The sequence below is a fragment of the Leucoraja erinacea genome, chromosome 8, assembly GCF_028641065.1.
Source record: "Leucoraja erinacea ecotype New England chromosome 8, Leri_hhj_1, whole genome shotgun sequence".
NCBI classification, from domain to species: Eukaryota; Metazoa; Chordata; class Chondrichthyes; order Rajiformes; family Rajidae; genus Leucoraja; species Leucoraja erinaceus.
This window is the reverse complement of record NC_073384.1, coordinates 39,291,775-39,501,796: the sequence shown is the minus strand read 5'-3', so window position 1 is coordinate 39,501,796 and position 210,022 is coordinate 39,291,775. Positions and strand designations below refer to the sequence as shown.

Genomic DNA, 210,022 nt, shown 5'->3' with positions numbered 1-210,022 from the left:
GCAAATACTCACATCTCTCACAGTGTTAGGTTATTGTTGTCACAGGTACTGAAATCCAGTGAAAGGTTTGCATGCACGTCATATCATAGATGAGTACAAAAGTGAAAATAAACTGCAGAATTATAGTGTTGCAGATAGAAAAAAGTGCAAGGGTCGGAAAGAGGTAGATTGAAAGATCGGTGGTTCATTCAAGAAGCTGGCTGCAGCAAGGAAGAAGCTGTTCCTGAATTTTGGATCTTTTGCCCAGCAGCAGAGAAGAGATAATTACCCGGGCATTATCATCTACGGAGACTGAACAAGGGTCCCCACCAGAGATGACACCAATTTACATACTCCAAAAATGCTACCTAACCTGCTGAGTTGCTGCAGCACTTTGTGTACTTTGCATGGCAGCATTTGCAGTTCCTTGTTATCTACGAACAAGGCATGGTTGGTCCTTGATTATGTTGGCTGTCCTAAGGCCTTATGAAGTGTAGTAGAATGTTGGGGGGGGTGGGGGAGAAGAGTGTGGTGGGGGGTGTTGGTGGGGTAGGGGGGGATGGTGGTGAGTGTGTGAGGACAGTGGTGTGTTGGTTGGTTAGGTGTGAATAGGTGGGGAGGGGGGGGGGGCAGGCTTCATAACTGCCATTTCTTGCATTCTGGGCAGACTTTAGGCATCTGGATGAACATTTGAATTGTCAAGATATAGAAGGGTGCAGGTCAAATGATGTTAAATAGAATTAGAGATATGGTTGGGTCTGGGGGCTGTGTGTTTTTTTAGTTTAGAGATACAACGCAGTTTTTTTAGTTTAGAGATACAATGCAACCCACTTACACTGTCCTACACACTCTAGGGATAATTTATAGTGAAACCAAGCCTGTACCCCTTTGTGGTGTAATTATGAAGGCAGGGAAAAGGCTATTACAATCATGGTACAACCTACTCTATGCATTGCGCCAAGAAACTCCAGCCTGACCGCATTACTTGCATCATTTCTCCAACTTTACAATTTAAACTTGGGGTACAACTTCAATTTAAAATTAAACATTGATGACACATTTTAACAAGGTTACCTTAGTTCATAAAAAATACAAATGTAAATGGATATTTATAGTTTGTACAAAATACATTGCAGGATAATGTTGTCAGTACATTAATTTATAATAGGACAATGCTGATGTCGATGCAATTTTTTCTAAAGTTTTTACACAACATTTAATTCCACCAATTCTAAAATAAGTTTTTAGACTGCTTTATGGCCAGCCAGAAAATTGCATATTCATTCAGAAAAAATGTGGCTGAGCCCCAAATCCTGTAAACAATTTACAACACGGAATCTACAAAGAGTCACACTTTGCAACTGAATATATTTGACATGAAATTCTTCCCATTCAACCACTAATTTGCACAAATTACTTTTGGAGCGCTGCAAGCCAGCAGCCCTGCCAGCAGCGTGTTAGTTTTTTCAACTTTTTGGGTTTTTTTGTGTGTTTTAATATATGTTTTTAATGTTTCTTTGTGTGTCTTGTGTTGTGGGGGGGGGGGGGGGGGGGGGGAGGAGGAAACTTCGCGGACAACTTCTACCGAGGGTGCGGTGGGCACTTCAGATTCAGATTCAATTTTAATTGTCATTGTCAGTGTACAGTACAGAGACTACGAAATGCATTTAGCATCTCCCTTGAAGAGCGACATAGCAAACGATTTGAATAAATAATAATAAGTGTCCGGGGGGGGGGGTGATTGGCAGTCACCGAGGTACGTTGTTGAGTAGAGTAGAGTGACAGCCGCCGGAAAGAAGCTGTTCCTCGACCTGCTGGTTCGGCAACGGAGAGACCTGTAGTGCCTCCCGGATGGTAGGAGGGTAAACAGTCCATGGTTGGGGTGAGAGCAGTCCTTGGCGTGCTGGCTTGACTTACCATCCGGAGCGGGGTCCCTCGTCAGAGATCCCTGGAGAGGAGCTCTGACCGCCGGCCCTGCAATCTGCGGTGCTTCTGGCTGAGGTGAGGCAGGGACTTTAAACCTTCGACCGCCGGCCTGCTGCCTACACCATCTTGAAGCTGAGGCACCGATTCAGGACTTACTTGGACTTGCCCGTTTATACATCTGGACGCCCGCAGCAGCGACTGCGGAGGTGTTGAGGTCCCGACCACGGGGGAAAAAGGAGGACTGGCCAAATTTTGTGCCTTCCACCACAGTGATGATTGCTGTGGTGGATGTTTGTGTAAATTTTTATTATGTATTGTGTGTTCTTTTTTATTGTATCGTTGCTGGAAAATTCATTTCACTTGCACTTATGAATAAAACTTGATTGATTGATTGGAAAGAAAAATAAATGTCATTAAAATGCAAACCAAGTGTGGGCAAAAAAACCCTACACTATCCTAGATCACAAAATGGTGGCGGCGCAGGCCCATCGCGACGCCCCGTGTCTCCCAAGAATTGGAGAAATAGCGACAATTCCCCTACCTCTCAAGGCTGCTCACACGGAGCAGTCTTGGATCCCTTTCGTACAGCCGACAGGAACTTCTGGACTTCGGGTCCTGCGGCTGCAACAACTTTCTGGGCGATCTCCTCACTCCTGAGCTCGTCAGCACCGGAGCCGCGTGGCTGGAGAACGCCAGCAGAGCAGCGGGGCTGGAGAACGCCAGCGGAGCCGCGGGGCTGGAGAATCGCCAGCGGAGCCGCGAGGCTGTAGGTCGCCACCGGAGGCGCGGAGCAACGGAGCGGCAGAACACCAGCGCGCACCAAGCCAGCTCGGCCGACCGGAAGCAGCAACAGACGGCGACGCGTACGAAAGCACCGCCAGGGACGCAGAGGTGGGTTAAAGGCCAGGTTAAAGCTAGCCCCACACAGGCTAGCGATTCCTAGCCTTTTCCTCACCAACGTGCGCTCACTGGCAAACAAAATGGACGAACTCCAGCTAAGGATCACCTCCCACAACTGGATCAAAGACTGCAACATCCTGATCTTCACGGAAACTTGGCTCAACATCGATGTTCCTGATAGCGCCATCCAGCTAACGGGGCATCATTTACTCCGAGCGGACAGGACAACAGACTCTCTGGTAAGACTAGAGGTGGGGGTCTGTGCATTTATGTAAATAAAGCATGGTGCACGGACTCCACCATCATCGAGAGTCACTGCTCAGCTAACCTTGAGTTCCTCTTGGTTAGATGCAGACCGTTCTATCTGCCCAGAGAGTTTACCTCCACTGTTGTGACTGCAGCCTATATCCCTCCTGATGCTAATGCCTAGCTTGCAATGAAAGAACTGCATACTGCCATTTGCAAACAACAGACTCACAACCCCGAGGCAGCCTTCATTGTTGCGGGTGACTTCAATCACTCCAACCTGAAGACTGTACTCCCCAAATTCCTTATTTATTTATTTATTTATTTATTTTATTTTTTTAAACAGAAGTACGGTAAATTACAATCCTACATAACACATATATCTTAATACATTTTTTGTACCGCTTCATTTTTTTTGAGCTTTAAGAAAAAGGTAGAAGTAAGGAAAGTAAAGAAAGTGCAAGAGAGTCGTGAAGTGCAAGAGTGTTGGGAAAAGAAAGCCCCTTAGGAAAGAAGTTAGAGAAGGAAGTAAAGTGAGAAAATAGGCCCTAGAAAAGAAAGAAAGAGAAAATAGAAACAATCGCTCTATTATAACATTAAACTCCGCAGAAAGGGGACTACCAACCAAGTCTGTTTTTGTTGTTTTACCTCCCGTTACCAGGTCCTGACTATTGCACCTCATACTTGTAATAGGTCCAGAAACATAGACCACGTCTTTTGGAATTGGTCTGCTTTACCGGCTAGGAGGAATCTCATCTCTTCCAGATGTAATGTTTCAAACATATTTGATATCCACATTTTTATTGTTGGTGTCGGCGCATTTTGTACTCCCCAAATTCCACCAACATGTCTCCTTCGCCACTAGAGTAGACAAGACACTGGACAAAGTCTACACTAACATGGCTGAAGCTTACAAAGCCGTCCCCCTCCCCCACCTTGGTCAGTCTGATCACCTCTCATTGTTCCTGCTCCCTAAGTACTCCCCACTCATCAGACGGGTTAAACCCACTGTGAGGACAGTTAAAGTCTGGTCAGATGAAGCGGACTCCACACTTCAGCAGTGTTTTGGAAACAATGACTGGAAGGCGTTTGCAGCCCAGGCCACCCTTGACTCTCACATGGACATTGATTCCTATACATCCTCTGTTCTGGACTTTATAAACTCCACCATCAATAGTGTCACCTCCCTCAAACGGGCGACCATATTGTCGAATCAGAAGTCATGGATGAACAGCGAGATCAGGCTACTGCTGAAAGCTCGGGACACCGCTTTCAGGTCAGGCAATGCTCGAGCCTACAGTTCATCCAGGGCTAACCTGAAGAGGGGCATCAAGAAGGCCAAGCACTGCCATAAGCTCAGGATTGAGGAGCACTTCAACAACAACTCTGACCTCCGACGCATGTGGCAAGGCATCCAGGCCATCACGGACTACAGACCCTCCAACACCACCCCCACATCCAGCGACGCCTCCTTCTTGAGGAGCTTAACCACTTCTATGGCCGCTTCGACGGACAATCTAGAGACAGCCATCAAGGCTGTGCTCCCTGCCGATCACCAACCCCTCACACTCACCCCCTACGACGTGTACGTGGCACTGAGTAGGACTAATGCACGTAAGGCTGCTGGCCCTGACGGCATCCCCGGGCGCGTGCTCAGGGCCTGTGCTGCGCAGCTGACAGACGTCTGGACTGACATCTTCAACCTGTCACTTGCCCAAGCAGTTGTCCCCACGTGCCTTAAAACCACCTCCATCGTGCCAGTGCCAAAACACTCCACTGCGGCAAGCCTCAACGACTTCCGCCCAGTTGCACTTACCCCCATCATCACCAAGTGCTTCGAGAGGCTGGCCCTGGCACACCTCAAAGGCTGCCTACACCCCACATTGGATCCCTATCAGTTTGCCTACCGCAAGAACAGGAGTACGGAGGATGCCATCTCAACGGCACTTCACTCCGCCCTCTCCCACCTCGACAACAGAGACACTTAAGTAAGAATGCTGTTCATCGATTGCAGCTCAGCATTCAACACCATTATACCCTCTAAACTGATCACCAAACTCGGTAACCTGGGCATCGACCCCTCCCTCTGCAACTGGATACTGGACTTTCTAACCAGCAGACCCCAGTCTGTTAGGTTGGACAAGCACACCTCTTCAACCCTCACCCTGAACACCGGCGTTCCACAGGGCTGTGTGCTGAGCCCCCTCCTCTACTCCCTCTTCACCTACGACTGCACACCTGTACATGGTACTAACTCCATCATCAAGTATGCAGATGATGCAACGGTGATTGGCCTCATCAGTAACAATGATGAGTCGGCCTATAGGGAGGAGGTCCAGCTCCTAGCAGCATGGTGCTCTGACAACAACCTGGCCCTTAACTCCAAGAAGACCAAGGAGCTCATTGTAGACTTCAGAAAGTCTACGGGCGGCATGCACACCCCCACCCACATTAACGGGACGGAGGTGGAACGTGTTTCTAGCTTCAGGTTCCTGGGAGTCAACATCTCCGATGACCTCTCTTGGACCCACAATACCTCAACTCTGGTCAAGAAGGCTCACCAGCGTCTCTTCTTCCTGAGGAGACTGAAGAAGGTCCATCTGTCTCCTCAGATCCTGGTGAACTTCTACCGCTGCACCATCGAGAGTATCCTTACCAACTGTATCACAGTATGGTATGGCAACTGCTGTCTCCGACCGAAAAGCACTGCAGAGGGTGGTGAAAATTGCCCAATGCATCACCGGTTCCTCGCTCCCCTCCATTGAGTCTGTCCAAAGCAAGTGTTGTCTGCGACGGGCTCTCAGCATCGCCAAGGACTACTCTCACCCCAACCATGGACTGTTTACCCTTCTACCATCCGGAAGGCGCTACAGGTCTCTCCTGAGACTGAAGAAGGTCCATCTGTCTCCTCAGATCCTGGTGAACTTCTACCGCTGCACCATCGAGAGTCGGACCAGCAGGTCCAGGAACAGCTTCTTCCCTGCGGCTGTCACACTACTCAACAATGTACCTCGGTGACTGCCAATCACCCCTGGGCACTCCTCCCACAGGAAAAACACTGACTGTATGCATGTAAATAGATTTATTTATTGAAATCATATTCTATGTCGCTCTTCCAGGGAGATGCTAACTGCATTTTGTTGTCTCTGTACTGTACACTGACAATGACAATTAAAGTTGAATCTGAATCTGAATTGGATTTGGTTACTACATTCTCAGGATCAGGAATTATTTGACTACAACTCCTCAGAGGTCATTGCAAATTCAAGTTTAGTTTAAACATACAGGACAAAAACAGGCCCTTTGGCCCACACCAAACAGCGATCCCCATACACTAACACACCTGATACAATTTACAATCTTTACCGAAGCCAATTAACCTACACGTCTTCAGCACGCGAGAGAAATTCCACACGGTCATCTGGAGAATGTACAAACTCTGTACAGAGTGCACTCTTAGTCAGGATTGAAGCGGGCTCCTAGGCTCTGTAAAGCAGCAACTCTACTGTTGCACCACTGTGCTGCCCCAGCCTTAATGGGCCTTATACAAAATGCCAATTACAAAAAGAAGACAAGATGTCTGCTTTAAGCCATTATTGCAGTATGTAAAGCTGACAGAATTGTTAAGCAATAAATTAAATTTAAGTGACGAGTTTGGCTTTTAAATCAAACAATGATAACGTTTAATTATCAGCAATTTGAAAATCTCAGCACATTTCTGATTCACAGATTGCAGGTGACATTGGGATAGGGAGAAGTAGTAAAATATCCAATGATTGAGCCTCAGTCCTACAAACCTACCATGTTAACGACCCAGTTAATTTGCACACATTGGATTGATAAATTATGTACAAAGCTGTCATATCCCACAATTTTGGCAATGGTTTGGAAAATAATCTATTTTCTGCTCCTGCTAATTTCATCCGTTAGCATATCAAAAAACAAATGCTTTTAATCACCAAACAGATAAAGTCTAGATTACTAAAAGTTTGATCTTGAACACTTCCTGTTATTCTGTATATTGATTTTAGAAAAAACGCTGCCACTTAAACGGCTGTGATTTTTGTCCATCTTACTCAGAGTCCCCTCCCCTGCGCAGGACAAGAGGATTTTTCCCATCGATAAAAAATAAGAGTTATTAGTGTTTAAAAATTGTTGAGATTCTCTCTCCTGAAGGCCACGCCCCTCCAGAGGGGCTATAAAACCCGGAAGTGTTGAGTGCCTCAGTCAGTCTCTGCATGATGGGGGAAGCGAGAGGGTCACGTCTCAGTCTGAGCTGTGAATAACACTGAACATATGCCTACTAAACTGTGAGTGTAGTTTTTACTGACCTTGAGTGCCCTTAATGTGGTTTGAAAATGAAAATGTGGTTGGTTTGAACTAAAGCACAGCAAATGGTTGGTGGTGGTTTGAACTAAAGCACAGCGTCTAAACTGGATAACTTCCTGTTTGCACTGTATTGATTTTAGATAAAACGCTACCACTTACGGCCCTGATTTTTGGCCATCTTAGTCCCCCTCCGCTCATCAGGTGCAGAGAATTCTTCCCATCAATGAAAAATAAGTGTTATTAGTGTTTAAAAAATGTTGAGAATCTCACTCCTGTCAATCACGCCATGAAGGTCACGCCCCCTCCAGTGGGAGGGGGAGGGATTATAAAACCCGGAAGTGTGGGTGTGGCTCAGTCTCTCTGCAAGATGGGGGAGGGAGAGGTCACGACTCTGCCTGAGCTGTGAATCAACTGAACACACTGAATGTCTACTGAACTGTGAGTGTGGTGTTTTGTGTGGTTTTATGGTGGTTTCACCCTGCTTGAAATGGTATGCAACTGCATTTGAATTTGGTGGCCTTGCACCCTGCTTGGTGGCATGAAATTGCACTTGAATTTGGTGACCTTGCACCCTGCTTGAAATGGTAGGAAACTACATTTGAATTTGGTGACCTTGCATCCTGCTTGAAATGGAATTTCAAAGAATAGCCGTGAGTCAACTGCCAGCCCACCAGCCGTGAGTGAGCTGCCAGCACATCAGGCTTGAGTGACTGAGCTGCCACCGCAAGAATCCATTTGGCCCACAATGTCCATACTAGCCCTCTGGAAACCAGTCCCTTCAGCCCACAACACCCATACTAGCGCTTCAGAAAGCCCCCCAGCCACCAATATTGGAATTGGTGGAGAGATGGAATATTGCATTGGAGGACCAGCCCTCCAGTGTGAACATGGGTCCCATTTAGTCTAGAGCTATATAGATATTTCAGCTGTATGTTTATACAGGTCTAAGTTTGTAGTTGAATACGATGGAAATAAATAGTCAATATGTTTTTTAAAGTTCCATTATGCTATGGCAGTTTGTAGGCAGAGATATACATTACACATCTGCATAGCATTTGAAGCTGTATTGAATATTAAGTCTTGTCTTAGACGCACAACGTACAAGGGAAATCAGTGTTGCAAGCAGTCAAGATTAGGCTTGATACTCGAGTGTTAAAGGTGCTACTTGTAAGTGAAAATTGTGGCTTAAACCGAGTGCATGCAGCTGGAAATCCGAGCACATACACAAAAAAAAATTATTAAAGTAGTTTTCAGTTACAGTGATAAGATTTACAAAAGAGAAATAGACCCAAAGATCCTAATACAATCAAAGAGATGCAATTAAATTGAAATTATGTTTCCTTGGCCTTTCAAAGATATTGGACGATGAAAGTTATTAACTTGAATCAACTATTCTATAGAAATTATAAACTTTTCTGGGCACAATTTAAGAAACATACATCCATGCAAAAACCGTGCATAAGACTCAAAACAATTTCTCCACTTGTGGGCACTTCAGCACAAGTTCAGTACTACAGAATGTTTTCAATAAGCCTTAGAGATGCTACAAAGAATTTACCAATGTTTATTTTAAAAAAAAGCTATGTCCAGTGAATAAATGCTACAAAAATTAAATAATTAAATGTATGTGTTTTTTTTCCAAGTTTAACTTACAATATAGGTATTTAGGAAATATTGACAATGGTTGAAGTAGGTTAAGACTTTTGGACAAGTTTGGAGTTTTGTATTCCGAGGCTAAGTATCATAAATGCTCAACTAAAATCCATTCATGTCGTATTTCTGGGAAATATTTAAGGGTTGAGCTTCTGTGGAAATATGATCTTCATACATGGTTTCAAGTAGACTCAGTTGCATAGTTCAAGAGCAAATAGATCTTCAAATATCGTACGACCATCCCAGATAAGAAAATGTTCTTCTCAATTTGATCACGCACTCTTTCTAGAATTGGAAATAGAATTTGGTTAGATGACTTTCTTTCCACCCGGTGTTAATATTGGATGCAGCTTCCCTCCACCTACCAAGTCTGTACATCTATCAACTGGACATCTCCTTCGACCTGCAACACGTCAATTTTATTCAAGTCGGTAAATCGGTGTTTGTACTCCACTACGTGCTTCCCATTTGCAGCTATCTTGAAGCAGTCAGGACTACAATAAATAATAACCTGAAACACGAGTAGAAGACATTGTAAGTATGAACAGTCCAAACAAGCCAACTTTAGTCAAGAGTTTTTAGTGTGTTTATACACATCACATAAGAGGGTTTATATGGACCAGGACTGTAAGAAACTTTTTATTTGCTGCAGCTTTACAGGCACATTAAACCACAAATAAATATGCAATCATACAATACATTCAGTTATGGGGTAACCAGAAAATAATAGTGCAAAGCAAAGCATGTAGTGCAACATTACAGCCCATACGAGTTTGGTGCCAAGATGGGCAGGTGGTTCAAAAGCCTATTAATTGATGGGAGGAAGATTTTTTTTTTTTTTTTTTTTTAAATTTAAATAGGCGCAGGAGGAGGCCATTCGGCCCTTCGAGCCAGCACCGCCATTCATTGTGATCATGGCTGATCGTCCCCCATCAATAACCCGTGCCTGCTTTCTCCCCATATCCCTCAACTCCACTAACCCCTAGAGCTTCATCTATCTCTTAAATCCATCCAGTGATTTGGCCTCCACTGCCCTCTGTGGCAGGGAATTCCATAAATTCACAACTCTCTGGGTGAAAAAGTTTTTTCTCACCTCAGTCTTAAATGACCTCCCCTTTATTCTAAGATTGTGGCCCCTGGTTCTGGACTCGCCCAACATAGGGAACATTTTTCCTGCATCTAGCTTGTCCAGTCCATTTATAATGTTATATGTTTCTATAAGATTCCCCCTCATCCTTCTAAACCCCAGTGAATACAAGCCTAGTCTTTTCAATCTTTCCTCATATGACAGTCCCGCCATCCCAGGGATCAATCTCGTGAACCTACGCTGCACTGCCTCAATCACAAGGATGTCCTTCCTCAAATTAGGAGACCAAAAGCTGTACACAATACTCCAGATATGGTCTCACCAGAGCCCTATACAACTGCAGAAGAACCTCTCTACTCCTATACTGAAATCCGCTTGTTATGAAGGCCAACATTCCATTAGCTTTCTTCGCTGTCTGCTGTACCTGCACGCCAACTTTCAGTGACCGGTGTACAAGGACACCCAGGTCTCGCTGTACCTCCTCCCCCTTACCTAACCTCGTTGAGATAATAATCTGCCCTCTTGTTTTTGCCGCCAAAGTGGATAACCTCACATTTATCTATATTATACTGCATCTGCCACGCATCTGCCCACTCACTCAACCTGTCCAGGTCACCCTGCAACCTCTTAACATCCTCTTCACAGTTCACACTGCCACCCAGCTTTGTGTCATCTGCAAACTTGCCAGTGTTGCTCCTAATTCCCTCTTCCAAACCATTAATATACATGGTAAACAGTTGTGGCCCCAAAACCGAGCCTTGCGGCACTCCACTCACCACTGCCTGCCATTCTGAAAAGGACCTGTTCACTCCTACTCTTTGCTTCCGGTCTACCAACCAATTTTCTATCCATGTCAACACCCTATCCCCAATACCATGTGCTCTGATTTTAGTCACCATTCTCCCGTGCGGGACCTTCTCAAAGTTTTCTGAAAGTCTAGATACACTACATCCACTGGCACCCCTTCATCCATTTTACTTGTCACATCCTCAAAAAATTCCAGAAGATTAGTCAAGCATGATTTCCCTTTCATAAATCCATGTTGACTTGGACTAATCCTTTTACTACTATCCAAATGCCCCATTATTACCTCTTTAATAATTGACCAGCATTTTTCCCACCACTGAAGTCAGGCTAACTGATCTGTAATTCCCCGTTTCCTCTCTTGCTCCTTTCTTGAAAAGTGGGATAACATTAGCAATCATCCAATCCACAGGTACTGATCCTGAATCTATTGAAAATTGGAAAATGATCACCCATGCATCCACTATTTCTAGAGCCACCTCCCTGAGGACCCTGCTATTTATCATCCTTCAGTCCCATTAGCCTACCCAATACTATTTCTCGCCTAATGAAGATTTATTTCAGTTCCTCTACCCCCTTAGATCCTCTGTCCTGCAGTACATCTAGGAGATTGTTTGTGTCTTCCTTAGTGAAGACAGATCCGAAGATATTCATGAACTGGGAAGTAATGGTTTTCAGGCTCCTGTACCTTCTAAAAATATTTAGTTAATTCACAATGTTTCTTCCTACCCAACCCCTTAACACCTTTAAAACTTCATCCAACCATCCCTTTACCAGTTTGAAAATGGATCCTGACCCAAAACTCCCATCACACATTCATGCTCTCCAGAGATGCTGCCTGAGCTGCTAAGTTACTCAGGCACTTTGATTTGTTTTCTTAGCCAGAATCTTCAGTTTCTTGAATCTTCCCTTCACTGTTTTGGTTCCAAGGTGGATAATCCCAGCTTGTGTAATCCACTCTTGTATTTTAGACCATTCTACGTTCTCCCACAAAGCCTACGTACCACTTAAAAGTCACTGTTTACATACCTCGAAGTATGCCTCTGGATTAAATGGAAAATCATCTATTTTCCGCTCCTCTTCTCCCCAGCTTTGATGGAGGCAAGAATTTCGAATAAAAATTCTCTCCTTGAAACGTGGATTCAGATGCAGTGGTATATCATTGGAGTCACTCACTTGAAGATTTATGGTAAATCTGAAAGATTTTATACAATGTTTAGCTCAGAGATACAGCATGGAAACGGGCCCTATGGCCCGCTGAGTCCACGCCGACCAGCGATCACCCGTACACTAGTTCTATCCTATACTAGGACAACTCACAGAAGCCAATTAACCTACAAACCAAACTATGGAAATGTGGGAGGAAACTGGACCACCCAGAGAAAACCCACGTGGTCACAGGGACAACGTGCCAATTTCATACAGACTGCACCCATAATCGGGATCAAACTCAGGACTGTCACTGTATGGCAGCAACTACCGCTACCAATGCTTTTATCTTTCTAGAATGTACTCTAAGTTCCTTGCAATATTGAAATGCTATTTTTTGTGCCAAAAATGAATGCTGGACTACAACTCAAATTTAAATATGCGGTGAAGCTCCCATCATTCGAGACACAAATGTATTAGATTACTAGACATTGTGACGCCAAAGATCCTCGAGACGTTCAGTTATTTCAAATTCCTTCAACTGCTCACGGGCGGATACTGGGCCCAGCAACCCTCCCCCAACTGCTCAGGCCCGTCAGCAAGTGGGAGAACACTGCGCAGAGCGACCCGTTGTGGCGCCTCTCCCAACTGGTCACGCACGATACCGGGCCTGGCAACCCTTCCCCAACTGCGCAGGCCCGGCAGCAAGTGGGAGAACACTGCGTAGAGCGACCCGTTGTGGCGCCTCTCCCAACTGGTCACGCACGATACCGGGCCCGGCAACCCTTCCCCAACTGCGCAGGCATGGCTGATGACCCGTGGACCCGTTGGTTCCCGTTGTGAAGCCAGAGATCCTCAAGACATTCAGTTATTTCAAATTCCATCTCTTCATTCCTTCTGGGCGCGTTGCCGCTGAGTCCGGCTACCCTCCCCCAACTGCGCAGGTACGGTGGCCGCGTAGAAACTCGTCCCGTTCAGAGTATAAAGTTAAAGTTTTTAAAGTGAATTACTTTGTAAAATATAACAAAACTTGACGAGTTTCACCAGGTGAATGGTGAGTAAGGCGCCTCTAAAATTGTTGCGCTATTGTGTACCGTTTTGGCTGTATTGTGGGATTTAGGAAGAGATAGAAATAGAGAAATAACAGAAATTCAATAAACTACCTGTCTGGATACTTTTTGATTTTGCCTTGAACAGTGATTACCCGACCTGGGCTCAATCCATCCTTAATTTTACTCGTATAAGGAACAGCCTAAAAACAAGAGATTACAATTAGTTCAGTTTAGAGATACAGCGCAGAAACGGGCCCTTAAAACCACAAAGTCCGCACCGACCAGTAATCACCGTACACTCCTACTATCCTACAAACTAGTGACAACTTACATTTTTTACAGAAGCCAAATTAACCTACAAACCTGTACATCTTTGGAGTGGGATGAAACCGAAGCACCCGGGGAAAACCCACGAGGTCACAGGGAGAATGTACAAACTCCATACAGACAGCACCCGTAGTTAGGTTTGAACCCAGGTCTCAGGCACTGCAAGGCAGCGACTCTACCGCTGCGCCACCGTGTCACACTACATTATCACACTTTCTCATCCACTCCCTACACTTGAGGCAATTAATCTACAAACCCGCACATTTTGGGGATTATAGTGGAAACCCACATGGTCACAACGAGGATATGCAAACTCCACACCGACAGCACCAGAGGTCAGGAAATAGAAGGATATGGATCGTGTACATGCAGATGAGAACAGTTTAATGGCATCATGTTTGTCACAAACATTGTGGGCCGAAGGGCCAGTTCCTATGCTGTACCATTTTATGTTTTTTACTTAGTCAATCACCTTCCGCAATAAAAGTGTAACAAACAAATTATATGTACTTACCAACAGAGCGTTGAGTGGTTTTGAATGCTGGAATACAAATAAACAAGAATACGTTAAGTTATAATAACTAAAAGGCAGAGAAAAACATTTTAAGAATGTCAGCATTCAGACTCACAATCCCATTTGAATTGGTCTTCTTCATCGGAAGGTCAGAATATGGATTATCCAGCTCCTGAAAACAATTAGGAGGAAAGATCTTTAGACACTATAACTTCCAGGTGCAATAACAGACATTCACAGCTTGCACAATTACCAAACATTTATCAGATAATGGCTTTGCAGGAGGTCCCACTTGGTCTAGTTTACTGGTAAAATACTGCCCTTGAGAAGGTGATGGAGAGCCACTTCCTTGACCCACCCCAGTCACGTGGACATGACACTGTGCCCATTGAGGCCACACTGTTTCCCACCCCCAACATACAGCATTTCCATCATTCTCTCTCTTTCCTTGTAGCCCTGTAACTTTACCCAAGCAACATCCAGAGTCAGGCTCAAGCCCAGAACCCTGGAGCTGTGAGGCAACAGTACTAACTTCTCCAGAAGCTGAAGGTGCATCCATTGCCCTATTGGATGACCAGAGAATCAGGATTTAGATTCAGTGATGAAGAATGAACAAATATGGAAGACAATTTCAAGATTTAGATCAAGCAATGATGAAAGAACATGAATACATTTTTGAGGCAGGACAGCGACCAGCTTGGGAGAGGAATGAGATTATGTTTCTGTGTATTTGAAATGGTCCCTGTACTTAAAAGCATTTATCCTGGTGCTCTAAATTTACACCAAACAACAAGTACAGCTGATGAGACATCTGCACCACGACAACAAACGCATTGTTCTCCTTTAATGCCAAAGTTTGTCATATGCTTTTTTTTTTCCACTTAAATTGTTATTGATTTTTCAGAGATATATACAAAGCAGTGCAACACCATCACGATAAATAAAACAAAATTAAAAAAACAGCAATCAAAATTAAAAAGTAGATGGGAGAAAATAAAAGTAAATAAATAAAAAATTGGAATAAGACCGTGTGGTTCACTTACCAAATTAAAAAAGAAAAAACATTACATTGATTAGTTATCTGGAGATAATTCAATATTCATACAAACATACCATCTTTAGACACTCTAACCGGTAGCCGGTGGGCGGCGTGACTCGCATCGCAGCGGCCTCTGCAGTCCGTCTGTCTTTTTATTAGTTTTTGTCTCATTTGAATGTAGTTTTTATTTATTTTTTTGTATATGGGTGTGGGTATGTGTGTGGGGGGCGGGGGTGGGGGAAACTTTAAAAAATCTATCCCCTGCACGGAGAACCCGACCTTTTCTCTGTCGGGTCTCCGTTATCGTTGGGGCCGAGCACCGTGGAGCTGCCTCCAACAGGAACGACCTGGGGCTCTAGTCACGGAGCTGCGGACGTATTCACCTTCATGGAGCTGGCCGAGTTCGGAGCGGGAGGAGTGGTGGTGATGCGCTGCTGCAACCCGACCCCGGGGATTCGGAGGCTTACCACAGGTCTGGCAGACAGGAACGCCGGGAGCCCACGGGTCCCTGCTGGGAGACCGCTTTTCGGGGCTTCCGCAACGGCGACTTCACCCGCCCGAGTTGCGGGGTTGAAGAGTACCTGGAGCGGGGCCTTACATCACCACCCCGCACAGCTTGGAATGGCTGCGCGACTTTGCTAGCGCACGCCGGGGGCTCCGACACCAAGACCCGAAGCGCGGCCTTGCATCACCCGGCGCGGCGTTAATGGCATTATAGAATGTCAAAAACATTCACTAACCCAGTAGAATCCCTTAAATACGCTCAAGAAATCGTGGCTGAGGCAGCAACAAAAGAAGATTGATCACCAGACGTCATGAACTAATTAATGTGCTTATTCCCCCAACAAGAATATTAGTAGAAAAGAGAAAAAAGTGAATAACACCAAGCTTTAAAATGACTATTCGTGACAGATTTTACACAAGACTTGTCTAGACATTATAATCTTCTCTCGAATTTAATTCAAGGACATGCGATGCTTAAACCAGAAAATACTGATAACAGAAGAATGCAGATCTGCTGAAGCTGAGAGAGAGTGAAAAACATCACATGGCTTACATACTATGACAGATTTTTACAAAGTATAGAGAGAATTATTAGTAATTAATAACTAACAATACTAATACATAAACTGATATTGATAAATATGTGTTATAAAGCAGACAACATTGTAATCTCACAGGTTCCGCAGCTCGAGTGGGGAGGGGAAGAGACTCAGGCACCTGGCTTAATTCCAGGAGCCTGACTCTGGTTAACCCTTTCAACGAACAGCTCACTCTTAACAATACTAAAACCAATTACAAATAGTTAAGAGATAAAGAGAGAGGAATATATGTAACTGAATACTTGATTAGATTTGATAAGTCGGAATGAAACATATATATATATATATATATATATACTGCAATGGGGTGAAATAGAACTGATTTGGAAACGGTACCTACCCCCTATGTTATGAGTAATAAAGTCAGCGGGGCTAACCTCATAACAGCTACGCCGGAAGCAATATTGATGTCGTATCCCACAGACGAGTGGGCCACTCACTACGGTGTCGGAAATCCAGACACCGTACATTTATTCTATATACTTTTTTTTTTTATCACAATATGTCACATTTATGTGTTTTTTTTTCAAGGACAATCGCAGAGGGGAACTACCAAGAAAGTCTATAATATAAATGCTTCCAAAATAACCAGAGTCCTGAGGTATGGATGCACCATAATAAGTAAGGTCATTAAAATTGGTAAAAATGTATGACGACAATCAAAGGAAAATGGGAGGAGTCACACTATGTAGTTGGAATATAAGGGGTATTAATGAACCTATTAAAAGGGGCAAGATACTAGCTCAGTTGAAAGCATACAACACGGACATTTCGTTCCTACAGGAAACGCATCTTAAACATCAAGATCAGACGAGATTGAGGGCTAACTGGATAGGCCAAACATTTCACTCTTCATTCACTTCTAAATCTAGAGGTACTGCAATTATTTTCCGTAAAGGAATTCCATTTAAATCAAAGAATACTATTTCAGATAAGGAAGGGAGATATCTTATAGTAGCAGGAGAGATCAATAATACGCCAATTACGCTGGTAAATATATATGCGCCCAATTTTGATAACCCTCAATTTTTTAATAAAATTCTGAATATAATTGCAGAATTTAATTATCAAAATGTTATAATTGGAGGAGACTTCAACTGTGTTTTAGACCCTTATTTAGATAAATCGATGCAAAAACAAAAAGGTAATATGAAATCTAAAACCAGTGAACTCTTACATACATATATGGAAAACACAAATATAGCAGATGTATGGAGGATTGCAAATCCGACGGGAAGGGACTACTCGTTCTATTCAACGGTGCATAAAACATATTCACGGATAGACTATTTTCTTGTGGATACAAAATTAATTACACACACTATGAATCCTAAATACCACATTAATACGATTTCAGACCACTCTCCTTTAACCTTTGTTTTAAAATTAGAAGGAATGTCTATGAATAAATCGTTCTGGAGGTTTAATTCGCAACTTTTAAAAGACCCACAAGGGAGTATATATATCTGAAAAAACAGATGGACTTATTCTTTGAGATAAATGATACACCAGATATATCCCCCACGCTATTATGGGAATCCTTTAAAGCATTTATTAGAGGAGTCATTATTTCATTTCAAGCTTATCAAAATTAAAAGAATAAGAAAGAACAAAGACATTTAGAAGAACAAATAAAACAATTAGATACAGATAATGCTAAAGATCCAACTATGGATAAACATAATAAAGTCTTATTATTGAAATTCAAGCTGAATAAATTATTGTCAGAGAAAGTTATAACATTATTTCAAGTTACAAAACAAGAACACTTTGAATTCGGGGACAAACCCCACAAACTCTTAGCACGCCAGTTGAAAAAATGGGAAAAAGAGAATGCAATACTAAAGATTAAATCAGATAGTGGGGAATTATTAACACTACCCAAGGATATCAATAAAAGATTCGCTCAATTTTACGAAAATCTATATACATCTAAAACGTCAATAGATAATAATAAAGTTTCAGAATTTCTGGAAAATTGTAACCTCCCAAAATTAGAATTGAGGGAACAAGAGGAACTGGGAGCAACAATTACTTCTAAGGAGATAGAAGACACAATAAAAACACTAAAGAATGGCAAAACACCAGGACCAGACGGATTCAGTAGTGAATTCTATAAAGCCTTTTACGATATAGTTACCCCACGATTACAGAAAATGTATACATACGCTTTTAAAGAGCAAAGCTTACCCGAAACATTAGCAGAATCAACGATCACATTAATACTTAAAAAAGATAAAAACATAGAAGAACCAGGCTCATATAGAGCTATTGCTTTGTTAAATACGGATCAAAAAATAATAGCGAAAACACTAGCCAGTAGACTAAGCAGGTACGTTAGTAGATTAATAAATGGAGATCAAACAGGATTTATACCTAAGAGACACTCATTCAATAATCTGAGACGTTTGCTTAACATAATGCACTCACATAAATCTCACGACCAAGAGTTATCTATTATCTCACTGGACGCAGAAAAAGCTTTTGATCAAGTAGAATGGGATTATATGATTAAAGTATTGCAAAAATTCCAATTGGGAGAAAACTTTATCGCATGGATAAAACTATTATATAACAAACCTACGGCTAGAATATTAACTAATAATATTTTATCCTCGAAATTTGAACTATCAAGGGGCAATAGACAAGGATGCTCATTATCACCGCTTTTATTTGCTTTGATAATTGAACCCCTTGCTGAAAAAATAAGAACACATCCGGATATTTATGGTTATAATACAAAATACTCAAAGAATAAAATATCCCTATATGCTGATGATGTACTACTGTACATCACAAAACCGCAAATTAGTATACCAAACATATTAAATTTAATTGAGGACTTTGGATCCTTTTCGGGATATAGAATAAATTGGAACAAAAGTGAAATTATGTCGATAAAACCAAAAGACTCAACACATCTTCGGAAATTTCCCTTTAAAATAGCTACAGAAAAATTCAAATATTTGGGAATTGAAATTACTAGAAATTACCAAGATATGTTTAAAGCCAATTATAATCCCTTACTCAAGAAATTGAATAATCTGATTAAATTCTGGAAAACACTTCCGATGTCCTTAATAGGCAGAATAAATGCTATTAAAATGGTTTTCTTACCACAAATTCTATACCTATTTCAATCAATACCTATATATCTCCCAAAAAAGTTTTTCAAAAAATTGGACTCAGACATTACAAATTTTATATGGGATTATAAATCCCATAGAATACAAATAGCACACCTTAATAAACGAAAAGAGCTGGGGGGTCTAGCGCTCCCTAATTTTATGTATTATAATTGGGCAGTAAATATTAAAAATATGATTCACCTGCTGGACAATTCTGCACAGCAGGCGGACTGGATGGTAATGGAAAAAGGGGACTGCTTCCCGAGTAATATAGGAGCGACCATCCTCTCACCAATAAATTTGAATAATAAAAATTACAATAAAAATCCAATTATACATAACACAATAAGAACATGGAAACAAATAAAACAGAATTTAAAATTAAGAAACCTATCTCTTTTAATACCAATAGTCAATAATCCATCGTTTAAACCATCAATCATAGACAAATCATTTATACAATGGGAAAGAACGGGAATTAAAACGCTCGAAGATCTGTATGAATTGGGGAATTTACTATCATTTCAACAACTACAACTGAAATATAATTTGAAAAATAACCAATATTTTAAATATCTTCAAATTTGTGATTATCTGAAAAAACACACAAAAAACTATCATAATATGTCTTCCGACTTATTGGATGAAGCAATGAAGACCAAGGCGGAATCAGCTAATTTAATATCGTACCTATATAATATCATTTTAAACATAGAAATACCCACAACAGATGGAATTAGAAAAGATTGGGAACAAGAATTAGCTATAAAAATCTCAAAAGAGACCTGGGATAATCATTTACTACAGGTGCATAAATGTTCGATCAACGTACGACATACGCTTATTCAATTTAAAATATTACATAGATTATACTATTCAAAAACTAAATTAAATTAAATCTTCCCTAATGTTTCACCAATCTGTGATAAATGCCTGTGTCAAGAAGCTACCATAGCGCACTCTTTTGATTTTGTATAAAAATCAAAAAATTCTGGTATGAAATATTTGATATTTTTTCAAAATTGATCAAAATAAAACTGGTACCAAAACCAGAATGGATTATCTTCGGAATATCGGAAGGTAACCCTGAATTAAACGTGTTTCAGAAGAATTTATTTAATTACGGGCTAATAATGGGAAAAAAGCTTATACTTAAATTCTGGAAAAATGCGCCGACACCAACAATAAAAATGTGGATATCAAATATGTTTGAAACATTACATCTGGAAGAGATGAGATTCCTCCTAGCCGGTAAAGCAGACCAATTCCAAAAGACGTGGTCTATGTTTCTGGACCTACTACAAGTATGAGGTGCAATAGTCAGGACCTGGTAACGGGAGGTAAAACAACAAAAACAGACTTGGTTGGTAGTCCCCTTTCTGCGGAGTTTAATGTTATAATAGAGCGATTGTTTCTATTTTCTCTTTCTTTCTTTTCTAGGGTCTATTTTCTCACTTTACTTCCTTCTCTAACTTCTTTCCTAAGGGGCTTTCTTTTCCCAACACTCTTGCACTTCATGACTCTCTTGCACTTTCTTTACTTTCCTTACTTCTACCTTTTTCTTAAAGCTCAAAAAAAATGAAGTGGTACAAAAAATGTATTAAGATATATGTGTTATGTAGGATTGTAATTTACCGTACTTCTAATAAAAAAAAAATTTAAAAAAAAAAAATTAAAAAAAAAGTTAATGGCCGCGGGACAATTACCATCGCCCGCCGGGAGCTTTGACTTTGACATTGGGAGGTGAATGGAGAGTGCAGGGGAGAGATAAGTCTTTGCCTTCCAGCACAGCGAGGAGGAGATGCGCTGTGATGGATGTTTGTGTAAATTGTGTTGTGTCTTGGTTCTTTTTTTGTGTGTATGACTGCAGAAACAACATTTTGTTTGAACCTCAATGGGGTTCAAATGACAAATATATTGTATTGTATCGAGTTCTATATAACACAATCTTCCCATATCTAGCTCGGCCTTTATCTAATTGGTGTCATGGCTCAAATAAACGGTCCATTTTTCCCCAGATCTTCTCGAATTCTCCTCGACTCTCAAGGAACATGTAAATTTCTCCATGTTAAAGATGTCTCGCACAATTTCTAACCACTGTTCCTGTTTTGGACTTTTTCATTAAGCCACTGCCTGGTAATGGCCTTCTTACTTGCTGCAAGCAAAACTTTAATCAAATATGTATCTTCTGTTTTTACAATATCTTTAATACACCCCAGATACATCACACGGCAGGTTTTTGGGATTTTATAACCCAAGATATTTTTTACAACTGCATTAACATTTTCCCAGTATGGCCTTATCTTTACACAGTTCCAGAAAATATGCCTGCCCGTACTCCCACACAGCCTTCAACTCGTTTGTCATATAATCTACTGCAAAACATGCTTTTCTCTAAATTCTCTGCTTGAATTCTTGCAGCTTCAACTGCACTATTAAAATCTGCTGCAAATAATCCAGGAGAGTGCATGCTTTGAAGAAATGCAATTAGTTTATAAGCCACATTTGATTCTGGAGGGGAGGCCAAACACACATTCTTGTGGATTGTTTGCTGCAAAATAAGTTTGCAGTGACTCAGAAAGTGACCATATCCAAGATCAATCGGATTGCAGAATGGATTTGGGATTTATTCCAGGAATACTTTACTGAATCCATAGCAAACGGAGCAAACATCTACTCCTGATCTGAACAATGTACTAAACTGGGACTGGGTTTTACCCAGTGTTAGCACAAACCTAATTTTACACTTCACCTTTGCTTCAAAGTGAAGATGAATCATTGAGCAAAGGTAAAGCCAACAATGCAGCATTACGAACAAGGAACTGCAGATGCTGGTTTACAAAAAGAGACACAAAATGCTGGAGTAACTCAGCGGGCCAGACAGCGTCCCTGAAGATCATGGATAGATGACGTTTTGGGTTGAGATCCTTTTTCAGCCAGTTATTGGGTGGGGGGGGGGGGGGGGGGGGGGGGGGGGGGGAACGAGAGTAGAACTACACGTCACAGAGGAGACGTGGGTGAGGGATCCAGATGACAGCATGCAGCACTATTGATTCATTGTTTGAAAGACACAGCATGGAAACAGACCCTTCAGCCCATCGAGCCAACACCAACCCTCAATTACCCGTGCACACTGCTTCGATGTTATCCCACTGCCCCATCCACTCCCTACACATGATGGACAATTTACATATTGTCAATTAACCTACAAACCCTCGGGTTTTGGGGATGTGGGAGGAATTTGGAGCACCTGGATGAAATCTACAGGGAGAACATGCATTCTCCACAGACAGCACTAGAGGTCAGGTTCAAACCTGGGATTCTGGTGCCATAAGGCAGCAACTCCACCAGCTGCACCACAGAAATATTTTCCATACCAAAGATGAATCAAGTTGGGTGAGCAGATAAAAAACTAAATAATTTCTTGACATTTAAAAATAAGACAAATCAGTAATAATCACCAGTAATAAATCTTACAAGTCACTACCAAAGAGACACAATAAATTGCTTAATTACTGCTTACTTACAGAGTTGCCCAAGAAGCCAATGGTTTGAATTTGAACGACACCACTAATTCCAAGTGTATCAACTCTATCCGGGCTCAACCTGTGCTGATATTCCAGGAAATGTTTTCCATTAACCGCAACCTAGCAGATAAATATAAACAAAGTTCACGTAAATAATAGACCTTCTGTGTGCAGCTTTTGACGTGCTGAACTAGTTCATATCAGGCCCTTCAGCTATCATCAGTAAACAATTTTAATTCAATTCATAGTATAGAAACAATGAACTGCAGATGCTGGTTAATGGCAAAGATAAACACAAAGTGCTGGAGTAAGAGCGGGTCATGCAGGATCATGTTGAATTATGATACTGGCTCGATGGGCCAAATGGCCTACTCCTGTACCTATTTTCTATGTTTCTATCTCTGGAGAAAAAGGATGGGTGGCATTTCAGGTCAGGACTCCAAAGTCTGAAGAAGGGTCCTGACCCGAAATGTCACCCAGCCTATTTCTCCAGAGATGCTGCCTGATCCGCTGAGTTACTCCTGCATTTTGCATCTATCTAATTCATTTCGCCTGCTTCATATCTTTTAACTCCAATGTAATTGTGGTTACGAAGGAGGCAGGAACAAGATTTCAATTCTACATCCTTATACTGGACTAATTAAAGAGGGCAAGAGAATATCTTCCCTCTGTTGTCGCATCTTGTATTTACTCATTTAGAACTTAGAACAGTACATCACAAGCAGACATAAAGTGCTGGAATAACTCAGCAGGTCCGGCAGCATCTCTGGAATATGGATAGGTGACAGACGAAGGGTCCCGACCAGAATCGTCACCTGTCCATGTTCTCCAGCGATGCTGCCCAACCTACCAGGTCACTCCAGCACTTTGTATCCTTTTGTGTATTAACTGCATCTGCAGTTCTTTGTTTTACACAGTACTGCACAAAAACAGGCCCTACGGACTACAATTACCTTTGTTGACACTCCTAAACCACTGGTAACATCCTTCTGACTCCCACCACCCTCCCCCCACCCACTCTTTTTATGACATTCTCATTCAATAAAAGATGTGAATGTTCATATTTCTATTTATCTGTATTACTTTATAAGAGTTCTCTCAAGAATTTCCACAAGATTCAATTTAGATCCAAGTGTGCATATATTGGTTCACGGGCAAAACTTTGGTCAGAAACACAATGCTACATTATATCAGATCCGAGTTAAATGATCTTCAACAGAGACTTTGCTGACCAAATATTTTCTGCGCTTCCACAGATGGAGAGAAACTATTTCTGAACAATTTCCTGCATCTTGATTTTTAAAAAAGGAAATGCATCACCACAAGCTTTAGTTTAGTTTAGTTTAGAAATACAGAGCGGAAACAGGCCTTTCAGCCCACAGAATCCGCCCCAGCCAGCGATCCCCACATACTTACACTGTCCTAAACACACAAGGGTTCATTTATAATGATACCAAGCCAATTAGCCTACAAACCTGTACGTCTTTAGAGTATGGGAGGAAACCGGAGATCCCGGTAAAAGCACAGGTACGTCAGGGGGAGAACTACGCACAGACAGTACCCGTAATCAGGATCGAACCCGGGACTCTGGCGCTGTGAGTCAGCAACTCTACCAATGCGCCATCGTGACACCCCCAAGCTTATTGGGACTGGTTTCCATCTGCCACTTCCAGTTTAGCAAATTCCTTATTTTTGTTGTCTGTAAACTTCAATGTAATTCTTTCAGGGTTTACTGATCAACGTGAAGAAAACTTGCTCCAGACCAAAGCTGGAGTCATCACTGCACAATGCCAAGCACGGTGGCGCAGCTGTAGAGTTGCTGACTCAAAGCACCGGAGACCGAGGTTCGATCCTAACTACCTATGGAGTTTACACTTTCTTTCCATGACCGCATGGGTTTTCTCCGGGTGTTCCGATTTCCACCAACACTCCAAAGACATACGGTTTGTAGGCTAATTTGTTTTGGTAAAAATGTAAAATGTCCCTAGTGTGTAGGATAGTGCTAGTGTACGGGGATCGCTGGTCAGCATGCAGTGGACCAAACAGCCTGTTTCCATGCTGTATCTCCGAACTAAACAAACCTGCAAACACATTTATAATATACTAGACTAAGTGGGACCCATTGGGTCCCAGCATCACATGGGAGGGCTGGTCACCCAACGCAATATTCCACCTCTCTACCAATTCCAACATTGGTGGGGGGGGGGGGCGGCTTTCTGGAGCGCTAGTATGGGTGTTGTGCCCCGATGGGACTGGTTTCCTGAAGGCTAGTATGGACATTGCGGGCTGAATGGATTCTTGGGCTGGCGTCTCAGCCACTCAAGTTTGTTGTGCTGGCCACTCACTAACTCACGTCTGGTGTGCAGCCAGTTGACTCACGACTATTCCTTGAAATTCCATTTCAAGCAGGGTGCAAAGCCACCAAATTCAAGTGCAGTTTCACACCATTTCAAGCAGGGTGCAAGGCCACTAAAAACAGCGAGTTGTGACCTCTCCCTCCTCCATCTTGCAGCGACTGAGCCACACCCACACTTCTGGGTTTTATAGTCCCTCCCCCTCCCACCAGAAGGGGCGTGGCCTTCATGGCGTGATTGACAGGAGAGAGAATCCCAACATATTTTAAACACTAATAACTCTTTTATTTTTCATTGATGGGAGGGGGGCTCTGAGTGGCCAAAAATCACATCCGTACGTGGTAGCGTTTTTTCTAAAATCAATATAAAATGTAAACAGGAAGTGGTTAAGATTAGACTTTCAATTATATAGAAGCCAAGGCAACTTTAATTAGGCAAGGTAACTTTAATTAGGCAACGCACCTTTATCATTTCCTAACCATAGGCAACAAAGCTTTAGCATTTCCAAACCAAAGGCAACACAGCTTTAGCATTTCAAACCACATTAAGGACACCGACAGGTCAGTAAAACCACTCATAGTTTAGTAGACATGTGTTCAGTGTTATTCGCAGCTCAGACTTAGAGAAGTGACTCTCTCGCTCCCCCAACTTGCAGAGACTGACTGAGGCACTCAACACTTCCGGGTTCTATAGTCCCTGCCAGAAGGGGCGTGGCCTTCAGGAGAGAGAATCTCGGCATTTTTTAAACACTAATAACTCTTTCATTTTTCATCGATGGGAAAAATCCTCTTGTCCTGCGCAGCGGAGGGGGACTCTGAGTAAGATGGCCAAAAATCACAACTGCAAGTGGCAGCATTTTTTCTAAAATCAATATACAGAACAGGAAATAATAATAATAATAATAAATACTTTATTGATCCCCTCAGGGAAATTCAGATGTCCAGAAGCCCCCAACCAACAAACCCACACATTCAAAACAAAAGCAGACAGAAAAAACATAAAATATAATGTGGACAATACCCGAGAGCAATAAATACTTAAAAAGACCAATAATTAACAATTATAAAATGTAAAAACGCATCCCCCTACAGCCTAGCGGTCCGTATTATAAAATCTATTGGCTGCAGGGGTGAAGGATCTCCTGAACCGCGCAGGGAGAGGAGCCGGTTGTTCCGAATGCTCTTTTGACTCTCCAGAATTACATGGAGGGGATGCCCGGAGTTGTGGAGGATGACCTGCACCTTGTGCCTCATACGCCTCTCTGAAGTGGTCATGATCAGACTTTTAGTAATATAGATAGATAACGGGTGAACATAGGCGAGGGGGATTTTGACTTGCATTACCTTGAACTTGTCCACCATCACGAAGAAGATTATTTCAAATGGTTCTCCTTTCTTGAATGGCATCTCGTATACTTTTAATTCATTTCCCCACTTCCCCTTCTCGAGTGTGTTACAAATCACACATTCAGATCTCCGAAAACGTGGGTTGAAATGGAAGGCAACGTCTGCACGAGGTTGCGTGCTACACCCCAGCTGAAAATCCACCTGGAATCTAGGGAAAGAATTGAATGTCACCATTCTGCAATAATATTCTAATGCTTATGTGAAAAATACAGGAGGGAAACAGGCCACGTCAACCATGATGGCTGATGATTAATTTGGCCATTCCATATTGCCGTCAATGTGCAGAAGCAAGGAATTGCTAGTTTACACAAGGACACCAAAGTGTTGGGGTAACTCAGCAGGTCAAGCAGCATCTCTGGGGAACACAGAGATGATGTTTTGGGTTGGAACCCGTCATTCTTATTGCTACATTTTGCTGCAAAGGACCGTTCTTTGCTTTGCAATTGAACAAATAGCTTGAACGTGCAGTCGATGAAATGCCCCTAGCCAGTCAATTTCCAGCTGTATATTTACCTTTCACTCTCTTTGGGCAATATTCCTTGTATTGCTATCATCTGCCCACGACACAATCCACCAAAAATTGCTCCTAAGAACGGCATAACCTGCAGGGAGAAAGGACAATAATAGTCAAAAAATAAATAAAATACAGAAGGGAGCAGGAGAGTGGGATTGCACAGCTGAGTGCCGACATACACCCAATGGGCTAAATGGTCTCTTACTTTGCCAGTGCAATTAAGTTATGGACCACATGGATTTAATGTTAGAGTGACCCTGGAAGACATAGTTTGACTTTAAAATAATCGTTGTGATATTTTCAGAGCTGCATTACCTTTGTTTCAAAGAGAAAGCCATGAAGTCGGGAGGCTAAACAAGGGTACTGTATCATCCAAAACTTCAAGGGCAAGCTTTCTTGACCCATCAAAAAGAACCAGCATTTGAGTTAATTAATTCAATTGAGTTAATAGAATTAATAAATCTGCACACTCATTTCAATATTTCTCCAAAATGATTCTAGACAAGGCACAACTTCATTGGAGATCTTTGAGCTATCGTTAATCGGACTTTATTTTGCAATAAATGATATTCCCTTTATATGTACACTATGGATGGCTTAATTGTAATCATGTGTAGTCTTTTCTTTGACTAGCATGCAACAAAAGCTTTACACTGCACCTCGATGCACGTGACAACAATAATAAACTAAACAACAGCAAGGTTCTAGTTGCCGCACAAAATCATACGATTCAAAACATTTAATGTTGCAGATGATTTATATTGAAGGAGAAATATCTCCCAAATTATAGCCCTTAGATAAATGTCTCAAAATAAAGTGACACAACACATATATAGACTTAACATTTTAGTATATAACTAAACCAAGTGGAGGTGGAGGGGGGGGGGGGGGGGGGGAACAGAGATGGAGAGGGTAGAGTTTGAGGGGTGGGGGGGTGCATTCTCACAGGGGAGGGCTGGATCCCAAACGCAATACTCCCCCGCTCCTGGCTCCCAGTTGCAGGCTCCAGGCAGGGCCCATGTACGGGGGGGGGGGGGGGGGGGGGGGGGCAATTGTGGGGGGGGGGGGGGGGGGGACGTCAGTCGTCAGTCGCAGCACGAGCAGCAAGAAGACAGCGGGGTTTTTTCAACGTTTTATCAGATTTTTGAACATTTTCGTTAATAACTCGAGAAATAAAGCATGAATTTTTCAGATAAGGCGATTTTGGACTCCATGGAAAAAATCTCTACCGGAATATGTGCGTGGAAAACAGTGCACAGCAGGCCGCACATGCAGACCCATTGTGACACCATCAGCTTGTTTATTTTCTAAGTTATTTGAAATTTGTGAACATTTTCATAAAAAACTCAAGAAATAAAACTCAAAATTTTCAGGTAAGATGATTTTGGACTCTATCAGATAAAACTCAACAAGAATATGTAAACATTTATTAAGGGCGTTGTTTTTTTGTAGCAGATGTGATTATACACACACACACCCACACATCCAAGATCAGACTTGTAATAGTTACTAGACCAAGGGGGGCCCCGTTGGGTCCTGTCCGCTCAACGTGCGGTTGCGGGGGGAAGCGGCAGCCTGCGGCATCACACACACACGCTAACCAACCAACCCCACACACACACACTAACCAACCCCACACACACACACACACTAACTACCCCATTGATAGTATATTAATATTATTCATTCACTACTTTTACCCCATCCCCCGCCCTATCCACTCGCGCATAGCCCCCAACAGGCAGGTGAGCAGCAGGGAGCAGGGCGGGCATCAACCAAATGACTGCGTGTTCAGCGGCTTCAATCCAGAGCCCGGGGAGAGGGGTCGTCACAGGAGAGGGCTGGTTCGCTCGAGGGCAGAGACAAAGAGAGGGCTGTGGGCGGACATGGAATCAAGGGAGGCCGCAGCCAGGCGGGTGGTCATGGACCCGAGGACCCAGAGGAGGACAGCCGGCCGAGCGGGGCCGACAGCAAGCGGGTGGGGAATGGCGAGCAGGTGGGGCCACAGCGAGTCGAGGAGGGGTGACGTCACTCACAGCGCGTGGAAAACAGTGTAGAGCAGGCTGCGTGTCATGCGTGGTTTGAGGACCAAAAACTTGTAGTTTACAATGCTAAAATTGAAAAGTTGAGGAAAAACAAGATGTACAGAGTTCTTTATTGGTTACAATCTGAGGAGTATGATGATGCTACTGATTATGATATGCCAATGTACCAGCTAGCAACTGATCTTCTCCATAAAGACTTGGTCTTTTGCTAGAAATTATAATTTATTACCTTTCTGTTATGGATTTACAGCATATAACACAATAATATTAAAGTTCTGATCTTGAGAAAATCATATTTTTGAATTTTCAAGGCAGTCTGGGTGTTTATTACTATTTCCATCACAACGCTCAATTTTGTAATTAACTATTAGGTAACTAACTAATTATATGCTTTAATTTCAGGTCATCCAAGTAAGATGTTTCATATTTTTGTTTCAGAATGCTTCAATCTATAATTGAAAATTTCATTCAGTTCTCTTAATTTTTGAGAAAGTTATGGGCTTCTGACCGTCCTCGATCACAACTTTTGTGTTAAGTCAATGGAAAAGCAATAGGGAACAAGATGCTAATTTCCGAGTATGAAAATGACCATAACTTTTTTAATACTGAAAGTGAATTAGGTATCAAATTAAAGTTATTGTTATGCTTTATCTGATGGGATAAATTACAGGCTTGATTTTTTTAAATCTCCAAATTTTGTAACATTCCTATGTCCTCCAGAAGGATTGCGCAGCTCAGTGCGTCACGCCCTTTGACCTGATGACCTTACGTGCAACCCACCTATATTAAACGGAGAAGGAAGGAACTACAGATGCCGGAATCATAAACAAAGCAGAAAGTGCTGGATTTGCTCAGCGGGTCAGGCGGCATCTGTGGACTGAAGAAGGGTCACAACCTCAAACGTCACCTGTCCTTTCCCTCCAAAGATACTACCTAACCCGCCGAGTTACTCCAGCATCTTGCATTTTGCTCGGCCATTCTGAAGCCATTTCGCGGAAATACGAACTTTTGGCACTACCTCAACTGTAAACAGATGCGTTTAACCCAGCAGCGTTAGTCGGCAGGGACAAATTGGGCCGAGTGGTCTACTCCCGTCCCTGTCCGCCCTGCATCAAGGAAAACAAAAGGCCGGAAGACTCCCTTTGCTGAGCTATGCAAGGCGAATGCAAATTATTAATGACCAACGCAGAATGACCGACTTGATGAAAAACAGAGACCTTCCTCCGAAGGTTTTGCCGAATGACTGGCGAACTGCGGCTGGAGAAAGCCCCTGTTCTTGGGGGTGAGATTCAGACTGCACATTCTGCCAATCCTGTACTGCGTTACGTTAAACACTACACTGCGCACAGAATGCCACTTAGATACCACTGTCTTAGAGGTCAGCAGTGAAATCTTACCGGGTTAAATATCGTCGGATTATCCATCGGAATACAAACCAACTCCGACTCAAACACAAGGACAATAACAAGAACTGGAGCGCCGATTCCTCCAAACGCTGACAATTCCCCGCAGCCCGAACGTGGTGGGTGTAACAATTGGACCTCCGCCCAATGAGAGAGAGCGAGTCTACGAGTGATTCACGGGCGCCGTGGGCCGGGAAGCGAAGGGCCTTTGACACATCAAGATCCAATTGGTTCCACTGCAATTGAGGGTGTCCCGCGCTAACTGATGCATATCACGTGTCAGTCTGAGATCATATTGATTTCTCGAATTTCGATTAACCCTTGCATTCCCTTTCTCCCTCCGTCCCTCCCCCACCATAATCGGCCCGCTAGTTTTACTCTTATCCTTTGGTTTTCTCCTCCTCAGCCAACAATGGTCAACTCTGTTGAGAAAAACTTTTTTCACATAGAGAGTGGTGAATCTCTGGAACTCTCTGCCACAGAAGGTAGTTGAGGCCAGTTCATTGGCTATATTTAAGAGGGAGTTAGATGTGGCCCTTGTGGCTAAAAGGATCAGGGGGTATGGAGAGAAGGCAGGCAGAGGAAGGTACACAAAATTGCTGGAGAAACTCAGCGGGTGCAGCAGCATCTATGGAGCGAAGGAAATAGGCGACGTTTCGGGCCGAAACCCTTCTTCAGACTGATGGGGGGGTGGGGGGGGAGAAGGAAGGAAAAGGGGAGGAGGAGGAGGAGCCCGAGGGCCGGCGGATGGGAGGGTGGAAGGAGACAGCTCAAGGGCTAAGGAAGGGGAGGAGACAGCAAGGGCTAACAAAATTGGGAGAATTCAATGTTAATGCCATCCGGACGCAAGGTCCCCAGGCGGAATATGAGGTGCTGTTCCTCCAATTTCCGCTGTTGCTCACTCTGGCAATGGAGGAGACCCAGGACAGAGAGGTCGGATTGGGAATGGGAGGGGGAGTTGAAGTGCTGAGCCACCGGGAGGTCAGGTTGGTTATTGCGGACTGAGCGGAGGTGTTCGGCGAAACGATCGCCCAACCTGCGCTTGGTCTCCCCGATGTAAATCAGCTGACACCTAGAGCAGCGGATGCAGTAGATGAGGTTGGAGGAGATGCAGGTGAACCTTTGTCGCACCTGGAACGATTGCTTGGGTCCTTGAATGGAGTCGAGGGGGGAGGTGAAGGGACAGGTGTTGCATTTCTTGCGGTTGCAATGGAAAGTATCCGGGGAGGGGGTGGTGCGGGAGGGAAGGGAAGAATTGACAAGGGAGTTGCGGAGGGAGCGGTCTTTGCGGAAGGCAGACATGGGGGGAGATGGGAAGATGTGGCGAGTGGTGGGGTCACGTTGGAGGTGGCGGAAATGGCGGAGGATTATGTGTTGTATTTGCCGGCTGGTGGGGTGAAAGGTGAGGACCAGAGGGACTCTGCCCTTGTTGCGAGTGCGGGGACGGGGAGAGAGAGCAGTGTTACGGGGTATGGATGAGACCCTGGTGCAAGCCTCATCTATGGTGGCGGAGGGGAATCGCCGTTCCCTGAACAACGAGGACATTTCCGATGCCCTGGTATTGAATGTCTCATCCAGGGAACAGATGTGGCGTAGGTGGAGGAATTGGGAGTAGGGGATGGAGTCTTTACAGGGGGCAGGGTGGGAAGACGTGTAGTCCAGATAGCCATGTGAGTCAGTGGGTTTGTAATGTATGTCGGTCAGGAGTCTGTCCCCTGCGATGGAGATGGTGAGGTCAAGGAATGGTAGGGAAGTGTTGGAAATGGTCCAGGTGTATTGGAGTGCCGGGTGGAAGTTGGTGGTGAAGTGGATGAAGTCAGTCAGTTGTGTGTAGGTGCAGGAGGTGGCCCCAAAGCAGTCGTCAATGTGGCTGAGGCAGAGGATACTGAGTTGGATGATCAGCCATGATCATATTGAATGGCGGTGCAGGCTCGAAGGGCCAAATGGCCTACTCCTGCACCTAATTTCTATGTTTCTATGTTTAATTGTGGGCTCCTTGGCCATCGGAGCCTTCTATGCTTTGCTTTGTACCTTTTCATACCTCTATCCTGACTGTATCCATACTCTCTCCCGACTCAGTCTGAAGAAGGATCTCAACCCGAAACGTCACATATTCCTTTTCTCTAGAGTTGCTGCCTGACCCGCTGAGTAACTCCAGCTTTTTGTGTCTATCTTGGATGCCAATCACATGTCAGTCTGGGCTCCACTCTCGCTGGGCTGTCTCCACTGTCCTCTGGCACAGAATATCCCCAAAGATCCATCACTTGATTCGTCATAGAAAGCATGTTCTATGTATTTCTACGGATTCCTCAGGTTAAAAAGGTTGCAGGATTTTCCTCCCTCCAGTCCTTCCCAAATGTTTTTATACATTACGACAGTACTTGCCAAAACTACCTCCTTTGGCAGCTCATTCCATACACGTACCATCCTTGTGTAAAAAAAGGTTGCCCCTCAGGTTCCTATTAAATCTTCCCTCTCACCCCCTCCCTCACCTTAAATCTATGTCCTCTGGTTCTTCCGAATGGTGTGAGTGCAATGTGAGTGTGACCAGGGTGTTGTGGATCTCTGATGCAATTGGTTAGGGAGTCCTGGGATTTGGACATGGCCCCATCAAATGATTGGTGAAAGATATTTCCAAATCAGGATGGCATGGGTCTTACAATACAATACCAATACAATACCGTGTATTTGTCATTTGAACCTCACATGAAGTTCAAACAAAATTTGGTTTCTGCAGTCATACAAGAGAAAAGAACCACGACACACACCAACACAATTTACACAAACATCCATCACAGTGAATCTCCTCCTCAAAAGGCAAAGTCTTGTCTCTCCCCTGCTCTCCATTCTTCTCCCGAAGTCAAAGTCAAAGCCCCCGGCGGGCGCTAGCAAGTCCCGCGGCTGTCTAAGCCGCGCGGGGCGATGTAAGGCCCCACTCCAAGTCACTTTCAACCCCGCAATTCGGGCGGGAGAAGTCGCCATTGCCGGTGCCCCACAAAGCAGTGACTGCAGTCTCCCACTGGGGACCCGCGAGCTCCCGGTGCCACCATCCACCGGAGTCTGGTCGCAGCAGCGCGCCACCGCCGCTCTCCACGCTCTGAACCGGCCAGCTCCACGATGGTAGTTCCGCAGCTCCGCCGGCTCCGTGACTTGAGCCCCCAGGTGGTTCCAGTTGGAGGCCGCTCCACGGTGTCAGGCCCCAACGACAACAGAGACCCGACAGGGAAAAGGTCGGGTCCCCGTGCAGGGAAGATATTTTAAAGTTTCCCCCCGCCCCCCACACATACACAGTTAAAAACCCACCACAAACTTTACACTCTACAGGAAAATAAAATAAAAAAAGACAGACGGACTACAGAGTCCGCTGCGACGTCAGTTGCTCCGCCAACCCAATGGTCTTGAAGGGGATGTGGCAGTGTTCCCATGCTCCTGTTTCCCTTGTCCTCCTGCCGGTAGAGGTTATGGGGTTGTGAGATGCCATCAGTGTTCTCTGGTGGTGGAGGGAATGAATGTTTGAGTTATAGAGTCATACAGCGTGGAAGCAGACCCTTCGTCCCAACTTTCCCTCACAGGCCAACATGGTGGCCGACTAGGAAAAGGGGAGATGCAGCGAGACCTGGGTATCATGGTACACCAGTCATTGAAAGTAGGCATGCAGGTGCAGCAGGCAGTGAAGAAAGTGAATGGTATGTTAGTTTTCATAGCAAAGGGATTTGAGTATAGGAGCAGGGAGGTCTACTGCAGTTGTACAGGGTCTTGGTGAGACCACACCTGGAGTATTGCGTACAGTTTTGGTCTCCAAATCTGAGGAAGGACATTATTGCCATAGAGGGAGTGCAGAGAAGGTTCACCAGACTGATTCCTGGGATGTCAGGACTGTCTTATGAGGAAAGACTGGATAGACTTGGTTTATACTCTCTAGAATTTAGGAGATTGAGAGGGGATCTTATAGAAACTTACAAAATTCTTAAGGGGTTGGACAGGCTAGATGCAGGAAGATTGCTCCCGATGTTGGGGAAGTCCAGGACAAGGAGTCACAGCTTAAGGATAAGGGGGAAATTCTTTAAAACCGAGATGAGAAGAACTTTTTTCACACAGAGAGTGGTGAATCTCTGGAACTCTCTGCCGCAGAGGGTAGTCAAGGCCAGTTCATTGGCTATATTTAAGAGGGAGTTAGATGTGGCTAAGGGGATCAGAGGGTATGGAGAGAAGGCAGGTACGGGATACTGAGTTGGATGATCAGCCATGATCATATTGAATGGCGGTGCAGGCTCGAAGGGCCGAATGGCCTACTCCTGCACCTAATTTCTATGTTTCTATGTCCCACCTACACTGTGTTTGTCCATATCCCTCCAAACCTGTCCTATCCATGTACCTATCTAACTGCTTCTTAAACGTTAGGATAGTCCCAGCATCAACTTTGTCCTATGGCAGCTTACTCCATACACCCATCACCTATAGGTGGAGACCTGTTGGGATAATTGTTTAGATAGTGTTGTTTCAACACAGTGTTTCGCACTATCATTAAATCTCACTACACTTTATTCCTGCAAATATTTACTCCAAATTCTCAATATCTGTAATACAAATGCAATGCTGGATGTTACAGCTGTACCAATAAGCACCTCTAAGGCAACCCTGTGAGATAACTATGGGTAGGTGCAATTTAATCAAACTCTTGCCACGTCCAAAATCGTTTTATAAGATAATAAGAGCAGAATTGGGTGATCTATTTTTCCCCTCTCACCCTGTCGAGTCCTGCCTTGTCGAGTCCCTGTAACTTTGAACACGTTTGCCTTTCCATCTGGTGGGGGCAGTTCGGTTTGCATCGCTGCCCTCTCGGGTCCTCTGTGCATTCGATGCAGTGGTGGTCCTCGGGAGCGCGCGTGTCCTTCCCGCTTGGCGTCAAGAGCGCCCCCCCCCACGTGCACGCGCGCCGGAGGTGGGGTCGCGCGATGAGGTGTAGCGGGCGCGAGATTGTCTGCCCATCGTCCCGCCCGGGGTAAGGCGAGTCAAAATAGCAACAGTGTCAGCAGCAGCTTACAACAGTAGCAATACCAGCACAGGGCTACAGCTTGCAACAGTACAGGCACAGGGCTAGCAATACCGGCACAGGGCTAGCTTACAACAGTAGCAATACCGGCAACAGGGCTACAGCTTGCAACAGTAGCAATACCAGCACAGGGCTACAGCTTGCAACAGTAGCAATACCGGCACAGGGCTACAGCTTGCAACAGTAGCAATACCAGCACAGGGCTACAGCTTGCAACAGTAACAGTGCAGGGCTGCACCTTGCAACAGTAACAATAACATCGTAGGGTTTAACCGAGCCGGGTTGCAGATACCCAGAGGGGTTGTATTATTTGTGCAAGCTGTAAGGAGGTGAAACCATCATGTTGACACCGATGGAAAACCGCAGGGTGACCCAGGTAGAAAACCGCAGGGTGACCCAGGTAGAGAGCCACATCACGACCCAGACGGAAGAAAGCTTGCAATACAATCACCACAACTACGAGTACGAGCTGCAGGAATACATGCTGCAAGAGGACGATTGGGACAGGGACCTGCTCCTGGACCCTGCCTGGGAGCAGCAGCAGAGAAAGGTTGGTCAGCTTTTGTTTGCTTGCAACTCTTGTTACTTGAGGGTGAATGTTACCCGCAGTCTTGCTTCACGTCCCGCTGTAAAAAGACTTATCCAGACTAGTGTAGCGCTGAGGGAATTTAGCTCTGTCTGAGGTTCAACCTTTGGAATGGATGGAAATAAAAATCCGGTTGTTTTTTTTTGTGAAGTGAGCAAAATACATATTGTGGTGACCAGTTCGATCTCCACTACAAACAGATCATTAAAATGCTGTTGGGGTGAATTTGGTTGGCTTTTAGTGTTTATGGTAGTGTGCACTTCAAAGCAACATTAGTTATATTGTTGCTTAATGATAGGGTGTTGTTTTATGTGCTCTTTCATTAACACATTTACGTAAACACAAATAGAAGGCAGACCAAATTTAAAAAAATATTACAATAGTCTGCACAAAACAGTTGTACTATAATGTAAAGCAACCTTCTGGTAAAATATTATAATATATGTATTGGGCAGCACAGTGGTGCAGCTTGTGGAGCCACTGCCTGAGCGCCAAAGACTCTGATCGATCCTGACCTTGGGCGCTGTCTTTATAGAGTTTGCATGTTCTCCGTGACCGCATGGGTTCCCTTCAGATGCTATGGTTTCCTCCCACATCCCAAGTCCGTGCTGATTTGTAGGTTAATTGGCTTATGTAAAATTGTTCCTAAGGTGTAGGGAGTGGATGCGAAACTGCGATAACATATAACGAGTGTGAATAGGTGATGGATGATCGGCGTGGACCCGCTGCGCCGGCGAGCCTTGTTTCCATGTTGTTTCAATCAATCAATGCTAAGATCAATATTTGGTTGATGTTAAACACAAAAAGCTGGAGTAACTAACTCAGCGGCACAGGCAGCATCTCTGGAGAGAAGGAGTGAGTAACTTTTCTTGAGACCTTTCTCGACCTGAAACGTCACCTATTCCTTCTCTCCAGAGATGCTGCCTGTGCCGCTGAGTTACTCCAGCTTTTTGTGTCTATCTTCGGTTTAAACCGGCATCTGCAGTTCCTTTCTACACAGTTGATTTATGTTAATGGTCTTGCTCCTCGTTTCTGTCAGGCGTGAGGTATGCTGAGCGTTATAACAGCTGATGATGTCTTCTGCTGAAATAGTTGTGGACCTAATAATAACCAGAGTCTCTACTGTATTATCTCCCCTAATCCATTGTATTAAACCAGAATTACATGCAGCAGTTGCCCCCTAACATTGAGTAACAGTCACACAGTGTGGAAACAGGCCCTTTGGCCCAACTTGCCCACACTGACCAACAAGCCCCATCTACACATCCCCTAAATCTATCCTATCCATGTATCCGTCCAAATGTTTCTTAAATGTAACGATAGTATCTGCCTCAACTATCTCCTCCAGCAGCTCGTTCCATACACCCACCATTGTGTTTTAATAAAAAGGTACCCCTCGGGTTCCTATTAAATCTATCCACCCCTCACCTTAAACGCATGTCCCATGGTTCTCGACTTCTCCTACTCTGGCCAAAAGAGTCTGTGCATTTACCCGATCTATTGCTCGCATGAATTTTTAAATCACTCAAAAATAACACTGTTATATTTGCCAACCTTTAGCGGCTCGGTGCCTTGGAAAGTATTGAATTTGATACCTACACCCTCCCCTACCGACCCTCCCATGATCCCTCCACTCCACCACCTTCAAATTTCTCAATCCCTCCCTGGCTGGATTTCAATCCACGAGAGAACCCAGAAAGGACAGAATATTTTCTTGATGGTGAAAAAATGCAAGCAATGCAGGTTGAAAGCGCTGTGTGGCGCAGGGGAGATTAAAGGGCCTGTCCCACATCGGCGATTTATTAGGCAATTACAGGTGACCAGGCTGTCGCCACATGCTCGCCAGGGTGCCTATATGGTCGTAAGTAGCTCCTCAGTCGCCCAAAGAATCATAGCGTTTTTCTGGTTGCCGCTGGATTTTGAAATGTTCAAAACATTTTGGCGACAGTTGGCTTGATGTCAATGAGCATAGCTTGACTTCTCCTGACGTAGGTGCTGTCGTAGGTTGTCGCCAAGATAACGTAGGTTGTCGCCAGTGCTGACTTTGGTGAATTCCATTGGCAACTACCTACATCAACCGGCGACAGGTACCAGCGACTGAATTGTCTTACCTTGTCATAGCTTGTCGCAGGTGGACGTAGGTTGTCGTAGGTGTGATCATAGGTGGACGTCCTAATGGGTCGCTGGTTGTCGGTAGCTTGCTGTAGCTTGATGTCGACTAAGTGGTAGGTTGTTGTAGACATTGTTGTAGATATTGTCATGGGGGGGGGTCCAGTTGCCATTTTTTCAATGACCTGCTACGACTATGACAGTCGCCAAAAGAAATCGCCTAAGTGGAATAGGCCCATAAAAGAGGACTTGTTGACCTGTGACCTTTGGTACACTGGCTCAGTCGGACCCAGTGGTAAGGGATGTATACCTCCTGGAGTTGAATATTCAGTGTACAGTATTACCTGCAGTTCTAGTTGCCCCATTACAGAACGGATGCGGAGGCTTTGTAGAAGGTGGACAAGAATGTTGCCAGGATTAGAGGGTATTAGCTATAAGGAGAGTTGGACAAATTCAGATTGTTTTTTTCTGGATTGCTGATGGGTGAGGGGAGACCTGACAGCAGTGAATAAAATTATGAGAGGCATAGAGAGGGTAGACAGTCAGAATCTTTTTTTCCAGGTGGAAATGCTGAAGTTTCCAAGGTGAAAATGTCAAAGACTAGAGGGTACAGCTTCAAAATGAGAGGGGCAAGGTTTAAATGAAATGTGTGGAGCACATTTATATTACACAGAGGGTAGTGGTATGCCTAAAACATAGAGGGTGGTGGTGGTGGAGGCAGATAAGATTGTAACATTTATGAGGCTTTTAGATAGGCACAGAGATGTGCAGGAAATGGAGGGGTATGGATCATGTTCAGGCAGATGAGATTAGTTTATTTTGGCAATAAGTTCAACACAGGCATTGTGGGCCAAAAGGACGGTTCTGGTGCAATACTTTTCTAGGTTCTATGTTTTATTTGAAAGGGATGGATTAGAAGGAAAAGTGGTAGTCTTTAGATTAACAACTTGCGTAATATATCTGGGAATGTTTGGTTTAGACTTGTGGACAGACCCCGTACCCTTGACATCTGTACTAATCACCACCCTCTAAAGAAATTCTTCCTCGTCTCCTTTCTAAAAGTACGTCCTTTTATTCTGAGGCTTTAGTCTGGTCCTAGACTCTCCCACTAGTTCAGTTTACCAGTTCTGTTCAGAGATATGGCATGAAAACAGGGCCCATATCAACCATTAATCACCCATTCACACTAGTTCAATGTTATCCTTCTTTTTCCATTCACTCCCCACACACTCGGGGCAATTTACAAAAGGCCAATTCATGTACAAATCTGCACATCTTTGATAGACACAAAATGCTGGAGCAACCCAGCGGGTCCGGCAACATCACTGGAGAAACAGAACAGGCAACATTTCGGGTCAGAACCCTTCTTCAAGTAGAAACATCCTCTTCGCATCCACTCTATCCAGGCCTTTTACTGTTCGGTAAGTTTCAATGATATCCCCCCCCCCACTCATCCTTTTAAACTCCAGCTCCAATTTATCACTGGAAGGTGGGATCAATAGTACAATATGTCTGGAATGGAACAGTATGTTATTTTGTCTCCTTTTAAATAAACTAGTGGAATATTTGAGCAGCATCTTTGAAAGGAAAGTACGTTGTCATTTGTCACATTGTTCAGCATCATATCATAATGTATGGCCATTTTCATTGAAGTTGCTGAACTCAGATTTCAAAAGTATAGACAATAGACAATAGGTGCAGGAGTAGGCCATTCGGCCTTTCGAGCCAGCACCGCCATTCAATGTGATCATGGCTGATCATCCCCAATCAGTACCCCATTCCTGACTTTTCCCCATATCCCCTGAATACGCTATTTTTAAGAGCCCTATCTAGCTCTCTCTTGAAAGCATCCAGGGAACCTGCCTCCACTGCCCTCTGATGCAGAGAATTCCACAGACTCACCACTCTCTGTGAGGAAAAAGTGTTTCCTCGTCTCCGTTCTAAATGGCTTACTCCTTATTCTTAAACTGTGGCCCCTGGTTCTGGACTCTAATTATGTGGGTACAGAATCTCATCAGGGACATAAATGTGTGCTTAGCTCTCAGTCTGAGACAGAGAGTCATGTTATAAAACGTACATACGCCCAATATCTGCTCCCCATTGAACTTCATGCCTGGATTCTGGTGTAAAGCACTGGATAGAGCAGCGCGATGGTAGAGTCGCTGCCGTAAGGGGCTGTCCCACTGCGGCGACCTAATCCGCGAGTTCTGGCGAGTTTGCCCTCGACATGCTTGCAGCATGGTCGACACGAGGTCGTAGGAGGTCTTTGTAACTCTCCTTCATGCTTGAGAGTAGTCCCCGCATACTCAAGGCTTCAGCTAGGTCATGGCGTATTTTTCAACATAATGAAAAATGCCCGCGAGTAAAAAAAGGTCACCATGGAAAAAAATCAATACTTTTTTTACTCGTAGGTTTAGTCGTAGTAGGTCGGCATGTTATTTGTAGGTAATCGAGGGGAGTCGAAGGTAATTGAAGGTAGTTGTAGATAGTCTTCAACGTAGTCGAAGGGGGATCGAAGGAGGTCGTCTTCACTCTCCACTATTCAGTGTCCAATTTTCCCAAAGCTAGTCTTCAACATGGTCGAAGGAGGTCTTCAACATGGTCAAAGGAGGTCTTCAACATGACATTTTTTCAAACTCTCTTAAACTCTTCTAAACTCGCCAGTTAGTTCGCCGCAGTGGAACAGCCCCATTACAGTGCCAGAGACCCTGGCTCGATCCTGATTATGGGTGCTGTCTGTATGGAGTTTGTACATTCTCTCTGTCACTGCATGGGTTTCTCCGGCTGCTTCGGCTTCCTCCCACGCTCCACAGATTTGTAGATTAATTGGTTTCGGTAAAATTGTAAATTTTCCCTCGTGTGTAGAATAGTGCTAGTGCACGGGGTGATCGCTGGTTGGCGCGGACTCGATGGCTGATCGGCCTGTTTCCATGCTGTTTCTATAAAGTCTAAAGTTGTGTTAAAATCATACACAGCCAATGTCGGTTCTGCACCATGTCAGGATTCTGGCACAGCAAGACCACTTTGCATACGGCAGCTCTGAAATATATGTTTAAGAGGGAACTCCAGATGTTGGTTTATAGTGAAGATAGACACAAAAAGCTGGAGTAACTCAGCGGGACAGGCAGCATCTCTGGAGAGAAGGAATGGGTAACGTTTCGAGTCTGAAGATGGGTCTCGACCAGAAACATCACCCGTTTCTTCTCTTCAGAGATGCTGCCTGTCCTGCTGAGTTACTCCAGCATTTTGTGTCTAGCTTTGAAATATATATTTAAATTCTCCCTGTGACCACTTGGGTTTTCTCCGGGTGCTCCAGTTTCCCCCCACACTCCACAGACGTACAGCTTTGTATGTTAATTAGCTTCAGTAGGTTGTAAAGAAAATTGTCCCTAGTGTGTGTGTGTGTAGGTTAGTGTATGGGGGTGATTGCTGGTAAACATGGATTCAGTGGGCCGAATGGCCTCTTTCTGCGCTGTATCTCTAAAGTCATCCAAACAAACCCTTCATTGTTGGTCTTGATTTGTTGCTGCCTGGCTGTTCCCTGCACATTAAATATAACAGATTCCAAATGGTGAAGGGATTCACCTCACAGTGGGAGGAAAAGCCAACTGTAATGATAATTATAGAGGCCCTTTAGTTTGGAAACCATGCACAGGGGCCTGAAATGAAAGGATTTGCAAAGTAACATAAATTACTGATGCAGTCATAGATGTATGCCCATCTCAAGTTCCTGTCGGGCTCAGCACTGCTCAGTAGAGCTAGATGACCTTGCTCCAGTTGTTGTTTGGATACTGATTATTTGGAGAGGAACATGGGAACTAATGAGTCATTAGCAATGAATAACAGGCATTCGCAAAGTACATTGTTTATAATAACATTAAATGGAAGAAGATTGCAACTTTAGAGGAAACTGGGGCGCTCAGAGGAAACCCACATGGTCACAGGGAGAATGTGCAAACTCCACATGGACAGTACCCGAGATCAGGATTGAACCTGGGTCTCTGGCATTATGACGTTGCAGCACTACCAGCTGCATCACTAAATTTCACTGAAGGGTGTACCTTTAATTGTATGAGAGATCAAAAGTGTTACCATGCAAGGTTTCCCAGTTTGTGTTCACATTTAGCGCCACACCCCAGCAAGTACTGCGCAGTTAGGTGGCCGATGAGACTGCTTTCAGTATCTAATATGTGGATAAGTGGTGTGTGGAGAAATGGATGTTTACTGTCCCATTTTTTTTATTTAAAGTCTGCTTCATGCTCCCAAGTCCAGCTGACATATTTCATCACAGCTGCAGGATATGTACGTATTCTGCACGTCCAAAATAGGAACTGATTGTATTTCCCGGGAATCCAGGGACAAAATATTGCAAAAATGCGATCTGCCAGCCGGGATTTTAGAACTTGCTGCCTGAAAGCTTTGTAAGTAACCCAAGCTAAAATACTGATCGCAGATGTCACCACCTGTAACGCTGTAATCTGGATGCTTGCATTCTATAACCATTGTGTTACTTCATGACTGGGTGGAAGAATGTTCTGCTGGTTTTCCTCGAAGTATAACTGTTAGCATTGTTTGGCGGAATGCCTTTTGACTCCATACATATCCTTGACATTTTAATAATCAGTGTTGGTTGATAATTTTAGGAACAATAGTCATGCCTTATTTTAAAAAGCTTAGTGTTGGCTTTGTAGATCTGCAGGTGCTGGTTTTCCAAAAAAAAAGACACAAAGTGCCGGAGTAATTCAGTGGGTCAGGCAGCATCTCTGCAGAAATCAATCAATCCAATTCCAGAACATCGATAGGTGACGTTTCAGATCAGGACACTTCTTCAAACTGATTGTGGTGGCAGGGATTGGGAGGGGGGGGGGGGGGGGGGGGGGGGGGGGGGGGGGGTGGGGGGGAGGATGGTGGGGGGGATGGTGGGACAAAGCTTAGTGAGTGATAGGTGGATACAGGTGAGAGGGAGTTTTTTGAAAGGCAGGTAGTAGCAATGTTACAAAATTTTGAGATTTAAAAAGTCAAGTCTGCAATTTATCCCATCAGATAAAGCATAAAAATAAGTTTAATTTGACACCTAATTCACTTTCATATCTCAAGTATTTAAAAAGTTATGGCCATTTTCATACTCGGAAATTAGCATCTTGTTCCCTATTGATTTTCTATGGACATAACAAAAATGTTGTGATCGTGTGCAGTCAAAAGCCCATAACCTTCTTAAAAATTAAGAGAACTGATTGAAATTTTCAGTTATCGTAGATTGAACCATTCTGAAACAAATATAAAATAATCTTACTTGGATTACCTGAAATTAAAGGATATAATTAGTTAGTTACCCAAGTGTAGCTAATTTCAAACTTCAATTACTAGATCTAAACATCTATCCATTTCTTAATAAATGATTAATATTTTTAAATAGCCTGTGTCCAAATAATATTCATAAATAATTCACGATAAAACATGATTTTTAAATCTCATTTACATTAATTTATAGGCCAAATGGAAGGAATTTAGTGTTCAATTGCTGTAAATTAAAGTCCATTTAAATCAGCTTTCTAGTGGGTTCCTGTGAACGCGCTGGTTTAGAACATTCACATTGCGGTAGATTTGTGCCCTCAAATGCCCAGAAAAATACTGCGGGATATAATGGGCCCAAAATGAGCTACTCGCAATATTAAACTTTGTATAAAGGGATCTTAAGAAGCCCTTTTTAATGTAAAAATAAGCAGCCTACCTTCTGTTATTTGCTCTATGCGACCCTGACAGCTGCCGGTGGTCGCAGGTTTAGAGATTGATTTTTAAACTACTATAACTATTATACGAGGCCTTTAAAACTAATAATAGCTTTTGCGACGGGGTCTTCCAGCGATTTTTCGTTAATAATTAACTAGGCTGAACATCTTCGATTTGAACAGCCTGGAGAAAATCGCGTTTTAAACCCGCCCCCCTCTAAACGGCGCCAAAATCGCGCACACCCGCAGCGACAGATTTTCAGCGACGCTTCAGTTAGGCTTTGCAAAATACCTACTTTGATTATACCAGTTGTGAATTATGTGGTTGTTTTAGCTTGGCAGTTAATGGCATGAGTACATTTGTACACTTTATCTCACCTGCCTTTGATTATTCCATGTGTTCCCCAGAGACTTTCCAATATGTCTTGTTAATTTTTTTTCCATTTTGGGCCGTTTTTGTTTTAAAAAATTGCCACTACTTCCTTGATGATCTTCAGGGTGAAGGAGGAGCATTGGGGATGATATTGAGAATCACAAGTTGCTGCATCAGAAACCCTGCATGAATGGTTAAAAAAAAAGTACACAACCTCCTGCTCTCTGTTGCCTATCAGATTGGAAACCTAGAGTGATACATCGTGGAAACAGGCCTGGCCGACAACCTTGCCGACACCAACCAATTAGTTTGGGTTAGGTAGACGGCGAGGAAACGGGCCCATCAGCTCTCTCAGTCCACGTTCACCAACGTACACTAACACTATCCTACACACTAGGGACAATTTACAATCTTTACCAAAGCCAATAAACCTACAAACCTGTACGTCTTTGGAGTGTGGGAGGAAACTGGAGCACCCTGAGAAAGCTGTCTCGGGGAGAAAGGTCAAACTCCATACAGACAGCACCCGTAGTCAGGATTGAACCCATCTCCAGAGGCATCTTTTTAAGAGGTAAATCTATTCAAGTGCAGGATGACACTTTTAACCCGATCTTTCTACCCAAACCCAACATGTAGATTATCAGGTGCTGCTTAAATCACACACATTTAGTTGTACTAAATACGCCTGTGGCTGGATTGAACCATGGATGATGACAGTAAATGCTAAATGGGAAGCTTGAAAAGCAATGCGAAACACGATGCCAGCTGTCAGTATCTTGAGTTGGAGTCACAACTGTTTGCTCTGGTGTTCTCATTCTCTGAAGAATGTGTTCTCCTTTGTAACAGCGAAGGTGAAACCCAAGGACTTTCCAGTCTGCCCATTCCTGAGCCTCATTAATGTTGCATGTCACCAACGTTATACTCTTCTAATTCATGGAATTACTGAACAGTTTATTCACCGTCCTACATGTATTTATCTGTTCATGTCCTTTGTTGTCCCTTTATAATATTTTATGACACCTAGAGTTAACATTTGTTGATGAGTCTGGAAATTTAGCAAGTTTGCAACGCTAAGGCTTATTCTGTGGCCTAGTATTCCAATGTAAATTTAAATGATTAATTTCAATAAACATTTTAAAGCTAATGAATCATAAAACAGAAATGAACATGAACCCTTCATCGCATTTTAGTTTTGTTTATTGTTAGTATAATGTGTACTGAGGTAAAGTGAAAAGCTTTTCTTTGCATGCTATCGAATCAAAGGAAATACTAAATACGAATACAATCAAATCGTCCACAGTGCACATAAAAATGGATAAAGGGTACAACATTTTGTGCAAAGATATAACATTGAAGTCCAATAAAGTTGAATTAAAGATAGTTCCATCTCCAATGAGGTCAGGACCACACTCTAGCTAATGAGAGGACGGTTCAGTTGCCTGATAACAGCTGGGAAGAAGCTGTCCCTGAATCTGGAGGTATGTGTAGGAAGGAACGGCAGATGCTGGTTTAAACAGAATCTGGAAGAATGTGTTTTCAAACTTCTGTTCCTCTTGCCTGAAGGGGGAGGGAGAAGATGGAGTGACTGGTATAAGACTGGTCCTTGATTATGTTTTTTGAGGCTGCGTTAAGTATAGATGGAGTCAATGGATGGTTTGTGTGATGGTCTGGGCTGTGTCCAGTTACAACACCATTCTGCTTTCAAAAAATGATTATATTTTTATTGCCCCATCCCGTTCATTCTTTCTTCTCATTGCTCTGCAATTTCTTGTGGCCTTGGATGGTGTTGTTCTTGGATGGTGCTGTTCCTGATATGATGTTATAGCTGTCATGGTCATAGTCTGATCCTCAGTCCCACTCTGCATTCTAAATCCTACTGTAAGAAGATGGGCGACAAAGAGCAGGCAGCTAATTGAAAAGGCAACGATTAATGCAATGGGTTGTGTTGTATCTCCCTAGCTCTGGGATATTAGGGTCAGAGACATACAGCATGGAACCAGGCCCTCCATTCCAACTTGCTCACAGTGACCAACATTCCCCATCTACACTCAACCCTGCCTGCACTTGGTCCATAACCCTCTAAACCTATCTATCCATGTATCTGTCCAATTGTCTCTTAGCCATTGTGATAGTACCTTATTCAACTATCTCCTGTGGCAGCTTGTTTCATACACCTTCCACTCTTTGTGTAAAAACAAAAAGTTGGAAAGGGTGCAGAGAAGATTTGTGAGGATGTTGCTAGGACTCTAGCGTCTGAGCTATGGGGAGAGGTTTAACTTATCTGCAGCACCTGGACTGAATTCTCAGAATGGGTGCTTCGCAAAAGCACCAGGTTCAGGAATAGCTACTTCCCCACAGCCATCAGGCTATTAAACTTGACTCGGACAAAACTCTGAACATTAATAGCCCATTATCTGTTTATTTGCACATCATCAGTTTATTTATTCATGTGTGTATATATTTATATAATGGTATATGGACACATTGATCTGTTCTGTACTCATGCCTACTATGTTCTGTTGTGCTGAAGCAAAGCAAGAATTTTGTTGTCCTATCAGGGACACATGATAATAAACTCTCATGAACATTGAATCTTGAATGGGTTGGTTTAAAACTTCCACCTACACACAAATGTTCATTTAGTTGTATTATTTGCAGCTTCCTGATGGATCTAGAGTTATTATTTTTCATATGCACCAACAATGGATCCATGAATTTCTTGCTTGCAGCAGCGTAACAGGTGAGGGAGGGTGATTAGTAGAAAGTTCTGTGGTATTTCATGGTCATGTTTACCTAAATGTAATGAAATCTTTGCATATCGTTAGTTCAATGACATACAGTACCTGCTATACATTAGGCATAATCATACTAAGTATAAGAGTATAAGATGGTAGACTATATGGAGTCCATATGAGTCGCCACATTTTAGAATCCATCTTGTACTCTTCAAAAGAAGGGTGGAGATAGTAACAAAAGCCAGAGATGAAAGGAAGGCAAAAATAATAAAGAAGAGGAGGAGTGAAATGTAGGTTTAAGGTGAAGGGGAAAAGATTTAATCGGATTCTGAGGGGTGACCTTTTCACACAAAGGATGGTGTGTGTATGGAACAAGCTGCCAGAGGAGGTGGTTGAGGCTGGGGCTATCCCAATGTTTAAGAAGCAATTAGACAGGTACATGGATTGGACAGTTTGGAGGGATGTGGACCAAACGCAGACATATGGGATAAGTGTAGCTGGGAGATGTTGGCCAGAGTGAGCAAATTGGGCCGAAGGGGCTGTTTCCACACTGTATCAGTGTTTGACATTTAATTACGGCCTTTGTAGATTGTTGAAAAATATCATTTTTGCTTTAATCAATTTTTTTAGATTTTCCTTATCTTTGTTCAAGTAAAAGGCTTGCTCTCTCTTTCTCAGCCACTGAATAATTTCCCATATATCCAAAAGCAAGGCAACTCGAGTGCAATTCTTTTATTTTTGGTTAATTATGTCAATATTTATGTTGATATTATATCTTGGTTTGTACATTATACTACTGTTTTTTTTAGTTTAAAGGCCACATGTTTAAACAGATTACTCAATTGTGCTTTGTGAAAAAATATGTACCTTAACCTTAAAATACATCAACATTTAAACCTTTAGCATTAAATGTCAGTCCTCTCCTTATTGATTTGTAACAAATGCAGATTTCTTACAAATATCATTTATTCTGCAAGCTTCTTGTTCTGCTTTCAAAAGATATTCATGGAGTGAAGTTGACTATTACCACATCTTGTCTGTATTGTCTGCATGTGCCCAAGAGTGGATGATTTTGGAAATATTTTATCAGACTTTAGAGATGCAGGGTGTAAATAGGCCCTTCTGCCCACCAAATCCTCACCCACTAGCGATCACGCTGTACACTAACACTATCCTATCTGGATTGTACCCGGGTCTCTGGTGCTGTAAGGCACTAACTCTACCACTGCGCCACAATGCAGCACCTACTTTGTTGGTTTTTGTTTTGTCTGATAGTGGGAAGAGTTGGGCTCTCAACACTGATGCCTTGTGGATGCCACCATTTACTTGCATCCAGACCATCAAACATCCAGGAACCATTTTTCTCTGTTCTTTCTATTGACTACTTCATGTGGCAAAGTTGCATGCTTACAATTGGGTTTTGCACTATAGTAAAGTAGGACCCCATTGTATTTAGTGGTTTTCATCTTCTATTAACTGTGGTACATTTCTCCTTACTTAAAAGACCCAATACCAAAGTGTGAAGAAGGGTCAGAAACAGAAACATCCCCCATGCTTTTTCTCCAGAGATGTTGCCTGACCTGCTGAGTTACTCCAGCTCTTTGGATCTGTCACTAATACAACATATCTCTTTATTGAACTTTTTAAATGTATTGAACTTTTTATTGTTTGTTTTATTATATTATCTATTGAGTGCTGTGTTTACAGGCCATTAGACTTTAGACTTTGCAGACTTTAGAGATACAACGCGGATACAGGTCCTTGAGTCCACGCCAACCGGCGATCACCCCATACATTAACATTATCATTATCCTACACACTAGGGATACATTAACATTATCCTACACACTAGGGACAATTTACAATTTTACTGAAGCTGATTAACTTGTAATCCGTACATCTCTCGAGTGTGGAAGGAAGCCAGAGCACCCACGTGGTCTCAGGGAGAACGTACAAACTCCTTACAGCCAGCGCCCGTGGTCAGGTTTGGACTCGGGTCTCTGTTGCTGTAAGGCAGCAACTCGACCGCTGCACCACAGTGCCGGTTATGCTGCTGCGAGGGGCGGCACAGTAACACAGCTGTAGAGTTGCTGCCTTACATTGTCAGAGACCCGGGTTCGATCCACAATACGGTTGATGTTTATACATTCTACTTGTGACCGTGTGCGTTTCCTCCGCGTGCTCTGGTTTCCTCCTACATTCGCAAAACATGCAGGTTTGTAGGTTAAATGGCTTCTGTAAATTGTCCCTAGTGTGTAGGATAGTAACTGTACGGATGATCACTGGTCGATGTGGACTCGGTGGGACATATGTTTCCACACTGTATGACTAAAACTAAAAGTAAGAATTTTGTTATTCCATTTGGTACGTGTACCATTGTAGACTCTTAACATTAAGAGATCAGTATCAGTTCAATTGTGGCAGGGAAAGATTATTAAAAAAAAACATCAAAAACATTTTTTTTAAATGTAATTAATTCATAGATGAATTTAACATGGCAACCTAGACCCAGCCTTTTGGTAATGTGTAGTCATAAATGGGAATTTGGATACTTTACCTCTGACATGGGCATTGTGATATTTCAGTCTGAGAACAGTCATTGCTGAACGTTTGAAGTTTGGCAGGCAGAATTCTGACAGTCGACCAATGTTGATATGAATTAGGATCAAGTTGCCACCAGTTGTCAGAGCTTTCATTTGACATTCGTCAAACTCGCTGTGTCCTGTCGCGCAATAATCTGTATCCATTATTGTACATTGTAATTTAAAAGGAGAGACGGAGTGCTTTATAATGAGATGCCTTGTAACATAATAGATGACATTTTGGGCAAGGCAGTGTAAAATGAGCTAATAAAAAGGAACTGCAGATGCTGGTTTATACCAAACATAGGCACAAAGTGCTGGAGTAACTCAGTGGGTCGGGCAACATCTCTGGAGAAAATGGATTGTTGACTTTCTGCGCTCCCATGGTCTCGCAGAGCTTCCCTTCATACATTGGCTTGGTCATGGAAGCAAGGTTTCCATGAAGGACCTGAAGGAATCAAACATTTTAACAGTAGTTTCATGTGCACTGACGTTAGCTGTTTTTGTAAAATAATAGTTTCTTTTAATTTACCTGAAATAGAAATCCCCATCTATCATTGGCAAGATATGAGTTTGAGTCACTGAATCCAATAGTCCAGATATCTGGCCACTGGACATTAACCACTGTAATATTGTATGTTCATTCCATCAAATTGAATGAAATGAAGGAAAAACGATGAGTCTTCTGACCTTGAACATGGAGTTTGGATAACCTCCCTTACACAGCAGTTAGCAGCAGGCTGAAATGTCACGGAGATCAGCATCCCAAAACGATCCAGAAGCCAGGAATCTGAGACTGTCCATGACCTTAATTCCCCCGGCAGTGTAATCCAGCCTGTGTTTGGGGTCACACATTCTGACCCCTTTGTTTTTTATGGTGTAAATTAGTGGAAAATTACAGCGTTGAGTGGAAAAATGCTGGGTTCTGTGGCAGCAGTGGTGACGGATCTAAAGTCACTCATTTTGAGGAACCTGATCATTGGTGATAAAGTGAGAGTCACTTGTCTTGGGGAATCTGACCTTTACCTTTACACACATGCCGTGTGATGATAAGATTGGAGGATCAAGAAAGCGTGCCAAATTGCTTCTGCTTGCTATTGCTTACATTCTTGTACAATGCCTATTGTAAATTACTTGCTCTGGGGAACACTTGGAACTCCAAGCGAGTGACAGGTTGTGGACCAGAGTAAGTCCCACAGGGTGACAAATAAATTTGTTGAAGCAAGAACAGTGTGTTGGTTCAGGATATTTACTGAGGAAAGATTGAGGGGAAAATAATCCAGTTTAACAATTCCAACAAAGACTGTCTTGGTGTGGCCAGCCCGTCTGTCTGTGAACGCTGGGTGGATACAATCTTGGGTGCTAGGAACATGTGTGTCAACTCTCACTTGATATCCACGATTGTCTGTGCTGCCCCTGACACGTGGAGTCATGGACCATTGGCCCAACTTGCCCATGCCGACCAAGATGCCCCATCTACACCAGTCACACCTGCCCAAGTCATCATGGAATCAGTAATGGAACCTTACGGCCCAACTTGCTCATGTTGACCAAGATGCCCTGTCTACACTAGTCTTACCTACCCTCTGAACCTTTTCTATCTATGCACCTATCCCAATGTCTTTTAAATATTGTTACAGTACCTGCCACAATTACCTCCTCGGGCAGCTCATTCCAGATACCCACCAGAAAAAGTTTCCCCTTGGGTTCCTATTAAATCTTTCCCCTCTCACCTTGAACCAATGTCCACTGGTTTTTGAATCCCCTACTTTGGGTAAAAGACTCAGCTTTCACCCCTCATCCCCCTGCACTCACGGAATAAAGTCCTAGACTGTCCAACATCTCCCTGTACCTCTAGCTCTCGAGTTTAGGCAAAATCCTCATGAATTTGATTCTCATGACATTTCTAGCCAAACAGCATTCATCCTATAGCAGCGTGTCCAAAACTGAATGCAAAAGTAAAATGCAGCCTCACCAATGTTGGAAGGACCCCAATTTGTGGACCCCACATTGGCCCCATCAGCCATCTCAGAACCCACACATTTGTAACGGAGGAGCCATTCTTGATCCTGTGACCATGCCAAAGAAGATAATGTCTACTTGCATCAATTCTCAACCAATCTATTTCTTCAGTTACCCCTTTAATAGTTTTATTTCACATTCTACCATCAATCTTTTCATCATTTAATCACTCCTCCAACTTATCACTGGTTGCGCATATTTAAGGTGATGGATAGGCTGTTAATTGAGCAGCCCAGACCATCACACTAGCCAACCTCCCATTGACTCCATCAACACTTTACGCTGCCTCGGCTAAACCACCAATATAATCAATGACATAGAAACATAGAAATAGGTACAGGGATAGGCCATTCGGCCCTTCGAGCCAGCACCACCATTCAATATGATTATGGCTGATCATCCAAAATCAGCACCCGGTTCCTGATTTTTTTTTCTCCATATTCCTCGATTCCTTTAACCCTAACAGCTTAATCCTCTCCCTCTTCCATCAGGGAAGAAGCATAGAAGTGTGAAAACACGCACCTCCAGATTCGGGAACAGTTTCTTCCCAGCTGTTATAAGGCAACTGAACAAACCTATCACCAATTAGAATGGGGTCCTGAGCTTGTATCTATCTCATTGGCAACCCTCAGACTATCTTTAATGGGACTTTACCTTGCACTAAACGTTATTCCCTTCATTCTATACCTGTACACTGATTGTAATCATAGTGCAGGAAGGAACTGCAGGTGCCAGTTTACACCGAAAATTGTCTTCCCACTGACTGGATAGCACAGAACAGGAAAGCATTTCACTATAGTTCGGTAGACGTGACAATAAATTAAACTAAACGATGTTTCACCGTAGATGATGACTTGTGGATACAGTATTTCTGTACTTGTGGATACAGTATTTCTGTCTAAACCTCTCCTATCCTATCCATGGATCTGTCTAAATTCATCCTCTTTCATCAAAATCTGCAAGATGGGAAGGGCTAGACTTAGTAAGAACCTGAGGGGTTGTTTTTCACTCGGAGGGTGGTAGATGTATGGAATAAGCTGCCAGAGAAGTTAGTTGAGACAGGTACCTGTACTATAACTGTATATAAAATACACTTGGACAGATACATGAATAGGATATTAGAGCGACATGGGGCAAAGGCAGGCGTGGAGCTAGCTTAGATGGGGCATCTTGGTTGGCATGGGCAAGTTGGGCTAATGGTCCTGTTTCCATGCTGTATGACCCTGACGTTTAGAATAAAATATAGAATTAAATTCAGTTTAGAGATACAGCGCGGAAACAGGCCCTTCGGCCCACCGAATCCAGGCCGACCAGCGATCCCCATACACTAGCACTAACTTACACACTAGGGGCAATTTACAATTGTTATCAAAGCCAATTAACCTACAAACCTGCATGTCTATGGAGTGGGGGAGGAAACCGGAGCTCCAAGAGAAAACCCACGCAGTCGTTGGGGAGGACGTACAACCCCCGTACAGACAGCACCCGTAGTCAGGATCGAACCTGCCGCTGGAAGGCAGCAACTCTACCATTGTGCCGCCCTACCAATAGGTTTTCTTCTTGCTCAGTTAAACTGGTGAAATGCACAGGTTTCCACTGGACATACCAATACTAGGGAGGAGACAGATAACATTTTATCTAAAAATTGGTGTTTGTTGGATGTTAAGGTTTAGAATAGTTGAAACATTGAGGCGTGTGTATAGAGAAGTAAAACTTGATGAGGATAGCTTATATTTAAAACTGGTGAAATGAAACAAACTTTTTAGGAAACATTACTGCTTTTGAAGATTGCTTTGCTGATGAGTATTTTTTGGTTGCATCCTGTTTTGAATTAACTTTTCAAGTTTCTGCCCAAAAATCATTCCAGTTCCCAATAGTGCAAGCCCAAAATATTGAACTATCCACAGCACATTGTTAATCACAAAATCATTCTGGGTCATTCCAATCTCTCCTTTATGAGTTGGTGCCAAACATAATTAGCCTCGAATGTCATAGTCATACAGTGTGGAAGCAGGCGCTTTGACCCCACCTGCCCTCGCCGACCAACATAGTCCTGTTTGCCCGTGTTTGTCCCATATCCCTCCAACCTATCCTATCCATGCACCTGTATAAATGTTTTTAAGTGTTACATGGAAACATAGAAATTAAGTGCAGGAGTAGGCCATTCGGCCCTTCGAGCCTGCACTGCCATTCAATATGATCATGGCTGATTATCCAACTCGGTATCCTGTATCTGCCTTCTCTCCATACCCCCTGATCCCTTTAGCCACAAGGGCCACATCTAACTCCCTCTTAAATATGGCCAATGAACTGGCCTCAACTACCTTCTGTGGCAGAGAATTCCAGAGATTCACCACTCTGTGTGTGAAAAATGTTTTTCTCATCTCGGTCCTAAAAGATTTCCCCCTTATCCTTAAACTGTTACCCCTTGTTCTGGACTTCCCCAACATCGGGAACAATCTTCCTGCATCTAGCCTGTCCAACCCCTTAAGAATTTTGTTAGTTTCTATAAGATTCCCCCTCAGTCTTTTAAATTCTAGCGAGTACAAGCCGAGTCTATCCAGTCTTTCTTCATATGAAAGTCCTGACATCCCAGGAATCAGTCTGGTGAACCTTCTCTGTACTCCCTCTACGGCAAGAATGTATTTTCTCAGATTAGGAGACCAAAACTGTACGCAATACTCCAGGTGTGGTCTCACCCCTTTGTGCAACAAAAAAAAAATGTCCCTCGGGTTCCAATAAAATCTTTTCCCCCTCACCTTAAACCTACTTCCTCTGGTTCTTAATTCCCCTATTGTGGGTAAAGGGCTCCATGCATTTATTCTATCTATTCCTCTCATGATCTTCAACACCTCTACCTGCTGGCTGGCACATTCATGAAATTCACTTTTCACATGAAAACAAGCTCTATAGCTTTCAAATTTGATCTCTTGGGTTTCTAGTCATAGAACTATAATTCCTGTTTGGACCTTAAGCCTGAATGATGCCTGGCTTGGAGGATATTAGTTGTAAGAAGAGGTTGAATACTTAGATTGTATTTTTCCTGGCATGCAGGAGAGTGAGGAGAGACTTGATAGAAATATATAAAATGATGAGGGGGGGGTAGATAGGGTAGACGTTCAGAGCTTATACCCAGGTGGAAGATGAGAGGGCATAGCTTTAAGTTGAGAGGGGCAAAGGTGTGGGGCAAGTTTTTAACAAAGAGGTGGTCAGTGCAGGTAGGGGTATGCACGATATCCAAGTTTGCTGATGATATGACGTAGGTGGAGGAGCAGTTAGTGTGGAGAAAGCAGGGGCTCTGTAGAAGGACTTGGACAGGTTGGGAGAGTGGGCTGAGAAGTGGCAGATGGAATAGAGCGTAGCAAAGTGTGGAGTCATGCATTTTGGTAGTAGGAATAAAGAGGTAAACTCTTTCTAAATGGCGCTTTGAGGCAACAACTCTGCCACTGTGCATCGTGCCGCTTGCAGCGGTAGAGATGCTGCCTTACAGCGCCAGAGACCCGGGTTGATCCTGACTGCGGGTGCTCTCTGTATGGAGTTTTGTACGTTCATCCTGTGACCACATGGGCTTTCTCCGGGCGCTCCAACCTTCTCCTACATTCCAAAGACATGCAGGTTTGTAGGTTAATTGGCTTCTGTAAATTGTTCCTAGTGTGTAGGATAGAACAAGTGTAGTGGCGATCATAGGTTGGCATGGACTCAGTGGGGACGACGGGCCTGTTTCTGTGTTGTATCACTAAACTAAACTAAACAGAGTAGAAAAATAACTTACATAAGGCTTTTTACAGAAGTCAATTAACCTACAAACCTGCATGCCTTTGGAGTGTGGGAGAAAGCAGCAGCGTCCGGGAGATACCCATGCAGTCACGGGGAGAACATTCAAACTCCATACAGACAGCACCCATAGTCATCTATGTTCTTTCTTTCAAACTCCCTTCCTCAGGATTTCATTGTTCTGCATTTACTGGTATCACTTTCAATGCTCTCCTCACATTCCAGATAGAACTTTACTGATTGTCTTCTGTTTTGCTGTTTCTTTCTTCCCACTTTCCACAAGCCTTTTTAATTTTGTTTCTTGCTTTTATTTCAGTTCCTAGTTTCTACCTTTTTATTTTCCCATGATTTTAAATAATTGGAAACAGCTTTTCTAATATCTCCAAATTGTAACTTTTGGTCAAAATGCCTTAAAGGATCAAAGCTATATTATAATTATTTGAGTATTAAAGCTGTTGTTTTGTCAAAGTTGCCTGATTTTGAAGCATTGGTACAGGGCTTTTAACCTGTTTAAAAGCATAATTGAAGTATAAACGATTAAGATTGAACAGGCTGAATTTAGATATCAAATGTAGAAACGAGGAACTGCAGATGCTGGTTTACAGAAAAGAACAATAAGTTATAAAGACTGAGCATGCCGCTTTTAGTTTAGTTTATTGTCATGTGTACTGAGGTACAGTGAAAAGTTTTTTAGTTGTGCACTATCTAGTCAGCAGAAAGACTATACATGATTACAACCAAGCCATCACAGTGTACAGATACAGGATAATGGGAATTGGATTTTGTGCAAGATTTGGAAATAAAATGTAGAAACAAGGAACTGCAGATGCTGATTTACACAAAAGAACACACAATGTTGGATTAATTCAGCGGGTCAGGAAACATCTCTGAAATCTCGGCATCTTTTTTACGAATAAAATGTTTTGTTACTCTTGAGTTCTCTGACCTATCGGATATAATTTCTATTGTTCAGTCCTGTCCCTGTTGAAGCTGAAACCTGACAGCAGTTCATCCTTTGCTGTCAAATGTCAAACTCATTGATGTCTCTGCTTAATCTTCCCTGGCAGAAACTGACTGCCGTACATCCGCCAGTGTCTCTGAGATACCGGCTGGGATTTCTATGTTGGCTACACTCTGTAACTAGATCTGCTGCTGCATTAGCCACAGGTCCCCATTTTGAATGTTGAGGAGGTGCGAGAGAGAGTTCTTGGCAATGCTGCTTCGCCAGTCTAGGCGTCTGAATGGATTACTGCCCCAAATAGAAACTAGTCATGTTGCTTGTGCTGGGATATGCTCCAACACAGCAGATATCTTACAATTGGTACAGTGCTGTCATACCCTCTCCTGTCCTTCATGTGAACTCTGAAGTTCAAGCTTCACCACTGCTGCATTCCATGATGATGCTCAAAGGAACTACATGAGACCCCCCCCCCCACACGCCTCCCTTCCTAGTGCCACCACTAAAGGTGTTTGAATCACTGCTTGTATTTAGAGTAAAGTGGGGCTATGGATTTTGAGCTGGAGTGGGTTATTGCAATTATTATATTTTAATTTCATGGAAAATACAACACTATATGTTTTCACTGTAACTTTCTCTCCTGTTATAGAAAATAGGTGCAGGAGGAGGCCATTCGGCTCTTCGAGCCAGCACCGCCATTCATTGTGATCATGGCTCATCGTCCCCTATCAATAACCCGTGCCTGCCTTCTCCCCATATCCCTTGACTCCACTAGCCCCTAGAGCTCTATCTATCTCTTAAATCCATCCAGTGATTTGACCTCCACTGCCCTCTGTGGCAGGGAATTCCATAAATTCACAACTCTCTGGGTGAAAAAGTTTTTCCTCACCTCGGTCTTGAATGACCTCCCTTTTATTCTAAGACTGTGGCCCCTGGTTCTGGACTCGCCCAGCATTGGGAACATTTTTCCTGCATCTAGCTTGTCCAGTCCTTTTATAATTTTATATGTTTCTATAAGATTCCCCCTCATCCTTCTAAACTCCAGTGAATACAAGCCTAGTCTTTTCAGTCTTTCCTCATATGACAGTCCCGCCATCCCAAGGATCAATCTCGTGAACCTACGCTGCACTGCCTCAATCACAAGGATGTCCTTCCTCAAATTAAAGACCAAAAATGTACACAACACTCTCGATGTGGCCTCACCAGAGCCCTATACAACTGCAGAAGTTCCTTTCCATTAAAACATTTGACACCGTCGATAAAACTGGAAATAAACTGACCGCTTGAATTTTTATTTTTTTTGGAGGTTCAATCCCAAGAACACGTTGCAGGAAACAAAACAGCCTTTGTGTAACAAGAATGTTTGTTTGTTTCAGACCTTCACTGCTTGGTGCAATTCACACTTGCGAAAAGCTGGCACTCAGATTGAAAATATTGAGGACGATTTCAGAAATGGCCTTAAACTTATGTTATTATTGGAAGTTATTTCAGGTAAGTTGAGTCGCCTTTTCATCACTTTTGTTTAGAGGATACAGCGTGGAAACAGGTCCTTCGGCCCACCGAGTCCACGCCGACCAGTGATGCCCGTATACTAACACTATCCACCACACTGGGGATAATGCCACCACAGTTAACCTCAGAGATTTGGCTTAATTTTAAAAGTGAGCACTTGGTCTCCTCAACCCCACCCCCATCTCCCTGGTTTAATTCTGCACAGCGTTCATCAGGAATGAGAAAGATTTCCTCCTTGGTTCCTAGTAAGTTTCTTGATCTCAGTAGAGTTTCCATTGTCCTGATTCAGGCACTGGTCAGACTGCATTTGGAGTATTGTGAGCAGTTTTGGGCATCATATCTGAGGGAGAATGTGCTGATGTTGGAGATGATCTTGAGGAGGTATACGAGAATAATACCAAGAATGATTGGCTTAACGTATGGTGACTGTTTGACAGCATTGGTCCGGTACTCGCTGGAGTTAAGACGGATGAGGGGAGACTTCATTGAAACTTATTGAATAATGAAAGGCCTGGAAAGAGTGAATGTGGAGAGGATGTGTCCACTTGTGCAAGAGTCTAGGACCAGAAACCAGAGCGTCACAATAAAAGGACATACCTTGAGAAAGGAGATGAAGAGGAATTTATTTGTCAAAGGGTGATGAATTTCACGTGAAATACATTGCCACAGGCGGCTGTGGAGGCCGTTATTTCTAAGACGGAGATTGACAAATTCTTGATGAGTAAGAGTGTCAGGAGTTATGGGGAGAAGACAGGAGAATGGGGTTGACAGGGAAAGATGGAAAGATAGATTAGCCATGATTGAATAGCGGAGTAGATGATGATACTTTATTGTCACTTGTACCTAGGTACAGTGAAATTCTTTGTGCATACAAAGTACACAAAACAGTCGCCTTAGAGGTGCAGACAAAGTTACAAAGACCACTCATCCCTTTTTCGTCCCTCCCTCATCTTGGCGACTCTGCCCAACGACAACCTTGGCCCGATGGGCCGAATGACCTATTTCTGCTCCTATAATTTATGAATTTATGAACTTATTTCCCTGCGCTTGGGCGGGGAGTAATTGGTTGAATTAGTTAATTGGATTATTGGGTGCAGTTCTGATCGCCCCATTACAGAAAAGTTGCAGAGATTTACCAGAATGCTACCTGGATTAGAGGGTGTCAGCTACAGGGAGAGATTGGTTAGACCTGGATTGTTTTCGGAGTGTGATGGGAGACTCGATAGAAGTATATAAAATTATGAAAGGAATAGATACAGTAGACAGTCAGAACCCAGGGTGGAAATGTCCAACCTTAGAAGGGACAGCTATATGGTGAGAGGGAGACAGTTTAATGGAAATGTGTGGGGAAAGTTTTTTACACAAAGAATGATGGGGGCCTGGAATGCATTACCATGGGGGGTGGTTGAAGCAGGTACAATAGTTGCATTTAAGAGGCCTTTTGATAGGCACGTGGAAGTGTAAGGAATAGAGGGATGTGGATCATGTACAAATCAGTTTATCTTGGCATCATGTTCGGCACAAACATTATGGGCCACTGGCCTGCTCCTGAGCTGTACTGTTTTATGCTCTATGTTAACCCCCCAGCTCTCCGTCCCCATTGCATTCTCTGAATATCTGAAGAAGGGAGAATGCATCTTAAATATGATCCCAAGCATTGCAGTACCCTGCAGTCCATGTATAAAAAATGTGCACTTCTTTTTAGCCCAAAAATGGGCATTGCCTTGTGAAACAGATGCGCATCATGATTTATGGCTTTCAGGAAAAAATAGGAAAGAAGAAATGTTCACTCTTCTGTGTATTTAAACAAAAAACAAAAAAAAAACGAAGCAATGGAATCTGTGAGATCTGATTCTTGAACAGAAGGAAAGAAGCTTTTTGAAGTGTGTGTTGAGGGTGAAGTGACGTTGGGCATTCAAGATTTCTTTGAGATGGACTGGGTCATTGCAATCGGAACTGAGATTGTTCGAAGTCAATTTTATTCGGCACATGCACCCGAAGGTGCAGTGAAATAAATTTGTCAGCAGCGATACACTTAAAGAGCACACACAATACACAATAAGATTTAACACAAACATCCACCACAGCATTCTTCACTGTGGTGGAAGGCAACAAAGTCCAGCCAGTCCTCTTCCTTTGTTCACCCGTGGTCAGGGTCATAAATCCTCTGTAGTCGTCGCTACGGACGGCCTGATGTACAGGCCCTCTCGGCGGGATGATCAAAACTCCGACGTTGGGACGGTCAAACACACTCCGCGGCTTAGAGTGCCCGAATCGGTACTTTCCTACCAGAGACCGCGGCTTCAGGATGTTATAGGCCGCAGGCCGATGGTCGGAGCTCTTCTCCGGCGATCCCCGGCAAGAATCCCAGACTCCGGATGGTAAGTCCATGCAACGCCTGCGGCTAGAAGCTCCGCAGACCACAGTCCCATGATGCCAAAGTCACCAGGCCAGTGATCGGAGCATTCATCTCTGGCAACCCCTGGCAAGGGTTTGCCCGCTCCACGATGGAAAAGTCCACGCTGCACCCGCTGCTGAAGCTCCGGGCCCGACTCCAGGAAAGGCCACTCCAATCCATGCTGTTAGGCCGCGAGGGAGGCGATGTGGAAAAAATCGTCTCTCCGTCGAGAAGGCGACCAAAAGCGGTTCCCCCTTTTCTCACCCCCCCCCACCACCCACCACACAAGACACACCAAGAGACACCTAAACTAACATTTAGACACACTAAAACCCCCCAAAAAAGTTGAAATAACGCACACGCTTCTGGCAGGGCAGCCGACTCGCAGCGCCCCCACCGACTCAATGTGTGGAAATAAAGAATTGCAGATATTGGTTAACACAAAAGGACATTTCAGGTCGGGACTCTTCCTTCAGACTTCAGGCTTCAATCCTTTGTCTTCTGAGATTTCTGCTCCATGCTGGAGGATGATTCAGATGTTCGGCAACTGTGGCAGGGCTTAAATGCCATCACCTCCTACAAGGCTAAATCAGGAGGCAGCTCAATTGTCCGCGAAGCATCACTCCCTGACGACCTCAATGCGTTTTACGCACGCTTTGATAGGGAAAACACTGATGTGCCTTCTCGAGCTCCCATTCGCTGTGATAGTATTTCAGTCACAGTCTCATTGTTCATGCTCCCTAAGTACTCCCCACTCATCAGACGGGTTAAACCCACTGTGAGGACAGTTAAAGTCTGGTCAGAGGAAGCGGATTCCACACTTCAGCAGTGTTTTGGAAACACTGACTGGAAGGCGTTTGCAGCCCAGGCCACCCTTGACTCTCACACGGACATTGATTCCTACACATCCTCTGTTCTGGACTTTATAAACTCCACCATCAATAGTGTCACCTTCCTCAAACGGGTGACCATATTCTCGAATCAGAAGCCATGGATGAACAGCGAGGTCAGGCTACTGCTGAAATGCACGTAAGGCTTTCAGGTCAGGCGATGCTCGAGCCTACAGTTCATCCAGGGCTAACCTTAAGAGGGGCATCAGGAAGGCCAAGCACTGCCATAAGCTCAGGATTGAGGAGCACTTCAACAACAACTCTGACCCCCGACGCATGTGGCAAGGCATCCAGGCCATCACGGACTATAGACCCACCAACACCACCCCCACATCCAGCGACGCCTCCTTCCTTGAGGAGCTTAACCACTTCTATGGCCGCTTCGACGGACAATCTAGAGACAGCCATCAAGGCTGTGCTCCCTGCTGATCACCAACCCCTCACACTCACCCCCTACGACATGTACGTGGCACTGAGTAGGACTAATGCACGTAAGGCCACTGGCCCTGACGGCATCCCCAGGCGCGTCCTCAGGGCCTGTGCTGCGCAGCTGACAGACGTCTGGACTGACATCTTCAACCTGTCATTGCGGCAAGCCTCAACGACTTCCGCCCAGTTGCACTTACCCCCATCATCACCAAGTGCTTCGAGAGGCTGGTCCTGGCACACCTCAAAGGCTGCCTACCCCCCACATTGGATCCCTATCAGTTTGCCTACCGCAAGAATAGGAGTACGGAGGATGCCATCTCAACGGCACTTCACTCCGCCCTCTCCCGCCTCGACAACAGAGACACTTACGTAAGAATGCTGTTCATCGATTACAGCTCAGCATTCAACACCATTATACCCTCTAAACTGATCACCAAACTCGGTAACCTGAGCATCAGTCTGTTAGGTTAGACAACCACACCTCTTCAACCCTCACCCTGAACACCGGCGTTCCACAGGGCTGTGTGCTGAGCCCCCTCCTCTACTCCCTCTTCACCTACGACTGCACACCTGTACATGGTACTAACACCATGATCAAGTATGCAGATGATACAACGGTGATTGGCCTCATCAGCAACAACGATGAGTCGGCCTATAGGGAGGAGGTCCAGCTCCTAGCAGCATGGTGCGCTGACAACAACCTGGCCCTTAACTCCAAGAAGACCAAGGAGCTCATTGTAAACTTCAGGAAGTCTAGGGGCGGCACGCACACCCCCCATCCACATTAACGGGACGGAGTGCAATTTAAGTAGAGGAGATACTGGCTGCAAGGATCAGGATGGGAGTTATAATATAGAGGGGGTCTCGCAGAAACAGCTTTTAATAAGGGTACAGAGAATAATAAGGGGAAAAAAATAATAAAGGGGACACTAGTGGGTGTATTTAGAACGTGTTTCCTGCTTCAGGTTCCTGGGGGTCAACATCTCCGATGACCTCTCTTGGACCCACAATACCTCAACTCTGGTCAAGAAGGCTCACCAGTGTCTCTTCTTCCTGAGGAGACTGAAGAAGGTCCATCTGTCTCCTCAGATCCTGGTGAACTTCTACTGCTGCACCATCGAGAGTCGGACCAGCTGGTCCAGGAACAGCTTCTTCCCTGCGGCTGTCACACTACTCAACAATGTACCTCGGTGACTGCCAATCACCCCACCCCGGACACTCCTCCCACAGGAAAAACACTATGTCAGTATACATATAAATAGATTTATTTATTAAAATCATATTCTATGTCGCTCTTCCAGGGAGGTGCTAACTGCATTTCGTTATCTCTGTACTGTACACTGACAATGACAATTAAAGTTTAATCTGAATCTGTACAAACATTTTCAACCTCTTACTTCTGAGGTCTGAGGTTCCCACCTACTTTAAAAGGGCATCAATTATACCGGTGCCCAAGAAGAGCAAGGTGACGTGCCTCAATGACAATCGACCAGTGGCACTAACGCCTGTGGTGATGAAGTGTTTTGAGAGGTTGATTATGGTGCATATCAACTCCTACCTCAACAAGAACCGCGACCCACATCATCCTGGCCACACACTCATCTCTCCCTGCCATCAGGTAGAAGGTACAGGAGCCTGAAATCTGGTACATCCAGGTTCATGAACAGCTTCTTCCCCACAGCCATCAAGCTATTAACTTTGCCTCACTGGGGCTCAAATGACAATAAATTGTATTGTATTGTAAACATACTCTGAACTAAAACAGCCTATTGCATTTTATCTGTTTATTTATGTGTATATATATATATGGTCTATGCTATATAGACACACTGAACTGTTCTGTATTTATGCTTACAATACTCTGTTGTACTGCAACAAGCAAGAATATCATTGTCCTATCTGGGACACATGATAATAAACTCTCTTGACTTGACTTGACTTACACTTTCTGTCTTGACCCGCTGAGTTATTACAGCATTTGGTGTGAATCTGCATTTGCAGTTCCTTCCTACACTTTTCATTGCTGGCCTTTGACCAACCATCTGCCCATCAAATAACCCTCCTCATCTGCATCAACCTATTGCCTGCCAGGATTTGTCCTGCTCCTCCTCTCTTCCAGCTTTCTTCTACGCAACTACCAGAATCAGTCTGAACAAGGGTCCTGAACTGAAACGATGCCTACCCATACAATCTGATTATGCCATCCTTATTTTATAAAAATGCATTGCCATTGCATTTGCAGACTAATCCTTTAAACCATTTGACTCCAATGATGATTTCTCATTTATAGTCTGTAGTTATTTTCTGCTTCACATATGGTTTCTGGCCAAAGATTTTTTTTCTCTCTCTGTTGTCATCCCCTAGTCTTGTAAGTGTTCTTCCATGTTGTTTCATTGATGTCTTGACCAAAATATATTTGCAGGGCCATATGTCATATCTTTGAGATAATTCAGCATATTTAACGCTGTATTTTCCGTCATCCTTTTAGTTTAATTTAATTTTAATTTAGAGATACAGTGTGGAAACAGGCCTGAGGCCATAAGCAGTAGAAACGGAGGGGTTTGTAAGACATGATAAATCTTTTTTATTAACCCTATTTCTTTATTTCTACAGGTGAACGACTCTCAAAGCCAGACCAGGGCAAGATGCGGTTCCATAAAATTGCGAATGTTAACAAAGCTTTGGATTACATAGCCGGCAAAGGAGTAAAACTTGTGTCAATTGGTGCTGAAGGTAATTGGAAATACTTAGCTGTTTTAAGAGAACCCCTGAGACCGGATGGCCAATAACAGTACTATGAGAGGCTGCTCAATGAAGATTTCATCAAATTATCAGCCTATATTCATAGCTCCAATAGAAAATAAACTGACTTACTACTAGCCTGTTTCAGGCTTTTTCTTGCATCTGATATTAATATTTTTAGTTTAGTTTAGAGCACGTAAACAAGTCCTTTGGTCCAGCAAGTCCACACCGACCAATGAAACAGGCCCATCGGGACCGTGCCAACCATCAATCACCCATTCACACCAGTTCTATTCACTCCCACTTTCTCATCCACTCCCTACATGCTGGGGTCAATTTACAGATGCCAATTAACCTACAAATGTGCACATCTATGGGATGCGGGAGAGATAGATTTCCTCTTTCAAGAGAGAGTTAGGGCTAAAGGAATCAAGGGATATGGGGGAAAAAGCAGGAACGGGGTACTGATTTTGGATGATCAGCCATGATCATATTGAATGGCGGTGCTGGCTCAAAGGGCCAAATGGCCTATTCCTGCACCTATTTTCTATGTTTATATGTTTCTATGAAACCGGACACCTGAGGATACCTATGCAGTTACAGGGAGAATGTGAAAACTCCACACAGAGAGTAGTTGAGGTCAGGATTGAACTTGTGAGGCAGTGGCTCTACCAGCTACACCACCGTGGCCATCCTTCCAAGATCAAATCAATGATTAAAGCTTTACCTCGACATGAGGGTTTTGGTGCTGAATGGCATGGATCTATATGAAGATTGCATGTTGCATGAATAGTCTGGTCAATTATTACTTTTTTTTCTATTACAGAAATAGTAGATGGGAATGCGAAGATGACTCTTGGAATGATTTGGACTATCATTCTCCGTTTCGCTATTCAAGATATATCTATAGAGGGTGAGACAATGGAGCCTCAGCTTTCAATTCAATGCACCACATTTAATAAAGCCTTAGATTTACTTGAAGAACCTGTAAAATTGAAGCATCGGCAGATAATGAAAAACAATTATCTCGGGCATTGAGCACTAAAATATATCAATAATGGTGAATGTACTTCAGCTACATTCATTGTTACTCTGTTGCTTGGAATTATTGCTACTGTCTGGGTCTCTGAACAATACTTTTAATCCTCTGAAGAAGGGTTCTGACCCAAAACGCCACCTATTCCTTTTCTCCAGAGATGCTGCTTGGCCCACTGAGTAACTCCAGCATTTTGTGTCTACCTCCAGCATAAACCAGCATCTGCAGTTCCTTCCCTCACACTTCAAACCCTCCTGATCCCTTCAGTTTGAGAGGATTTTCGTGGCAGGCTGAGAGCTTGACCAATGACTGATCTATTGGGAGGAAGTTTTGGTCATTATTGTTACATGTGCCGAGATACAATGCAAAGCTGTTCATGAAAACAATCAAGCTGCCCACAGTGTGCAGAGGAAGGACAAAGGGTACAGCATTTAGTGCAAGATAAAGTCCGATTAATGATAGAAACTTTACAGGTCTCCAATAAGGTACATTTACACTCTACCTCAGGAGTGCTGGCGTTATTGCTAGAAATACTGTACAATTTTGTTGGAACAATGCAGCTGGTACTGTGCAGATTTTGAAAAGACAATTAGAAACCAATGTCCCATCTACACTAGTCCCACCTGCCCACATTTGGCCCATCTTCCTCTAAACCTATCCTATCCCTGTACCTGTCTAAATGTTTCTTAAACATTGTGATGGTACCTGCAATCATCCCCGGTATCATTCTCGTAAACCTCCTTTGGACCCTCACCAACGGCAGCATGTTATTCATCAGATATGGGTCCCAAAACTGCTCATAATTGAATGTTTGATTGGACTTGTCCTGGTGTCACCTTGCTTTTTAAAAACTTGAAGCACTGATCTTTCTCCACAGAAACATCTGCGAAGGAGGGCCTACTGCTTTGGTGCCAGAGGAAAACTGCTCCATACAGGAACGTAAATGTACAGAATTTCCATACGAGGCAAGTCGAGAGGCCCAATCACAAGAGAAATGCATGTTGTCATTGGTGTTTTAGAAACGCACAATTTGCTCTAACTTTAGAAATACAGCGTGGAATCAGCCCATCCAGTCCACTCCAGCCAGCAATCACCCTGTACATTAGTTCTATCCTGCAGATTAAGGACAATTTACAGAAGCCAATCAACCTGCACAAAGCTGCACATCTTTGGAGTGTGGGGGCAAACCGGAGCACCCGGAGAAAACCCACGAGGTCACAGGGAGAACGTACAAACTCTGTACAGGCAAGCATCTGTAGTGAGAATCGAACCTGGGTCTCTGGCACTGTGAGGCAGCAACTCTACCGCTGTGCCGTTGTGTTGCTTCATGGTTCCATGCTGTATCCGTGGTTCAATGAATCTTTATTATCGCATGAACCATGTACATGTTCACATGCAGATGCCGAGAAGTGTGTTCAGCTCTGGCTGAACAATTTCTAATCTTGTGATATGGACAATAAGAAGATCACATGAACCGAGGTACAGTGAAAATTTTGTGCATGCAGCTCAGCAAATTAGTACATAAACACATTTCCAGATTAAATACAAATGGTATCGAAATAGCCTACAGAGAGCAGGTGTAACAGTGGAGGAGAGGTATTGCTGCATTACAGCGCTAGAGACCTGGGTTCGATCATGACTACGGGTGCTGTCTGTACGGAGTTTGTACGTTCTCCCAGTGAGCTCTGTGGGTTTTCTAATGTTTGTGTTAAAGTGTGCATTGAAAATTGCTTTCCACTAAAGGAAAATGTTCTGGTTTAACGTTATTTTAAGCCTGTATATTATGATGTTTTTTATCTGTTTGACCCTTTTGACACAGCAAGTTCAGTGTTGTAATAGAAAATGAGGATTGGAAGGATTTGCTGATTTTTGAACACGTTGGAAGATGCTGGTTTACATCGGGAAGAAATTATCTTTAACAAACAAAACTCTTCAAACATGTGGTATGGCAGTGGAATAGCTGGAGAACTACTGCCTTGCAGCACCATAGACCTGCGTTCTATCCTGTCCTCGGGTGCTGTCTGTGCGGGGTTTGCACGCTCTCTCTGTGACTGCGTGGGTTTCTACCGGGTGCTCCGGTTTCCTCCCACATCGCAAAGACGTGCGGGTTTGGAGGCTAATTGGTCCTCTGTAATTAGTGTAGGGGATTGGATGAGGAAGCGGGATAACACAGAACCAGTGTGAACGGAGTTATGGATGGTCAGGGTGGACTTAGACGGCCAATGGGCCATCATCCATGTTGTATCTCTAAACTAAAACATGTTGCTGTCATTTATGTTTACAATTCTTGTTTACTCTTGTTTGTAAAGCTGGAAAGATGGCCTTGCTCTCTGTGCTCTCATCCACCGACATCGACCTGATCTTATTGACTACTCCAAGCTGCAGAAGGTCATCTGTCTGATTGAGCGCATGTTGATGTGTGGTTATGTGCTGCATGCATATCCTGCATGTCCCATCGGAGGAGATGGCTTGCGTTAACCAAGTTGGGAGCTTGGAATGCTAAGAGGGATTTCAAATGCCATATAGTCAGTAAAAGGAATCGAGTGACTGGAGGTTGAGCAGGCTAGGGCTTTATTCCTTGCAACGCAGGAGGATGAGGGGTCTTATAGAGGTATACAAAATCATGAGATTAATAAATCGGGTAAATGCAGAGAGTTTTTTGCCCAGAGTAGGGGAATTGAGAACCAGAGAACATTGATTTAAGGTGAACGGGGGAAAGATTTAAAGGGAACCTGAGGGGTAACATTTTTTACACAAGGGATGGTGGGTGGCTCGAACAGGCTGCCAGAGCAGGTAGCTGAGGCAGGAGGGACGAGTGTAGGTGGGGCTTGTGCTCAGCATGGGCAAGTTGTGCTGAAGGGCATGTTTTGACACAATGAATCAGTGCATTGTTGATGTCACTGCTTGCACTACAGAGCAAGTTACTAAACTGACAGATATTTGTTCTTGTTTCATATTCCTTGTTACTATGTCTATGTTTGTTTTTGGCTGTTCCATGATCTTTTCCTTCTCTTTCAAGTTAGTTTGAGTTTATTGTCACATGCACAAGTACAGCGAGGTTTCAGGTACAATGAAAATCTTGCTTGCAGCAGCATCGCAGGCAAACAGACTTATAACACACAAAACATAAGTGTAAATTAATTATACAAAGCTTTGGTGTAACGTGCTTCCACTGAGAATCACACAAGGTGGATCACTGGAGTATCTCAGCAGGTCAGGCAGCATCTGTGGAGGGAAATGGACAGCTGATGTTGTGGGTCGGGACCTTTCTTTGAGCCTGATGAAGGGTACCAACAAATGTTCTCAGTTCCCTTATGACCAAGAGTAGGTTCTACCCGATCTATTCCTCTCATAATTTTGTATATTATAACTCACTATATAGTTATTTTTTTTTTCCCCATATGGTTTTCAGAAATAAATTGGGTTCAGAATAATGTTTCTGCAGAGATAAGACAATGTTTCCAGTTTACCAGGATGAACAGGGACAAACTGTACTGAAGTTATAATTACAAGAAATAGCAGGAGGCCTCAGCAATGAATATAGCCCAGCTCACAAACTTGAGATGGGATCTACATCAAATTGGCCTCCCACATAGTCATAGAGTGATACAGTGTGGAAACAACTCCGGCCAACATGTCCCATCTACACTGGTCCCACCTACCTGTTTGGCCCATATCCCTCTAAACCTGTCCTGTCCATGTACCTGTCTAAATGTTTCTTAACCATTGCGATTATATCTGCCTCAACTACCTCCTCCGCCAGCTCATTCCATACACCCACCTTCGTGTGAAAAATGTACCCCTCGAGTTCCTATTAAATCTTTCCCCCCCTCACCTTAAATCTGTACCTCCGGTGCTCAGTTCCCCTATGGCCAAGAGAAGGGTCTACCCAATCTATTCCTCTCATAATGTTGTACATTATAACTCACTATAGTTATTTTTCCCATATGGTTTTCAGAAATAAATGTGTTTTTAATAGCTATGAATTAATTTTGTTACTGGAAGCCAAAAATACTGCAGTCGACATTTTAAATTGTTTAATGGAGTATAGTTGCACAAATGATTGATTGGAAATTTCCAAAGTATCTCTTAAATGGCCTCCTACAGTGAAACTGGCAGCCTAACTATGATATCTTAATTTAATTCAGAGTTTAGAGATACAGCGTGGAAACAGGCCATTCGGCCCATTGAGTCCACGTCGTCCATCGATCACCCATCCACACTTGTTCAATGTTATCCCACTTTCATCCATTCCCTACACACCCGAAACAATTTAGAGAGGCCAATCTACCTGCAAACCCCCATGTATTTGGGATGTGGGAGGAAACTTGAACTGAGTGGTTGGATAAACTGTCGACACCAGAATTAAGAAAAAAAAAGTTTCTGTGCAGCTGCTTAAATTGTCTGTTTTCTCATACAATCTTGTTAATTGTTTATCTGAAATGTCATTTATGGTATCAAGTGTTACTTTGCTATCATGTTTATTGTCTCACTGCATGCTTGCTCCTCTATACTGTTTCCCCATTGTGGTTGGGTTTTACCTTTACGCATGTGGCTGGAAGAATAGGTGAGCACTTTAATGCCTCATTCATAAGGACTAATCTCATTAGACGTGAATAGCTGCGCAAAGTACTTAACATGTGCCTGCCTAAAACTTATTGAAAAGTGTGCTTTAATGTTATTGATGTTGCAAAGCAATTTAGCAAAAATCTGGGTTGATACGGATTTTGTGCAGTAGTCCAAATTGTATGACTGTTGAATCAGTGGCCGACTTCACATCTCTTGCATATGATCCATTTGCTCCAATCCCTGCATATCCATGTGCCTATCTAAATGCCTCTGAAACACCGCAGATGGACATAAATGCTGGAGTGACTCAGCGGGTTAGGCAGCATCTCTGGAGAACAAGGATGGGTGGCGTTTCGGGTCAGACCCTTTTTAAGACTGCCGGACTTCCCAGAATGTCATCAATCCTTTATCTCCAGAAATGTTGCCTGACCCGCTGAGTTACTCCAGCACTTTGTGCCTATCCTGGGTATATACCAGCATCAGCGGTTCCTTTCTACACACTCTTAAACAGCCGCATTGTTTCTGATGCCAAGTATCCATTTATATCGCATGAAATAATGATCCAGTGATATCCATTGAAAGTGCTTTAGCTACAGATCTACCAATAGGTCAATTTTTCATTTGTCACGTATGTAGTGTTTAAATGATAGGAACATTTTTGTTCCTCGTGATGTCATTAACTATCAACCTAATGGCATCATACTCGGGTGAAGCTAAATCGTTTAGTTTCTGCTACTAAAAAAACGGTCAGTATATAGTGGGAGACAAATGCATTGCAATTTTGTGTCAGTGTTTGTTATCACTGAATAATAATACTCTTTCCTATATATAGGATGATGCCCTTTACAACTTGAACCTTGCTTTTGAGATTGCAGAAAAAGAACTGGATATTCCTAAAATGCTGGATCCCGAAGGTAATGAGTTTTCTTGAGTTGCAATTCTGACTTTCCTATTGTGACCATTAATCAGAGTTCACATTATCAACCCTTTGGTGTAGACATTGGGAAGCTGAGAAATTGGTTAGCAGTGAGTAGAGGAGATATCAAGCCTGACCTCTGGATTCTTCAACAGATATTTAAGCCACAATATCAGTCAACCTAGAGTGCTACTTGATTCAAGCTTAACAACTTGCCAGTGAGTTGAGTAATCCATTAGGTCTACAGCGTTTGCAATCCACCATGGCGCCACATATGTTCCACTTTCACCCATGTCTTTTCCTTACTTCCTAAACACCGCTATCACATTTAACTTTTAAAAACCTCTGGTGGCGCTGCTGGTTGAGCTGCTACCTCACAGCGGCAGAGACCCGAGTCTGGTCCTGAATGTGAGTCACTTATCTACCTGCGCATAACCCATGTTCCTACATTCCCTACATAGCCATATGCCTATCCAAAAGTCTTTTAAATGCCACTAATGTGCCTGCTTCAACCACCACCCTCAGCAGCATGTACCAGGCACTCACCATCCTCTGTTTTAAAAAACTTACCCCACACATCCCATTTAAACTTTCCCCTTTTCAACTTCAAGCTATGCCATCTAGTATTTGATTTTTCCATCCTGGGAAAAAGGTTATGGCTGTCTACCCTATCTATGCCTCTCATAATTGTAGATACTTCTATCAGGTCTCCTTGTTACCTCCGGCATTCCAGAAAAAACAATACAAGTCTGTCTCAACTCTGCCTGCAGCTAATACCCCCTAATCCTGGCGTCATTCTGGTAAAGTTGAGGAGTATCGGTGTATTCCTTTTCTCAAGAGATGCTGTCTAACCTGATCCTTTCCTCCAGAGATGCTGCCTGACCTGCTGAATTACTCCATATTTTTGTGTCCTATCTTTCTGGTAAACCTCGTCTGCACCTTTTCCAAAGCCTCCACACCCTTCCTGTAGATGGGGCCACCAGGACTGCACACAATTCTTTCAGGGAATGGTAACACAATGACCTGCTGTCTTTTATTTGTAAACCAGCATAGTGTCGTACTCTTCAACATCCTCCTTTTCAATGGGAAAATGCAGGTCAGACAGCACAGTGAGGATTCGCATTGATGTGAATCTTATGGGCCTGTCCCACTTAGGTGATTTTTTAGGCTACTGCCGAAAAATTTTCAACATGTTGAAAAGTTTTTGGCGACAGTGGTGACAATTTGGGTTGTCGTGGGTGCTCTCCTAGATTGTCACCAGGTTAACGTAGGTTGACTCCAGGTGATGTAGGTTGTCGCCGGTGCTGACTTTGGTGAATTCCATTGTCCTAGTCGCTGGCAGTCGCCTAAAAAATCGCCTAAGTGGGACAGGCCCATTAGAGTGACAGTGTGGAAACAGGCAGTTCGGCCCAACTTGCCCACACACGTCCAACATGTCCCATCTACACTTGTCCCACCTGTCAGCGTTTGGTCTAAATCCCTCTAAACCTATCCTTGTATCTATCCAAATTTTTCGTAAACGTTGCGTTAGTATCTGACTCAACTACCTGCTCCAGCAGTTCGTTCCATCCACCCACCACCCTTTGTGTAAAAAATGTTACCCCTCGGGTAACTTTACCCAGAGCTGGGGAAACTCCCACTATTGTTCAGTGGGTACTTTAACCAATGATGGTACCTAATTTATCTGAGACCTTGTCCAAAATATCAATCTAACTTGACATTTAGTAAAGTTATAATTTTCTTTCTGTACAGATTTTGTAAATACAGCAAGACTTGACGAAAGAGCTGTTATGACTTATGTTTCCTGTTACTACCATGCGTTTGCGGGTGCAAGGAAGGTGAGGTCAAAAGCTGTGGAACGTCCAGACATTTAACCTTCAACTTTCAGATTTCCAGCTTTCACATCTCCCATTGTTTTCTCAGCTGGATTTGGGTTTTTTTCTTCCCTTTTTTTGTTCCTCCCAATAATTTTAGATTCCAGTTTCTGGTATGTTCTTTCTTGCCATTTAATCTGCACTTTTATTTTAGTTTTCAGCCTACTTCAGCTGTTAATTTCTTCACCTGCAAGAGTAATGGAAGGATTAGAACCCTAATGGAAGGATTTGAACCCTTGCCCTAATGCATATTGCTGGTGTAACTCGGCATGTCAAACAGTGTCTTTGGAGGATCTGGATAGATGGTGATTTTGATCAGTAGAAACAAGGAAATGCAGATGCTGGCTTACAAAAAAGATACAAACTGCTGAAGTCAGGCAACTTCTCTGGAGAACATGGGCAGTGATGTTTTGTGTCAGGACCCTACTTCAAGCCAGAAGAAGGATCCCAACCCGGAACATCACCTATCCATGTTCTCCAAAGTTGTTGCCTGACCCACTGAGTTATTCCAGCACTCTTAAGTTTTGTTTTGGCTGGAGAGCCTTCCTCTAGTCCTCCAGAGATGAAGGACCTGAAGATGTAGAGTCTGAAGAAGATCACAACCCAAAACGTCTCTCGTCGTTTTTCTCCAGAGATGCTGTCTGACCCGCTGAGTTAATCCAGGGTCTTGTGTCTATCTTCGGTATATACCAGCATCTGCAGCTCCTTCCTACACCTGACTTTGTTACTCCAGCACTTTGTGCTCTACACAATGTTCCAGCATCTGCAGTCCCTTGTCTCTACTGAAAGGATTATCTAGTTAATGAGATCATGTCCATGCACACCTGTTAGCTCATGAACGTCTCACTGCATTGGTTCTATGGATATTTCAGAATGAAAGACTGCCATTGTACAAGAGAGATTTTCTTTTAAGAGGTCTCCAAATTTTATTTGTGTTGTCATTAATTTAAAAAATGGGAGCATTAAGATGTGTGGGTAAGTAAATGCCATTTATTAAACTTAGAAAATGGAGCAAGCTATGGCCCTGATGTATTTTATTTACAAAAGGACTACCGAGTTGCACCTTGATTATTCCATCCTTGTTCTCCTGCTATTCCTTCCCTTATCTGTCACTTTATTATTTATCATCTTCATCAGATATTGTGAACACACCTAAACCTGATCAGAGGGCTCTTATGACATATGTTTCCTGTTTCTATCATGCTTTTGCTGGAGCAGAACAGGTATTTGCAGTGTTGCTTTTGATTTGATTTTCTTCTGAAGCGTAGTGTATTTTTGTTATTTGTGCATGTTGTGCTCTGCATTGATTCTCCAGCCCCGATTAATTATTCACGCTCACTCATCATCACTAACATGCCAGTTAGTGCAGCTACACTTACATTTGAAGTTCTCAGTACAACATTTATTGCATTGCCGCAATGCATGGAAACCAAATTGATCTGCTTCTTTGTCTTCCAAGGAAAGATTTATGAAATGGCACAATTTAAAACTGAGTCTGAAGAAGGGTCGTGACCCAAAATGTCACCCATCCTTTTTCTCCAGAGATGCTGCCTGACCCACTGAGCTACTCCAGCACTTTGCGTCTATCTTCGGTATAAACCAGCATCTGCAGTTCCTTCCTGCACATACAAGGAAATAATTCACTTCAACCCCGAACACTTCATGAGTAAGGGCATCAAGCATTATGGGAAGAAGGCAGGAGAATGGGGTTGAGAGGGCAAGATACATTTTTCATGATTGCATGGCGGAGTACAGTTGATGGGCCGAATGGCCTAATTCTCCTCCTAGAATTGGAGAACTGCAGTGGCATAAAGTGCTGGCATAACTCAGCAGGTCAGGCAGCATCTCTGAAACATTCCCGTAACGTGGAACCATGTTTCAATAAGAACAAACACTTCTTAAAAAGGAGAGAAGAAACGGGAAGGATATAAGATTTGAGGAAAATACAAAGTGCTGGAGGAACTCAGCAGGTCAGGCAGCACCAATGGAGGGAATGGACAGGTGACTATTCGGGTCGGGTCATTCTTCAGCTTGATTGTAGTGGGGGTGGGGGGGGGGGGGGGGGGGGAGGAGGGAACAAAGCCAGGCAAGTGATAGGTGGATGCAGGTGATGGGGGTTTGATTGGCAGATGGGTGGAGTAAGTGACAAAAGGCCAGAGATGAAAAGGAGACAAGGATATGACAAAAGGAGAGAAGAGGAGGAGTGAAATGTAAAACCAGCATCTGCAGTTTCCTCGTGTCTCCATTAGACATAAGGAATTTGTCTTGTTTCAAGAGAAAGATTGCTTTATGACGTTAGAGATACAGAACAGAAACAGGCCTATCGGCCCACCGAGTCCCCACCAATCGAATATCACCCCGTACACCAACCTACACACACTGGGACAATTTCACAACTTATTGAAGCCAATAAATTTACAAACCTGTGTGTCTTTGTAGTGTGGGTGTTAACCAGAGCACCCTGAGAAAACCCACACCAACGTACATGCTCCATACAGAGAGTACCCAGGATCAAACCAGGGTCTCTGGTGCTGTAAAGCAGCAACTCTACCAATGCGCCACTGTGCCGCACAATCATGTCTCGACCCTTTGTGCCAGATTTTCCAATTGCATCTTGGTTGATCTAGACTTTATATGCGCAATCTCATAACAGTGCAGTTGGTTTTCTGCCTTCATAATTGTAGTTCATGCTTCAAGTTGCTTTCACCCAAGTAATGTTACAGGATTTCAAGCAAATAAATGAGTCGGTCTCCTGTGACGTTGAACTTGAAGAGCCCAGAATTACTGCAGTTTGTGCACAAAGCTGAGAGAATGTTGGGATGACTTCTCCTTTCTCTCTGATTGTTGCTTTACACAGAAACCTACAGAATCATTGAATCACAGAAATATTCAGCAGGGAAATGGGCCTTTTTAGCTCACATTGTCCATGTTGAATGTGATACCCATCTTTACAAATCTCCTTTGCCTTATACTTAGAATTGCCAATCTTTTCCGCTTTGATTAAGTTTTGTTTGCTTTTAAACTATTTCTCCTTGTGTTTTAACAGCATGCCTCACATACTGTAGCTTTGGAAACTTTGGAATAAAGCAATTTTTGAATGATCAATAAATGTTGGGAGTTTGTTTCATGCTTGAACGTTAGTTGAAAATTTCATGTTTCCAAGTGTGAACAGTTGCTGCCTGCAAACATCTTAGATAAATCTAACATTTTGTAACTTTTCTGAGCTGAACTCTTCCGTTTCTTGTATGAAGTAGTTGTTTCTGCACCTGTTTTGGTCTAAAATATGGTTTATCTTTCATCGCAGGCTGAGATGGCAGCCAACAGGATATGTAAGATACTGGGCGTTAATCAGGAGAATGAAAATTCAATGGCAGATTATGAAAAGCTATCCAGTGAGGTAAACTCTCAATTATTCCAATTACATTTTAAGCTTCAAAAGGACACAGAGTGTTGGAGTAACTCAGTGGGTCAGGCAGCATCACTGGAGAACATAGACACTGTTGGTGATGTTTTGGGTTGGAATCCATTTTGAGACAAAGGAGGGTCTCGACCTGAAACATCAACTGTCCATGTTCTCCAGAAATGCTGCCTGACCTGCTAAGTTAGTCCAGCAAGTCAACATACCATAATTTAATTCGGTGATCACAGTGAAATAATAAACTCAGTCCTTTGCTCCCGATATGATCAGATGCCTCGGTTACAACAGGTTTTGTCTGCTATAACATGACTTGGTTGAAAAGAGGTCTATAATAATGAGGATAGACTGTGTTAATACCAGAGGCTGATGTCTCAAGACATCAGGTTAGAAATTTGACTAGTCATAAGCAGGAGATATAATATACACCAGTCATTAGAAACTGCACCAACTAATTTATTTCAATAACCAAGATTAGGAGGGGATCGCAATGGTATAATGCCCATATTACATGAATGACCAAAGGTATCATCCCAGTACAACATGAATGACCAATGGTATCATGCCATACTGTATAACATTATGTGGGTGTGGGGAGAAGGCAGGAGAATGGGGTTGAGAAGGAAAGATAGATCAGTCATGATTGAATGGGGGAGTGGACTTGAGAGGCTGAATGGCCTAATTCTGCAGCCATCATTGATGAACATGCATGACCCAAGCATTAACACTATCCTACACACACACTAGGGACAATTTACAATGTTACCAAGTCAATTAAACCTAAATGTCTTTGGAGTGTGGGAGGAAACTAGAGCTCCTGGAGAAAACCCACACGGGTCACAGGGAGAACGTACAAACTCCGTACAGACAGCACCGACAGTCAGGATAGATCCAGAGTCTCTGGCGCTGTAAGGCAGCAATTCTACCGCTGTGCCTCTGTGCCGCCAGAGTCGTTATAGTGAATGAGTGTGTTGATGGAGCAGATTGAAATTTGAAAGCATACTGCACCAGAATTTTGATGGGGCTATGTCTTTTACACAGAGTTAATCAAGGAGCGTTAAGAACCAAATTACTGCATGTAGTAAGTTCATAGGTTGATTGTGCTTTTTTCCTTCTCTGATCACATTATAACATTTTATAACAAAGGCTACTACAGAAGTATTCATCAGATGCCAAGTGTAAACTTTAAATGACTGACTGACAAATCCTTATGACCCTTCGGCCCATCGAGCCTGCACAATTTATATTGAACCAACAGTAATCTAATTTTCTTCTACTCCCATTACAATCAATTCCAATTAGAATTGGTACAAATGGTCTTGTGTCTAAAGCTATGTCAGACGAGAGCAAGAATTGTTCCTGTAATTTTGATTATAGAGATATACAACATGGGAAACAGGCCCTTCAACCCAACTTGGTCATGCTGACCAGGATGTCCCACCTACCTGCATTTGGCCCATATCCCTCTAAACCTTTCCTATGTACCTGTCCAAATGTATGTTAAATGTTTTTATAGTGCATGTCTCAACTACCCTCCGCTGACTGCTCACTCCGTACATCCACCACGCTCAGAGGGGGGGAAATGCTGCCCTTCGGGATCCTGTTAAATCTTTCCCCTCTCACGTACAACCTCTGTCCACTGGTTCTTGATTTCACTGTGCAATGCACACATGACAATAATGAACCATTCATTGGGTGCCGAAATGGTGAAACAAAGAACTGCAGATTCTGGTTTATACCAAAGATAGTCACAAACTGCTGGAGTAACTCAACAGAGGCAGCATCTCTGGAGGAAAAGGATGGCTGATGTTTCAGGTCTTGACCCTCAGTCTGAAGACTGGGCATGTATTTGCTGGAGTTTAGAAGGATGAGGGGGGGACCTCATTGAATAGTGAACAGCCTGGATAGAGTGAATGTGCAGAGGATGTTTCCACTAGTGAAAGAGTCTAGGAACAGAGGCCACAGTCTCAGAATAAAAGGACGTACCTTTAGGAAGGAGATGAGGAGGAATTTATTTAGTCGGGTAATGATGAATCTGTGGAATTCAAGTAAATGAATATTTTTATGGCTGGGATTAATAGATTCTTGATCAGTACGGGTGTCGGGGGTTATGGGGAGAAGGCAGGTGAATGGGGTTGAGAGGGAAAGATAGATCAGCCATGATTGAATGGAGGAGTAGACATGGTTGGCGAATGGCCTAATTCTGCCCCTGTAACTAATGAGTTACTCCAGCACTTTGCCTCTATCTTGATTTTCCCCGACCCTGGGTAAAAGTGAGCTGAATTCCTGTGCCCTGCAGCTCCTGGAGTGGATTCAGAGGACCATTCCCTTGGCTGGAGAATCGGACCTCGGAGAAGACCATGCAGGCCATGCAGCAGAAGTTGGAGGACTTCCGAGACTATCGGCGCCTGCACAAACCGCCCAAGATCCAAGAGAAATGCCAGCTGGAAATCAACTTCAACACATTGCAGACCAAGCTGAGGATCAGCAACAGACCAGCCTACATGCCATCTGAGGGCAAGATGGTCTCAGTAAGCCATTTTAAAAAGCCTTGGATAGTAGATTAGATATTGAATGGCTTCCCGGCTGTACATAATCTCTAGTTTGCATGATTTTTCATTAAAGTTGATAACAGCATAGTCACAAGTTCATTGTTTGGTGAAACTTTTCATAGCCAAAGCCATTTACTTTGCATGGAGGCAGAATCGTGGTCTTGCGAATCCTAGCCTTGCTCCATCACTGCTGATTGTTGCACAGTTCAATTTAATTTATTATTGTCATGTGCACCAAGGTACAGAGAAAAGCGTTTTTGTTGCATACTATCCAGTCAGCGCAAAGAATATACATGATTACAATCAAGCCATCCACAGTGTACAGATACAGGATAAAGGGAATAACGTTTAGTGCATGGTAAAGTCAGATAAATGATGGTCCAAGGGTCTCCAATGAGGTAGATGGTAGTTCCGGACCGCTCTCTAGTTGTTGATAAGATGGTTCAATTGCCTAATAACAGGAAAAAACTGTCCCTGAATCTGGAGGAATGGGTTTTCACACTTCTGTACCTCTTGCCTGATGGGAGAGGGGAGAAGAGGGAGTGACCATCCAGTCTATGCCAAGCACTGTTAGAAAGATCTCATCAATCCCACAACCATGTCCTTTCCTTGTTGAAGCACCGGATGAAATTATTGAAGGTGCACAGCATTCCATCTACCTACAGTAACAGCCACTTGTTTGATAGAACCTTTCTCAGAGTTAAAATTATAAATGATGAATATGAGTGTTAACATCTGATGAAATAAATGGAAGGTTGGAATAAAAGGGGGTGAAGGTATATTACATTATTTTGCTTTGCAGTACCAAGCAGAGTGTAGCTGCCTTCCGATGTTGAGAAATTGATCTTTTTATTTGGGTTTGTGGGAAGTTCAAATCCTGGATTTCTTCTCGTTTTGCTGTGATCAATTCAGAGTTGTCTAAGCACATCCTTAGGGATGGGATTTATTTGTGATCACAGGTGGATATTCAAGAAATGCACTGGAACATTGAACATATAGCAATGCAATCGTGCAATAGACTCTTCGGCCCACAATGTTTGTGCCGAACATGATGCCAAGTTAAATAAATCTTCTCTGCCTGCATGTGATCCATATTCTGCATATGCACATGCCTATCTAAAAGTCTTTTAAATACTACCACTAGTGAATATGTCTCCCCCACCAACCCTGGTAGCGTCCTCCTAGCACCCATCATCCTCAAAGTAAATAACATGCCATGCACATGTCCTTTAAACTTTCCCCTCTCGCCTTATTGGAGTCCAATATTAGAACATTTCAGATCGAGAAACAGGAAGCTTTATAAGGTATTTTATAACTGGATTCCTCTGATGCATACTGAGAGCCTGCTTATAGCAGCCACCCAACCTCTGTGTGTACCATATAACATATAATAAATGAATAAATAAAAACCACAACTTGCCCTGCTCATCTCCTTTAACTTTTGCCCCTCTCACGTTAAAGGTATATCCTCTATTATTTGACTTTTCCACCTCTCGGGTTAAAGTTATATTCTCCAGTAGTTCACAGTTCTATTCTGGGAGAAAAAGGGTTATGACTGTCGACCCTGTCTATACCCTGTTCAAAGATGTAAAAGACAATTCACCTCCCTCCCCCTCTTCTATCCAGGACATTGCAAGTGCTTGGCAGCGCCTTGAACAGGTAGAGAAGGGTTATGAGGAATGGCTTCTGAGTGAGATAAGACGACTGGAACGCCTGGAACATCTGGCTGAGAAGTTCAGACAGAAAGCCACGACTCAGGAAATATGGTCACATGGTAAGGAAACACCTGATAAATTGTGACCAAATACTGTCTGAATGTCTATATGTGCTTGTGTATAACAAGACGGCACAGTGTCGCAGCAGGTAGAGTGTCTGCCTCACAGTGGCAGAGACCCAGGTTCATATGTTCTGGATGCAGAATTAGGCCATTCGGCCCATCACGTCTACTCTGCCATTCAATCATGGCAGATTTATCTTTCCCTCTCAACCCAATTCTTCTGCCTTCTCCCCATAACCCCAGACACCTGAACAAATCTTGATCCTGGCCTCGGGTGCTGTGTGGGTGGAGTTTGCACTTTCTCCCTTTGACCGCATGGGTTTCCTCCAGGTGCTGTGATATCCTGCCACATCCCAAAGACATGCGGGTTAGTAGGTTAGTTGGCTTCTGTAAAGTGTCCCTAGCGTGTGGGGAATGGATGTGAAAGTGGAATACAGTGGGAATAGTGTGAACAGGTAATCAATGGTCAATGTGGACTCAGTGGGCCGAAGGGCCTGTTGGCATGCTATATCACTAAATTAAACTAAGCAATAACAATATATCATTGATGCCGAGGTCCTAAGGACACAAAATGTAATTGATTGAAAGACACGGCATTTGTTCACTCCCTACACACAAGGATGCTGCGAGGCAGCAGCACTACCAGCTGCATCACTCTATCGCCTGAACCCTATTCTCCCTAAAGATAATCTTGATTTATTGGATTGCATTTTTGTTGTTCATTGTAGTGTAATATTGTTATTATTGCTACGTTTATTTTTATACAACTACTAATTGTATTGTCGTTATTTTGTGTGATTTTGGTTAGTCAGTCTCTTCTCATTATAAAGAGATACAAAATGCTGGAGTAAGTCAGTGGGTCAGGCAGCATCTCTGGAGAAAATGGATAGGTGATATCCTGACCTGAAACATCACTTATACATATTTCCAGGTATACTGCCTTGACCCGCTGAGTTATTTAGCATTTTGTGTCCACATTTGGTACAAAATCAGCATCTGCAGTTCCATTTTATTATGGGTCGACCCATTATAATTTTGGTTCTGGATATTGTTTTAGACTTTATAGAAACAGGCTCTTCAGTCCAATCAGACCATGATCATCCCGTACAATTGCACTATCCTACACAATCGGGACAATTTACAATTTTGCAGAAGCCAATTATCCTACAAATCACATCTTTGGAGTGTGGGAAAAAAACTGGAGCAACTGGAGAAAACCCATGTGGACACAGGGGGCTCATACAAATTCCGTTACAGCACCCATAGTCAGGATCGAACCCGAGTCTCTGGCGCTGTAAGGCAGCAACTCTACTGCTGCACCACTGTGCCCAGGGGCGGAAATCGCTATCAAAACATGGGGAGGGGGCAGGCGTGTACCATCAGGGTGGGCAAGGTAGGCACTGCCTACACTGACTAAAATTATAACATGGTAATTACTAAATATAAATAGTAAAGGCATGGGAGAATTATGCCTATCTAAGAGATCGATCTCTAAGGTAGGCATAATTCTCTGTGCCTTTCACCCGCAGCGCTTGTATCCCTTGAAGGTCTATGCAGCCCACGTGCCGTTAGCGCTGCCTTAAGCCGTCAATTTCAAGCGTGGCTGAAGGCAGCTGAAATTCTGCCTGCAGCACTTGGCGAGTTTCTTGACGGGGTTTTCAAATAATCCTACATACTCGGGACAATTTACAATTATCACCAAAGTCAATTAACTTACAAACCTGCATGTCGTTGGTGTGTGGGAGTAAATTGGAGCACTCGGTGAAAACCTGCACGGTCGTAGGGAGAACGCACAAACTCCCTGCAGACAGCACCCGTAGTCAGGATCAAACTCGGGTCTTTGGCATGGTAAGGCAGCAACTCTATCGCTGTGCCACTGCGCTGCCCACAGTGTTGGGCAAGTTGGACCAAAGGGCCTGTTTCCGCGCTGTATGACTATGACTCTCTTTGACTCTGTGACTCATGGTCAACAGACCATATTCAGGCAATGAATCCCTGAGATAATAGAGGAAATTGTTCTCCATTCCCTAACTCGCCCTCTGCTCTGTTAATTCCATTGTCTGTAATCCCCAAGTATATCCTCATACCTTGATTTTCACTTGCAAGTAATTGGGGCACAAAGTTAACCTGGACTCTTGTTTTCCACAGGGAAAGATCAAACCTTGGTGCAAAAAGACTACGAATCTGTCACTTTGACCGAAGTGCGGGCTTTGCTGAGAAAGCACGAGGCATTTGAGAGTGATCTGGCAGCACATCAGGACCGTGTGGAGCAAATTGCTGCCATTGCACAGGAGCTGAAGTAAGTTCCATTTGCAACCTGACAGCTGGTGACATTGCAGTAACAATCGGCCTCAAAATAATCCAACTCTGTTGAATTTTGTTGGACCGCAGAAAATGATTGTAGCTTTTGGGGAGAAAAAGACACTCAATGGGCATCATGGTGGCACAACGTTGGAATTTCTGCCTTACATTGCTTGCAGCACCAGAGACCCGGGTTCAGTCCCGAGCACTCTGTACGGAGTTTGTACGTTCTCCCTGTGACTGCGTGGGTTTTCTCTGAGATCTTCGGTTTCCTCACGCACTCCAAAGATGTACAGGTTTGGAGGTTAATTGGCTTAGTATAAGTGTAAATTGTCCCAAGTAGGAGAGTGTTAAAATGCTGGCGTCGGTGGTCGGTGCGGACTCAGTGGACCGTAGGGCCTGTTTCCATGCTGTATTTCTAAACTAAACTAAACACTGTTGGAGGAACTCAGCAAGTCTTTAGATTTTAGAGATACAGTGCGGAAACAGGCCATTCGGCCTACCAAGTCCGCGCTGAAGAGTGATCACCCCGTACACTAGCACTATCGTACACACTAGAGACAATTGCAATTTTACTGAAGCCATTTAACCTACAAACTTGAACATCTTTGGAGTGCGAGAGGAAATCAGAGCACCCGGAGAAAAGCCACAGGGTCACAGGAAGAATGCACAAACTCCGTACGGACACCACCCATGGTCAGGATTGAACGTAGATCTCTGGTGCTATAAGGCAGCAGCTCTACCGCTGCATCACTATGCCACCCGGGTCAGACAGCATCTGTAGAGAACATGGACAGGTGGCATTTCAGGTCATTTCGAGCTCCACTTTTCCAGCTTTCTATCTCCCAACCCTTGCTATTAGTCTGAAGAAAGGTCCCAACATGAAACTATCCATCCATGTTTTCCAATGATGCTCTGACCTTCTGTTACTCCTGAATTTTGTGTTTAGCTTCGGTATAAACCTCCAGTTCCTGTATAAACATCTGCAGTTACGTCCTACACACTCTTCATGTTTATGTTTATTATTTTGCACTGGTACTGTAAAAAACTTTGTTTTGCTTGTTATCCAATCAGATCAGATAATACTATGCATGAATTCACCTTTACATTTTTTTTTTTTAATTTCCCCCACATTTTTAATTAATTTGTCAGATCTGTGTCCATTCCCTAATCCTATCCATATCCCTTTCTGGCTGTCTTATTGCTGCTTCATGCTGCCAATTATTTAACGATTCAATGATACTTTATTGTCCCATGTATCTAGTACAGTGAAATTATTTATTTTGCAGACAATCTGGTAAAATCATACCATAGATGAGCACAATCATACATTAATACAAAAGTGCAATGACTGTAGTGTAAGAACAGTTGTAATTATCTGCAGTAGTTTGCATTTGTACATTGACAGCCACTTGCATTTTTTACACATTTCTAATCTTTTTTTAAAAGTGAGTTGGACTATCACAATGCTGCTGGAATAAATGAACGATGCCAGAAGATCTGTGATAAATGGGATAGTTTTGGAACTCTGACTCAGAAACGTCGGGAAGCTTTAGAGGTAAGGTGTATTTGAATGTTAACTAGTTGCATAACAATGTCGTTTAAGAAACTTCTCTGAACTTAAAAATACATATTTACGGGTGGGACCAGTATTTGTACGTGACGCACATTTTTAGTTTTGTTTTAGATTGAGGGATACAGCGCTGAAACAGGCCTTTCGGTCCACCAAGTCTGTGCTGACCACCCCATGCCCATCACCCTGTACACTAGCACTATCGTATGGAAGGTGTGGACTCGGTCAGCTAAAGGGCATGGTGTTTCCATGCTGTATCTTTCAATCAAGAGAACTAAATTACATTTTACATGAATCCACGAGATGGCATAAAGCACCAATTAATTGGACACTCTCAAATTGTGTTGCCCATGGTACCTCTTCCCTCTGTCATTGCACCTACCTAAACTGAAATGGCAGGGGGATTTGCTTTTCTGAAGAGTTCTCAAAACACTCTCTAAGTGCAACCACAACAGCCTTTCTAGTTCCATGATTAAGGAACGCTGATTTTCACAATCCTTCCATGCGGGTACAGTGACACACAGTTGCTGCCTTACAGCGCCAGAGACCTGGGTTCGATACTGACCTTGGGTGCTGTTTGAATGGAGTTTGTACATTCTTCCTGTGACTGCGGGGTTTTTGCCAGGTGTTCCAGTTTCCTCCCACATTCCAAGGACATACGGGTTTGTAGGATGACACAAAGCTGTGGTACCTCAGCGGGACAAGGCAGCAGAGAAGGAATGGGTGACTTTTCGGGTCAAGACCCTTCTTCAGACACTTGTAGGTTAATTGATCTCTGTAAAGTGTCTCTAGTGTCTACGATAAAACTAATGTACGGGTGATCGAGGTTGGCGCAGACTCGGTGGGCAAAGAGCATGTTTCCACACTGTATCGCTAAACTATACAGTGAAGTAAATGTTCCTGGTCTATCCAATTTACAGAGAACCGAAAAGTTACTGGAAACAATCGATCAGCTGTTCCTAGAGTTTGCCAAAAGGGCTTCTCCCTTTATCAACTGGGTGGAAGGAGCAATGGAAGATCTACAGGACATGTTCATTGTTCACAGCATTGAAGAGATCCAGGTACTGCATGTTTATCTAAAACAGTGGATGACTATGGTTGCCGGCTTCAATTAAAATTCACTTTGATGAAATTACAGTCAGGTGCGTGGAACATCCTGCCATGAAAAGTAAAGCAGATACAATAGTCATTCTAAAGAGTTATCTCGAGAGGCATGTGAACATGCAGGTAATGTGGGGATATAGACCATGTGCAGGCAGATTGGCATCATGGTTGGCACAGATATGCGGGCTGCAGGGCCCGTTCCTGTGCTATGATCTTGTGTGCTGATTCATTCAATTTGTACTCTGTATAGAGGCATATAACCCACAATACATTGGGGCTTAGCATGCATGTGACTACAAATAATCTTTGCATTGGCATTAAACTATTTCATTGTGTTCTGGATTATTCGATTATTATTTTTAGTCAATTTTTTTTTAAGTTATTGGTTGAAATGTGCTTGCTGCTGCCATGGGTTCAAGAAGATTATTTACACTCCAACATAAACCAGAGACAGGCATGAGGCTGATGTTGATTGGGAAGGGCATCAAGGGTGGCTGGGAGAAGGCAGAAGGATGGGGTTGAGAGGGAAAAATAGATTAGCCATGGCAAAGAAAACTTGATGGACCAAACAGCCAAATTCTGTTCCGATGTCTTATGATTTATGATGTTTGAAAGCTGCAATTGCAATAAATCAGTGCCACAAATATTTGGGCATGATTTTAAAATGATGCTTTGATTTTTCACATTTTTCCCCACTGTTTAGAATCTTGTAGCAGCTCACGAACAATTTAAGGCCACCCTTCCAGAAGCAGACAGTGAGAGACAAGCCATTCTGGGAATCCTCAATGAAGTGCAGAAGATAATGCACACCTATGGCATCTTGACATCTATGGCAAATCCTTACACCTCCATATCCTGTGAAGAAATTAATGCCAAATGGGCAAGGGTAAGACCAGGAAAAGTGCCCTCTAAATAAAGCCGTCTATTTTCAGAACATACAGTAGGGTTAAGGCAAGAAGAGAAAAATCAAATATAATAATGTATAAAATCATGAGAGGAATAGATCGGGTAGATGCACAGAATCTCTTGCCCAGAGTAGGGGAATCGAGGACCAAAGGACATAGGTTCAAGGTGAAGGGGAAAACATTTAATAGGAATCTGAAGGATAACTTTTACACACAAAGGGTGGTGAGTGTATTGAACAAGCAGCCAGAGTCTGAAGAAAGGGTTTCGACCTGAAACATTGCCTATCTCCTTCGCTCCATAGATGCTGCTGCAACCACTGAGTTTCTCCAGCACTTTTGTGTACCTGCCAGAGGATGTAGTTGAGGCTGGGACTATCCCAATGTTTAAGAAACAGTTAGCCAGATACATGGATAGGACAAGTTTGGAGGGATATGGACCAAGCGCAGGCAGGTGGGACAAGTGTAGCTGGGACACGTTGGCCGGTGTGGGCAAGTTGGGACGAAGGGCCTATTACCACGCTGTTTCACTCTATGACTCTATAAATAGGAACCTGAGGCACCATTTTCACACAGTGGGTGATGGGTATATGGAACGAGCTGCTGGAGGAGGTAGTTGAGGCGCGTACTATAACAACATTGAAATACATTTGGACAGGTACATGGTTCGGATAGTTTTAGAGGTATGCGGGCCAAACGCGAACAGGTGGGATGTGTAGCTGGGTCATTTTGGTGGGCATGGACAAGTTGGGCCAATGGGCCCATTTCAATACTGTATGATTCTATGACTCTAAAAATAATTTTAAAAAAAGAACAAAATGCAGGAAATGAACAAAATTTCACTACTGAAAAGAGAACCAAAATGATAAAATATTGAAAGCATAGCTTTTTGTTTGCCAGTGCTGATTTATTTAGCATTGAACCAAGATTTACTTCACTCATGAGGGTGAAGAATCTGCTCTGTATTTTTATCACCTCTTGGTTTTAGTTCAAATGTATAGTTTTGCATTGTGAAGGTAGGCTATATTATTTTTAAAATGCATGTAAGAAGCTTTAAGGTGAAAGGGGCACAGTTTAAAGGAGAGGTGTGGGACTCTACCCCAATACAAGTAACTTTCGGCCAATTCTGCATCTGACTGGGTCAGGATTTTCCAGGCACTGAGAGAATTGCTGTGGTCCAGCACTCATTATTTGATTGTCAATGTTAATGGGTGGCTGGTAGAGTTGAATTTAGTTCAGAGACACAGCATGGAAATAGGCCCTTCTGTCCATCGAGTTCATGCTGACCATGGATCATCCGTACACTAGTTCTGTTGTCCCACTTTCACATCCTACACATGAGGGGCATTTTACAGAAGCCAATTAACCTACAAACCTGCACGTCTTTGGGATGTGGGAAGAAACCGGAACACCCGGAAAAAACTCAAGCGGTCACGGCGATCGTGCAAACACCGTACAGACAGCACCTGCAGTGAGGATCGAACCAGGGTTTCTGGCGCTGTAAGGCAGCAATTCTATCGCTGCGCCACTGAGCTGTTGCCTTACCAGACCAGAGAGCTGGATTTGAACCTAACCTCAGGTGCTGTCTGTGTGGAGTTTGCACGTTCTCCCTGTGACTGTATGGGTTTCCTCAGAGCGCTGTTTTTCTCCTACATCCCAAAGACGTCTGGGTTTGTAGGTTAATTGGCCTCTGTAAACTGTCACTACTGTGTAGGGAGTGGATGTGAAAGTGGGATAACAGTGTGATTCAATGGCTATTTACTGTATAGGCAACTAAACATTACATAGTGAAATTCATTTTGCATATAATGTCGTCGCCGCCATGTGTATTGTTCGATGCCATTTCAGTGTCAAAGTCCGGATTCCCGTGTGTTTGTTCAATCGGAGCGGTTCCCAATCCGTCGCCCACGGCCGGCTTGGCCCTCGAACCGCCGTCCCTCTCTCTCTTCTCCACACCAGCATCTTGTGCCGCGGGATGCCTCCAGCAGCCTACCTAAAGGCGCTGGAGGCATTCTCCCGGTTCACCCCCCCCCCCCCCCTACCGGCCCCTGCACTCCACGCCCGATGATTCCAGTGACTCCATCCCGGTATTCCACGTCTGACGAGCTTTTGGGTGTTTCCATGTGAATGGATGATCAATGGTCAGCGTGGACTCAATGGGCCAAAGGGCCAGGTTCCATGCAGTATCATTCATTCAGCTCAATCAAGTAGCACCACTTTCCATTCATAAAGCCCTTTTAATCCATCAATCAAACCAGCACTGTATAAACTGTTTGATTTATTTTGGATGTTGATATTGAAATTGTACATGTAATAGGTATTCTGATTTTTCTTCCGTGGTCATCTTTAAAAAGTTTGTATTTGAAAATCCAAACAAATGTGGTTAACAAAACATTAATGCTTAGGTTAAATAAAATACAAAATGCTGCAGTAACACAGCGGGTCACGCAGCATCTCTTGAGAACATGGGTAGGTGATGTTTCTGGTTGAGACCCTTCTTCAGACTGATGTCTTTCAGCAGCGACAAAAGGATAGAAGAGTCTGAAATGTGAAGTTGGGGTGTGACCTGAAACGTCCCCATCCATGTTCTCCAGAGATGCTGCCTGACCCGCTGAGTTACTGCTGCATTTCGTGTATTTTTCTTGCTATTAATGGTTGGGTTCATTGGCCCACGTTTTAAATGACAGGTGAAGCAACTGGTTCCTCAGAGAGACTCGGCCCTGCAGGAGGAGGTTGTGCGGCAGCATTCCAACGAGCGTCTCCGTCGCCAGTTTGCCACCCAGGCTAACGTAGTTGGGCCTTGGATCCAACACAAGATGGAGGTAAGACACCAACCTGCCTTATGACCCAACCCAGAATATCAAATAGCATTCTTGGTTTATGTGCCAGGTGGCACAGTGGCACAACTGGTAGAGCTGAAAGGACCAAAAGAACAGGTTCTATCAGATTTTAAGTATAGAGATACAGTGCGGATCCTCCAGATGCCCTGGTTTCCCCCACATCCCAAAGATGTGATTGATGGCTTAATGGCTTCTGGAAATTGCCCTTTAGCGAGTAAATGAGCGGTAGAATCTGGGTGAAATTAATGACAATATGGAGAAAATAAAATTGGGTTGGATTAGTGTAGGAATAATGCGAATTGGTTGTTGTTAGTCCCAGTGGACTCAGTGAGCTACATGGCCTGTGTCCGTTCTGTACATTTAGACTTTAGAGATACAGTGCAGAAACAGCCCTTCGGCCCACTGCCGACCAGAATCATCCCAAACGCTAGCTCTATTCTATACATTAGGAATAGTTTCCAGAGGCAAATTAACCTGCAAGCCTGTACATCTTTGAAGATAACCGGAGCACCCGGAGAAAACCGATGCAGTCACAGGAAGAACATACCAACTCTGTACAGACAGTGGTCAGGATTGAATCCAGTTGTCTGACACTCTAAGGCAGCAACTCTACTGCTGCTCCACAATGCCGCCCACAACAGTCTGTATGGAGTTTGCATATTCTCCTCGTAACCGCGCGGGTTTCTCCGGGTGCTCTGGTTTCCTGCCATATCCCAAACACGTGTAAGTTTGTAGGTTAATTGGCCTCTGTAAATTGCTGTGTGTGTGAATGTGAAAGTGGGAGAATGTATAATTAGTGTGAACGGTAGATCGATTGTCAGCATGGACTCAGTGGGCCGCAGGGCCTGTTTCCATGCTGTATCTTTAAATCAACTCTATTCAGGTCAGCAGTAGCTCAAATTTCCATTCATAAATCACTTTAAATGTATCCCATTGAAGACTACATATAACCAGAGAATTAGCTGCCCAAAAGTTTAATCAAAAGCCTAATCTTGAAAAGGTCAATAAGTGATTGAAGACCAGGGCAAAGAACCAGCACCAGGAAGGTTCAGAACGCAGACATTGGTCTCACACTGTAGAGCATCAGTTTCATAGACAAAGCCCAATATCCACAGTCAGGTAGAGGTGAATTGGACAGTACCCCAGCTCAACCTGTCTTTCCGCTGACTGGTTAGCACGCAATAAAAGCTTTTCATGGTACCTCGGTACATGTGACAATAAACTAAACTAAACTTATGGGGGGGACCATTCAGAAGCTTTATAACGGAGACCGGGTAGAATCTGTTCCCGAGTCCGGTGGTGTGCGTTTTTAAGCTTCTGTACCTTCTGTCGGATGGGAGCAGGGAGGGGGAGAAATGGCCAGGGTGGGTCAATATAATTACTTTTGAAAGTGGAATGTTGTTGTAAATGTATGAATTTAACAACAGGCTATTGGTCAAAGTTCTATTGAGATGAGTGGAGCCCTGGAAGATCAGATGAACCAACTGAAACAGTGTGAGGAAGTCATCATTAACTACAAACCCAATGTGGACAAACTAGAAGGAGAACATCAACTTATTCAAGAGGCTCTGATCTTTGACAACAAGCACACCGGCTACACAATGGAGGTACTGGATGCATGGAGTTAGAGACACACGGCACAGAAGAAAAAAATGTTATTGTTAGATCTTCCCACCCATTTAATTGAAAACATAAACAAACGTTTATCTTCTCTTGTTAAGTTATGCGAGGAAGCCAACTTATTTTATGTTATAGCATGAAACAGGCCCTTTGGCCCAACTTGCCCCACCTACACCAGTACCACTTGGCTAATATCCCTCTAAACCTATCCTATCCATGTACTTGTCTAAATCTCTCTTAAATGTTGTGATAGTTAGTACCAACCTCATCTGCCACCTCTGGCAGCTCGTTCCATTTACCCATTACCCTTTGTGTAATAAAGAAACGTTATCCCTCGAGTACCTATTAGATCTTTTACCCGCTCACCTCAAATGTTGTGGACAAAATATGCATTAACATGAATTTTTTTTGGACCTGAGGAAGAACAATTTAAGAATAATGTGACACCTTACAGGAGATTTATAAACTCTGTAGAATTACAGAATGTACAACACAGTAAAAAGCCATGCTGCCCATCCAGTCCATTTTAGTATATGATTGCTCTGATCAGACCTCTTCCCGTCGCACTTCATCTAACCATAAGTTCAATTTTTCCTCACTGGCTTTGAGAGGTTGGGTATACTAGGACATTATTCCTTCCTCTTATAGAGGTGTGTAAAATCATGACGGGAATAGATAGGATAAATGCACAGAATCTATTACCAAGAATGGGGGAATCAAGAACCAGAGGATGTAGATTTCAGGTTGGATGGGAAAGATTTAATAGGAACCTGAAGGGCAACTTTTTCTCTGGGAGGGTGGCGGGTATGTGGAACGAGTTGCCAGAGGAGGGAGTTGAGGCAGGTACGTCAGTAGCATTTAAAAGATACTTGGACAGGCACATGATAGGAAAGGTTTAGAAGTAGGTATCCAAACATGTGCAAATGGGACTAGCTTACATGGGGCATCTTGGCAGGCATGGACAAGTTGGGTTGAAGGGCCTGTTTTCATACTGTATGACTGTAAATACATACAGTAGCAATGTTACAAAATTTTGAGATTTAAAAAATCAAGTCTGCAATTTATCCCATCAGATAAAGCATAACAATAAGTTTAATTTGACACCTAATTCACTTTCATATCTCAAGTAATAAAAAAGTTATGGCCATTTTCATACTCGGAAATTAGCATCTTGTTCCCTATTGATTTTCTATGGACATAACAAAAAAGCTGTGATCGTGGACAGTCAAAAGCCCATAACCTTCTTAAAAATTAAGAGAACTGAATGAAATTTTCAGTTATCATAGATTGAACCATTCTGAAACAAATATAAAATAATCTAACTTGGATGACCTGAAATTAAAGCATATAATTAGTTAGTTACCCAATTGTAGCTAATTTCAAACTTCAATTTACTAGATCTAAACATCTATCCATTTCTTAATAAATGATTAACATTTTTAAATAGCCCAAGTGTCCAAATAATATTCACAAATAATTCACAATAAAACATGATTTTTAAATCTCATTTACATCAATTTATAGGCCAAATGGAAGGAATTTAGTGTTCAATTGCTGTAAATTAGAGTCAATTTAAATCGGCTTTCTAGTGGGTTCCTGTGAACGCGCTGGTTTAGAACGTTCACATTGCGCTGGATTTGTGCCCTCAAATGCCCAGAAAAATACTGCGGGATATAAAGAGCCCAAAATGAGCTACTCGCTATAGAAAACTTTAATAACAGGGTTATTTACATGTCCCATTTAATGTAAAAATAAGGTACATACCTTTAATTGTTTGCTTTATAAAACCCTGGGGCTGTGAGAGGTTGCGGAGTGAGAGAGTGATTTTTAAGCTACTCTAACCATTTTACAAGGCCATAAAAACTAATAATATCTTTTGTGACGGGGTCTTTCAGCGATTTTCCGTTAATGATTTACTAGGCTGAACATTTTCGATTGCAACAGCCTAGAAAAAATCGCGTTTTAAACCCGCCCCCTCTAAACAGCGCCAAAATCGCACACAAGGGGTGGGGCAGATGCTCAGCCACGATTCAGGTAGGTTTTGTAACATACCTACATACAGTATCCATACTATTTATATAATTACTTTTGGTACCAACTTCCCTGTTCCAGTCATTCTCTTGCTTCGGCTTTTTAGAATGTTTTCACTGCTTTCTACATCAGCAACAACAAAGATGCTGCTGGCCTGCGTATGCAACCACATTTTCAGCAGCCCTTCCTATTGAATCATTGCTCAGTCAGAAAGTGAAATGGTCTAAAGCAGAAAGATTTGACTATTGCCGTTTGCATCATGGTATGACGCTGAGCTACATTTTTCAGAGCCACCTTTGTTACTAACTTTGACAGCACATCCGAGTCGGCTGGGAGATGCTCCTCACTACAATCGCTAGGACTATCAATGAAATTGAGACGCAGATTCTAACCAGAGATGCTAAAGGAATCACCCAGCAACAAATGAATGAATTCCGGTCTTCATTCAACCACTTTGACAGGGTACACTGCTCCTTTCATTGTGTGTGGCTTGCTTTTCAGATGAGCATGTGAAAAATATTTATAGCTGTTTGCACTTTATGGTGGCTGTTTTCTCACACATATCCTCCCCGTCCATAAATAATGAATGAATGAATCTCTTTATTGTCATTGCACGTGGTACAACGAAATTTAAAAGTCAATCCCACGGTGCGATTCACAAGAGCAATTTTAAATATATAAGGAAAAGGTAAAAATATATACATATAAAAAAAAATTACAGATAAATAACAATAGCAGCTGAGGTAGAACCATTCAGTTGAATGTGAGTGTTATAATCACATGTCCAGTCTCAGAATGACCATAGAGATGGGTTTAACATGGCATGCTGCAATTAATGAAGAATGAAAGGCCTATGTGGAGTGGATAAAGAGGTTAAGGGGGTTCTTATTGCATCTCATGATAGGTTCTTGATTAGGAAGGCATCAAAGGTTATGGGGAGACGGCAGGAGAATGGGGTTGAGAGGGAAAGATAGATCAGCCATGATTGAATGGTGGAGTAGACTTGATGGGCTGAATACCTTAATTCGAGTTTAGTTTATTGTCACATTCTGAGGTTCAGTGAAAAGCTCCAACATCTTGTGATCTGATGGTAGTAGTGGGAGAGTCTAGGACCAAAGGGCACACCCTCAAAATAAAAAGGACATACCTTTAGAATGGAGATGTGGAGAAATTTCTTTAGCCAGAGGGTGGTAAATCTGTGGAATTTATTGCTGAAATTGATAGGTTCTTGATCAGTAAGGATGTCATAGATTACGGGGCGAAGGCAGGGGAATGGGGTTGAGAAGGAAAAATAGATCAGCCATAATTGAATGGCCAGCAGACTTGATGGGCCGAATCACCTAATTCTGCTCCTATGTCGTATGGTCTTTCGGTCTTGTGTGCAAAACTAGGAAGGTTTTTGCAAGCTGCAAGTAAAGGAGCTCAGAGCGTGCCTCGTCAATCCTGGACATGTTTCGAAATTATAATTGGGAGAGCCACAGTGGAACCACCCAGCTGTTTATTTATTTAAATTTGTCCACTTTGAAGATATTCTAAGCTGATTTGACTTCCAAGTTTGCTTGATTTGCATGAAACTCAATTTGTACCCAAGGGTGACGGCACAGTGGCAGAGTTGCTGTCTTACAGCCCCAGAGATCCGAGTTTGATCCTGACTCTGGGTATTGTCTGTACGGAGTTTGTACATTCTCCCTGTGACCACGTGGATTTTCTCTGGGTGCTCCAATTTCCTCCCACACTCCAAAGACGTAAAGGCTTGTAGGTTAATTGATTTTGGTAAATTGTAAATTGTCCCTAGTGTGTAGGATATTGCCTCGCTGGACAGTGCAGACTCGGTGAGCCAAAGGAAAATCAAAAAGGATGCGAAGAAAATTATACCAGATATTACTTCCAAGAGATGCGATGGGATGAATGGCTTCTTCCTTTTGAAACTTGGTGGCCACCTTATGTCCAATGGGCTGGGTGATATGCTGTGTGGTCTGCTCTACTATTCAGCAGCGCCCCTTGCATTCAAATCGGGTGCCACAGTTTCTTACATGGGCCCACAGCACCTGGAGAAAACCCATGTGGCTAGAGGGAGAACGTGCAAACTCCACACAGATAGCAAGCACCCAAGTATGTTAGTTTAATTGTGTGAAATACAACACATTTTAACTTGGGTACATCAGAAGTTCACCCAGCACTTGGGGGGTGTGGCAGATAGAATAAACATCAACTTGATGTGCAACTGCAAGATGTACTATTCATGACATGACATTTTTGGTGAAAGTGACCTTTTAATAAATTGTCGTTCTAATAAACATTAACCAAGTGAGTTATAGTTCTGATCCTGTGCATTGCATGTTTAGAATTAGCTGTAAACACCATGTTCACATTGCATGCTGCAACCGTGTTGGAAACTAGGATAATTCTCGCACGCTGAGACCAAAGCTATTCAGAGCCTGCCTCATCAGCCTTGGACATGTTGGAAATGATAAACGGGTACTAACTGGACTGTGTTTTATTATCTTTATCTATACAGGTAAAACTTTGATACATTTACCTTTATTTTGTCCTTTTTTTACATTTGCAATGTGTCCTAATTGTCCCTTTTCTTTGGTTTGCCCCCATGTTTTCCTCTTTGTTTCATGTTTGTCCCATGATCGTCTATATCCCGTTTGTTTAATTGATCTTTGTGTTAGTTGCTCTCTTCCACTTTACAACATTGATACAACTTCTGGCCGCAATTGAATCCTTTGGACTTTAAATGAATCCTGGTTCCTGCCCATCTTCATTGTCGATGCATCTCGGGATCTGTGGGATTTGAACTAACCATCACCTTGTTGGAAATTCCTCGCCCCTTCCTTTTATTTGCTGATCTACTCAACAGAAGAAGAATGGAGCGATGGATCCGGATGATCTTAGAGCTTGTCTCATCTCCATGGGCTTTGATCTGGTACGATAGATGCATGTTTACTATATCTGAGGTTAGAAATAAGTGTTAGGATCACCATGAATTTTGAAATCATGTATAGTCTTTCCACTAACTAGAAAGCATGCAACAGAAAGCTGTTAACTGTACCTCAGTGTATAGTATATGACAAACTAAACTAACTAACGGCAATTCTGAATTTTTATCAAAAGATCTGATATATTTAATAGTGTCCAGGTGGCCTAGGCCCAAAATTAAAAAGTGAACAAATAAAATTTACACAGTAAATAGTAGGGTGCTGGAGTTTTTGGCGATAGGGCAGCATAGTGGTGCAGCAGTAAAGTTGTAGCATGCAGAATCGAGTTAGGGTGAGGGTGATGGCTGTTTGGAAGGATGAGGGGGGAACTAATTGAAACTTACCGAATGGTGAAAGGCCTGGGTAGAGTGGATGTGGAGAGGATGTTACCACTAGTGGGAGAGTCTAGGATCAGAGGCCAGAGCCTCAGAATAAAAGGATGTACCTGCAGAAAGGAGATGATGATGATGAATTTCTTTAGTCAGAGGGTGGTGAATCTGTGGAATTCATTGCCGTAGAAGGATGTGGAGGCCGTCAATGGATATTTCTAAGGCAAAGATTGATAGATTCTTGATCAGTAAGTGCATCAGGAGTTATGGGGAGAAGGCAGGAGAATGGGTTGCGAGGGAAAGATAGATCAGCCATGATTGAATGGCAGAATAGACTTGATGGGCTGAATGGCCTAATTCTGTTCCTATAAGTAATGAACTAATGACTCTTTTGGCAGGGTGAGGCTGAGTTTGCACGGATCATGAATTTAATTGATCCAAATAATACCGGCAAAGTGACCTTCCAGTCCTTCATCTCTTTCATGACCCGAGAGACTGCTGACACAGACACAGCTGACCAGGTTGTGGCTTCCTTCAGGATTCTGGCAGGAGATAAGGTAAGGTTCTGTTTTAAAAAAGAAAACATAGAATAGTGCAACACAGGAACAATGTTCATGCTATATCTTTGTCAGCGTCAACACGTGGCGACACTTGTGTACTGCCTAGGTGAGGTCTGCTGTACGATTTTACTGTACCTCGGTATATGTGACAATAAAGTATCGTTAAATCATTGAACATGATAACCATACAATATATAACCATATAGCAATTACAGCACGGAAACATGCCATCTCGGCCCTTCTAGTCCGGGCCGAACACTTATTCTCCCCTAGTCCCATCTATCTGCACTCAGACCATAACCCTCCATTCCTTTCCCATCCATATAACTATCCAATTTATTTTTAAATGATAAAATCGAACCTGCCTCCACCACCTCCACTGGAAGCTCATTCCACACAGCCACCACTCTCTGAGTAAAGAAGTTCCCCCTCATGTTACCCCTAAACTTCTGTCCCTTAATTCTCAAGTCATGTCCCCTTGTTTGAATCTTCCCTACTCTCAGTGGGAAAAGCTTATCCACGTCAACTCTGTCTCATCATTTTAAAGACATCTATCAAGTGTTCCCTTAACCTTCTGCGCTCCAAAGAATAAAGACCTAACTTGTTCAACCTTTCTCTGTATACCAAATTAAACTTGTCTCTTCTGCATATATGTGATCCATATCCCTCTACTTGCTTCATTTCCATGAGCTTAGCTAAAACCCTCTTAAACAACATGATACTTGCTTCCACCACCACCTCTGACAATGCGTTAACTTTGTCCCTCTCACCTCAAAGCTATGCCTGTTAGTCTTTGACAACTCCACCCTGGGGAAAAGGTTCTGACTGTCTACCCTATCTAACTCTCTCATAATTCTATATACTTCTAACAGGTCTCCCCTCAACCTCCATTAAGAATTGTACAAGTTTTGTTTTTCCATGTTAAAACTGAGGTTCCTATAAAGTATAAAAATACCTGCAGATTCTGAAAATCTAAACTAAAAACAGAAACCACTGAAAACCTTCAGCAGGTCAGCCAGCATCTGTAGAAGACTATCACCTAAAATCTCACCTGTTTCTCTTTCCGTGGATTTGGTTTAGTTTAGTTTAGAGATACAGCATGGAAACAGGCCCTTGGGCCCACCGAGCCCGCACCGACCAGTGATCTGTACGCAGATGCAGATGCTTCCTGACCTCAGAATTTACAACATTTTGAATTCCTATGATGGGATGGCATGGTTGCACTGTGGTAGAATTGCTGCCTTACAGCACCAGAGACCTGAGTTTGATCCTGACTACGGGTGGTGTCTGTACGGAGTTTGTACGCTCTCCGTGTGATTTGCATGGGTTTTCTCTCATGTGCTCCGGTTTCCTCCCACACTCCAAAGAAGTAAAGGTTTGTAGACTAATTGGCTTGGTAAAATCGTAAATTATCCCTAGAGTGTAGGATAGTGGTAGTGTGCGGGGATCGCTGGTTGGCGCAGTCAAAGATGAACCGAAGGGCTGGTTTCTGCGCTATCTCTAAACTAAAATAAAGTTTGTTGATGTAGTTAATAGTCCTGATATCTGATATCATGCAAGTTAAATCTCCAGCCTGTACTCTGGTGCATCATTGCCCTCCTTTGCATCTCTGCTCCCATTTAAAATAGAAAAAACGATGCCTTTTTCCAAATGAAGTATCCTACTTTTCAACTACGGCAGTGCAAGTGTGTGGAAATGTGGTTATTTTTAGAAAATACAAGAGCATTTCAAGTAAGAAATTTAGAAGATGTTAATCTTAAACTTTTAAACTAAACTGACAAAATCACACTTTTTTTTTAAAAAACAGCCTTACATTCTGCCTGAGGAGTTGCGCCATGAATTGCCTCCCAAACAGGCTGAATACTGCATTTCCTGCATGCCACCCTACAGAGGGCCACCTAGTGTACCAGGAGCCCTGGACTATGTCTCGTTTTCAACAGCGCTGTACGGTGAAAGCGATCTGTAATAAAGAATCCTGATACAGCCTTTTCTTCCCTTCCTCAGCCTGAATATTTTAGTGATTGAAAGTGTAGATTAGTGAATAACCTTGAATGCAATACTAGACGTGAATGTCTAAAATTGATGTTGTGCTAAGCAAAATGAGAAAGTATGTCAGCCTGGTATGAGGTATTAGTATTATGTAGGGGAAATCCATTGGCATTTAATGGCACTGTGCGACTACAAAATCTGATGCATGAATAATAGGACTTAAAAATGTGAACATTTATTCCTCTTGGTATTAAAACTGAGTCGTAGATGACTTGCTTGATAGATTTGTTCACCAAACATGTAGGAATATTTAAACAAAAAAAGACTCCAAGTGCTGGAGTAATTCAACGGGTCATGCAGCATTTCTGGAGAACATGGAGAGGTGGCGTTTCTGGTTGGGACCCTTCTTCAAACCCCTAAACATCACCTATCCATATTCTCCAGAGATGCTGCCGCCTTCTTCTTGTGTATGGCGTGCACAGCCTAAAGTTGTAAGACAACTTGTTCTGTTTGATCTTCTGTTTGTGCACGCCAGGTTGATTGCATTCGTCGAAACAGGGTGGACCACGTGAAGGTTACAATCTCCAACCCCTGATGTTGCCTGACCCGCTGAGTTACTCCAGCACTTTGTGTCTTTTTCTGTAAACCAACAACTCCAGTCCCTTGTAGCCACATGTAGGAAATTACCACTAATACTTAAAAAAAAAAAACAGTTCATATTCCTCCTACACTATGTCCATGGAAAAGCTCAATGGTTCTTTATCACATAAATGCATTTTGTGCCAGCAATGAAGAGATACAATTATAGACCAGCCGTGAGCACAGTTTTCTTTTTGGCATCTGCTGCCCAATCAGTCCTTTGAAAATCAAAGTAAACTGCAGATGCTGAAAATCTGAAATAAAAACAGAAAATAGCAAATACACTCAGCAAGTCAGGAAGTCTCTGTGGAATGAGAAGCAGAGCTAATCTGAAGCATTTACCCTGTTCCCCTTTTCGCACCTGCTCAGAGTTTCTGAGGCAAAACATAAAGTGCAGAGGGAACGCAGTGGGTCAGACAGCGCTAATGGAAGGGATAGGTATGCAAAGTTTTGGCCAGGACCCTTTTTCATACTCAAGCATTTACATGTGTTTCTAACATTTTCTTTATTGCCTCAGTCCTATACAGTGCATTCAGAAAGTATTCAGACCCCTTCACTTTTTCCACATTTTGTTACGTTATAGCCTTATTCTAAAATTGATTAATTTTTTTTTTTTTTTTTTTTTTATTAATCTACACGCAATACCCCATAATAAAAAAAGCAAAAACAGGTGTTTAGAAATGTTTGTAAAGTAATTAAAAAGAAATAACTGAAATATCACATTTACATAAGTATTCACACCCTTTACTCATTACTTTGTGGAGGCACCTTTGGCAGTGATTACAGCCTCAAGTCTTCTTAGGGTATGATGTTACAAGCTTGGCACACCTGTGTTTGGGTAATTTCTCCCATTCTTCTCTGCTCTATGTTGGATGGGGAGCGTCGATGCACTGCTATTTTCAGGTCCCTCCAGAGATATTCAATCGGGTTCAAGTCGGGCTGTGGCTGGGCCACTCAAGGACATTCTCAGACTTGTCACGAAGCCACTCCTGCGTTGTATTAGCTGTGTGTTTAGGGTTGTTGTCCTGTTGGAAGGTGATCCTCTGCCCTAGTCTGTGGTCCTGAATGCTCTGGAGCAGATTTTCATCAAAGATCTCTCTGTACTTTGCTCCGTTCAGGTTTTCCTCGACCCTGATTAGCCTCCCAGTTCCTACCGCTGAAAAACATCCCCACAGCATGATGCTGCCACCATCGTGCATCACTATAGGTATGGTATTGGCCGGGTGATGAATGGTGCCTGATTTCCTCCAGACGTGACGCTTGGCATTCAGGTCAAAGAGTTCAATCTTGGTTTCATCAGACCTGAGAATCTTGTTTAGGTGCCTTTTGGCAAAATCCAAGCGGGCTGTCATGTGCCTTTTACTGAGGAGTGGCTTCCATCTGCCTACTCTACCATAAAGGCCTGATTGGTGGAGTGCTGCAGATATAGTTGCCCTTGTGGAAGGTTCTCCCATCTCCACAGAGGAACTCTGGAGCTCTGACAGAGTGACCATCGGGTTCTTGGGCACCTCCCTGACCAAGGCCCTTCTCCCCCTATTGCTCAGTTTGGCCAGGTGGCCAGCTCTATGAAGAGTCCTAGTCGTTACAAAGTTCTTCCATTTAAGAATGATGGGGACCACTGTGCTCTTTGGGACCTGCAATGCTGCAGAAATTGTTTTATACCCTTCCCCAGATCTGTGCCTCAACAATCCTGTCTCGGAGGTCTACGGACAATTCCTTCATCTTCATGGCTTGGTTTTTGCTCTGACATGCACTGTCAACTGTGGGACCTTATATAGACAGGTGTGTGCTTTCTAAATCATGTCCAATCAATTTAATTTACCACAGGTGGACTCCAATCAAGTTATAGAAACATTGCAAGGATTATCAATGGAAACAGGATGCACCGAAACTCAATTTCGAGTGTCATAGCAAAGGGCCTGAATACTTATGTAAATGTGATATCTCAGTTATTTCTTTTTAATTACTTTGCAAAATTTTCTAAACACCTGTTTTTGCTTTTTTTATTATGAGGTATTGTGTGTAGGTTGATGATAAAAAAGAATGTTTAATCCATCTTAGTATAAGGCTGTAACGTAACAAAATGTGGAAAAAGTGAAGGGATCTGAAAACTTTCTGAATGCACTGTACATTGGTGAATCTATATGGTTCTTGCTTGAAGCTGCCAAGAATATTTAGCCTCACAAGATATGCACCTGTCTCCCTGCCCTTGTGTCAATTAAATTAATAAGTTATACAGTAGGAGTAGAATAAGGCCATTCGGCCCATCAAGTCTGCTCTGCCATTCAATCATGGCTGATCTATCTTTCCCTCTCAGCCTGATTCTCTTGCCTTCACCCAATATCCCTTACACCCTTAGTAATCAAGAATTTGTCTTGTAGAATAAGGGGTAAGCCATTTAGAACGGAGATGAGGAAAAACGTTTTCCACACAGAGGGGTGTGGATCTGTGCAATACTCTGTCTTAGAAGGCAGTAGAGGCCAATTCTCTGTATGCTTTCAAGAGAGAATTGGATAGAGCTCTTAAAGATAGCGGAGTGGGGGAAGAAGTAGCAACGGGGTACTGAATATGGATGATCAGCCATGATCACAGTGAATGGCGGTGCTGCCTCGAAGGGCTAAATGGCCTACTCCTACACTTGTCTATAGTAGCCACCTTAAAAATATCTACTGACGTGGCCACAGGTGTCTGTGGCATTGGATTTGTTCCCCTTATACCCTCTAGACTTGGATTCTTACCCCTTTTCTTTTGTCATATTTTTGTTTGTATTGCATTGACATAAAACCCACAATAAAAGATTATGAACCTGAAATGTTTCGCTCTCTTGAAATATTTCATATATTCAGTGTTTTGTGTCCTCTTTACAGCATCTATTTATTGTTTAACCCTTAATATATCAATAGCTTCTGTAACTTAAATTACTGCATTTTGACCGGGATAGAATTTAACATTGTATGAAATTAGACTTAGAATCCAGTTTCACATTTTCATTTGAATGAAAATGAGATGTGAACTCCTGATTAGGCATTATCTGCAACACATTGTACACAAAGATCTGTCATTAATTCTTCAATCATGTTCCCAGTCTTTGCGTGACTCTTCATATTAGATTTTACTTCATAGCCTTAATAAAAGCCTGTTTTCTATAAACTGATATTTTGCAAATCCAGACTTTGTTGTTCCCGACAGTTTGTGGAGGAAAAATTGGAAAAGAACTTTCCCTCGTCTATTACAGGATCAACATTTTTCAGGAAAGAAGTATTATGTTTTCAGCTTTGGTCACCCTGCTATAGGAAATATGTTGTTAAGCTGGGATGGGTGCAGAGAAGATTTACGAGGATGTTGCCAGGAATCGAGTCCTCAGCTACAGGGATAGTTTGTGCAGGCTCGGATTGTATTCTTTAGAGTGCAAGAGGATGAGGGGTGCTTTTATCGTGGTGTATAAAATCGTGACAGGAATAGATAGGGTAAATGCACAGTCTTTTACCCAGGGTAGGGGTATCAAGAACCAGAGGATATGGGATTAAGGTGAGGGTGGATCGATTTAATAAGAACCTGAGGGGCAACTTATTTTTACACGAAGAATGGTATGTACATGGAACAAGCTACCTGCAGAGGAACTTAAGGCAGGTATTATCACATTGTTTAAAAACACTTGGACAGATACATGGATAGGACAGGTTTAGAGGGATATGGGCTGAACGTAAGCAGGTGGGACTAGTGTAGATGGGCCATGTTGGTGGGCGTTGGCAAGTTGGGTTGAAGAGCCTGTTTCCACTCCGTATGACACTATGTAGTAAAATGCTGTCCCCATTCCCTTTTTTTTTCCCCATTTCACGTTTTTTTTGTAAAATAAAACAGCATTTATATCGTTATTAATATTTGAAACTTTATTAAAATGAGTACTTGCTAAACTGGTTGACTGTACCCTTATTCCACAAGTCCATTTACTGGTCGTTTATCAATTCATTTATATAGAAGCTGATACCTTACTGCACACACTGGACAGCTATTTAGTTTGGGGTAGAGATGCAGCATGGAAACAGGTCCTTCGGCCCTCTGAGTCCATACTGTTCATCAATCACCCGCTCACACTGGTTATAATTTATCCCTATGTTTCATCCACTCCCTACTCTCAAATGGCAATTTACAGAGGCCAATTAACTAACAAACCTGCACATCTTTAGTGTAAGCTTAAAGAGCATTACATATTATTTACATAGTCCCCCTTGTCCTCACCTTCCACCCTACCAGCCGTCACATAATCCTCCAACATTTTCACCACCTCCAACGGGATTCCACCACTGGACACATCTTCCCATCTCCTCCCCTGTCAGCTTTCCATGGAGACCGCTCCCTCCATAACTCCCTGGTCAATTCGTCCCTTCCCACCCAAACCATCCCCTCTCCTGGCATTTTCCCTAGCAACCGCAGGAAATTCTACACTTTTTGCTTTACCTCCCCCCCTTGACTCCATTCAAGGACCCTAGCACTTTTTCCAGGTGCGGCAGAGGTTCACCTACACCTCCTCCAACCTCATTGCATCCGCTGCTCTAGGTGTCAGCTGCTCTACATCGGTGAGACCTAGCGTAGGCTTGGCGATCGCTTCGCCCAACACCTCCGCTCAGTTCGCATTAACCTACCTGATCTCCCGGCGGCTCAGCACTTGAATCCCCTCCCATTCCGAATCCAACCTTTCTGTCCTGGGCCTCCTCTAAGGCCAGCGTGAGGACCACCGTAAATTGGAGGAGCAGTACCTCATATTTCGCTTGGGCAGTTTACACCCTGGCGGTATGAACATTGACTTCTCTAATTTCAGGCAGTCCCTGCTTTCTCCTCCCCTTCTCAACTCTCCCTCAGCCCACTGTCTCCATCTCTTCCTTTCTTCTTCCCTCCCCCACCCTCACATCAGTCTGAAGAAGGGTCTCGACCCGAAACGTTGCCTATTTCCTTCGCTCCATAGATGCTGCCTCACCCGCTGAGTTTCTCCAGCATTTTTGTCTAACTTCTTATACATATTATTTAATATTATTAACTGGTTAAAATGCAACAAAAAGCTTTCCCCTATGCAACGATAAATGTAACAATAAACTAAACTAAATCTAAACCACATGGGTTTCCTCCGGTTGCTCCGCATTCCTCCCACATCCCAAAGATGGGCGGGTTTTGTAGATTAATTGGCCCATGTAAATTACCTCTAATGTGTAGGGAGTGGATGAGACTGTGGGATAACATAGAACAAGTGTGAACATATGATTGACGGTCAGCGTAGACTCTGTAGGAGCCATTTATGTTTAGGCTTTGTCTAGATATATCTTGCAGTATTATTTTGGACACCTGGGGGGGGGGGGGGGGGGGGGGGGGGGGGGGGTCGGTCATTAGATGCATGCCAAGAGAGGCGTATACATATGGGCTTAGGGGACATGGAGTGATTCAGGCCAGGCACAAGAGGTGGAGAGTACACAGTTCCTACCAGAACAGAGAGAACAGAAAGCTACAACTTATATGAAGGAAAGCTTGGTACATTCATCTCTTTGTTTGTACAACTACTTCAATAAAGAACCAATCAAACTGGAAATGATGACTGGAAGATCTGTTCTTTTTTGGTTTGCGTAACATCACCCCTACTTACCTGTGTAGTAATGGCAAAGGCATGTTCGACGCTGGAAAAGTTAGAAATTTGCCACTACAGACTCCTTTGCCAATTTCCACACTGTACCTCTAAATACATTTTTTAAATATATAAATTTACACTGTGGAAACAATAGTCTGCACTTCTGAAGAAAATAGATGATGTTTCAGATCGGGTTAGTCTGAAGAAGGGTCCCGACTCAAAATGTCACCAATCCATTTTCACCAGAGATGCTGCCTGACCCGCTGAGTACCTCCAACATTTAGTGTCTATGGTATAAATGGCATCTGCAGTTCCTATTTATTACTTTACAAAAGACTGTACACTTGACTTCTGTATTGTTTATTAGTTACATAATCCCGGCATTTAAATATAAAGACCTTGAATTTCCATGTAGCTGTTCAGGTCCCATGGCCTCCACTTCAAACGGGGATGAAGAAAGCAGAAATACATGGATAGTCAGAATCGTTTCCTCAGGATAGAAAAATCAAATATTGAGGACAAATCTTTAAAGTGAGGGGCAAGTTTTTGTGTTATACAGAGGGTGGTGCGTGCCTGGAATGTACTGTGGGGGGTGGTAGTTGAAACAGTTACATCAGTGGCATTTAAAATACTTTTGGATTGGCACATAGAAACAGAGAGATATGGGTTATGTGTACACACTACACACTTGAGGTAATTTACAGGGGCCAATTAATCTACAAACCCCGCCCATCTTTGGGATGTGGGAGGAATGAGGAGCAACCGGAGGAAACCCATGTGTGGTCTTCGCATCATGTTTAGCACAGACATTGTGGGCCAAAGGGCCTGTTCTTATTCTGTGTTGTTCTGTGCATGTACTATGTTGGTTTACATTTTCGAATCAAACGTCAGAGGGTATCAACGTTTTTATTTTAGTGTGTCACTAACATTGATATCTGCCTGTTCTTATCTACACTTGTAAATGGCTGCCTGTGATCAACCTTCATTTATTTCATTAACATTTTTAATTTCCACTTTTGTATCATTATCCTGTAATCAATGCTCTGATGTATATGGAAGATAGACATAAAAAGTTACTCAGCAAATCAGACAGCATCTCTGGAGAAAAGGAATATGTGACGTTTTGGGTCGAGACCCTTCTTCAGACTGAGAGTCAGGGGAAAGGGAGACGAGATAGGTAGAACAAATGAATGAAGATCTGCAAAAAAGTAATGATGATAAAGGAAACACCATCCAAGGACCCAAACAGTCTTTCCAGGTGAGGCAAAGGTTCACTTGCACCTCCTCCAACCTCATCTACTGTATCCCCTGTTCCAGATGTCAACTTCTCTATATCGGCGAGACCAAGCACAGGCTCGGCGATCATTTCGCTGAACACCTCCGCACAGTCCATCTTAACCTACCTGATCTCCCGGTGGCTCAGCACTTCAACTCCCCCTCCCATTCCCAATCTGACCTGGGCCTCTCCCATTGTCAGAGTGAGGCCCAGCGCAAATTGGAGGAACAGCACCTATTTCACTTGGGTAGTTTACACCCCAGCGGTATAGGGGGGTTGCACGTAAGGTCACTGGGTCATAGGGCTTGACGCACGGAGCCGCTGAATCCATCTGGAGGACATACGTAACTTCCGGTATATGTTATTAATGCTAGAAACGCGTACTTTCCTACCTGGTAAAAACCGCCAAAATGTTGAATTTCTACGCTGAAAAAAATTGTGGAAGTCGGGGTAAGTGTGAGAGACATGTACCCAACTTTAGAATTCCAAAAGTGAAGCAAAATGAAGGTAAAGAGAAGCAGAGCTGAAGGGACTACAGCAACTAAAGTGCTTGGTAAACATTGGACGTGCAGATATCGTAATTGAAAATATTGGGAATTATCGCGTTTGCTCACTGCATTTCATCAACAGTAAGGCATTATTTGTGTTTTTTCTTGATTCCTTTGGTATCTAAAAAGTATGAGAAGTGATCAATCTGGCTGTAAATTTTTCTTCAGATGCGTTTTCATTTTGTATGTAAAAACCCACTTGAGAACCATGGGCGATTTAAAAAATTTATAGCCAGATTTATCACTTTTGAAACTTTTTAGATGCCAAAGAAATCAAGAAAAAACACAAATAATGCCTTAGTTGATTAAATACAGTGAGCAAATGGCCAATGTTCGCCAAGCACTCTGGCTGTTGTTGTCCCTTCAGCTCTCACTTCTATCTACCGTCATTTCTCCTCACTTTTGGAATTCTGAAGTAGGATAAATGTCTCACACGCTTATCCCGATTTCCATAATTATTTGCAGCGCAAAAATCGACATTTTCAGCAGGTTTTAACAGGCCCGCTACGCTGGAAACAATGGTAAGTGCCTACCTGCAGTTCATCGCATGTACTCCATTTGGAGTAGCGTAGCAACTGTACGGGTCATGGGTCATGACCCGACTGCCGTGAAACCTCCCTATATTGACTTCTCTAACTTCAGATAGCCCTTGCTTTCTCTCCCACTCCATCCCCTGCCCTTTCCCAGTTCTCCCACCAATCTTACTGTCTCCGACTACATTCTATCCCTGCCCGACATCAGTCTGAAGAAGGGTCTCGACCCGAAACATCACCCATTCCCTTCTCACCAGTTACTCCTGTATTTTGTGTCTACCTTCGATCTAAACCAGCATCTGCAGTTCTTTCCTACATAGGCCATTGTTAGCTGTGTGTTAGGTGAGAACGAGTTACAGACAATGAGAATCAACAAGAAGACTTTGAAGCTGGTGCTACTAGGGTAGGGTGTTGGGTGTGGGGATGGAAGGTGCAAGTTAGAGGTTGTAAGCTGCCCAAACGAAATATGAGATGCAACATCCCCTCTCGCTGCTCCCCCCCCTCTGTGATTCCTCCTGCTCTCGGACTACTCCAGCTTTTTGTGTCTATCTTTGGTTTAAATCAGCATCTGCAGTTCCCGCCAACACATGTCTCTGACGTGTTTTGTTGCCGGCGGGGGGCGGAGCCTGCGCACTGGTGCAGATCAGCGGGCTGCCGGCGGACGGGAGCAGCGCATGCGCACTTGGGGGTTGTTGCCGGCGGATCTGCGCCTGCGCACTGGGGGCAGGCCCGGCGATGGGCCGGTTGCGAGCGGCCGGCTGTCGGCAAGAAACGTCACCGTGTCGCTGATCGCGCGAGCCGGCAGAGCTCGGGCTCTGGGCCTGGACCTGGGCCGGGCGTGGCTGCGAGCTGCGAGGCTGGCAAACGGGGGACACATGGCGCCGGCGTTCACCACGGGAGGTGGTGAGTGGAGATGGGACCGGGGGGGGAGGGAGTGAGGGGTAGAGAAAGAGGGGGAGGGGAGGGGGTAGTGGGGTAGTTGCAGGACCAAGGGGTGCAGAGGAGAAGACAGAAGGGCTGCAGGCGATGGTTCCTCTGGACCACAAAGTTTATGTTTACCATTGTCACATGCACTGAAGTACAGTGAATAACTTTGTTTTGCATGCTATACAATCAGATCCGACAATACCATACATTAATACAATACAAACTCAAATCCAATAAATAGGTAGATATAGGGGAAGATACAGAATATAGTTCTCAGCATTGTAGCCACGAGGTTGTGGCTTCAATGCAGAAGTGATCACTGTGATGTGACAGAAAGCATGGGCAGATCAATGGAGCAAAGAGTTTGTGATCTTTGACCAGCTAGTTGTTGCTTTCTGTTGCAATCCGGAGGATATATTCTCATTTGACGCCTGCAATTAGGGATGCAACGCTCCAACCCTACCTTCAGGAGTGTTGTCATTCAGAACACCTGTTTGTTCTTTCAAGTCGACATGGACGATATTTTGATAAAAGACAGCTGAAGGACTGTCCCGACCTGAAACGTTGTCTGTCCATTTTCTCAGCCTGACCTGCTGAGTTCCTCCAGCACTTTGATCATGTATGTTTCGGGCCCTTGCTATTTGTAAATAGATTGTTTTGTTATGTAACATGGCAAACAGCCATCGTTTGTGCTGCCTGTCAAACCTTGACATGTCCTGAGACCATTAATATTATACAAACAATATTAGAACAAAATATTATGCACTAATGCCTTTGGAAAATCTGTGCTCCAATCAATCTTAATTTAGGCATTTTATCACAAATTGTGATATGATGACTATCATTAAAAATCAGTTGAAGTAGTGTAATAGTGAGAATGAGTTGTTGAAGTGTTGAATTAATTTCTGATAAAATCCAAATAATTATTAGCTTTTTTGTTGAGTAATGTAAAAATTCTTAGTGCAGGTTAATGTTTGTACAGGTCCACCGCTGATTTATTAGCACCCTTTGTTCCAGAGTCTTTCTGGATTATCCATTCTGCCAGACCAACAAAGGTATTGGCCTTCGAGAAGGGCCCAATGGTACCGTAACAGTCCACCTATGCCGCCAAGGGGCTGAGATACTGGACTGCAAAGTCGTCCTCTGAGATCGGTTATTTTAACAGATCTGCATTCCAGCGTCCCGGCCGCAGGGGGCAAATTCGATCCGCCAATTGGACGTGGAAGAACGGACGGCTATGAGAACGGATCTGCTGGCTCTGGCCTGGCCAGAGTTACAGAGCCCCAGCCACAGAGGGTAAATACAACCCAGCCATCAACGTGCTAGTCTCAATGAGGTCGAGATAAGCCATATTTTTATAGAGTTCAATTAAAGTACAAATCTGCACCTCTATGGGATGTGGGAGGAAACCGAAGCACCCAGCAGAAAGCCATACAGTCACAAGGAGAATGGGCAAACTCCATACAAACCGCATCCAGGTCAGGATCAAACCTGGGGTCTAGAGCTGCGTAGCAGCAGTTCTACGAGCTGCGCAACTGTGCCGCCCAATGTTTGAGTAGCCTTTCCACTGCATCTCAGTGTATGTGACAATAAAATACCAAAACCTGGAATTAGGTTTTTTTCAATGTGCATCCTAACTTGCTGGATTTAAAAATAAGCTTTCTTAATTCCAGAAGTAAGGAATCGTCCTCAAGATGAACTTAAAAGAATTCTGCAAAAGCGCATCATGGTGTTGGATGGGGGGATGGGCACCATGATTCAGCAATACAAACTTGGCGAAGATGATTATCGTGGTGACGAATTCAAAGATCATCCAAAACTTTTAAAGGGGAACAATGATCTTCTCAGCATAACACAATCTGATATTATCTGCAAAATTCATAAGGTATGGCATAACCTTTCGCCTTGGGTCAAAGCTACAAGAATAGTAATTGTAGAAATAAGGAACTACAGATGCTGCTTTACCAAAAAAAAAGAAGTGATCTCTATACCTCCTTCCTCCACACTGTCCAGGGACCCGACAGTCTTTTCAGGTTAGGCAGAGGTTCTCTTGCACCTCCTCCAACCTCATCTACTGTATCCGTTGTTCAAGATGTGAACTCTTATACATCGGCGAGACCAAACATAAACTGGGCGATTGTTTCGCTGAACACCTTTCGCTGATCCACCTGGACCTACCTGATCTCCCGGTTGCCAAACACTTTAATTCCCCTTCTCATTCCCACACTGACCTCCCTGTCCTGGGCCGCCTCCACTGTCAGAGTGAGGCCATATGCAAATTGGAGGAACAGACTCATATTTCACTTGGGCAGCTTACAACCCAGTGGTATGAATTTGATTTCTCTAGCTTCAAGTAATGTTGCAAGTGTGATTTCTTGTATAATTTCTCTACTTTAACTTTGCCGCTGTTAGTCCTGATTAGTTTCCCCAAAGGGGAATAAAAACCAAGCACCCTGAGACAGTTGGTTCTGATTTTTGCAGCTCATCTGACCTGCAGAGAGACGAGGGTTAGATGTTTTGTCTTGGAAATGTGATGTCGAGTGAAAACAAGGGGACAGTACCACTGAGACTGGGACCACACAGCTGGAGGATGTGGGGGAGGGATCATTAATTTTGGTGATTTTTTTCCACACCAATCTTTCCTTCTGTCTTTGTCTTCCATGCAATATTCTTTTTCTCCATTTGCTTGATTCTATCTTACTTCTCCACTCTCTTTTCTCTATTAATACACTATCTGGGGTGATGGTGGAGGCAGATACAAAAGTGGAAATCAACAGGCTTTTAAATACGTGCATGGATGTGTAAGGTATTGAGGGATATGGATCATGAGCAGGCAGAGAAAATCAGCATCATGTTCGGCACGGACATTGATTGTGAGCCAATGGGCCTGTTCCAAAGGTTCTGAGGGATATGGGTCCAGGCACAGGCAAGTTGAACTAGCTTGATTAGGCAACTTGATAGCATGGACGGGTTGGGCCGAAGAACCTGTTTCTGTGTTATATAGCTCTGACTCTCATCCCTGATCCCACACCCTCCTTGGAATGCAAACTGATTGTAAGATAGAAAGGACAAAATGGTGGCACAGCGGTGGAGTTCCCGCCTTAGATCTGGGTTCGACCCTGACTAAGGGGGTTGACTGTAGAGAGTTTGTACGTTCTCCCCGTGATCTGCGTGGGTTTTCTCCGGAACCTTCAGTTTCCTCCCACACTCCAAAGGCGTACAGGTTTATAGGCCAATTGGCTTGGTTAAATTGTAAATTGTCCTTAGTGTGTAGGATAGTGTTGAGTCGCTGTCCTTGAATTCCTGCATAAAGGTGCTTTATTCCTTCACCAGAAGAATTAAAGCAATTCAAGAATGCAGCTCACTGCCATCGTCTCAGGAGGTTGGATACATTCATGTTAGCTGTGCATTGTGGTGGTATCAGAGTTCTCCTCCACTCTCCCCGAAGCAAAGCCAAATTAGAAATATTAATTTCCCAAAAGTTGATTTAAAATGTGTAAACACCATCATTTATTTTATTTCCTTTTCTCAGCAAAGTGTGTTTTTTATTTTAGGAATATTTGCTGGCTGGAGCGGATATTGTGGAGACAAACACCTTCAGTAGTACAAGAGTTGCACAAGCTGACTATGGATTACAACATTTGGTAAGAAATCTCCCTGATAACTGAAATTAAATGCCATGAACAGAAAAGTGCAAGAAGAGAACATCTTGTTTTTCATTTAAATCACCTTTTCTCCGTGCTTCAAGCTAAAGCTTAAGGATGCATTGTCCATAACGTTTAGCATTAGCTCTTTTGGAGTGGTAAAATAATAGAAAGTTCATAAATTATAGGTGCTGAATTAAGCCATTCAGCCCATCAATTCTGCTCTGCCATTCAATCATGGCTTATCTATTTTTCCCTCTCAACCCCATTCTCATGCCTTCTCCACATAACTCCTGACACCTGTACTAATTAAGAATCTATCAATCTCGGCCTCCACAGTGTTCTGTGTCAATGAATTCCACAGATTCACAGAAAGGGTTGGATTTTTAACCCTTTTTATACTGTGAATGTCTCAAAATGGGCCGGAATGATTTAGAGGTATATGGACCAAACAAGGGTAAATGGGACTAGTTTAGGTGGGGCATCTTGGTCGGCATGGCCAAGTTGGGCTGATGGGCCTGTTTCTGTGCTGTATGACTGGCTCCAGTGGTGTAGCATTTTCCACAGCTAAGATTGTTATTTATAAGTTTTGTGCTATTTGTATAAAATAGCTACAACATATGTCTTGCATGTGCCCAATCAAGGAAGCTATTTTCTACAAGCATGTGAGGATCAGCTCTCAGAGTTTCTCATTAGGAGTATCATAATTCTTTTACATTTTTTTCCTCCTCTGGGAGTTGAACACATGCCCTTTGTGACTGGCTGGGCACATTTTCCTGCTCTGTATTTCATAACCCTGACAGGCTTTTATCTATGTTTTCACTCTCTATTTACTCCCATTCACTCATTGACCAGATAACTGTGATCAGTCTGAAGAAGTCCCGACCTGAAACGTAATTGAATGACAAATTGTGGAATAACTCAGCAGGTCGGGCAGCATCTCTGGAGAACATGGATAGGTTAATTGTATGCCGCATGGTAACTCAAATATCACTCAACCTTAATTGGTGCATGTGACAATAAATCTGAATCTGATGTGTCATTTCGGGTCGGGACCCTTCTTCACTCTGAAGAGTGGGGGAAGGTGGAGAGAAAGAAAGCAGGAAGAAAGGTGGGGGCAGGACAAAACCTGACAAGTGATAGCTGGATACAGATGAGGGGAGGAGGTTTTGATGAATAAATGGTTGGACAAAGGTGTCCAGCTTCCAGCTCTCTTGCAGCTTCCAGCTTTCTTCCCCCTATCTCTCCCCCCCTCCCCCACAATCAGTCTGAAGATGAGTCCTGACCCAAAGTGACCTATCCATGTTCTCCAGAGATCTGGCCCGCTGAGTTATTCAAGCATTTTGTATCTTTTTCTTGAAGGAATCTGAATAAAGGTCCTGACGCGAAAAGTCACCCACCCATGTTCTCCAGAGATGCTGCATAACCCGTTTAGTTACTCTAGCACTTTGTGTCTTTCCATGAATGAAAGCTTTTATCTGGCATTGATTTGTTTATGGGATCTAAGAGCATATTATATTCTCCCGCATCACAGTCCCCAAGGCTTTACTTAAACAAATCAATTGGTTATTAAGTGTTTTAAGATGTGATAAAAGATCTGTGCGTTAAATGCCTTTTCATCTTGCAGTGATAATGGGTTCTAGGTATTTCATTTTGAACATATGTTGATCTTCTCCATTCCAGGCATATCGACTAAACAGAATCTCAGCAGAGCTAGCCAGACAGGTGGCTGATGATGTGGGAGCACAAACAGGTCAGCTTTATATCTTTGTTGTCAAATAGACGTATACAGTGCCCTCCATAATGTTTGGGACAAAGACCCGTCATTTATTTATTTGCCTCTGTATTCCACAATTTGAGATTTGTAATAGAAAAGAATCACATGTGGTTGAAGTGAACGTTGTCAGATTTAAATAAAGGCCATTTTTATACATATTAGCTTCACCTTGTAGAAATTACAGCTGTGTTTATACATAGTTTCCCCCCCCCCCCCATTTCAGGGCACCATAATGTTTGGGACACAGCAATATCAAGTAAATGAGAGTGGTCATGTTTAGTATTTTGCTGCATATCCTTTGCATACAATGACTGCTTGAAGTCTGAGATTCATGGACATCACCAGTTACTGGGTATCTTCTTGGGTGATGCTCTGCCAGGCCTGTATTGCAGCCATCTTTAGCTTATGCATGTTTTGGGGGCTAGTCCCCTTCAGTTTTCTCTTCAGCATATAAAAGTCATGCTCAATTGGGTTCAGATTGGGTGATTGACTTGGCCACTCAAGAATTTACCATTTTTTAGCCTTGAAAAACTCCTTTGTTGCTTTAGCAGTATATTTGGGATCATTGTCTTGCTGTAGAATGAACTGCCGGCCAATGAGTTTTGAGGCATTTGTTTGAACTTGAGCAGATAGGATGTGTCTATACACTTCAGAATTCATTATGCTACTACCATCAGCAGTTATTTCATCAATGACGATAAGTGAGCCAGTTCCTTCAGCAGCCATACATGCCCAGGCCATAACATCCCCACCACCGTGTTTCACAGATGAGGTGATATGCTTTGGATCTTGGGTAGTTCCTTCTCTCCTCCAAACTTTGCTCTTGACATGACTCTGATATCTTAATCTTTGTCTCATCTGTCCACAAGACCTTTTTCCAGAATTGTGGTTGTTCTTATAAGTACTTCTTGGCAAACTATATCCTGGCCATCCTATTTTTGCGGCTAACCAGTGGTTTGCATCTTGCAGTGTAGCCTCTGTATTTCTGTTCATGAAGTCTTCTGCGGACAGTGGTCATTGACAAATCCACAGTTGACTCCTGAAGAATGTTTCTGATCTGTCTTACAGGTGTTTGGGGATTTTTCTTTATTATAGAGAGATTCATCTGTCATCAGCTGTGAAGGTCTTCCTTGGCCTGCCAGTCCCTTTGCGATTAGTAAGCTCACTAGTGCTCTCTTTTTTCTTAATGATGTTCCAAACAGTTGATTTTGGTAAGCCTGAGGTTTGGCTGATGTCTCTAACAGTTTTATTCTTGTTTCTCATTCCCATAATGGCTTATTTGACTTTCATTGGCACAATTTTGGTCCTCATGTTGATAAACAGCAATAAAAGTTTCCAAAGGAGATGGAAAGGCTGGAAGAAAGACTAGGTGCTGAGAGCTCTCTTATACCTGCATTAAGGAGGCAATTAAACACACCTGAGCAATTACAAATGCCTGTGAAGCCATGTGTCCCAAACATTATGATGCCCTGAAATGGGGGGACTATGTATAAACATGGCTGTAATTTCTACATGGTGAAACCAAAATGTATAAAAATGGCCTTTGTTAAAATCTGACATTGTGCATTTTAACCACATGTGATTTTTTCTATTACAAATCTCAAATTGTGGAGTACAGAGGCAAATAAATAAATGATGGGTTTTTGTCCAAAACATTATGGAGGGTACTGTAAATGTAGGTCAAGGAATCAGAAAGAGAATGCGGAGGAAACACCTTTATCCAAGTACTGAGGTGAAATTTGTAAGCATAGTGTGTAGTTAAAATAAATAGCACAGATCTGCTTAAGCAGTATTGAGGAGGTATATGAGGGAGAGGGTATACAAATGGAATGGAATAAGGAAGAATGAGTTATGATGAAACATATTTGCTGGTTTGATTGTTTAAGCCAAATTTATTTTGTGCATGTTCTGTAAAATTGTATGTTGGTTCTTAGCCTGGTGAATGTTAATACATATAGATAAATAATATAGTCTTATTACCAAATGCTTCTATTAGATTAAACCAAATCAGACTCGCAAAATATTGCTGGCAGTAGAAATGCAGAGAAACATTGCAAGTAGTTTCCCCTTGAATATATGTATGATCAACTTTTCAATTCTAACCCTGTTAATGTATTTTAGGGTAAGTTTGGTATATTAAGTCATTAATTGGACAGATGATCTGATGAATGAACATGGCTAAAGTGTCATTCTCAAGGACACGAGAACATAGGAACAGGGGAAGGTTATCTGGTGACTTACACTTGCCCTGCCATTTAATAATGTCACAGCAAATCTACCCAGGTCTTAACTCTTAGACTGTGTCAGATCCTCAGAGCCCTCAGTTCCCCGAACTTTCAAAAACTTATCTGCCTTTACTGTAAATCTGGAATGATCCAGCCTCCACAGCTCTCTGAGGTAAAGAATTCCAGAGATTCGCTTCCCTCTGCCAGAAGTCCTTGAGAAATTAAATATTTTGTCAGAAGCACCAGGTGAAAATGTCTTCAGCATCCCAGTCAGCTGTCCCACTTCAACTCCAGACTGTCTGGACTATATTGTTTCCGATTGTGGCATCAAGAATACTCTGCAGATGTGGATCATTTGTTCTTCACTTTCAGCGAAGGCCAAACAGCTTGGTTAGCAACATTTTGTCTGGCAGATGGCAGACAAGCAAAATCAGTTGTGGGATAGAGTGCATTGTATATGCATGAAAGGTGTAGCACCATGCAGATCCACGCAGCCTTTGTGATTGGTACTATTTAATGCAATGAATCTGTCGTGTATACCATCTACCAAATGCACGACGTTTGTTCACTAAACTTGTCCCACAGCACCAACAAAACCCGCGACCTCTATCCCCATTAGAAAGACCTCTATCCCCACTACCCCACCGCGACCTCTATCCCCACTACCCCACTCTATCCTCACTACAAGGAAGGCAGTAACTGCGCCACATGCAGGATCCTCTCCAAGTCATGTAGCATCGTGAAATATCACCGTTCCTTCATTGTCATTTATCTATCTTTGGTATCTTGTCTCTAATATGAGATAATGACAATAAATTGAATACAATACAATACAATACAAAAAAGTAGTATCTTGATAACACGGGCTGCAGTGCATACCCCAACCTTCCTGTTGATAGTTATTGAAGAGCCACCACTTTTGCGAGACATTCCAAGAGACATCCGCAGTCTATAAAGGTAATCTCACTAAAGCATAGATCAGGTTTGAGAGATCAACTTGTTTACTTGCGCTTTAATCTAAATTTGGCTTAAAAGGGTAAATGTACCTAAGATACATCTAATAGAGTTTGTCATCTACAGGACTTCCTATATACCCTGGCTTTCATCTGCAATGTTGCTTGTTACAGGTATCAAAAGATATGTGGCGGGGGCTATCGGACCAACCAACAAAACGTTGTCAATATCCCCATCTGTGGAGAGACCAGACTACAGAAATATAAGTACGAAAGTAATGTCCATTGTAATAAAGCAGTTGAAAACTTATGAGAAATGATTAGGTGATGTTTTGGGCTGTGTCAGTTATTTGAACTAATGTCTTTTTTTTTTGCATTGTCTTTCTTTTTAAAGTCTTGCAGAATTTTCAATGTAATTTAAGTTTGTGTGTGCCTGAGTCTCTGTGCTTGTGCTGCTGCTGCTGCTGCTGCTGCTGCAGGCAAGATTTGCATTGTATCCGCACCTCACCGTGCTTGTGCGGGTGACAATAAACTCGACGTTTTCAAAACAGAGTTTAGAAACTCTGGTTTGTGTTACAAGAGTAGTTGATCCAGTTAGCAAACTTTATTCTGGTATCGTCTTATTTTTTATAAATATAGCATTGATAGGAATGGAGTTCACAAACTGTCCCGCATGCACAGCTAGACTAAAGGTTTAGATTGCATGGAATCTAAGATGAGCTAGCTAATTGTATTACAAATTGTTGGAGGAAGGAGTCAAAGGGTAGTTGTGGAAGCTTGTTTATTCTGATTTGGAGGTCTGTGACCAGTGGAGTGCCGCAGGGGTCAGTGCTGAGTCCACTGTTGTTTGGTATCTCCATTAAGGATTTGGATGACAGTGTGGTGAACATGCTAGTAAATTACATTAAGGAATAACAAATGGAATATAATTCTGACAAGTGTGAGGCGTTGCATTTTGAAATGTCAAACCAGGGCAGGATTTGCATCGTAAATGGTAAGATCCCTGGAGAACATTACAGAACATGGAGATCTGAGAGTACAGGTTTGTGGTTCCCTGAAAGTGGCGGTCAGGTGGACAGGATAGTGAAGATGATGTTTGGCACACTTCACTCATTGGGAAGGGTATTGAGTACAAAATCTGGGATATCATGATGCAGCTGTATTAGACAATAAGATCAGATTTGGAATACTATGTGTAATTCTAATCGCCCAGTTATAGGAAGGATGTCATTAAGATTGAAACGGTGCAGAAGACATTCATTAGGATGTTACCAGGACTTGCAGGCTTGAGTTTTCGGGAGAAGTTCAATAGGCTAGGACTTTTTTTCTTGGGAGCGTAGGAGGCTGAGGGATGATGTTATTAAGATGTACAAGATCATAAGGGACATGGCTAAAATGAGTGCTCAGTCTTTTTCCCCCACGGTAGAGACTTCCAAAATTAGTCAGCATAGTCATAAATTGAGATGGGAGAGATTCAAGAGAGACCTTGGGGGTAACATTTTCACTCGGTGGGTATTCCACATCTAGAATGAACTGCCAGTGGAAGCTATAGACGTGGATATAATCAAGACTTTGAAAGGACATTTGGACAGATATATGGAAAGGAAGGATTCGGATGGATATGGACCAAATGCAGGCAAATGGAACTTGCCGAAAAATTGTCCAATTGGTCAGCATTGACAAGGTAGGCTGACAGATCTGTTTCCGTGCTGTATAACTCTATGACACCTTAAACCTTAAGAAGCTAGTATTGGCCTGTAATTAGCAGCACTGTTTTGTTGAGAGGGTGGAGGCAGGCTACAGCACAGAACTCAAAAGAGGGATGTAATGTAAGCATCCAAGAAAACTAAGTTACAGAAGGTTTGAATATTTGTGAAAATTGAACAGGTGTTTGGTCAGACGTACATTAGGCATTTGGCTTTTGAACTTGGTTGGACAATAGCACTGAATTAGGCTGTTCCAATGCTGTGCACTCATGCCAATAGTGCTTTAAGTGCGTGAATTGCATAACATAGGAGTAGAGTTAGGCCATTCAATCATGGCTGATCTCAACCCCATTGTCCTGCCTTCTCCCCATAATCTTTGATGTCCTTGCAGGTAGAAAATGCAGGTAGATAACAAAGAAGTAAAAGTTCCAACAAACTAGACTTTTCTTGGGTGGACTGCTAATATGAAATTCAGGATTGCAGGAATCTGCAGAACAGGAGCAGGCTCTTCAACATCTCTGTCCTGGTCCATCATTGATAAGTGCTGTGCACTTGCTCGATTTACCTAGCTTTCTTCCACATGCCTGACTAACCAAAGTGTACTAAAGTCTTGTAAACTCTGAGAGAAACATAGGGTCATATGGCACGGAAACCGTCCTGTTTGCCGAATACTTCCAGGCCATCCAAGATGTCCCATCTAAGTAAGTCCCATTTGCCCGCGTGTGGCCCATATCCCTCTGAACCTTTCCTATCTATATACCTGTCCAGGTGCCTTTTTAAATGTTATTACTGTATGTGCCTCATATACCTCGTCTGGCAACTCATTCCATGTACCCACCACCCTTATACCAGTCAAGACAGACTTTACTTTAGAGTTGCATCACGGATCCACTGAGTCAATGCCGACCAGCGATGCCGACCCCGTACACTAGCGTTGTCCTACACACTAGGGACAGTTTACCATTTCACTGGAAGCCAATAAACCTGTATGCCTTTGGAGTGTGGGAAGAAACCGGTGCATCTAAGGAAAACCCAATCGGCCACAGGGAGAATGTACAAACTTCATACAGACAACATCCGTGGTCAGGATCAAACCTGGGTCTCTGGCGCTGGAAGGCAGCAACTCCACCACTGCGCGCCACTGTGCCGCCTTTTTAGCTCGTCTTTTAATGAAAGACGAGTAGAAAACTGCACGTAGTGTTTTCTTTGTAAGAGCCTAGTTCTGATATTTTTATCTAATGCCTGCCCTTTGAAGTCTCAGTATTAATAAATTTATTTTGCAGCATTTGATGAGTTAGTTGAAGCGTATGAGGAACAGGCCAGAGGCTTGCTTGATGGTGGTGTTGACATCCTCCTAGTGGAGACCATTTTTGATACAGCAAACGCAAAGGTAAGAGACGCACCAAGTCCCAGCCAATGCTGAAAGTTATCCTGAAAGTATTCATTAACTTTATATTCCTTTTCTAGATCCTGTTGCACTCTCAGTCCTCCCAGAACGTTGCAACCTCAAAAGCCCAGACTTGCACTTGCACCAGAGCTGTTTGTTTCCAGGACTGCTTTGTTTGTGGATGTCAATGCCATGAGTTTGAATAATTTTAGGGTGTAGCTGCTGATCATTGTTGCTGAATTCACTGGATCACTGAATCCGAACATTCAGCGGTGCTGCTTCTTCCTGCATACAGGAAGCAACTGAAGAGCACGCGGTGAGGACTGCACAGAGCTGGTCAGGGGAAGCGCAGGAATGACTCTGGGACTGCTTGGAGTCAGGAGACTGGGCAATGTTCAAGGACTCGGCAACGGATCTGAATGAATACGCCACAGTCGTTACAGACTTCATAAGGAAATGTGTGGAGGACTGTGTTCCTACAAAAACCATCCGAGTGTTTTCTAACCAGAAGCCTTGGATCAGAGCTGCCAACTCTCACGCATTGAACGTGAGACTCGAGCATTTTGCCCAATTCTCACGCTCTCACACTGATCACAGAATTTCTCACGCTCTGTCGTGAGAAATTCTGTGATCAACAAGAATTTTAAAACTTATCAACTGCATGGGCCGCGTGTGTTGGAGAGCGGGGGCAGAGGGAAGCAATGGCGGGGGTAGATGCGGACAGGGAGCCGGGGCTGGCGAGTGTTTACTGGGCTGGCGAGTCGCTCGCTGCAGCTCCGGCCATGGAGCAGCCTCAGTGCAAGAGTCCTGGGCCATCGGAGGCGTTGCGCCACTGCTGTGAGAGTCTCTGTGTCAAATTCGCCCTGACGGCATGGACCAGGCTGCGGCTCGGTGCATCTTAGAGGACAACCAGTGGCTGCTGGAAGTAGGTACCAAGCACTGGGTAGAAGTGGTGGAAGATAGTGGCCTTCAAATGGGGGTGGTTGGCGAAAGCATCCTACTTGCCTGCTAGATTTTCACTTACTAACTGCAGGAAAAATGTTCCCGATGTTGGGGGGAGTTCAGAATCAGGGGTCACTGTTTAAGAATAAGGAGGAGGCCATTTAGGACTGAGATGAGGACAAACTTTCTTCACCCAGAGAGTTGTGAATCTGTGGAATTATCTGCCACAGAAGGCAGTGGAGGTCAATTCACTGGATGTTTTCAAGAGAGAGTTACATTTAGCTCTTGGGGCTAGCGAAATCAAGGGATATGGGGAAAAAACAGGAAGAGGTACTGATTTTAGATGAACAGCCATGATCATATTGAATGGCCGTTCTGGCTCGAAGGGCCGAATGGCCTATCCCTGCACCTATTTTTGATGTTTCTATGCTTGAGTATATGGCAATAAAACTCGACCACTTGATTTTGAAGAATTCATGCATGGAGGTGGTGGAGGTGGGAAGAGGCAACGCCGCACAGGGTGAGGTGGATCTATTGAGCACTAAGGGTGTGTCCTGGGATGGGGATGGTGACAGCATTTGCTGTGAGCCGGAGGAAGGGGACTCCTTGGACGGTGAGTCAATGGATGTTCTTGCTCCCCCCGACGCCACCCCAATCATTCCAGTGGAGGAAATCCGCAAGTTCATCGCGGTCACCGAAGGAGCCCAAGATCGGTCCAGACTGGCCTCCCTCCGGTGGCCAAACCTACACGGGCTCACCAGCTCGCTGCACAACATCTTCAAAAGGAGGGGGAGGTACAGGGGATGATGGGGAACGACCGACGTCAGCTCATGTCCTTCTTGGACGACCTGGAGAACGACGACATGACCAAGGAGGCAGCGTCGTTCCTGTTGAAGGTAGATGGACCAGTTGAGCGTCCCTTGTAGCCAGGGTCCGGAGTGCAAGGAGCACCACCACTCTGCTGCCAGCGACCGGAAGGCTGGTGACAGGATCTAGGGAGTGGGTAGGGCCGAAGATGTCCTGGTTGGGTTGTGCCTGGGCCTGGCCAAACTGGCCATCCGCGAGTCACGGCGACAGGTGGAAGAGGGCTTTGCCCAACTAAGATGCTTGCCCCTTTACTGGGGTTACGTCCGCGTCCGCGCCCGGGCCTGTCCCACTTTCACAACCTAATTCATGACCTCTGCCGAGTTTGCCCTTGACTCGTACTCACAGCATGGTTGTCACGAGGTCATAGGTAGGACGTGATGCTAGTCGTAGGTACTCCCATCATCAAGTAGGTCGGGGCATTTTTCTAGCCTGATGAAAAATGTCCACGAGTAAAAATGGTCGTGAATTAGGTCGTGAAAGTGGGACAGGCCCTTTAGAGAGAGACATAGTTGTATAGTAGTTGTAAGGATTGTATTTGTATGATGTTTGAAAATGTAGTGTCTAGATAATTTTGTGATTTTATACTATGTGGTGGGTGTGTTACCACGGTTTTGTTTTGTATCGTGATCATAATTAAAGAAATTATTTTTGATACCAAAAAAAAGAAGAAAAAAAGCTGGTTACCAAGCTCACGGAACTTGGTCTCTGTGCATCCCTCTGCAATTGGATCCTCGATTTCCTCATCCATAGACCACAGTCTCTTCGAATTGGCAGAAACACTTCTTCCTCAATAAAAATCAGTACAGGAGCACCTCAAGGCTGCATGCTCATCCCCCTGCTCCACTCAGTCTATACTCTATACTCACGACTGTGTAGCCAGACACAGTGCAAACTCCATCTTTAAGTATGCTGACAACACCATTGTTGTTGGACGAATTACAGATGCTGATGAGTCAGAGTATAGAAGTGAGATTGACTGATTGACCAAATGGTACCAGCATCAAAACCTGGCTCTCAACATCAGTAAAACCAATGAACTGATTGTGGACTTGGTAAGAAGAAGGATGAGGACCCATAATCCTGTTTGTATTAACTGGTGGAGTGAGTCTCAAACTTCAAATTCATGGGCGTGCATACTTCTGAATATCTCTCCTGGACCCATCACACTGATGCAATTATATAGAAAACGCATCAATGCCTCTAGTTCCTGAGGAGATTACGGAGATTTGGTATGTCAGAGAGGATTCTCTACAGGTGAACAGGTGAATAGTAGGGAGTATATTGACTGGTTACATCCCAGCCTGGAGCGAAGAAGACTGCAAAAAGTTGTGAAAACTGCACCGGCTCTGACTCCTAAGGGATTTACCGGAGTCGCTGCCTCAAAAAGGCAGTGAGCATAATCATTGACCCACACCACCCTGGCTACACACTCATTTTACCCCCGCCGTCAGGAAGAAGGTACAGGAGCCTGAAAACTGTAACGTCCAGGTTCAACAGCTTCTTCCCTAGAGCCATTCGGCTATTAAACAGTACAACCTCAAATAAGCTTTGAACTACATAGACTACTACCAGGGGGCGCCGAACGATGGCTGCCTCGCCAATGGTCTGTCTCGTCTTTTTCCTTTGTGTTTTGAGTTTGTTGTAAAATGTATGTTTTGGTTTATCTTTAGTTTTGTATTATGTGGGGGGTGGTGGGGGGATGGGGGAAACATTTTTATCTCTTTCCTCGATGGAATTCTGCACTCTTTATCTTTCCCTTTGCTCCACCTATTGTACTTGAGTTTACTTGATTCCATTTATGTATAACTTTATTTCATCTGATCTGAATGGATTGCATGCAAAGCAAAGCTTTTTACTGTACCCCGACACGTGACAATAAACTTAAACCATCAGGTCTGAGTGCTTCAATCCTATCTCACACCTTCTGCTTTTATCTCTGCCCTCTGTTCCTACCATATGCCTATCAAGGCCCCCCTCACCTTTGTCAACCTATTACCTGCCACACTTTGTCTTGCCTCTCCTCTCTTGCAGGTTCTCTTCCTCCCCTCACCCCCCCCCCCCCCCCCCCCCCCCCCCTTCCTACAATCCATCTGAAGAAGGATCCTGACCAGAATCATCACCTATCTATGTTCTCCAGAGATGCGGCCTGACCTGTTGAGTTACTCCAGCACTTTGTGTCCTTTTAGGTTTGGGTGTTTGGTAGCATTGCCAGTTTCCCAAGTTGCAAGCATTAAGTTGCTAGAGTATTTCTCCTTGCGGTCAACTGGCAAACTACTGTCAGGGCACTGTTATTTTGTCTGAATGTAGTTTTCCCCTTTCCGTTCCTAAGAATTGTTCCAGGCCATTAGAACAGTTTGTATCATGGGAATCAGTGCTCTGGTTGATGCAAACACAGGTAGAAGTTTGTTATCATCAGCACATTCTCGTCAGCAAGTCATAGGGATTTGTAGAAACAGGGAGCTGCAGATGCTGGATAATATGCAAGAGGATATAAAGTGCTGGAGTAACTTAGCAGATTGGGCAGCACTTCCAGAGAACATGATTAGGCGATGATTTTTGTTGAGAACCATCCTATGACTGAATGAGAGAAGACTTGATGGGCCAAATGGCCTAATTATATATATATATATATATATATATATATATATATATAAGCCTAATGCTCCTATAACTTACAAACCAGTCTGAAGTAGTGTCCTGACTCGAAACGTCACCTATCCATATTCTCCAGAGATGCTCCCTGATCTGCTGATTTACTCCAGCACTTTGTGTCCCACAGGCATTTGGTGTGGGAATATATTATGCAGTGTTGCGCCCTTGGAATGCTATGTCAACATCTGATTTAAGACGATTGGTTTGCTAATGTTATGTTCTTTGCCTAGGCTGCCCTGTTTGCCATACAACAGTTGTTCCTTGAGGAGTATGAGCCCAGGCATATTTTTGTAAGTATAAGGTACTTTTATGTGTTTTTTTTGTTTTTGTTTCCCGTTTACCCCTCAGTGATAAAAAAGTAAATTAAAGAGAATACCCCTAGAGCCTGCGAGAGCGGGGGCGGAAGATGGCTCACCGATTGATAACACGGTTACAGACCCAGGAACGGAAACGACTACGGACAAGGAGAGCATGGCACATGAGACATTCACAACGGCTGCGGGACACAAACTTCAGGTGTGCATTTGTGGTTGGGAGAAAATTACATCAGTGAAAGGCTTGAAGATCCACCAAGGGAAGAAAAAGTGCTTGAGAGAGCAGAGACATGGGCCTCGCATTGACCAGTACTTCTTACGAAGCAACCAGTCAAATCAGTCGAGTGAAGCACAGCGACGGGACTCAAACCAAAGTTCGCAGAGCATCAGCACCCATGTCACTGAAGAGGGTGATACAAGCACAGAAATGCCGGTGGAGGAGCCCACGCAACAACGACAAAGACCTCCATTGGAGGGTAAGATCAAAGGCCAAAAACCTGGAGTGAAATGGCCCAAAGCTGTTGAAAAGAAAGAGTGGGAGATGGTCAACAGTGACCTTATACATATCTTGGAGCAACAAGCGGGCACAGCAGTGGAAAAGCTTGAAAGGATGGGCAACACAATCTACAGCTACGGAGAAGAACGGTTTGGGGTGAGTAAAGGGAGAGGTGGAAAGAAATTACCAACACCAATCAAGTCCAGGAGGCAGCAGGAGATCGAGAGGCTAATCAGAGAGAGGAGACAGTTGAAAAAGCAATGGAAAAAAGCAACTGACGCAGAGAGAGAAGGTATCATGCTACTCCAAGAGGACATCAAGAGCCGATTGGCAACCTTGCGAAAAGCAGAGAACTTGAGGAAACTTCGCAAGAAGAAAGAACACACAAGAACACGGTTCTACAAAGACCCTTTCAAGTTCATCAAAGACCTCTTCGCAAAGGAAAAAAGTGGAACTTTGAAAACATCGAAACGGGAATTGGAGGAACACCTGGAAAAGGCCCACCAAGACACGAAAAGGCATGAGCAGTTAGTCATCCCACATGACATCCCGCCTATTCAACCACCTGAATTCAACCTGGACACCAGCCCTCCAAGATGGAAAGAGGTAGAGAACACTGTCCGGCGCGCAAGAGCAGCATCAGCTCCGGGGCCAAACGGAGTACCATACAAGCTCTACAAGAATGCACCGGATGTGTTACGCTTTCTATGGAAGCTCATGAGGGTGGTGTGGAAGAAGCAAACAATACCTAAGGCGTGGCGAAGGGCCGGGGGTGTGCTAATACCTAAAGAAAAGGATGCGTCAGACATCAGCCAATTCCGGCCAATATGTCTCCTCAACGTCGAGGGGAAAATATTTTTCAGCATTGTATCACAAAGGCTGTCCACCTATCTGGTAACAAACAAGTACATTGATACATCTGTACAGAAAGCAGGAATTCCAGGATTTTCGGGCTGCTTGGAGCATACAAGCATGATCTGGCACCAGATCCAAGCAGCTAAGAAGGACAAAAGAGACCTACATGTGATCTTCCTCGATCTGGCCAATGCATTTGGTTCAGTTCCCCATGAACTCCTTTGGGAATCTTTTGCCTTTTTCCATGTACCAGAGCTCATCACCACACTGGTCAAGAGCTATTTCCAAGACCTGCAGCTGTGCTTCACAACAGCTGACTTCAGTACAACATGGCAGCGCTTGGAAGTAGGCATCATGGCAGGCTGCACAGTCTCACCCTTGGCCTTTACAATGGCCATGGAAGTCATCATCAGGGCCTCAAAATGGGTGGTAGGCGGTGAACGAACAAGGGCTGGGCTCCGTCTGCCACCCATCAGGGCATACATGGACGACATGACAACACTAACCACTACTGCAGCATGCACCAAGCGGCTACTTGGAAAGCTGCAGGAGAACATCAAGTGGGCCCGAATGAAAATTAAACCAAGTAAATCTCGAAGCATTTCCATAGTCAAGGGGGTGCTTAGAGACACAAGGTTCTGTATCGGTGACGACCCAATACCAACAGTGTCTGAACAGCCAGTTAAAAGCCTGGGCAGATGGTACAACGCAAGTCTCAAGGACAAAGAGCAGGTGCAACAACTAAGGCAAGAAATTGTCAACGGCCTGGAGAACATCAATCAGACCCTACTGCCTGGGAAACTGAAGCTCTGGTGCCTACAGTTTGGACTCCTTCCTCGGACGATGTGGCCACTGACCGTTTATGAAGCCCCAATAACAACTGTGGAGAAGATGGAGCGAACCATAACTTCATACGCGAAGAAATGGCTCGGGGTCCCACGATGTCTAACTAACATCGGCCTATATGGCAAAGGGGTCCTGGAACTACCTCTCACTAGTCTAACAGAGGAATACAAGTGTTCTAAAGTAAGACTTCAGATGACACTGAGGGACTCTAGAGACAAGACCATCAGTGCTGTTGCGCCACCCCTAGTAACTGGCCGGAAGTGGACACCATCTGATGCAGTACAGCAAGCTTCATCAGCCCTGAGGCACAAAGACATCGTGGGGCAAGTCCAGCAGGGAAGAGGAGGCTTTGGCCTTACGACAAGTAAACCAACTTGGCGAAAGGCCACAACATCAGAGCGGAGGACATTGGTGGTCGAGGAGGTGCGGCGACAGGAGGAGGCCGCAAGAAGTGCAAAGGCGGTCTCTCTTGCCAAACAGGGGCAATGGATGCAGTGGGAAGGTGTGGAGCGGAGGAAGATCAGCTGGAAAGAACTATGGGAAATGGAAGCAAGCAAGATCAGCTTCATCATCAGAGCGACTTATGATGTGCTTCCAACACCAAAGAACCTCCAGCAGTGGTACGGCGAGGATCCAACCTGTGCCCTCTGCCCAACTCCAGCAACCCTGAAACACATCATGGTAGGCTGCAAGACCAGCCTCACGCAAGGGAGATACACGTGGCGGCATAATCAGGTACTAAAAAGCCTGGCATCAGCCCTTGAGAACAGGCGGTGTGCGACCAACTCCTTGCCTCCGAGAGCAAGCAACCCCCCCCCCGCCTAAGGGCAACAACCTTTGTCCGAGAAGGACAGAAAACATCTAAACATCCTTCCACCAGATCAGAAGAAGGAAACCTATGCAGGGCCCGTGACTGGAGGATGCTGGCGGACATCGGCCGACAACTAGTTTTTCCACCTGAAATTGCTTCCACCAACCTCAGGCCAGACTTGGTGTTCTGGTCCCCTTCACAGAAGACTGCTTACATCATAGAGCTCACAGTTCCATGGGAGAACTGTGTTGAGGAGGCCTATGAGCGTAAGAAGCTGCGCTACGCAGAGCTTGCAGCAGAGGCAACGCAGCGTGGCTGGAACACCAAAGTCTATCCAGTTGAAGTGGGATGCAGAGGATTTGTTGCGTCATCTACAATCAGACTGCTGAAGGAGCTTGGAATCCACGGTCAGGCTCTGCGGAAGACCATAAGATCACTCTCAGAGGCGGCTGAAAGAAGCAGCCGGTGGATTTGGCTCAAGCGGAAAGACCCATGCTGGGCCCCAAGTACGTCAGGGTGAATCTTTGGGATGGTTTGACACGGGACACGCGCTGAGGGCTGATCATCCTGCAGCGGGCCGCCCTTGTGGAGGGTGTATAGTGTTAAAAGGCCGAAACACCCAGTGATGCAAGGGTACACTACTGATGATGTGTCCTGTGCCCAACTATCCTGAAGGTTACACGGGCCAAGATATGTGTATCACCCCCCAGCCCCCCACCGATGTTGAGCGTCTACCACTCTCAACAATCAACGGATGTCGTGAAATGCTCCCCACCTATTGGCACAAGGGACTTTTAACATCTAGTCCTGTGTATTTGATTCTTGAGGAGTATGAGCCCAGGCATATTTTTGAAGTATAAGGTACTTTTATGTGTTTTTTTTGTTTTTGTTTTCTGTTTACCCCTCAGTGATCTTGTTTTAGCTGAATGGTGTGTTGTCGATTTGCTACAGGTTTCTGGAACAATCGTAGATAAGAGTGGGCGCACACTGTCTGGTCAGACAGCAGAGGCATTTGTCATCAGTGTATCCCACGCAGACCCGCTTGGGTAAGATAACTGAATGTCAGCGAAAGAAACTTGGATTACCCAGTATATTTTGCAGAGCTGCCAAGTAGTATGGATTTTCCGTATTTTGTACAGAATTGCGATCAGAATACGGATGTACGGATTTGATTTGTAAAATACAGATTTTTTAAAAATCGGCCCGACTTCCGGTTTCATCTTGCTGCTGATAAAAATTTCAGGAATATAAAAAGTAATTCTGTAACTCTAAAAGTTATAGCAGATTAAATCTAGTAGTATTTTAAATTTCAAGATCTGGATGATTATTTTTGTAAGCTTTGATCTGCCTGTCCCGCTCCAGGTTTAAACAGCGCTGTCAGTTTAACGCGTGGGGATTTAAATGAACAGCGCGATGGGTTCTAAAAATAGCGCTCCCAGCTGGAGCGCTTTACACATAGCGCTATGGCCACAGCGCTGTGGGTCACAGACTGTTAGGGGAGGGAGAGAGGGAGAAGGAGGGCGAGAGGGAGTGGGAGGGCGAGAGGGAGTGAGAGGAAGGGAGGGAATAAGAGAGGGAGGGAGAAAAAAAGAAAGAAGAAGGGAGGAAGAGGGAGAGTGGAAGGAAGAGAGGGAGGTGGAGGGAAAGAGGAAGGAAGGAGAGAGAGCGAGGGAGGGAGAGGGATGCTTCCAAAATCGCTTTCACATCATCATCTGGTGCTAAAAGCAGGAAGCAGCCGTTCAAACAGCAGTATACAAAGAGATGCACTGTCAAGTAATGTACGTAGAAGGCATGTCAATTGGTAGCAAAGTTACGCATTCTTGTACTCTTATGTGGGTATGACCGCACATTAAAAAAAAAACACTTTTTTCAGCAAAATGGCACCGCATAAAAATACTGATCTCAGCAAAATACAGATTTTCAGGTACTAGAATGCTGAAATGCTCTGACAAAACTTGGCAGCTCTGCTTTTGTGACTGCACTGCTCGTAAGTATGTTACATCTGAAATACAGCAGAATTGGTTTTTGTTGTGGAGTAAAAGCTCATTCAGTGATGTATGTTATCCCAGCTGTTATTAGGCTACTGAACCATTTTATCATCAACTTGAGGGCAGTCCTGACTTACCATCTGCTGCTTTGGAGACCTTCGGGCTATCATTAATTGGACTTACTGGGCAGCATGCAGCAAAAAGCTTTTGACCGTACCTCTGTACACGTGACAATAATAAACTAAATTAAACTACTCATAGATCAGGCAGAATCTGTGCAGAAATAAATAATTGTCCAAGTAACTAAGATTCAGTGGCAAGATGAACAATCTGACCAGCAGCAGCAGTCTGTTGAGACGCAGTTGGGTGAAATGTGTTCTTGACTTATAAATGGCACTAGAGCTCTATTTTTGTAGTTTGTGCTTGCCTTTCAAATACTTTCCATATAACATGATCCAAAGCACCCGCCACACAATGTTAAATGTGCAGCAACCGTGCAACTTGTGCTACCTGATTTGAATCCAACATACGCATTTTTTAAATAATACTTATGAACATTATAATTTAATTTTAGATCACTTTTACAGAGTAATAGGGATCTCTCAATACAGTGTCAACACCCATTGACTTTTATGCAACAGTAATACTATCAAAACCACTTGTCAAGTTTAAACCAAACAATAAGGTTGAAAGTCGTAAATTTAACATAACCCTTAAAATGTTGCAAAATAGATTTAACTTGTGGGGTCCACCTAAATTAAATTTATCTTTGCACCATTTTAATGATTGTTAAATTCACTATGTACAACCTTGTTGTTTGGGTTAACTTTGACAAGCGGTTTTGTCATTAATAAGCCTCTTTTTGTAAACTATCTGGAATGGTTGAAGTGATGTTACGAAGGTTTGGCTGGAAAGTATTGCCTGAATATGTATCAGTTGATATCCAGCTATTGGTACTGCTGAACTCTTACTTATTTGATGTCTTTTAAAATCTGCAACAGTTAGTACTTTCTGTTTTTATGGTCAAGAAGTCAATACTTTCTGTATTTATGGTCTTGACCTCATCAATTGTCATCAGCATAAATATCAAAAATTTACAACTGACTTCCCATTATTTATGATCAATCAAAACAATTTTCATTGATTTCCTTTACCTAGCCCAACCTCCTTTCAGTGAGATAGAATTCAGTGTTTGTAGTTCATTCATTTCCTTAACCTTCGCATCCATTTAAACAGCTTTCTCAATTTGCTTTCTGATTGGTGACGAGCAATTATTAACAGATTTTAGATCTTCCACAAATAATGAGTTACTATTCTCTACATTGTCCGTAGCAAGCAGCTGTGAATTTGAAATTGTCCACTTATGTGCATGTTGCAGCTATTTGTGCAGCTAAATGACGCCATTGATTTGCTTTGCATCCTGCATGCCTGCAATTTCTAGCTTCTTGAGCAGATGATAATCCCGTTATGCCAACTGTGGTTAATTCTCACCTATACCAGTTATAGTGCTTCAGATGAGATTGTTTCATTGGTATTTAGCGTCAAAATAAATGTTCTGGACTCAGGAACAGTTTCTTCCTATTGTTATATTATTGAACAGCCTTCCCATAAATTAACTTTTTTATGCCGATCTTACAACCTACTTCATTACGAACATTGGACTTTTTCTCTGAAACTGTAGCACTACAATGCTGTAAACTATTTTGTGCAGTCTGCTATTTTTCTTTTTGCACTGCCTGTTCCCATTACTTGTGCATGACTTGATTGTGCTCATGTATAGTATGATCTGATTTAATGGGATAGGATGCAAACTAAAGCTTTTCAATGCATCTTAGTACACATGATAATAATAAATAAATATCAATACCCAATTCTTACAGAATCTTTCCCCACTTTAAAGACGTAGTCTTGATTAATACCATCGATCATCACATTCTTTTTATCTGCAGTCATGACTGTTGACGTTCCAGACTAGCATGCATTATTGAGATTTATTTATGAATTCCCTTGTGAAAAGGCAGAGTAAAAACCAGAAAACATTTTTTTCTTTCAGCTTAGGCAGGGATTGAAGGTTGTATTTTCTGAAGAAATTATAAATGATTTACCTTACATAAATGCAATATTTTCATCCCAGCATAGGATTAAATTGTGCTCTGGGAGCTGTGGAAATGAGACCATTCATAGAAGCAATTGGAAGATGCACACCAGCCTATGTATTATGCTACCCTAATGCAGGTTAGTATGGCTTTTAATACAGTCTGAGAAATCAGCATCAATGAAGCAGGATAACAATTAGCAAATGTTAGTGATGTCAGCATAAATAAGTATTGGTGGAAAGATGGCGGCGCTGCCTTAGCAGCTGCGGCTTGCCTGCAGTCCGTCTGTTTTTTTCTTTTTTTTTGGTGTTCTTTTGTCCTGTTTTAGTTCATCTTTGGTTTATTAGGTTGTGTATGTGTGTGGGTGGGGGGGAGAAACATGTTTTTGGTCTCTTCCTTCGGGGGGGGGATGCGACTTTTCTTGTCGTATCCCCCAGTCTCCGTCTCCGCCGTGGCCTAATAGCGGAGCTGGCGGCCGCGGAGCTGGGGCGGCGTTCCAATGGCAGCGGTCCGACTCCGGAGCTGCAGGGCTCCGACAACAGCGGAGATCCGGCCTCGGAGCTGGGGCAGCGGCCACACGGCATCGGAGCTGGGGCAGCGGCAGCGGCCACCCGACCCGACCGCGGGCCCAGTGTCGGGAGCTCGCAGGTCACAGGTTGCGGACCTGTTCTCCGGAGCTCCCGCAACAACAGCTGCGTCCGCTGGACTGGAAGGCCGCAGCTTCGACCTCCTCGGGCCGCTGAGTTGAACCGGCCCGTTCGCGGAGCTCGGATTCAGCCGCGGGACTGACATTACTTATCATCGCCCGGCGGGGTCACAACATCTGAAGTCTGGATCGCCTCAGCGCAGAGGGAGAATAAGAAGGGATGAGACAAAGACTTAAGACTTTTGCCTTCCATCACAGTGAGGAGGTGCCTGGTGAACTCACTGTGGTGGATGTTAATTTGTGTTTATTGTGTGTTTTTGTCATTTTGTACTATATGTAGGACTGCAAGGCAACAAAATTTTGTTCAGACCACAAGGTCTGAATGACAATAAAGGCGACTTTGACTTTGACTTTGACTATTGTACATAGCCTCACACCCTCATTGTTGTGGTGTGCTTTCATTCTGAATCATTAGCTCAAATAGCTTTTCAGTGTTGGGAAAAATTCCATCACAAAACCCCCACCTGAATCCACCTTGTCCTGCTCCATTTGTCTGAAGAAGGGTCTCGGCCTGAAACATCACCTGTTCCTTTTCTCCAGAGATGCTACCTGACCCGCTGAGTTACTCCAGACTTTTGTGTCTGTCTTCGTTTTAAACCCCCCATCTGCAGTTCCTCCCTACACATCTTGGCCTGCTCCCAGCTCCAGCTTTCTCCACCACCCATCCTCTTTCTCTGCCCCTTCCTAACCATAATCAGTCTTAAGAAGGTTAATGTGCCATTTAATAAGATTATGGCTTATGATTGTAATGTCAGCATCATATTATAGACTACCCATGGTAATCTCCACCCCCTTTACCTGTTTATCTCTGCCTTAAATAATAATCAAACATCTGTTCTCCTAATTAGAGTAGTCATGCAAATGGAGATTGTTGGAAAAATAATGGGTTTTTTTCAACAAATTTTTGTTTAACTCCAGGACTTCCAAATGCATTTGGAGGCTATGACGAAACACCCGGAATCACGTCAAAACACCTGAAGGTATTGCACATCATCTGAAATCTAATTGCTTGTATTCGCATGTGTAAGTCTCTCCCACCATTATATCGCCTTCTCAGTCTGTTCTCCTGCACAGATGTAACACGCACATGTGGCAATGTAGATAATTAAAGACATCACTGGTGTTTGAATTGAAACGTGCCTGTTTTCTTGCCAAGTGCATGCCTAAGAATGATGATGAGAACAAAACATCATTTTTCAATTTTCTTTGGGCATGCAGGCATAGGCTGGAAGGCGATTGCTTCATAAGTACTAGGAGCATAATTAGGCCATTCGGCCCATCAAGTGTACTCCACCGTTCAATCATGACTATCTTTCCCTCTCAACTCCATTCTCCTGCCTTCTCCCATAACCTCTGACACCCTTACTAATCAAGAATCTGTCAATCTCCGCCTTAAAATTATGCATTGACTTGGCCTCCACAGCCGTCCGTGGGAATGAATTCCACAGATTAAAACCCTCTGAAAGACCAAAGAAATTCCTGCTCATCTTTCTTTCTCTCAATTTTTTACATCTCAATTACATCTCCCAATAGTATCCTATGTTCAAAAGAAAACACCCCATCCTATCCTCTTTTAACTATGATTCTCCAGTCCTGCCAACATCTGTGTTAACTTCTTCTGCACTCTCTTGTGCTACCATATCCTTTCTACAGTGTATTTCGAAGAACTGTGCAGTATTTTTTACGCAATTCCAGCATGACTTGCCTGTTCCTGCTTGCTGTGCTTCAGCTAATAAAAGCAGATATTGCAGAAGCCTTCATACACACCTTAGTTACAGCCCTTTTGAAAGTGCATCTTAGTCCAAGATCTCTCTGATGCTCTATGTAGTACAATAATACACATTTATTGTGTATTCTCTGCCTTGTTTGCCCTACTCAAATGCACTATTTCATAATTGTATGGATTAGAATGTGGGAATAATTGGGAATAGATCTTTTTGTCCTTTATGCAAGCTCCCATCATTCATCAGGATCAAAGCTGACTTCCAACGTCAGTGTCATTTTCCTGCCCTACACCCACATTCCTTGATTCCCCTGATATCTATAAATAAGTTGATCTCTGGAACAAACTCCGTATTCGAGCCTCCACACCACTCTGGAATTACCCCAGAATTCTAGCAATTTGTCACTCTCCGGGAAAAGTTTTTATTTCTCTCGGTTCTAAATGGCCTACCCCTTATTCTAAAACGAGGAGCCCTGGTTCAAGACTCGTCAGCCAGAAGAAAAATCCGTGCATCCGGTTTTGAACTTTCATTTTGAATATAGAATGTAAAATTGGAGGACAAATCTGGTTCTTTTGATCACCTGTTTCAGGAATTTGCCATGGATGGGCTAGTGAACATCGTCGGAGGTTGCTGTGGAACTACTCCAGCTCATATACGGTATTTTTTTTTAAATTTTGCAATCAGTTTAAAAACATGCTGAAATTCATGTTCATAAGTCATAGGTGCAGCAGTAGGCCATTCGGCCCATCGAATCTACTCCGCCATTCAATCATGGCTGATCTATCTTTCCCTCTCAACCCAATTCTCCTGCCTTCTCCCCATAACCCTTGACACTCGCACCAAGTATTTGTCAATCAAATTAAAAGAGACTGGTTACTCCTCACGAAATATTCAAAATGGATGAAAGTCAGTTTTCTTTCTCTCACTGGTATATCCACGGAAAGATTGTGACGTCCTTTTGCATGGCATCGTTTTGTGATGCCTGTCATCAAGTTATAAATATGGGACTTTGGTTCGGCCACTTTTGGAGTATTGCGTGCAGTTCTAGTCGCCCCATTACAGGAAGATGTGGAGGCTTTGGAAAGTGCGCAGAAGAGGTTTACCATAATGGATTAAAGGATATTAGCTACAGGAAGAGATTGGACATTCTTGGATTGTTCTCTCTGGAACACATGGAGGTTGAGCGAAAACCTGATGGAAGTATATACAATTATGAGAGGCATACATAGTATAGACAGTCAGAACCATTTCCCCAGGGTGTAAAAATCAAATAGTAGAGGGCAAAGAATTAAGGTGAGGGGGGCAAAGTTTAAAGGCAATGTGATGAGCAACCTCTTTTATGCTGTTGGGGTGGTGATTGAGGCAGATACGATTGTGGCATTTAAGAACCATTTGGAGAGGCACACATATATGCAGGGAATGGAGAGATATGGATTATGTGCGGCGAGATAAGAACTGATCTTGGCATTATGTTTGGTGCAGTGCATTGTGGGCCATAAGGCCTGTTCATGTGCTATACTGTTCCATGTTCTAAATTGCAGAAATAATTAATAATGTAATATAAACAGATACTCAGTAGGTCAGACAGCATTTCCACCTGATTCTCTGCAAATAGAACTAGGTTGTTTCTCTTTAATTCAGTTAGGCTTTGCTTAATTTTACATTTTTTAATTGAATCTCCCTAATCTCCATTCCAAAGAAAATAGTCATGTATTTGTTAACTTTTTATTGAAACATATAAAATGTTAATTCTGTTCCCTTCTTGCATGTATTTTAATTCGGATTTGCAAATGCTGTTTTTTTGCTTATGGATAGTAAGGAGGACTTACCTCAGTATTTTATGGGGATTAAAATGGTGAGTGTGTCATTTAAGCAATAGAAGATGATGTGAAGCCTTTTGCAGTAGTAAGACAATAATTAGCTGATAAACCAGCCAAACGAGAGACATTATAAGGTACACAAAAAAAGCTGGAGAAACTCAACGGGTGCAGCATCTATGGAGCGAAGGAAATAGGCAACGTTTCGGGCCGAAACCCTTCTTCAGACATTATAAAACAGTTCTGGAGAAACTCAGCAGGTCAGGCTGCATTTCAGTAGCCGATCCGAAACGTTGCCTCTCTATTCTCTCCATTCCTCTCCTGCTGAGTTCCTCCAGCACTTTGTGGCTCAAGATTCCAGCATCTGCAGTTCATTGAGTCTTCGAAACGTTACAATTTCTGGTAGAAAGTTTGTGTAAACCATAAACCCAAACTTAGTGTATTCCAACTGGTTATATCTGTGCTATATTAGGTTTGCGATTTGAATTATCTTGACTACTTAATGTTTTCACTTTGTTGTATTTTTAGGGCAATAGCAGAAGCAGTCCAGAAATGTAGGCCAAGGATTCCTCCTCATCCTCATGTTTTTGACGACTTCTTGCTGCTTTCCGGTAAGTAGATTAATACGTTACATCTGCTGATAACTCCAATTTGTGTTGCTCTTGGATAGAGCATAGAGTGTAGAACTCTACAGGACAAGAACAGGTCCTTCAGCCCACAATGCCAACACCGAACATGATATCAAGACCAACTCCTCTCTGTCTGCATATAATCCTCCCCCCCCCCAATTCACTGCATATTTATATGCCTATCCAAAAGACTCTTAAATATCACTATTGTACTTCATGCAGATACCATCCCTAGCTGCACGGTTCAGGCTTCTTCTCCCCACTGTGTAAAAATAAAACTTGTCCTCTATATCTCCTTTCAACTTGGTCCCTTTCACCTTAAAATTATGATTTCCTGTAGATTTCATTTTACATCCTGGGGAAAAAGATTCTGATTGTACCCCTTTTGTGTCTCTCATAATTTTATATCACTCAGATCCTCCTGCAGTCTCTTACAGGTAAAGGGTGGATGGATACATCCTGGAATCAACCCTTTCCCTCATTGCTCCACAACTGGACCAATTCAAATACCACAAAAGTTTTGATTAAAATATTTGAAGTACTTTTAAAAAAACATAGCCGCTTGTTTTTTTAAAAACATGACAAAACCAGAGACATGTTTTCAATCCTGACCTTGGGTACTGGCTGTGTGGAATCTGCACGTTCTCCCTTGGGTTTCCTCCGAGTACTCTAGTTTCCCCCCACATCCCAAAGATGTATAATTGATAGGTTCATTGGCTTCTGTAAATTGCCCATAGCGAGTAAATGAGCGGTAAATTCTGGGAGAAATTGATGACAATGTGAAGAAAATAAAGTTCGATTCGATTAGTGTAGTAATAGTGCAAATTGGTGGTTGATGGTCACATCGGCTTGTTTCCTTTCTGTACCTATAGACTTTAGAGATGGTGCAGAAAGAGGCCTTTCGGCCCACCGTGTCCATGCCGACTGGTGGTCACCCCATACACTAGCACCATCCTTCATACTAGGGACAATATACAATTTACAGAAGCCAATTAATCTATAAACCTGAACGTCTTTGGAGTGTGGGAGATAACTGGAGCACCCAGAGAAAACTCGTGCAGTCACAGGGAGAACGTTCAAACTCCGAACAGACACCACTCACGGTCAGGATCGAACCTCGGTCTTTGGCACTGTGAGGCAGCAACTCTACCGCTGCGCTATTATGCCACATATAATTGAGGTTCACATTTTTGGGATGAGGCCTGTCTCAACATATATCTGGGGAATTTACCTCTCAATTTAGGAAATATCATTAAAATAATGTTCCTGCAGATGGGCTGTTGATTTTTTTTCCCCCCCTCCAAATCAATTTATTGGCAATTGTTAACACCAAAATGAAAAATCTTTAGAAAGAAAAATGGACAAGACAAACCTCATACTAACACATGATAAATGTTTGAAAACTAACATAAAAGTAAAGTAAAAAAATAAGTCTCCATTGATTTTAGTCGTTTGATACAAATTTTTAGAAATTGTATCAAGCATCAAAATTTGATGGAGATTGTTTATAATAGTTCATTGGTTCATCCAAGCTAACCTAAACCCTTCCTCTGAGCAAATAACTGTCTGCTCTCTCTGCCATGCAAATCCTTTTCGAATTTTCCAATTTTCTCCTGGAACTCTTTGCTGTCAGATGTGTTCCCTCATCTTTGAATCTTGTGTCCAACTGAGCCATTGTCTTGGTCTCTTGACTCTAAAAGTTTCTCAGATGTATTGAAACTTTCAAATGCTCTTTTGAGTTATTTCTCCTACCCCTGCCTCCATCTATTTGAGTTGTTCCTGTCCATTGAGTGAAGTCTATGTCTATGTTCTCCCACTTTCGCATCCACTCCCTACACACTAGGGGCAATTTACAGAAGCCAATTAACCTACAAACCCACATGTCTTTGGAATATGGGAGGAAACCGGAGCACCCGGAGTAAACCTACGTGGTCACAGTGACAATATGCAAATTCCCGAGGTCAGGATTGAGCCTCTCTGGCGCTATGAGGCAGCAGCTTTACCAGCTGTCCCACTATGCCACCTTTGATAAACAGTTTTCTTGCCTTATCTCTCTGTTGTGGAACTTTTTAAATCTCTGCATCTGGCAAGGCTGATATATGTTGCCTACACTTGATTGCTTTTGAGATGTATGATTCTGAGTTGCTGTCAAGTTGAATAAACCACATATTGCAAACAGTGAGATAAATATTGTAATTAGAGTTTATAATGCTATTGTTTGAAGAAAATGGAGAAAGTATGTTTTATGCAGGTGCCTCATGCAATTTTTATACCTACTGCTGAGGCACATGTCGCTGTTAGTTGTAGGATACTACGTTGAATTGTGCACCCAGAATTTTGTAGTGAAATCATAAAGATGCTGTGCCTATAATTTGTGAATGCCATCAACTTACATTAATTGCACACATTCTGCATTTATAATAGATACGTCTTTATAGTACAGAAGCTTGAAAGTGCACCCCACCGGACTGAAACAACTTCTATGTTTGAGAAGGCTTTTGAATGGTCCTTCCACAAGCTAGGGTACTGTTCAATTCACCTTTAGCCCATTGAGGATATTGGACTTTGTCGAAGGAACTGATGTGCTACAATGCTTTATTCTGCACTATCTTTATCTATTGATTGCTCTATCTATTGTACTTGAGTTTGAACTGATTGTATCTATGTATGGTGTATTTCATCTGTTTAGTTGGCATGCACAACAAAGCGTTTCCCTGTACCTCAGCCCATGTGACAATAAGAAAACATTTTTCACACAGAGAGTGGTGAATCTCTGGAATTCTCTGCCGCAGAAGGTAGTTGAGGCCAGTTCATTGGCTATATTTAAGAGGGAGTTAGATGTGGCCCTTGTGGCTAAAGGGATCAGGGGGCATGGAGAGAAGGCAGGAACAGGATACTGAGTTGGATGATCAGCCATGATCATATTGAATGGCGGTGCAGGCTCGTAGGGCCGAATGGCCTACTCCTGCACCTATTTTCTATGTTTCTAAACCTAAACCATTCTATTAGATCAATGTTTAAGAAGGAACTGCAGATGCTGGAAAATCGAAGGTAGACTAAAATGCTGGAGAAACTCAGTGGATGAGGCAGCATCTATGGAGTGAAGGAAATAGGCAACGTTTTGGGTCAAAACCCTTCTTCAGAAAAAGGGTTGAAAAGGGTTTTGACCCGAAAAGATGCCTATTTCCTTCGCTCCATAGATGCTGCCTCGCCTGCTGAGTTTCTCCAGCATGTCTGTCTATTTTGATCAACATTGTGCTGCATAGCAAGTGGCTGTTGTATTTATATTTTGTTTTGTTTAGGTCTTGAGCCTTTCAGAATTGGCCCATACACCAACTTTGTTAACATTGGAGAGCGTTGTAACGTGGCAGGATCCCGAAAGTTTGCTAAACTTATCATGGAAGATAATTATGAGGTAAAGTGTCGTTCTATTTTCAAACGTCATATTTTTGTAAGTCCATAAATGCCTCAAAAACGGAGAAAAGTTCCGTACTTGGAATTTGACACCTTTGTCGCAAGAGGAAGGAAGTTCATGCATAAATCCCACTTTAAGGGATCATATTGTTGGTTAATACCAATTTATTAAAATTATATCACGGTACATATATCGTTGGATAGGCATATTGAGGAAGGGATATATTGCCCTTCTTTAATGTGTCCAATAATTGTGATAAAGGTACTCTCGTGTTGCTGTTATCAGTTTTAGCATTGTAATCCATTAATGGAGGAGGTATGGTGATCATTTTCCAAGTTAGCATAGCATGTCTTGGAGTGTGATTTTTAGGTGGTACTTGTATGTTTTATGTTTCTGCTCTTCTAGCCGCAAAGGTCATACGTTTTGCAAGCCATTGCTTCTTGAAAATGGCAACACAAACGGATAGCATTGTAAAGAAAGCATATGGCATGCTTGCCTTCTTCGGAAAGCGTGTTGAGTACAAGGACTGTTGATGCTGTGCAAAACTTTGGTTAGGACACATTTGGAGATTGTATGCAGTTCTGTTCATTATAGAAAGGATGTGGAGACTTTGGACTGTGGAGAAGAGAATGTTGTGTGGTTTAGAGAGTACTTGCTACAGGAAAAGGTTGCACAAACTTTGATTGTTTTCCATGGAGTGTGGGAGGTTAAGGGGCAACCTGATAAAAGTATATATATTTCGAGAGATATCGGCAGGCAGGGTAGGCAGTTAGTCTCTTCCCCAGGGTATAATTGTCAAGTACATGTGGGCATATGTTTAAGGTGAGAGAGTGGAAGTTTAAACGTGATTTGAGGCATGACAGTCTTTATCCCAAGGTATAAATGTCTTCTACCAGAGGACACAGCTTTAAGGTGAGATGGGTAAAGTTTAAAGGAGATTTAATGGGAAGTTTTTTTTACAGTGGTAGATGCCTAGGACCTGCTGCCAGGAGAAGTGGTGGAAGCAGATACAATAGTGATGTTTAAGAGATATTTAGACAGGCGCACAAACAAGAAGGACTTGAGACATGTAGACCACTTACAGAAATATGCAGTTTAAATTGTCTTCATGGTTGGCATAGACATTGTGAGCCGAAAGGCCTGCTCCTGTGCTGTTTTAGGAACTGGAGTCCAAGAGGATTTGGCAAGTTCTCCCGTAAATGTTTTTCGATATAGGAGGAAGAGATGCCATTGCATTAAGAGATGTCGGAGTAAAGGTGCTGACATAACCTTGTGCTCTGAACACGCTCCTAACATGCTTGATATTGTGACAAGCAGATGTGAAATTGATGGGTTTCATCACCATATTGGTCTGCATCTTTGTCTTAGAATATAGAAAATTAGAAGATAGAAAATTGGTTGGCAGACAGGAAACAAAGAGTAGGGATTAATGTGTCCCTTTCAGAATGGCAGGCAGTGACTAGTGGGGTATAGATCGCAAGGATTGGTGCTGGGACCGCAGCTATTTACAATATACATCAATGATTTAGATGAAGGGATTCAAAGTAACATTAGTAAATTTGCAGATGACACAAAGCTGGGTGGTATTGTGAACTGTGAGGAGGATGCTATGATAATGCAGGGTGACTTGGACAGGTTGGGTGAGTGGGTAGATGCATGGCAGATGCAGTTTAATGCGGATAAATGTGAGGTTATCCACTTTGGTGGCAACAACAGAAAGGCAGATTACTATCTTAATGGTGTCAAGTTAGGAAAAGGGGAAGTACAGCAGGCAGTGAAGAAAGCAAATAGCATGTTGGCCTTCATAACAAGAGGAGTTGAGTATAGGAGCAAAGAGGTCCTTCTGCAGGTGCATGGGGCCCAAGTGAGACCACACCTGGAGTATTGTGTGCAGATTTGGTCCCTTAATTTGAGGAAGGACATTCTTTCTATTGAGGGAGTGTAGCATAGGTTTACAAGGTTAATTCCCGGATGGCGGAACTGTCATATGCTGAGGGAGCGGCTGGGCTTGTATACTCTGGAGTTTAGAAGGATGAGAGGGTATCTAATTGAAACATATAAGATTATTAAGGGTTTGGACACGCTAGAGGCAGGAAACATGTTCCCGATGTTGGGGGAGTCCAGAACCAGGAGCCGCAGTTTAAGAATAAGGGGTAAGCCATTTAGAACGGAGACGAGGAAGCACTTTTTCTCACAGAGAGTTATGAGTGTGGAATTCTCTGCCACAGAGGACGGTGGAGGCTGGTTCTCTGGATACTTTCATGAGAGAGCTATATAGGGCTCTTAGAGATAGCAGAGTCAGGAGATATGGGGAGAAGGCAGGAACAGGGGTACTGATTGGGGATGATCAGCTATGATCACATTGAATGGCAGTGCTGGCGCGAGGGGCCGAATGGCCTACTCCTGCACCTATTGTCTATTGTCTTTCAAGGAAAGACTTTTGAAATAACACAATTTAAAACTGAAGATAGACACAAAGTGCTGGTGTAACTCAGTGAGTCAGGCAGCATTTCTGTAGAAAAAGGATGGGTATCCTTTTGGGTCAGACCCCTTCTTTAGTTTAAAGAAGCGTTCCGACCTGAAATGTCACGCATTCTTCTTCTCTAAAGATGCTGCCTGACCCGCTGAGTTACTCCAGCACTTTATGTCTATCTTCGGTACAAACCAGCATCTGCAGTTCCTTTCTACACAATTAAAAAATGTTACTCGGAAGAATACTTGCCCTTTTCGACAGTGCTAAGTCATCAGCACCTCAGAGTTGATTGAATGTAAGCTGTGAACTATGGTACTTTCTGACTTTGTGGGCGGCATAGTGGCACAGCAGTAGAGTTGCTGCCTTATGGGCCTGTCCCACTTAGGCAACTTTTTAGGCGAGTGTAGGAGACTGCGCTCGCCACATGGTTGCCACATGTTCGCTGATGGTCTCTGGTGAGTCTTCTTCATGATCGTGAGGAGTTCCCGCATTCTGGGAACTAGTTGCGGCCTCAGTATGGTTGCCACAAAATTTTCAACATGCTGACCAAAAATGGAGAGAAAATCGATAATCCTGTAGTCGTAGGTGCAGTTGTAGTGGGGTCGCCGTGTAGTTATGGGCAGTCGAGGTAGTCGTAGGTAGTTTTAGTTAATCGCCTTTGCTGACAGGTCATTTTCATTGGCTCATTGGGGGAAAAAAAACGTAAGCATGAGTTTTCAGAACCAAGGATAATGTTAATGTTAAACCGGTAATGTTAAATATCCACCGAACTTCACTGCTGTGTTTCTCTGGCTTATTAAAAGTTGTCTGGCTTCTTAAAAGTTGTCTCCACTCCTTCTCCCTCCTTCTCCCCGCTTCTTCCCTCTTTTAAAGGACTTACCGTACACTGTGCTAGCCGTCTTAATTTCAGCGCCAACCTTCCTGTTCATCGCGGTGTGTGTCTGTATCACCTTGGCTTTGTATCTTGTGAATTTCAGACAGCACTCCCCCGCTTGCCCTGGCCCCTGCCTTTGCGAAGTGTTGTGTGTGTGTGTGTGTGTGTGTGTTCCAATCTGACTGTCGCCGTTCCAGTTCCCGGTTTTTCATGCGACTGTCGGCAACTTGACAGTCGCTGGCAGTCCGCTGAAAAATCGCCTAAGTGGGACAGGCCCATTACAGCGCTTGTGGTGCCAGAGACACGGGATCGATCCTGACTACGGGTCCTGTCTGTATGGAGTTTGTATGTTCTCCTCGTGACCGCATGGGTTTCCTCCGAGATTACTCCAATGACGCACAAGTGTGTTAATTGGCTTGGCTTGGTATTAATGTAATATTGTCCCTTGTGTGTGTACGATGGTGTTACTATGTGGGGATCGCTAGTTGTTGCGGTCTTGATGGGCCGAAGGCCTGTTTCCGCGCTGTATCTCTAAACTAAACTGAACTGAGTGATGTTGAAAGGCCTATTATTTTGTCATTTCAATCTGACTGTAGGAAGCCTTGAATATAGCCAAGATCCAAGTCAATAAGGGAGCTCAAATCCTGGATATCAACATGGATGATGGAATGTTAGATGGCAAGAGTGCGATGATCAGATTTTGTAACCTTGTATCAACGGAACCAGATATTGCCAAGGTCAGTACAGTAATTGTCTAAAAGCAATGTGCGTGTAATAGCGGAAGCAATATCAGAGAGTGACAGCTGGTTGAACAAGTCTTGTAGTGCAGTTTGCCCACCAAGTCTGTGCTGACCATGACGCCTAACTAAACTTATTTACCTGACTGCACAGGGTCTGTATATCTCTATTCTCTACTTGTTCATATGTCTGTTTAACTGCCTCTTCAGCATTGCTGTCTTAAAAAGGCACACAGTGCTGGAATAACTCAGCGGGTCAGGCAGCATCCTTAGTGGACATGGATAGGTGATGTTTCGGGTCGGGATCCTTCTGAGTCTCCATCATATCTGCTTCTGCTGCCTCCCCTGGCATCTACCACGCTGTGGAAAAATACTTGTTTCAAACAACTCCTTTAAAAAAATTCTTCCTCTCACCTCAACCTGTCTGTGAGGTTAGACAAGCACACCTCTTCAACCCTCACCCTGAACACCGGCGTTCCTCAGGGCTGTGTGCTGAGCCCCCTCCTCTACTCCCTCTTCACCTATGACTGCACACCTGTACATGGTACTAACACCATCATCAAGTATGCAGATGATACAACGGTGATTGGCCTCATCAGCAACAACGATGAGCTGGCCTACAGGGAGGAGGTCCAGCACTTAGCAGCATGGTGCGCTGACAACAACCTGGCCCTTAACTCCAAGAAGACCAAGGAGCTCATTGTAGACTTCAGGAAGTCCAGAGGCGGCACGCACACCCCCATCCACATTAACGGGACGGAGGTGGAACGTGTTTCTAGCTTCAGGTTCCTGGGAGTCAACATCTCCGATGACCTCTCTTGGACCCACAATACCTCTACTCGGATCAAGAAGGCTCATCAGCGTCTCTTCTTCCTGAGGAGACTGAAGAAGGTCCATCTGTCTCCTCAGATCCTGGTGAACTTCTACCGCTGCACCATCGAGAGCATCCTTACCAACTGCATCACAGTATGGTATGGCAACTGCTCTGTCTCCAACCGGAAGGCATTGCAGAGGGTGGTGAAAATTGCCCAACGCATCACCGGTTCCACGCTCCCCTCCATTGAGTCTGTCCAAAGCAAGCGCTGTCTGCGGAGGGCGCTCAGCATCGCCAAGGACTGCTCTCACCCCAACCATGGACTGTTTACCCTCGTACCATCCGGGAGGCGCTACAGGTCTCTCCGTTGCCGAACCAGCAGGTCGAGGAACAGCTTCTTTCCGGCCGCTGTCACTCTACTAAACAACGTACCTCGGTGACTGCCAATCACCCCCCCCCCCGGACACTTATTATTATTATTTTTCTTTTTTATTCAAATCGTTTGCTATGTCGCTCTTCAAGGGAGATGCTAAATGCATTTCGTTGTCTCTGTACTGTACACTGACAATGACAATTAAAATTGAATCTGAATCTGAATCTGAATCTGTGCCATCTAGCACGACATTTCCATCCTGAGAAAATACTATCTACCCTATCTATATAATTATATTTATCCTCTATCACTTCAGCTTCTGGTGCTTGAGAGATAATAATCCTTATCACTATAATGGTGAACAAAACATGAAGTGCTGGAGTAACTTAGCGGGTCAAGTAGCACTTGTGGAGACGAGGGTCCTGACCTAAAACATTGCTTGTCCATTCCCACTACAGATGCTGCCTGACCCGCTGAGTTCCTCCAGCACTTTGTGTCTTTTTTTAAACCAGAATCTGTACTTTTGTTCTGCACTTTTCATTGCACTTTTGACATCTAACATTCCATCTGTACATATGATTCCAGCATCTATTATTCCTTCTGTCTCCAATATCTTGGTGCAACTTCTCCTGTGTTCTCTGCAAAGGCTCCATAAACGTCCTATAGTGTGGCGACGTAAACTGCACATAATACTCCAAATGTCTAGTATTAATACACTTTGGAGACATTGGACTATGTTTTTTCGTACTTAACTGGACTTCATCTTGCCCTAAACGTTATTCCCTTTATCCTGTATCTGTACACTGTTGACGGCTTGATTACAATCATGTACAGTCTTTCGCTGATTGGCTAGCACGCGACAAAAAAGCTTTTCCCTGTACCTCGGTACAGGTAACAATAAACTAAACTAAACTGATCATCATTGAACCACAAGCACTTCTTTGTTTTTTCTCTTTAAGGTCCCAGTTTGTATAGATTCTTCAAAGTTCAGTGTGATTGAAGCAGGTTTGAGGTGTTGCCAGGGCAAATGCCTTGTTAATAGTATCAGTTTGAAGGAAGGAGAGGAAGACTTTCTGGAGAAAGCACGTATAATTAAACAGTTTGGAGCTGCTGTTGTGATAATGGCATTTGATGAGAAAGGACAGGTAAGTGCGTTAGATAAAACAAAGAACTGGTTATTGTTTTCTTGCTGTGTTGTCCAACAGCCTTTGCATGGAACTTAATGTTATAGAGTCAGTCAAACAGCACAGAAACATGCATTTTGTCCCAACACATCCAAGGCGCCCATCTTTTTAGATTAGTTTAGTGATACAGCGCGGAAACAGGCCCTTCAGCCCATCGAGTCAGCACCGACCAGTGATCCCCGCACACTAACACTATCCTACACACTAGAATCAATTTACATGTATACCAAGCCAATTAACCTACAAACCTGTATATCTTTGGAGTGTGGGAGGAAACCGAAGATCTCGGAGAAAGCCCATGTAGGTCATGGGGAGAATGTACGAACTCCAAACAGACAAGCACCCCTAGTCAGGATCAAACCCGGGTCTCCGGCGCTGTAGGGCAATAGCTCTACTGCTGCGCCACCGTGCCGCACGTAGCTCGTCCCATTTGCTCACTTTTGACCCAAGTTGGACACAAAGTGCTGGAGTAACTCGGCAGGTCAGGCAGCATCTATGGAACACATGGATAGGTGATGTTTTGGGTCTAGACCCTTCTTCTCTTGGTTTGTTGTAAGAGTGAGGTTTTGCCACTAGATGTCATCTGGTAATTGAGTATCTCCCAGAAACTGATCCACTGAAGCTTTTCATGTGTGAATTGCCATCAAAGCAACTTTGCCCATGTCAGATCTCATTAGGTCAATCAGCAAATTGGCCCAGGCATTTCTCAGTGGAATTCACTTCACACTTTTGACATTTGCCTGACATAAGACATGATTCCAGTAACGTCATTGGTTGATCGGGTTAATCAATCCCACTTGCTGCTTCCAGACACACAAGCGCTTTACATCCTTCCTCCTCACCCCCTTTATCCTAATTCTCTGCAACATCCTCTTAAACTGCGGCTGCAATGGAGTGGCCTTTGGATCTCATTCTTCCAAGCAACCAGCACTGCAACAACTCAAGTCTGCAAGTTCTGTGGGCTATTGCGTTGGCAAATGCACAGATAAAAATGTTTGCACGAATCACTTGATTATTTTTTTAGCTGCATCTTTCATGAATTTCCTCATTCATTTATTTTTGCAAGCCTCCTGAATGAAGGCTGGAGTTGAGCATTCATATGTTGTGTGTGTGTTTAAGGAACTATTGGAATGTGCTCGCAGATTCTGAACCTTCTGTTATCTTGTTCAGGCGACCGATATTGAATCCAAAGTGGCAGTGTGCACTAGAGCGTATTACTTGCTTGTGAACAAAGTCAAATTTAACCCCAGTGATATCATATTTGATCCAAATATACTCACTATTGGAACTGGAATGGAGGAGCACAATCTCTATGCTGTAAATTTCATCAAAGCGACTTCAATTATGAAGGTAAGTCTATGCATGAAAGCATAGCTCCACCTCAAATCACCATGAGGAACTGAATAGGGCATAAGGAGATGAATGATTACTTTCACCTATGGAAACCAGGAACTGCAGATGCTGGTTTACCAAAGAAAGAGACAAAATGCTGGAGGAACTCAACGGGTCCTCCAGCATCCCTGGAGAGCATGGATAGGTGACGTTTGGGGTCGGAACACTTCAGACTGATTGTAGGGGTGGGAGGAAAGAAAGCTAGAACAGTGGAGGGGCAGGACAGAGCATGGCGGGTTACAGGTGAACACAGGTGAGGGAGGGTTTTTGTAGGAAAATGGTTGGACAGAAGGCTTGTGATAAGGATAGAAGAGGTGTTATTTGTGAAGCCAGAGAAAGGAACGTAGCTGGAAGTTAGGGGGTAGAAGTGATGAAATGGGCGCAAGTCCAGGTGGGGCACAAAGAGAGGAGGGGAAAAAAGGGGAGATAATTAGTTACCTAAAATTGGAGAATTCAATGCGAGTTTCTCAAGGCTAGTCATAGGTGAACACAGGTGAGGGGCGATTTTGGTCGGCAGATGGGTGGAGAAAGGACAGAGACGAACACACACAAGATGTGAGACAAAAGGATTAGAGTTGCAAATTGTGTTGCTGAAGGATTTACACAATTTTCCTTTCATCTTTACGGCTGATGGGGATAGTAATTGTATTTCCAGGAAAGTATGTGTATAAAACAATTAAAATGGAAGCACCTACTCTGCGCAATGCAGCCTGACACATTTTGAAATAAATTAACATAGATATAATTGAAAAATATTTTATCAGAATATAGGAGCAAAATGTGTTGATTTTAAAAAGTACTGCTATTTCATATTAAGGAAAGATTATAAATGAGATTTTTCTAAACCTTTTATTAAAATCTGAATATTTTGACATTTTCATCAATCTGCCACTAGCAACAGCAGCAGCGTTACAATTTAGATGCACAATATGCTGGACCTTTAGCATAATACTAATTATTTTAACAGAAACGTCATTGACTGGTCTGGACTTACACACAAATCAGATAAAGGTTGTGTTGATCTGTGTACATTGAGACTTTGGGAGAAATTCTGAAGCCTTCAGCTCTGAAGCATTGCAACACCAGTATTGTACTCCTGAAATTAAGATATTACTTGATGTTTAGTGGTTCTCTTCATTTGAACGCTGGCAAATATTTAAGTGATATAAGAACATTAAAAATCATTAAAATAATCCTTTTTATTATTTATTTCCTGAACCCAAATAAGATATTGCAAATAATTCCACCGTCTTGTATGGAGCTGTAAAAAATCAAGTTGGTGCCAGGAGTTTATAATTTCAATAATTACACAGACGGCTGTGGAGGCCAAGTCAATGGATATTTATTAACGCGGTTGATAGATTGATAGATTCTTGATTAGTACGGGTTTCAGGGGTTATGGGGAGAAGGCAGAGGAAAGGGTTTGAGGGGGAAAGCTAGGTCAGACATGTTTGAATGGCCGAGTAGAGTTGATGGGCCCAATGGCCTAATTCTGCTCCTATCACTTCTGAGCATCTGCTTTACTTTGACTGTCTTTTTCCAGTGTGCAAGTAATTATTTGTATTTTAGGTTTAATTCTATTGTTTTTTATCTTCCCTTTAAGGAGATGAAGGAGCTGGATATATATTCCATTAATTTCCAGTCTTTGAGTCACTTGCAACTATCCATCCTTGATGCTACGTTATCCCTTCTGTCTTGTCTAAATCTTGTATTTCTCAGTCTATACGTTCATTGTGAGTCGATATGAATTAAAAGTGCTCACAGTATATCATTCTTTCTTTGTAATAAATCCAATCACTTTCTCTTGTATTTTATCTTGATTTGCTCATGGCTTTTTATTTTCATAAAGGGAGCATTGCCTGGAGCCAGAGTAAGTGGAGGTCTTTCAAATCTGTCCTTCGCATTTCGTGGAATGGAGGCAATCCGAGAGGCCATACACAGCGTATTCCTTTACCATGCTATAAAGGTACAAAGCTAATATTTATGAATACTCTTTCAACTACATCATTTTTGGAGAGAATGCAGAGTAGGGTCACCAGAATGTTGCCAGGATTAAAGGGATTTTGTTATGGGGAGAGAATGAAATAACTAGGGACATAAGAAACTGCAGATGCTGATTTACAGAACAAGGCACAATGCTTCAATTATACTTTATTGTCACATGTACCAAGGTACAGTGAAATTCTTTGTTTTTGCATACATATAGTGCTCAGCGGGTCAAGCAGCTTCTTTGGAGAACATGGATAGGTGATGTTTTAGATCGGATCCCTTCTTCAGATTCTGAAGAAGTGTCCCGACCCAAAAGGGCACATATCTGCGTTCTCCAGAGATTCTGCCTGACCCACACTTTGTGTCTTGAATAAGCTATATTTGTTTTCACTGGAGCAAAGGAGGCTGAGGGGTGACCAGATGGAGGTGTATCAAAGAGTATTACAAGAGGCATATACAAGGTTGATGTAATCTTTTTTCATGTTGTTGGAGTTTCAAACTCCAAGGGCATGGTTTAAGGTGAAAGTGGTCTGGATTCAAGCGTGTTTAATTGTCATATGTGCTTGGAATGGAACAATTAAATCTTTGCTGCAACTTTGCTGTCCAATTGTATTTGAAATATTATTATTATACCAGCTTCTTCCACTTCCTCCGGCCGCACTTTCCATGTATGCATCTATATACCCTCATGTTTTTATACATCATCATCCTTCAGCCTCCTATGCCCTAGGCTACGGAAACAAATACCCAACCTATCCTTGCCTCCCTTATAACTCAAACGCCCACAGACCCAGTAACATCCTCGTGAATCCACTTTGCACCTGTTTCCAAATTAATGACATCAGTGTAACCAAAGATCTATACTTTAGAATGTGGCCTTGCCAATTATCTTGTACAGCAGTACATTGACATCCCAACTCCTGTATTCAATACCGGACCAATGAAGACAAGCCTCCCAAGCACCTTGTAGAATCAAGGAACTGCAAATGCTGGTTTACACAAAAGGACACAAAGTACTGAAGTAACTCAACACTTCAAGTAGTATCTATGGAGAACATGGATAGGTGGCATTTCTGGATGGAACCCTGAAAATCGATTGGAAGAAGGGTCCTGACCCGAAACGTCACCTATTCTTGTTTTTCAGGGTTGCTGCTTGACTCGCGGAGTTACTCTACCACTTTGTGTCTGTTTGTGACAAACACCATTTTCATCACCCTGTCTACCCGTGACTATATAACAAATGGGTGGTACTCTATGTACTTGTTGACTTGTATTGTTATCGTAAATCTTTCACTCCTCATCTACCGCAACATTTTTGTAATATGTCTTTCCGTAGGCAGGGATGGATATGGGAATTGTGAATGCAGGAAACCTGCCTGTTTATGATGATATTGACAAAGAACTGCTGGAGTTGTGTGAGAATCTGATCTGGAACAAAGACCCTGAAGCTACTGAGAAATTGCTGTGTTATGCACAGGTATGGACATTTACTGGTAGCTTTGGAATAAAAACCTTTGAATGGTGCTGGCAAAACCTAAGTGTGCTTTTTCCCAGTTTTATTATGCATATGGACATACAGGGAATGGAGGATTATGTGCAGGTAGATAATGTTGGTCATGGCATCATGTTTGGTACAGACATTGTGAGCCGAAAGGCCTGTTCTTGTGCTGTACAGTTCTACATTCTATGTTTTAAATCACAAGATAATGGTATACATTTTGATATTGCATACTTCCCTGTAATAAAACTTGTATGCATGTAATCTTTAAAAATATATATTTTGTAGTTTTGGAGATGTAATCAAACAAAAACTGAGAGAAATGGGAGCAGAAGGATGGTTAAAAGTTGTTTACGGAAGTTATTCTTTTACAGAGGCTGCTCAGTAGGGGGTGAAACTTAGGATGGGAATTCAAATTTGTTGCTTTGGCAGCTGAATGTGTGGCTGATGTTTATGGAGAACAGGAATAAGGATGTCATAGAGTCATGCAGCGTGGAAACTGGGCCCTTTGCCCACGCTGACCAACATGCTCCTACACCTGCCTGCATTTGGCCCATATCCCTCAATACCTATCCTATCCATGTACCTGCCTAAATGTTTCATAAACTTTGTAAGAGGCAATGTTTACAGAAAAGCTGGTAGAGGTTACAGTGATAGGGGAAGACAATGCCATGAACACATTTTAATGTGAGGCATAGAAATTCAAATTCAAAGCTGTGATTGGGGAGGTTGAGTTCCCAGTAGCTTCATTTGCTATGTCTCCTCCGGTCTCAATTTAAGAGCCACTCTGCAGTGTAGCAGAAATGTGTGAATTGGGCATTAGAGTTCAGAGCTTCCAGTATTCCATCGTAGGAAGCATCACAAAAATCCTACTCATACAAACACACTGAAAATACTTTTATTCTTAATTAATCTGGCACCACTGGAACAAATTAGTTTTCCCGTGCTAATCTAGGGATTTACAAGTTTCCAAAATGAAAATCTAATCTAGGTAATTTTCTGCCTACTGACTTAGTGAAAATTATATCATAGTTTCTGCATGTGGTACATTTAATTTTGCCCATTACAGTGTAACAAACTAAAGCATATCCAACATCTTGTAGAATCATGCCAAAGGTGGAAAGGCAGCAGTAACTACTGACGAATGGAGGAGGAATGGAACTGTTGAGGAACGTCTCGAATATGCCCTCATTAAGGTAAAGGCTCGAGTGCGTCCATCTTCCTCACTGTCCTTTTTGCTTATGCTTGCCGCAAGAGTTGACATTCTGTCATCACCCTGTAGGGTATAGAAAAATATGTTGTAGAAGATACAGCAGAAGCAAAAGCCGATCTGCACAGTTACCCTAGGCCCTTGCATGTAGTCGAAGGACCTCTGATGAATGGGATGAAAGCTGTGGGGGATTTGTTCGGAGCAGGAAAGATGTTTCTTCCACAGGTAAGACCAGGATCCATTTTGTTGTTCTATTAAAAGGCAAAATGTATTTGCCAACGCAGATGACAAAGTATTTTGATCATTTTGGGGTACAGGTGCTCCCCGACTCACGTAAGGGTTACGATCAGTGAACTCTCACATAAGTCCGAATTTAAGTAACTTGGACTCATCACCCCCATCCCCCATAACTCACTAATTCTGAAGAAGGGTCTTGACCCGAAACGTCGCCCGTCCATATATTCCAGAGGTGCTGCTGGGTGCACTGAGCTACTCCAGCACTTTGTGTCCATCATTGAGAGTATTAACTGTCTCGATGGCATCCGGCTGCATCCGGGGTACTTTCTGCAGCACGTGGCCTTCTGGGTAAGCACGCCTCCATTGCTGGCTTGAGTTCAGTCTCACCTTTGGAACACTTTCTGCAGCACCCGGTCTTCTGGGTAAGTACCGCTTATATTATCAGTTTGTGTTCGATGTAAACTTGATCGTACAGTGTTGTGGAAATTACAAACTGCCTTGATTGCACTCAGGAATGAGTACAGAATTGTTTACGTAAGTGCGAGTTTACTGAATCTGTATTAAGTTATTTTAAATATTTAGTTATTTTAAATATTGAACCGCAAATCTGCACTCTTGTTTCTCAATGTCCTGTAAATAAAATTTACTTTGTGCCATCAGGTCATTAAATCTGCTCGCGTAATGAAGAAAGCTGTGAAATATCTGATCCCTTTCATGGAGCAGGAGAGAGAGGAACTGCTGATGCAGCCAGGCCATTTCAAAGAAATTGTAAGTCTCTAACTGGAGTCGGAACAATTTTTATCTTTGTTTATACCCTTTTGGGATCTAGGTATTACTGGATAAGCCAGTTCATCTTAAATTGCACACAGAAGATGGTGTTATTTAATTATTTTAAAAGTTCTCCAGGGTAGGGCAATGAGAAACAAAAGCTCATCTGTTTAAGGTGAAAGGGGAAAGATTTCATAAAAATCTACGGGGCAACATGCAGGTGAGCAAATGGAACAAACTGCCAGAGGACGTAGTTGAGGTGGATACTACAACAGCATTTAAAATACACTTGGACAGGTACATGGCGTGGAAAGGATTTAAGGGATCTGGGTAAAACCCGGCAAATGAGACTAGCTGAGATGGGGCATCTTGGTCATAATGGATTAATTGGGCTTAAGGGCCTGTTTAGTGCGGTATGACTATGACAAAAAAATATGATATTGACTCTTTGAGTTCAGCTACCATTTTATAACTGAGACACCAGAATGGTAACACGATCTCAGATCTGCAGCACAGGTGACATTTCAGGTCCGGAGCCTTCTTCAGACTGATGAAGTGAGTCAGAAGGAGGGGCCTGACCCGAATCCCTGCATTTTGTGTTTTGATGAAGATTCCAGCGTGTACGGTTCCTCGTGTCTCCATGTTGCTCCATTTCTCAAAACTTGTGTCCTGTGTGAAGATTTTGGATTAACTTGTTTGCCTTCTGTCTTTATTTGAATTAAGATTGCATATATATTATTTTATAGTAAAAACTAAGGCAACCATATGATCCTATTATTTCATTTCAAATGCAGTTAATCAAATGCAGTTCTTTTGCAGAATCCATAAAGGGTTTTTAGTTCTTTTTGCAAGAACCGGGTGGTGCTGGGCTGCACCATTTCCGTAAAAACAAATCTGGACCACATTTTCAGTTGTCCTCGTTAGCCACTGTCAAAGAAAAATGGTATTGGAAGAACAGATGTTCATAGGAATGTGCTGGTAATCATGCAAAGCAATGTCCCTTTCATTGACTCCATCTACACATCCCACTGCCTCGGCAAGGCCGCCAGCATAATCAAGGACAGGTCTCACACCCGACACTCCCTCTTTTACCCTCTCCCATCAGGCAAGCGTACAGAAGTGTGAAAACTGCTGGCAATAATTTCCGGTAACAAAATCTGTTCTCTTTAATTGAACTTTATCTTGCATTAAATGTTGCACCTTTATCTGCGTACAGTGGACGGCTTGATTGTATTCGTGTATAGTCATCTTTGACTGGATAGCATGCAAAGAAAAGCTTTTCACTGTTCCTCAGTACACATGACAATAATAAAGTAGACGGAACTAAAACTGAACATCATTCCCTAAAGGTGAGCACAGATTCTATGGCTCACTGTCAAGAGCGTTTAATTGTCTTATGTACCAACAAAAGAAAAATGAAATTTTTACGTGCAGCAACATAAAAGACAATGCACATAGATAATATGTAAAACAAAAAAAAAGAATGAATAACCTCAACTCATGCAAAAAAAACCAAAGTATTTAGTGCAATCAAATACAGCTCATAGTTCATAGCCGAGGTTAGTGTTGTGTAGTGTTTGTGAGATTGTTAATTGTTGGGAAGAAGCTATTCTTGAACTGGTTGTCACTGAATCATTTATGAATTCATTTTTAATTTATATTTTTACTTTAATTCCAGAGTAATTGACCTAGGAGTTATGACTCCATGCGATAAAATACTCCAGGCTGCTATCGAGAATAAAGCAGGTAAATACATTAGCATGAAGACATACTAGATTGCAGATGCTGGAAACAGGGCAAAAGCCAAACTGCTCGTGGAATTCAGCGAGTCGAGGAACATCGGCGGAGGGAAAGGAATTGTCGACGTTTTGGGTCAAAACCTGTCATTGGAACCCCTGCATAAAATAGCGTCCTGTCTCTTGGAGATAATGCTCCAGCACTGATACATTGAATTTTTTTTTTAAGAATTCTTTGCGCTGCCCATTTTTCTGTGTTCCCTCCTCCACTCTGAGCACAGGGTACATTGGGCAAGAAAGATAGGAGCAAGATTATGTTTTCCCAATAACATCCAACAGTTAGCTCTTTGGAATGTGCAAGAGTAAATTGGCATCTTAACATTTTTAAACGTAAACATCGATTTTAATCACTTTTCCATTCCCGTGACTTCATTCAGTCAAAGTAGCTTGAGAGCTATTTTTCAGTCATTTCCTGGTTTTCACATATCTTTCCACAACTCTGGTTAAGCTTGCGTGATCAAATCACAGCTTAGACCCCAGAACTTGGTGTTGCAATTTGCCAAAAGTGCTTAGTTTAGTTTAGAGATACAGCATGGAAACAGGCCCTTAGGCTCACCAAGAACACACCGACCGGTGATTCCCGTACACTCGCACTATCCTACACACTAGGGACAATTTACCATTTTTACCAAAGCCAATTAACCTACAAACCTATACGTCTTTGGAGTGGGAGGAAACCAGAGCACCCGGAGAAAACGCACGCGGTCACGGGTAGAATGTACAAAGTCCTTGCAGACAGCACCCGTAGTCAGGATCGAACCTGGTTCTCTGGTGCTGCAAGGCAGCAAATGTACCACTGTGCCACCAGTGGTTTAGTTGTTAAAGCAGATTCGTGAATGTGTCCTATACTTTATTTTGGCAGATATTATTGGCCTGTCTGGTCTCATCACGCCATCTTTAGATGAAATGATACATGTCGCTAAGGAAATGGAACGGATAGGTTTGAAACTGCCTTTACTGATCGGTGGAGCCACAACCTCGAAGTAAGTAACTGGGCAGAAGAATACAAAGTGCTGGAGTAACTCAGTGGGTCAGGCAGCATCACAGGAAAACAAGAGTAGTTGATGTTTTGAGTTGAGACCCTTAATCGGACAGGCAGAACAGTAACTAGTAATAGTAACTAGGCAGAACAGTGGTTCATCATTTACCCCTTTAAAGTTATCACAATATAAACTGAACTGCTATAAAATATTGTTTAAGAAAGAACTGCAGATGCTGGAAAAATCGAAGGTAGACAAAAATGCTGGAGAAACTCAGCGGGTGAGGCAGCATCTATGGAGAGAAGGAATAGGAGACGTTTGGGGTCGAAACCCTTCTTCAGACAAAATATTGAACTGTTCAGGTACAAAAGCCTTTTTACAAGGGATAGACAGAAATGATCAGATTTCCTTATCAACCAGCATCTTATCTCCTGATTTGAAGATGTGGTCCTAGCTATTTTGTCTGCTTGCAATTTTATCCCTTGCTGAGATTCTTAAGATGTCATCTATCTGCAATGCAAGCCCTTGAGAGCCGTTCAGAAAATCTTCAACACGTAATCTAAGAGTTTAGTTTCATCATCCCGTGTCAGGAACTGCTCATTAATAGCTCCAAGCAGACTTCAAACCACATTTTCATTGACTAGTTCATGGCAACTGAAACTAGCTACATAACAAGTGTGTCTCTGTTACATGGTGCAGCATTTCATCCCGATTTTCTAATCGTACTTTGTTACACAACCTCATGGCCTAAGATGACAGGACAATTTAGGTTTCTGACATTTCATCACCTGGTTAGACAAACACATGATCATGTCCAACCAGTCTGAAGAAGAATCCCAAAACAAATCGTCGTCTGTCCACTCCCTCCACGACCTGACCCGCCAAGTTCCTCCAGCACTTTATAGCCTAGGGTACTGTCTGATTCATCTCTACCCCATTGTGGACGTTGGACTTTCTCTATAGAAAGGTTGGGCTACATTGTTGAGAACGATATTCTGCACACTGTTGTTTCCCCTTTGCCCTACCTATTGTACTTGAATTTGACGCGATTTTATTTATGATTAGTATTATCTGATCTGTTTGTATATCATGCAAAACAATGGTTTCCACTTTACCTTGGTACATGTTACAATAATAATCCTAAGTTGTTTAGTTTCGAGGTACAGTGGCCCTCCAAGTCCGTGCCGACCAACGGTCACCCATACACGAGTTCTGTTATCCCAGTTTTGCATCCTACACACTAGGGGCAGTTTACAGAATCCAACTAACATACAAATCTGCACCTCTTTGCAATGTGGGAGGAAACCGGAACGGCGGGGAAAACCCATGCGGTCACAGGGAGAATGTACAAACAACATACAGACAGCAACAGTAGTCAGGATCGAAGCCTGAACTTTGGCACAGTAAGGTAGCAACTGTGCTGCTGTGCCACTATGTCGCCCTTTTGCTCAAGGTTTCAGCCTCTGCAGTTTCACGTGTTTGTTTATCACCATTTCCATATACGTTCTCTTTACCACTGGGAAATACTTGTTTTTAGTAACAAGGAAGAGGCATCTTCATCTGACCTGCTGAGTTACTCCAGCTTTTTATATCTGCATCTTTAAAGAGTCATACAGCATGGAAACAGGACCTTCGGCCCAACTTGCCCACACCATTCAACCTGCCATAATCTACACTAGTCCCACTTACCGGTGTTTGGCACATATCCCTCCAAACCCCTTCGATCCATGCACCTGTCCAAATGTTTCTTAAACATTGTGATAGCACCTGCCTCGACTACCTCCTCTGGTAGCCTGTTCTATATACCCGCCACCCTCTGTGTAAGAAAAAAAGTTGCCCCTTAGTCTACTATTAAATCTTTTCCCCCGTCACCTTAAACCTATGTCCTCTGGTTCTTGATTGCCGTATTCTGGGTAACGATTCTATGCATTACCCTATCTAATCCTCTCATGATCTTATAGACTTCTATAAGATCACCCATCATCTTCCTGTGCTCCAAAGAATAGGCCCTTGAGTCCTTCTATATCCTTGTAAATCTGCTGTACCATTTCCAACTTCTCAACGTGTTTCCTATAAAAGGGTGCCCCAAACTGAACACAGTACTCCAGATGCGGAGAAATGAACTGCAGAAGCTGGTATATACAAAGTCAAAGTCAATTTTATTTGTCTCATACACCCGAAGGTGCAGTGAAATGAATTTGCAAGCAGCGATACACTTAAAAATAATACACAATAAAATTTAACACAAACATCCACCACAGCATTCTTCACTGTGGTGGAAGGCAACAAAGTTTAGCCAGTCCTCCTCCTTGTTCACCCGTGGTCGGGGCCATAACCCCTCCATTGTCACCGCTACGGACGGCCCGATGTACAGGCCCTCTCGTCGGGATGATTGAAACTCTGACGTTGAACACATTACGCGGCTCGGAGTGCTCAAATCGGCACTTTCCAACCGGAGTCCGCGGCTTCAGGATGTTATAGGCCGCAGACCGGCGGTCGGAGCTCTTCTGCAGTGATCCTCGGCAAGGGATCCCAGGCTCCGGATAGGAAGTCCATGCCCGCCGCTTGAAGCTCCGCAGACCACAAGAGTCAAGTCAAGAGTCAAGAGTCAATTTAATTGTCATTTGGACCCCTAGAGGTCCAAACGAAATGCCGTTTCTGCAGCCATACATTACACACAAATAGACCCAGACACAACATAATTACAATTTTACATAAACATCCATCACATAGCTGTGATGGAAGGCCAAAAAAAACTTATCTCTCCACTGCACTCTCCCCCCCCCGATGTCAGAGTCAAAGTCAAAGCCCCCGGCTGGCGATGGCGATTGTCCCGCGGCCATTGAAGCCACGCCGGGTGGTGCGAGGTCGCACACCGGGTCTTGGTGTTGGAGCCCCCGGTGTGCGCTCGCAAGTACCCGCGGCCATTCCAGCCGCGCGGGGCAGTGGTGCTAAGCCCCGCTCCAGGAGCTCTTCGACCCCGCAACACGGGCGGGAGAATTCTCCGTTGCAGGAGCCCCGAAAAGCGGTCTCTCTCCAGGGAGCCGCGGGCTCCCGGCGCCGCTGTCCGCAGACCCGCAGCAGCAGCCCCCGACTCAGCAGCGGCATCGGCAGCAGCAGCAGCAGCAGCAGCAGCGTTCCTCCACCGCTCCGGTCTCGGCCAGCTCCGCGACGGCAACGGTGAGTCGGCACCTGAGTCCCCGGCTTCTTCCTGTTGGAGGCCGCTCCTCGTTGCGGCCTCAACGACAACGGAACCCGACGAGAAAAAGGTCGGGTCTCCAGTGCAGGGAGAGATTTAAAAAGTTTTCCCCCCCCCCCCCCCACCCCACCCCCACCCCCCCACACACACACCCCAACAAAAAATAACAAAAACTACATTAAAACACAGACAGAAAATAATAAAAACGCGGACAGACTGCAGAGGCCGCTGCTGGCCAGAGCCGCGCCGCCTACCGGATAATGGATAATACACAGCCCCATGATGTCTAAGTCACCAGGCCAGCGATCGGAGCACTCCTCTCTGGTGACCCCCCCGGCAAGGATTTGCCCACTCCACGATGGAGAAGTCTACGCTGTGCCCATTGCTGAAGCTCCGGGCCCGACTCCAGGAAAGGCCGCTCCAATCCATGCTGTTAGGCCGCAAGGGGGGCGACATGGAAAAAGTCACCTCTCCGTGTAGGAGATGACCGAAACCGTTTTCCTCTTTTCCCCCTCCCCATCACCCCCCACATAAGACATACCGAGAAACCACTAAACAAACACTTGGACACACTAAAAAAAAAAAAAAAAAAGTAGAAATTGCAAACTGCTGCTGGCAGGGCAGCCGACCCAAACTATACCAAAGATATACACAAAGTGCTGGAGTAACTCAGCGGGTCAGGCTGCATATCTGGAGAAAAAGGATGGGTGACGTTTCAGGTCGGGACCCCGCTTCAGTCTGAAAGTAGTGTGGAGATAAGAAAAGGTCAGAACAAAGCAAGGCCAGCAACAGTTGACCAAGGGTGGAGCACCCACACCCCTTCCCCTCCTCCTCCTGTGGAGCTGACCTGGTCGATGACCAACTCCGAACTCCAGCAACAGCAGCTTCGTCCGCCCCGAATCGTGGGGCTTGAATCGGCCCGTTCGTGGGACCTTTCATCGCCCGGCCCGGCTTCAACATCGGGAGGCCCAATTGCCTTAACGCAGCAGTTTGTATTTAAGCCCGCCAGGCAATGAAAGGCCCCACGAACAGGCCGATTCAGCGTGGGTGACCGTGAATGAGGTACTCACCTGCAAGCCAGCCAGGAAACCCATTCGACCAGAGCCCTTAATGACCTGACCCGTTTAAATCCGATACCCATTTAAATCTTTCCTATCCACCAATACATCCAATTAGGTAATTGTACCCGCATCAGACAGCTTTAAGAAATTCTCCGTGAATACCTTCAGTAATACTTGATGGGCAAAACACAATTGGTGACACAATACGATGTTAATAGAAACATTTAACAAGCGCTTAACAGTGACACCCCCACTGTCTCGCAGAAAGCAGAGATTTTAATAGATTTTTTTTCACCATATTTCAAAATCTGGATTACAAAACATGGGGGGGGGGGGGGGGGGATAGTCCCCCACCTCTCAAAACATGGGAGGAACAAGGAACGTGCCCCCCGCCCCCCCGGGATTTCCGCCCATGTCTTGTACAACTGTAACATGACTTCCCAACATCTATACTGTGGGCTCTCCCTCCCGGTCCTGGGGATATTTAAGACATTCTCTTCTATTTAAATTGAGGTGGGAAATGTTTAATAGTAATCTGAGGGGTAACTTTTTCACACAATGGGTGGAGGGTGTATGGAACGAGCTGCTAGAGGAGGAAGTTGAGGCAGAGACATGGATAGGACAGGTTTAAAGGAATATTGACCAAATGCAGGCAGGTGGGACTAGTGTAGATGGGACATGTATGTCGGTGTGGGCAAGTTGGGCCAAAAGGCATGTTTCCGCACTGTATGACTCTGCCTGATTGTTTGAGTTTAATACTTCATTCCAAATTTGGCGTGTTCATTTTACTGTATTGGAGTGAGAGCATAGATTTTGTTAATGGGTCATTAGATTCCAGATGTAGTTGCCTTTTAGAAAAAAAACACAGGCATATATTGTTTTGTAATGTTTGTAAAATGCTCAGCAATAATGAGAAGAAAACAGCTTTGATTGAGGACAGTACATCTTGAACCCAGTGATATCTTGTAAAAACTAGAACTGGTGGTGAAAGCTTTGTAAATGGAGATAATTCATCTTTATTCTGATATTTAGTATTTCTTAAAAGGTTCCTTAACAGATAGTGACCACGTATTTGAAACATTTTCTGATCCATTAATATGAAGTTATTGCTTGTGTTGCATTTATGCTCATTTACAAAGTTATTTGTAATTTCTTTGACAGATTTAGGTTAATTTTTATGGCCTGGCAGCATATTAACTTGATTGCACATTTGATTTGAGGTCAGTTTGTCGTTTGTAGCCAATTGATTTTTCTTGAGCAGAACTTGCAGCCTTCCCTAAAATTACACTGGTATTTATTTTTAAATAATGCTTGATTATCTAGCAGTGAACTCAGAATTAATAGTATTATAATTCAAGAAATAAAGCTGCTTTCAACTTTTATATCTAGTAGAAAAAAACCCCAATTTATTCTAATAGCCCTTTTCACACACATCTTTGAGAGAGATAATCTGCAAGCATTTGACAGATTGGTTAATGAATTTACATTGCTCAGGTGAGCAAAGAATAATTGTACTTGCAAGGAACTAGCAAGTCTTCATAATCGTATCAGCATGATTAGGTCAAAGTCCATAAATAATAGGTGTTGTACTTTTGTATGAGCTGGTTAAATGCAAGAACTGTCTACAATGCTCATCTGTCAGTAGCTTTCATGAGATGATACCTTTTAATGTGCCTCTGTAATGTCCCAGCTTATTTTCACAAATGAGAAACACAGTAATCAATGATGGCTATCTTTTATCTGCTACCATCAACCAAAGATCCTATAGCAAGCAAGATAGCCCACTCGCCGAAATAGACGTAGTAGGGTCATGGGCAGATTCATGGGTAATCTTCGGCCCCATTTCCGTAACCGGCTTCTGTTTCCGCAGTTGTGAACAGTGTGATCAAATGAATTACAGAGTGCAAGTTTAATACAAACATCCTCAAACACAGCACATGACCCATTTAAAAATATATTTTTTTTTTTAATTAAAAAAAAAGAAAATTAAAAACATTTTAAAAAAAAAGAAAATTAACAGAATTATGATTTATTGACATATTAATCATTAACAAAAAATAGCAGAATTATGAATTAACAGAATTATGAATAATGGGTCTAACACTATCACATACACAAACTGTTCCCCTGCAACGCTGATTACACTGCGAGAGGGATTTACAAAGTCGGGTCGGGTCGGGTCGGGTTTACTGAATGGCCGACGAAAAGGCTGACGTTCCGCTCTGTTGTGTACTGCTCGTCAGCCCATTGGTTTTAGCAGGAGTGCACTATCTTGCTTGCTATAGGATCTTTGCCATCAACAACTTGTAGAAACAAAGAACTGCAGATGCTGGTTTATACCAAACATAGACAAAGATACCAAAGAAGTGCTGCAGTGACTGAGCAGGTCAGGCAACATCTCCAGAGAAAAGGATGGGCGACATTTTGGGTCGGGACTCTTCTTCAGATTCCCATCTCCATTACTCTGTGTTACTCCTGCACTTTGTGTCTATCTTTACCATCTTTAATGCTCTGTTCATACCAGTTATTCAACAATAGTCTCTTAACTATCTGACTGGACCTTGCTATATTTACCCCTATTTACATAATGCGAATTGAATATAACTCAACTGATGAATTAGCGATCTCTATTTCTATTAATGGGCTAAATTAGTCACATGGTAATTTATATCGGGGACCACTCAAAAATTACTTTAAAACAATCTTGGTGTTCCCATGTATCCTCCACACTGTAATCAGACACCTTCATACCCATCAGGTCATCTCTTGGCCTCGTTCACCCCCGCGTAAATAAATCCAGCTAATCGAATCTCTCCCTGTAACTAAAACTCTCTAATCCAGTTAATATCTTGGTGAATTTCCTCTGCACTTTCTCCAGCATAATGCCTATAGTGTAATGACCTGAACTGTACACAGTGCTCCCAAGTGTAGTCAAACTAGTACTTTGGAAAATCATAACATGATGTCCCAACTTTTACGTTCTATGTACTGACCTCCCAATGCTTGTATACCATATGACTCGTTCACTTTCCTATGCACCTGTGTTGCCACTTTTAGGGAACTATGGACATGGACCAAGGTCCCTCTATTCATTGATATGCCTTGGTGTCCTACCCCTTCTTGACTTTCCTAGATGCATAGCCCAGCACGTATTGAGATCAAATCCCATCTGCCAAGGAACTGCTCAGCTTTCCATCTGATTTGTATGCTACAGTAGCCCTGAACAACCTTCCCCGCTCTCCACAATGTCATGTTACCTCCAACGTGTCCAAAGACAGGCAGCTCGATTTGTTACTAACACCTATGAGAGAGAAGCGAGTGTCACCAAACTTCTGAATTCTCTTGGGTGGAACCCTCTCCAAAGCAGATGTGAAGCTCACCGTTGACCTGTTTTTACAAAATGTTAAATGGTCAGCTCGACATAGACTACAAGACCTACACCAAACCCAAACCAATTAGGAGCAGACAAGGGCATTCGATCCAATTTGTGATCCCAGCTACAAAGACAGATGTATACAGCAATTCGCTCTTCCCCCGCACAATTAAAGCATGGAATAATCTCCACCCAACTATAGTTACCCAACCAGATGCAACTAAATTTAAAGTAGCCCTTTCTTCCCAATTAACCTTCTGGCTTAAGCCCTCCCTTCACCACCTCCAGTTTAAATTCCATTTGGAATATTTTGGAGCACCAAGAAACCAAGAACCAAGAACCATGTGCATAATCACCCAATTACGGGGTTAAACATTTATACTTCCTGATCTGTACAACAAAGGTTCACACTTCCTTATCCAAATGAATAACTGGTTTTTCCCGTCTATTGTGGTTGTACTTGGACTTAATCTAGTCAACATTTATTTATATCTAAATCGTTTCATGTTTTTCAGAACGCACACAGCTGTCAAAATTGCACCAAGGTATAATGCACCAGCAATCCATGTTCTAGATGCTTCTAAAAGTGTTGTTGTGGTAAGTCTTTATCAGATTGTGCCTGCATGCTTTTTGTACCTGATTATTTTGAAGACATTTTATTATTTTTGTGTTATATTGTATATTGCTTATTTTACTATGTATTGTATACATTCCCTTTTTCTAATACGGAGCTACTCTTGCAAAAAATTCAACTAATTACCAGTTTTTGTACATTCACAAACTCATCTAACCAAAGGTATTATGCATTCTCATAAGGACAGATGCACTTATATCTAGATCCTGTCTATTACTTACAACTGACAATCATCATTATTAAAGTAGTAAACAGACCAACTTTAATTACTCCGATTCTCACAGCAATGTCGGTAGGTTAATTTGCTACTTATGGACCTGTACAGTCTCTTTCTGTCACATGGTAAGCAAACATCATTACCGATATGTTGATGGCCTTAAAACAATCTGCCCTGACTCGGCAATATCGTGGTCTGGCCCGGACTATTTTGAAACAGCAACTGATTGTTAAGGGCATTGGGAATTCTAGATTTCTTAAATTTCAAAAGTACACTTTATTCAGAGTATAAAGTATATACAAAAAAAACTGCAAAATAAATCTTCATACATTTTGGAAATTCTGGCTTTGCAAATCATGCGCCTGAGACCACCCTGATGCTCCTGGGAAAATAGAAATTGGTCATCTTGAATCAATAGAGTCCCCTTGATCATGGTTTTCTTAAGCTCATGGTTGCAGAAACAAAACTGTTTCTCCTCTGAGGTCCAAGAATGTACATGGGCAGGAATATTTTGAGAATTACCTGCTCTGTGTGTAATTTAAATGTCTCTAGTTGTGTAACTTTTGTACCAATGAGTGTGTTTCAATGTGTCTTAGCTTGTGGTTTGTCATTGTTCTCATTTTTAATTTTAGTGCTCTCAACTTTTAGATGATGACCTGAAAGATGACTACTTTGAGGAAATAACTGAAGAATATGAAGAAATTCGACAGAATTACTATGAGTATTTAATGGTCATTATTATGATTATTTTATTGAATCAATGTGTTCATCAGAGAGTTGAGGGGATGTGACTCCTGTATCTCTGAAAGGAGGGAAATAAACTATTTACTGAGAATTAAAAAAGTGCTAAGAATGTACCAGAATGCTGCTTAGATTAGAGGGTTTCGGCTACAGGGAGAGGTTAGATATTCAGTATTCAGTATTTACTTTAATGTCATTTTAACTGAGTACCTACATACACAGGTAGACTTTGGGGTTACAAGATGGCGCATTGATAGAGTTGTTGCCTTACACCGCCAGAGACGCCGCTTCAATACGGGCGCTGTTTGTACATTTGTACATTCTCCCCGTGACCACATCGGTTTTCCCCAGGTGCTTCAGTTTCCTCCCATATTCCAAGGACGTGCAGCTTTGTAGGTTAATTGGCTTTGGTAAAAATAGTAAATTCTCCCGAGTATGTAGTGTGTGCTAGTGTACGGGGTGATCGCTGGTCGGTGTGGCTTCGGTGAGCCGAAGGGCCTGTTTCCGCTCTATATCTCCAAAACTAAACTTAATGATAGCAGATGGGATTGGTGTAAGTGGGTTAGTAATGGTCAGCAAGGACAAAGTGGGCTGAATGGCCTGTTTCTGTGCTGTATGATTGGAAGAAATTGTCTTTTGAGCTCAAAATAACTGAGGATGAGTCTCTATGTTAGAAGAATTATGCATCACCTGATGAAGGTGCAAGATATGAAGCAAATAGATTTCTCTCATTCCATTACTGCATTTGTTTAATTGATTATTCTGATCCAAGGGTGCGATTGGACATGTGTAGTTAGTGTTGCAGATGGCTTGTCTGTTTGATTTATTGATTGGGAAATCTTTACTAATTGCAGGACAGAAAATACTTAACTTTAGAGCAGGCCAGGAGTCAAGGATTTCACATCGACTGGCTCTCCCATCCGAAACCAGGTCAGTAACAGATTTGGGCATAATGTCCGACAGGACATTCCTGTGGAAACAGAACTTTATTTCAATGTCTCACCTAATCACCGTTCTACTTTGATGGGGCTCGTCAGCCTGGGAAGGCAGTCCATCTAGGAGAGGGAAAGCTCTGATTTAAAACCTCCACTGCCTTGTGGCCATATCCAGTCATGAAAAAGGCTCTAGGAGTAAACCTCAAGAAAATCTGGAGTTGGAGCCCCTAAGGCAGTTCATCATTGTCTACAATCTCGCCCTGGCAGCTCCTGCGATGGCGCTGGTGCCAAACTGTAACGACCCTGCAGTTCCTTTGGATCAATCAGCGACGTGGAGAGGGGGGACGTGCTGCATGGGCAACAGCCTGTCCTCCATATGACATCGCCCAGGCTTGCATCCGACCAGTATGACCGAGGGGTGCATACTACTTTCCTAATCTTGCTTCCTGCCTTCACACGCCCATCTCATGGTCAAAGCCAAAGTTTAGTTTAGTTTACTATTATTGTCACGTGTACCGAGGTACAGTGAACAGCTTTTTGGTGCTTTTCTATTCAGTCAACGTAAAGACTAGACATGATTAAAATCAAGCTATCCCCAGTATACAAATACAGCATAAAAGGGTATAATGTTTAATGCAAAATAAAGTCCAATTAAAGATTGTCCAAGGGTTTCCAATGCGGTGGCTGGGCGTTCGCGACCACTCTAGTGGTGAGAGGATGGTTCAGTTGCTTGATAACAGCTGGGAAGAAACTGTCCCTGAATCTGGAGGTGTGTGTTTTCAAACCTCTGTACCTCTTGCCTGATGGACGAGGGGAGAAGAGGGAGGGAAGTTTGAAAATGTCTGGATATTTTCTCTCTCTTCACTCCCTTTGCTGCCCATCTGGGAGCTCTTCTCTGTGTATAAAACAAGAATAAAAATACAAAGTGCTGGAGGAACTCAGCAGGTTAGGCAGCATTGATGGAGGGAATGAACAAGCAGCGTTTCTGTCTGAACCCTTCTCCAGTCTGAAGGATTCAAACCTTAATCGGTGCCTGTCCATTCTCTCCACAAAATATTGCCTGGCCCGTTGTTCCTCCAGCACTTTGTGTTTGCTCAAGATTCCAGCATCTGCAGTTCCTTGTTCCTCCATGATACGAAGGTGTTGTACACTATTACTATGGTTACACGGAGATAAATCTTTGGCAGCTTTTGATATGCGAATGTTTATTAAGAGGCTGATTGAGAGTAGATGTTAAAAGATGGAAATAAAATAATGATTGCACTTTAGGGCAGCATGGTATCACAGCAGTACAGTTGCTGCCTTACAGTGCCAGAGACCTGGGTTTGATTCTGACTATGGGTGTTGTCTGTACAGAGTTTGTACGTTCTCCCTGTAACTGCATAAGCTTTATCCGGGTGCTCCTGTTTCCTCCCACATTCCAAACACATGCGGGTTTGTAGGTTATTTGGCTTCTGTAAATTGGCCTTGTGTGTAAAATGGAACTAGTGTATGGGTGCTGGTCGCCACAGACTCGGTGGGATGAAGGGCCTGTTTCCGCGCTGTATCTCTGAACTAAACTAAACTTGAAGCTATTTGCCCTCAAAGTCATTGTAATCATGTTGTTTTTTTGTAGTGAAGCCGATGTTTATCGGCACCCGGTCCTTTATTGATTACGACCTGTGGAGACTGATGAGCTTTATTGACTGGAAACCTTTCTTTGACGTTTGGCAGCTGAAAGGAAGGTACCCAAATCGAGGATTTCCCAAAATCTTTAAGGACAAAACAGTTGGTAGGTCCTAATTAATTAAGGTTTAGTGTGAAAGTCACACTTTATTTCTTTCTTAATCATTTGTTGTCTCTTGAGTGATGGCCATTTGTTGCCCATTCCAATTGATGTGAATAATATAGAAACGAAGAACTGCAGATGCTGGCTTACAAAAAAAAGACAAATTGCTGGTGTAACTCAGCGGGTCAGGCAGCATCCCTGGAGAACATAGGTGATGTATCGGGTTTGAACCTTTCTTCAGACTAATTGTGGGGGAGGGGAAAAAGCTGGGAGTGAGGAAGGACAGGACAAAGCCCGGAAGTCTGAAGAAAGATCCCAAAACGTTGCCCATTCTTTTTCTCCAGATATGCTGCCAGACCCGCTGTTTTACTCCAGCACTTGTGCCTTCCTTAGGTAATAGCTTGAGACATGTGAGGAGGGTTTTTTGATAGGTGGGTGGTTGGATATAGGTAAGGCGATGTGAGACACTTCTTCAGATGGGTCCTGACCCGAAACATCACCTATCCATGTTCTCCAGGGATGCTGCCAAACCCGCTGAGTTGCTCCAGGACTGTCCCCTTTTTGTTGGTGTGACTAATATGAAGGGTGAACTTCAACGTGATGTTTGCTTTCATTTTGTTGAATTCATTGGCCAAAACAAATACTCAAGATTAGACCAGAGGCTGCCATACACAGGCAAGGATATATGTCTGAAGAAGGGTTTCGACCCGAAACGTTGCCTATTTCCTTCGCTCCATGGATGCTGCTGCACCCGCTGAGTTTCTCCAGTTTTTTTGTGTACCTTCGATTCTCCAGCATCTGCAGTTCCTTCTTAAACAAGGGTATATGCTGTCTGACTCATGCCCTTCCTCAGAAAACTGTACCCTCATGGAATGTAACCTGTCAACCTGTAGGTGAAGAAGCCAAGAAGGTTTTTCAAGATGCGCAGAATCTGTTGAAAAAACTGATTGAAGAGAAGAAATTGAAGGCCAGAGGAATTATAGGGTTCTGGCCAGCTCAGAGTGTTGGGGATGACGTAAACTTGTATGAAGATGATCATTTCCCTCACACTGGTGAACCAGTGGCAAAGTTTCATGGTTTACGGCAACAGGTATGACTCTTTTCTTTAAGGTTGAGAATAGCTCCTTTAGTTCCTCAATTAGTAAAACATTTCCTATGCTGGTAGCAAGAACAGACTGGGCAAATTTAAATACAATTCTTCATTTGTTCCCTATTAGCCAAATGTAGCTCTGGGTCTTAACTGGGAAAAGGACCAGATGATGGGGAGCCTAAGGCAGTGTGATGTAAGGCAGCAACTCTGCCACTGTGCTGCCCACAAATCACATTGCTGCAAGTCGTGCTGCAATTACAGTGGATGGACACAGAATTTTCAATGTACTGTTAAACTATAGCGCAAATTCGTATTTTGTCTTATGGACAGTTCTCACCCAGGTGGAGAAATATAATTCTAATAATTTTTGTTTGACATGCTTCGTTTGCCAATAAACACACAAAAAGATGTTATCTTCCATCTTTTCCAGGCCAAGAAGGACTCCCTCAGTGCAGAAAAATACTGTTGCATTTCCGACTTCATTGCACCCAGGGACTCGGGAGTGGCGGATTACATCGGCATGTTTGCAGTGGCTTGCTTTGGTGCTGAGCAGCTGAGCAAACAGTACGAAAAGGAGGGTGATGACTACAGTAGCATCATGGTGAAAGCACTGGCAGACAGACTGGCTGAGGTGAGCCTCAAAATTGAGTAACTATAATGTTAACTCATCGTTACCATTTGCTTAAGAGCCTTAATGAACACTATCTGAATGGTATCAGATAGTTGGCACAGGTAATTATCATAACGCATTTTTCAATTCTGCAAATTGGATATAATGGTTGAATTTGGGAACGCTATTTGCATTACGCAGGCCGAATTGATGATCTCGCAGTAAAGCAGAGATTTATAGGTTCTTGATTAGGAAGGGTATTAAAGGTTACGGAGTGAAGGCAGGAGAATGGGTTTGAGAGGGAAAAATAGATCAGCCATGATTAAATGCGGGGGAGATTCTTTACTTTTGAGATACTTTAGAGATACAGCACAGAAACAGGCCCTTTGTCCCACCGTGTCCGCGCCGACCGACAATAGTACACTAGCACTATTCTACACATTAGGGATAATTTACAATTTTACCAAAGCTAGTTAACCTACAAACCTGTATGCAGTGACGTGGGGTTGGTTTTGAGCGCCCGGGGCAGTTTAAAATATTGTGCCTCCTCATTAGCGGCTAGCCATGGCCCATGAGCTGTTATAAATCCAAGTTTTGTATTTATTTTCTCAACCTAACAAAAAGATGGCGGCGCTGCCTTAGCAGCTGCGGCTCGCCTGCAGTCTGTCTTTTTTTTCTTCTTTTTTTGTGTTGTTCTTTTCAGTTCTGTTTAGTTCATTTTTGGTTTATTATGTTGTGTATGGGGGGGGGGGGAGAAGCGCGTTTTTGGTCTCTTCCTTCGGGGGATGCGACTTATTTTGTCGTATCCCCCGTCTCCGCCTGCGCCGAGGCCTAATTGCGGAGCTGGCGGCCTCGGAGCTGGGGCAGCGGCGGCTGGGACAGCGGCAGCGGCGACCAGAACTCGGAGCTGGGCAGCGGCAGAGGCGGCTTTGACAGCGGCAGCCTGGCATCGGAGCTGGGACAGCGGCAGTGGCCGCCCGGCATCGGAGCTGGGACGGCGGCAGCGCCAGCAACAGCGGCGACCTGGCCTCGGAGTGGGGACAGTGACAGCGGCGGCCTGGCCTCGGAGCGGGGGCAGCAGCAGCGGCCACACGGCATCGGAGCTGGAGCAGCGGCAGCGGCGAGCTGGGACAGCGGCGACCAGAACTCGGAGCTGGGGCACGTTCCGGCGGCAGCGGCCACTCGACCCGACCGCAGGCCCAGTGGACGACAGCGGCGGCTGGGACAGCGGCAGCAGCCTCGGCGCAGAGGGAGAAAAAAAAGGGATGAGACAAAGACTTAAGGCTTTTTTACGCCCCTAAAAATTTAGCGCCCGGGGCAACCGCCCCTCTGGGCCCCCCCCCCCCCCACGCTACCCCACTGCCTGCCTGTATGTCTTTGGAGGAAACCGGAGCATCCAGAGAAAACCCACGCGGTTTTAGGGAGAATTTGCAAACTGTACAGCCAGCACCCGTAGTGAGGATCGAACCCCGGTCTCTGGCAGCAACTCTACCGCTCTGCCACTGTGCCGCTCTTTTTTAAAATGCTATCTCTATTTCACACTACATAACTCGATGGGCTGAATGGCCTAATTGTGGTCCTGTGCCTTATGATGTATACATTCTTGCACATTTCAGTTTTAAATGACTGCCTGATCTTGTAACTATGTTCTCTTGTTTTGTGACTCTCACATTTGAGGTAACTTCTCAACATCTACCATCTTGCGCTCTTAGGATCTTATAAGTCTCTATAACAACACCCCTCATAATTCTATACAATAAGATACGTGGAATAAATAATTGGCATAAGAAATTTAAAAAAAAACATGAATCTTTGTACCTGAAACTTACTGCACAATGTGTGTAGTTTACTGAGAAATGATCGCTGCACACCATATGTCTTGTGATTTGCCAGCATAATGTGAGGGTAATACGCATGGTCATATTGCATTAATAGCCCAGCACCAACAGGCAAAGTATGAGGAAAGTTTAATTTCATTTTTTATAAACACAGTAGTCTTTTGTGAAAATCAAAGAGCAAGTTATAATCACTTGATGCAGTGTCAGATTGAAATATGTGAAATAGTTACGTCAATAAACATCAATGTGATACAAATCACACGATCGTTCACAGATTTGTAGACTAAAAAGGGAACTAAAACAAGTTTCCTCTATTGGCAGCAAACAATGATAAACATTTAAATCCCTTCTGGAGCCTTAAAACCCTAGTGTGTCCCAAATCATAATATGTCTCTCATTTTTATGTCCCATTCATGATCATAAATGGGCATTAATATTACCTGCAAACATAAATCCAAGGGCACAGAAAATTATCTGATACGGAAGATCTGTGTATTTTGATGTCTATTAAAATTAGCAGCCATGTATTTATTGTGCCATGTTGTTGAACCAAAACTGCCTCCTGAAGAAGTTTAGTTTATTGTCACGTGTACTGAGGTACAGTGACAAACTTTTTGTTGGGTGATATTCAGTCAGCAGAACGACTATACCTGATTAGAATCGAGCAGTCCAGTGTACAGATATATGCAGGATAAATGTATGTTAATTGTACTTACATTGCGGAAACATTAGTGTTAGTGGCTCATATATTTCAGAGCAAATCACTAATTACCTGGATTGCTGTTGCTTCAAATGTCCTATTGTTAGTTTTTCCTTTAATTTGCTAATTTTGATGTGAAAGCATTTGATGATGAACTGAGCATTTTTTTTGCATTGTGTCTCTTGAGAGAGGTTCAAAATTGGACAAGAGTTATGCTTGGAGAGCCTTACAAACTAAAGTTGTGAAGCAATCAACAAATACTTGAGACTGGAGTTTAATTCTAATGGTTTGGGCTGGATTTAGGGCATGATGGGACAGTATGCTGAACTACTGCACTGTTTTATCTGCACCCTGATTGTTTCTCTGCATAGTTACAGGTTAACTATTAAGATGCAGGCTGCTTTTTGTTTTGCAAATTTACTTGTACCACATCTGTCTTTCCTAGCAGGGTAGGTTTAGTTTTTGTGTAAAGATACAGCGTAGAAACAGGTCCTTTGGCCCACCGAGTCCTTGCCGACCAGCGATCCCTGCACACTAATTGGCCTGTTCCACTTAGGCGACTGCAGGAGACTATTTTTGCGGGTGGTTGCCGGGGAGTCGTGAGGAGTTCCCGCATTCTGGGAACTAGTCGCGGCCTCATTATGGTCGGCGCAAATTTTTCAACATGTTGAAAAATTAGTGGCGACTAGAATGAAGCCGCCATGGAGAATAGCGAGAATTCTCGTGCCGTAAGTGGGTCGCCAGGAGGTCGAAGGTTATCTTACGTTCTCGTAGGTTGTAGCCGGTGCTGACCGGTGAATTTCATTGGCTCATTGAGGGAAAAAGTAAGCAGTAGTTTTCAGAACCAAGGATAATATTAATATTAATGTCCGCCGAGCTTCACAGCTGTGTATCTCTGGCTTCTTTAAAAGTTGTCTCCACTCCTTCTACCCCCTCTCCCCAGCATCTCTGAATAACATGGATAGATGATGTTTGTTCTGGCAATTCATACCTCTTGTCTCCTTTTCATTTCTGGCCTTTGTCCACCCATCTGCAAATCAACCCCCTTCTCCTGTATCCATCCATCACTCACCAGGCTTTATCCCATCTCCATCTTTCTTCTAGCTTATACACCCTCCCCCCTCCACTACAATCAATCAATCTGAACAAGGGCCCTGACCCGAAACATCACCTGGTCATTTTCTCCAAAGATGCTGCCTGACCTGCTGAGTTACTCCAGCACTTTGTTGGTTTTTTTTAAACTGAAGGTTTATAGGGATATGGGCCGGTTGCAAAATAATTCAGAAACTTTCATTTCTTAATTCAAAGGCCTTTGCTGAAGAAATGCATGAAAGAGTCCGTAAGGAATTTTGGGGCTATTCCCCTGAAGAAAACCTGACTGTTACTGATCTGCACAGAAACAAATATGTGGGAATCCGCCCAGCACCAGGGTACCCAATCCAGCCGGATCACACTGAAAAGATAACAATGTGGAAACTGGCTAACGTCGAGGAGAGCACAGGTAACACCCTTCCATCGATAAGATGGACCCTTACATCAGTTTAAGAATTGTTGAATGCAAGAGCAACTAGAAGTGGTAAGAGAGGAGAGGCAGGATAAAGCATGGACACAAGTGAGATTTTTTTATGGTTGGAACAAAGCCAGAAGATATAATACAGATGGATTGAAGAGTTGCGAATTGTGAAGACATAGAATGGAATGTGGGGGGGGGGGGGGGGGGGTGTGAGGGAGAAATGGATGCAAGTCTAGTGGAGGGGGCAAGGGAGTAAGGGGAGGGAGTTGGGGGTTTGTTAGCTGGTATCTAAAATGAGAGAATTCAATGTTCATACCTTAACCAAATTTTTATCAAGTGAATTGTCTAAAAAGGGCTGCATGTTATTTTAATGTTCTATCCAGTTGAAGATTTATGTATTTTGTATTTTCTCCTTCTGGACACGATTGAAAAGATGTATCCTTATTTTCTGCCTAGGAATTGCAATGACAGAATCCTTGGCCATGACTCCCGCAGCTGCTGTCTCAGGGCTTTACTTTTCCAGTACAGAATCTATGTACTTTGCAGTTGGAAAAGTTACTAAGGAACAGGTACGTTTCAATTTTGTTCGGTAGTGTGTAGAGCTCAGGACTGCTCTTTAGTTGTTGATAGGATGGTTCAGTTGCCTGATAACAGCTGGGAAGAATCTATCCCCGAATCTGGAGGTACGCATTTTCACACTTCCGTACCTCTTGCCTGATGGGAGAGGGGAGAAGGAATGACCAGGGTGACGCTCGTCCTTAATTATGCTGGCGGCCTTGCCGAGGCAGCGTGATGTGTAAATGGAGGTTGGTTTTAATGATTTCTTTATTGTCACATGTACCAGGTACAATTTTTGCATACAGCTCAGCAAGACTATCCTGTACAGTCACCCAATTAGTATAATATGCACAGAACAGTCCCCAGAGTCCATATGTAAGAGGCAGCATTTTGTAGTTCCCAGCTGTAGCTGGCCATAAAGGCCCTTTGCAGTCGTTGCCTCCATTCCTGGTCGTCCCTCGATTCAGTGTCCCTCTCCACACCTGGCCCTTGGGCGCTCCGCAGCTGACCTCGAGGGCGCGGAAAGTAAGACCCCCCCCCTCCCCCCCGGTTTTTCTCACTGGGACTTTTGTCCAGTGTCCTTCGCCGTCTCCTACCTCCTCTCCGATTCCCAATCTACAAGGTGAGCAGAGGCCGGGCCTGATGGCCTTCCCTCTCTGGAAGAGCCCAGCCTGCAGTTGGGATACACCTGCACCTCCATGGGCCGAGCCCCACGCTGCTGCAGGACCTCCAGCAGCCCTCTCCACCATCGAAGACCTGCACGGCTGCCCGCCGCCTTTCCACTTACCAACCCTCTGTCCGACTTCCTCCTCTCACGGGGGGAGCAGAGGCCGGGCTTGGCAGCAACTCTCCAGATTTGGTGGCATTAAGATATCAGTGTTTTAATATGGTGAAATAAATAGCTGTTGATTTTCGGGGTTGCTATTTATTGATGATACTGTGGCTGAATGGTGCAGCAATAGAACAAAATTTGGGTACATTCTCAGAAAGAGGGAAAGAACCAAATGAGTCATCTTTCAAGCTGCTAATATAAGACCAGGCAGTACAAGCCTCTGCATGTTATTTTGGGTTTGATAACTGAGGGGAGGAGAATATAATAAACTGTACAGAATGAGAAGTCCTGTGCATATTTGGAGAGCCGGATCAGTTTATGAATATAAAAATGGTAGAACTCAACACCTTGCAAACCAAAGAGAAGTTTGAGCATAAGAATCCCATCTGGTAAGTTTATCTTGGCCATGAAATTATATTACACTTACCGGCTCTGGTAGATACAAACGTAGCCTGCCCAACCTATCCTCAAACCTATTGCAGATATTAATTAGTCTGATAAGCATTCAGTTTGCACATATTGTATTATCCTATTGGATATCCACTTGATCTGCTGTTGTACATTTTGAAATAATTATGTGATGTTGATTTACAGATTGAAGATTATGCAGCCAGAAAGCAGATGAGAATAGAAGATGTAGAGAAATGGCTTGGACCCATTTTGGGATACGATACTGATTCTTGATACGTCAACTATGATTTGTCTCAATTGAGCACAATATGCTATATTAGTATTAAACATTAGGTCTTCCTGCATTTCTTCACTATGGTGTTAATAATGTTACAAAAAGTCTATTTGCAACAGAAATTCTGACCACGGTATTTCTGAACGCAACAGAATTTATGAAACTTCAATGTATTTAAGGATGGAATTAAACAATATAAGAATTTGCTGTTTTTCTCCCCTTTTATTCCACATTGGCCATAATATTCCCAACAGGAAATTTAACTATTTTCACTTGACAAAAGTTAAAAGCCAATATCAATAGGTATATTTTTTTTTTTTATTTCGATGGGTACTCACCTAGGTCCACTTCCAAGAACCTAAGACAAGTGCTGGTACGTATTCTTTTAACAGATCTAATTTTTTTTAAAAGGTGATTATATAAATATCTTGTTATGGTTCATAATCATCAGCATTCATTCTGGACTGTTTATGTTTCTTACTGCTTTCGATTTTCACTGATCGTGTACACTACTGAAGTACTTCATTACTTGGAGCACAGGGTTTAAAATCATGACGGAATAGATAGGATGAATGCAGTATTTTGCCCACCTAGCTGAGAGGAGAGGAAGAGTTAAGAGAAAACAACCACTAGAGTTCCAACTTTGAAAATAACTGATGAATAATGTTAAAAATCTACATGGTTAGAATACGTTTTGTTCCATTACAGGAAAGGATTATTATTGCTATTGATCCTACCTATACATTTCAGAATCTTGTAAAACATACAGCATTGCAGCATTGTTTATAATAGCAACGTTTTAATAGTTTAAACTAGTCCTACCATTAAGTCTCAAAACTCCCTGCCCATCACAACACCAAAAGAATTGATGCATCATTTCTGGACAAGAAGTCAAACATCAAGTATTCCAACATCACTTTATTGGAAATAAAATCCAGTACAATAAAAGAACATTTCACCTGATGTGAGAAAAGGAAAGCAAAACATAAGCACAAAATAATGCTGATAGTTTGAATTCACAATCTTTATTACCATGTCAACAAAAACAAATTCACATTTTTAAAACAAAAATAGCTAATTATTCCAAAGAATTTCACCACAGGGCCTTTATCAACCACCAAAAAAAATGGCTCTGGTATTCCTACTCTATAGATCACATCTTAGAAATGCAAACTTAAGGGTTCACTGAGTAGTTTCAACTAAGTTCCAAACTTGTTTGTCCTTTATTTAAAAAAGTGATTACATTGGAATCAGCACAATGTTCTCCAAACCCGATCAGCTTATGTGCACGAATTTTAAAAAATTGTTGATAAGTTTTAAACATTAATTGCTTACTGTTAATAAGCTGGAATTGTTTTATAGTACCAAAAGACAACCTAGCAGAATACAATATGCGGTCCCCTAAGAGAAATAAAATATGATTTTCATTCTAGCTATTAAGAGAAAAAACAAAATACTAAAAATATGAAAACAGAAACCATTTAGGACAGAGCATCTGTGGAGGAGTTTAGAAGGATGAGGGGGACCTCTTTAAAATTAGCAGAATAATATAATGCCTGGATAGAGTGAATGCGGAAAGGATGTTTTCATTAGTGGCCATAGCCTCAGAATAAAAGAATGAGGAGAGATGAGATTTTTTTTTTTAAGTCAGAGGGTGGTGAATCTGTGGAATTCATTCCCGCAGATGGCTGTGGAGACCAAGTCAATAGATATTTTTAAGGCTGAGATTTACATATTCTTGATTAGTAAGATTGGCATGGGGTTATGGGGAGAAGGCAGGAAACTGGGATTGAGATGGAAAGATAGATCAGCCATGATTGAATGGCGGAGTAGACTTGATATGCCAAAAGGCCTAATTCTGCCCCTAGAACTTATGGAGAGACAAGGTTAGTATTTAAGGTCAATGATCTTACATCAGAATTAGGAAAGGCAAGAAAACTAGCCTATTTTAAGTTGCAGAGAAGGGAAAGGGGTCTGTAAGGTGAAGAATGAAAGATAATATTGTAAATAGTGAGAAGAAAAGAATTGAAGGCTTATTAATGGGAAATTATTGTTTAAGGTGTAAAAAAGACATGAATAGGACAGGAGAAAAGAAACGACGAACATAAATACATACGACAGTTGCAGTGAAGACGAGTGAATTACAGATTGATGAGTCAGTTAGAGACAACCTGGAAAAGCTGATTACCTGAAAATTGTTGATGGAAAATGAACAGGATTCTGTGAACTATTTATATTTTGAATATGTTATTTTTGGATGAACTGTGTTGGTCTATTTTCAATGTGATAAACAGTAGAATGTCTCATTGTTACTCAGTTACTGCAGAATGTAGCAATGAATTAATTGATAAGATGACCAGAAATAAACTGTTCAAAATAATTTCAGTACTTAAATCAGTAGAAAAAATCAAAATCTTAAAATTATTTATCTAAACTTCACATCCACAAGGATAAGTTTTCATTTAAGGCAAAATACATTTTAAACCCAGCAGTTTCTTTCTTGGTACTTCAGCAATTGGCTCTCTCATAATCACTGTAGTTAGTGAAAATAGAACCCCTGGAAGATATGTTTGAATTTAAAAACAGATAAAACACCTGAGCTTTTGTAATTTGTTTGTAGCAGTTTGCTCATCCTATGTTTTCCAATACATATCCTGTTGAAGAGGATATGAGCCAAAAGCCTCTTCATTGCCTCGTGGCATTAATGAAACCCAAGTCCAGAGTTCATTATACTAAGCAAAATTACTTTGCATACAGTTAAGTGACAAGCAGAGTGAGAGGATGGAAATTGTCAAATGATCACACGCAGAAATAGTCACAAGGAGAGCCCATTTTGAACCAGGAGTCTGTTGATTACTGGAATAAAGTTAAAAAAAATAGAAACAGCTGAGGCAGCATCTGTAGAGGGAAAACAGACAGATGGCATTTCGAGTTGGGATCCTTCATCAGACTCTTATCAAAAAACTTTTATTTATTTAGCACTTTGAATGCAGTAAAAGATCGCATGGAAGTTAACTTATTCAATTGTTCTTAAATGCCACAATAGTTCTGTCCATTGTCACAATGAAATTAAAGTTCCAGTGCAACATCGATGCAACCTCACGGACTATATTCTAAACCTGCACAACAACATGTATGCCATTTTCACAATTTGCCACAATTCAGTTTGTGCTCATTCTTAAGTCAATCTTTTTTTCCCCATTGATCTTGTTATTGGTACTGTTAATCCTAGCAAATCTAGGGACAGGGAAATGTCATTCAGTATAGTCTAATACATAATCTGTAATTATCTGTACCATAATTATATCATCTGTACCTCTACACCATTGAGGACCCATTCTAAATCTATCATTAGCTTTAAAATTTATTAATGTAATATCTCACTTTTGTGGGTGGGTGATTTAATGGAATGAAAAAAAAACATACCAATTTCGCTTGATTTGAATTATCCCATCAGAGAAAGGTTTATCACTATGAGGAATGAAATTAAATCTTCACTTGCATCACAATTTCAATTGAGAGTTTGAGTATTTTCTTGTTTCATCTCACCAAAACTACTCTTAAATGCAATCATCATTGCCAGAAAAAAAAGCACACTGCTGCCTTCAATTTTCTGACAACTTAATTTTTTTTTAGATCACAGCTGAAATTGCATAAAACTTCAAGATCTATTCTATATAGAAATGTCTGATAGAATAATAATCCATATAAATAAAACTAAAGAGTTTTAATCAACCAGAGATTACAATTACACACAATAATTCTGGCTTATTTTATACTCTTAACTTTGTGCTAAAAAGTATGAAATCATAAGGGCTTTTGACAGTAGTGATGGGTGCAACACACTAAGTTTTCATGAATTCATTAGACTTCCTGCAATCCCAGTGAATGAGGATGCAAAACACAGCCCAAGGAAGATTAAATCATGTATAGTTTGTGCTTTGCATATGTGGGGAATCAAAGTGGTCAATAAAATCTACACTAACATGGGCCCTTGTGGCTATTTTAGAAAAAAATAATATGTACTGACTTGTTTAAAACTATTATATTTAAGTGCTCATATTTACTAACGTGAGTTTGTTTTTCATCTTAATAAATAATTGAATGATAAATCGGGTAGTGAGAAGTAACCCATTATTTCATTCCTGACTGTGGAGTTTCTGCAGCATTCCCCCAAAACACTGCACAAATATCACTTTATTTTAAATAAAACTTTTATCATTTCAACTTTTCCTAATTTTCCACCCAAACCCCTCAATTACATTTTGGACTACATTTTAAGCCATTGAAATACAAGTTTCTTTAATGCTGCATCTGATAGAGTAGCCAATTAATCGTTTACCTACTTTCTTCATGTTTATGTCCTCTTCTGTCAAAGCCAATCCTAAATGTATTTCAATCACATAAAGAAAATGTAAAACTAAAGTGCTTTGTATTTTGCTATTATTCCTTTTCTCTACAAATATTTATGTTCTTGGATTAAGCTTTAATTTGCTCCTAGATTGTGACATTACCAATACTATGTCAAACACTCTGATTTTTGGACTATTGTAGATGCATTCACATAACTCGTAATTTAGTACAATTTCCTGTTATTTCTGAAGATGTGATACGAGGAATAAGAATATATACTCAAATTACTCATCCTGTAATCAGGAAACACGACATCCTTTGGATATTATAAATACAAAATAGCCTGCAATTTTTTTCCCTTGGAATTTACACAGAATTGCAGCAGAGGAGATGAATTCCCTATTGGAAGGCTTTGTTTAAATCCAATACACTCTCTCATTTTAACTTTTGCCTTTAAAAACATGGAATTCTGTGTGGTTCAGATGAGTGGCAAAATCCAACACGAGACAAGATACCAAATGATTAACCAGAAAAAGACGACCTGTGATCCTTTGTTGTATGAAATAGTTGATCTCCAGCTGGAATGAGGGGCAATGATCAGTGTTCCCAGTAGAAATGTGGTCATCCATTAGGAATGGACTTCAATTAGAGCAACATCAGGTACACTTTGGCAGCATGCAGTTAGGCAGAACAATTACGCAATTTTGGTGAGGTTGCAAACTGCTGCCATTTTCCACAAAAACTGAATTGAGCATGAAATTGTCACAGAAAATAAAAGGAATGAGCTAGGTAGATAATCTGGGTCAAAAGATGAGAGCACCTGGAAGGAACATTTAAACCTTGCCTACTCTTCTCATTGTCGTAAACCATAGCAAGAGCTTGTGACAGATGCATTACTGGGGATCTGCAAACGGTGCAAGATATATGTAGAATGTACAAATTTCCTGAGAGACTTTAAAAGCAAAAAGCAGTACAGGACCATTTTGCACCAGAAAAATTCAGACCTTGCAGAATTGACAGTAATGGAGATTTAAAAAATCTTAACTGGAGGCGGATTTGTTACATTACTCAGCCATGACTATTCAAAAAATAAATTGAGGAGGAAAAAAATTAGAGATTTTGCTCCCATCTATTCAGGAACTAAGTCTGAGCGATTTATACAAAAAGTGCCTAAAATTAGCATTTAATTATTTAAGTATTCTTAAACAATTCTCAGAACCCTGATTAATGATTACATGATGCTCATGTAACAATAGACAGATCATCGAACGAGATTTATTTTTAAGGATGGCGGGGTGTGTGTAGAAGGGAATTGTTGGTGGAAAGATACAAGCAGTTCTTTGTGAATCATACTCATCGAGGAAGACAGCAAAGGTTAATTGCATGCGAGTTCTCTTCGAATCCAGAGCGATCACTAGATCTGAAGAACCAAGCTGGCTGCAGAAATATTGTCACCACCACCAACGGTCTGATACACCTCAGTACATACCAGCACTGGAGCAACACAGATCTCATAATCATGCTCTTCCCAACACGATACAGGTCGATTTTCTTTGAGTGGAATTTTCTTACTCCCTTGCTCACGACTCACAGAAAAAGAATCATCCATGATCAACTTTGCTTTGGTGGGGTCAATATTTGGTGAGCCGCAAACATGTCGGTTTGCAGTTAATGAAGCTTTGGCAGTTGCTGACATGGTGTTCCTCCAAAAGGACCCTTTGGCAATAATGATTGCTTGGAAAGCAAGAGTATGAACATGCAGTCGTGTGAGCTTGTGTTGTGTGCCCATTATCTCCTGAGAATTTAAGATGCGATAAACGTCCCGCATTTGATCGAGTATACTTGCCACTCTTGGATAAGGATCGGACAGAACAGTGATGTTGGCCCCCTTTAACATGCTGAGCAGATTGGGTAACTCCTGTTCATTCATCCCTAGAGAGTCTACGTTAGTGATGATGTATGTGAAAAGATTGTTCAGAAGCGTGTCATCCACAAAGGAGGCCATTTCAAAATGGATTCTAGTGGTGCTGTCAACTGATAGCATGAGGTCCCGGAGCAATTTTAGCCGCTCTTCAAGTTGACCTGTTACCAAAATAATTTTGATAGTTAGCTACAATAGTAAATTATCGGGGAAAGGTAACATGAGATTAGAACTGAAGTAACTATTTTCAGTCCTTGCAATAAATTTAGTAAGGGTACCCGAGTTAGATCTTTACCACACTAAATTAGAATTGTAAGCATCCCACCAAAAGAAAAAAAAGGTAAGAAAATTACATAACAAATTATACAAAATACTGTGCATTATGCAAAAATTAATTATCTTCCAAATCTTGCTTTGACCAACTCAATGAGCCTTTTAATCTTCTATTATTTTGTTTATTTGCAACTCCAGCATATTTTATGAGAAATATGACCAAAAACTGAACTCGTCATCATTCACATATAGACCAGTACTGACAACAAAAATATTCAACCTGGGAACAGCTTTGAAATTGACATTTCATGTATAAGATTAAGTTTAAATAGACTGAAACTATTCAAGAGTTGGGAAAAGGGTCACTCAGTCAGCCTCTGAAAACAACTCACTGACAAATGTTAACCCTCAAGAAAATAAATCAAAAATATTCCCCCCCCCCCCCAAATAGAATGAAACCTCAATAGCCCAACTGTTTGCTCCCAGTTGAACTAATTTCATCCTGTGCCACATGCCTTTGGGAGGAAACCAGAGCACCTGGAGGAAAGTAATGCGGTCACAGGAAGAACGTGCAAAATCTACACAGACAGCACCCGAGGTCAGGATCGAACCCAAGTTCAAGCTGGAGCTGTGTAGTAGCAGCTCTACCAGTTACCATTTCCTAAATTACTGTGATTTAGACTCAAGTCACGTTTTAAAAATCCTTCAGTTAATATTTGATTCAAATGTTAATACTTTCATACTTCTGAAGATGTTTGATAGTTTTGATAGAGGTCAAAATTCACCCTTTGGTTATGTCTTCAGTCAAAACCTCTCAAGAATATTCTGGGTGTGGCCTTTGCACAACACTGCCTGAAAGTTAGTCACCACAGAGAGTTCACACCAACACAAGAGTACAGAGGGCCTGGAGGATTTCCCCTCTGCATCCAGCCCAGTAAGTGGATCTACCACAATCTATCTCCAGGAATTAGATCAGGTTCATGCTGGGCAAAAGAGATGCGAAAGTACACAAACGTTGATGGCGGTGTGGGATGTGAGAAAGGGCGTCACAGCCCACAGCAGAATTAGAGATGAGATGCAAAGTTTGCAATGGGAGATGGAATGTAATCTGGACAAGTGTGAGGTGACACATTTTGCAAACCAAGTCAAATTAGGGCAGGATATACACAGTAAATAGTAGATGCAAAAGAATGTTGATGAACAAAGAGACCTCTGTGTTCCCCGAAATTTGCAACACAGATGTATGGTGTGCTTGCATTCATAGGTCAAGGCAGAGGATATAAATTAGCAACTTTACAAAATCCTGGTTAGACTGCACTTTGGAGTAGTGTGTGTCGGAAGGATGTGGTTGCAATGAAGGAAGTGCAAAGATGATTTGCCAGGATGTAACCTGGAATGGAGGACTTTAGTTATGGTATAGGTTGGATTTGATTTCCCTGGAACAAAGGAGGCTGAAGGATAACCGGATAGGGGAGATATAAAACTACGAGGCATATTTTCTCTTTCAATGTCAAATCATTCTTAGAAGCAAAAGTAATGTGGCACTAATCAGCAATGGAAGTTAAGAAGGGTTTGAAAGCAACGTCTTGGGAGATATTTATCAAAATTGACTTGCAAAAGAGGAGGGTATTATAAAGTTTTTCAGAACAGAACTAAAACTTCAGATCTTTTGGTCAAAGTTAGAACAGGGGTGAAAAGGACAGTGGCACTATGCAGCTAAGAAAGTAAACAGCAAGAATTTAGGGAAGCAGATTAAGATTTTAGTATGATCTTTGAAGGAACCCAATCGAAACGTCACCTATTCATGTTCTCCAGGGATGCTGACATACTCACTACTCACTAAGTAACTCCAGCACTTTGTGTCATTAAGATTTTAAAATTTGCTTTTGGAGAAACAGAGCCAGTTAAAGGTGGGGACGCCAGCAGTGAGAGGGGAGTAGTATGAGCATCAAATATTGAATGCAAAGAGTTATGGTTTGCTTATGCCTAATTAAGTACATGCCGTATCTCAGAGGAGCAATCTTATCAGTCCCATTACAATGTAGACATGATCCTTCGGTGTCTAACAGCGCCAGAGACCCGGGTTCGATCCCGACCACGGGTGCTGTCTGTACGGAGTTTGTAAGTTCTCCCTCTGACCTGCGTGGGTTTTCTCCGGGTGCTCCGGTTTCCTCCCACACTCCAAAGACGTGCGGGTTTGTAGGTTAATTGGTTTCGGTAAAGATTGTAAATTGTCCCCAGTGTATGTGTAGGACAATGTTAGTGTGCGGGGATCGCTGGTTGGTGCGGATTCAGTGGGCCGAAGGGCCCGTTTCCGCGCTGTATCTCTAAACTAAATTAAATTATTCTCTCTCATAGATACGGGTGACAGTCAAAATCGTTATGCCAGGGTGGAAAAATCAAATATTGAAGAGATTAGCTTTAAGGTGATTTAAAGTTTAAAGGTGGTGAATGCCTGGAATACTGGTGGTTGAGGCAGATACGTAAATGGCATTTAAAAGACTTTCAGATAGGCATATGAATATGCAGGGTATGGAGGGATATGAGTTATATGCAGGTTGGTAAGTGATGGCATCATGTTTGGCACAGACATTATGCGCCAAAGGACCTGTCCTTACGCTGTACTGTTCTATATTCATGTCCATCAATTCCCCTTTCATTCTTTTAACACTTGACCAACCTACTCAACCTACCAACACATCTTTGGGATGCAGGAGGAAACCTGAGCCACCTGGCAGAAACTCACAGAGCCTTAGAGAATTTGTAAACTCCAGAGACAACATCCAAGGTTGGTTTTGAACTCGAGTCTCTGGAACTACACCACCTGGAGTACTCAAGTGACAAAGATGTAAATAAATATTTCAGTGAAAGTTCGAGATGGTGAAGTTACAAAGATGGAGTAAACCCCTGTAGCGATCCAGGAAATTAGATCTTCAGTTTATGATGCCACACAAATATACTACCATGCTCAACGATAGAGTTAATGCAGAATTGCTGGCAGAGAGATAGCAACCAACTACTCCGGATAAGGGTCTTGAGCCGAAACGTCACCCATTCTAAGTTACTCCAGTATTTTATGTCTATCCTCAGGAAAGGAAGCTGTGGTGGTCACATGCAACAAGACAGACGGAATTAGCTATAGGCTGGCAACATTAGCACCACACAGCTGTGAAAGAGAGATGCAAAGAGAAAGAAGGGGATTAATTAGACAAGACAAACACAGGGCAACAGATGGGCACAGAAAGAGAACCAAACACCTCTTGATATTTCTAGGGCCATTGTTACATTTGACTAGAATTTTAAATATTTCAACCACGTAAATGCTTTGGCGACAAGTTCAAGTCTGAGATTTTTTTTCCTCAATGCCTCTCCACTACCCACAAGCCAGAAATCAGGAATGTGATGGAATTCACTCTCTGAAAGAGTGCAAGTCCAACAACACTCAGACAGCTCGGTACCATTCAGGGCACACCACTCATGCACCACCTGCCCTGCACAGGCACCTTGCGTTTTAGCGCATTTGATTTATGAGTTTTTGAAATAACTTGCTTGTTCCATCAATACCAAAACTTGTTTGACATGCTGGTATTTATGGAATAATGTGCTCAAATTTCTCTCAACCTTTGTATTTTTGCATGTTTGATTGCTATTGCTAATGAAGATGATCTCATGACCAGACAATCACCTCTGTTTCCAACTCCATAGTTACCGACCAATCTGCTGAGGACGACCGATCATTTTCCAATCTGTTCGCCGCTTCTAGAAAAGTATACAACGGCTTTGAATGGTGCATTACTGCCACTGGGGGCAGTTCTTTCCCTCTAGTGAAAGTGTTTAATCTAACCTTGGAGATAATAGTATATTTGACTGTATAGAGGCCATAATTGAAAATAAAAGCAGAAACTGTCACTGCTGGTAGTGCTGGCTATGATTTGCCATTATTAAAACGCTACAATTTAAGAAATATCTGGAATTTTGTAAATCCAAAGATCATTGTATTAACATGCATCTCCAATTCAGCTAACAAAAGCAGCATTACATGCAGATCAATTATGTACTTGCATTTTATTTGTTGCAAAACATGGAATTGATAGCTTTTTCTGCAATATCACATTACTTGTAAGATCTCTATTTTGCCATTTTGAGAGCGTATGTCCTCACCAAATGAATTGCAACCTTCAAAGCGCAATAAATCATTTGATATTTCAATTTGAGGGTAAATATATGTGCATAAAAACCCAATCACACAGAATGGTTGAATATAATTATTTTTGAAGTAATGTCTAAACAAATAAATACAAATGTATTATTTTTCTTTAAATAATTTAACAATTAAATCATGCACCAATTAACTGGTTACAGTTGACTTTTATCCCACCGTTCAACTGGCACTTATCTCACTAACTCATTCCAAAATACTGCTGATGTAGTTATACAACGATACTGGAAGATGAGCAACAGTAGTTTTATACCTATATAGGTTTTTGGACCATATTTACCAGTTGGCAAGCAGCTTATCTCTCCTTAGTCAAGTCAAAGATGTCTGGTCAGAAGCTTGGAAGGACAGGGATAATAACTTTCAAAACAGCATTCCTTTATTTTGACCATGTGCACTGATCTGGTACAGTGGTAATATCTAGGAACTTGAAGGCCTTCACCATCTCTACAGCAGATGAAGACTTTGAAGAAGGGTATCAACCCAAAACATCACCCATTCCTTTTCTCAAGACACTGTCCGTCCCGCTGAGTTAGTCCAACATTTTGTGTTTATCTCTGGTGCAAACCAACATCTGCACTTCCTTCCTACACATTAAGGGTGAGGTTATTATCCCAACACCATGACACAGGATTCTCAATCTCTGTTATACTTTGTCTCATCACGTTTAGATCTGGCCTAAAATAGTGGTATCATCTGTGGATTTAAAGGTCGAGTTGGCATTGTATTTGGCCTTACAGTCATGGGTGTACAGGGAGTAGAGCAAGGGGACTGAGCAAAGCAACTTAAGAAGCACTGAGGATTGGGGTGGAGGAAATGTTATGACCAATTCTAACCAATCTTCAATAGGGCCGATGTTAGAGCTATTGGGTGCTAGTCGTTGAGACAAATGGCATATGAGCCCATTTAAATTTCTGACGCAAAATAATGTATTCCTGAAACTGAATGAGGCCAAAGAAATCACACTGGTGGTCAAATGGCACAAAAGCAAAAACTTAACAGGTACAATACTACAACATATTGTATAGTAACGTAGCATGCGTCTAATTCCAATGTTTGTGCTAGCCATCCTCAGTTCAAAGGAGATTAGTCTTGAATTTGTCATCACCCTACACTAACAGCGTCAATTTCAAGGCTGAATCTGTATATACCGAATCATGAAACTGACCATTGGTGCATAAAAAGAGTACAGAACAGGAACATGCCCTTCGGCCCACAAATGTCTGTGCCGAACTTGATGTCAATTTAAACTAATCTTCTCTCTATGTGCATGATCCATATCCCTCCATTCTCTGCACATTCATCTACTTGAACATCCCAGCAAGTATTAGAGATATGAGCACAGAATAGTGGGATCTGGATTAGAATCATACGTAGAATGATTGAAGGAATATTTGATTGAGAAAGTCTTGAAAGAATAAATATTAAAGGAATTTGATAATATGTCTGTAAAGGGAATTATGAATGATGGGGGAAATATTTTAATACTTAGACATTGTTACCCAGTGAAATCAACATTTATTTGAATATTAAACATAAAATACAGCAGTAACATAAATATTAATTGAGGTATGAATCGTGACAAACTATATTTTCAGATATGTACCCTGACATTCCATAAACAATTAGAAAAAAAAAAATTAAAACAGCAGCGTTTAAAGAAACGTATTTTGCACTCACCTGGTCTAAATGGAAAATTATCCATCATCTGAAGACCACCAACTACCAGAAGGGATGGATTGAACTGTTTAAATTGAGTCTGAAAGTCTTCCAGTGACTCTAAAACTGGATTGGATATGTCGCTATGGACTATGAACCTAAAAATTAAAGATTTTAGCAGTTAATCTGCCAACTTGTCACATTAAATAAAATGAGCATACCTAGAACCCATGGGAGGAAAATTTGGAACTGCTACAGCATACACACGCAACCGCACATAAAAATCACCATACGTGAGAGTAATCATTTCTTGGCCCACATGCAAATTCAAACATGCTTCACATTAAAATACTAAGTCCATCTGAACTTCTGCATTGATGACCAAATTTCTATATTCATTTTTCCAGAGCGCAATTGCCATTGGAAAGGTAGTGGTGAGCCACCTTCAACTGCTGCAGTTGCCCGAGAAGGTGCACTGAGAAAGGGAGTGTGTTGATAGAGATAGAAGAGTGAAGTGAAGTGAAGAGTGAACACAAGTTAAGAGTGTTTTATTGTCATACGTTCCAGATAGGACAATGAAATTCTTACTTGCTGCAGCACAACAGAACATGTAAACATAGTACACAGAAAAAAAAAGTTCAGTGTGTGTATATATATATATATATATATACACACACACATATTCAATAAATAAACAAATATAGTGCAATGATAATAATTGTTATAGTGATGGGGAAAATTTAATACTTAGACATTGTTTCCCAGTGAAATCAATATTTATTTGATAATTACAATCCTAGATTCTCTAGTCTTTATTTATAACTAATTTTAGTTTTAGTTTTTAAGATATAGCATGGAACCAGGGCCTTCGGCCCATCGTCCAACCATTGGTCACCAAGTCACACTAATTCTATATTATCACAAACTCACACATCTTTAGGACATGCAGGGAAACCGGAGCACACAGAGGAAACACATGCGGTCGCAGGGAGAACATGCAAATTCCACACAAAAGCACAAGTGGTCAGGATCAAACCCGGGTCTTTGTCATGCTCCAATCCAAACAACAGCTTGGTGAATCTCTTTTGCATCCTCTCCAGTACATCCTTGGGCTCCAAGATCTCTGTTCCTACGTAATTCCCAGGATCTGCCTTTATTATGTATATTATACCCTCAGTCGTCCTTCTAAAATGCACTGCCTCACATTTTTCAATACAAAATTTCTGCTGCTAGATTGCTGCCCAATTTACAAACTCAACTATAGCATTCTCTAGCCGAAGACAACCTTGTTCACAATCAGACTGAAGAAGGGTCTCAACCCGAAACTTCACCCATCCCTTCTCTCTAGAAATGCTGCCTGACCCGCTGAGTTACTCCAGCATTTTGTGTCTACCTTCGATTTAAACCAGCATCTGCAGTTCTTTCGTACACATTTTGTTCACAATCAACATCACTATCAATTTTCATGCCATGTGAGCTTATATTCACATCCAGATCATCTATGTAGATAACAAACAGCAAGGGTCCCAGCACCAATCCCTAGGGTACAACACTGGTTACAGGTTTTCAATTGCAGAAGCAGCACCCAAGTTAAGATTGACCCTCTCGCTCAGTCAATTTCAGACCTAATTGGACAAATTGCCCTGGATCCCATGGATTCTTACCTTTTGGATCAGTCTCCCATGTGGGACCATGTCACTCTCACTTAGCCAATCTCTGCCATCCAGGAGGATGAGGGCATTAGGGACAGGCTCCCATCCAAGTTACACATCATCTTGACCGAGAAATACGTTTTTAATTGTTCTGTGTCTCAGTCCAAATCCAGATACTTTCTGCCCAACTACAATATTTTCCATTATCAGTGGCAATTTGTTACTGGCAATAAATACTGATCTCGCAAGAGTCACCTAGATCCCAAAAGTAAATTAAAAGAATATTCCACAGAAGTATCAGAATATTGCAAAACCAGAAGGGAAAATATTGGGACTTAATGAAAATTACGACTTTCTGATATAAATGTCTCTGCAGATATTTTAAGACATACTCTTTTACTTTGCAAGCATTGGTGTGTAAACAGAATATGGATTACTGGTATTTGCTCTATACAACAATATTTTATAATAGCTATGTGATCATTTAGTCATTTGTCCTGCATCAATTGACTATTGATTGTGCCATATACCTGTTTGCTCTTCTTGACACTAGTTGTCCCCATTTGGAACCAGATGAATATTCCAGGATAAGATGAATGTCAGTTTCATCCACTGGCTTGCTTGTCACTAGAAGGGATTAAAAAAAACATTTGAAGTGTGGCATTGATCAAGCCATTGAACACAAAATAAACGGAACACCATTAAAGGACTTACACCAGTTGTACCTAAGATTTTCCAGTTTCATCCATTATCAGTAGCTGAACTATACATTCTCGTTTGTAAGAATAGATGCTAACGTTGGTCAAAAGAATGGCAAGGTTTTCTGATCTCCAGTTTTTAGTCTTTGCAAGATCAATTTGATAAACAGCAAAACATTGGGGGGAAAAAGACACAAAGTGCATAAACTCGCAGGTCAGGCAGCATCCCTAGAGAATGGATAGGCGATGTTTCAGGTCAGGACTGAAATGGGTCCCGACCTAAAACGTCACCTACCCATGTTCCCCGGGGATGATGCCTGACCTGCGGAGTCACTCCAGCACTTTGTATCTTTTATTGTAAACCAGCATCTACAGCTCTTCATTTCCATAGCAAAACACAGGAATTACTTATTAGTACCACAGGCTTGAAGTGTCTGCACAACTAAATTAACCCTCAGCATCAGATATCGAATGGACTGTATAAGGTATGTTGGGGGAAATTATGAGAAAAATTGAGTAAAAAGCACCAGACTACCAACCACTAATGAGCACCTCAAAGTCACCAAAGAACAGTTCTTCATCAACAGATTGATGCAGGAAAGTTAAGAAAAAGATAAAGCCAAAGTCTTATCCTGTTAATAAATTAGCATGAGATATGTTTAAAAAGTCTCAACCATCCCCCCATCCCCCCCCCACTCCTCCAAAACTGGGTTAGATGACAAGATTAAATGGACAATAAAACCCAAGCACTGTGGCTTTTCTGTTATTATCCAAATGGAAATATTTCTACAAATAAAAAAATGCCAAGCAGCACAGAGTGTCAATGAAAGATGCAACTCTTAAGTTTGTTGTTTTGGTAGAACTTTTGAATATACACAGAACATAGAAATGCACAGCACAGCACAAGAACAAGCTCTTTGGCCCACAACGTTTGTACCAACCATGATGTCAAGTTAAACTAATCTCCTCTGTTTGCATTATCCATACCCCTCCATTCCCTGCACAGCCATTTCTACACATTTGATTGTTATACCTCAAATAAAAGGAAGGTTTTGATCAGTGAAATAAGCTCTCAATACCAGCCTGTCTTTACTTCCAAAATGAAGTACTTCAACATCAATCTCAGCTGTTGATCCACACTGTACTCAAGTGTTTTCGCTCGTCATTGATATTCTCTGGATCTCGATCATCGATCCATATAACTTCAAACTCCAATCAACGTGCACAAGCTCCTTCAACAAAATTTCCTTCAACCTTATAAGCCCTCTCTAAACTGTTCCTAAAACTCCTGATGACAAAAAATGGTAGCGACTCGGTGCTATCTTTTGGAACTTTTCAAAAGCTCTCCATCTATTGCGATCTTAAAAAATTTCAAATCAAATTTTCTATTATTCATCTAATTTCTCAATTCCAAGGACACAACACTTTTTCTTGAATGCAAATTAGACGCAGGTTTGGACGCTGATAAGTGAAGGTGTTCTCTAAGTTGTTGATGTAAAAATTGCTTTTCCTACATCATGGAAATGAACAACCCAAATATTAGTTTATTGGCACAAACCGGTTACATGCTCTTGAAGGACTTCAATGAGGTCAGGCGTTAGACGGCTCCCCATGAGCACTTCACATCCTTCCTGTGCGAGACGATTTGCCATGACTGGTGCATTTCCACCCAACGACCATCGTACTCGAGGAAGACCTTGAGTGGCTTTCACCAGTTTACGAAACAGTGTCCCATTGGAAATAAAGCGCCTGAAAATAACACCAGGAATCTATGAATAACAATTACTGTGAATACGATTACAGCAATTTAAAACTAACTAGAAAATAAACTTGCCCAAAGTATCTGCTAACTCGAAATAGCTAACCAAGAATCATTATCCCCAGATCTTAAAAAAGTTATCTTGAAAAATACCACCTCCTGCTGTTACAGCAATTTAAACAAGGTAAATACATTCTAAAGCTACAACTCTGTTATTTACCCCTTCAAGTAATTGAATTAACCAACTAAATTCTTCATTTTAAAAATTCCTAATTTTTAAGGGGACACGAAGGGCAGAAGGCCATTTGGAAAAATGGGCTGAAAGATGGCAGATGGAGTTTAATGCTGATAAATGTGAGGTGCTACACCTTGGCAGGACAAATCAAAACAGGACGTACATGGTAAATGGTAGGGAATTGAAGAATACAGTTGAACAGAGGGATCTGGGTATCCCCATAGTTCCTATCCCTCATATAGATCTGGTAAAAAAGCTTTTGGTATGCTCCTTTCAAAGCATTGATATTAAAATTGTACAAGGCACCTCCCAAATCTGGAGTATGGTGTACAATTTTGGTCGCCAAATTATAGGAAGGATGTCAACAAAATAGAGAGAGTACAGAGGAGATTTACTAGAATGTTGCCTGGGTTTCAACAACTAAGTTACAGAGATAGGTTGAATCACGTTAGGTCTAAGAAGGTTAAGGGGGGACCTGATAGAGGTCTTTAAATGATGAGAGGGATAGAATTGTTCTCTGTTTTTACAATTTTCGAGAATAGGGAAGATCAAACAAGAGGACCTTCAGAATTAAGGGACAGAAGTTTAGGGGTAATATGAGGGGGATTAACGCAACTAAAATGAGCTCTGGAAGTGGTGAGGCAGGTTCATTGGTTTTCATTTAAAAATTCCTATGGATTTTGGAGGGTTATGGTACGAGGCAGGCACGGGGAAAAAATTTGGGCATGGACTTGTAGGGGCAGAGATGGCCTGTTTCCGCTCAGGTTATATAAGTAGCTCAGCGCAGGCAACACAGAGTCCATGCAAACCATTCATCATCCGTTCACACTAGTTCAGTGTTATCCCACTTTCTCATCTATTTCCTATACATTAGGGGCTATCTACAGAGGCCTATTAGCCTACAAACTCTTCATATCTTTGGGATGTGGGAGGAAACCGAAGCACCCAGAGGAAACCCATGCTGTCACAGGAAGAACACGCAAACTTTACACAGACGGCACCCGAGGACAGGATCAGACCCGGGTCACTGGCGATATTATGTTGCTCTATTGTCCAATTACACTGATGTTTTCATCATCGCCAAGATATATTTTTGTTACAACAACCAAGTACACATTTAATTTAGTAAGTCTCATTCATGTAATTTCCTTACTCTGATGCAGCTCCTGAAGGAAAGAAGTATGCAAAGCTTTCAGCCAATTGTTCCTCTGATGTGATGTAATTATGGTGCACAGGATTCCTGCTTGGCTTGATGCCCGCTTTGTTAAGGAGAGCAATTCCATCTGCAACAATATCAAGACAGCCTCCAAAACCTACAGCAAGACCATAGGGGAAAAAAAGAGATGATTAGTAAAATTTAGCAAATGCAGCACCTAAAATAACATTCCTCAGGTAGATACACAAAGAGCCGGAGTAACTCAGACGGTCAGGCAGCATCTCTGGAGAAAAAGGGTTTGAAGAAGGGTCCTGACCAAAAAAGTCACCCATCCTTTTTTTACAGAGATGTTGCCTGACGCGCTGAGCTACTCCAACACTTTGTGTCTATCTTTGTTATGAACCAGCATCTGCAGTTCCTTTCTACACAATATTCATCAGGTACTCAGGGAAATCCCAAAGTCTACTGTGAAACAGTTCTTTGAAACACACAAGCTTGAGGGACAAGATAATCTCAGTTTAGTATCTCACCTGAAAGAAATCACCACCTTTAGTGTAGCTCTATTATTTCTTCATGACAAACTGCAGAGGTATGTCACATCTAAGGATTTTTGTTGTAAAGTGATATTTGAATCAACCAACTTTGGGCTCAAAAGTAATGCAATGTATGTAGTCATGTGCCTTCATTTTGATAAGCTGCGGGTCGTGCAAGGTATAGTGCAAGAATCGCAACAGATACAAAGATCTGGCATCATTCCCAGGCTGGGTTCAAAGACATTGGCCTGAGGGAACAGTGAAACACAACAAAGCTAAGATCTTGGGGTAGGCATGATAAAAATAGTAAGCCAAGACCAGAGGCCTAAAAGGACTAAAGAAACTGAAAAACATCAACAATTAAAGGAACAGAAGCAGAAAACCAATCAGAATAGTGCTATGGCCTGAAAAATATAATGGCTGGAACTGCAATAGGGAAAGGGTACTGTATAGCCTTTTCTGAACCTTCAGCAGTCTTGCTTGTTCAAAGACGGTTTTCACCCACCCCAGTTTTGAGAGTTCCAAGGTGAGGCCAATGTGGGACCCACAGACTATACCACAGGTAGTTTTGCAGGTGGGACTGGGAGTTCCCTTCCTGCCATTTATACAGAGCTTCTATACTAAAGGTTATCATTGCTATCATGATTGCTCCTTGGAGCTGTTGTGGGCCAAGAGCAAGGAGACTAAGGAGAATTTGAGAATATCCTTGAATCAATTTCATATCCACAAAGTGAATTCACGGAGGAGTGATGGAGCTTGGAACAGTGTGAAATAGTGTATAGCTTGGAGCAATAATTGTGGAGCGCAGTATCAGGCAAAGCAACTTGCCCATCAGAGACTGAATGTAAATGGGCCTCATGTGAAAGATATCCTCGCCTCTAGTGCAGCAGCCAAGGAGACTAAGGAGCCATTAACACAAGGCCATGCCAGTTTCAGCCATGAGATACACTGCTGAGAGGAGCAGCAAAGACTTAAAAATCAGCCATTAGATTCTGGCATTGGCTGCCCCTGGTAGTGTATAAAAGGCAGGAACCAGTGGAACAGCCATCTTTGGAAGCGATAGACACAAAATGCTGGAGTAACTCAGCGGGTCAGGCAGCATCTCTGGATAAAATGGAAGGGTGACATTTCCGGTTAGGATCCCTCTTCACTCTTGACCTAAAACGTCACCGATCCATTTTCTCCCGAGTTGCTTCCTGGCCTGCTGAGGTTCTCCAGCATTTTATGTCTATCTATGGTGTAAACCAACATTGGCAGTTCCCTTTTATTACATCTTACATGGGAGAAGCTGTGTTTGAGGTGCAAGAACTGTGTTTCAAGATAAGTGCTGAGGTTTTTGCTAAAGAGGCTGCAATGAAGAGGCTTAGTGGAAGTGAAAGGTAAGCTAAGTCAAGATCTCCTTTTTCACCACTTCCTCTTTAGCTTTAATGCAGTGACATTGGCAGTAAGGGGAGTGCTCTGCTACTACCGTGGAATGTGGGAAATCAGGGAAACTTCCAGTATCCCTGAGAATTACACATGTGGTAACTGTGCTCAGCTGGAGCTCCTGACAGGCAACATGATGGCACTGGACCTCGATAACTGGATACAGAAATGGATTGATGCTGGAAGGCTTTTTTCCCCGAACTGGAAACTTGTGAGAGAGTATTGTGAGAACAGTTTAAGAAAGAACTGCTGATGCTGTAAAATCAAAGGTAGACAAAAAAGCTGGAGAAACTCAGTGGGTGAGGCAGCATCTATGGAGTGAAGGAATAGGCGACGTTTCGGGTCGAGACCCTTCTTCAGACTGATGTCGGGGGGGGGGGGGGGGGGGAAGAAAGGAAGAGGCGAAGACAGTCGGCTGTGGGAGAGGTAGGAAGTGGAGGGGAAGGAGGGAGAAAGCAAGGACTACCTGAAATTGGAGTGATCACTTTTCAGAAAGTTATGAATAAGGATCAGTCTGGACCTTTGAGGAGGGCTCTAAATTGGGGTAGTTCAGATTACAGCATTATTAGGCTGGAGCTAAGGAGAGTAAGGAAAACAATTCTAATTCTAAAGTCAGATTTCCAATCTTGTTTTATTTAATTGATATACACCTAACTATGCAAACAAATGTGCGACTTTTCAGATAACATATTTCTATTAAAATCACTGAACTATTAATAGGTCAAAAAGCCTTCCTCATTTACAAGATTCATCATTAACATTATCATATACAAGGGAACTTCAGTGGAGAAGCTAAATGGCCTTTATGTGCAGGAATAGTGCTTTGTTAATCACTACCAGAGCAAAAAATGATTTCCGTCTATAAATAGCTTTAATTGTCAGATGAAATAAAATATTTGTGTTGTTAAATACATGTTATTATATTGATAAAGGACTGTAGATAGATCATACATTTGCCTTAAATTCAATGTTTCTCTTACAAATTTACCAAAGTTTTTTTTGTTGCATTACTTTTTATTCAACACTTCGGTTTTCTTTCTGGATTTTATGTCCATGTATTTTGTTCTTGCAGCCATGTGATATTTTAGAAGCTATCTTTCTAAAATTATCATCCAGCGCATTACTTCCTCTCAAGGCTGTGTTTTGCTGTTAATGGCAGCTTCCCTTTCTATGGCTATTTAATAATTTTATCTGTTCAAGTCCAAGAATAAATATGTGTTTCATCTGTTAAAAAATATGATTTTTTTTATCAGTGACTGTGAATGTTAACAGCCATTTTCCATGATAAATGTCAACTGTATATTCATCGGTAACAAAAATAAATATCATCCTGATCACAAGGGTAAACAGTCAGTGTATGAACTTGCTCAACACAGGAAAGGGACACGAGAACCATCCAAAATTTACCTCAGGAAAATCATATGAACTGAAGCACATCAAAGCTCAGTTAACCGGCAGTGAGGTCTGGGGGATGCAAATAAGAGCAGGAATATTCTGGGGCCCATATCTTGGAGTGTGAATTATGTTGAAACAGTCAACATCCATTGCCATCACACAACAAAACTAATCATAACTTTGGAATTTTCATGCAAGGTGAAAGCTGTCACTGAGAAAGCAAATAATCTACTCGCTGCAAAGTTAATTTTTAATGAAATCCTATATTTTATACATAAATGATGAATAACCACAAGTTTAAAATAAATAAGAAAGACACAATATGCTGGAGTAACTCAGCGGGTCAGGGAGCATCTCTAGAGAACATGGATAGGCGACGTTTCAGGTTGGAACCCTTCTTCAGTCTGATTGCAACGGGATGTGAAAGAAACCTGGAAGATTGGAGGGGCAGGACAGAGCATGGCTGATAATAGGCAAGATTGATCTTTTCGACTGTTTAATACAGAGTGCTGAATGAGCTACAACAAAAATGTAAGGAATAGACAAGTCTATATATTTTTTGTAATTACTTTATTGTCAAATCACCACATTTTTTCCTGGTCTTAATTAGCAACCTATAACTATAACGAGCTTGCCACTGAGATCTTCAATATAATTTTATTCATCATTATATACTGCCATAGAGACAAAAGTCCAGCTCATTTCAGTCAATGTCTTGCATTAAATGTTATTAATTTGTGATTAGAATTATTCTCCCAATAAATAAATAACTCTGGATGAGTTATAAAATGCATCAAAAACATCCAATACCCAAGTTTGTGAGCTTCACCTTCAACTTTCAGCAGCAATACTGGCCCCAATATAAACATCTTCAATGTTAATATAGTTGAAAGTGGCAGCCCAGGTATCCAATGTTCAACAGAAATTTAATAAACATGATGCAAATTAATGATCCAAATTAGGCAAAATAATATTTAGGAATCAAACTCAAGAACAACCTATTTAAAACCAGTAATAAACAAATTATCATTGCTCAATCAGCACTTTTTAAAGTAGGTCCAGCAGGCTTCTCAATCTGTGACCAAAGCATGTGGAACTGTAAATGAGATAAAACACGTTAAATGATTTGCAATTGCATTAGTAAAAAGGCGTAGACTATTTTCAAAATGGGGAGAGAATTCAGAAATCCGAGGTGCAAAGGGACTTGGAAGTGCTGGTGCAGGGTTCCCAGAGAGTTAATTTGCAAGTCAAATTGGTAGTGAGGAAGGCAAATGCATTAAACGAGTTCAGTATTCCGACTGCGCATGCCCAGGTCATAGGTCACTAGCTATAAAGTCTCAGCAACGGTGGTGCTGCATTGTGTGCAGGCTTGCGTTGCGTCCGTGGTCGGGGTCAGCTCTCCGTCGCTGCAGGTGCTCGAGTTGTTGCTGGGCCGTCCCCGTCCTTGTCCCGAGGTGTTCAGGGGCGGCCCCGGACCTGCAGCCGGCTTTGCAGCCACTAGTTCCAGCTCGGCTCTGCCGGCCCTGCAGTCCTCCACTTCTACCCCCCTCCCCTCAGTCCGACACCGAGATCCTGCTGAAGATGGGCAGCCGCCGGCCCTGCTCGAAACCGGGCGACTCAGAACCGCTGCTGCTGGAATCGTCCTGGTTGGAGAGAGAGTCTGCGGATGGGCTCCTGTCGGCCATGGGCAGGCCGGGCGCCCGCTGGAGCTGATGTTGGTGGTGCTGGCTGAAGCAGCAACCTCCTCCCTCTCCCTTGCCCAGCCCCAAGCCCAGAGTCCAGGCCAGCTCCAACTCCAGGTCGGGCTGAAGGCTGCCCGCAGCGCGGCACAGTCTAGCGCCGGGCTGGGGGTGGCTGAGCCCAGGCTGGCGTTCTGGCACAGGTGAGGCCGGAGCCCTCTCTCCTCATCGGGGTTGTGGGAGAAGTGGCAGCGGGTACCGTAGGGGCAGAAGCCAGTGCTGTGCAAGGTACATCTTGTACTTGGGGTGGCGGCTGAGGGAAAGCAGGGGCGAACTGGCACTTGTCACTGTAACGGCCCATCGGGGAGCGGGTTCCTGTTCAGTTGGAGCAGGGTTGGGCTGGAGTTGGCGCTGGCTGTGGGTTTGTGCTGGGCCAGAGTCCTGTCGTTCCGGACGTCTCCCTCGAGTTAGGGGGGGGGAAACCAGAGACGGGATACTTGCGTGGGGGAAACCACGGACGGTCCTGACTGCGGATGAGAGCCGGTCCAGTCTTCCCCCGCCCCTGCCCGGTCTCTCCCCCGCCCCTGCCCGGTCTCCCCCCCCCTCCCCCGCCCGGTCTCCCCCCCCCCCCCGCCCCAGTCTCTTGCCCCCACCCAGTCTCCCACTGAAAAATTATAATTAAAAAAAAGACCCAAACTATACTCACTCAATCTTTGTTTCGTTCGATTTTTATTTATAGCGTTTGACCTTTGACAAATCCCATGATTTCTTGTGTTTTTCGGAATACCAAACTCGCTTATTCTAGCATTTATTACAAGAGGACTAGAATATAGAAACAGGGATGTAATCCTGAGGCTTTCTAATTTACGGTCAGACCGCATTTGGAGTATTGTGAGCGACTTTGAGGCCCCATATCTGAGGAAGATGGGCTAATGTTGGAGAGGATCCAGAGAAGGCTTATGAGAAAGATCCAGGAATGATTGGGTTAACATATGATAAGTGTTTGATGGCACTGGGCCTGTACTCACTGCAGTTTAGAAGGATGAGGGGTAACTCATTGAAACTTACCAAAGAGTTAAAGGCCTGGATAGAGTAAATGTGGAGAGGATGGTTCCACTATTGGGAGAGTCCAGGACCAGAGGCCATAGCCTCAGAATAAAAGGTTGTACCTTTAGAAAGATGAGGAGGAATTTGTTTAGTCAGAAGGTGCGGAATCTGTGGAATTTATTGCGACATACGGCTGTGGAGGCCAAGTCAATGGATATTTTTAAGGCGGGGTTAACAGATTCTTGATTAGCAAAGGTGTCATGGTTTATGGGGAGAAGGCAGGAGAATGGAGTTAAGAGGGAAAGATAGATCAGACATGATTGAATGGTAGACTTGGTGGGCCAAATGGTCTAATTCTGCTTCTAGAACTTATGAATTTTTACATGATATTATATTCCCAAGCTTGGCTGACGAGCGCCAAGGGCACATGGATCTTTTCTTCTCTATTTTTGCTGCCACTTTATTTATCTAGACTTTGTTCATTATTTCCCTTATCATTAAAAAACATGTGCAGAGCTTGCACTCTAACCATGTACAAAGTACATTTTTTTTTTAAATTACGATGCTATTCTCTGATTTACTTTGATACTGGTATATGTTTACATAACTTATTAACCATGATTATCAAAATGCATAAAACTGACAAACTTGCACAGTGCATTCAGTTGAAATAAAGTGTCTGTAGTCCTGGTCCCCAACTAGAAGTCACGCCGCTCAATTGATGATAAAAGTAGGTTTATGATAGATCAACCATCAATATTAAAAAGAGAAATAATTAAATACGATTAAATACAAAAAGGCATGGTGATGGGAATATAGATGCAAGATAATATAGCAGAGGGTAAAAGGCAGTGCAAGTTGGAATCTAACAATTTTAAATAGACTAGTCACCTGCCCCAATACCAAAACAACCCCCATGCTTGCAAACTCTGGCCCTAATATCCTGAAAAACGTTCCTTCAAATGTCTGTGTCATTCCCCCTCAATTTCTGGATCGACATCCACTCTTACAGCTTTCTGATGTTAGGCTGGAGACTTTCTAAGTTCATGCACTGAAGTATTTCCTACCCAGACCTAAAGAACTCAAATATATGTTTACACAAAAATTGCTATTCATCGGCAACATGACTTGCCAATTTTTATACAATGCCCAAAATGATGAAGGCAATAATGCCATACATTTTGTTTACCACCACATTTACTTGTGACTGTCAGCGAGTTATGGACTTGAAATAGTTAACTGTGAGGAGGCAGAGTATTAGTAGGTCTCCCGAGATACAGTGAAAAACAACAGATGTCATCTTCCTGGCTCTACACTCATCACTGGAACATTTAGATAGCAAGGACATTTACAGTATGTCAGACTCCTATTTTTTGATAGAAGGGTCCTGAAACGAAACGTCACCTATTCAATTTCTCCAGAGATGCTGCCTGACCCGCTGAGTTACACCAGAATTTTGTGTCTATCTTTTCTATTCAACACCATAATCCCAAGAAGTCCAACAAGAAACTACAAAAGCATGAGAGCATGTACCAGCAGGTTCAAGAACTGCTTCCCTGTTGGTATCAAACTCGTGAATGGGCCTCTCAGATACAAAGGTGGAGTTCCTAATCTCACAATTTACCACATTGCAGCCCTTCTTTTTTTAATCTTGAATTTTTCTGTAGCTGTAACACTTTATTTTGCAGTCTCTTTTTTCCCCTTAATCTACTTATGTATGGTATGATTTGCCTGGATAGCAGACAAAAAAGGTTTTTCACTGTATCTTGGTGCATGTGACAACAATTTGTGTGATGCAAAGCCCTCCATTTCCTGCATATCCTCGTTCCTAAGTAATAGCATCTTAAAGGAAACTATCGTATCTGCCTCTACCATCACCACTGGCAGCGCATTTCACGCACACACCACCCATGTAAAAAAAAAAAAAAAACCTGCCCCGTACATATCCTTTATATTTTCCTCCTCACACCTTAAAGCTATGCCTTCTAGTATTTTAAATTTCCGTCCCGGAAAAAAAGATTCTGACCATCTACCCGATATATGCCTCTCATAACTTTATGTACTTTTATCAGTTTTCCCCTCAATCTTACACGTTCCAGAGAAACAATCCAAATTTGTCCAACCTTTCTTTATTGCTAAAACCTCTAATCCAGGCAGCATTCTGGTAAACCTCTTCTGCAACCTCTCCAAAGCCTCTACATCTTTCCTAGAATGGGTGACTGGAACTGCACATAATACTTCAAATGTGGCCTTAACAAATTCCTATAAAACTGCAACATGACTTCCCGACTCTTATATTTAATGTCCTTACCAATGAAGGCAAACATACCACACACCTTCTTTCCCACTCTATCTGCTTGAGTTGCCACTTTCAGGGAGCTTTGGACTTGGACCACAAATTCCCTTTGTACATCAATGCTGTTAAGGGTTGAATCTTTAACTGTACACTTTCTCCTCCCAATGACCACCTGAAATGCAACACCTCGCATTTGCTCAGATTAAAATTTATCTGCCATTTTGCCACCCATTTCTGTTGCTGATATACTTTGACAGCCTTTCTCATTGACTGCAACTGCAACAATTTAAGTTGGCTGCAAACACTGGTTATCAGCCTCCAGCAAAAATAACACTCTTCCGCCACAACCCTGTTTTTGTTTTGAATAAACCAGTTCTGAATCCATATGACCAAATCATCATGAATCCCATGTATCTTAATCTTCCAGATCAGCCTATTATGAAATACTTTATCAAATGCCTTATTAAAACTAATGTAGACTACACCCATTGCCCAACAATTACCTTTGTCACCTCCTCAAAAAACTCAATAACCTTTGTAAGATATGACTGCCGCAGGCAACGCCATGCTGACTATCCCTTATTCTCTTCCAAATGCACAATTCTCTCTAATAGCATCCCTACAACTTACGTGAAGCTCTATTACCACCCTATAATTTACTGGATTATCTTTACTTCCCTTCTTAAACCAAGCAACAACATCGGCTGTTCTCCAATCCTCTGGGACCTCGCCGGTGACGAGAGAAAATCCAAACATCTTCATTAAAGTCACTGCAGTCAATGTTCTTGCCTCTCTCAATAACCAAGCAAGATCAAAGAACAGTATCTCTTCTTCCGATAGAATCTATTATTACCTTTTGGAATCAGATTTCAACAACACAAGTCATTATTGTTGCCATTTATATTGTGCCCCACACACCTCCTTTATACTTTGCCCCTCTCACCCTCTGGTATTTGATTGTTTTCATCCGGAAAAGCTTCGGACTGTCTACCCTATTTATGCTTCTCATAATTTTATATATTTCTATCAGGTTTCCCCGCAACCTCCCGTGTTCTAGAAAAAACAATCTAAGTCTGTCCAACTGCTCCCTGTAGCTATTATCCTCTACTATAGGCATCATCACTTCTCAGGTGCTGCCTGTATTAATATTTTAGATGAGTAGGAAGGAAATGCTGGTTTAAATCAAAGATAGACACAAAATGCTGGAGTAACTCAGCAGGACAGGCAGCATCTCTGGAGAGGTCGAGACCCTAATATTGCAGGTCACTTTGCAGCTCCAGCACCGGCGTTATTTTATTTTTGAAAATCCTGTTTTCATTCAGGGTCCTGGGTCAAACAATATTGTCTGTAAAAACTCTTCAAATTCCTCCTTACTATTGCCAAATATTCAAGCAATTCTGTCTCGCTGTACAACTGGGCCGATGACAGACAATCAATAATGTTTCCCCTTACTCCCAGTCTGAAAAAGGGTCTTGGCCCAAAATGTCACCCATTCCTTCTCTCCAAAGATGCTGCCTGTCGCTGAGTTGCTCCAGCATTTTGTGTCTATCTTCGGTTTAAACCAGCATCTACAGTTCCTTCCTACACATGTTTTATTTATTGAACTTTTTGTCTGGTTATTATATTATCTACTGAGTTCTGTGTATACAATCCTGTTGAGATGCTGCAAGTAAGAATTTCATTGTTTCCTTTATGTACATATGACAATCAAACACTCTTGAAATACTGCAAGAATACAAGTCTCAACTAAATCATTTAAGAACTAAATAAAACTCTTGGCATGTCTTTGCTGAGTGAATACTTATTTTTAAAATAATTTTTTCAGCTCTTTCGACTGGTGGTGCCCGACCTACTCGGTATTTTCAGCATTATTTTTTATAACTGACAGTAGGTGAACACTTACAGATGACAGAACTTTAAAATAACTCCTATATCTTGTAGAAACAAAGTGCTGGAGTAATCCTTTGGTGGTCAACTATTCTTACGGGTCAGGCAGCATCTCTGGAGACGTTTCGGGTCGGGAGTCTGAAGGTTCCCAGCGGAACGCCACCTATTCCTTTTTCACCAGAGATGTTGCCTGAGCCGCTGAGTTACTCCAGCTTGTTGTGCCTGTCTTCCCTTTAAACCAGATCTGCACAGATCTTCCTACACATTTTGTCTTGGAGAAGTTACTCGTTGATATGATATAATTAGGGTGACAGAAAAAAACAACTGTAGATACTGGAATCCTGAGCAAAACACAACGTGCTGAACACAGCGCGTCAGGCAGCATCTGTGGAGGGAAATGGGCAGACAACGTTTCGGGTCCACAAGCTGTCCATTCCTTCCACAAATGCCTCTGAGTCACTGCAGCACTTGGTGCTTTGCTCACAGCGATGAGGGCACCCTCATCGAACATGTCGACCGATCGCACCTCCGTTTCCTCACCTACTGCCACTCGAGGCCGCCGGTTCAGGTCCACTTTCCTTTCGGCTTTCAGCAGCGACGACAGCACCGTCTCCAGCCGCGAGTCCAGCTCGCGGTCTACCTGCTGCCGGTACCAATAAGCCATGAAAACGGCGCAGAACGAGATGGCTACCCCGCACTTCAGTCCGTGACCCATGGCGCAGGCTGAAGCTGAGGGGAGCGGCGGCGGCGGCGGCGCAGCAACGGGCAGGTGCACGGACCGACCGACCAACCGGCCGGTCACCGGGGCAACAGAACCACCGGGGTGACGGAAGGCTCAGCCTTCACTGGGGAGGTGGGGGCGTTACCACAGCAACGCGCGGACCACGCCGACCCCGGCTCCCAGCTAACAGGATGCACCGGTTGACGGGGAATAAAAGTCGTCTAACATGGAGTCGGCATGACCATCCTGATCGGCCGAGTAAGTAGAAAGTGCGGATATACTTTCCTTTTCCTCCCCCTTTGACGCCGCCACATTCAAGCCTGGAATAAGTGCGAGGCGGTTGATGCCGCGATTGACGTCTCGGGGTCGGTGGGAGGCGGTTGGAGCTGGGATTGACGTCCACGCTGGCCAATAGCGGAGGAGGCGGGATTTCACGTTGCACCAATGGGAGTGTCGCGCTGCAGAAGGGGGCGGGGCGGACCCGCCAAAGGGGGCGGGACGTGTTCGTTACCATGGCGTGCGTGAGTGATCGGCAGCGCGGAGAGCCAATCGGCTGGTCCACAGAGGGGGGGGGGGGGGGGGGCGGGGATGGAAGAGCTGCCAGGATCCCCACGTTGTGCAATCTGACGTGTGGCTTCAACGTGGCTGCTGGTGGGTTTGTTTTGGATCACTGGTTAATTGACCGTGGACAGCGACTGGTTATGCTGATGTGCATTTGGTGACTCTTTGGCGGAGTTACATTCTGTCCCCAGATTACCAGGTGCCCGTAAACGTGGCGACTTTTTATGTGCTCCTTTGGTGGTCAACTATTCTTACACTGCAGATTATGTTTATGTATAGTGTGATTTTACTGAAAGGCAAATAATTTAACTGCATCTATCTTATTGTAATAATAAACACATGAGTGATGAACGTGCGAGTATTTGAGTATAAGTGCAGGGAGGTTCTACTGCAGTTGTACAGGGTCTTGGTGAGACCACACCTGGAGTATTGCGTACAGTTTTGGTCTCCTAATCTGAGGAAAGACATTCTTGCCAAAGAGGGAGTACAGAGAAGGTTCACCAAACTGATTCCTGGGATGGCAGGACTTTCATATGAAGAAAGACTGGATAGACTCGGCTTGTACACACTAGAATTCAGAAGATTGAGGGGGGATCTTATAGAAACTTACAAAATTCTTAAGGGGTTGGACAGGCTAGATGCAGGAAGATTATTCCCGATGTTGGGGTAGTCCAGAACTAGGGGTGCTCAAGAAGGAACTGCAGATGCTGGAAAATCGAAGGTACACAAAATTGCTGGAGAAACTCAGCGGGTGCAGCAGCATCTATGGAGCGAAGGAAATAGGCAACGTTTCGGGCCGAAGCCCTTCTTCAGACTGATCACATGATCACTAGGGGTCACAGTTTAAGGATAAGAGGGTAGTCTTTTAGGACCGAGATGAGAAAATCATTTTTTACACAGAGAGTGGTGAATCTGTGGAATTGTCTGGCACAGAAGGTAGTTGAGGCCAGTTCATTGGCTATATTTAAGAGGGAGTTAGATGTGGCCCTTGTGGCTAAAGGGATCAGGGGGTATGGAGAGAAGGCAGGGATGGGATACTGAGTTGGATGATCAGCCATGATCATATTGAATGGCGGTGCAGGCTCGACGGGCTGAAACTCCTGCACCTATTTTCTATGTGTGTTGAAGCATTGAACCTTTTTACAGGAATCCATAAATGCACACGAGCCATTCGATTTGCTCACCATACCTCCACATTATTTAAATAAATGACATCAAAAACATACAAGAGTGATAAGAACTAATAATTACTAGAAGGTGTAGAGAGGGAACTAGTTCTGCTGTGCTGGTTTACACTGAAGATAGACAAAATGCTGGAGTAACTCAGCTGGTCAGGCAGCATCTCCGGAAAAAAGGAATAGGTGACGTTTTGGTTCAGTTTTACTGTTGTTCCTTCGTTAGACTTTTGAATTTAATAGAGTTATGGGAGCTCATCTGTACGTGGGGTTGTTCATGTTGAGAGTTCACTGCTTGTATCCAATTAGTTATGTGTTAACATTGGAACATAGAGCAGTATAGGCCTGAACAGGCCATTCGGCCCATAAAGAATGATGTAAAACGCATTACCTCTGCCTAAACCTGATCCATATCCTTCCATTCCATAGGATTATATTTGTACTCTTGGAGTACAAATATACAAATCATTAAAAAATGTGCTGCAGGTTAACAAAACTATAAAAAACGAACACACTCGAGTTTATTTTCCAAGAATAGAACCAAAAAATATGGAACTGCAGATGCTAGAACTGAGAGCTTAACACAAAGTGCTGGAGGAACTCAGCGGATCAGGCAGCATTTGTGGAAGAAATGGGCAGGTGATGTTTTGGATCAGGATTAATTGTATCAAAAGTTTGCCTTTTATGCTGAGGCAGAGAATATACAAATTGGGAGAATATCCTTGAAATGCGTAGCATATCTGTTAGTCCAGAGTTACAGCACATAATTCTGTAGTTTACAGGAAATATAATAATTTCACTGGAGAGAGAACTGAAGAGATATATCAATGCTGAAAATTGGAGCTATGAGGAAAGATTGGATATTTTCTTGAAGCAAGGGTAGAGTCAATCAAAGTGCATTTAATAATGAAGAGCATCTGCTTAATAAATACAGAGAGGTAGAAAAATCAGGTAGTGAAGATTTAAAGTAAAAAAACAAGTTGGAGCTCACTGCCTAAACTTGTAAGAAATCCTCATCACAATTAAAATTTGCTCAACGAGCCATGACCTGCTGGGTTTTGGAATGTGGGAGTAGGCTGGTTAGTGCTTTCTTGACAGGTACAAACACAAAGGGCTGAAGGGATCTGAACCAATTCCCTTGTTGCGTAAGTGGTGTCTAAGCATATACCTCCTTAAATGTTTTAAGTTTTGTATGGCTGTCTTAAAATATAAGGTTCATTTGGCAGAGGACTTGAAATGGCATCCTCAGCTACAGATTTCACATGATTAATGAAAGGGCTACGTCCCAGAAAAATGCCCACATAATTAAAAAAAAAGTCCAGAAAATGTTAATACATTTCTATAAATTGCTAAACTAAGTGGGACCCGTTGGGTCCCATGTTCACACGGGAGGGCTGGTCCCCCAACGCAATATTCCACATCTCCACCAATTCCAATATTGGTGGCCAGTGGAGGGCGGGCTTTCTGGAGAGCTGGTATGGGTGTTGTTGGCTGCAGGGACTACTGGTCTCCAGAGGGCTAGTATGGACATTGTGGGCCAAATAGATTCTTGGTGTGGCAACTCATTCCCTCAAGCCTGATGTGCTGGCAGCTCACTCACAGCTGGTGGGTTGGCAGTTGACTCACAGCTATTCCTTGAAATTCCATTTCAAACAGAGTGCAAGGCCACCAAATTCAAATTCATTTTCCTACCATTTCAAGCAGGGTGCAAGGCCACCAAATTCAAGTGCAGTTTCTTACCTCTTCGAGCAGTGTGCAAGGCCACAAAATTCAAGTGCCGTTTCATACCACTTCAAGCAGGCTGCAAGGCCACCAAATTCAGGTTCAGTTTCCTATCACTTCAAACAGGGTGCAAGGCCACCAAATTCAAGTGCAGTTTCCAACCACTTCTAGCAGGGTGCAAGACTACCAAATTCAAGTGCAGATTCATACCACTTCAAGCAGGGTGCAAGGCCACCTAATTCAAGTGCAGCTTCATACCATTCAAGGAGGGTGCATGGCCACCAAATTCAAATGCAGTTTCATACCATTTAATGGAGGGTGCAACAGCACCACATTCAAATGCAGTTTCATACCATTTCATGCAGGTTGCAAGGCCACCATATTCAAATGCAGTTTTATACCATTTCAAGCAAGGTGAAACCACCATAAAACCACACAAAACACCACACACTGTTCAGTAGACATTCAGTGTGTTCAGTTGATTCACAGCTCAGAGTTGTGACCTCTCCCTCCCCATCATACAGAGACTGAGCCACACCCACACATCCTGGTTTTATAATCCCTCCCCCTTCCACTGGAAAAGGTGTGGCCTTCATGGTGTGATTGACAGGAGAGAGATTCTCAACATTTTTTAAACACTAACAACCATTAGCAGTGCATTTTTACTTCATTAGTAGTGCATTTTTACTTCATTAGCAGTGCATTTTTACTTCATTGGCAGTGCATTTTTACTTCATTAGCTGTGCATTTTTACTTCAAACCAACCATATCTTCATTTTCAAACCACATTAAGGGTACTCACAGTTGAGTAGACATGTGTTCAGTGTTATTCAGAGCTCAGAGAGACGTGACGGCTTCCTCCATCTTGCAGAGACTGAGTGAGGCACACCACTTCCTGGTTTTATAGTCCCTCCAGCAGGGGCAGCAGAGAGAATGGCAAATTATTAAAAAACATTAATATCTCTCTCATTTTTCATCGAGGGGAAAAATCCTCCAGTCCCGGCAGGGGGAGGCGGGCTCTGAGCGAGGTGGACAAAAATGACGGCCGTATGTGGCAGTGTTCTCTCGATAATCGCAGCACAGCGAGCCAAAAGCGGTCAAGATCAGACTTTTAGTAATATAGATAAAAGGTCTGGACCAGCTAGATGCAGGAAAAATGTTCCCAATGATGGGGGAGTCCAGAACCAGGAGCCGTTTAAAACTGAGATGAGAAAAAACTTTTTTACCCAGAGAGTTGTGAATTGGTGGAATTCTGTGCCACAGAAGGCAGTAGAGGCAAATTCACTGGGTGAATTTAAAAGAACGTTTTGGGCCCGTCCCACTTAGGCGATTTTTTGGGCGACTACAGATGACTGCTGCAAAATTTTCAACAAGTTGAAAATTGTTCGGCGACAGTGGCGACAATTTTGACGTAGGTTGACTCAGGTGTTGTCATAGGTTGTCG

At 42.8% G+C, this 210,022-nt stretch overlaps 4 protein-coding genes across 5 annotated transcripts; 2 read left to right on the top strand and 2 right to left on the bottom strand.

Annotated features, from left to right (window-relative positions):
• Positions 1-8,124: 8,124 nt before the first annotated feature.
• LOC129699605 (galectin-8-like) lies at positions 8,125-30,699 on the bottom strand. Of its 2 annotated transcripts, XM_055639555.1 has the most exons (10): positions 30,480-30,693; positions 27,037-27,125; positions 26,461-26,671; positions 22,764-22,883; positions 14,082-14,138; positions 13,967-13,993; positions 13,237-13,325; positions 11,954-12,119; positions 9,399-9,544; positions 8,125-9,318 (listed from the first exon to the last, which is right to left on the bottom strand). In XM_055639555.1, coding segments are annotated over exons 1-10 (933 nt in total). In that variant the 5' UTR covers positions 30,507-30,693; the 3' UTR covers positions 8,125-9,317. The 2 variants fall into 2 exon arrangements, with proteins under 2 accessions (XP_055495530.1, XP_055495529.1); XM_055639554.1 differs by lacking the exon at positions 8,125-9,318 and having other exon boundaries at positions 9,395-9,544; positions 30,480-30,699.
• Positions 30,700-35,611: 4,912 nt separating this feature from the next.
• On the top strand, positions 35,612-100,005 carry LOC129699604 (alpha-actinin-2-like). The gene is given in 22 exon segments (XM_055639553.1): positions 35,612-36,088; positions 57,783-57,897; positions 64,249-64,368; positions 65,204-65,290; positions 66,291-66,378; positions 67,723-67,801; positions 70,815-70,896; positions 73,910-73,995; positions 76,077-76,169; positions 78,487-78,513; positions 78,515-78,718; positions 80,366-80,513; positions 82,665-82,815; positions 84,267-84,375; positions 85,311-85,451; positions 86,198-86,380; positions 89,084-89,218; positions 90,664-90,843; positions 93,203-93,349; positions 95,754-95,819; positions 96,599-96,757; positions 98,568-100,005. Coding segments are annotated over 22 exon segments (2,769 nt in total). The 5' UTR covers positions 35,612-35,878; the 3' UTR covers positions 98,727-100,005.
• An 8,049-nt stretch (positions 100,006-108,054) lies between these two features.
• Positions 108,055-176,417, top strand: mtr (5-methyltetrahydrofolate-homocysteine methyltransferase). The gene is made up of 34 exons (XM_055640012.1): positions 108,055-108,262; positions 109,960-110,171; positions 111,841-111,930; positions 113,614-113,683; positions 117,060-117,152; positions 119,875-119,981; positions 124,670-124,729; positions 128,713-128,807; positions 131,884-131,984; positions 133,470-133,531; positions 134,865-134,932; positions 136,621-136,703; positions 140,024-140,136; positions 144,080-144,220; positions 146,367-146,552; positions 147,762-147,941; positions 149,833-149,949; positions 151,309-151,449; positions 152,574-152,666; positions 152,753-152,905; positions 153,578-153,685; positions 154,597-154,628; positions 154,791-154,832; positions 155,364-155,431; positions 156,344-156,464; positions 164,610-164,691; positions 165,578-165,676; positions 166,541-166,616; positions 168,237-168,392; positions 169,283-169,479; positions 169,910-170,110; positions 173,936-174,128; positions 174,597-174,709; positions 176,125-176,417. Exons 1-34 carry the CDS (start codon positions 108,235-108,237, stop codon positions 176,212-176,214), a joined length of 3,771 nt encoding a protein of 1,256 aa, XP_055495987.1. The 5' UTR covers positions 108,055-108,234; the 3' UTR covers positions 176,215-176,417.
• Positions 176,418-177,118: 701 nt separating this feature from the next.
• On the bottom strand, positions 177,119-205,481 carry adpgk2 (ADP-dependent glucokinase 2). The gene is made up of 6 exons (XM_055639551.1): positions 204,940-205,481; positions 194,135-194,294; positions 192,546-192,736; positions 190,820-190,916; positions 188,659-188,795; positions 177,119-182,650 (listed from the first exon to the last, which is right to left on the bottom strand). Exons 1-6 carry the CDS (start codon positions 205,112-205,114, stop codon positions 181,983-181,985), a joined length of 1,428 nt encoding a protein of 475 aa, XP_055495526.1. The 5' UTR covers positions 205,115-205,481; the 3' UTR covers positions 177,119-181,982.
• Between the last annotated feature and the right edge of the window lie 4,541 nt (positions 205,482-210,022).

What these genes read in the sequence shown, in the direction of transcription:
- LOC129699605 (XM_055639554.1), bottom strand. Translation starts at nt 30,506, where the DNA reads ATGGATAATCCGACGATATTTAACCCG. An exon ending in TTGCCCAAAGAGAGTGAAAG is followed by an intron (nt 26,672 to 27,036) that starts GTAAATATACAG and finishes TTCTTTCCCTAG; the next exon opens with ATTCCAGGTGGATTTTCAGC. An exon ending in AACCACTCAACGCTCTGTTG is followed by an intron (nt 13,326 to 13,966) that starts GTAAGTACATAT and finishes TCTTGTTTTTAG; the next exon opens with GCTGTTCCTTATACGAGTAA.
- mtr (XM_055640012.1), top strand. Translation starts at nt 108,235, where the DNA reads ATGGCGCCGGCGTTCACCACGGGAGGTG. An exon ending in GGCGTTCACCACGGGAGGTG is followed by an intron (nt 108,263 to 109,959) that starts GTGAGTGGAGAT and finishes TCTTAATTCCAG; the next exon opens with AAGTAAGGAATCGTCCTCAA. An exon ending in ACTGCTGGCAATAATTTCCG is followed by an intron (nt 154,833 to 155,363) that starts GTAACAAAATCT and finishes CTTTAATTCCAG; the next exon opens with AGTAATTGACCTAGGAGTTA.
- adpgk2 (XM_055639551.1), bottom strand. Translation starts at nt 205,114, where the DNA reads ATGGGTCACGGACTGAAGTGCGGGGTAGCCATCTCGTTCTGCGCCGTT. An exon ending in GCGGCCTCGAGTGGCAGTAG is followed by an intron (nt 194,295 to 204,939) that starts GTGAGGAAACGG and finishes GTCTTGCTGTAG; the next exon opens with GTTTTGGAGGCTGTCTTGAT. An exon ending in GTGTCAAGAAGAGCAAACAG is followed by an intron (nt 188,796 to 190,819) that starts GTATATGGCACA and finishes TTTAATTTTTAG; the next exon opens with GTTCATAGTCCATAGCGACA.